Below are 250,770 nucleotides of genomic sequence, written 5' to 3'. Positions count from 1 at the left end.
ACAAGGCCAAACCCTTTTTTGACCACTCAGGAACAGCCAGATGAACAAGACTGTGCCAGAAACAATCAAGCAGCCAAAAACAAAATCTGCATTACAAGAGAACTTTCAAAGTATTTGTAAAGTTACATATGTAGTAAGCAATTCTGTTCATACACAAAAATCTCATGGAAACCAGCTTCTGTGAAGCACATCACTAAAACTCCTCGTTCCTTTGTAAATTGTTTTATGAACTGAAAAGGAAGAAACATTATAAAATGGAATATAGGATTTCTCAGACCTTTAGAAGATGGAAATAAATCCAGCCTTTACCATAGTTGACAGTCTATGGTGGTATCAGGTTTAAGGTATGTCTGTGACATGGTTCCATATATAACACACAACCTATTTTTTTTTATAAAGAAATCATAATTCAGAATTAGTGTCCCAAACAACTACATCACTCTAGGCCATGTATACTTCATTTCTTAAAGGGCCTTTGAAGCCTGCTTAGCATACTTTGATTCACTGGGGCTCCAGGGTTAATGTTGAGAAAGTTGGGGACCAATCCAAAGCCTCTTGAAATTAATAAGAGTTTTTCTGTTGACCTACTGGGTTTCAGATTGGGCTTTTGTAGCATGGTGTGCTTACAGAAATTGTTAAGGCAAGAAGCTGCAGTGTGAACACTGGATAATTGACCAAACCTAACCATTTGAGCTTCATTGTGCTTACATCAGTCCCATGGCTAAATCAAGTTATTTTGTTTTGTGCAATATTATAGATCTTGTTGTTGAACTTATTCTGAACTGTAGCATTTTTCCCCCTCTCTCAAAGTCATGACTTCTGGACTAAAATTCAACATGTTCCTTAAGCTACATTTGATGATGGTCAAAACAAATTAATTACATTGCCATCCACTATGTTTGATGTGTCTTGCAGACTTCGATTCACATAAGGGTTTTCAGAGTCTGATATCGAGGTTTAGTATATCATTGACCAAACTTTCTTTGATGCTACTTGGAACAAATTTATTTTATCTATTGCACTTAAAAGTTTTGAAGACTTTGTGCAAAAAAGTAAATTGAGTATAAATCTTATTTGGTGTTTGAGATTATCTAATTGTATCTGTTTGATTTGAATGTGATTGATCATGTGAATCATGCCTGATCATGCTGCTGTGCATAGTTTAAGGAGTTTTTTTAAGCTGTGAATATTCAACTAACATCTTTCCATCATATGTATTTTTGGGGATGAGGAAAAAATGCATTGAACATGGGATTTCACTTTGATGCAAATTATTATTACAGTGTGGTTGAGTTGACAGAGATCATTAGGATTGTTTCTCTTCAATTGTAGAGGAAAACCTGGTTGTTTATAACATCTCGGTGCAGGTATATTTCTTTTACATGCTACACACTGAGATATGTTCAACCAATGTGTACAATTTTGGAAAATAACATTTGAGTTTAATCAGGATGCTATGAATACTTATTGCATAGTTAAACCATGATCCTGTATTAACGGTGGATGGGTGGAAAAACTGGGCCTGCATAGAGCTATGTTGTATATCTACAATACTTATATGATCACTATAGTTATCCTCAGAACACTCCTTTGAGGCAGGGAAGTGTTACAAATCGGGGTACAGAGAGACTAGATGGCTTGGCTAAGGTCACACAGGAAGTCTATGGTAGAGCAGAGAAGTTAATCCAGATTTCCTGCACCCTAGGTTGGTGCCCTAACCACTGGGCCATCTGTCCTCACAGCAGCCACCACCCTACCTACTTCCTTCCCTCCCTCCCAACAGAGTGACACCTGGTGTGCATTAATGATAGTGTTATGGACAAAGATATTTGTTCCACAAGATCTAGAGTTGGAAATTAAGGGTTTGCTTTTCTGTTCAGCCCTTTTGTTGTCTGACTTAATATTGGCATGAACTATCCAGAAGGATGGGTGATTGGGAAATGAGGTCATTAGTGGCTACCATTTTAGATTCCCTTCACAATGCAGGGAGCACTCCGATAGTTTAGTAATAAGCACTGCATAAATGCCTCTTAATAAATAAATGCTAAGAGGAAGATTTGAAGTGGAGCTCCTGCTGCCATGAGTTTTGGCAAACTTTTTGATGGGTTTAGTTTTCAGGGTCTCTTGCCACTTCCAGAAGACCTTGAGTTTCCCTAGGTGTGGCTAATTCACACCAATCAAACCCCTCAGGAGCAATTCGAGTGAAGTCTGTAAGTTTTGGCAAATTATTGTGCAGTAGATTGGTTCAACTAGTTTCTGCATAGACCCTAGCATGAAAACTCCAATCTGAGGGCAAAATGCCTAGGGAAAAATCCTGGTTCATAGTCAATGGGGGTTTTACCTTTGATTTCAGTGGGGCCAGAATTTGATGCTTGGTGAAAAGCAGGTGGATTTCACTGGCCATTGTGAAAACAGGTGGTTTTCATCTAGTTTCAGCAAAGGGGAAACTCACACAGCTGTAATTTAAAATTAATTTAAAGCAGCTGTAGGAAGCCAGGGCTGAGTCATGGTACCATGACACTTCATTTTCCTGCAGTTTTTCCTTTGGGATTGGTATACTTCTCAGTTGGCAGCCATGTGCATGTTTAACTTGAAAATTTTGAGTATATCATTAGAAACTGTTCAACACAAAATTCAAGGAAACCCAATAAGTTACTGAAAAAGGTGTTGGTGTTCTTCCTTCAGTCTTGATTATTTTGAGAATTCCTGGAAGGCATGTCATTAGGGATAAGAAGGAACAGCAGATAATTTTAATATGCTGGAATACTGGCTTGGAAGAGTTGCCAGAAAAGCCTCCAAAACACAACTGATGATGGTGTTGAGGATGATTTTGAACTCCAAAGATATATTCAGATTCCTCTAGCTTTCAGCTGTGAAGGTAAAGTTTCAGCTATATACTGGCATACTCTGTTAATGAGATATACTACTTGGAAGGCATAATGTTAATAAGAAAGAGTGATTGGAAGAAATGTATGCAGTGCTTCTGAAATGGTGCTGCAGGCCCCTTTTCTGTACATCTGCTGCATATTTTTAATCTTTCATTTTGCAGTGTAAGGTACTAGAAATGTGGGAGTCATCAGCACTTAGTTCTCTTCATAAAAAAGAAAATGCTGAAAATTTAAGTCATTACAAACCCATTTCAATTTTATCCTCTGCAGTTAAACTATTTCAATGTCTTTTTAAAAACAAAACAAAACAAAAAAAGGCAAAAAAAACTAGTTTAGTTTACAAATATTTTATTGCCATTAGGGTAACTTGATTTCCATTATCTTTATTTTATACTTGTAGTATGATCAAAAGTGATAAATGACTTCTGTAGTGAACTGCAGCTCTGGGTAAAGGTTTTAGATGGTGTGGGTGAGGGGTTATATTTACTGCCAGCCTTTGAGCTCATGAAACAGCATATTTTATTTGCAAAGTTATAGTCTCTTGATTTTACATATCATTCTAGCCACTTTGCATGTGCAGATTTTGTATTGCTGATACAAAATAGTTCATTTTAGAGTGAATCAATCTGAATTTTCGATAGAGGAAGACTGGGTATCATAAAGCTATATTCTGGGATCAGCCAAGTCTTTGACTTTGACCACATTCTTATCCCCACACCTCTGTGCTGATGGCAGTCTTAGAGGAGCACATATGATTGCAGACATAAATGCAACAATACATGCCCATTTTTTCTCTAACTCCAATAATGGCTTACTGTTAACTTCTTGGGAGTTGTTTAGTTCCAGGTTTTATTGCCCTGTGAGCATACACAAACTGTAAGTGAGAATTTACAACAGTGCACTCCAGTAAACAAATACTAAAGAGAGCTATGAGAGCTGGTGCCTCTTCCAAACTCTTCCCTCCTGCAACCTGTACTCCTCTCTCCAAGTTCCATGCAGATTGCTACAGTAGGTAACAAACCCCAAATTGGTTGAGTTCTATACTTAGATTTCACCAACCATTTGTCCAGTGTAAATTGCACATTCACGAAAATAGTACTCCAATCTATTTTGCCACACAGGTGAGCCTACCTTTGTGATAGATGTCTCTTACACCAAGAATCACAGCAATGTTCAGATTACTCCAGTCCCAAAGAACCAGACACTTACCCCAGGTCATTTGCACCTTAGATCTCACTCCAAAGATAACATTGTAGCCAATCCTATAATAAATTATGTAAAGATGTATTAACTAGGAAAATGAAATTAGAGTTATTTAGAAGGCTAAAGCAGGTAAAGATAAGACTATAACTCATTTGTGTCTCCAAATTTTCAAAAAGTATTAGAAGCTTCTATTAATAAACAAAGCTGTACATGACCTTTAGGACCAACCCAGGCTAAACACTGGGGGCCTCTTGCTTACACCTAGAAAACCTTGCTCCTCAAAGCCCAAGCAGCATAGAGTACCATTCTTTCTTGTTAGGGGTTTTTATCCCCTTTCTCCCTTTGCTCTGAACTTCAAATTTAGCTGATGGGAGGAATCCACTTGTGTGACTCCTCTTCCTGGGGCAAAACAACAAACTTCTTTTGTTGTCCTCATTGTCCCACAATAGTTCATGTGGTGTTGATGGACCTTCCCTTATGGGTAGGAGATAACACCACTGGAGATTAGCACTTCATTCTAGTTAATGCAATAAAGAATCCTGTGGCACCTTATAGACTAACAGACGTTTTGCAGCATGAGCTTTCGTGGGTGAATACCCACTTCTTCGGATGCATCCGAAGAAGTGAGTATTCACCCACGAAAGCTCATGCTGCAAAACGTCTGTTAGTCTATAAGGTGCCACAGGATTCTTTGTTGCTTTTACAGATCCAGACTAACACGGCTACCCCTCTGATACATTATAGTTAATGTCTTTCTCCTGTCTGGTGATTCACACAGTCACAGAGGCTTACCATACATCTGCTCAAATATTACCTTGCAATAAGGGATACCAATGTTAAAATTGAGATTGATGCAGGTAGCAACTCACAAGCATTCAATACAAGTCTAAACGCTAACCGCACTCGTATAATTGTAATACCTCTTTTAACAATACCAACACACGGATGAGCCAAGCTGATTCCAGCAATGTATTTGTCAGTATTCAGTTGAGGCATGGAGACCTTGGCATGAGCTGGCACCTGGTCTGCCAGCATCACAGCTGCATTACATTCAGTTAGTTGAATTGTTTGGCTCTAGTTATAAGGCATACTTGTCAATTTTCTTTTTAATGTAAGTGGAGTAGCAATGAAGTCCTGGGATAGCTGTTATCATATCAGTCAATGTCACATTGCCTGTACACTTTTAACATCACTTTTTGAGAGAGCAATCAACTAGCCAGGTTGAAAAATGTGTTCTAATTTTGACCAAATTGACAGTTAGACCCTTCGGTTATTTGTTCCTATAGCATGCATCCAACCATGTTTACTCTCTTTTATTCCTTGTTATATAGTAAGTAGGACTGGTTGGATTTATTTATTTTTTTATTTTATTTTTTTCATTGAGATTCCTACAGTTTTCTAAAGTGGGGAATTTTCTCACAAAAACATTTTGATTCTGTTTTTAAAAAGTTTCCTTTTTTGAAAAATTTCAATGGAAACTTTAAACAAAAATATGTAGCCTGTTGGTTCATCTCTAAATGGTCTCCCCTCTCCGCTGCCCCAGTTTTTTTGTTTTTGGATTGTCATTGTGTAACTCAATAGGTCAGCATGGTTATTTTTTAAAAAAAGATGCAAAATGTTCAGTTTTGGGAATTTTCTGATTTTGATGTTTAAAAAAAAATCTATTTTCAAAAATAATGCTCCAGACAAATTAGGAACAAAAGAATAAAGAGATGGAAAATAGTTTCAAGGTTTAAGCAATTTGCCCAAATGTTTTCCCTCCATGTTGGAACCAGGTAGAAGTCTCTGGGCTCCTTCATGAAACACACCATACAAGGCCCTGATCTGGTAGACACTTACGTATATGCTTAAATTCCAGGGTCACCCAAAGGGGGGGAGCAAGTGGGGCAATTTGCCCTGGGCCCTGCAGGGGCCCCCATGAGAGTTTTTCAGGGCCCCTGGAGTGGGGTCCTTCACTCACTCCGGGGGCCCGGGCCCCGTGCAAGTTTTCTGGGGCCCCCGGAGCGAATGAAGGCCCCTGCTCCAGGGGCCCCAGAAAACTCTCGCAGGGCCCGGGAGCTGCTTCTGCTTCGGGTCTTTGGTGGTAATTCGGTGGCGGGGACCCCCCGCTGTGGGTCTTCGGGGCACTTCGGCGGTGGGTCCCGGAGCGGAAGGACCCCCCCACACTGAATTACCACCGAAGCGGGGGCCCCCTGCCACCGAGGCCCCCAAGCTCCCTGAATCCTCTGAGCAGCCCTGTTAACTCCACGCGTGATCCCACTGAAATCAACGGGACTGCCTGCAATCATAAAGCTAAACACTTGTGTAAGTGTTTGCAGGATCAAGGCTTAAATGTGAGGTATTGGGCCTTGATCCTGAAACCCGGTGTATGGCGGTGGATTGCTGTGCCTATGAGGAGCCCCATTCAAGTGGGGTTAGTGAGGATGACAGTTGCAGGCTTGGGTTATTATAGTGTGTCTATTATTTTGATGAACATCTATTATGTTTGTTTAGTAGTCTTTATTTCTTCCAGTTTTAAAGAAGAAAAAAATTATTGCCTCTTGTGAAGCTGAGTCTCAAAGGGTTATGTCTTCCTTCACCAAAGACTGGGCATTTGTTTAAACCTGGCAACTTTATTTAGTCACTGGATTTAAATTCTGTGTTCTTAATTATATATGTGAATCCCTTTACTATTACCAAAAATGCCAGTATACCCTAGTGCTACTGGATAATTTGTTGTGCAAAATAGTCACTGCCAATTTGGGCCATTTATTTGTGAATCCTACTTCACCTGTGCTATCAGCTCTTGGCCCTGATCCTGCCAACGGGTGTAACTTTACTCCCATGCGTATTCCTATAGAAGTCAGTGAGTGAGTTAAACTAGACATGTGCCCATGGGTTTACAGGATCTGGGCCTTAAGGAGTTGTTGAGTAGTGGTTGAGTAGTACTCTGCAAATATTTGTTGCACATTTTGGCAGCTCTTTTTTTAACCAAATAATTGTTCATAAATGTTTCAGTTATTTAGACATCTGTAATGTGCACATATCAAAGGAAGAACAGGCTCATTATTAATTACTGTCAACCTCGTGCACTGATGCAATCATTTTACATTTACTCAGTGTAATTCTAGAGAAGAGATGTATTTCTAACGTCAAGTTAACACTGTAAAGGAAAATGCTCTAGAGAAAACAAATGTACCTGAAATTCTGCTATACAATTTGATTTGCCAGAGGGTGCCACACAACACTTAGTACAATTCTGACGGCTAGTTTTATACGCATATATGACCATATAGATCATTATTGCAACCACTGTTATGTATTTGCAACAAATCTTGTACAAAACATGGTATGTAAGGTGTCAATGAAAAGGTTATGATTTGCTGTTTATGATTATGCTATCTGAATGCATGTATCATTTTTGTATTTAAAGTTATATATTGTTCTATACCTGGATTTCAAATGATTGCTCCTGGGGTAATGCCCACAAGGTAGTTAGCCAGCACATCTTGGAGAGACTATTCAAATTAAGTGGCTCATCAAGAAACACTTAACTGACAATGGACCATGGGAGATGCCCATCTACACTGAATGGACTGTCCTGTGGACATTCCATCTGAAGTATAGGCAATGGCTTCCTGCAATGACTAGGCGAAATGCATGTGACTTGTCCATGTGACTCTAACCACCATCTTGTTACTGTACTTTTCCACAGTAAGAACAATGGGATTCCCTCCACATAGCAGAAGAGATAAAAGGCCCTGGCAACTCCTCCATATTGCCTCTTTCCTGCTCAAACCTCTGGAATATGGACTTGTACAAATGGGAGCATTCTAACCAATGGATTGAGGTCCTTCCAATGATTTGGAAGCAACCAGAGACTTGACTTAAGCCAGCAGTTTATTCCATCACTGCTACAAGCCTGAACCAAGAACTTTGCATTTATTGTATGTATTTCATTCCTTTAATCAATTTTAACTCTCGCCTTTCTTTTTTTCTTTTGATAAATAAACCTTTAGATTTTAAATACTAAAAGATTGGCATCAGTGTGATTTATTTGTTGAGACTGGTTGTAAAGAACCACTCATCTCTAAATCCAGTGTTTTTGGTGGTGATATAAGAGCTGGAATGCCTAAGGAAGCTGCTTTTATGACAGTGTGGTGAAACACAAGTTTACTTTTGTTGCTGGTTTGGTATATCCTACGAAAGAATAATCACCAGTTTTGGGTTGTGTTTGCCCTATTTCTCAGCAGTTTGTCCTAAATTTGATATTCTCAGTTGTGGCTGTTACAGCAGGCCCTGGTGCTTTCACATCTTCACAGCTCTAGGGCCTTTTAAAAGCAGATTAACAGTATATTTTCACTCTGGATCGCCTTCATTACAGTGGAGGATCCATCAGGCTGTGGAACCAGTGTGGTGTAGCTATATGGGTCACTCGGAGTGCGGCATAATAGGGGGAACAACTGTCGGTTGAGGCTCCCAGATTTGCCACTATGCCGATCCACCACCCTGTGCCACTTCCTACAGGGGCACAGTCATTTCAGAGTATGTCTCCACTGAAATTAGAAACCTGCGGCTTGCCTATGCCAGGTGACTCATGCTTGCATGGATTGGGCTAAGGGGCTGTTTGATTGCTGTGTAGACATTCGGGCTTGGGATTTAGTCTGAGCTCTAGAACCTTCCCATCTCAGAGGGTCCTAGAGCCCAGGCTACAGCCGAAGCCCCAACATCTACACTGCAATTAAACAGCCCCTTATCCCAAGCCCTGTGAGCCCGAGCCAGCTGGCACAGGCCAGCTGTAGATTTGTAATTGCAGTGTAGACATGAGGGATGCAATAGTAGCACATAGTGCATCTCCTGCCATTTCGTGGCCTGCCCTTGTAGAATGCCTTTGGCCCCTGACTCAAAGCCTAATTCTTCAGGCCTGGTGGAGGGCAACAGATGGTTTTTTGCTACGTGACTACTGCTGTTTTGCTCCAGCATCTGTGAGTTCTGCACACAAGTAGTTAGCTGCCTTGCAGAGCTCTGACTTTTTCTGAGATCTTTTTCCTCATTGTGCTGCGGTCAGCTCCTCTGTAATTCAGTGTTACCGAGTCCTGACAGTTTTTCACAAGTCTCATTGTGTTTCGGGAAGGATCCCGCATTGTGCCTCTAAGAGGAGCAGCACGGAACTTTCAGCCCAAAAGGGTGTGTGTGTGTGGGGGGGTGCGGCTAGGGTAGCTTTAGGCCACCTTTACAACCTCCTGATCCTGGGCTGCTCCTTGGCCTGAAAAAGCCTCGGTGCAACTTAAAAAGCCCTGGGGGTCTGTGTAAGTTAACACAGGTTGCCCTATAGGCTGTAGCACTGCCCAGAATCTCTGCCATGTGGAATGCTGCAGCCCCACCCACCCCTGTCCTGTGAGGAGGTCCTTGGGAGGCAGACTTATGGCTGACTTTCACAGTGTCTGCACTGGTGGGAATGCTCTCCTGACCAGATGCAGGGCTTTTTAGGGCCCCTTTACAGTCCACTGCTCCCTCCCTTTTATTTTGCATCTGAGGCAGTGCTAGCCCATTGGGGAGCCTAAGCAGGAATATTTTTGGGGATCCCTTTTATGCCTCATCTACCCCCTAACATATACAAATTGCATTATTCTCATAAACCAAAAATATACTGACCACACTCACTAATATATTGGTAAAATATCCATGTTAAATAATGAGTGGTATTTGGGGGTAATATGAAATCAGTGCCCCTTTGAGCTGCTTGGGGCCTTAACCAATTGCTTAGTCTGCTTATACCAAGCGACACAAATGCGTAGTATAAAGGGGCCACTTCAGGGGTGAAGATCTTATCCCCAGAGTTTTTCGTAAAGATTCAGGTCCTGAAGTCATGTGATTATGTGAGACTGTCAGATTTCATTTTTTAAAGCAAGTTTCTAGCCCTTTTGCTAGCAGAGAAAAGCTCGAAAATATGAACCCTAGAGATTCAAAAATAGCAGGCAAATAAAAAGGTCCTTAATTCTGTTCTTTTTAAAAAATACCATGATTTTTAAGACAATCTCATGAGGTTTTGGGCCATGACTCATGTTTTTTGAATGTGTGGCAATATTGAATTTAGGAAAAACTTGCTGTGAGCAGGAGATAAGTGGTGCTAACATTTAGCATACAAAATAGCATTTTCCATCCAGTAACTATTAAATTCTTGCAGTATGTCTGTGACTGCTGTTAAAGAGACAGGAAGTATTCCCATTTTTAAAGATGGGAAAACGGAAGTAAGGAGATTGACTGACATGTCCTGCACTACAGATGGAGAATGGGATGAGCCCTCAGGAGTTTCTCATCTACTAGTCCTATCCTCAGACCTCTCAATTTTACCTCTTGTTTTGCATATTTAACATCACATCTTAGTTCTTACAATAAAATTTTTGGTGGCCTCAGAGTGTGGCCACCAACTCTTACTGGTGGCCACTATGATCATTTTCCCAAAAATCTTAATTAACTTTAGGAAAACAAATAAATATGCACATATCCATGTCCAAATCATTGTAATTTATTTAGGATTTTTTTTTTTTGCATACTCAATAACAATGTACAGTTGTCTCTATTCTTTACGGGACCTAAACAGAATAGAAACACAAATAAGGTGTTTTGCATGTTATTGTCTTTTTTGTTGGTGGTGGTGGTTTTGCTTTTTTGGTTTCTGTCTTTTTTTTTTTTTGTAAATAGAATTGCTAGCTAGTAAGTCTATTTCTGTGAAAAGTGCTATTTGTATGTTTGTTACTATCACTATTCACAGTAGCAGATTTGTTAGCTAGCTGGGAGGCAGTGAAAAGTGATATTAGCAAACATACAAATATCACTTTTCACAGCAGACTTACTCAGCCCTGACAGGCCGGGGGACAAATTAAGCCTTGGATGGGGAGGTGGGTAGGGAGGCATTGGGGGGCCAGGGGTGATGGGGTGGATAGGTCAGGGGCCGGGATAGGCAGTGGGGGCCAGAGGGGATGGGGGTGGTGAGCCTGAGGCCCAGTGGCTGGAGCCTGCCACGGTCCACCATGTGGCCGAAGCCGGAAGCCTGAGCCTCACTGCCCACATGATGGTGGGGAACTCACACCGGCCATGTGCTTCTCAGTCATTTGTGGCTGTAGAGGAGGGCAGGGCCCAACCACTATTTACAGACCCAGGGGAGGGGCCAATGCTTCTCTCCCCACCACAATCACTGCCCAGGCAACTGAGGCCACAAAACAGTGGCTGCATTTGAGAAACGCTGTCTTAGATATTGTTTGCTGAAACCTGCACTGTTAACATAAAATAATATGTAGGCCAGTGTTCAGACATGATGACAACATACCATCAATTGATACCATGGCCATTATTCAGAGATTTTAAGGCCAGAAGGCACCATTATGATAATCTAGTCTGACCTCCTGCATAATTCAGGCCATGAAACCTCTCTCAGTAATTTCTGCATGAAGCCCAAATAACACAAAAACACTTCTTACTAACATTGCTTATAATCCCTACTGGATAAAACATAATGTGCAAATTGCTTCATTTTTGATGTTTCGTTTAGCTATAATCATTTTGAATGTTTGTCTCAGAGATAGATGTGGTGTGGGAATGTCATTTTACCATTTTTGGAGGCCTCTTTTGCTTTCCTATTAATAGATAGTGCCCTATTATCACAGTAATATTTCAGACTGCAACAATTCCTTGGATCAATTTGCAGATTCTTTTATTTGGCTCTATAATATGCCTTGGAAAGATTCCACGGTTGAGTATGTCAAGGATGTGATGTAATGTATCGGAACACCTTTTGACAAACCTTGAAATGCCTCTGCATGGATTGGAATACCTTGGAAGTGAGGGGAAATTTATATGCATTGGTAGGTAGTTGCCTTTTCTTAATATTTCTGCCAGCACAAAGGAAATTTAAAGGAAAGCAACTTTGAAATCAGTGTAATAATATTAGAGAGAGACTCTCAAGGCTGACAGATTATAAAATAGATACACTGCAATTTAGTAAGAGTCTACTTTGAAAAGTAACTATGTAAAATGTTTGGATACAACAGATCTGCTTCTTTTGCATATCCAGTCATACCTGCTTACTTTGGTCACAAAAATAAGTTTTTACTGCTGTTTATCCACTTCAGTGCTGCTGAGCCAACCCAGCTATGGGACTGGAGGAGTAACCATTGAACTAAATTTCACCCACAGTCACTCATATGCAGCCCCACAGAAGACATTCTACAGGCATATGGTGACTGAGGACAGCATCTGGTTTGCAGAATTTATTACTGGTGGTGATACATGAGCCAGAAAGAACCCAGATTGTATCTGAAGGTACCTTTACGCTGCAATCAGGTACACTTTACACAGGTGCTATTGCAACTCAAGTAGGATACCTGCAGTAGCTTTGATTAGCTAGTATGGCTAAAAGTATCAGTGAAGACGTGATAGCGCAAACTTCAGCATGGGATGTACAAACCCACCAGAACCCTTGCTAGTCTGTGCTTGGGTCCATGCTGCCACGTCTTTATTGCTCCAATACTCGAGTTAGCTAGATTAAACCTAGCGTGCTGTCAAGGCTGAATCCCCACTCTGAGTGCAGAAGGTGGGGGGCCCGCAAGGATTAAAAAAAATTAATACTTGCCGCTCCAGGCTTGTATTAAAGTCCCAAGGTAACAGCTTTTCTCTGACCTTGGCTTGGTAAACGCTGCCACTACACAAATGCAAAAAAAAAAATAAAACCAAAACCCCCAAACCCTTGGATCCAGGAAGGAGCACTTGGGAATTCCTCCCTGTGGGGTACCCTCAAGCCCTTTTACACCCACCACCCTCCCACTGCTCCCAGGGAAGAGCTGAGAAAGAAAACAAAGGAAATTAGCTGTTGCCACCAGCTAATCAAACAGCATATGCACAAACCTCTTAGGACACCAAAAATCCAATCCTGTTCTTAAAAAAGGTGCATTTTATTAACAACAAAAAAGAAAATACATATGGAACTTCTAGCCTTTTGCTAGATTTTAAAAAAGAGCAATTCCAAAAATTAAGCAGCCCAAATAGCTTTCTTGGGGGTTAGCTTAAAGGTTAACAGCAAACAAAAGCATCTGGGGTTAGCACAGAGGAGATCCACAAGCCAAAATAAGAAATAAAACTGATTGTGTCTAACTAAACATTCTCTATCCATATAATTTCTTTTAGATATGGTGTGGTGACTCTTCTTAGTGCTGGTCTTCACTACTCGCCGGATTGGCGGGTAGTGATCGATCTATCTGGGATCGATTTATCGTGTTTAGTGCAGACATGATAAATCGACCCCCGATCGCTCTGCCGTCGACTCCGGAATTCCACCACTGCCGAGAGGCGGAAGTGGAGTCGACAGGGGAGCGGCTGCAGTTGACCCCGCGCCTTGAGGACACGAGGTAAGTCGATCTAAGACATGTCGACGTTCTCGTAGCTGAAGTTGCGTATCTTAGATCGACCTCCCCCCTACCCCAGTGTAGACCAGGGCTTAGATAATCCTGGAGTACAGCATCAAACTCAGCCGTCAGCTCCATAATTTTAAGGAAGTTTCCATTGTTTGGCACATACAGCTGATCTGAAGTGCCACACAGTGCTAGGTTTTGGGTAGCAAGCCCCCTCACAATGGCAATGAGCCTTTTCAGAACATTTTGCCAGTAAAGAGACTCTAGTGCAATCTTCTCTTGATGCTGATCATCTATGGTGGCCTTTAACCTTACTCTCATCTCCAGCTCTTTCCATCTATGGAATGCTCTCTGGTGATTTGCTGCCTTCTCATGGCATGTCAGATTTCTAGCCAGATTTTTCCAGTCATTTGTTCCTGTAGAACCCAGTGTGTCTGGAACATTAGACTGGAAGAGTTTGCAACAAAAACAGTATGCAGCACTCTGGGTTTTTGAGTACATAAGCCCTGGCCCCACCCTACTGGTGTCAAACTGAATTAAACAAGAACTCCTGCAATAAAACCTTGCCAGGAGAAGGGTGATTTTTGTGTCTCTGGTGAATTTCGTTCCCATTGTTCCGGCCTTGCTAGAGGCACCAGGTAGCTTTCCTGCATGACAGGAAGGATGTTCCAATGGTTAGGGCACTAGCCTAGGACTTCAGAGACCTTCGTTCAATTCTTTTTTCATTACAGACTTCCTGTGTGACCTTGGGCAAGTGACTCAGTCTCTCTGTGCCCCAGACATAAACTGAGGGTAGTACCACTGCCTGACCTCAGAGGGAGTGTTGTGAGGATCAGTGCATGAAATTCTGCGAGACACTCAGATACCGTGGTGATGGGGGCCATGTAAGTACCCCAGATGGACTCCTGACATCAGTATAAATCTTGCCTAATAATGCAAAAAATCTAACCAACAGCTTCCTAGAAATGGTCAGTCCTTGTCAAAGCCAACAAATCAAAACACGTACATAAAGCTTCTATGCCAAGCAGTTTCAGATATGATGAACATATGTTTTTATACAGAAAGTGTGAGCCGCACACTTTTGATCTCTTGTGTCTCCAAAACGTCTTCCAATTTGCCTTTATCTTTTCACCAAAATTCTACCCTTTTGAAGGAATTTAGACTCATAGTGCTGCCAATTCTCATAATTTTATGACAAGTCATGTGATATCTGTGTTTTACTTAAAGCCCCAGCTCTTAGAGACTAGTGAGGAAATGAGACTTCCAGCATAGATGCAGAAAAAAGTTTGAAAGTGTGACCCAAGAGCACCTGAAAGGCTCAGAAACCAGAAAGCAAATTCAAACAACCCAAAATATATTTGTGACAGTGTATCCCATAAGGCTTTATGGGGGGTGCTTATAAATGTATATATGCTATAACTGGAATAGAGTTTAGCTACATATGCCATGTAACATATCTATGTAAAGGTTATGATCTGGTTATCTACTAGTTGTATGCAGGCACCATTTGTGTGTTCAGAGTTATGAACATTGGCCATATAATTGCTTGATTCCTAAGTAGCCTTAGTTAGAACATTTGGTCATTTCTTGGGAAAGGAATGTACTCAATCAAGAAGCATTTAACAGACAAAAGAGCTTGGAAGACTCCAATCCACATAAGAAGTCTACCTGAGGACATTCAAGGTAGCATGTGGGTAATGACTGCTGCCTGCAGGTCCTGAGTCATGCATAGGCATGTGACTTGCCCATGTGATTCCAAATCTCCATTTTGTGACTGGATTCTACACAGGCTGAGGAGGGGGCCTCCACCCACAAGAGAGAGTCTATTTAAACCCCTGGGAGACCCTCCATTTTGTCTTCAGCTTGCTAAAGAAGGAGCCCCTCCACCACCCCAGGATACTTAAAGGAAACTGAAACAAAGAACAGTAACTACAGAGGGTGTGAGTGATTGCTGGACCCAGGCTAAAAGGAGATTAGGCTGTGAGAGGGAGCATTCTGGAACTGGTGAGTATCTTATCTGTATTCAGTTTGATTAGATGTAGATTTGCTCATTTTATTATATTTTGCTTGGTAACTTACTTTGTTCTGTCTGTTACTACTTGGAACCACTTAAATCCTACTTTCTGTATTTAATAAAATCACTTTTTACTTATTAGTTAACTCAGAGTATGTATTAATACCTGGGGGAGCAAACAACTGTGCATCTCTCTCTATCAGTGTTATAGAGGGCGAACAATTTATGAGTTTACCCAGCGTAAGCTTTATACAGGGTAAAACGGATTTATTTGGGTTTAGACCCCATTGGGAGTTGGGCATCTGGGTGCTAAAGACAAGCACACTTCTGTGAGCTGTTTTCAGGTAAACCTGCAGCTTTGGGGCAGGTAATTCAGACTCTGGGTCTTTGTTGGAGTAGACAAGAGTGTCTCGCTCGGCAAGACAGAGTGCTGAAGTCCTAAGCTGTCAGGGAAAACATGGATAGAAGTAGTCTTGGCACATCGGTTGGCAGCTCCCAAGGGGGTTTCTGTGATCCAACCCGTCACAGTATTATTGAAAAAAAACCTCTTTCATGATATCAAAGACAAGCTAAAGATTCCTGAATGTTTGGGGTTGGTAATAGTGAGGATTCAAACGTATTATAAGGTGACGCAACTACAAAACTATGGCCAGATGCTAGAAGTCACTCCATGCAGCTGCAAGAGTCTGCCCAAATGCATGGTAATTTTGGCACCTGCTTTACTACAGTATTATAAGAGGGATTTAAATTACACTATTTCAACTCATTGTGTAGTATGATGACTGGAGAAAGAGGGTCAGGATTCAGGCAGGATCTAGTTTAGGGAGGAAGCAGGGCCTCAGGAATGCACCCTAGAGTTCAGCTGCTACTACACAAACACTAGAGCCTCAGCAGGTAACACTGGCCGCTCAGCGTGTTTAATACAAGCTCTGGTTCCTGCAACACTACCCGCTTGCTGCATGGCATATTGCTAATAAAACATGATTGCAGCAATTTTTCTGCAAGAAGTTCAGGAGTGCAGCATCTAACAGCGCGAAACTCTTATATAATGGAATTTATTTTTAATATAAACAGTTAATAAAGCAAACTGTTGGGAAGTGGCCTAGTGATCTAGTTGGTAGAAAAGGCTGGCTAGTCTCATTTATTCAGTTTAAAATTGCTTAGGTTTGGGTCTATCTCTGTTCTGTTGAATCACATCTTTCACTCTGACCATTATAGAGAATTTTTTAGTCTTACAGAACATGTGTGCAGCAACAGTAGGTCACAGGAGGGTGATTTAATGGATGAAGTGAGAATCTGAACTTGTCGGTTTGTCTCACTACCTTTTAAGTTATTTTCATGTCATTTTTAAGTACTTTATTATGAGCAATAATAGTCACTTTACTTTATGGTGACCAGATGCTTGTGCTTGACTTGAACAGTCTTGATTCTTAATTAAATGTATCCTTTTTTCTTGCTGCTTTCTCAAAGCCAAGGAATTTAATACAGTTTTCATTAGCCTGTTTTTAGCAAACGTTGGTTCATAGCTGATTTTATAGTTTTATTATACAGTTAGCTGTACAATTTTAAATTGTATTATAGGGCTCCCTTCAATACTATGGTTTTCAATATGCACTCCCTTCCACAGTGGCATGTCTCTAATGCTTGTGTTGTTACACAGCAATAATACACAATTTTATATTTTACAAACATTAGCTGTAAAATATGAGATACTAAAAGTTTGTAATTTACAAGGCTATAAATGGTATATGTGTATTTTACTGGTTTAAAAAACATATTGGCTTAATTTTGAGATGGATTCTATTGGGTTCCAAGTAGATACAGCATATTGGTTCCATTAACACTCTGCATTGTCATGTCTTTGAGTGAGAGCATTAAAAAGCACCAAAAAAATGACATTTGGGCTCTGTTAACTGCAACAGATGTTTCCTACATATGCCAAATCATCTTGTCTCTCAAACCATAGGAGCTCAGTACATATGAAATGGCAGGAGAAATAGGCCAAAATTCTGCAAGCACATACACGTGCTTAATTTATACATGTGCATAGTTCCAGTGATTTCAATGGACTTGTATTAATTTCAGGTCATCAACATTAACATACACATAGGCAACCATGAACTGGCTTTTTAGCAGCTCTGTGAATAATACTTGTGACCAAAAAAGCAGAATGTTATCCAAAAAACCCATAAGAAATTGTAAACCAGTTTGGGACCTTGTATGAAATGGGGAGGAAAGAGGAGACAGAAGAACCTGAGAATGTGCGGGGGGCAGCATTGTCAGGAGGAGAATCTGTCACTGGGAATCTATGGGACACAAAGAAGTATCCAAACTCACAGTAAGTTCCATCCAAATTGAGTACTTAAAAACCGATAGGAAAGAATAGGCTCTCCTGGGACAATGTTATTTTTGCGAAGGGTGATCTTGAGGTGCCTTAATAGCAATAGCTGGAGGGGAAAGGTTAGTTTTTAGGCTCACATGGTTGGTATTATTTTAGGTTAAGGAAAATAGTTCTGCTGGGGTAATACTATAGTTAGGGAGCATCAGTCTCTTTGGGTGGAGTAGCAGGATATCAGGATCACTATCTATGGACATGGATGCTGGGAATAAAAAAGGTTCCAACTCATTCATTGTGTGTGTGTGTGTGTGTGTGTGTGTGTGAGAAACTGATATATAAATTTGGGGTTGTTTTATTTAAAATGGAGAGACATTTTATATAAATAAAGTGTGTCTGTCCATTTTAAATAAAACAACCTCAAATGAATACATCTTGGCACTCAAATTATTTTCTGAGCAATAAATTTGGGGTTGTTTTATTTAAAATGGAGAGACATTTTATATAAATAAAGTGTGTCTGTCCATTTTAAATAAAACAACCTCAAATGAATACATCTTGGCACTCAAATTATTTTCTGAGCAATAAGAATTTTAATGCTTCTGGTGCTGAATGCTGATTATTTAAAAAAAATAGTGGAGGAATTTTTAACATCTAAATGACAGCTAAAATATGAAAAAATGACAACTTCACAAGTTCACACCAATACTATTACAGGCAAACTAATTTAAAACAACAACAAAAACTCTTGTTTTTTAACTAGCGGTGGACATGTTTACTTAATAATGATTGATTATCCTGCTGCATTAGAGCTGGAAAGACTAGTACAGGGTGGGTGGTGTGTGTTTGTGTGTAGGCAGGGTAAGAATTGAGTGGGGGGGAAAAATGGAAAAACTGTGATTTCACTCAGTTGTTTTGCAGTCAGTACTGGGAATTTGTTATGAATCTGGAAAATGGTCTGACATTTGACCAGCGAAGGGTTGAGAGAATTATCACTTTTAAAGCATTCTCAGAAAGATATCATGTTTTTCAAATATGGGTTAGCAGTTCAAATCAAAATATTCTTAACTGAGCAATTGTGTATTCATTTGATTAAAAAGCAATCCATTTTTGGTTATTTCAGTTTTTGAAAACTGCTATATTTCCACTAGCAAGTAGCTGTGTAGCCTAGGATAATAAATTGATTAGACACATGTTTATCTAAGCCAGGGTAGTTCATTTCAAACCTATTTATTGTCCAGTGAAGCAACAATGTTGTGACATTTTTTTCTCAGTGTTCCAAAATGTGGGACATAGTGCTGTTCATACAATAATGAAATTAATTTTACTGAGTAGCTGCTCCTGACAGATGTATTGCATCATTATCATTAGCTTCAGTTCCATCAGTGTGGTGTCATTTTCACATTTAGCTTAATTAGTATGGAAGCTCTTTAAAAAGAATGCTTCATACAGAAGAATGTTGTAAGTGCATTCTTGGCTTCTGATAAATAACCCAATAGGTTAATGCACAGTGAAGAATTTATAAAACAGCTGTTAGAATGGAAAAGGTAACACTCAGGCTCAGGGGAAGATGCTAGGAAGATAGTGAAAGAGATAAGCACACATAATACCTGCTTATCATGAACGTATTATGGCACCATGTTGTCTCTTCAGCTGTGCTATGGGGGAGAAGCATAGCTTCTGGAAGGTGGGTAGATAAGGCTCTGTGGTGTATGTAGCTATGATGAGGTACATGTTGTGTGCCTTTGTTTTCTGTGTTCTGCACCTTTGCATCTCCGAGAGCTCTGTCTGTGTGCACGGACAGCAGCCATTTTTGAATTGCTGCAGCCTCTACAGGGGCCCTGTAGATTCTTAATGGTTTTCCTTAACCTGAATGGCTGATCTATAGCTATTAAAACATAAAAGGCTCCTTTTCAGAACATTGGCCTTCCTGGTTTGATCAGTGCATTCACTCTTCCCTTCCTTCTCCCCCTCCAGTTTTTAAGACGATCACACAAACCTCTGTGAGGAGGTCGGTGTGCTGAATGGCATGCACATTTTCTTGTGACATACTTTGTATGTTTTTTTCCATTGCAAATACACACAGATGAACTGTCTCATAAGCAATTAAAAAGCTTCCCAGAGCTTGGAATTTAATTATTTTACTCACCTAGTTGACCAGGTGTCTTACCTCCCCCTCCACCCACTATTCTTCTTAATTACACTGTCACAGGAGGTCAACCTTCATGTTTCCCTATTCTCTTTTGAAAGTACATGGGCTGCAGGTTTGGCACCGTGGTAAAAATGTCACAGATTGTGTGACGTTTCTTTGTGTCCGTGATTAAACCCAGGTCATGGCCCCACCTCTCTTGCTGATAGGGCCGGAGAGGGGGTGGGGCAGGGCACCTCATCACAGGGGAGGGCCCCGCCTGCATGCTATGGCAAGAGACAATGGGCCACAGTCGGAAGCCAGGCCAGCCCTGCAAGACAGGAATCACCACGGTGGGATGACTGCAGAGTTAGCTTGCTCTGCAGCCCCCACAGACCTCTCACTCCCCGTGGGTAGGACAGGATCCTCCCCCTCCCCCGCCACTGGGGGCAGGACTTGCTCCCCTCCTCAGTGCTCCCAGTGACTTTACACACCATTTTCCACTAAACCACTGACTTTTACTAAATTTACTATGTCTACTCCATGATTTTTGCTAGAAACTGCCACGACAAATCTGCAGGCCTGCGATTGCTCAAAAATCATGCATCAAGGTCACAAGAATGGATTAAAAAGCATGAGATTAAAAAAAAATTATTTGCCTTCTGTTTCTGGAGTCTCTAGGGTGCACTTGGGTCATTTTTTAAGCTTTTGTCCACAACCAGGAGGACTAGAAACTTCCTTTTTAAATCAAAGATGAGATTATCCCTTAATCACATGCCGCCCGCAGCTGCGGCTTTAAGAAAAATACCAAATATCACAAGACTCTTGACAAAAATCTTAGGAGTTAGCAACTTTGACATGAAACTGCAATGAAGACAGATCAGGTTTCCTGCAGTCCCCCCAGTTATAAAGAATATCTTAAGTTTGCCCTCCCCATGTGCCACTGGGTATTACTAGACCATTGGTTTTTAATAGTGCCTGGAGATGGCTTTTGAAAGAACAAAAAGCATCACAAACTGCCTGTTCTTTAACAGAGACAGTTTTGTGAGTATTTGTTCCGTGAATTGAAAAATTAAGTCTAAAGGGATCGATTCTGAGAGGTGCTGAGAACCCTCATCGCCTACTGAGGCCAGGATCCTGATGGCAGGATCAGGTTCCTAATTCTGGCTTCAGACATGTGTTGGGCTCCTCATCGAATGTCAGTGTGACTTATGCATGCACAGCCACTGTAGAACAGAGCCTTAAGAGAGGTGCAGTGATCAGGGCTGGCTTCAGGCACCAGGTAAGGAAGCAGGTGCTTGGGGCAGCCAATATAAAGGGACAGCACTCCGTCTGCTATTGGGGCAGCCCGACTGGGTCTTTGGCGGGAATTTGGCGGTGAGTCCCTCTCTTCCTCTTTAAGCTGCCGCCAAAGAGGAAGCGAGGGCATGAAGGATCTGCCGCCGAAGAATGGAGCAGTGCGAAGTGCCGCTGATCTGTGCTCCCCCCACCCACCCCGCCGCTTGGGGTGGCAGAAAACCTGGAGGCAGCCCTGGCAGTGATTCTGTGAATGACTATGCAATCTATTAGCTCAGATGTATTAAAAGGTTTGCTGAAGGAGGTGAGCTCAAAGACAATTGAAGCTGGAGGAAAAGTAGTCAAAAATGAATCAGGATCAGTTAAAGTTTTTTTTTTAAGCTCATTCTCCGTCTTCTGGTTGGTAGAAGATAGACCTGTCTGCTTTCAACTCACTGGGAGGTTCAGGATTGACTGGTGTTAGCAACAGAACTATAAATGAATGTTAGACAAAGTCATGTTTCATTGGCTCTAATGGACAATAAATCAGAACATTTCTGTTTGAGATTATAAGAAGCTGCAAGAAAAATTGAGGACATGGGAGGAATCTATTGACAGACCTAAAAGTCCATGCTATTTCAACAATAACAAGAACTAGCAGGTGGTGAGAATTAGAATGGATTACTTGAAAATTAAACTCGGGTTATGAAATATCAAGTTAGATGATATTTTTGAAGTGGTGGATGAGGAGCTACTCATATATTTATTTATAATTTTAATCAATAATTTACAAATGTCCTAAGGAGAGGGAAACTTTTAACTCTGACAGCAGTGTTGTCTAAAAAAGCAAATAAAAAATCCTTGAATATTTCTTCATATTTTAAAACAGATATGTTTGCTCTACTTTTTGTTTGCATTCATTTTCCATAGACATTTGAGCAATGGAGTTTTACTGGCAAAATGTCTATGGAAGGCAAATGATCTAAGTACATAGATAAGAATTCACAAGAAATGAACAGTAAATTCACATGTGCATGTACTGTATTAATACCAGAACCGCTTGCACAGTCATTCCGTCAGGGAATAGAACCACTACTATGTGGCTTAACTAATCAATCCTAACTGAACAACACAACTTGAATTTCAAATATTTGTAATCACTCCATAGAACAGAAATTTCAAACAGATATTCATCAAATACATTTGAATAATAAATAAGTTAGAGGAAATCAATCTGCTTTTGGATATTTCATGAGTAGAAAAAGAAACTATAACTTGGTGGGTTTTTTTTTTATTTTTTTGAGGGAGAGAGGAAGGGTTTTTATTTTAAATATTATTTTCTATAGGCAGTGCTGTAGAACGTGGCTTTTGGGAGTGATTTAAATGAGAAGGATATGCAAATAGATTTTGGAATGTCATTCCAAGCACAGGAAGCAGCATGGACAAAGGCACAGAGATGACTGTGGGAGAAGGACATGGAAGGGGTATCAAGGCAGGCATCATTGGTTCAGCAAAAGACGTAGAATAGAGATGTAAGCAGGGGCAGCACCAAGAAGACGTGTAGGCAAGAACAAGACATTTAAGGATTGTCTACATTGGGTTTTTTAGCCAGTGGTGGTGTAGTGTTGATCTAATTCCATCACTGGAGACCCCTAGGGCAAATGCACTGCACTGGTGCAAACTATGCCTTGCCTCTGTGTAACCTACCCCACTTTGAGTAACCCATACTGGTCAGGTCAGTGTATGCTAGTGAGCACATCAACTTTAATAGTTTTCATCTGTGCATCTACATAAACAAAACCTTCAGGTGAACATGGACAGCAATATGCCATGATATGGTCAAGAAAAGTGACTTTGGCAGCTGTATTTTGGCTGGGGTGAGGTATCACAAAGACTTGAGGGGGAGAGAGAGAGAGGGAATAACCATAGTCAAGGTGGGGAGGGACCAGATTGTGCATGGATAGTTTAGCAGTTGAGACAGAGAAGAAGGATCATGTTATGGAGGTGTTGTGTAGGCAGAAGGGACAGGATTTAGTTATGGCCTGGATGAGAGGGGCGGAGTTGAGGAGGACTCTGCAGTCTCAGGCTTGTGTGAGAGGAAAAATGAAGGTTTTCATGACAGGAATGGAGAGGGGGAGTGGTAGAGAGGGTTTAGGAGGAAAGATTAAGAGTTCAGTTTTGGTCATATGAAGGTTAAAATGGTGGCTGGCCATTCAAAGAAATGCCAGAAAGATAGGGTGGGTTCTGGGACTGGATAAAGGGAAATAGCTCCAGGCAGGAGAAATAGACTTGTCATTGACATAGGTTAGTTAAGCCTATGCAATCTGACGAGGTGCTGATGGAAAAGAGGAGAAGGTGGAGATATAGAACCCTGGGAAATTCCCGCAGACTGGGGAGTAGGGTTGAGCAGGATCTAACTGAAAATGTCCATGGGCCAGATCTTCAGTTGATGCTAAATAGTATACTTTTACTAAAGCCAATGGCTCTATATGGATTTACAGCAGCTGAGAATCTGACCTATACTCATAAATGGCCTGATCTAACAGTGGTTGAAATCAATGGGAGTTGGAGTGGGCCAAGGTGAAAACAAAACATATGCTGGTTTTATAGGGTGAAAGACTATGAAATGAGTATAAGCAAATTGCCGAATTTAATCTATTTAACATGTGAAATGTTTTTAGCCATTTCTTCAGTTTCCTGACATTTTGCGTTAGGAGTGTGAATTAATGTAGAACCTGAATGCCAGGGGAGTTAGAGATTTTAATAAATGTATAATTTTAAGAGCTTTTTTTTTTTTGAACCCACTACTGCTAAGATGTGTAAAGTGTATTTTATACGCTGTACTGCATGATATGATTACAACCATAGGAATTTACAAGTATTAAATTAGCCACAGTAGGACTCTCCTATTGTTTCCTAATTTCCAAAGAAACATATTGAGAATCACAGTGAAAAATTGTTAACTATATAAAAGGCTGCCTGTTCAAAGAAAGTCTGTTCCCTACTTCTTATCAAGATCTGTGCACATACTGAATTTCATGCAAATCAGACTTAATCTGTTTATTTTTGCTACTTTGAGAGAGAACAAGAATCATCCATCATTTTAGCTCTAAATCACTACTGCAAATAGAACACTCATTTGGATAATATTATTCATATGTGATCTAGGTGTGATTAGGTCTGTGCACAAACACCAAAGTGAAATCCAGTGCTTGGGCAAAAGAATACTTCAAATTCCTCATCACGTTTGGTCCTATGTGGATAGTTATTGTATCAGGCCTTTTTATATAAATATCTGCACACACAGACACTTCAATAAAAGCATCAGCCTTCCCCAACTTTTACCACATTGTGTTTTATGACACACTGCAGGCATCTCCCTGTGCATAAAATAGAAATAAGTATGGAAACGTATATAGTGTGATGTAGTAAATGTGGTTTAACGGTGGCTTTTCTCTCTCTTCTGAAGTTAAGTATTTCTATAGCCCTTATAGCTATAGTATCCGAGCGCCTCAGATACATTAATGGATTTTATCCTCCCCTCATCTCTCTGATGCTGGGAAGTATTATCTGCATTTTACAGATTATGTCTACACTGCACTCAGGAAGCGTGATTCCAGTATGGTTACTTGAGAACGTACGGAGGGTCCCAGAGTGGGTGGGGTTAGCCTGTGCAGCCACCCAAGCTGTCACAGCTTCACTGCTATTGTTGCTTGAGCTAGCTTTGATCTAGCTAGATCAATGCTAGCTCAGGTATGTTTACACATGCTCCAATCACACCTCCCAGTTGCAGTGTAGACATTCCCACAGATGGGTGAACTAAGGCACAGCGAGATGAATGACTAGTCTAGGTTCACACAGAAAGCCTGTGGTTAGACAAGGAATTAAAACAAAGATCATCCTTCCTCTCTGACACCCCGATCTCCACACACTCTCATCCGGTATCTGTCCCTCTAGTAAACACAAGGAAAAGCCTCTCTGTGTAGATACCCTCCGGTAGCAAGTACCCAAATGTGTTTACATGATATTATAAGTAATTGCTACACTGGTTAGCATTATTGAAACACAAAGCTTCCATCAATCAAAATTACACTAACTGCATGTGGCACCCACAACGTTATTGCCAATAAAGTAATCAAATACCTAAGCTAAGGCCAGAAGGTGTCTATTTTACAAATGTGCAAAAGTCAGAGGTGTGCCAAGCCATTTAACAATAAATCAAAACATTGCAAACTCGGGATGCTTGTGTTCAGCATAAGCAATATTAATTACTAATTCCGTTAATAGAAGATGCTTAATATAGGCTACCCTTGGGCACTAAGAGATTATGTATTAGCAAATTAATTCATTGCAACGTAACACCACTATTGCTTAAAAAATTCAAACAGGCATGTAGTATTTGTTTTGTATTTATACTTGAATGAATTGGTTTTAGGGTGCATGGAGGAAAATGTAAAAGATGACAGCATCAAAAAGTAGTAGTAATCCCTGTCAGCATAAAATACACCTTCATCAGGCAGCAGCCCACAGAAACTAATGAGCATTCTGCCAGGCCCTGAAGTTCAACAGCTTTACGTTTAGAAGAGAAAGTTCAGAATTGAGGTCCTCCACTAAGATCCTTGCCTGCTTTCTCACGATCCTTAAATCTGATGCCTGAGTATTTGAATGTTTCAACTCACTTTAACTGCCATGGTGGAACACAAGGAGAGAGATGGCTTTTGATACAATTAATACCCAGGTAACAGAGGGCTTTATGGATTAATGTCTACTCCCTGGATTGTATTCAGAAATGCAAAGAGAGCTAATGAAGTCCTTGGAGCACTGATGTAATGTGCTGGCTGCAGCTAGTGCCTCCAAGCAAGGAAGCATGTTCTGTACAGCCATAACTTTGGAATGGTCTTCAAGCTTGGCCCCACGCAAGATATATGATAGCAATTGAGCCAGTGACAACAGCAAGGATAACCCCATGCAAGAGAGAGGGTAACACCAAGCTCTGGTGAAAAAGGTACATCTGGTCACCCAATTTGCTTTTATATACTAAAGTGGTGAGACCATATAGGTTGGTAGATAGATACATAGAAATCACCTTGGATTCCACCATCAAAGACACGATAATTCTCCACAATTGAAGTTGCCAGCAATTTTTTACAAAGTCATTAAGAAACAGGGTGTCCCTGAAATGTACCCTGGCATAGGTATAGAATCTCAACCATTCTCTCGCTCTTTTATTGTTTTTCTATCATATATTTTTTTCCAAGCACTTACCTAGGGAACAGCCAAAAAAAGTGGAGCAGAAATATTTCTGCTGGGGAAAGTGTGTAAAGAATATGTCCTCCCCAAACACCATCCACAGGAAAGTTGTGATGATGGAACGAGCATAATCAGCTGTACGTATAACAAAGTATGGCTTTGCTATGGGGTTTCTCTTTTGCAATTTCATTTTGTTCTTGTTCTGGGACCCTGGTGAAACATTAGCTGTTCAGAAGCAGTGAAAATGGCCCTGCTTTGTCTTGAAGACCTGCATGGTTTGTTCGGGTTTTTTTTGTTTTTTTTTTAAAGCAGGAAAAAATCACTCCCTGCTGTGAATGAGTAATACAGGGCTTCACAAAAACACTTTGCCACTGGTTATGGCTATATTTGTTGCTAACTTTTATGGAGTGACAAAGTGAATTACTGAGATCATTTTAAAACAGTAATAAAGCCTTGAACAACAAGACTTTTGATTACTTGGCCAGCTGAGTTTGAGATTGGATGTTGGGGGTGGTGACATCCTGCTAAAGGAACCCAGAACTGTGAGCCAATGTGTTACCACTCTTCCTTGGCAAGAGTAAGAGCTTTACTGATGTTAAGCTGTGGGTCAGCTCCCTGATACACCTGTGTCTACCTTGCCAGGAAACTATTCGAGACTCTGTCAGTCTAAACCTTGCCTCGCAGGTAAGAATCAATTTTCCCCAGTTCCCGAGTTCCCCAGAGACATCTTCCTGCTGTGTCCAGTCCGTCTCACTGGATACTCCCAGAAATTATTAGGTTTTCTGCCTCCAAAGAGCATGTCAGCCAGTTAGGTTAGCTGGAGACTCGCGCTTCACTTGAACACACAGCACTGAGATGGTTTTGAAGTAAAACAAGAATAAGTCTGTTAACAAAACACATATATTCATCGGTTTCAGAGTAGCAGCTGTGTTAGTCTGTATCCGCAAAAAGAACAGGAGTACTTGTGGCACCTTAAAGACTAACAAATTTATTTCAGCATAAGCTTTCATGGGCTACAGCTCACTTCTTTGGATGCATAGAATGGAGCACACAGACAGAGGATATTTATACATACAGAGAACATGGAAAAGGTGGAAGTACCCATACCAACTGTAAGAGTCCAATCAATTGAGATGAGCTATCATCAGCAGGAGAAAAAAAACCTTTGAAGTGATAATCGAGATGACCCATAGAAGGTGTGAGGAGAACTTAACATAGGGAAATAGATTCAATTAGTGTAATGACCCAACCGTTCCCAGTCTCTGTTTAAACCTAAGTTAATTGTATCTAATTTGCATATTAATTCAAGTTCAGCAGTCTCTCTTTGGAGTCTGTTTTTGAAGTTTTTTGGTTGCAAAATTGCCACCTTCAAGTCTGTCACTGAGTGGTTAGTGAGGTTGAAGTGTTCTCCCACTGGTTTTTGAATGTTATGATTCCTGATGTCAGATTTGTGTCCATTTATTCTTTTGCGTAGAGACTGTCCAGTTTGGCCAATGTACATGGCAAAGGGGTGATATCATTCGTGTGATACTAAGCAACAGAAGAAGAGACAGGTGTGCTTACAAATAAAACAAAATAAAACAGTTTCTAGTGACAAAACTTAATCTTTAGCATGTTACTGCCTGAGCAGTTTTCTTAATAGTTACCTGCATCTCTAGCTCTCCAGGCGGGGGTCCCAATGTTCACATAATCAAAGGGTACTGTTCCCTTTGTTGCCTAAGTGATGGATAATTAAAAATGCCTTCTTTGCTCCCCTTATGTTACCCAAAGTCCATTGTCAGTGCCTCAAGAGCCAAGAAGGATTCCTAGAGTGCACCACCTAGCTCCTGGTGTACTCACTAAGCTGCTGCTTGTCAGCCTGTGACCTTTGCTTACTATATATGTAACTGTACTTTCATTGTCTTCTGCCAATAATCAAGATGGCCAGACATAAATACACATCCCTTTGTCCAGGGCAGGTGGGGTTTATGCATTGCCTTCCAAACAGATTTTAAGAACCTATTTCCTCCACATGTATATAACTCTTTATATACAATCTGTACATATGTCATACAGTGATTTTCAGGATCAGTGTGTCACCAGTTTACATATAATCCTTTACATGACACCTGTTAGAAACAGGGGGCATGAATCAGTGTTCATGTCATGCTCCCCATCAGTACCTACCCTGGCTGGGGAAGCTAATCATCCAACCAGCATACCAAATTCAGTGATGAATCCTGGTCACGCGCCACCTGAGGCATATTGTGCATACACTAAGAAGAAGAACAATGTGTTGGGAGTATGTCCGGTCTGATATGAGATACAGTATGGTGGGCCCACTGCCACTGGGGATTGAGGTGCTTCCAGGGTCACAGAGGCCACTTGTAGAAACTAACGTGTTAAACCACAACACAACAGCTACACTATTGGAGAGAGATCTTCTCAGTGCTGGAAACAGAGTACCATGCAGATACAGTGACAAGCCCTATGAAGTGGAGCACACTACCCTCGTCTGACACATCAGTGCAGACAGCAGTTTGCTATTGACAGACATCAACCTGGAAAATACATAACACAGCTAGCCCAGAGGAGATTTGTGAACCTCCTGATTCATTTATCATAGATAAAAATTCAAGTGTAAAGTCTGCCTTTGCGCTATCCCAAGTGCAAAATTGTTTGTTACTAAATTATTCCAAGGGACTGAACACAGGCCTTGCCCTGTCTGACTTTAGTTCAGATTTATAACCATTAGTAGTGAAAAGTGTGAACAACAGTAACTAGATCACAGGCTACAGTTTTTGTTGGGTTTCCTCTCAGAGAGATCCCAGAGTGCGCATCTGCCCTGAAGGTTCTCTCACTTCACCCCACAGGGTTCTACCCATCCTCTGAAACATCTGTGTGGAGTCATTGTGGGAGGGAGGTCGTTTGGGAGGCAAGATGCTAGCAATAAAGACAACCATGCTGAACGGTAATGTAATTTAACAGCAAGGTGCTATGTGCTCAATGCAATAACATTCTGTAACTGAAAAAATTAACTGGAAAACTCTGCTGGCAGAAAGACTATTAGATGTAACAGGTCACATTGCCCCTGAAGGTATAGTTCAGGCAAAAGCACTTCATTCGTCTGCTCTATAACTACCAGTGTTTCCATATACCCTGAGGAGCATTAAGGGAGCCTGTAAAAAGCAGAGGGGAATCAAAGCTCCTATGCAGTGGACACACACACACACATACTCTCTCTCTCTCTTTCTATTTTTAACACCTTGACAATAACTTTTCTGATCCTGATGCTTTTGTCCTTTTTCCATCAGGACAACCATGATTTTCCTCCCATCCTATCCCTCCTTCTCACCCTCTCTAGCTATCAGGCTTTATTACGAAGTACAAAGCAACGTGGCTCAGCTTCATTTTCACCTTTGTTTTTGTACCAACATCACGGTTGCTCTAAACCTAGCAGTGAGCTAACGGGATTGAATGGACTCGTGTGTTCAAGGTGCATCCCAGTGGAGCACATCAGCTTTGCTCCTGATGGCAGCCTTATGTTCCGTTGATTTGAAATGTAAGATAAGCGATGATGGCAGCGCAGCAGGTATGATATTGGAACAGCATTGACAGAGTTAATTTGCATAACAGCTGGTGCTTGTATTGTCACTTGCAACAGAGGTGCAAAATTATTGTGAGGTCACATGTAAACAAACAGGCACAACTTTTTGGTCAAAACTGCTTGAGCCAGTAGTATACTTTCATGTTTGTACATGGGACTTCACTCTTCATATTAGGAAGGTTCAGGCCCTCAAAACACTCAACATATTAAGTTTCAAAGAAGAATTGGAAATATTCTGCTCTTAGCTAAACCTGGAATAACTCCATTGTTTGCTTGAGCCCAAACTGCTGCAGGTTGTGCAAATATAGATGTAACCCCCAAGGAGATTCCTGGAGCTCTGTCTGCTGGCAGCTCAGGGAGGAGGAGCCAAGGCAACCTCAGAGTCTGCCCAGCAACCAATAGGGAGTGGAGATGCCCCTCCCAGGGAGTTGAGGAGAGGGAGAAGCCATTTTGAGGAGAGGCTGGAGCCAGCCAGGGCAAAGGCCAAACTGGCTGTGTGGGGATCTGGTGTCAGGTCCCTAGAGGCCAGTTCTCAGGGGGAACCCTGCTTGCAGGCCTGGGACTCACCAGCTCCCCACACAGGTTGATGTCTTAGTTTGTTAATTCAAATTCCACCTGAGCTTCTTTGAGGCCCTGTCTAAGCAAAACAGGAAAAGAGAGGGAAGCACAAATCATCCAGGCCTCTGGGGAGAGCAGAATGTGTTTCCAGTTAGTAGCTTGGTGGCAGATGCTCTGTCCTGCCTGCTCCAGTTGCAACCCAAAGTATCCCAAAAGCTGGCTTACCCATACCCTTGAGGATCATCCTTGCATGAAGAGGGAGAGGTGTGGAGTCACCATAGTGACTCCTGCACCACATCCTCTTGGTTCCTGGTGTAGGGAATACTCAAGGAATGGGGAACCAGGTTAGCCATTTGCAAGAACTTTTCATTGTGGCTATGTCTCCTGCCTCTTCTACAGAGCTTGTGTGTGCTGCGTCAAGCCTCAACTCCAGAGGCTGATCTTGAGATGTGGCTTTTCCCTGTGAATTAAGTAGGCTGCCCTGGCATCACTTCTAGCATCTTCTGGCACAAGTGGGTGTGGGACAGAATTCAGCTCCAACCGATTGCTGGTATTGGTGTCTAGCACTTGGGGGTCTGAAATTTTTTCCTCCCTCAGACATTTTACACAGGTGTTATAGTGACTACGTTTCAGATATTTGCAGTTCTAAATATTATGCAAATGATTTAACACACTGTTCAAATGAGCCAGGAGGATGTAGGTATCTTTATCAGTTTAAAAGGAAAGCAAATACAAAATAGAACAGGAAAAGCAGATAAAACAAGAAAATAATAACAGAAAAATGTGATAGAACATGCAAGATTATCTTACATTAAAGGACTGACTGATGGAATAGAAGCAGAAGCTAGGCAAGATAATATTAATGTGGTACATAAACCCATTAATCAGACTCCGTGTTGTATGTGTAACATTATGCACCCTACAGACAGAGCAAGAAGATAATATAAGGTTTATAAATCTATCTGGAAGTATATGGAAAATGTGTGGGCTAATGTGAGCAGAGACATGAGCAGCAGGATCAAAGGGCATCTGAAAGTAAAATCGGTGATTAGCAAGCATGGAAACAAACACCTCTAGAATATTGGAAATGACAATTTTGAAATGCTGGCAAAGGGGCCTCTTAAAGTCACACGATAATCAAAACAAGATGTTTTCTGCACCAAACTTTATGGTTAAGCAGTTTTGCTGAATAAGGATGGCAAGTTATAGTCAAATCCCCTGGCTAGCTACTCATTGTTAGTTAACATATACCTGCTTAGTTAATGGACAATTAAAGAAAAGAACCATTTTAAGGAGTTATCTGGGTAATTAGTTGCAGTAAGTATGTTACTTTAGAGCATCACAGAAATAGAAGCCACTGAGCTGAGACACAAAAACATATGGGATGCCTTTCTTAAAGATATTAAACATATCCATTTATTATTGAGTAGTAAACTAAAGTAATAAATATGTAACATAAAAATATTTGTCTAAAGTATTTTTTTGTTACACAGCTTAATTTTTGAGAGTGCATTATACTGGATTTCGTATGAACATTTTTTATGGCTTTATTGATTGCAGGGTTTTACACAAGGACAGTAAAGTGAATTATGGGGAGGTGATGTTCGTCCATCATTTTCGAAGAAGACCTTGACATCTAGCAGGTTGTGAACTGTCCACAGTGCGTCCGCAGGTGGCTGATAAGGCCAATACGGGCACAAAATGTTCTGCCACATGTCGGGCAGACATGTGTGGGCACCACTGTTACTACATTTACAGCTCTGGCTTTACGGAGTGCACACTTCTCTTGTGCTATGGTTATCCTTCTGGCTTCAGATGTCTGGCAGCCTTGATGGATCAGCGTACACCATGTCGATTGGTCTTGAGCCAGGGTTTCCCAGGAGGTGATGTCAATATCCAGGGACTTAAGAGAGGCTTTCAGCGTGTCTTTATATCGCTTCTTTTGTCCCCCGTGCGATCGCTTTCCTTGAGACAGCTCACCATAAAAGAGCTGTTTGGGGATGCGGTGGTCTGGCATCCTTACAACATGGCCTGCCCAGCGTGTCTGGGCTTTCATAAGCAGAGTATAAATTGACGGCAGGCCTGCTCTGGAGAGGACTTCTGTATCTGGCACCTTATCCTGCCACCGGATCCTCAGAAGTCTGCGGAGGCAAGTCATGTGGAAGTGGTTCAGTTGCCTAGCGTGCCTCCTGTATACAGTCCAGGTCTCACTGGCATACATCAGGGTAGTTAGCACTACTGCTCGGTAGACTTTAAGTTTTGTAGCAAGGCTTATTCCACGGCGGTCCCACAGGTTGGTCAACAGTCTGCCAAATGCAGAACTTGCCTTGGCGATTCTGCAATTGACCTCGATGTCAATTGTCACTGGAAAGGCCTCTGAAGCTTCTCCGTCGTTCAGAACACGAGCCTTCATGCCGTCGTGGAACTGATGTACCATCAGGATGAATCTGTCAGGGCACCCAAACTTCGACATGATGCGCCACAGACCTTCGCGACTGACAGTGTCAAAAGCCTTAGTAAGATCCACGAAGATGGCATACAGTTCACGATTCTGCTCTTGACACTTCTCTTGGAGCTGTCGAACTGCGAAGATCATGTCCGCAGTGCCACGCTCTTTGCGGAAGCCGCACTGTGTCTCGGGTAGTAAACCCTGTTCCAGGTGGTCAATCAGGCGATTCAGCAACACTCGTGCAAGGATCTTACCTGCGCTAGAAAGCAGTGATATTCCTCTATGATTATCACAGACTTTTTGATTTCCTTTCCTCTTGTAGAGGTGTACGATGGACGCGTCTTTCAATTCCTGAGGAATGGACCCTTGATTCCAGAAGGACTGGAACAGCTGAGTGAGTTTGTCAACAAGCATTGCACCACCATCCTTATAGATTTCCGCTGGAATCGCATCAGATCCTGAGGCCTTGCCACTATACAGCTGACTGATGGCCTGTAGGGTTTCAGTCTCTGATGGTGGAACGTCCAGGCTGTAATTAATATCCGCCTGGGGCATTCTGTCAATCGCCTCATTATTGATGGAAGATGGGCGGTTCAGTACGGATTGGAAATGCTCAGCCCAACGCTGTAAAATCAGAGTCTTCTCAGTAATGAGTGTTACACCATCTAAGTCCAGTAGAGGGGAACTCCCTGAAGGCCGAGGTCCGTACAAGGATCTAAGGGCTTCGTAGAACCGTTTGGCATCGTTTCTATCAGCAAACTTCTGGATTTCATCTGCTTTGGCACTCAACCAGGAGTCCTGCATCTTACGAAGCTTGCTCTGTACGGTCCTGCGAATGTTGTTGAAGGCATTTTTCTTAGCTGTTGACGACGGGTCGTTCTGATGAGCACAGTGAAGGCGGTGCTTTTCAGCAAGTAAAGCCTTGATCTCTTCGTCGTTTTCATCAAACCAGTCCTGCTGTTTCCTCTGTGAGGGTCCAAGAACCGTTAGTGCAGAAAAGTGCACAATATTTCGGAAGCGTTCCCAGTTCCTCTCAACGTTTTCCTCTAATTGCAGCTCTGAGAGTTGGTTGTCGAGATCTTCTATTAGTGAAGCTGCTGTGTTGGGGTTCCTCAGTTTACTGACGTTGATCTTTTTCATCACAGCTTTATTTCCCTGCGGAGTCTCTTTGGCTTGATGTGAAGGCTTAATTTAGAGATGATAAGTCTATGATCAGTCCAACAGTCTTTTTGCGAGTGGGCAGGTGGAAGATGGTATTGGTGATGATCAGATCATGAGCCGCACATGTCTTCAATAGTAGTAGGCCATTGCTGTTGCATTTGCCGATTCCATTTTTTCCAATGATGCCATCCCAGGCAGAGTGATCGGATCCTACTCTCGCGTTAAAATCGCCAAGTAGAATCAGCCTGTCGGTGCGCTTCATGGATTAAAGCAGGGCATTGAGATCTTCATAAAACTTGTCCTTTACTTCATCTGGATTTGTCATTGTGGGTGCGTAAGCGCTGATTAGTATAACTCGCTTTCCTCTCGGTAATGGAAGATGCAGTGTCATGAGTCGATCATTCAAGCCCTTGGGAAGACTGGCAAGTTTGCGGACAGATGATTCTTAACCGCAAAGCCAACTCCAGATTCACGACGTTCGTCACTGCTACGTCCACACCAGAAGAATGTGTAACCACCTCCTGTTTCTGTGAGCTGACCTTCGTTGGCTAGACGAGTTTCGCACAGGGCCGCAATATCGATGTTAAATCTTGCGAGCTCTCTGGCGACCAGAGCTGTTCTTCTTTCTGGTCGATCTGCTGAGGGGTTGTCTTGAAGCATGCGTACATTCCATGTACCAATAATGAGTGGTGTCACCTTGCATTTTGTTGTTTGAAATTTTGTTATTCGACCGCATAAGATGGGATCCCCTCCAGCCGCGGTAAGCTGGCCAGGGTTCTATGAAGCAAACAATGTTTAGGGCACCTTTTCTAGCCCCTTCCTCTACTACGGAGGTGAGCAGTGCAGTCCTAAAGAGGGCTGCTCAGTCACTCAGGTAGACGCCGAATCCAGCTGTTGCTTCGGTCAGCAAGAAGACGACCATTAGACCGGAGCCGCCTATGTGCAGGTCCGCGGCTACAGCTCCCGGTGTAGCCACACCTGCTGCTTCGTCGCTCGCCCATCGCCACAGGACTTTAAAGTTTACGGGAATTGGAGTTAGTACCTCCCCATAGGGGTGTATGGGGTGTTCAGGGAGGGGTAGCACCTCTGGTGTAGGGGCATGTCGTGTCCTTTCAGGGCAGCTCGTCCACCTTTGGTCCCCACCTGTCACTCAGCTCTCACCTGTGGCTCCTAGTAGCTGTAGCATGCACAGCGGCCACATGGGGAGGTACTAACATTTGAACAACTGGAGATTGGATTATTTGGTCTATCGAGTTTTGGATTTGAAAGTTTTTATGTGCATGTGACCTGTTTTTGGAAACTGGAGCCCTTAGATTCTTAAGCTACATAAAAGCTACTATGAATAACAATAATGCTGTGATTTTCGCTCACCAAAGCAAGGAAATTCTGACTAAGGTTGAAGCCCTTTGCTCAACTTGCGCTCTTATACATTTCCTTAGTGGCACGTGCAGCATCTAAGCTCTCACACTCTTCTCAGGCACCAAAAATGTCTGTAGCAAGCAAAGCCTGAAAGGTGTTCATGTTTTAATCAATTCTATAATTAGAATTCTTTCACCAGAATTTGACGTGATCTCCCTCACATTTTGATTTTAATTCAGTTTTAGGGGACTGAAAATTTATTTGCAAAAAAACATCTGAAAACTCAATATTTTTTTTTTGGTGTGGAACTTAAAACCTGAATCCCAGTTTCACCATTGTCACCAACTGGCCTAAGTAATACTTTGCATACATAACGTACACCACAAGGATTTGGTTGCAAATATCTTCAATACCATTTGAGAGATGGGGAAGAGGAAGATCAGAGCGGTTAGCTGGCTTGTCCATGCTCACACAGGCAGGGCCGGCTCCAGGCACCACCTCAGCAAGCAGGTGCTTGGGGCGGCCCATGGAAAGGGGGTGGTACGTTGGGCTCTTCAGCAGCAATTCGGCGGTGGGTCCCTCGGTCCCTCTCGGAGGGAAGGACCTGCTGCCCAATTGCCACCAAAGAAGAAAGCGGCGCGGTGGAGCTGCCGCCAATCGCGGCTTTTTTTTTTTTGTTGCTTTTTTTTCCCCCCTGCCGCTTGGCGTGGCAAAAACCCTGGAGCCATCCCTGCACACAGGTAAATCAGGACTAGAAGTCAGTGGCGGATTCTCTTCGTAGTTACGCTGATTTTAAGGCCATGTAACTGCATCAATGACAGAGAAGTTTCTTTTGATGTACGTTGGGGAGGAGGTAGAGGGGAAATAAGCCCAGCTCCCTAAACAACTAGGCACAAGGCATTCTAGACATGCTGCTCAACTTCTGAATCTCCATTCCATCTGCTTGTATAATGGAATAATTATAACTATCATTATTTCTATTATTGTGGTGTCTAGAGGCCTAAAGGAGATTGACGTGCCAGGCACTGCACAAACACATAATCACTGCCCCCCAAAAGCGTATAATTTAAACAGACAAGACAGTCAAAGGATGGGAGGTGAAAGAGGCCCAGAAAGGTGAAGTGACTTGCTTGCGATCACACAATGGGACAATGAACCAAGTTTTGTATTCAAGTGTCCTGGGTCCCAGTGCAGCACCTTATTCCCAGACCATGCTGCCTTCCCTATAATAGCTATTTATACTGTGTGTGTGATGGTAAAAATATTGCCCTCATTTATGTGAAAACTGAGTCTTCAAAAGGTTGAAATAACATGTCTGGGAGCCCTATTAATATGCTTAAGACAAGGATTCAGGATGCCTGGGTTCTAGTCCAGAAACGACTTGCAATGTGACCTTTTGTAAGTCACTTGGGTGCCTAAGTCACCACGGTTTGTACAATGGGGATCCTACTGAATCTGCATTTGTAAAGTGAGTATTTGTACAGTAGAAAATATTAAAGTCAGACTGTGGCATAGATGGACCTTGACTCCAAGCACAATGATTGATTCACTAAACTCTGTAGTTTCTATGAAACAACATTTCCTCCTCTACAAGTACTGTTTCCAAAAACTGGCAGTGCAAACAGGGGCGGCTCTAGCATTTTTGCTGCCCCAAGCACAGCAGTCAGGCAGCCTTCGGCAGGGGGCGAAGCCGCGGGACCGGCGGACCTCCCGCAGGCACGTCGCCGAAGGCTGCCTGACTGCTGCCCTCACAGGGACTGGCAGGGTGCCCCACGCGGCTTGCCACCCCAGACATGCACTTGCAGCACTGGTGCCTGGAGCTGCCGCTGAATGCAAATATTTGGAAGTGGCATTTCCACTGACTCTGTCCCCAGTCAGGGACAAAAGAGGTTGTATGAAATTTTACCCAGAAGTGTTTGTAAGTTCATAAAATACTATGATTTTACAGAAGTTTCACTAACTAAAAACAAAAAAAGGCAAATATTGATGGGGGGGAAAAATCTTCATTTGGAATGTTTTGGACTTTCTTGCACCTCTGTCTGAGGCACACTGAGCACTTCATTAGTTTAATGCCTTTCCTCAGTCCTATTATTAACCCCACTATAAAGCTGAGGAAGTTGAGGCACAATGAGGTTAAGTGATTTCCCCAAAGTCGCGTGGTGAATCGGTATCAGAGCCAGGACAGCCCCACTCCTGTGCCTTAAGCTCAAGGGCTTCCTTCTGTGTGCTGTAACTGTAACACATCTGAGCATAGTTGTTCACAGGTTTAATCTCCTTTCTTTTTCATAAGTAATTAAAAGAAAAATAGAAAGCTAACATGCTGTTGACAAGTGCTTTAGGGTCTAATGCTTCCCTGAATCCAGCATCCTATCATTGGGCCTATGGAGATTTATTTTTTGCAATGTGACTGGCAGCAAAGGAGCGGTACTAAATAAATACTAGGCTTTTCAGCACCCCTGGATGTGAATTCAATTACAGTCTCTAAATTCAAACTAGGCTTTCTGACATCCTTGAACTTTCAACAGACCTGAACAAAGTTTCGAACAAACCTCAGGTGATTTAAGCTGGAAATAATATGAAATGTGATGGTTTCAGTTGGCTCTTATCTGAAACCAGGTAAACAACAAGGCCAAATTTCACATTCAATTTTGTGTAGAGGCACTGCACAAAATCCTACGAACCACTTTGTTTAAGCCTTTAGAGTGAAATTCACCTCAGGCAGACAGCTAAACAAAGCCTATTTGCCACCCAAGTGCCAATTAAGCCCTATTTTTGGAGAGCTTAAGTGGTTCATTGACCTTGTGCTATCCCTCTGGCCAGGAATGAATTTCACCGTTAACACAGGGTTTAAGCAGGTTTTCTGTAATTCTTAGGGCCTAGTATAAGTTTTCTGCATTGGGGTGAATTGCGCTGGGTTTTTGGCTTTGGCTGATCCCTACACTCAAAGCAAACCTTAATTCCACTGAGTCTCTCATAGACCTAACACCCACTTGCACAACTTTCATTAAAATAGAGTTTGTTTTTCTGGAAAAAATGGGGGTGGGAGGGAATCTTTTGAAAATTTAGTTTGGTATTATATATTACACATCCTCAGCCTAAGAAATTTGCTGCTCTGTGTAGTCAGTGAATTATTTTACTGGTGTACACACCTTTCGTGTGGACAAAGATGTACACTCAGGTTGTTAGTTGTAGGGATTGAGATCCAGATTCATTTCAATGAGAGTTAGGTGCCTAAATACCCTTCAGGATCTGGGTCCGCGTAGCTGGAAATCTGGAGTCTGTTCATTACTCTGTTAACACACTTTGGCTTTGGGAAAATTGCTTACCTGTAGTGACATTATCTGATTAAAATATGACTATATATGTCATTGTTGCAACCACTATCATATATTTGCAACAAATCTTGTACAAAATGTGGCATGTTAAGATGTCTATGAAAAGGTTATGATGTACTGGTTATGATCATGCTATCTGTATGCATGTATCATTTTTGTATTTGAAGTTATGAGTATTGGCTCTGTACCTGTATTTCAAATGTTTGCTCCTAGGGTAACTAACAAGGTAGTTAGCCAGAACATCTTGGAGGGACTATTCAAATTGAGTGTCCCATGAAAAGGACACTTAACTCACAATGGACCACGGGAGACGCCCATCTACACTGAGTGGACTGTTAAGTAAATGTGCTGTAATGGTTTCCTGCAATGACTAGGTGAAATGCATGGACATGTGACTTGCCCATGTGACTCCAAATTCCATCTTGTTGCTGTAATTTTCCACAGTAAGAACAGTGGGCTTCCCTCCACATGGCAGAGGATATAAAAGGCCCTGAAAACCCCTACATTTAGCCTCTATCCTGCTCCTGCCTCTTTCTTCCTCAAACCTCTGGAATATGGACTATACTAATGGGAGAATCCTAACCAATGGGCTGAGGACCTTCCAGGTGATTTGGAAGCAACCGGAGACTTATTAAGCCAGCAGTTTATTCCATCACTGCTACAAACCTGAACCAAGAACTTAGCATGTATTGTATGTATTTGATTCCTTTAACCAATGTTAACTCTCATCTTTCTTTCTATGAATAAACCTTTAGATTTTAGATACTAAAGGATTGGCATCAGTGTCATTTTGGGGTAAGATCTAAGTTATATATTGACCTGGGTGTGTGGCTGGTCCTTTGGGATCAGAAGAACCTTTACTTGAAGAGATTGGTTTTAAAGAACCACCCATCTCTAAACCCAGTGTTTTCAGTGGTAATATAAGGACTGGGATGCCCAAGGAAACAGCTTTTATGACTTCTTGTTAGCCAGTGTGGTGAACCAGAAGTTTACTTTTGTTTCTGATTTGGTATATCCTATGGGGAATACACCCCAAGACTGGTGGCTATCTGCCCTATTTCTCAGCAGTTCATCCTGAATTTGGCATTTTCAGTTATGACCCACAAAGACATGGTTTCACCTGCTCTGTGCCCCAGTTTTCCCATTTTTAAAATGTGGAAAGTGATGCTTCTTCTCCTTTGTAAAGAGCTGGGAGAAAGCATTTTTAATTTTAAAAAAGGTGTGAAGTATTATAGTATGACTAGAATGTAATTTTTTGTGTAAAAAAGTTCTTTAAAGCTAAAAATTGTTGACCTTTTCATTTTTTTGCTATTTTTTTCATGACTTAAAATGAATTGAATATTTTAGCGAACTTTATAAAACATCTATGATGGGGTGTTCGCCCCACACTTGCCCTAAGAGGGTTAAGGCAGACTGAGAAGGGGGGGCTAATGAACCCAAGAGGCCATAGCTAAGGGCAATGTGGTGGCTAAGCAATCCCCTGATTGAGTGAGGAAGCCCAGCTGAGGAGGAATGAGCTGGGCTGGGACTATAAAGAAAGGAAATCAGAAGCCAAAGGGGCCACTGGGAAAGTCAGCAGTCACTCACTGGGAAGAGGAAGAAGGGTTTAGAATGTATCTCTTCCCTTCTCCTCATACATCCATGGAGTGGTGGGAAGGAGCAGTGAGAGCTGGAAAAGGAAAGTCCAGATCTGCTGAGGCTTCAAGGACTGGAACCCGGAGTAGAGACTGGAACCTGCTATCAGCCAGTGAGGGTGTGGCACTGAATCCCTGAAAGAGCAGACTGCCTAGAACTGCTTGGGAGAAAGGACTTTGATACCTTGCAAAGGGGGAGCTCTGGGTGACCTGGCCAGAGGGCTGAGTCATGAAGCAGATGCTGTGGTTCCTGAAGTGAGAGAGGAACTGCAGATCAGAGAGAAACAGCCCATTGGCATGAAAAACCACAGAACGGGGTGTTGACTTCAAGAGCTAACGCCCAGAATGACCAGGAGGAGATGCCAGACCAGTGGTGAGTGGTGTTTTCCATGATAACATCTAAATGGTTATAGAAAAATTTTCATTTACAGGTGAGTCACATCATACGCGCATTTAATTTATGCGAATTCAACTATACACGCTTGGCAAAATAAAGAAAAACAACAAGATACCTGTAAATAGTGTGGGCGATGCCACCCAATGATTGTTTGCCCCGGAGTGAGCGTGAGATGGGAGACGTGAAATCTGCTGTTCCCTCAGTTGGTCTCAGTTCCCGCGTGCCTCTCATAGTGTGAGCATCTTGCCGCACTGAGTGTGATTCTAGTGTTTAAAGATATGTATTTTTCATACAACGTGGCCCCTAAACGCAAGCCAATTACTTCATCTGGTGCTCAACCGAAGAAACAGCGATCTGTTCCAACGCTGGAGGAAAAACTGTCTGTGTTGGATTTATTGAGAGACGGTATGTCGGTCTCCAACATGGCGCGTAAATATGGCAACAACGAATCTAGCATCCGTGCCATCAAGATTTGAGAGAGAAATTCATCAAGAATGTGAGTCTTGCCCACATGCTCAGGGTTCTCTGATCGCCATATTTGGGGTCAGGAAGGAATTTTCCTCCGGGGCAGATTGGCAGAGGCCCTGGAGGTTTTTCGCCTTCCTCTGCAGCATGGGTCATGGGTCACTTGCTGGAGGATTCTCTGCAGCTTGAGGTCTTCAAACCACAATTTGAAGAGTTCAATAACTCAGACATAGGTTAGGGGTTTGTTATAGAAGTGGATGGGTAAGATTCTGTGGCCTGCTTTGTGCAGGAGGTCAGACTAGATGATCATAATGGTCCCTTCTGACCTTAAAGTCTATGAATCTATAAGAATTAATTGAGAGCCATAGAGAATCATTGACTAACGATGAGTTAGAGGAACTGATAAAATTGTCTACAGAAGATGAAGACGACGAACAGGAAGAGCCAGCAAGTTGGAATCTTCATAAATTTGCTGAAGTGTTCCAAGCAGTGAAACACTTGAATGATTTAATTTCTGAATATGATCCCCCTATGGAACGAAGCCTCAAAATCACACGTAGTATTATGGATGATTTGAGACCATATCAAGAAATGTTTGAGCAGCTAAATAGACAACAGCAACAGTTGCCAATCACCAGGTTTTTCAAGGAAAAACAACCAGCAGCAGATGAGCCTACGCAATCCACCTCTCGAAGTGAACCAGAGCCAACCACTTCATCTATGACTCGCTCTCTGTCACCCAAGCTCTCCGGCACCTCTGTCTCCTGGATCGACATCAAGCCCTGACTACTCCCTGTAATTACCCCCGTAATTATCCCCTGTAATAAAAAGTGCAGTACTGTAAAATTGTATGTTGCATATGTACTCTTTATTATATACTGTACATTACTGTATACCTTATACATATTACTGTACAGGGTTGTATACACAAAACTATGTACAGTATATTGTACTTTATGGGTGATTTAAGGGATTTTCAAGGGTAATTTTGATTATATGCGATTTTCGCCTTACATGCTGACTTTAGAACCTAACCCCCGTGTAAGATGCGACTCCACTGTACCTAAAAAAACCCCACCATTTTTCAGTAAATGACTGGTTTTGATGATCATTTAGCTAACAGCTTTGATAACATTTTGATTACATTATTTATTAAAAATATATTAAATAAAGAGAAATTGGTCCATATCACACCTTGTGAAATGGAAATAATTTTAAAAATATCCTTGTTTAAAAATATTTCTTTGACCAGCTCTAATTGTTTCAATATGCAGTGTGCAGACCTCCATTGGAAGCATCTGTACTCTTGAAGGTGCGGATGGTACAAAGACCCAAAGCTTGCAGTCTTTATTCAGGTAAAATATCCTGAATTCAATAGCAGTTTTCACAGATGGCAAGATTTAGTTCAAAGAGACTTGCAAATGTTCTTAGCACCTGTGATTTTTCACGACATTTGCATAAAAGTTTTGTTGATACAGTTTTACAGTAGATTACTGCTGTGAATGCTGCCAGATCATGTGGTCCGGAATGCAGTTTAATTTGCATGTTGCTGCCACGTTGCAGAAAGCTTGTATTACAAATGCTCTTAAGACTCAAAGGTCTTGATGATTTTGAGTGAAATGGTTTGCTAATGCCTTCCAAAATATTTTCTTATTATTTATTATTATTTTATTGTAGTGCCCTGAAGCTCCAGACAATGCCATGCACCATGCATGTATAATAAGTCTTGCGCTGAAGAACACACTGATTGATGCGCAGCTATTCAGTTATTCTAACGAGACCCCTGTCTAACTTTGGATTTCACTGACTGGATTAATGGTGCAATCAGCTGCTGCCGAATACATGTTTTGCATGATTGCCAACACTTCTATACAACATTTCTTCCTAAGCATTTGGTAGGTGCAGTCACTGCTTCAGTATGAGTATTGCTCTTTCTGGAAGCAGACACAGTTGCATCGTTGTGTGGTATAGACAGTGATAAGCAGAACACAAGCAGAAACAGTGTCTGCAGAAAGGCTATAGTTAAAACTAGAAGGAGCACTGGTATGGAAAGCCAAGGATTATGTGAAAGTGGATTTAATAATACCACTTGGGAGTGTGGCAGACAGAGCAATGAATGAGATCTAAGTCAGGCCCCCAAGTCTGAGTACTGCCTAGTAAAAAGTTGCTGAAGCTGCAGGGGGAAGAGGGCCTTTGCTTTTACATGGGCATAATTTGCTGTTACATTAGCTGAAAAGCATTTATAAGGGATGTTAAATCTCCATGTTCCAGGGTATAGGCCAACCTCTAACTACTTGAGATTAAGGAAAAACTTCCAGCATAGGAGGATTATTGCAAAAATGTCCATTTTATGATATGATACTGGCTACTGATGGAGACAGGATACCAGATGGACCGCTGATCTCATCCAATCAGGAAGTAACTGTGCTCCTATTGTGACACTTTGGGGAAGAGGTCTGTGTCAATTTACAACTTCCTTTTTGTCACTTATGATGGTAACAGTCATTGTGAATTAGATCATTCATTTGGTATCAGGGACCTGACAGGTAGTGAACAGACTGTCTTGGGGGAGGTAAAGCAGGGCCATCAGCCAGGGAATAGCTCTGGTGGAGCAATGAGTTTGCTATTGGCAGAACCACTGACTTTTTAAACAACTGTTTGCCTAGCAATAGCACAGAGAAGTTAGAGCATAGAAGAAGGGAACACTTTTAAAGGGAGAGGGATGCTGTGAGCAAGTCTGTCGTGAGAGAAAGAGGACAAAGCTGTACAAGCGGGGGTAGAGGGGACAAGCCTTTTCCTAAAGACACCAACCCCAAGGGGTCTCAGGTATGGTGAGGACTTGGGGTCGGGGGAAATAGTGTTCAAGCATTTGTTTAGCCTGGATCTGTAACTCTCCTGTGCTGTCTAGGAGTAAAGCGTATGTGGTTCAGAAGTTTTTTCACAGCCTGTGCTCCCTATTGTAACTGTCATGTGTCCCTGAAGAGGTAAACTATAAATAACACCCTTCATCTGGGGTTGTTGTTTTGTGTAAAATGTCCCAGGCATTTCAGTGTTTTAAAAAAATAAATAATGAAAATTGATATAAACTGAAAACAAAGGATCAGTGGGTGAGGGCTGTCAGGGGTGGAGGGAGGGAGGGGAGGGAGTGACTGCCCAGAAATCACTGGAGGCTGCAGGTGTGGGAGGATGAGGGGAGTCTTCTGTGCCTCACAGGCCTGTTGGGCAGTTTCAGTTGCAGTGCATGGCTGGGGCTCTGTGGGGGGAGAGCTGGATCCAGGGAGTTCCAGAACTTGCAAAATGTGGGTTAAAACGGGGAAAACCCAAATACTTTCTTTTTTAAAACATGGGATTTTGGGAAGAGAAATTCAGTAACCAACCCCCCCCCCCCAACCAAGGCCTTAACTATAAACTGAAGTGCCCACCAGGGAGGAGCACAGGGGGGTTGGAAAGGCACTGAGGAGGTCCAGCACTGGTCTTGGGGCCAAGGTCAACTGAATGCAGGGTCCCATGCAGGGAGTCTGCACCACAGGAGTGTGTCCTAGAGGCCCAGAGTTAGAGACAATGACTGGACTCTACCCACACCCAGCTGGCTGGAAAGTACATGGGATCCCAAGATTAGGTGCAATTATAACAGCTTGGTGACTGTCCTCTAGGGGTACTGAGCCAGAGCTGTAACTCCCATTGTCGCTATAACTCTGTATTGAAACACATGTTCCCGAGAAGGGTTGCTGTCAGGGGTTGGAACTGTCACTGCAATCTGGGAATAGCTACAGCTGCTGTGTGTGCTAGCTAATGCCAAGGTGCATGAGTCTCAGGTTAGACAGGGATCTGTTTGTTTGCTTTTAAAACAGTTTTATTTCTTCCCCCTTTAATCAGTGCAAAAAAAATAATTAAAAGAAGCCTTAGTGTGTCTACAATAATAATGACCTGTAATTTTGTGACCCAGCCAAGCTTTCACATAGGTTCCCAGTACCCCATGGGAGGCAATCAAACTTTTCTATTGTAAATCACCTGGAGTGTGAAATGGGACCATGTAAAGGTGAGATGCTTATCCATTGATTTTGTTTTTTTAATCAGATATAAGGATGCCCAGCTTTTTGAAATTCCCTTTTATTGAGCCATTGGTTTTTGGTACTTTGATTTTCCTTGGACTCTTTCACTGAATGAAAACTAGCTTGTTTTATATTTACATAAACTGAATTTTGAGAAAAGTCAGCTTTTGTGTGTGAGGTCTTGTTCTCTGTTCAGTCATGGCTAGTAATTTATTCAGCACTTTGAGCCCCATAGTTTTACATATGCCCTCAAAGCACTTAAAAACAAACCCACACCTACCTAGATTTTCAGTCAGAGGTTTCATTCAATGCTGTTTGCAAGGCCTTCTCAGAAGCTTAAGAGTTCTTGCCCCCACCGCATTCTATTGAATCTCATTTTTCCAGACATTACGCTATCTTAGACTTTGTTTCCATATCCTCTTGGATGAAGCCTTCAAAGTAGCTCAGAGCTTTCTGGACAAAGCATGCTTAGTTAGCTGTGACCATTGTGCTGGTTGGCAATATCCATAGCAAAAGTATTAAAACCTAATCCAAAAATAGTAGCTGTTGGAGTATATTTATTTTAATTATCTTGGCAACAGATTGAATAAAAGAAATACTGAGCACTTTTCACTTTGGTAGGTCAAATTTAATGTTCTAAACTACCCAGCAAATGTACCTTTCGAACTACGTTTTGGTACATTTGTGTCCTTTACTAAAAAAGGTAAATGGTAGAAGGAAAAATCAAGCTGAAATATACAAGAGTCTGGTTTAGCTAGTGGTTAGAGCAGACAGGGAGCCAGAAATCCTGGACTCTATTTCTGGTTCTGCTGTGGACTTGCTGTGTTACCATCTGTCTACTCATCTGTCTATGGTACTTCCATGGATAAGGATAGCATTTATGCTACAAATGTGAGTGTGTGTATTGTTAGTATGAGAATGTTTATGCTAGTACCTGTGTTAGCCTCGGAGCATGAAATCGGTGACTACAGAAGCCTGACCAGTTTTGACTGGAGTTAGCTGCTTGTGCAGTTAATAAAAATGCTGTGCCTTCTCCTACCTGCCTCCTGAGTGCTTGCTAAACATTACACCTACTTCACAGGGGATATGTGAAATTTGATTAGTTGTTGGTAAAACCTTCTAAAGGTCCAAACTGGAAGAAAAACAAATTCTGAAGTGTTAGAATTTCCTGTGGAATGGAAATTCAGTTTTCCAAGCAACTCTAGCCTTGGGCTGTTCAGATCTGGATTGTAGTCTAGGCTCACCTCTGCTAGTCAAAGTTAATATCTGGGGCACTGCAGCAAAAAGACAGCCCTTCTTGCACACAAGACCCTGACTTTTTGATCATGTGACCCTAAGAGAAATGAACACAGGGCTTGGAAATCAGGAGGTCCTTGGTTCTAATCCTAGCTCTGCCACTGACTCAGTGTAGCCTTTACCATGTGACTTCAGTTTTCAGTCCACTTCTCCAATTTTAAATTAGGTTTGTATTACTTTATAGATGTGTTGCAAAGTAGTTAGATCATGATGTATATGTCCAAAGCTCCGCACAGCAAGTGTTCTACAAATTCTAAATATTGATGTTGGCCAAGAAACATTTGCTCACTGTACATCCAGGCAATCCTGAAAGTGTGTGGCTCATTACAGATGGTCAGGATTTCTGGTTCAAGTAGTATTTCAGGGTTGGCTTTTCATACATCCACATTTTCTCTGAGAGTTAACAGCTACAGCAGCAGCACAGTATGAGCTATTTGTATACCATCTTCCATTTTCATAACTGCTCCAGAAATAAACCAAAGTGGTTCTTTACTTTAAAGAAATCCTACTTACCCTCATTTTTCTTCTAAGCATTGTACCTGGTTGTGCTAGCCCACCAATAAATAGATTGCAAGAGCATGTGACAGTAGTCACCTGGGGTGTGTGTAAGCAATATGAAAGTGTAATTTGCACATTAGCAGTGAGTTGCACCTGTGTAACTGATCCTAAATCTTCTTAGCTGTGCAAACAGGAAATAGTGTGGGATCTGTGTACAAGATGAGCATGTGTAAGTGTGATTAATCAAAGTCTCTAAATGGAAAGCAGCCCTTCTGCATTAGCTTCACTCAGGCTTAGTGCTGCCTTCAAGGCATTGTTCCATGTGTGAACTAGCTCAGACAATTCAGATTTACAGCTGGCTAAATTGTAACTCTGCTCTCAACAGCTATTACAGAAGTACAAAGCATTGTAGAAAAAAATTCTTACAGTTGGGATTGGCAACTCAACAGTACAAGTAGCTAAGGTTTCACTGGGCTGGACAGACAAGTGGATTTCAGCTGTTCAGGTGGCAACCAGCAGCACGCTGATGTGTATTTTGGTGTTACAACCTGTTTTCCCCACTGCTCTTGTCATTGACACTGCTCTGGCTCAGCTGCATAATAATTACTAGCTTACAGGAAATAATGGTCTCTGGGTGGCCTTTGAATGGTCCTGTGTGGAGCAGTTATGAAAATCAGGCCCCAGGCACTTAGTCTTGCACTAATGCGCACCTAGCTTTATGGCAGCAACACAGAGACTGATATCACCCAGGAGTGTCTGATTACACAAGGAGGTGCACTTTAGTCACGGTTTCAAGCCAGGAGGCAGGACTGAACAGGTTCCATTATGTTGATTGTGCTTAGCAGGTTTACAAGAAAGGACGTTATTTTCAATACCATATTCTTAATGTAATAAGCCCCTAAGTATGAAATTAACAATACTTGTACTGAAATGATATTGTCTCCAGCGGGGCTGGAACAATTTATATTGTGCGGGGTGCTGAGAGCCATTGAAGCAAACTGTAAACCTTGTATATAACAGAAACCACTGCAAATCAGAGGGTGCGGCAGCACCCTGGCACCCTTAGTTCCAGCATCTATGATTGTCTCAGCTAATCACAGCACAGACAGGCTGTGCAGTTAGTGATCCCATGTGTTCAATTCTACAATCCCTGCACCTTGGCTAAAGGTGAGAGTTTGTTCTGCATAATGACTCTACAGCTATTTCTTAATAATGGAGAAGGAGTTACAAGATCTTTCACTTGGCATTAATTAATATTTAATCATTTATACTAAGTGGAACAGCTCCAATAGGAGAAATTTAGTGACTCCCAGAGAGACTAATGCTATAGCCCAGTTGTTAAGGCATCCGTTTAGGAGATAGGAAATCCAGGTTCAAGTCTCTGATCCAAAGCAGGCAGTGCATAACCTTGAGCCTGGGTCTCCTACAGCCCAGTGAACGACCTAAGCACTGGGCTGTGTGAGCCTCTCTCTCTCTCCATTAAGGTCATACTTTCATTCTACATTGAAACCTTGAATATTTGTACAAGGGAACAGGATTGGGGCCTTAAAGAATGACTAATCCAATTCATTTCAATGCAACACCTCAGATGTTTGAAATTAAGCACATGCATAAGTGCTTCACTGATCTGGGGCTTAAAACACAGGCCCCTAGTATTTAGGCTTATGGAGAACCTCTTGTAACTGTTGCATTTTAGAGCCTCTTCTGACCAGTTCTATCTACAACCCAGTTATGTGGCTACTGGGATGGTATTAAGTGTGTGTGTACACATATATATTTATTTATATATAAATAAAACCCACTGACAGACAAAACCACATTACTAAAACAAGTCGCTCCACTGCACACATTTCTCTATCTGTGGAGAGGATGAGCGAACAAACATATGACAGATTTGTAAATGCATTTCTTAACACACTACTGGAAGGTGCTCAGATACTATGGTGATAAACGTGGTGTATATAGACCAGAATAGAAGTGACAAAAGTGCAGCAATGGAAAAAATGTACCTGCCTGTTCTGCTAAGCAGCATTCAAAGAGCCATATGTTCAAAATTGACCTCTAAACTTACACCCACATACTAAAAAAGGCTCCTTTGAATAATTTGTCTCAAAGAACCAGTCTACGCTTTCATCTTGCACTAGAGTTGAATCAAGGAGGTAGTGTGCAGATCTGTATTAGATTTACACCGGGGTTCAGAGTTAGGGATCGAGACCAAATCAGTTCTAGGGTTCAGACTCAAGGGTGATGAATTCTTGCTATAGTAACTGTAAGCTTGTGCAATAACTCGTGTTTTATAACCACTTTCTGTATTCTATAGAAAGGTGGCATCATTTTCATTGGTATCCCTGAAATAATTATGTAAACCTAAGGTGAAATCCTGGCTTCATTGAAGTCAATGGCAAAATTCCCATTGACTTCAATGGGGCTAGGATTTCACCTCTATCTGAGCCTTGATTGCTCAGAAGGGCCAGTTTCACAAGCAGTTGTCACCTGCTTTCTGCTGCTGTGGTGATGCCAGAGTGGTGCAAACCTGCTGGAACATATCCATGAAATTGGACCAATATTTCTCTCCTGAAGTGGAAGCCACTTGAGGAAACATTGGGCCCTCACAGATCATTTAAAAGGCTCATAACAGATGTTGGTTATCTGCAAACCTGCTCTCATAAGTTCCAACAGGAAACAGCTGCTAAAGGCAATTTCAAAGAAGCATGTGTGGGCTGGGGAAGGATACATTTTTAGCAATATATGAGGAAAGAATGAGCTGAATAATAGAACATTAAAAAGCCATTGTGTTTTGTCATTCTAAATAAGGCTGACTTTTATAAAACTAGACCCCTCTCACTCCCTATCATTCCCTTTTGGATAGAAATGATGCTGTGTTGGTTTCAATATTTTTTTGGATCCTGAAAGCTTACTGTTTTCATTGACAGCATTTATATTCCACACAACTTTGTTAAAATTTCAAAACATTGCTGGAGTTACTGCTGCCTGTATTCTTAACAGTGATATTTTGTGGAACAATACTTTCCTAAAGTGTGTTTCCCCAAAGTATGTTTTTTCAAATATCTTTTTATATTTATATAACCAGTTGCCCCATTAAAGGAGGAGAGAGAGATGCCCATTCAGCATTTATAATCACAATTCTTCTTTGAATAGGAAGCATTTGAGAATTGTCTCGATTGGTCAATCTCTTTTCAGTGTGCCATAAACAATCTTTGTTTAATATATTGGTCCTTCAGGTTTCATGAACATGAATAACTGAGGCTATCAGTGGACAGAGGGAGCCGGCTAAGTTGGAGAAAAGTAATAAAATGTGTCTATATTAGGACACACAAGCCCAGAGAGACTGAGATTCATTTCATTTCTTGTTTTCATATAATGTCTGGCACAAATGAAACCTCACAGTAATTCTCATTTTAGAATCCTTCAGACAATAAGGATTATTAGCCTCTAAGTGTAGATCAGTGATACTCAGACATCAGTGGTTCAGGAGCCAAATTTGCAGTCAGCATTACTCAAAAGAGCCAAAGTAGTGTGAATTCATTGTTTCATTTACTATAGCACTAGTCATATTTAAATAGTATGATGGGGAAAAAATTAGTTTCTAGAATAAGCCCTCCATCTCCCATTGAAAAAGGTGGACTAGTAACTGGAGATGTAGGTTCTCAGTACATCTCTGATTCAAAACTTTTATTCCACTGGCTTCCACCATACATTGACATCAATAGGACTATTTGCATTGATAAAGATTACTGGCATGAGTAGGATTGGTATGTATATGATAAAGCTGTACATGTGGCTAGTGGCCTGTGCAAACACTGAATTTAGTTCTGTAAAAATATTGCTGAAGGAAAAATGTTAATAGAATTATCTTAAAAAAAATAAATTGAACAGAACAAAATTTCTCAAAAGGGCACAGACTTAGCTCCTAAAGGAAAAATTTCCACCTTCTCGGGAACCTTAAGCTATTGCCCTGTGCTCCGACATGATTGTAGTGCCTTGGTGTGGTTTCTACTAAAACGGTGGTGCTGGCTCTGATTGTAATTCAGGATGTAGTGATCTCAACCTGCGTGGGCTTTTCCTAAAAAGTCTCTCAGGTATTTGTTTGTTCAAGCAAAAACTTTTTCAAGTGGGTTTGGCAGAAGCTATGACCTGCATGTACAAAGGGAGTTATTTCTTTGATTGAAAAATTCCCAACTAGCTTTACTTATCTGACGTTAATGGAGATTTCAATGAAACATTTTTTGCCAAAAAAAATGCCAAGTCCTTGAAACCCAGTGCTGCAAGACAAGGTCAGTTTTGATGAATTTTCCCAACTTGCAAAAATGTTGAAAAATATTTTGGAATTGTAGAAATGTTCCATTTCTAACTTTTTCCAGGTAAAAAGTTTCTTCTTTTTTTGGTTCGAAACTACTATGTTTTGAAACTTAACTTAATTGACTAAACAAGGTTTAAAAAGAGAAGTTTTAAAATCAAAACTGTTTCAAAATTATCAAATGAAAAATTTTGAATTTTTTTTCCTGCCTGTCAGTGCACGAATTTTTCAAGAGTTTTATTTTTCATTCTGATTTGGGATGGAAAACTTTTTTTTTTAATCTCTAAAACTCTTGCAGGATGGGAAAGTTTCCTACCAAGGCATACTTATATGCCCTCCTACTTAATAAATCCCTCCTCCTTATAAACGCTATTAATTTTGTATGTTTAAGGTAGTGTTGACTACATGTGGGGATATAACCCTTTTTTGTTTTGCATTTTCTTTCAACTTACTCTTACCCAAGGGGAAATCTACTATTATGCAGCCAAGTAAGAATGGATAAAATGGCAATGTGTAAACCCTTTTCAAGATAAAAGATTGTTTGTTTGACTTGACTCATGGCCTTCTGAAGTTTGTCTTTATAAGATATCTGCATACATTGATTCTACTGGGGTGACATTGTCAATAATGAGATGACACATTGTAGGATGGTCTAAATATCCCTGGCTCAAACACAAAAGTATACATTGTAAAGTTTTAGCAGGGAGAGTGGAAGAAACAAAACACAGAAATGTAAGCAGATTGGAGCAGGGATCACATCTAAGTTTAAAATCTATAATATTTATAAAACATCTTGGCAGCATAAGAGTCTTCAAAGAAGGACCTATTAAAGTAAAACAAAAAAAGGAAAAATACATATATTTCAAATAGTTCATTCAAAGAGTACAAAGATCAAATCAGAATTCAAATAGACTTAGATAAAAGAAGATTTGGACATAATTTGAATAATCCAGAATGTTCAACACCAACCAACATACCCCTCAGTAACAAGAAACATAGGTATGCAAATGAAATAAACCAAGTGAGACTATAAATGATATAAAAATCTTCTTATATGGAATGAAGCAAAATATATTTCTGCATGAAGAATGTACCCTTCTGCTCAACACTGTTGCTTCTATCTACAGTGGATCTTGCAGCAGCCAGTTATCCCTTTTCTGATCTCACTTCTAGCTCGAAGCCTATTACTGGGAATTCTTGACTAGTCAGAAAAGACTCAGTGCATGCATAGATCTATCAGACAGGCATAATTAGTATTTTCTTATTTTTTTTAAGTAATCTGAACCAGAGGCCCCTGAGCGTGGTACAGAAATAAACTCAGAAGAACAGAATTTTTTTTTAATTCACATAGATGATGGAAGCATGCTTTTGCATTGTTTGTGGTGTGCTTTACAGTAACAAAGGGGACCTGTGCTGGTTACAAGGGACGGATTTAGATGTGAAAGGCTCTGCATCGACAGTTCTTAAGCTAACTGAACTGCAAATACAAACCACTCCAATTCTGGGCTGAGCCACTTAAGGCTGCAGACCCTTGTCCCTTGAAGCACTGAACACAAGGTTATGCCATTCAAAAATGTGTTTGTAGGTTATATAGTGTGTATCTTTTAAATAAAAACTCAGGTTATTTTGTAAAATAAAAGGTTGCCCTGCAGTAGGTGGGTAAAGAGGCACAGCTGTACATCAGACATACGCCTTCCCCTGGTATTTATTTAAAAAAAAAAGATTATGTGCACTCTTGAGTACCTCTAGAACTTTGCTATCAGTGGATATTGTTTAGAACCTTTTCTCCCCCCCCCCCATTTATGATATAAACAAATGGTGAATTAATAATATGATCATGTCTTGCATGCATTTACATTTCCCTTCATTCCAAAGGTTCTCAAAGCCTTGTCTCAACAGTATAGATGCCGCAACATCTAGGGTAGAGGAGAGCAACCACATAATTCTCCACCAAAATGTCCTTGGCCAGTAAGGACATTAGGACAAACCCCTGTTTGTTACCAAATATGCTGTGGTTTATTTTAATGCAGAGTAAACAAGATCTCCAATATTTTAAGGTCAACCCCCCCTTTAAAAAAAAAGTGTTCCACAGTAACTGCCTCAAACCCTATAGCATAGCCATATGGTAAATTGCAGCATTTTGGACCATAATTGTAGAATACTATAGTACTATAAAAGATAAAGATCCATGTAGATTATTCTGTAATTTACCTGCCTCAAAAGGCTTTGCCAAGTCTAATGGGGTATGCTGGCCCTTTAAGAGAAGAGGAAGCCAGAAGACCCAGTTGAAATGACCAAAGACTGAGGAAGTGGAGTGATAATGGAAGGGAGGAAGTGGTCCCAGGGAATTGGGAGTTGGCTGGGGGGAAGTCCCCAGGACACTGTTCCGCCAGTGGCCTGGGATCAGGAACCCAGCAGTGTAGGGTGGGGCAGGGCTCCCATTTCTTCTAGCTAGTTGAGAGGAGCTCTCTGAAGGAGGGTAGTATATAGAATGGGACATGCTGGCAAGTGAAGGAAGCCAGCAGGCTAAACCCAGGCAGAGACTGCTAGGAGAGGCAACTCCATGAAGAGAAGGCGGTGGCAGGGGAAGAGATCTGTGTCGATGGCAGAAGAGCCAGAAGAGATAAGTATGAACCTTTAGAATGCAGTGATGGAGTTTATTGGTGAGACTGGTTGTTCTTAATCAAGCCCCAAGTAGACGGTGGTAGGACTGATAGGACTTGGAGGGAGGGTCTGTAAGGGCCCTGGAGAGGGAGAACAGAAGGAGGTTGCTGCAAAGGAAACTGTCCCCAAAGATCACTATGTCAAATAACTTAGATCCACTCTGAACATGAACAAATATTTAATGCCTACTGCACTTCCATTTCTGTTTGCTTGCCCAAGGGTGATACATGCTTACTGACCTGCAATATAGCTGGTATGTTTAAAAGGAAGTGGGTCAAAATAATTGCTGGTGGAATAATTGCCAGAGTTTATACTGGACAGGAGACTAGATTAACCTTTATTTTGATTGTTTTCCTGTAAGTTGGATCCAAGCCAAACTCTGATCCAAACACCCCAAAGCTATGGAATTCTGATCCAAGTGTGATTATTATCAACAGGCTCTTATCTCTAAAATGGCCCAAACTCTAAATGTAATGCACAGAATTAGTACATTTGACCATGTCTTTCTCTAGAGGCTGGCTTCAGTGATGAGAACAGTATACTGCTTGGTTATTGCTAAATAAGGAGTTTGCCTTTAGCACAAATGGCACAACAGCCTATGGTTTTGCTGCTGAAGATCCCAAGTTTGCGCCTCAGTGCACTCTATAGCACTGTAAGAATTCAGCCATAGGACCAAATTCTCTGCTGATATAAACTGGGGTAGCTTCACTGAAGTCAATGGAGTTCTGCCAATGGATGCCACCAGAGAATTTGGCCCACAGATAATCTTTGTAAATGTTAGGCTCTCGATCTGACCTTTGTGACCAAGCGGATAATTGGGTTCTGGAATTCACACATACCCCCTCAGACAGTGTCACCATTTTTGCAGGTTTGAGAAAGAGACCAAAACTGGTAGTGAATTTGATTCTTCAAATAGAGTGATGGAATATTTGTTGAACAATCAGGTAAGCCTCTGCCACCAACATTTTGGAAGCCATTTTAACCTCTAGGTGATAAGACAAGTATAGCGAGGAGTCTTTGCAACAGTAAATACTTTCAGCCATTTTTTTTCTCTACATTATGAAAACTATATGTCAAAAGCTTATTACTACTCTTTGGCTCTCCTCCAAAAGCAGAGTCTGGAGTTCAAGATTGTTCAGGTTTCTGGCAAAGGTTACTGAGACAATTCTCAACTTAAAAATCAAAGGTGTGATGCTTGGCTGGTGTACAGTGATGCAGTTCCATTGAGTTCTGTAGTAAGAGCTTTAGGCTTCAATGGAGCTACTTTGATTCACACTAGCTGAGGGTGTGGCTGAGATGGCAGTGGAAGTCAGTGATCACTGTTTTGGTATTTATACCATGCCCACCATCATGGAGCTTGAGCCATTTATAAAGTTTTCAAAGTTGAGGTTGGGATTTTCAAAAGATCATAAAGGACTTAGGCACCCAAATTCCACTGAAAACAGTGCTTGCAACTCCCAGCTAAAATAAGGTTCTTCATTTTTCCTCTTCTAACCTCCAAATGACAGGATTTCCTTTTAAGGGCCTTCCTGCTGTGGTAGGCAGCCCCTCTGTCTCCTCCTTACCATTCACATCCTTTGCAGCTCCTTAGCACACTTTTTGGTAACTTATCTTTCAATACAAATTCTTTTTTCATGAGACTAAAGATTGACAAGGTCACTTCTTTGATTTAATAGGGGCTCTCCAAGGCATCTGGAAAACCGAAGGCTAGTATCAGTCCTACCCTTGCTTTCAAAATTAATTGAAAAAGCACTTTACCACTAGCTCTACTTTACCCCAGAACACATACACACTAAATTAAAATAGCCTGGATTCACTCTGGATAGTCTACTTTAATAGTTCTGTTAAAATTTATAGTCTCAGAAAAGTAGTCTACCTGACCCGACATTCATTCGTCCCTCACCATAATTTTCACGTGTCTCTCCAAAGTATGTTTACAGTCAGTTGTTTGCCATACACTGATGATGATCTCTCTATATTCACACAGGCCTGTAATAGCTTTTGAGAAAGTATTATAGAAAGCTATTTTAAAAATTGCTCACTGGCTAGACAGCAGTCACCTTACTTTAAATCTCCATGAAACATAAACAGTCAGACTCTTCAAGATGATAAATTGTCTATTTGGAATATTTTTAAAGATTCACAGAGCAGTGGCCTCTTACCATAAATGCTAACTGTGCTAAAATCCAAAATGTCACCTTAATAAAATATTGTATATGGCCCTCTAATTAGATTACACCATCCTTTTAAAGAAGCACCATACCTAATGGATGTAATTGCTCCAGTAGCATGAGAAAATTCCATTTTTTTTCTAAAATGCATTAGATCTTGTTCAAGGAACAATAGTCTAGTGATTTATATTCCTTCACTTTAATTGCCGAGATGAAATGTGAATGGTCCACTGAAATTGTAAATAGTTCTTGTGTGAGGGAAAACTAGCAGGTTTGTGCTAAATGTTACTACTAAAAATATTACAAAAATGTTCTAGGCATAATTAGTTTTCATTAGAGAGGATAGGTACCTGGTAACAATGCTGAACAGATGCACAAGTACCGTAGAAGAATATCTTGATGGAAAAATGCCATTTAGCTCAGTCTGTATATGCAATATTCTGCTGGAGAATATAACAGAAGGAGTGTCTAAAGCTGAAACAAATTGTCAATTTTACATCCTATCACTCTATATACTCCCCTGCAGGCCCTTTCAGAGGTCCAGAGAGGCCAAGGCCACTTCCAGCTTTTGAGGCCCCTAGCCATAATAAAAATAAAAAATGACGACACATGAAGACAAAATAAGGCACCAAAAAAAGTGAGACATAATTTGAATATTTTTCTTATTAAGCAAATGCTTTTCTAGCCTTTTTCCATGCGAATGCACGAATTATTGAGGAAAAATCTAGCTTTCGTACACATAAAAACAAGTTGCGAAATGTATCAAATGCCAAAAAATTAACAAGTGTCTAAATTTGAGGCCCCCTTTGAGCTTGAGGCGCAGGCCAAATGGCCCTCCGGTCCCCCTCCCCCCGATTGGTCCTGCTCCCTCTTATCAGATTGCTAGCATGTTCTGATGCACATTCACCAGCATTCAATAGACACATTTTCCCCTCCTCCAAAAATAGCCACTGATTTTTTTGAGATGCTTCAATACCTGGGTGGCTAACTTGAGGCACCATGGGCCTGATTTTCAAAGGTTCTGCCTCCTGTTGACTTGAGTTGGAGATCTGAGGGCTCAGTGCCTCTGCATCAGGCCCAGGTTGTTTCAGTCTGGGCACCCATGGTGGAAACTGTTGCCAAGTGTGATCATTGGTTCTGTATTTTTCCCCTCATAATTTGCAATATGTATAAGGGCTAGGTTGTGACCCTCATGCACACATGAGTGAACAGTTACTCACACGAGCAAGCCCACTGTGTATCTGTTCAGTACTGTTGCCAGGCATCTCTCCTTTCTAATGGAAGTTTAATTTATACCTAGAACATGACAAAATATCTATTAGCACAATCTGCCAGCTGGCTTTCCCGCCCCCAGCCAAAGTGTTTACGATTTCAGGTTCAGCAGAATTTGGTAACGACAGCTTATTGGAGTAACTGCTCACCAGTGTGCATAAGGAGTTCTCAATCAGGCCCCAAGTAAAGACTATGTGCTTAGACAGGAACCAAAATAAACATAAATATGTCTCTGGAAAAGAAGCAAATTCACTGTAAAATATTCATGGCCTCTAAGGACTTCATGGTTGTCACTGCATTACACTCCACAGCCTTCTGCAACTCGGATCCTCCTGCTCAGAAGCCCTGATGCAGCGAACCACTTAAGGATCAGTCTTCCATAGAATTAGTTGATAAACTTTCAACAGAACAGCTGTCTGTCAGAAAATGCAATTTCATTGAAATTGAAACATTTTACAGGAAAGTGTCAATTTCAATAAGGTTTTCTATGGCGGGGGGGGGAAGTCAAAACTTGCAATTTTACAATGTCAAAGTGTTTCATTTTGAGAAAGTGAAATGTTTTGACTTTCTCATATCATTTTGTTTTGATGTTTCTGCTTTGACATTTATTTTTATATAATATTTCAACATTAGCACAACCAAACATTTGTTCCAAATGTTTTGGGTTTTTTTTTTTCAAATTTTCATTACACAGGCAGTTTCTAAACTTTGTCTTTTTGTTCTGATTCAGAATGAAAACAAATTTCAAAATGTCAATTTCCCACATGGTGGAAATTTCATTCTCAGACCAGCTCTAATCCTGCACCATATCAGTCATTAGGAGTTTTGTGACTGATTTCAGTGGGAACAGGACTGGGGCCTTAAAGAATTGCTTTACTTCAAGCATGTGACTAATCCAATTCATTTCAATGCAACACCTCAGATGTTTGAAATTAAGCACATGCGTAAGTACTGTGCTGATCTGGGGCTTAAAACACAGGCCCCTAGTATTTAGGCTATTGGAGAACCTCTTGTAACTGTTGCATTTTAGAGCCTCTGACACACGGTTGAACAATTGTTTTTCATTAGGGGACAACAAGATACACCCATGCTCTGTGTGTGTGAACTATCTTGCTGTTTTCCAGATGGCATAGTTCAACATTAGGGCTTTGTTTTTATGTATTTATTTTCCCCTACAAGATTGAAAGAGAGGAAATAGCATGGCTCACATTGAGTTTTCTGTTTGCGAGGAGGCTGTGTTTGTCCTGAATGAAACAGCAATATCCATAACTTTTCTCAATTTACTGCATTCCCTTGTTTATCACCACTTCAGATTAATGCTGCACTTTTCTTCCCAAAGGACTTTTCTGCATCTGTCTGGGGGAAAAAAATCACTTTACCTGTCACTTACATGAGCCACCTCAGGATCAAAAGACAATGGACAACTGGAGCACAGCTTGCTCACATTCGCTCACATTGGCTCCTTGTGGTTTAATCATAATTTTGCTCTCACCTAATGGCAAAGGATACAGAGGCTGAATTCAATAAAATTTCTGCCTGGCTTTTCCACAGCCAATTGTAGGAAAAGCTCCCAAAGCCCAGCCCTCCAGCAACAGAAGCCCAACAGAGTTTAGATTGAATATACAGCAAGAATCATAGCAGCAAATGCTTTTGACATGACATTCTAGCATCCTGCACAGCATTTCAAAGCTATAGGATGTGGCTGCTGAGTCTCCAGCTGTTTGTTTTTTGTTTTTTTTCTTTGGAAGGTGTACGCTGCATACTTTGTCTTAGTAAACCTTTTTGTCTTGCAGTCTTAATTTATACTTTTTTTTTAAATGCAGCCAAGAACTTCAGACAAATAGTTAAACCTGAGGCCAAATACCCTTAAAAGTAGTGTTAGAATTATGCCTAGCACTGAGTTCCCGACACTTCTGTAACAGGAAAGTCATTCTGAATGATGGAGGCCTCTGAGATTAAAGTAGGACTCTCAATACTGTTATACTTGCGTATAGAATTTTCTGGAACACTGAAAGTAACAACTCCAGCATCAGAGGCACAACTTAATTTCATACTTACCCCCTCTCCCCCACCACTGCCTTCAAATACAACAAAATAACATACAAAACAACAGTAAGATTAAGATATAGCACCGACTGTTGGGAGAGGTGCTATCTACACTGAGCATTACAATGCAATTAGAACTGGTCAAATACAACACCTAAGAGGATTTTGTCAACAATTCCAAACTGCTGTTTGGTTTTCCTAGGTTTGTGCTTCAACACAGGTTTTGGTTCATACAGCTATTTGGGAAATTGTTGTTTGTACGAATACTCCTAGGAACACAAGTATTTTTGGGGTGATTAAGAGTTTGTCATCCAATGAGAGCAAATACACTATCCTGTTACTTAATGTGACCAGTCACACAGCACAAAGAGCAAGTAGTGAATATTCAGAGCAAAGAGGTTGTGAATATCCCCAAAGTTGAAATGAGGGTCTATGAATACTTGTACATCAGAAATAGATTAACAGAAGTCAAAACTGGTTCACAAATGAGTTGAATTTTGCAAGCAGGGAAAAGGACTAATTTCATCACAGTTTATTTATTAAATAAACTAATAATTTGACCAGTCCTGCTTCTCAGCATGAGAGCTCAAGTAAGATGAAAGAGGCCTCTGTAGTTCTTGCTGCTGAATTACAACATTTATAAGCCTGACTGTGAAAGAAAAAGCAAATACTTAGATGTTGTTTGACCAGCAATTGATGAATGCACTCTTTAGAATGTAAATAGGTTTCTCCAGCAACCAGAACTATGTAAAATCTGGCTAGACTTTATTTGCAAATTGATTAGAGTTCCCATTTGGTCTCCTAATGTATGAAGCATTGCAATTAAACTAATAAAGTAATTGGATTAATTTTTTTCTCCCACCACTTTCTCAGCCTTGTACACACAGCAATACTTTTTGAAACTACAAAGATGAGAGAAAATCATATTTTCTTAAGTTGGTACTGTTGATGTGAAAGAACAAACAGACAGCAATAAAAGTCCCTCAGGTCTTTGAGAAATACAATTGTGTTTTCCCATGAAAGTAAACATTTAAAAAAATCTTTTTATCACAAATACAATCTGGAATAAAGGTCAACTACAAACTACATCTCTCAAAGATTTAGATATTTGACAACTCTCTTCTGTGGCTTGCCAAACAAGCATTGATTGCAAGCATTGGCCAGAGATATACAAACACTTATAGATATTGTATGCAGAAGGCAAGCTGCACTTAAATTGATGATTAATAGATCTGCTGTTAGTAATCTATATCATCTCTTTTGCATGGAGAAAGCCATTAGAAATGTATTTCCAATACCCCAGGCAGACCTTAAATGCTATGCAGCATAACACTGGAGATTTGGAATACAGTCTTGCAAGAGGCTAAATATACAGATACAGCCTAAAGAGTCTAAATATACAGATACAGGGGTTGGCAACCTTACAGAAGTGGTGTGCCGAGTCTTCATTTATTCACTCTAATTTAAGGTTTCGCGTGCCAGTAATACATTTTAACATTTTTAGAAGGTCTCTTTCTATAAGTCTATAATATATAACTAAACTATTGTATGTAAAGTAAATAAGGTTTTTAAAATGTTTAAGAAGCTTCATTTAAAATTAAATTAAAACGCAGAGCCCTGTGGACCGGTGGCCAGGACCCAGGGAGTGTGAGTGCCACTGAAAATCAGCTCGTGCACCCCCTTTGGCACACGTGCCAGAGGTTGCCTACCCCAGCTATAACATTATGTTATAGCAAAAAGGACACAATCAAAGTTGTTAGACTGAAAATTTATCTTTTTCTCTTATCTATTTTGCAGAATCCATAAAATCTCTATTCTTTTAAAAGTATAATCTAGCACTTGATTTAAAAAAAAAATCCTAAAATAATAAACCAGTAAGTATGCTGGGCAAGTGATAACATTGATTAGGAAACAAACAGCAAACAAAACAATGTCCTTCAGTCACAGTGAGTACTACCTTGTGTCACAAGCGGTCCCACTAATGTGTATTGGGGAGTATGGTACCCTTACTCAGGATGGGTAGCATCAGTACCTGGTATGAGTTGTTTGACATTTAGGGTATTACACGAAACCCATCCCATCTCTCATGCTTTTGCCCAAGGGCAGGGCATGTAGGATGTTATTTGTATTACAGCAGTACCTAGAGGCCCCATCAGAGACCAGGGCCTCATTGTGTTGTACCAACATGTAGAGAAATGACAATTTCTGCCTTCAAAAGATTAATGACCAGACATAACCAGTGGCTCAAACAAATTGGTGGGGATAGGAGGATAAAGTAACAGCAATATGTTTGTGACCTTACCTTGTTGGTTGTTAACTGGAAGCATGGCAGAATTTAGTCAGCCTTCCTTTAAATTCAATGGGTTTTGGATCAAGCCCTTGAGGAATTTAAGAGGGACAGTGTAGTGGCTTGGGGGCAGGTTAGAGGTGGAATTTGTTCCTGCACATGAGGGGCAGCATGGAACAAAGCATGAAGGTTCTTACTGGAGATTGGGAGAAAACATGGAGAACTGGATTAATATGCAGTAAGGGCTGACTTTGCTGGTTGAGTGTAAATTCAAGTTGATGACATAAGGTGGTAGTGCTGATAAGTAATGTGGAGATTATACTGGGGGAATATTTGTGTTTACATAAAATGTCTTTTATTTAAGAGTCACTTGCTACCATAAATGTTGTATATATTCCCTGTTATTTTAGGAATGGGCATGTTTATTAAATTAAATAATTTTTCAGCATATGGATAGTCTTACAAAAGGGATTATGGATTAGCTGTAATAGTTCATTCTGGGCTAAAATTTAGCATGTAATGATGCTGACTTGGGGAGAATTTATTAATTATTCTTTTACAAAGGAGATGTAAATAATAGGAATGCAAATAAATAAATAAATCTTGCCTGATTGCTGGTTTCGCTGTTGAGGTGATTATGGAGTAATGACTGGTTTTGGAGGTCACGTTACAACCACAATTTCGTATTAACCCCAACTCTTGGATTCCCTTTTAATTGAAGAAGGAAAAAGCTCTCCCTTTTCCTGGGAATTTCTCATGCTGAATCTTCAGTAAGAGGAGACTTTTTTTTTTTTGCATGTGTAAAATTTCATATAAAAAAACTGCATTTCTACATTTACAATCAGTGTGCTGTACATCGGTTGCATTTCTATACTTATTTTTTATATTTTTATCAAAATACACTGCACTTGGGAGCAAGCCTCCCCAGACGGGTCCACAGACTTGAGCTAGTGGGGCTTGTGCTAACGTTCTAAAAATAGCTGTGTGGACATTGCACCTTGGGCTGGAGCTTAGGGTCTGAAGCCTGGAGTGGTGGGCTTCAGAGCACAAACTGCCATGTCAAAGCATCACCTACACAGCAATTTTTAGCACATTAGCGTGAGCCCTGCTAACACAAGAAGAAATTTTGAACTGAAAACCTCTCCATACTTTTTTTTTTTAAATGACAATCGACACTTCAGGTCCACTTTAATCCATATTCTTGATCTATTGTACCTACATTTTGAAAGGGTCACCAAAACAATAGGACACCTTTCATAGCTACACAAGGTACCAGAAGCCCACAATGCATGCTGTAAGCACAGTATGATGTTAGATACAGATAGAGGTTCAAACTTAACTCAGAATTTTCTCGCTATTGTGGTTCAAGGTCAGAACCTTAACATTATCTGAATATAATGTGTTTTGTGGTGTAATACAGACATGTTCAGGGCTAAAAGTCTGCCTGCTGAGTAAGTGAGCTATTTTTTAAAAAAGTTGTTCAACTTTAGGAGACTCCTGAGTTCAGCATGACTTTTACATAAGTAAAGTCACCAAGGAAGAACAGTAAAGAATTTAAAAGGGCTGATCAGGACTTAACTCCTTTTTTTCTTTTTAATATATTTTTCCTGCCATTTCCTCCTGTCAGAATACAGAGAAAACCAAACCACATGATAAAAAGAGATTACGTTCTGGCTGGTGCATTAATAATAGACTTACTAGCTAAATTCTGATTGTGGACCCAAATTTTGGTCTCCGTTACATTTGGGCAAACCCTATTGAACACTGAGGGTGAAATCTGCACTCCATTGAAGTCTATGGAAATCTTGCCTTTGGCATCAGAGGTCAGGATTTCACCCTGAGAGTGGAAACTGGTAAATTGGCTTGTGGTACCTCTATTACTGGTGGTGATACAAGAGAAGGAAAGAATCCATCTTAACACTCAGACCGAATGGTGCATTTTCTAAATGTTTAGCCCTGCAAGTTCACCTTTTCACAAGGGCAAGTTTGATCTGGAGTCACTCAGAGATGGCAACATGGAGCCCTGATATGCTGTTTTTGAAGTTGCCTTTTCAGAATAGAGCTGGACAGTGGATGATAGAGCTCAGGGTGATCAATCTCCATCCTCTGAAATAGTTCTGATAGTCTCCTCAACAAATCAACTCCCTACCCCATGGTGTATAAAGTAAGCCCCATCCATCCCATTTTCCCTGGCCTTTGAAAGATCACTGGGAGGAAATCAAGAACCCAATCCTGTCCCTGTTAATGGCAGAATCCTGTTGCAATAATCCTAAACACAATAGTAGCAGCATACAATTTTCCATTTAAGACAAAATTTCAATGACATTCTGAATTATTAGCATATCTCCTCTGTGTATAGTAGAACAGAACAGTCAGCGCATTACATTCTGTAGATAAGGTTTAATAATGCATTACTCCTGATTCTCTAAAACCAGACTCTCACACTTTGAAGGCTTCATGCATGCAAGCTACAGGCAGTGGCAAGATTTACCAGCATGCCACTGTCTGCACTGTTTTAATTTCTCGTAAAAGCAATCATAGCAGAGTGAAGGCCCTTCAGTCCTGAGATCAATTATGATTCAAGGTGAGAAATCCAAAGGGGACACACTCAATTTGAAAAGGATTACAAACCCAAAACAATCAAATCTAAATTATATGCGGGCTTACAGAGATGACTTGGAAGGCCCAGTATGCAGAATGCTAGTGTAAATTCACATGACTCATTAGCATTAAGTGCCACAAAAGCTCCAAGGATGTTTATTTAAAAAAGACTTGTATTAACATGTCATCTCAATGTTTTAATGGAAATACTATGGTTTTTTTAATGTAAAGAAAAGTCTCTGAAGGTGCTGGAGGGAAAAAGTGAGCTTCTAGGAGTGCCTGTTCACTGAAGGGAATGTTTAATTTATTTGTTTTCTACAGCCAATTTTATATCCCTGGTGCTTTGCAAAGTTTTACTAATGGCAATACTCAGAACAAAAAATCAGACAATTCACCAAATTGCCATATAGTCCCCCTATATTCCAGCATCCTGCACACGTCCTCTTCTCTCTCCCTTCCTCCCATTATTGCCTACCATAAAAGATGGCCTTTACAGTGTATCTAAAAGGTTTACACAATCCAGTTGCTGATAGAACAAGAAGGAAGCAAATTCTGAAGTTAGGAACCTCTCCTGGAGAACAGGCACCAGGAAAGGTGCCTTGTTTAAGGGCCTGATTCAGAGCCCACTTGAAGTCAATGGAAAAAGATGAAATAAAATGGGGTGGTCAAGTGGTTTGGGTGCTGGGCTGAGATTTGGGAGACTGGGTAAAATTCCTGTGTGTCTTTGGGCAAGTCATTTAGTATCTCTGCCTCAGTTTCCCATCAGTAAAATGGGGTCAGTCATACTTCTTTACCTCACAGGGATGCGATGAGGATAAATACATTAAAGATTATGAGGCAACTCAGATACTATTAAAGTGGGGGCCACATAAATACCTAAGACAGATACATTCTGTTTAACTTCAGTAGACTTTGGATCAGGGCTTGAACCAAGAGAGATCCAGCTTGAATTGCTTCTCTGATTATGAAACAAGGATAGAAGTGGTCTCTTTAGTAACCAGGGCTTTGTAGATTGACCAATGCCTTGAATTTCACCCAGAAACGTATTTGCAGTGAGCAAAGGCTGTAAGGCATAGTGTGATGTGGTTTCGATGTCAGCGGGTAGCTGCATTCTGAGCTGATTTTGGTTTCCAAATTTTTTTCCCCTGCAGGAGACTAATCGTGGCATCCACATGGAAAGGGGATTGGTAGGGTGCACAGAAGGGAAATGTGGCTACATGGTAGCATCCCCTACCCAGGTAAATACCCTCATCCCATGTGTAATGCATGATCTGGGCTGCTGTTGGCTCGGTATTGGGGAGAGAACATGATGAATAGGAGTTGAGGAACAGCAACTGTACAAAACAGGTTCCTCACTCATTTCATCTTAAACTACCATCTAATAGGCATCATAACATACTGCTACTCTGGACTGCATGGAGAGACCCTCCTTGGTCCTTTAAATAGCATGGAAGATATTTTATTGGGCAACTGGCTGAGTCTCAGCCAATGGCAGCATGGCTGAGCAGATAACTCTGGCACTTGGGGATAGTGTGTGAGCTGAGATCCTCTTCTTCGTGAAGCAGACTCATCCACTGAGTCTAAAATCACCACCTACTATATTCCTCAATCATTCCTGCCACTACACTCTTACCCTGCTCTGTATTTATAAAAAATGTGTAGTAGAGCTTTTTAAAATGTTACTCCACTTTCGCAATACTCTCAGTAAACCCCCATAGTCACCTTCAAGTGTCTAGTCAATAAATATAAATTATTATTCAAACCTCAATGACCAGTTAACGGTCTAAATATGAGCACTTCACTGATCCTGCTGTAACTTTGGAATAACACATTATTTTCTATTTTCGGGCATACTTCATAGAATCTTCTTCCTCTTTTCTCCTTGGTCCACAATTCTTGCCATTCCTTTTTAATCACCCTTTTAAAATCCTGCTCACTCAAAAGAATCTTTATATCAATTTCTCTGTGTTGTCAAGCATTTTTTTGACTGCTTTATCTGCCATTTCATTGCCAAGTATCCTGGCATGTGTTGGAATCTATGCTAGTATTATGTTCATGCCTGTGCGTACTAACTCTGTCAGAAATAATACTTTATTAGATCAATTCTGCTTTCTGAGGTATCCCTTTTAATTAAAAGTATACCTGATATGAATCCAAAAAAGATAACAGTTGTGGTAGGCTGTATGTCCCTTAACCAGTTTAATGCTACCATTATTTCCACCAGTTCAGCAGTCAGAATGGCTACAAAATTGAATATTCTTTTAGATTTCTTAATTCCAGTCTCAGGGAATCAAAAGGCTGCTTTCACTCTACCTGTTCTTTCATCTTTTGATCCATCATTATAGAGTCAGCTATGCTGACTCCATATACCACATATAAACTCAAACTTTATCTGGCATATAGGATGACTCTTTTCCTTTATTTTATTTTAGAGTTCTAAATTCATATCCGGAGAGATGATTTTTTCCAGGTATAATTTACTGCCCCACGACTATAAATTTTAATCTCTTCTAGTCCTTCTTTTTCACTTAACTTTTTAACCTACATTTTAACCCTAAGAGCATAAGGGAGTTTTCAGAGTTGAGCTATATTTCATCAGCTTAATTCCCAATATTCCTCATATATTTGTCCACTATTCTTATCAGTGCTATTTCTCTTGATTTTAGCCCAAAATGTCACTGCATTATGGTGATGTTTAAAGAGATGCAGCACTTGCAGTATGGAGCCCTTGAGATTTAATTGACCGGATCTAAAAAAGGTAGAATCTGGTTGCAGAACTAAATGCTTGAAGTGCATAATCTATTAGTGATTTTATTAATGCTCTATATAGTATCATCAGAACTTCCTTATCTGCTCCCCAATTAGTCCCAGCTATACTGTTATGAAGATTAATCCTACTTTTACATTTGTTTGTAATAATTTCGGTAGCCATTACATTTTTATTATCAAACACCACCCAGAAATGTAAAGCTTAACCACATGCACCTGTTCTCTACAAAGACAAATTATACTCCTCTTTCATCTTTCTTCCAGTGAAAATCATTCCCTTTGTTTTAGCGATTGAAAATTTAAATCCGTATGTTCGGTCCATGCTGGAGCTCTTTTGCAATTCTGGGACTCCATGGTCACATATGCAGATGAGCCCTGCATGGTCACCTGTGCTGATCAGCTCGCTATGCTGGCCAAACAGGAAATGAAATTCAAAAGTTTGCGGGGCTTTTCATGTCTACCTAGCCAGTGCATCTGAGTTGAGAGTGCTGTCCAGAACAGTCATAATGGAGCACTCTGGGATAGCTCCAGGAGGCCAATACCATCAAATTGCATCCACACTACCCCAAATTCAACCCAGCAGGGTCGATTTCAGCGCTAATCCCCTCATTGGGGAGGAGTACAGAAATTGATTTTAAGAGTCATTTAAGTCGACAAAAATGGCTTTGTCGTGTGGATGGGTGGACGGTTAAGTCGATCTAATGCTGCTAAATTTGACCTAAACTCATAGTGTAGACCAGGGCTAAGGTAATCTGCTTTGTTCTGTTTGCTATCCCTTTAACAACTTAAAATTTACCTTGAGGAAGAGGACAGATTTTTATAAACTTGTGCTGTGCAGATTTTTCTATACAGTGCAAGACAGTATTATTTTGGGTTTAATCTCCTAAAAAGGGTGGGCACATGAGTGCCGGGGGAGCGGTCTCACACAGAGCTGACTTCAATCTGTGTTTGCACCAGGGTGTGGACCTACCTGTGTGTGTTCGCCACGAGAGCCCAGAGAGCCTAATTCAGCAAATCAGAGAGAGGGAACCCAGGCTGGTGGAGCAGGAGAGGCTCAGTGAAATTCCAGTACAGGTGGCATCCTGGACTGGGGGGGCGGGTCTTTCCATAACTTTTCCTTCCCATCTTGTGTGGATAAACTGGTTTCTAGGCATCAGTTCTCATAAATAGCTTGTGTGGCTTCCCTATTGGAATTATCATGGCATGCATCCATTCCACTGGTATTATTCCTTGTCCCAATATACTATTATATAATTTTAATAAAATCCTTCAGCTCCCTTCAGGTAACTATTTAAGCAGCATCTTACATATACTATCTTTACCTGCTATTGATTTTTGGAATTATCTGTAGCTTTTTTTATTTCCTGCATCTGAAGTTTTCATTCAGTGATTTATCTTCATTTTCCCTACCGTTTAGGCTCACAATTTTCTTCCAAAAATTTCCTCCTCCTCTCCATCACCCCTGAAAATCTGTTCTATTCTCATTACTACTAGCATTCTTGAACACTTTTGCTAGGATTTCTGCTTTTCCTTTGTTCGAACTTCTAATTTTATCCACCTCAATAAGAACAGGAAAAAATTATTATTGCTCCTTGTTCCATTCATGCTTGTAACCTCCTGAAACCTTGGTATCTTATTTACCCAAAAAAAGTCAACTCTTAGTCCTCTTAATAACTTTGTGCAACTGCCTTAGTTCTTTTATATTTCACCAAATCTTAATTTTTCATTGTGATTTTAGCTTTTCTATTTGTGTGTGTGTGTGTTATCTTTTTTTTTGGGGGGGGGGTAATTGCAGCCTCACATTCTTCATTTCACCAGGTTTATGATTTTAGGGCAAATTAGTTGTCTTATGAATAGCTACTTTGACTGCTGCCATAATTCCCTTTCTTACATTTTCACTAAATTCCTCTATAATATCACGTACACACTTGTTGATCAAGCACTCATCACACTTATTCCTGAAGAGCTCACAATGAGCCTTTTTAAAAGTCCAAGGGGGAGTTCCTCCAGTGTCTTCAGCATCACTCTTTCCTTGGTACATAAACAGCTTAGGGAAACTATCACTTCCCACACCCTCTTCCTTGTAAATTTCCCAACAACATTTACTAACTGTATTGCTTGTTGCAATTCCCAGATCCAAACAGGAAAAGGAACCAGCAATTGAGTTAAACCTAGTTGGTGTTCCATTATTTAATATTGCCAGATCGTGCTTATCAATAAACAGTTCCAAAGACTTGCCATTACTATCAGATCTCATACTTCTGCATAACTCATCATGGCTACTCAAATCTCCATATATAATAGACGGGCTGTTTTTACATCTGTAATTAACTCTTTTAATTCCGAGCTTGTCAGATCTTTACAGGGGTTATAAACATTATAGATTCTTAAAGAGGTATTTTCATTATGCATTGGAATCTCAATAGCAGCATATCCAGACTCAGCTTCTTTACATTCATTTCAACATAATTTTAGATTTGCCTTTATAAATGTACAGCCTTCCCTTCCCCCCCCACCCCACTTCTCCCTTTGTATTTCTGTCTTGTCTGACTCTACTTTATCCTTGGACTTTAAAAGACAGCTTTCCTAGTAACCACATTTCCTGTACACAGATAACATCAGGTTTGACCTCTATTTCAAGTATAGTCTCCTTTAGTTCTTGATCCATGTGCTGTTAGGCTTGTGTATGCCATCACATTTTTTTAGCACCATATTAGTTAAACTGCAGTATTCAGGGGCGGCTCTAGGTATTTTGCCGCCCCAAGCATGGCAGGCAGGCTGCCTTCGGCGGCTTGCCTGCAGGAGGTCCTCAGTCCCGCAGATTCGGCGGCATGCCTGAGGGAGGTCTGCCGAAGCTGCGGAACCAGCGGACCCTCCACAGGCATGCCGCCGAAAGCAACCTGCCTGCTGCTCTCGCGGTGACCGGCAGAGCGCCCCCCGTGGCTTGCCGGCCCAGGCACGCACTTAGCGTGCTGATGCCTGGAGCCGCCCCTGGCAGTATTATCTTCACTCAAAATTGCATGATTGCATTCTATTGCCACATTACTAATGTACACATAATTTATCCACTGCTTTTATCGTAATCTTCATTCTTTCTGTTCTCTTTCCTGTTTGTGAAGTGCCGTTTATTACTTCTACCCTAAATGCTATAGATTTCTTTCTCCGTAAAAAATACATCATCCCTTATTTCTCTTATTACATATCGTAGCCGTTGTAAAACTGTTATAGCAATGGTACCTTCCCCTTTTTGGTTTTTACCTCTTTCCCCACATGTCACTTCAAATGCCTTTTTAGTAGCTGCTGTATAAGATACCTGACTGATAATTCTTGTTCTCTCTAGCCTGTTTAGTTACATATCCTGCATAAGTACTATCCTTATCACAGTTGCCACATTTTAGCATAGCTCCTTCTACACAGATGTCATACAAATGCTCCCCTCCACATTTTGCCACATCTTGTTTTTCCTTTAATAAGTTTGGACACATGGCAAATGTATGTAAACATCTTAAAAGGGGACGGCCTATATAGTTTAGTCCAAAACATCTGATATTCTAGTTTAACCCTATCAGCTAAGGTTCTTCCACTAAATGTTATTTGCACAACTGAGGATGGTTTATTCTCTCCCTCTCCCCTACTAAGTATTCACTTAATGAATAGTACCTGGTCCCAATTATCCTTTTTTTTTTAATTTAAATTTCATCCTCAGCCATTTCCAGTGGGCCCCATCTATATCTATATCTATATTACCACCTATTGATTCCGTCATAAATTTGTGTGGTTGATAATCTACTTTTGTTTTTCCTAAATTCTAGTGGTAAGCAGTTTTTCTGCCTTTTCTTTACTGGTACACTCTGCCAACAAATCTCTACCCTGTATAATCTTCTAGCTCTTGATATATTCCCCAATATGTTTCCTGAACTATTCAGCTACTTTCAAGGAATTAATGTCTTCTGGCTTTACTTCCTTACTTGGTGATTTGACAGTTATAATATTCTGGTTTTCCACTCTACACTTTGGTCTCTATCTGCCTGCTTCTTCTCATTCTGATATTTCTATTCTTTTTTGTAATTTGCACCCATTCTTAATTCCTAGTTTCTTCTCCCTCATTTTCTAGAGAGAATTCTCTACTTTTTGCTTCTAAGCCGAGCACCAGCCCTTGGCTAGTCAAGCTTCTCCAACCAGAGTCCAAGCTGAGAAACAGAAGTTTATTTTCCTTTCAGATCATGTAGTTCAATGAGAACAGGAGGGTGCTCTCATGGCCTTTTCACTTAGCTGCTAGCCTTCAGCAGGAGTTAAGAAGGAGATTAGAAGTGGCTTTGCAGTTGCTGAACTTCTGAACTAACTACACCTATTTGATGCACAAAGGTAAGGTTATAGGTTACCTGGGTGAGTGTTAAATCACAGTGTCCTAGAAACCATCAGTGAGTGTTCTTCAAAGCACCAAGCCTACCACAGAAGCAGCATTAAGCAATCAAAGTGAGTAGGAATATTTTATATTGTGTGGAACTGAGTTTTAAAATGCAATATTACAAATCTGTCATGTGTTTTTGTTTGGTTGGTTGGTTTTTTTTGGGGGGGGGGGACGCCAAACCTTGTAAGATTAACATAATTCCCCATGTGATCATGAGTTAACCAACAAATGAGAGAGAACCACCCTCCAGGTAATCTGAGGCATGAGAAATATATTGAGGTCGGATAGAATCTTCTCAAATAAGAGACAGAAAACACATTCCATTCAAAATCCATTAACGGGTGAGTCAGTCAACGACATTTCTAATGTAACCAAAGGAAGATAGAAGTGCTGAGCTTAATAGCCTTTACTACAAGGATTATACTTTCAGAACTAGTTATTGCTGCATGTATATTTATAAAAGTATATAGAAGTGTTTATAAATCATTTGCATTGACAGCATTCAAGGATAATTGAAGAATATTTCTAAATGCGTTATATACTCTATGGTCCATTGTAATTTAATGAGGGTGAAATTCTCTCCTGTGCAGAAGGCCAGCACAAGGCCTAGATGCCACTTAAGCTCCTGAAATAGGATTTAAATAGATCATAGGCCACAGTGCCATGAATTTCACCCTGAATAGTGCTCTCTACGTGCAAACATCCATGTACCAGTATATTAAACACTTCTAAATACAGGGGCAAATACTCTTTTGTAAAAATGTACAGTAATTCCCCCACCCACCCCTGTGATGTTACTGTAGTGTAGTAATTCTCTTGGTTTGAACCATTAACATACTACATGTTTTTCAAGGGCTGTCCCCAACACAATCCAATGAACCCAGCTCCATAGTGAGTTCTGCAGGGGAGTGGTGGGGAAGAAATCCACCCTCAGGCTGCGTAAAGCTGCAGTGGCTCCAGTCTCTACAACAGGGGCGGGCAACTTTTTGGCCCGACGGCCACATCTAGGTGGGGAAATTGCATGCAGGGCCATGAATGTAGGGCTGGGGCAGGGGGTTGGTGTGTGGGAAGGAGTGCGGGGTGTGGGAGGGGGTGCAGAGTGTGGGAAGGAGCTCAGGGCAAGGGGTTGGGGCAGAGGAGGGGTGCAGGGAAGGGGATTGGGGTGCTGGAGACTGTGCGGAATATGGGATGGGGCTCAGGGCAGGGATGCAGGAAGGAGTGTGGCAGGGGGCTCAGGGCAGGAGGTTGGGGTGCAGGAAGGGTGCAAGGTGCAGTAGGAGGCTCAGGGTGCGGCAGGGGTTTGGGGTGTGGCAGGGAGCTCAGGGCAGGGGCTTTGGGGGCAGAGGGGGTGCGAGGTGCTGGAGGGGGCTCAGGGCAGGGGGTTGGGGTGCAGGAGGGGTTGGGGGTGTGGACTCCAGCCTGATGCTGCTTAGCTAGAGCAGCTCCGGGGTGGCAGCGGTGTGCAGTGGGGCTAAGACCAGGGCCGGCTCCAGACCTCAGCGCGCCAAGCGCGCGCTTGGCGGCGTCCCGCGGGAGGGCGGCACGTGGCTCCAGTGGACCTCCCGCAGACGTGCCTGCGGAGGGTCCGCTGGTCGGTCCCGTGGCTCCGGTGGAGCATCCGCAGGCGTGCCTGCGGGAGGTCCACCGGAGCCGCGGGACCAGCGGACCCTCCACAGGCACGTCTGCAGGAGGTCCACCGGCGCCGCCGGACCGGCGACCGCCAGAGCGCCCCCTGCGGCGTGCCGCCCTGTTTGGGGCGGCGCAAATCCTAGAGCCGCCCCTGGCTAAGACAGGCTCCCTGCCTGCCCTGGCCCCACCCTGTGCCACTCCCAGAAGTAGCCGGCACCATGTCCCTGCGGCCCCTGGGGGAGAGAGGGCAGAGGGCGCCACATGCTGCCCTCACTTGTGGGTACCTCCCCCGATCCTCCCATTGGCCACGGTTCCCCATTCCTGACCAATGGGAGCTGTGGGGGGAGGGAAGGTGGTGCCTGCAGGCGAGGCCCGCGCATGGAGCCCTCCCCCAGGGACCGCAGGAACGTGGTACTGGCCGCTTCTGGGAGCGGTGCAGGGTCCGTGGTGCAACAAGGGGTGGCAGTCCTGTGGGCTGGATCCAAAGACCTGACTGGCCGGATCCAGCCTGTGGGCCGTAGTTTGCGCACCCCGGCTCTACAAGCTGCTGTGGTGTCTGTACCCGTGCTTTGTTGAAGGAGGTCGTCAGTGGATCTAGACAGATATGAACCCATTGCATTTTTGCTAACCTTGCTCCCCTTCAACACTGGTGTTTACAGGAATGCTCTATAAAAGAGACATCTTTGTTCATAGTAAATAATTCACAGATAAAGTGCCTCTAGATGGCACTCAAGCATATGCAAATCCACAGTTTTGTAGGGCCCATAAAGCTTCTTGTTGATGTGCAGTATAAAAGGCTTCATGTGTACAGCTCTTAAAAGTGGTGTGGGGTAAGCTCTTGTTGAGCTGGGCTCTGATGTGTGGGGTGTACACCCATGTTATCTCCAGGCTGCATATACGTCTTCTCAGTCAGATCCTTTGTGCCCTCAGAGTAGGATTTGCTCCTAGGTGTGGATAGGTTTGTAAGCTGTACTATATTCTGGTCTTCAAGAGCTGAGAGTTACAGGAGGAACGCCAACCAATATAGAAAACAGGCACTATTATTGTCATGTATGATTAGAATGGAGCATATAATTTATAACAAACAATTTACTGAGTTTAGCTTTATTTTCTGCTCCAAAAATGTGCAGAAGCAGCCTGCAATTTCCTTGAATTTACTACTTTGTACAAAGTTTACACGATTATTTTCTATTTCTTTTAAAACTCTGTGGATTGATTGTCAACAGCTCGTTTTGACATTCAAAATTTGAGCTGCGTGCCCCTATTGATTATTCTTATCAGGAGGGGGCCTTTAATCAATCAGAGACTGGTAGCAGTTAAACAGGACTAGGGAATTTTTAGAACATTTTCTACTATTATGTATGCTGCTTGAAACTGCTGTGCTTGCACGTATAAAACCTTTCAAATTTCTGCTGAGAACACAGCTGTTTTGTTGCTGTAGCCTGATACAGAGGTGTCTTGTGTGTACACACTGTGTTCACTCCTGGAGACTTTACTTTTGCTGTGGTTTTGTTTGTTTTTCCCCTCTTAAGCACAAAAGAAAAAGGAAAACATTTTAGATCCCCCCCCCCCGCAGTATATGAAAACAAATTGGCAACCCTATTGATAAGTTCATGGAGGATAGGTCTATCAGTAGCTATTAGCCAGGATGGGCAGGGATTTTAAACCATGCTCTGACATATCCCTAGCCTCTGTTTGCTAGAAGCTGGGAATGGGTGACAGGGGATGAATCACTTGATGATTACATGTTCTGTTCATTCCCTGTGAAGCACCTGGCATTGGTCACTGCTGGAAGACAGGTTACTGGGCTAGATCTACCATTAGTCTGACCCAGTATGGCTGTTCATATGTTCTCTTCTGAGCAGTAGCAGCTGTCACAACTTCACATGTTGGGTTTCTATTGTAGGAGAAATCAGTGACATGGAGTTCAGATATATCACACCTATGCCCAGTTCCCAGGGAACAAGCCTATCTGAGGAATTGGATCTAAATTGTAGTGATGAAAGCAACAGGCAAACTCTTTTACTGTTTGACACATTATCCCCTGAAGATTCTGCATCAGAAAAACACCACCACCATCACCACCAACAACAAAGCATTTCTTCCAAAACTGAAACCTTGCTGTCATGATAAGAAAAAGAACTTGAAAGACTTTGTGTTACAGCACCGTTCCAATAACTTATTCTTTTTTTCTTTCTGGGCCACGCAGGATTTATTAGTTATCATTTATAGAAAAATGATGTTACTGTGAGATTTACTGGGTAGGCACAGAACTTAAAAATCATCTAATCACTTTCATATAAGATAATTGTGTCTGCATGTGCAGACCTAGCTGCAAACGGTACAGTCAGACAGGGGTCTGACTAAGGTGCCCGGGCTCTGGCAAGGGCCTTTGGGAACACTGTTTCTCTCTCTCTATTTGTTAAGCAGTCTCCTTTTATACAAAACTAGCTATTTGGATGTGAAGGCACAAGCTTAAATTTTACTTTCTGATAGCATTTTGTGAATGATACTCAATCACTCAAATGTTTCTGGAAAACAGAGGAATTTGTTTTTAACTGTGTGCGAATACTTGTGAAATTCTCTGCTTCAGAATAGCGCTGTTTATTATTTATAGGCCAGATTTGGATGGAGAATCTGGCATTTTCCCTCACAGTCCCAATAACCAGAACTACATTTGATCTTTTGCACAGACCTTATCACTCTAACATCACATCCAAAAAATGTTCACTATATCGGGTGCTCTGTTTATGCCTAAATTTATAGCTATGTTGCAGGGGAAGGAGAAAAAGCATTTATTTATTTATTTATTTATTTATTTATTATTTTTATTAAAGAAGCAAGGCACAGTAAGTTAAAGTCTGATTTGCGTGAAATTATGAATACAACCAGATCTTGGTATGAACTAGGGAAAATCTTTTGTTTGAACTCTTTAGTCCTTATATTCAATTTTTTAATTAACTTTTCTCTGTAATTCTCAATATGTTTCTACTGTAATTCTCAATATGTTTCTATGGCATTCAGGGAACAAAAGGAAATTTACTGTGGCTAATTTAACACCTGTAAATTCCCACATGATGATGAAGAAATAAAGACCTTGTAGCCTGTTGGGAGTGGCGGTGGAGAATATAAGCCTGATGCTGTAGAAGCAATGAGTTCAAATGCTTCCTAGATTGATTCTTTAATTATAACATGTAGTTTTTCTTGTCTGTGTCATTACAAGGAATTAATTCTCACTATTTTCAAACCAATAAAATATCTGATCCAAAACATTTCACATTTGGTTAAAATAATAATAAAAGCTTAAGTAGACTTAGGGTTAAAGTACCAGAGTGTGAGTTGAGGAGGTCTAGATTATTTCCCAGTCTTTCCTATGGTCTTGTATGACTGTCAGCAGGTCGCTTATGGTGCAGCTACAGAGCAGCTGGAGGTATAAGTTCCAGCTCAGGCAGACATACCTGAACTAGCTCTGATTTACGTAGTATGCTAAAAATAGCAGTGACATCACGATTAGTGGAGTGGAAAGATGAACTAACTGCCCTGCGTACAATCCTATCCTAAGCAAATAGGTATGTCCTTGGGATGGCTAGCCCTTCCTGCCACCAGGGCAATCCTGGCTACGCTGCAATTTTTAGCATGCTAGCTTGATCAATACTAGTGTGGATAGTGTCTGCCTGAGCTGACAAGTACACCTGCATCTCCCATGTAGGCATATCCTTAGGCAACTAAAAATTGGGGCCTCCAAAGTTACAAGCCAGTACTGAAAATTTGACCTATCTAGAGGTATGTAAGGCCTGCTTTTGGCACCTTTGAAAATCAGATTTAAGGCCCTCGTTCAGCAGGGTACATAAGGCCATGCCTAACTTTAAGCACGAGTAATACAATTAAAGTAGGCATGTGGTTAAATATCTTTCTGAATTGGGTTGCAGGTGTCTCAGGCTGGGCAATGAAAAATTTGAGGCAACCTTAAAAATGGTGGACACCTCTGGCAAATCTGGCCTCTGCTGACACAGTTAAAAAAAATAATTTCAGGTTTTTATGCTCCATTCTGGGATTTGAAAGAGGTTTGAACATAACTGCCTTGATAACTTGGACTTCCAAACTAGCTGTGTTGTATATGGTTTGGGATTTGAAATGAACCCTTGGCACAGTGCTCTTTGATATCCTTCCTCCCTATGTAATCCTCACCACTGTTCTCAATAATATGGAGGATTCCACGTTCCCTTATGATGTATTGTCATGAAGAGCTTAAAATATAATGATTAATTGTTCTAAAAATGGAAGACTTGTGTTTTTTTTTAAAAAAATTAATTTCCCCCTCAGTGAACATCTAGTTTGGTTCTCCTGTGTGATGATACATTAATTAGGAACATAAGAATGGCCATGCTGGGTCAGACCAATGGTCCATCAAGCCCAGTATCCTGTCTTCCGACAGTGGTCAGGCAAGATGGTTCACCAGGAATGAACAGAGAAATTGCTGAGTAATCCATCCCCTGTTGTCCAATCCCAGCTTCTGATGGTCAGAGGTTTAGGGACACTCGAAGCATGGGGTTGCATCCTGAGCATTTGACTACTAGCCATTGATGTACCTATCCTCCATGAACTTTTCTTGTTCTTTTTTGAACCCGTTTATAGTCTTGGGCTTTACAACATCCTCTGGCAATGAGTTGCATAGGTTCATTGTGTGTTGTGCAAAGAAATACTTCGCTATATTTGTTTGAACCAGCTGCCTATTTATTTAATTGGGTAACCCCTAATTCTTGTGGTATGTGAAAGGGTAAATTACACTTTCCTATTCACTTTCTCCATATCATTCATGATTATGTAGACTTCCAATATATTCCCCCTTAACTGTCTCTTTTCTAAGAGGTACATTCCCAGTTGTTTTACTCTCTCCTCATATGGAAGCTGTTTCATACTCCTAAACATTTTTGTTGCCCTTCTCTGTACTTTTTCCAATTATAATCTTTTTTGAGATGGAGTGCTCAGAACTGCACACTATTCAAGGTGTGTGCATACCATGGATTTATCTAATGGCATTATATTTTCTAGCTTATCTATCCCTGTGCTGATGGTTCTGAACTTTGTTAGCCTTTTTGACCGCTGTTGCGCATTGAGCAGATGTTTTCAGCAGGGCCGGCTATAGGTTTTTTGCTGCCCCAAGCAAAAAAAAAGTTGGCTGCCCCCCACCCCAGCCCTGGGCTCTCCCCCACCCACCAGTGCCCTCCCCCACCCCCTGCCACCCCAGCCCTGGGCTCCCCACCCTCAAACGTGATCTCCTCGTTCACCACAGCAATCCCCGTTTACACTTGCAGTGGGGATCAAACCATTTCTCCTATCTTTATTTCACTTTAGTATAAATCTCGCCCCCGCCCCCGCAACCCCATCTTTAGTGCTCCAAATGCACATGGAAGCCATAGGGACTAACCCTCAATCCTCGTACCCAGAAAGGGATGGGGTTCTAGTAAAGAGGGTTCAGGCAGCAGAGTGGGTGTGGAGGTGCTTGGGGGCTCTACACTGGCAGAGAAGCAGGGTGTGATGTACTTGCAGAGGAGGAGAGGGGGTAGCAGGAGGGTTGTGGGAGAAGAGGTGCAGGGGAAGGGGGAGGTGCGGGAGGAGAGGACTGGGGGAGGGTACAAGGGGAGAGGTGCAGGGGAAGGGAGAGTACAAGGGGAAGGGGTGCAGCGAAGGAGCGATGGGGGGAGGTACAAGTGGAGGGGCTGTGAGCGGGATGGGGGGTGCAAGGGCTGAGGGGGCAGGCGCTGACAGCTGCTTTCCCAGCCCCGTGCAGGCAGAGCTGAGAGGACGGACACTGACCCCCAGGAGCCCGAGGCGTGGGGGTCCCCCAGCGGGGCAGTATCCCCCACAGCCCCACTCGGAGCCGGGCTCTGCCTCTCCCTGCCCAGGGCAGGCAGCGCGGGGCTGAGGCGGGGGAGGTGCGCAGCGGGCTGGGTCCGGGGGCAGCTCCCTGGCAGCTTGGCCTGCCCAGCCACTCGCTCTGTCAGCGCGCGAGCCGGGATCCGCGCCCCCTGCCCAGCCCAGCCCAGCCCAGCAGTGCCCTGCACAGCCCACTCGGGCACCCTGGGGAGACTCAGAACAGAGCAGCAGCGGCAGCAGGACCCCTCCTCCCTCCCTGCATCCCAGGCCCCACTTCCCTCCCTCCCTCCCCGGCTCCTCACACCCAGGCTGGGCTGCAGTTCAGGCTGCCCTGCCGCTGGAGAGCCAGAGCATCATCCCCCAGAGCTGAGCCCCTCTCGCCGCCGCAGCCCGGGCTCAGCTCCGGGGGATGATGCTCAGGGCAGCCTGAACTGCAGTCCAGCCTGTGCGACTCAGGCTGCCGTGACTGAAGCCAGAACTGCAGTGTCAGTTCCAGCTCAGCCTGAAAGCCTCAGCTGATGGGGAACATCTTGGTTCAGGGCCGGTTCCTGGCTTTTTGCTCCCCCAGGGGGGAAAAAAAAGTGGGGGGTGGAATGCCGCCCCTTGGAAAGTGCCACCCCACGCACATGCTTGGAGCGCTGGTGCCTACAGCCGGCCCTGACAGCGGGGTGGGTGACATGCTCTCGAGAACAGAGAAGATTCTGCTGAGGAGCTGATGCAGTTGTGTCCCTTTCCTCCTGCATCTCTCATAGCCCCAGAACACATGGGGCTAGACCCCCATTTCACCAGCTTGCCCAGTGTTATCCCCCAGACATGGCCCTTCCCCACACAGAATGCAGTGCCCTGGAGGTTGGGAGGGAAGCAAAATACTTCTGTCCTAAAGATTTCCCAGCACCCTCCCCAAATGCAAGATTCCCAGCCTGGGCGAGCTCCCTTAGAACTTGCTGCCGTGTCTGGTCCCATGGCAGGGTCCCTGCTGGGCAGGAGGCTGGCGGGAAGTAGGACCTGGGAGGAGGTGAGTGACATGGAGAGCAGACTTCGGTGAGGAGCTCAGGCCAGAGAATTTTACTCTAATTTCTGCACCAAGCCCATCTGCCTGTTGGGCTTTCAGCCAGTCCGTTAATTCAGTCTGAGAGCCACGGCCTGAGCCTCTCCCCAGATCATTTACTGCATCCAAAGAACTGTGCCAAAGCAACATGGAGGCTGCAAGTCGAGCGCCCAAAAGTTAGGAAGGAGCAGAACTAAGGCTGCCTGAAGCACCTGCTGCCGGGAGCAGCCAGGACAGGGGAAGCCCTGAGCTGAAGGAGGCTCAGTTGCTGTGCAAGGATGGTGCATGGTCCCGTGCAGGAGCTGTGAGGGGATGGCGCATGCCTAGCACAGATGAAATCTTTGGAGAGTTGAGTTCAGCAGCTGTCTTCACTGAATATGTGTGAACTGATGTTTTCAGAGGCTTATAATTTGGTTAAATTTGGGCCGATTTCCATGGGGATGGATATGGACACATGCCTGCCATCAGGGCAACCCCTGGCCAAATATCAAGAAAGCACAGAGATGCCAGAGCTTTTCATCAAAAACCTTGGAAGAAGCTTTATTTTTTAACCTGGGCAAAGAAGGATGTTTTGCCTAATGTCCTTCTTGTAAAAGGCTCACCTCTTTAAGTGAAACTTACAAAAAACATCCTCAGGCAGGTATCTGGCAAGGGAAATTTCATACTGAATGGTTAAAATCTGGGAAAATTATAAGCACTGAAAACAGGGTATTGTAACAGGAAGCGTTGGGAGATTTAAGCTACAGGTATCATTGCCTACAACATAGTGGTAGCACCCAGAGGCCCCAGCTGAGATCAGGGCCCTGTTGCGCTGGGCGCTGCACAGACACAGGGAAAGACAGTCCCTGCCCCAGCTGAGATCAATCTAAACAAACAAGACAGGCAAAGAGTGGGAGGGGAAACTGAAGCACAGAGCTGGGCAGTGAGTTGCCCACGGTCACCTAGAAGGGCAGCGGTAGAGCCAGGACTAGACCCCAGTTCCCCTGTATCCCAGTCCAGTGCCTTAACCACTGCACCATGCTGCCTCCCCCTGAAAGCCATGGAGAGAAGGGGCACATTTGGGGTTCCCACTGGGCTGACGGTGCAGGGGCGAGGAGCAAGTTTGCACCTGCTTGTAGTTTGTAATCACAGCCTCCGAGGGGCCAGTAGCCTCACCTGCGACTGCAGCCTTTTCCCTTTGCTTTCCGGGAGACGAGCTGTGGAGAGACATACCTCTGGGTCATGCTGTCTTTACTGCGGGGTTTAAGGACCCTGCTCGGGGTCAAGGCATCGTTACCCTCACTTCTGTGCTGCCTTCAGAGCTGGGCGAACGGAGAGCAGTGGCTGCTGACCAGGTGCCCAGCTCTGAAGGCCACGTCGCCCCCAGCAGCAGCACAGAAGTAAGGGTGGCAATACAGTGAGCCCCCTACAATAGCTATGTGACCCCCTTTTGGGTCAGGACCCCAAGTCTGAGACATGCTGTGGACTGCTGTATACCTTTACGCTACAGTGTAGGGTACCTTTTATAGTATACAGTAAAAGCACACGGAAGACCAGATTTCATGGGGGAGACCAGATTTCACAGTCCCTGATGCTTTTTCCACGGCAGTAAATTTGGTAGGGCCCCAATCCTCCCATTTAAATACTGGTACTTTCTTCTGGTCTTCTGGCACTTCCCCAGTGCTCCAGCCTAGAATCACACTGCAGGGCTCCTGATGAGAGACAGACTCAAGATCAAACTAAAATGAAAACACTTCACAGTTGGCTCCCTCCCAGCTCTGGGAAACTTACAAACTCAGGGAGCATCTGAGAGCAGGGGAGCTACAACCTTGGCTTGTTTGTAACCTTCCCCAAAGCAGCTGCTCCTGCTGCAGTACCTGAGACCCCAGGGGTTATTCTGACAGGAACTCACCCGATCCCTGACTGGTTCAGGGATGGGACCCACCAGTGGTCACCCGAGCCAGACACCATCTGCTGGAACGAGCTGGTCTCTGAGCTGAACCTGAGGGGGAGAGAAGAGAGATCCTCTAAAGAATCAATAGGCTACAGAGCCAGGACTTGGCTCAGTGTTTCAGTTCATTTGACTTAGACGAGACTGAATACGAATGATACTTATCTGATAAGCCAGCGCTCAGGGAGAGTTCGTCCATATGCCCCAGGGACCTTCCTACAAAGGAAGTAACAGAATGTTACTAAACAAAACCATTCATAAAGTCTGTTGGAAGGAGACGGCCAGGGTGTTTCCAGATGTACCTAGTAGGGATAAAGGGAACTTGAGCACCAAGGTCCAGAGCTGCAAATGGACTTAGGTGTCTAAAGTCCAGATTTATGCACAACTGTGATCCACAAACCCCTGCTCAGCTGTCACCTCACCCTGTAGGCGCCTACGCTCACTCAGTGCCTATATTGTCCCTGTCAATGTCCTCCAGCTGCTAAGTTCCTGCCTCTGAGCATGTGCCCTGCTTCCCTTCCATGTGACTGTTATCCCAGGGGTTAGGGTACTCACCCAGAATGTGGGAGACCCAGGTTCAAGCACCCCCCTCTGCCTGATGAGAAGCGGGGATCTGAACAGGGGTTCCACTGTGTTATGGGCTGTGCGATGCCATTGGCTGTGCTACGGGCCGTGCGATGAACAGCGTGCAGCACCGTTCACTGTGCTACGGGCCGTGCGAGGAGCAGCATGCGGTGCCATTCGCTGTGCTACAGGCTGTGCGAGAAACAGTTTGATGCCGTTCCCTTTGCTACGGACCGTGTGCGGAGCGATGTGCGGTGCCGTTCGTTGTGCTACGGGCTGTGCAATGCCATTTGCAGTGCTAAGGGCTATGCGAGGAGTGATGTGTGGTGCCTTTCGTTATGCCACAGGCTGTGCAAGGAACGACGTGCAGTGCCGTTTGCTGTGCTATGCGCCATTTGAGGAGCAATGTTCGTTGCCATTTGCTGTGCTACGGGCTGTGCTAGAAACGGCACTGCACGCTGTTCAGTGTGCTACGGGATGTGCAATGAACGGCATGCGGTGCTGTTCAGTGTGCTACAGGCCGTGCGAGGAACGGTGTGCGATGCCATTCCCTGTGCTACGGGCTGTGCGAGGAGTGATGTTCGGTGCCATTCAGTGGGTCACGAGCTGTGCGAGGAACGGCCTCACACGCCATCCCCTGTGCTACGGGCTATGCGATGAATGGCCTGAGGTGCCATTTGCTGTGCCACGGGCAGTGCGAGGAGTGGCGTGCGGTGCCGTTCACTCTGCTACAGGCCGTGCGGTGCTATGGACTGTGACAAATGTATCCGGGGTGGAGGCTCCCAGGAAGGCTGCGAACTGGGTGCTGGGGCAAGTCCCTTTTTACCTGAGTCTCCCCAGGGCTGAGCAGGTCTCACTGTCTGTTGTGCAGAGAGGTGTGGCCCCATCCCTGGGTCTGTTCTTCGGGACGCCAGGACAGTTTAGCTCAGCAGGACAGACTTAAGGGGTGCCCTCGTTGCCAGAAGGTTTAGGCTCAGTGGGATGTCAGCACACCAAGTGACAGTCCCAAGGGGGTCCCGACCAGAAAACCAGTTACACAGCATGAAGTGTTGATATTTTTATTGATTATTTCTAATTTTTCCTTGACTCCGGTGTAGATACGGAGGCTCCCAATGAGGACAGTCAATGTATCTTGGCTCTCTGCTCCTAGTGGTTTTTGTTGGTCTTCTTCAGTCGCTTGGGGAAGATGTTTGCATATTCTGCTGCTTTCTCTTCGTCCTTCTGAGTGTGTTGCTTCTTGAGAGCATAAATATGATTCTCTCTGGCAGCACTCGGTGAATTAGCAATGGTTGGATCTTAGGAACCTTGGTCCAGAGTTTCTTGCCTTTCTTTCTCACAGGTTTGCTCACTACATATTGACTGACGGCATCTGTTTTGGAACGGTAGACCAGCTGGCGGATTCTTCCAGCCCTCTTGGGATCAAGTCGAGGAGGTCCCGTGGGATCTGTCGGGTCAGAAATCCCCCATGAGTGAATCTTCTCCAACTCCTGTTTCCCCATCTCCTCCACCTCCATCTTCTCCTCCTCCTGTTCCCCCATCTCCTCCACCTCCATCTCCTCCACAGCGCTGCTGTCAGGGTCCTCCCAGAGCTGGGGCTTTGCCGGGGTACTGTCCCCTTGACTGCCTACTGCCCCACATTGACACCCAACAGCATCTCCCATTAGCACCGCAGGTGCAATCCAAACGCAGAGCACAGGAAGGGGAGAGGGCAGAGCGCACAGAGGATTGCGTTGCTCACACAGGCAGCAGCAGGGAGGCGAAAATCTCCAAACAATGACACTGCGCCTGGCTCCACTGCCATGAGGATGCCTCGCAGGCTGCGTTGCCTGGGCAGGGGGAGAAGCTGATGGCTCCATCTGCCGCCGGAGTCCCCGAAGCAGCCAGAGCCCAGACCAACAGAACCCAGCTTGCCCAGGATCGGGGCCCTCGAAGCGGGTTAAAAGCGAGCCCTGCCAGGAGCCCGGCTTCGGCTGAAGTCCACTGCTCTGTTCTCGCAGCTGCCCGTTCCCTGGCTCACTTAGGTCAACGAGCCGAGCGCAATCGACTAGAAGTCGCTCCCACAATAAAATCAGCCCCATTCATTAAGAACAGGGAACGGTGCAGCCTGTATTTATCCATTGCTGGGCTCCACCCAACCCCTGGGCCAAGCCAACCAGAGAACGGGTTCTGCGGGATCTTGCCCACACCTGCTCGGGAGTCGCGCTCTGACTCACCGGCCGCTGCCACCTCGCTCACAGAGCTGCCAAGCTGTGATATGAGCGATGTGACATGAGCGATAAGCAATCGTCCGGGCAGCGCCGTTCGCTGCGCTACGGGCCGTGTGACGAGCGGTGTGCAGCACTGTTCGTTGTGCTACGGGCTATGTGATCAACGGTGTGTGGTGCCGTTCGTTGTGCTACAGGCCGTGCGATGAACAGCGTGCGGCGCCGTTTGTTGCGCTACGGGCTGTGCAATGAATGATGTGCGGTGCCATTCGCTGTGCTACGGGCTGTGCGATGCGTTTGCGGTGCAACAGGCTGCGTGAGAAGCGATGTGCGGTGCCTTTCGTTATATCATGGGATGTGCGAGGAATGACGTGCAGTTCCGTTTGCTGTGCTATGTGCCATTTGAGAAGCGACGTTCGTTGTCGTTTGCTGTGCTAGGGTCTGTGCTGGAAACGGCATTGCATGCTGTTCAATGAGCTACAGGATGCGCGATGAACAGCGTGCTGTGCCATTTGCAGTGCTATCTGGCATTTGAGGAGCGACGTTCGTTGTCGTTTGCTGTGCTAGAAACGGCATTGAATGTGCTACGGGATGTGCAATGAAAAGCGTGCTGTGCCGTTTGCTGTGCTACGGGCCGTGTGAGGAACGACGTGTCGTTCCGTTTGCTGTGCTATGTGCCATTTGAGGAGCAACGTTCGTTGTTGTTTGCTCTGCTAGAAATGGCATTGCATGCCGTTCAATGTGCTACGGGATGTGCAATTTGGTGTGCTACAGGCCGTCCGAGAAACGACGTGCTGTTCCGTTTGCTGTGCTATGTGCCATTTGAGGAGCGACGTTCGTTGTCGTTTGCTGTGCTAGGGGCTGTGCTGGAAACGGCACTGCATGTCGTTCAATGTGCTACGGGATGTGTGATTTGCTGTGCTACAGGCCGTGTGAGGAACGATGTGCTGTTCCGTTTGCTGTGCTATGTGCCATTTGAGGAGCGACGTTCGTTGTCGTTTGCTGTGCTACGGGCTGTGCTGGAAACGGGATTGCATGCCGTTCAATGTGCTACGGGATGTGCGATGAACAGCGTGCTGTGCCGTTTGCTGTGCTACGGGCCATGCGAGGAACGATGTGCCGTTCCGTTTGCTGTGCTATGTGCCATTTAAGGAGCGACGTTCGTTGTCGTTTGCTGTGCTAGAAATGGCATTGCATGCCATTCAATATGCTACGGGATGTGCGATGAACAGCATGCTGCGCCGTTCCCTGTGCTACATGCCGTGCGACGAACGACGTGCCATTCCATTTGCTGTGCTATATGGCATTTGAGGAACGACATTCGTTGTCGTTTGCTGTGCTAGAAATGGCATTGCATGCCATTCAATATGCTACGGGATGTGCGATGAACAGCGTGCTGCGCCGTTCCCTGTGCTACATGCCGTGCGACGAATGACGTGCCGTTCCATTTGCTGTGCTATGTGCCATTTGAGGAGCGACATTCATTGTTGTTTGCTGTGTTACGGGCTATGCTGGAAACGGCATTGCATGCCGTTCAATGTGCTACGGGATGTGCGATGAACAGCGTGCTGTGCCATTTGCTGTGCTACATGCCATGCGAGGAACGACGCGCCGTTCCATTTGCTGTGCTATGTGACATTTAAGGAGCCACGTTCGTTGTCGTTTGCTGTGCTAGGGGCTGTGCTAGATACAGCATTACATGCCGTTCAATGTGCTACGGGATGTGCGATTTGGTGTGCTACAGGCCCTCCGAGAAACGACGTGCTGTTCCGTTTGCTGTCCTATGTGCCATTTGAGGAGCGACGTTCGTTGTCGTTTGCTGTGCTAGGGGCTGTGCTGGAAATTGCATTGAATGCCGTTCAATGTGCTACGGGATGTGCGATAAACAGCGTGTTGTGCCTATCCCTGTGCTACGGGCCGTACGAGGAACGACGTGCCGTTCCGTTTGCTGTGCTATGTGCCATTTGAGGAGCGCCATTCATTGTCATTTGGTGTGTTAGGGACTGTGCTGGAAATTGCATTGCATGCCGTTCAATGTGCTACGGGATGTGCGATAAACAGCGTGCTGCGCCATTCCCTGTGCTACGTGCCATGCGACGAATGACGTGCCTTTCCGTTTGCTGTGCTATGTGCCATTTAAGGAGCGACGTTTGTTGTCGTTTGCTGTGCTACGGGCTGTGCTGGAAACGGCATTGCATGCCGTTCAATGTGCTACGGGGTGTGCGTTGAACCGTGTGCTGTGCCGTTTGCTGTGCTACGGGCCGTGCGAGGAACGATGTGCCGTTCCGTTTGCTGTGCTATGTGCCATTTGAGGAGCAACATTTGTTTTCGTTTGCTGTGCTAAAAATGGCATTGCATGCCGTTCAATGTGCTACGGGATGTGCGATGAACAGTGTGCTGTTCTGTTTGCTGTGCTACGCGCCGTGCGAGGAATGACGTGCCCTTCCATTTGCTGTGCTATGTGCCATTTGAGGAGTGACGTTCGTTGTCGTTTGTTGTGCTAATAACGGGATTGCATGCCGTTCAATGTGCTACGGGATGTGCTATGAACAGTGTGCTGTGCCATTTGCTGTGCTACGGGCCGTGCGAGGAACGATGTGCCGTTCTGTTTGCTGTGCTATGTGCCATTTGAGGAGCGACATTCGTTGTCGTTTGCTATGCTAGGGGCTGTGCTGGAAACGGCATTACATGCCGTTCAGTGTGCTACGGGATGTGCGTTGAACAGCGTGCTGTGCCGTTTGCTGTGTCACAGGCCTGCGAGGTACGACGTGCCGTTCCGTTTGCTGTGCTATGTGCCATTTGAGGAGCGACGTTCGTTGTCATTTGCTGTGTTAGAAATGGCATTGCATGCCATTCAATGTGCTACGGGATGTTCGTTGAACAGCGTGCTGTGCCGTTTGCTGTGCCACAGGCCTGCGAGGAACGACGTGCCGTTCCGTTTGCTGTGCTATGTGCCATTTGAGGAGCGACGTTCGTTGTCATTTGCTGTGCTAGGGGCTGTGCTAGAAACTGCATTGCATGCCGTTCACTGTGCTACGGGATGTGCGATGAACAGTGTGCTGTGCCGTTTGCTGTGCTATGGGCTTTTCTGTGCCGTTCTCTGTGCCATGGGCTGTACTACGGGCCTAGCTATCACCATGAGTTGCTACAATCTGAGTTATAAATCTCCCTGAGGCTGTAACAGAGCCACGTATCCTCCTGCCTGGGGCAGAAGGTGACACTTGGCACACACTGGTTGTCTCTGGGGCTGGGGCTCTGCCTGCCTCCAATAATGCCCCCCGCCTTGGGCTCTGCCCTCAGACTCCGCACCCTGCCCCAGCCCAGGGTAACAGTCAGACACTCACCGGGGAGGCAGAGCAGGAAACGCCGAACCTGGCGGACGTGGCAGCAAAACCAAATGGCGACTCGCTCCGAGCTCTGCGGGCGGGAGGGCGGGGCCGCAATATGCAAATTTTATTCTGTCGCAGCGTGGGATTGGGTGACAGATCCTGCGTGGGGCGGGTCCGGGCAGGCGGCAGCTGGCGGTGGGTCTGACAGGCGCTGAAGCCAGCTCCGCTCCCTCGCCGAGCCGGGGGGGGGCTCCCGGCTCCCGCCCATTCCCCGGTGTCACTCGTCGCCCGCCCCAGCATGGACCCCTCAGCACCCGCTGCCCCAGGCTGCCCCGCGGGGGCCCCGGGGAGACCCGGCAGTCCGGGGTGTTCACACTGGGCGGGTTCCGCCTCAAGGGCAGCTTCGGCTCGCACTCTTTTGCCACACCAAGGGAAAAAGAAGAGCGCTGCCCCCACCGCGAGCGCCACACCGCCGAAGGCCCGCCCCCTGAGAGTGCTGCGCTGCGCCAAGCCCCCGCCCTCCCCTCCGAGTGCCGTGTCAAGCCCCCACACTCCCCCGCGAGTGCCGTGCTGCTTTAATCCCCGCCCCACTCCAAGCACCAAGCCAAGCCCCCGCCCCTGCCCCCCAGGGCACCACACCAAGCCCCCTCCCCCTCCGAGGGACGCGTGCCGCCCCGGCCCCCAGGCGCCGTGCGAAGCCCTCGTCCCCCGAAGCCCCACCCCCCCTGAGCGCCCTGCACCGCCCTACCCGAAGCCCCACCCCCCCGAGCAGCGGGAAGCAGAAACAAAAAAAAAACCCTCCAGTGCTGCCCTGAGGAACCAAAAAAAACAACAAAACCCAAGCGCCCCCTGCCCTAAGGTGCCGCCCGAAGCACGTGCTTGGTCAGCTGGTGCCTGGAGCCGGCCCTGGTTTTCAGAGAACTTTATTTAATTAATAGTGACCATTAACCATTTAGTTTGTTCCTTTGTCTTCAGCTGAGATCATTCCAGAATGTAGTTCATTTAACCTGAAAGCAAAATAATGTTAAGGGAGGAAGCAATTGTGTTACAGTGCCACTGGATATTTGGTTCAGAGAAGCACTCCAAAGTTTGGCTATGTATTCAAAGCTGATCTGAACTATTCCAACCTTTTACATCTGCAAAACTGGGCCAGGCATCTCCCAGGAATCAGTTTTCTCATGAGATAGGTGCCCCTCCCTCGCTTTTACATTTCTGAATCAAAGGCAAGTCTAGGGCCCAGCACACTCCCAGAGTAACAGATTTTGTGCTGGGGGCTATCTTAGAAGAATAATGTTTCATCCACTGCAGATATTGTGAGAACAGGCTTCATTTTCATAGCATACATTAAAGCCAGGAAGTGCTGAGGCACATGAAAGTGAAAAGGAGTAGGTGTGTGTCTGTGTAAGAAATTAGTTTTATGATCCTCCAGGTCATTCAGAGCTTGCTTTGAACTAAGGTTTAGGAAAGTTCATATTTCTTCTGAATCAACCTTACTTAACTAACAAGAGGAGGGCTAGCTAGTGATTAAATTGGAGGAGTGGGAGTCTGTACTTCTGGGTTCTGTTCTTGGTTCTGCCAATTACTGACATGGTTTTGGGATACTGTATGTTTTAAATTTGATTTCTCTTTCTGTATTCCTCAATGCTCATTCCTGATTCGAAAAAAAAGCCCAATACCAATTACTTCTAAACTAACTAACTAAAGCAAGGGAGAATATTAACTTTGTGTAAAGTGAGTGAGAATGCAAGCTGTGCTAGTGTTATGTTCCAGAACATTAGAGAGGTTTTAAGGTAGTGCCCTTTAAGATCGAAGGATGGATGAGCACCCTCTAAGTACTTTCACACTGTGTGATAAGTTAAATGTAAGTACAATAATAAAGTGCTCAATGATGTATGTTATGCAAATGAAATATATTGGAAAGCCATATTTTCTCTGTCTTGCAAAGCAGTCATCGTGAATTACTTTTGTTTAATTATTGTAATAATCAAGTGTGGTTCAAGGTTATTTGGCAAGAACGTGAATGTAGGAAATGCTAATGGTGTTCTTACTCCACAAGCTCTACATATTAAAATAAACAGCCTTTGTGGCTCCAAGCCCTTCTGGGTTTTGCTGTTATGGATGCTATTGTGACTTCTTAGGAGTAAATGATGACTTATTTTTCCCATCCCTTTCTGTCCTATTCCTCAATAGCCCATTGTCTGACACAGAGTGGATCACTCTGGGTATGTGGAAGGGCGATCTAAATCTGAATGTGGAATGACCAAGGTAAGTCAGAAATCTTGTCAGTAAAACTGGTTGGCATTTTCAAATGAAATATCTTTCCAGTGAAAAATGGCCTCTTTTGACAAATAAACATTATTTCAAATAATTTCTGACAGTACTGAAACTTATTTTTTCTCAACTTTTTAAAATGAAAATAGTTAAGATCATTGAAATTTTCTGGTTACTAATAAAAAAAATCAGTAAATGAAAGATTTTGGTTATTGTTTCAATTTAATAAATCATTATTTTTTGTGAGGGAGGGGGAATAGGAAAATGGGCCCATTTAGAACCCTGTGAAACAAAACAATTTCATTTTGAAATATTTTTAATTTTTTGAGCAGCTTTACTCATAACCTTTCCCATGGAAGATGATCTTTCCTGGCCAATTTCTTCAGCAAATATATTGGACAGCCAGGGAGCCATTTAAAAGACCGATATAGTCCCAAACCAACAAAGAGAGGCTAGTGGGGTCTGTAATGGACAGTCCAAATCCTCTTCATAACTATTTTTTTAAAACCATTTGAAATTGGGGTCAACAAGCCCATTCACTAATAAATGGCTCAGCAGAAGAGTAACTGTAGCATAAACCTGATGTGAAAAAACTGTATTGCATTTGTCAAACTGTCTGGAGTGGCTCTCAGTCTGCCCTGAAGTAGGCCCTCATGGTTGTCAGAAAACAGGGCAGATACCCCACGTTGGCGGTGTGTTCTGTAATTAGATTTCATCAAGCTAGTGACAAATGTGAACTCTTGGATCACTATACCAGTTGTACCACAGAGCCACATACAGTCTCCTTAGACTCTCCAGTCTATCTTGCCACCTAGACAAACTGGATTTTTGTGATTAAAAAGTCACTTAAACCACAAAATCGCACCACACCAGGTTGCTCCCAGTCCCAAAGGACCAGCCACTTACCTCAGAGCAATTGGTACTCCAGATCTTACACCAAAGACAATGCTGGCAGCCAATTCTATGGTAAACTAACTAAAGGTTTATTAGCTAAGAAAAGGAAGTGAGAGTTATTGGGAGGTTAAAGCAGGTACAATATATGTACAGGCAGGGATTTGGAACAATCAGATTTTTGAATTGCTCCGCTCCAGCTCTGGGCATAAAACGTACTGGTCCACACTCCAGCTCCAAGCTCCACTCCAAAGCCCCGCATACAGGTGAGTCACAGTTTGTAATTCCAAATGGTGGCAGTGATGTAATAAACTGCCAGTTTCCTAAAAGTATTTTCAGGGTTCCCAGATTCTCTGGGGAACTCTGCTATGCATCTAATACCCTTCCCTGTAAGAGTCCAAACAGGCCAGAGATAAAGGATCTTTCCCAGAATCCATACTTATAGCTTCTTCTCATGGAAAACAAGCTGACAGGGTCAGTACCCGCGTGGGCTTTTCCTTTGATGCCAGACAGTGAGGAATAAATTTTGAGTCTTTGGCCAGGCTAATTGCCCACTCTGGTACTTTGAGTGCAGAAGGTGGGGGCCCACAAGGATTCTAAAAATTAATACTGGCCACTCCAGGCTTGTATTAAACTCCTGAGGTTACAGCTTTTCTCTGACCTTGGATTGGTAGATGCTGCCACCACCCAAGTTCAGAATCCCTTTAAGAGCCCAGGAAGGCACACTTGGGAATTCCTTCCTGTGGGGTACCCACAAGCTCTTTCACACCCCCCCCCAGGGAAGAGCTAGAAAGGGGAAAAAACAAGGAAATCAGCTGTTGCCACCAGCCAGTTAAACAACATGTGCACAAACCTTTTAAGACACAAAAATCCAATTCTGTTCTGAAAAAAGGTAAATTTTATTAATAATAATAATAATAATAAAATACATCTGGGAACTCAGGCTATTGCTAGATTAAAAAAAAACAACTACAAGAATTAAGCACCAAGAATAGTTTTCTTTAGGTCCAGCTTAAAGGTTACAAGCAAAACAAAAGTACCTGGGGTTAGCACAGAGGAATCCAAAAGCCATAATGAAATAAAAGGGATAAAACCTAATCGCATCTTCCTAGACATTTCCTGATCTACTTACATATCTGGGGTTTTAAATGAGTAGTTTCTAGGTATGATACTAATGATTTTTCATACCTGTCCCAAGCTTCTTACAGCATAGTTGTAGCCCTGTCTGCCTCTCCCCAGGAGAACAACAACAGACAGACAAAAGGGGAGTCTTTTTTTCAATTTTAAAAAGTTCTAGCCTTCCCATTGGCTCTTTTGGCCAGGTGCCCACTCACTTCCTTTTACCTATGCATAGCATAAGTACTATAAGCTACTATAAGGGATTTTATAGCTACTGGCTGGCTGGGTGTCCATAAAAGAGAGCTACCTCACCCCCCTTCATTCATCACAGTCTTTGACCTCTGATCACCACACAAAATGACCCCTTGCTTTGAAATTAACTCCTTTCTTAGAATTAGAGTTCTTCATTTGCATTCTACAGAGCTTCTTTCTCCTTTTGATGGTTATTTAGTTACAGGGCTATACACAATGTAAATGTTTGCTACTATGTTATAATGGGATACGGATAAGTGAAAACAATGCAAGTAACATCCCATATGTTTTCATTAAATTTGGTGTTTGAATGTTCTCTTATACATTTAATAATCATTCTGATCTATACTAATACACAAGTGAATTGGCCTGGGGCTTTGGTATGCGCTGGCATCTGGTCTGCCAGCATCACACTCCAATGCAAAACTGGTATATGAAGGGATGTTACTGATGCTACTGAGTACACCTCATGGTTTTCCCCCATTCTTGATAAGGCACCAGCCACTACATGCTCCTTTCCCTTGATTTGAATTATTTCCATGTCAAATTCCTGTAAGCTAAGTTCCAGCGAAGTAAACTAGAATTGGTTCCCTTTGCTCAGTGAAGCCCATGTCAAAGGGGCATGCTCACTTAAAACAATAATAAAAAAAATATTACACAAATAAGGTTTAAGTTGCTTAACAGCCCAGACAATGGTATAGCACTCTTTCTCGATTACAGCACACTTTTCTTCAGTGCGGGTCAGGTTTTTTGGCTTAAGGTGATCTATAGGATGTGTCTTACTCCTCATTCCATCTTGCATCAGTACTGTGCCTAACCCAATGTTCGAAGCGTTAATACACAGCACAAATAGTTTGCTGAAACCAGGGCTGACCAAAACAGGCTCTTTAGACAAAGTTTCTTTTAGGTTCTGGAAGCCTTTCTCACAGGCCTCTGTCCCTACCACCTGATCCGGTTACCCCTTTTTTTATAAGGTCTGTTAGGGGGCAAAATGTCACTACACCCCTTTACAAACCCTGTTTTCTGACAGTCTGGCTGAGGTAGACACTCCGTCATGAGCCCCTCCAGACAGCGTGACAATATTACTATGGGCTGACATTAAAAATGTGCTGAATTTGGCTTATAAAGGAGGGAGGGGTAAGGAAGTATAACAAGTATTTAGCAAGAGTAAGTTACAAGTAACATAGTTGTTTGTGATAATTTCTCTCTCACACACATACACACACACAACTTCCTTCCTCACATGGATCTTCTAGAAGAACAAGAATAGAGGAAGAGGCAGTGCTATCTAAGTCCTCTTCCTCACCAGTCAAGGCAGTTATGCCCCCTATCCCATCCTATGTGGATTACTTCAGGATTACAAGTTAGGGTAGCTAACTACCATACTCTAATGGCAAAGTATGACTACACAAATTGCAGCACATTCTTTCATTTTACTGATTTTCCACAAGACCAGCAGGACCAATTTCAGGCTTTCATCACTAATGGTCGGTCATATGATTGCCAAAGCCTTTTTGCAAGACGATTTGGACGTGGCCAACACAGCCTCTCATTCTGTGGCAAACACCATAGTTCTAAGCTGTGATTTGTCCTCTGGACTCCCCAGAGAAGATCCTGCACTGTGTTCTGAACTTCCATTCAAAGGTCCTAAGCCCTTCATTCGTTAAAGGATTCTAGAGGCCTCTCCAATCCCTGAGCATCTACACCTCTGCAACCAATGGAGAATTTAGCTGGTTACAAACAACCCTTGGATCAGAGCTGGAGGATGTATAGGGCGCAGGGCGCAGCATGTTACATGTCCCCCCTCTGGGCCTGAGCCACCAAAATTGTGACTCTGTCACAGCCCCCACCTTGAGAGCCTGGTTCTTTAGCTCAAGCTGTAGACACTCATGATTTTAGTTCTAGAGGTCCTGTCTTCAATCCCTGGTGTGCTGGTTGTCACATGAGTGAGGACTTGTCTGTGGTACACCTGAATCTAGTGGCCTAAGCCCAAATGACTGGGAGTCAAGAACCTCTGAGTTCTAATCTTAGCTCTTACCCTGATTCTCAGTCCTCGGGCAACTCGTGTGCGACAACTTGGGAATTTATCTATACAAATGTATGCATTCTGGTTAATATTATGAAGTGTCCCTATGAAAACTGCCATATCGTGAATGACTCTCTACGTGTATCCATGTCAGACTGCAAGCTCCATTTTGAATGTGAGGCTGGTTGCCTTCTGTGTTGTCCTTTTAAGTCTGTTGGAAGGAAAGGGGTATTGTTATTGCGTAACAATAGAGGGTTGTTTAACTTAAGGGCTCAACCACTGAAATTTAATTTCTCTAGGCAAGAGACTGGCTCCCAAGCAGGAAAACTGATGTAGTGGGAAAGAAGTGCTCTTGACAACCCTGATTTCTAGTCCCCTGGCAAAGCTGGCAATGAGGTCAACCGACAGAGGAGACTGAAATGTTATCAGAAAGGAAGAGCTGATCATTTGGGAGTCTCTATACATTTTGTCTTTAGCTCAAGAGGAGTGAGAACAACCCAACATGTAGGGGCCTTCCGGAGCCCAGATGGTCTCCCAGAGAAAGGTGAGCTATTTCATTTTGGATATTTGTTGTGTTCTGTATGATCTGTACTGTCTTGTGCTTTGTATGAAAAGTAAAAGGGCAATTGGGTTACACTCTGGGCAAAGTGTGAGAGTGTGGTATCTGCTTCACAATTACACAAGCCTCCAGAGAGAGTCAAACCGTGAGCCAGAGGGCTTGCATCTTTCAATAAGATTCTGTGCCAGGGTATGTTTTAAGCAACTGGGATATCTTGGGGGTCAGTGCTGGTCCTGGGGGCCTATGGTGGCTGAGGAGCTCCATTTCCAAGGAGAGAGAGCAGACTGAGAGTCAGTTTTACCAGGAAACTTTCAAGGAGGACCAAGGTAGGAAACATTGCTGTAGGCTGCTGAGACCCAGGGGGTCTTAAACCACCTAGGGATTCCAGGGACTTAGAACCTTGGATTCGCCTCACAGCTGTGCAGGGGATGTGTGAGGGAAGCATGCCAACCAAATCTGGGACAATGGATTAACCTTTTTGCCTCAGATTCCCCATCTTTATAATGTGGGTAATAATACTTAATTGCCTGTCTCAGAAGTGTGCAACGAGGGTTCATATTTACAGAGTGTCTACATGTAATTACAAGAGCAACTAAACTTATTACAGAATGGCAGTGATATGTTTTGTTTTTACTTCTGGGGTGCCTTGACAACAGAATACATGATGATGCTTTTAATTCCTTACTGGGAGTTGGCTTCTGTCCTGGTTGACTATTATTATAAATATTTATTTGATTGACAGTAATGCCACATGCCACAGTCAGGGCCCTATTATGCAAGGCACTGCACAAACAGGCTCACACAGTAAGAGATGTGCTAGGTTCCATTTTTGCATCTTAAATGAGAATTAGTGAGCCATCACAATGTGCTCACACTCATTCATTAGCATCATAAAAATCTTGAGATTTATTTAGTAAGTGTTGATATGCAGAATATTTTACTTTTATTTTACATGGTGTGATGTCCAGGCTTTTTCAAATCACATTAGTCTAAAACTTACTAGCTATCAGCTTTAGAACAGTTTTTAAAATTACTTAAAGCATATTTGAGTTTTCATTGCTGCATTAAAACACTTTTTTATTGCGTAATAAAGTGTATAGGCAGTATTTACATTGCTACATATTTAAAATGTTTGGCAAAGTCTTTGCAAAAAGATGAGATCTATGCATCACTCACTTCAGTAAGATTTTGCTTTAATAAGAACACAGCAGAGTGTTATTGCCTGATATTATGTAGAATGATTCTTTGGAGTGCGTCTTATGTGAGTCAAATGTCATTCTATGGGCCATTTTCAATAGTGCAGTTACCACGTGTAGTCATTGTTCAGTGACAGTGTTGGCCTAGTGAATAGGCTATGGAATTGGCAGCCACACGACCGGGGTTCTACTGACAATTCTGACACTGTGGGTATGTCTATACTGCAATAAAACATACCGGTGGCACTGAGGGCAAGTCTACACTACGGAGCTACATCGGTGCAGCTGTGCAGCTGTAGCGTGTCTGGTGAAGATGCATTATGATTACAGGAGAGCATCTCCCACCAACATAGCACCAGTGTGGACAGCGTTTAGGTCGATGTAACTTACGTTGCTCATGGTGGTGTTTTTTACACCCCTGAACAACATAAGTTACATCCACTTAAGTGGTAGTGTAGACCAGTCCTTAGTCTCAGAGCCTGTGGAAAACTGACTCAGGTTTGCTGACTCAGGCTGCGGGGCTAAAAATAGCAGTGTAGATGTTTGGGCTTGGGCTGGACCCACCCCCTACACAGCGTCTCAGAGCCCAGGCTGCAGCCCAAGCCAGAATGTCTGTGCTTCAATTTTATAGTACCACAGCCCGAGCCAGCTGACCTAGGCCAGCTGCAGCTCTGCCACAGGTCTTTTATTGCAATGTAAACATACCGTGTGTAAATTGTGACTTAACCCTTCTATCTTGGTCTCCTTTTATGTAAAAACTGGGGTAAGGTATTTGAAATACCTACCTTTATAAAAGTGCTTTGGTGTCTGTGGATGAAATGCACAATGTAAGTGTTTACTTTTATTCTACGTAATCCATAGCATCCATTGCAATGAAGAAGGCATTTTTGCCCATTGCTTTCAGTAAGAGATTGCTCAGTAAGAATAAATAGGGGTATGTTACCTAACACTGCATAGAAATCTAAGCCCTGGTCTACACTATGAGTTTAGGTCGAATTTAGCAGCATTAGAGCGATTTAATCCTGCACCCATCCACACGATGAAGCCAATTTTTGTCAACTTAAAGGGCTCTTAAAATCGATTTTTGTACTCCTCCCCGATGAGGGGATTAGTGCTATTGCTGTTTAGTGTTGTTGCTATTTAGAATCCATCCACAGTTCATGAACCAGCAACATCTCAGCTCAACAGAACCAATGACAAGCAAGATAGGAAAGAAAAACTGTCTATCTTTGCAAGAGACAGGAAGTGTCAACAATATTCTGTCCTTTCAGGACCCTATTGCACAAACTGATTTGCTTCCAGACCTAGTATCCTGAAAGAGGAAGTATACTTCAAAGGGCATATCACACTGTTAGTCACTAGAAATTCTCAAGGACTCTTAATTAACCTAGAGTCAATTCACTCTGTTCACATAAAGCCTGTATGGATGAAATGTGCAGCTGTTAAGAGGGAGAGCTGCAGTGAGGAAGCTTGCACTGGAGAGCTGGGTGAAGGCTGCATTAATATGAATGTATATTCACATTTTTGTTCACTCTTTGTGACTATTCTAGTGCATGAGTTTATAACATCACCAAGCTCTTGTATGGCACTTTTCATCAGTACAGATGAGGAACCTGAGGCACAGAGAAGGAAGTGACTTGCCCAAAATCACCCAGTTGGCCTGCAGTAGAACCAGAAATAGAACCTGAGTCCTGGCGCAGGGCTCTATACACTAGGCAACACTGTCCCCCATAACTGCATACATGCTTGTGGAAACAGCGGGCTTTAAGGGAGTATTACAGAAATTCACAGAAAGCAAATTTTAAATTAATAATTGTGAGTGTTTCTAGTGATTCAAAGTTACTTTTCTCCAGAAAAGGAATAAAAATATTCTATGGGATCTACATGCCAATCAAAACAGCTGGAATTTTGAATAATATATATTAAGTCCTCATGCACAAAGTACAGACAAATAATTATTCACCAGATAATTTGAACCAAATATAGTCCAGAAAGTCATGGTCTGTTCATGGACCATTCACTGACAGAAAAAGGGGGCAAAATATTGGATTACATTATGTATTAGGAGATATCCATAAAGGTCAACCTGAGCTTATAAAACTTCTGGCATATCTCTTCTCTAGATGGAAGACTTCCCTCTCCGGAGCTGTGCATCTGGAAGCCTGCAAGGCCACTTCATTTAATTAAAAACAAATAATTAAAACCAGCTGTATACCTGTGACCTCCTCCATTTCATCAGTGTTCAGTAGGAAGTTTGCTTGTGTCAGTTTATTTTTTTTAATAGTGTGTGAAATGTCATAACAAACTTTTTCATACAAAACCAAAATAGACTGGTATAGTAAATTATATAAAAAGGCAAGAGTCATTAGGAGCATTCTTAGTCAGCTGCTTCAAATAGCATTTTTGCAACAATAGGCTCTGATTTTTGTTTCAGGAATGAATTAGTAATGACTGTTGCTGTTCATTCTACTGGAAATTGGATGTGTTGTGAAAAAGATGGGCTATGTCCCTAAAGAGAAGGGGTGGCAGCTGCAATGCTCTACAGCTGCTTGCTACCAGTCCTAGGCATATCCTGGGCCTTTCTACAGCTACTATTGCACCTGGTCAGAACCAGATCTAAGATGACTTCCTGGAGTGCAAAGGTGGTTGGCAAGAAAAGAAAAAATCCGATGTGCATGTATAAACATCTCCATTTAATTTTGGTCCCAATTGCCTTTCCGCTCCACTGAGTCGTGTGTTTGTGTGTGTGTGTAAGTAAAATTAACTGCATATGAACTTTGTGGCTTGGATTAATCTCTGATAATATCTATCTAACTATATAATATTTATTTTTACTGCTATATAATACCTGTACTGATCCAGCAAATCACTTACACACATGCTTAAAGTTAAGCACGTAGCTATAACCTCTGAAGTTAGACCTATCAGGATATGTCTATGCTGCAATTAAACACCTGCGGCTGGGTTAGCTGACTTGGCCTTGCGGGTATCTGGCTGCAGAACCGTAAGACTGAGGTGTAGATGCTTGGGCCTGGGCTGGAGCCCATGCTCTGGAACCCCATGAGGGGACGGTCCCAGAGCCCATGCTCCAGTCAGAGCCTTAATATCTACACCACAGTTTTACAGCCCTGCAGCCTGAAACCCCTGAGGCTGAGTCAGCTGACATAGAATCATAGAATCTCAGGGTTGGAAGGGACCTCAGGAGGTCATCTAGTCCAACCCCTGACCAAACCCAACTAAATCATCCCAGCCAGGGCTTTGTCAAGCCTGACCTTAAAAACCTCTAAGGAAGGAGATTCCACCACCTCCCTAGGTAACCCATTCCAGTTCTTCACCACCCTACTAGTGAAAAAGTTTTTCCTAATGTCCAACCTAAACCTCCCCCTCTGCAACTTGAGACCATTACTCCTTGTTCTGTCATCTTCTACCACTGAGAACAGTCTAGATCCATCCTCTTTGGGACCCCCTTTCAGGTAGTTGAAAGCAGCTATCAAATCCCCCCTCATTCTTCTCTTCTGCAGACTAAACAATCCCAGTTCCCTCAGCCTCTCCTCATAAGTCATGTGCTCCAGACCCCTAATAATTTTTGTTGCCCTCCGCTGGACTCTCTCCAATTTATCCACATCCTTCTTGTAGTGTGGGGCCCAAAACTGGACACAGTACTCCAAATGAGGCCTCACCAGTGCTGAATAGAGGGGAATGATCACATCCCTCGATCTGCTGGAAATGCCCCTACTTATACAACCCAAAATGCCATTAGCCTTCTTGGCAACAAGGGCACACTGTTGACTCATATTCAGCTTTTCGTCCACCGTAACCCCTAGCCATGTGTTTAATTGCAGTTTAGACATATGCTCAGTTATGACTTACTATTACATATTAGATTTTTGTCAATAGCACTAATGGCTTGCTTAAAGTTTATGCACCTGCTTAAGAGCTCTGGCCCTGAACTCCCCAGAGCTTAGGATTATTTTCATCTTTGGGTTAATTCAAAATAGATAGGTAGAGCACCATCATAACACACCAGAAATAAAAAAAAATTGTGTATATAAAGCATAATTGGAAGTATATGAAACAGAAATGGTACTATTAGAAAGCATATGGTAGGAGTTAGGGAAATGGGGGAAGTTCTGGTGTTGACCCTAAAATTCAGAACACTTGACTGCAATCACAACCCTGGGAAAAGAGTCAGAGCCTAGGATTCTTCTGGGCTAGCAGCATGACCTGAGACTGTTTGTATTGTGATGCTAAGAAGAATAACAGTCTGGGTTTGGTTTGGCAGTTTAGAATGCAGCTCAGTTTTGGTGAGTTTGAATTCTGGCTGAAGCCATTTGCATAGACAGAGTGCTGCAGCACAGCTCAACACCACCAACAATGCTGTCCTTCAACACTTCTCTTTCTATCCTTTCCCAGCTGACGCCTGAGCATGCTCTCTTTGTCCACCTCCCATCCGGCTCTCCTGCAGTGTATTTTTTGTGCCCCACTTCTGACCATTAGGGCTTCTTTGTCATGCATTTGCCAATTGACAAAAAAATTGCAAGTAATTTAGCTGATTAATACTGCTTAGCCATTTATTTTCATCTCTATAAACATACTTAGGGATACCTTTTACTTTATTTTAGATGAGACTTTTTTCTTTCACTTCACCACTGAAGCTAGGAATATGACTTACTTTCCTGAAATCTAATCAATTTCTCTTATAAACTGCTTCTATTTCAAATCATTATAATTTAGAAGGATGGGTAAGTCATGGAGAAACACAAGTGCTTTTCAGGGATTTACAGGGCACAGTTAAAACGCTAATATCAGAGAGGAAGGATGTGAGACTAGCTCTGACAAAACCACTGGCCCCAAACGCTCCTTGATTTATTTTTAAACAGGGGAAGAGTGATGTGCCCCCTCCTAGAAAGGACTCATTTATTTTCGATGCTGATTTTCAGGACTCAGAAGCATCTCTCCAGGGCCCCAGCTTCTCTGAATGGTAATCTCATTCACACTAGTAGATATAAATACATTCTGGATGATCTCTGCTGGGAATCCCCAGCTTGTGGAAAATTATGAATTCAGAGATCAAGAGCTCAGCAGAGAGGAATTCACTGCCTGAACCACCGAGCTTCACAGCCTTTTTTTCCATCCAAAATTGAACTGGAGGATGGAAGGAGCTTTCTGGGAAACTGCAGGCAGGGCAAGTCTGGAGGAGATTGGGTTCTACAGGGATTCAGAGGTAGGGAGAATGGCAGCAAGTTGGGGAGCCTTTTGAAAAGGGGGTAGAGAGATGAAAGGTTCTTGAGTTACATCTGCACTGCAGCCAGGAGTGTGAATGGCAGCTCATGTAGACATACCTGTGCTAGGTGTACTCTAGCTATCTTACTAAATATAGAACTGAGGACACTGGCGCAGGCGTCAGCACAGGTTGCATAAGCCAACCTGACCCCCTGGGGTAGGTACTCACTTGTGCAGCCACCACTGAAGCCATGGCACTACATTATTGCTTCTAGTTTTAGTGAGCTAGCTAGAATACAGCCAGAGCAGGTATGGCTATGCAAGCTGCCGTTCACACTCCGTGATTGCAGTATAGACCGACCCTAGAACAGAAGTGTTCTGGGCAGCTGAGGGGACAGACCTCCAAAGGAATCAAGGGGATGGAGATAGTGTGGGAAGAATGGAACCTACCATGGGAGGAAAGGGGGGTAATAGTAGGAGCCTAGGATAGATGGCAGATATTTGACAAGGATCATGGGCTACGGGTGTGTGGAAAAGGAACACTAAAAAGTCTGATTAGTTCAAATAAGCATCCACATTCTTTGGTATTTATCCAAACTGAGTCGAGACAAACCAACCCTTCGGGACACATCCAGTTAGAATATGCCTCTGATGACGATGATGATGATGATGATGATGCTCAATTTACTGATCCTACATTATACGTGTATAGACAAAGAAATCCACGTTGTAGCTCTGACACAGGTCAAATGTCCAGTGAAGACAATGGGAATCTTGCCTTCAAAAAGACTCCAGGATCGGGCTTGGAGAATGCAGACAACAGGACTGGATAGATACCTGTTAGGAAACGGCTACATGCACAATGGCTATTGATAGCAATTTGTAAAAACCTACCTTTTACAGGCTGGTAAGTAAGTACACAGCAACTGCACCTTGTACATCGACTGAGAATGTGGACCAGAACTGGTGTATAGCACCATTGAAGAATCTGGTCTATTATTTCAAGTTTTACCTGTTTCGGTGAAATACAGTAGTCAACTGCTCTGTTCCCATGTTACTTGAGCTTCTCACAAATCTTTATGTATCAGACATTAACTTTTCAAATGTGGGTGCCTAATGTAAGGCACTTACATGGGGTCTGCTCAGCGCCTCTTAAAGTCAATCCACTTTTAAATGTCTAAATATGGACATAAGTGCCTAACTTTAGGTGTGCATATCTGAAAAAATTGGCCCATTTGTCTAACCTTTTACAGCTCTGCTCCTTTTAGAGCCAACATCTGTGCATCTTTTACATATAATAATGCAACACAGGTATATTTTAAAATTCAGTTTTCTCAGTGATCATTAGCGGGGCTCAGCAGCAGTTTTTGACAATCCTCTCTGCTCAAATCTCTCATCAGCAAGTGCACACATGAACTGAACAGCGCTAGGAATTCACATACCACGTTGCTAGTATCAGGGGCGGCTCTAGAAAATAGGCTGCCCCAGGCAGCGCGGTGTGCTGCGCCGCCCTTCCTCGGTCCCGCGGCGGGTCCCCTCTTCCCGCGGCTCCGGTTGAGCTCCCGCGGCAGGCATGACTGCGGGAGCTCCACCGGAGCCGCTGGAACAGCGGACCTCCCGCGGGCACGGCTGCGGACGGTTCGCGGGTCCGGCGGCTCCGCTTGAGCTGCCGCAGTCATGCCTGCGGGAGGTCCAGCCGAGCCGCGGGACGAGCGCCCCCTCCGCAGTCATGCCTGTGGCAGGTCCGGTCGTCCGCGGCTCCGGTGGACCTCCCGCAGGCATGACTGCGGCAGGTCCACCGGCCCAGCCTGCCGCCCCCTAGATTTGGCCGCCCTAGGCAACAGCTTGGTTTGCTGGTGCCTAGAGCCGCCCCTGGCTAGTATGCAGCTTTTGCTATTTTCATGGCTGCACGGGATTATTTAAAAAACACAAGTGCTTTCATAAACTGATCGGAGGATGTTGGCTAGGTAAAGGCCTTTAGTTGCCTGGAAAGTTAAATCAAGTTCACTTCTCTACTTCATGCCCCTTTATCTTCATAAAAATATCCATATCTCTTAAAACTCTTTACAGTATTTGCTTCAACAGCCTTATTTTTCACTTTTAATTCATATATTTGATTGAAATGTAACTCATAATTGACTGGACTAAAAATGGCTCGGCTCAATCAATCACTGGTCTAGATATAGATCTCGTTTCCTATCGAAATCACTTGTGCTTCCCACCTCATTGAGCTTGTGGTTTATCAGCAACTCCTGTTGTAAGTAACCTCCCTCCTTTTACTGAGCTCTCTCAGAATTTGGGCCATTTGGCTGTTTCTGCTTCAGCCAGGGTGTGGGAGGTGCAGTAGCACCTCTAGGCTTGAAGAGGTTTCCATCTTATATACAGGTTACAGTTTTGTTCAATGGCTCTCAGCCCCTAATATAAAATTTGTTCCAATGCCACAGCTCGTCAGTTTCTATTATATGTCGTTTCCTGCAAGAGCAGGCCAGACTTCTCATCAGAGTACATGGCTTGCGTTCTCTCCCCTCCCCTCCTTTTGGCCCATGGCCCTACTTTGAGGCAACAGTTCTCTCCAAAACCTGACCCCTTCTTTATAAGATGAAATGTACTTTTAAGAGTCTTCAATGGGACCTCCATTTCCTTAGCCTTTTCCAGTTAAAGGGATAAAAGCCCAATGTATTTTCTAAATAAAATCTGAATCAACAGGCAATTGCTGACTCAAGAGGTGAGCCAAGAGATGCCAGGTTGGACCTGAGTAGAGAGGAACTCAGACCAAAGCTCTGCAGCAGAAAGATGCCAGACTGCAGAGAGCAGGTGCAGTTCAGAAGGTTCAGATCTGAATTGCGAGGTTGGCCCCTATCTCTGATTCCAAATCCTATTCAGATCTCAACCCTCTGAGTCAGGAAGTTCAAAAATCTACCTGTGCAAGGTGCTCAGGGGCCCCCATTTCCATAGGTCCTGAGCACTCACAGTTTTCAATGTATTCATCCTAATAACACCCCCGAGAGCTAGGGCAGTGCTACTATCCCCATTTTAAACAGGGGGAACTGAGGCACAGAGAGACTGAGTGAGTTGTCGATAGTCACACAGCAAATCTGTAGTAGGTCTTCTGAGTCCAAGGTTACCATCTTAGCCACTGGAGCATCTTTTTTTCTCCTCTGAATGTGACTTCAAATACGGCGGTTCTGGCGCAATTCTAATTTTAATCATCTTTGTTTCATTCATAAGACGCTTTTATATGTGTGTGATGGTTAGGTAAGTCCTAAAAACACTTCTGTGAGCCACAGTGTAGTGCTAAGGTTGAATAGTATGCTATTTCTTTTCAAGCCTTTGGTTTAATAGGACCTGTGACTTGCTAGGGTTCTCTGGAAACATGGAATATTGCAATTCTGGCCATTAGGGACACTGTCCATTTAAAACTCATGAATTTGTGTATTCACTAATGTATCCACACAAACGTATGCTGGAGTAAACACTTGTACAGGGCCCTGGTTGAAAAATGCCACTAGGAAAGAGCTTGCGGTGGCACAAAGCAGCCTCGCCCTCAGTTGCACTTGGGAAGGAAGGTGGCATGTTGATGGCCAGTACCCTTCAAAAATTTGCTGCCAAAAATTTGCAGCTCATCCTCCTCTATCACCTCTGCCAGCAGTGCTTCTGTGGAGCCCCCAACACAATCTAAAACTATCCCATTGCAACCTGGCCTGCTGAGAATAAACCCTTAGGGGGCTGGGAGGACACTCCAAGCAAAATGCTTAAAGGGGCTATGGTGGTCTCACATCTCATACTGGAAAATTATAGGATAGGGTGGGCCTTGTCCTTCAAAAGGCAACTGGGATGTGGGTAAATATAGCCTCAAGTGTCCCCCTAGAGGCCTTTTGCCATTTGGGGAGAGAGTTTAAGGAGGGCGAGCCTCAGAAAGTTCTGGTCATTTGTGTGGGCATCCGATAAACATCCAACACAACATAAACCAGTAGTGCTGTGCTTGCCAAACTCCATTGCAGCCATGCTCTAAGGGACCCATCCAACCTGGTTCTCAGCCAGATTTTTACATCTATGCGCGCGCGCATGTGCGCGTCAAGCCAGGTTAGCTGTACTTGGCTGAGATACTTCATGTAGCAGTGCAGCAAGTTGCCTGAAAAATGTATGTGACCACCTGTTGGAATAGGCACAAGTAGTTTAACTGGGTCCAAAGTAGAGTTGGTGGATTGCTTTGTTACAAATAATATTAGTGTTTTGACCCTAAGTGCCCCTGTATTCACACTGTACACACTATTGTAATCATCTTTGCATAAAATATGCCTTGTGATGCATCATCTGAAAACTAATAACTCATTGATCATTAATATTATGTGATGTATGTATGCAGTGTGTATTATGATTAATGGATAAATGCTAGAATGTGTTTAAACGAGGCATGTCAGGGGAGTTGGTAAGCAGGTCTGCCCTAGCCAAAGGAATGTTTTCGTTTCTCTGACCAGCAGCCAAGTTGCCAGGCAGAAACAAGGAAGGTATATTACATGCCAGGTAAACAAAGATATCAAGCTAACAAGTGAGGGAGGAGACAGCATGGTGCCTATGCCTCAGCAGGAGAGAGAAGTTTGATCTGGGTTTTACTTTCAAAGAATACCATGGAAAGGTTCACTGGTCTGTAAAATGTGTTAGAGGGGGAGGGAGCTGAACCTCAGGTGATAAGCAGTTGTATCAAGTGACAGTAAACAATATAACTGTATTATGGAAGTGTATTGAGTGAGGTCTTTTCTAAAAGCTAATGATACACTGATTATTAATATCATTGTGAATTGTATATACTAACACTATATGAGGATATATGGATACTTAATGATATTATGCTTTAAAGTCTGTGGCCAAACAGGGAGAGACAAGTTCCCTCCCAGACAGGAGAGAAGGCAGCTATCTTCCTGTCTCCAATGTAAATTAAGCATGGGGGAAGCAAGAGTGGCGCTGTAGGCAGGCTGCTGGGGTCAGAGTTGTTCAGCTAGGGCTGTCTAGCATACAGGCGCGCAGGGTATGATCTGCATGCTTGTAGGCTGGCTGTAAGCCACCCTGGCTGGGAGCAAAGCATTGTAAGGCATCCAGAGTGGCAGGGCAAGTGGTGACACAACCCCTCCCTGGTCTGGATTGCTCCTTGAATCCCATGACAGAGTTTAGCCCCTGTTGTGGTCCACAGCTCGTTTGTGGACTGTGCCTGGTTTCTTGTAGCGAGTTCATTATTTGTAAGCATTCATTGAAGAGTTTGGATGAATATTTATCAGCCTATGGATTGTCTGCAAAGTATTTACTTCCATTATTTGTTGTTAGACTATGCACAGGGCCGGCTCTGGCTTTTTTGCTGCCCCAAGCAAAAAAAAAAAAGAGGTGGGGGCAGAACGGCAAAGCAGGAGGGGAAAAAAACAAAACAAAATTAAAAAAACCTGTGGCGCGGCCGGAGCAGCAAAGTCGGGGGGGACACCTGCAGCGCGGCCAGAGCGGCAAATAAAACAAAACAAAAAAACTTGTGGCACAGCCAGAGCGGCAAAGCAGGAGGGGAAAAAACCAACCAAACAAAAAAACCTGCAGCACGGCCGGAGCAGCGGGGGCGGGGAGGGACCTGCAGTGCAGCCGGAGCGGCAAAGCAGGGAAAGAAAACAAAACAAAACAAAAAACCCGGGGCATGCCGGAGCGGCAAAGCAGGAAAAAAAAAAACGGAGCAGCAAAGCTGGGGGAAAAAAGCAACAAAAAAAACCCTGCCGGGCAGCCGGAACCATGGTGCAGGGGGACTCCCTGTGCTGCAGACGCGCAGCGGAGTGCGCACCCAGTCTAGCGGGGAGAAAGGGGAGGGAGCAGGGGAGAGAGAGAGCAGGGGGGCGGCCAGGGCTTCAGCGGGGTGCTTGTCTCGCGGTCCCGACCACTGTGCCGCTTGCCGGGAGGGCTCCACACCGCTCCAGTCGGCAGAGAGGGAAGAACAGGAGCTGCCCTGCCCAGTTTGCTGCAGGGCGCTCCCCTCCTCCGCACTGCCGCCCCCTACAGGGCCGCCAGAGCGGCAAACCAAAAAAAAAAAAAAAATCAGGCCGTGCTGCCCTAGGTTTGGGCGGAATGCCGCCCCATAGAATATGCCGCCCCAAGCACCAGCTTGCTCAGCTGGTGCCTGGAGCCGGCCCTGACTATGCACATTTACAAATGGTGAGCACTTTTCTCACACTAGTCCCATAGAAGTAAAAGGCATGAGTCTTGTCCATTGTGAATAAGCATTAGCAGTCTAGCCCTATATGTGTCATGTGATTGGTCATCTAAGCAGAATGGTATTGTTCAGGCACCCTCACTGGATAAATGAAATACCCAAAACCAAGAAAATGACTAAAAGTGACTAGTAAATAATATACTTTGGGGATACATTTTGGATGAATAATCTTTTGTCCTAAAATTAATTAAAGCTTTAGGATAAAAGCTGTGTGAAACCTGGAATTGCCAGACCACTGAATATTTTGGCACTTTGAAATTTTCAGCACCTACATCTTGTGCTCCTAAAATGAAATATGCCCCTCAGCATGGCAGTTTCACTCAGCAGCTGCTGGGGATTCTGGGATCTGTGGCACCTCTACCATATGGACTATCACAGGGCCAGGGACCCCTAGTCTTCCAAACTCACATGCCAGGTGGCTTCTGGGCTACCCCGCCCATGCAGCCTGGGAAGCCAGCTGGCTTCGGAGTCTTGCAAGCTTCCAGCTCAGAGGCAGGGAGCCTGGAGAGCCTCATCTTGAGGTGGGGCTTCCAGTCTCTGAGCACTGCATCAGGGACCCTGGGAACACAGTCACTGACTCTGAGACAGTCCATATGACAAGTCCATCCCAGAGCTGTGATCCCTGGAAGCCCAGTTCTCCGGCAACTCATCAGGTGAGCTGGCAGGGAACCAGGCAGGTTTCCTGGCAGGTAGGGTTCCATGGGAACCTTGCCTGTGATTTGACAAAAAATGTCAAACCTCAACATTTTGGGTTCAACACATCAACATTTTTCAATGAAACCAACCAGCTCTATTTAGGATTCAGAAACACTTTTAAGAATACCTGATGGAAGCCCAAACTCTCATGAATAACAAATAATATAATCCTCTGAATCAGAGTGAACAGAACTTGGATTTTGTCCATGAAAATATTCACTCTTGTTGTTTGCTGCTAAAACTCTAGTTTCAAAGATGGAGTTTTGCTAAAATATGGAAAGGAAAACATGCTATAAAAAGCAAGTTTGTGGGTCCTGGCTCTTCTATTGAATTGGGAGATTGTCCAGCTGTTGATAGATTGTAAACATTTTCAAGTCACCTTGACCCTTCAAATAATTTTTCAAGAGTTAAAGAAATAACTTGATGTAACCATGCTGAAGAATTAAGCAAACAGGCTGGATATTGCTTGATTTGTTTTGGTTTGGGTTTTATTTTCCTTTGCCCATATCTCTGTGTTATCTGGATATTATTAATCTGCAGTGGAATGGAAACCTGTAGGCATACAGATCAGTCCCCTTCTGTTTCAATTTGTCTCTTTAATTTTATTTCCCAAGCTCAGGTTTTTTTTTAATAGAGAGCTCATTGGTAAGATGGACAGGACACTTTCAGCACTAGGGAATTAAGAGAAAATCTACAGAACTCAAGGTGCAGCTGTAGAGCTTTTCCTGATGGCAAGTGAAGAGATGGGAACAAGAAGAGAATCAGCAGCTGGATTACAGAAGCCAAGTAATTAATGCATAGGAATGACAGTTGCTAGAAAAGTCTGCCTAAATATGTCTTTTTCTCCCAAGGTAAAGATCATGCTAATCCTTACTTTGTACATTATGTATTTCAGATGTATAATGATTTTGCAGCTAGAACAACGTGTGTGCACAAAATTTTAAAGTATTGTCAGTGGTGGTTTGTAAAGCTAGGTTTTAAGCAAAATTTCTAATTTTTTTTAGAATTTTTTTTTTACACACATTCTGGAATGCCACCCATCCCCGTGGTTATTTACAGAGCATCTGTTAATCCATGGCTTCCTACCTAGTTGTCTTGCCATTAGTCAGGGATGGAACCAAGGCATGCTTTTTGGATCCTTGAGATATCAATGCATTTAGATAGGGAAGAGTCCCTAGGCAGAGTATTGAGTGAGAGACAGAATAGCAGGAGGCTGACAGTTGCTTGCTTGGGTGAGATGGGCTATCTCTAACAGAAGGAAAATTATGGAATCAAGAATAGGGAGAAGACAGGAGTCCATGTTTGGATATAAGAAGGAGATTTCCTCTAGCAGGAAGGTTGAATCAATTCTGGGTGAAGATCGGAGAGACTATCTGAAATGTTGGGGATTACTCAAAATTGTGGTTGATGCAGACCATATTTAATCTTAATCTTAATCTAGGCCTGTTGAAATAGCTCTTGATATTCTTCACTCAGGCCATGATTTCAGCAAAGCATTTAAACATGTGAGTAACATCAAGCAAATGCTTACACCTATCCTTTATTCAGCAAAACATTTAGACATGAGCTTCACATTAAGTCTTACTTAAGCGCTTTGATGAATCAGTACCTTAGTCCGGAATGTCAGATGATAAGAGGCTACATTCTGGTATGCACATCTGAGAAGCTGTGATTAGTAACAAAAGAGGAGTATTTTAGCATTTATTATTTGGAATCTTAGTAAATTTAGGTTTGGATAATGAAACAAAACAGATCCATAAAAAGTATCTATATACTTATATATACCGTGTTCAGAGAATCTTTTTGTCACCATACACAGGCAGCAGACACTGAGCCTGGGGATTGAAACAAGTGTACCAGGATCACTATTTGTGGCCACTAGGGCTTCAGAGCTGTGAAGCACTCATTACTTGGCAAGAAAATCATGTAAGTAATCAGCGGGGTCTCAGAAGGTCACTCTCCTTCAATTATTGCCTAAAAGCCTTTTTTCTTTCCTCTGTTTGAATTGATCCTATTTCAATTGATACATGGCCCAGCCTGGTATATAAATCCTTGCAAAGTTTTCTACCTTCACTCTAGCCATTTTTAATTCACTTTGTACTTTCTTGGTGTGCAAAATGCTTCAGAATCTGCAAGGATTTCCAGTTTGAGCATGAAAACTATATATTAAAAACACACACTGAAAGTGAATCAATCAAATACAATTTCAGCCAACATTTTCCTAAAAGCAGCTTAAATCTGATTTCACTTGCATTTTGGGGCCAGATTTTCAAATGCGCCTAAGTGATTTAGGAGCACAATGTCCAAATGAATGTCAATGAGACTTGTGCTCATAGGGTGACCAGATCGCAAGAGTGAAATATCAAGACACATTGGGCGAGTGGGAGGGGGAGAGGGGGAAGATGATGATGATGATGATGATAAACACTGGTACAGCCCCGACCAGAGCCATGAGAGGGGGCACACAGCCCTAGGAAGCTGCAAGCACGTACCACAAGCCACTGGGCAAGGACTCATGGCCCCAGCTCCAGCCCCCAGTAGAAGCCATGGGGCCAGAGGCACAGGGCTCCAGCTCCAGCAAGCTGCAGGACAGGGGCGCAGGATCCTGGTTGCAAAGTCAGATCCAGTTGCAGGACAAGGGAGCAAAGGTTCCCGGTTCTAGCTCCAGCTCCAGCCGCAGTCACAGTGGAGAGGCCCTCAGTCCTGCCTTCAGCCCCAGCTTCAGCCACTGACAGCTGAAGCAAACTACATCACAGAGGTCTGGAATCAGTGAGTCTAAAGTATAGACTTAGTCATAATACATATTTAAACATACATATTTATTTGTACACTAAACAAACAACAGGGGTAAAAGGCCGGGTTTTTTTTATTCTGTCAATAAATCAACTTCCCAATTTGCATACCTCTCAGACATGCCAGAAGTCTAGTACTTCTTGGATGACTTTGCCATAGTCATGACTTGCTTCTGGGCAATCACAAAGCTGTAGAAGTCCTTGCAACTCATCTGGAAATTCATTTTGACAAGGGTTTCACTCCGCACCAAGTCTATGCTGCTTCGATTCCGGACATCAGTCCATGCACCTTTCATGATTGAAAATACATGCTCTGGGTATGCATTGCTTACGGCTATACTGAGCACGTATGACACTAGCTTTGCTATGTTCAGGAATTCAGCACTACAGTCCTTGTTTCTTAGCGCTTGAGACCAGAGTTCCCTAACTGAATAGTTTCCAGGCTCCAACTTGGAGTTGATGTCTTTGATGATACAGTATTCATCATAGAGCTGATCAAGATCCACTCTTTTCTGAAGGTTTACAGCTGTGATGGTTGCAGACAGATCCTTGTATTCGAATACCCTATTAACTTTGATGTTCAAGCACTGGGTATTGAACAAGTAGCCAGTAGCTGAAAAATCAAACCATTTCTCCAAATATAGGATCGACACATTGCAAAATGTCATGAAGTCTTTCTGGAGACATGCAGCAGTGACAGACAGCATCTCAGTTAATGCACTTTCAACTTTGGAGCCAAAGAATATGTCATTTTTCCGTCGCTGAAGTTTAATTCTCAGAGTATTCATTATGGCATACACTTCACATACTGTCATACTCTCATTTTCCAAACAGAGCACAGTATCATTGAAGATTTTCAGGACATTCTGGAGGAAAAACAGATGAACCTCAACTTTGCTAGGCCCCTCACCTTGTTCACCGTTTTCCCTGTCCGAGAACAGCATCCATAGAAATTTTGGGCACTTCTCACTGCCCAGAGAAACAAAGTAGCACTTAACAGCCTGCCACATATTTACAAGCCTGTTTACAGCTGGGAAAAGGCAACCAGCGCGTTGGAACATGGCGCAGTAAAGTGGCATACTCCATATCCACAAAGTCAAACATATCCTTCAATGCTGCTACTCTCTTAGCAGAACTGCTGAAATGATTGAACATCTTAATCACCAGAGTCTCAATGTCAACTTGTAGGGTATTGCTAGCATGTTTCATGGCGTTGTGCAGAACATGGGCAGGGCAGTTTGCTGGCAAGATATTTTCATTTTGTTTTTTTAAATTCTGGTACACTGATTGTCGCTTTCCATAATGCACGTTTGCATTATCAGCACAGTAGGAAGACACTTTGTTTAGGTCTAGTTTGTGTGTCACAAATTTTTCAAGTAATGTGTTGCTTATTGCCTCTGCAGTCTCTTCGCTTTGCTCACAGAAGTCTAACAGTTTATCTTGGACCCCATGTTCAGGTGTCCAGTATCTCAGTGATAAGGGGAAAGTTTTCACATTGCCCTTGTTAGATGCATCTGTGGCAACTGAGAAATAGGGACCATCTGGTTTGCTGAGGTCTTTTAAAATTTATGTTGAGAGCGATGACAGCACATTTTTGATCAAAGCCTCCGCTTTAGTCGAGCCACAGCTAATGTGCTTTGCAATTGTTGAATCTGGATACAAGGTAGGTGCCAGTTTAAGTTCACAGTCACATGAGCGATAGGAGTGTGGATGGCATACTGTGTGGTAAACTTGAGTTAGCTCAGTAGGGATAACCTTGTTATTGAAGGATTCATTTGGCTTGCTGAAAAAATGTGAGATCAGAGTATTGCTCTTGTGAGTCTGGGTGTTTTGTCCATGATTTTTTGATTCAGCATGATGCTTAACATCAGACTCACCGCCATGGCAAATGCTAAATTCCTTCCTGCATGCTTTACAAAAGGCTTTTGAATCACACTAGTAGGATTTCTGAATCCAGGTGTAAGTGGCTTCCCATTCTGTCCTGTATCTGTATTTTTTGTTTTTTGGTAGTTGGCTCCTCCCTTGCCATTGCCATTTCAGGTGGGGTTTTCTGCTGAAGACCGTTAGCTAGATAGCTAGCCACTGAAAAGAACTGCCCAGTCTCTGTGCTTCTTACATGTTATTACTGCCCACTGCAGTTTGTTCTACGGTATGCACTGTGGTTCAGAACTGTAAACTACATATCCCTACTGTAAATTTGCGTTACACCAGAAAACAACCTGAAAAACTAAAATTGCGCCCACCACAAGCACGAGTTCCGTGGCTGGTGGCTCCCATTGGCCAGGAAAGGTGCAGGGCTTGCAGGCACCGGCAGCATGCAGAAGGTCCCTCCCCACCCCCCCAAGCCAGAGGAACCTGCCAGGGGGCGAGGTGAGTCCCAGCGGTGCTTACCTGGAGCGGCTCCTGGGAAGCATCTGGCAGGCAGGTCCCTCTGGCTCCTAGGGTTGCAGGTCAGGTCGGGTTGGGTCAAGGGAGGTTGGGGGTGGGGGGGCTCTCTGCCCGCTGCCTGCGCCTGCAAGCCCGGCCCCTGCAGCACACAGCAGAGACCTCCTCGCTGCCTCTTTGCCTGGGGCTGCACTGCAGGCTCCTGCCAGCAGGCAGGAACCGGGAGATGCCCCAGGAACAAGAGGTGAGCAGTGCCAGTGGCAGCTTGCAGTCCTCCACCAGATGGTCCCAATATCGGGACAAAGTGCGTCCCAACCTTACATCGGGACATCTGGTCACCCTGTGTGCTTGTTGGTCACTTACACACTTCTGAAACTGCTGCCTCCAGTTTGTAATTGCTAAGTTGCATGAGGAACCAACTAACCAATGGATAACCTGTGGAATTATGTAGATGATGTTTGCCGTGTTGTATCTGTGTTGGTTCTAGGATGAAAGAGAGAGAGAGACAAGGTGGGTTAGGTAATATCTTTTATTGAACTAACTTCTGTTGGCAAAAGACAAGCTTTCGAGATTACACAGAGCTCTTCTTCAAGACACCTGAAGCTGTGGACATCAAAAGCTTATCTCTTTCACCAGCAGAAGTTGGTCCAATTAAAGATATTACCTCACCTAACTTGTCTCTTTTATAAAAGATGATGATCTACACATGTTAGTGTGATGTGGTATAAATGTTTCATTCAGCTGCTAGGATGGCTGCTTTACCCATGAGTGCTGAAGCCACAGCTAAGTAATACAGATTTTCCAAAACACGTGCCATCTAACTATATGTACGGCCCCTACCACATTATATTCTGCATATGTCACATTTGTTATGTTTAAAGTATCTTGGTCATATATGAGAGCTTTTTAAAAATTACGGATACAGTTTTTATTACCCTATTTTCCATTTGCTGGGATATCTTGATTGCCATGAACCCAACTCTGTGGACATCAGAAGAAGAGAAAAAAATAATAAAATTACCTAGACTTTCCTTTCCATACAGAACAATGTTGTGATATGACGGCCTAGTATCTTACAATCTACTGGGGCCAGAAACAGGAGTTTCTGGGGAAGGTGGAAACACTTTTCTTGGAGGATGATTTTTTTTTAAATGACAGCCATTTGAAGCTACTTATAAATTTGGAATGTAGGATTTGGGCCCGATGGAGATGGCTTAATGGGCAGAGTGCAGGTGATGTGGTCAAATGTGCATGATAAATACAGTTCATCACATGACTCTCTACACCACATATATGGTGTGCATGATGGTGTGTGTGTGTTTGTATTTGTATATATGTTTCAAAAGGGAATAATGATATAGAAGATTTCAAGGAATAATAATATATTTTAAATAAGACATTTTAGCCTAAAGTGATTTTATAAACAATAAGCATACTGATTTCCTGGAACCATGCTGGGGTGCAGGCATATGGACAAGTGGAGAACAAGGAGATGAGAGTCTGGTCTAAGAACACTGGGCCAAATCTCTACATACTTAAAAGCAATATAATAATTTATTATCAACATAAAGTTGATAGGACCTTTTATTTCAAGGTCATATCAGAACGACATATTCTGATAGATATAGCATGTCCCTGCAATATCCTTGGAGATCTTATTGAATTAAGTTTAAGTATCTTTGGTGTCCATTGTACTAAATGCAAAGGACTATTCTGAACAATGTTGCAAACAAGAAATTACTTTCAGGACAACACATGTAAAGTGGATTTCCTGGGAAAGAGTGGGATGTGAAGGCAAATTCCTCCCCCTGCCTCCGGTTATGCAAAATACCAGCTCATTGAAGCTACTTTCTGAGGAGAGGGTGATTGATAATTACCTGATCCCAGGGTCCCAAGATCAAAGGCCCAAACTGTGTAAAGGAGGGACTCTGATTCATGGGTTTCCTTGTTCTGAGCTAACAGCTGTGATGAAAAACCCCTTGGTGGGGTTTGAAAGACCGGTCACCTGTCAGAGCCCACGTTGGAGTTGGGGTGATCTCTGGTAAGCTTATTAGTGTCTATGTAGGTTCTTTTGGTGTTTCAATATGTTTTCTCTATAATGCTTATTAAATGTGCTTGCTTAGAAAGGGCTATGTGGTAACTTCTAACTGTGGGCAATTACACTGTTTATATCCTTTGAGTAGAAACCAAAGTAGGCCTGCTGAGTAAGTCTGACTTGAAAAGGAGCTCATAGTGTAAGCAGGGAACTGTGCAGCTTGGAAATACCCTTGTCAGGAGCAAAAGAGACCTGTGTCTCTTCCCAAGAAAGGTGATGGCTGAGGAGCCAGGAGGCTAAAATGGGTGCCCTCCCTGTACCAAGAAGGGGGGATATTGATGCAGTTGCCCTGAACTGAGACAGAAGGGACCTTTTATTTCAAGGTCACATCAGAAAGACGTACTGGGAGTAAAATGCACATCAGAAAGACGTACTGGGAGTAAACTGCATGTTGTTCAATTTTATCTGTCAGAAGGATTGAAGAGGGAGCTGCCCCTGTTAGAATTTGAACCTTGCTTGTTTTCAAGTCTAGGTATTTCCGAGCCTAATATTGAGACCACTTTGTCACTAGGTAGAACAGGTGTCAGTGAGATTCTGAGTTGTCTATAGAGGAAAAAAATGTAAAGAGATAGTGAGGTGTAAGTGTGGGACTGGGACCCAGGAACCACTGATTTCTAATCCTCACTCTGCATGTGTCACTTGTCCACTTAGTGGCTCAGTTGCCTCGTTTCTGAAATGGGGATTAAGTATTTATCTCAAAGGGCTGTGGTGAGGGTTAATTAGCTAATGGATCTAAAGCACTCTGAAGACAAAAAACACTCTATAAATGCTTCATAGTAGTAGTAGTGTTGGGAAAAAATAGCAAATAGGTTTTTGAGCACCCACCCAGCATCTGAATTAGTGGGATAACTTGGGTGATAAATGGTGCATCTCCATAAGTCTTTCATGGTTATAGCATAACATTAAGGGAACTATTGCAAAATATGTGCAGTGGAATTATGGCAATTCTTTTTTAACACCTACTTAAAAACCACTTGTTAATGCTTCTCTGTTAGCATTCAGGAATCTGGATGCTCCATAAACTCTAATTATGAGTTTAGACTTTATGTGAGACAATCAAAGTGTCTTTAGTCCACTGATATTTCAACACCAGTAACTCTCCTCACATCCCACCAAATGTGGCTATACCAATTATAGAAAGAGCCATATGCAACTTTTTAACAGTATAGATCCTGTTCAAAGGCCATCATTTCTTATCTGGGATTGAAAAATATATATGAATTTAGAAAGAAGAAACGCCTCAGTTCTCTTTGGACTTGGGTTGCCTCTAGCTGGCTTGCTGTTCGAATGTACTTCCTTTCTACCTTTGTGAATGAAAGCTGAAATTCGTATCCAGTTCCAGAAAGGAGTCCTTCTGTTTCATTTTTTTAAAAAAGAATTCTGATGGAGTCATAAATAATTTATGAACTTGGTATATTGATTTCTTTAGGCACTTATAGGAAATTATACATTTGTGGCTTCAAGAAATAATTGGACCAATTTAATCACATAAAAATTATACTCCTTTATAATTCTTTTGAAATGGAACATTAATGACCACTGGGTCATATAGTGGGGTTGGGATGGAGAGGGGTAACTCTACAGATCGAAGAGAGATAGAAGGGTCAAAAATCTGTAGGTTTTCAGTCTCGTAAAGATGACTCCCCCTCCCCTCCCATGGCAAAGGTTTCAGATGAAAATGAGTTGACATCTGTGTGATTACAAACCAGCCTTTCCATAAGGAATTGATAGAGACTCTAATAACAATATTAAATAGCATAATGCAGACCAGAGCCACAGAGGATTGTCAGCACTTTAGAAAGACTTTTGTTCCATTGTAAATGTCAGCATGTAGAAGGCTCTTCCTTCAGCACAACTCAACCCCCAAATCCAGTAAAATATCTTGTTCTGGGTAAATTTAAAAAAAAAAAGGCAAAATAGAGGCTAGATATTCAGCTGGTGTAGATCAACCTAAACCCATTGAAGCTATGCTACTTCACACCAGCTGAAGATCTGGCTCTGCGTGTTTTGTTTTGTTTTGTTTTTGTTGTTTTTGTTTTTGTTTTTTTAAGTTTACATTCTGTAAGATGAAGTAAAACGAGCTTGCTCCCAGTCTCACCGAGGACAGAGTTAAACAGCTCATTATGGCCAATGGTGCAGGATTAGGGAAGGCAACATTGCCTATTCTTTGGGATTTCTGCCAAGAGGGATCAGCTTTAAGTGGCGCTTGGAGGGTCTGAAGGAGTAGTGTAGCAAGCTACCAGTACAGAACTGCAGTGGCTGCACTGGGTATAATGTATCCATTTCTTGGTGTGACCCACAGATTTCTGACTCAGGAACAATGAGAACAGCTGAGCCATAATGACCTTTTCCTTTGAACATTATATTCAAAATCTACAGTACTTGCTGAGAATTAATGCTGTAAATGTAAAATGCATATATATGCTACACTTCAACACACATTTTAATAACACCCAGCATTTATTTGATCATGCAATAACAATTTTATTAAATATAAATGTAGGGGTCTGTTTTTTGTTTGATGCACATTTATGCTAATATCTTACATTAGCATTTTTATGAGTGAGATTTCAATGACAAACATATTAATATATCCCTGGGCAGTGTTCAATCTGATGGCATGAGTTTCTGTACCATTTTATTTGAGGAGCCAATATATTTTCCCACTTGTCAAATATGAAATGATAAAAAGTTTAGGAACAAACTGAACCATTCAGTTCCTGTGACCTGCGGAGTGGTAATGGCAGATGGAGCCTTTGACCTTTTAAGTTGCTTGTTCAAAGCCAGTCCAAGTCAGTGGTGAGTAGTGACTGATCATCATTGCAGATGATGACTGACTGGTGGCTTATGGAAAAGAAGTAGGTGGCCTCAGTCTAGTTCCCAGTGGAAAAGTGTCCACTGAATAAAATCACCTCTTTAGTTGACCTCTTACTGCCAGGCTTACAGGAGAGGCTAAGGTCTGACTTGGCATGGAGAGTGGATCATCTCTTGGAGTATGGGGGAAACGTGCTGTCCAATGGGACTTCAGTTTCTAGGACTGTCATCTTTCACAGCAGTGTCCATTGACAATCTGGACATCATCTCAGAGGAGTGGGCATTAGAGCTTTCTGCTTGGTGTCCCCTTCTAGTTCCCTTTTGATTGTGACTGTGGTGCTGGCAAACCAGGTGCCAGCTCTTGCCAAGGCCTTAGGCCTCAGCCAAGTACTGACCAATTAATTGATGGAAACAAGTCAGTTTCCCCTGTGTGTTAGTATCGTTAAGATGGGTATTGAACTTATGACAATGCATTGAGTGTTTAGACTTTATGAAATGCTTGTAAGCTGCTGCATACATTAATCTCACTTATAATAACTTTATCACATGCTATAAGATAATATTGAAGTTTTTGCTTTGTAACTGTAAAAAAATGTTTGCCCTGAAACTGTTGACCTGTCACGAGGGATTGTCTTCTGCTCATTAAGAAGACTATCACATCTAAATGGGCCAATGTGGGAATCACAATACAAAGCCTTTGTTATTTACCCCTTCACAACTATGAAGACAATATGTGCAAAAGGGTTTGTCCCATCAGGTTGAATTCTGAAAGAAGGAATTTAAATTAGTAAACAAGAAATTTTTTTCATCTGTTTTGCTGTTTGGACTCTCACAGGGCTGGAGCTATTAAACAGAAGCAGAGATCCCCAGGGTCAACCAAATTATCTCTAAAATTCAGTGCTGCCAGATTGCTATGATGCTACAGTTCCAAAAGGTGACTGTAATTTGTGTGTGCACATTTACCTGCTCTAACCTGTAAATAACTGTCTCATTTCTTTTTCCGAATTAGTAAATCCGTAGTTAGTTTACTATAGGATTGGCTACAAGTGTCGTCTTTTGCTGTGAGATCTGAGATACAAACTGACCTAGGGTAAGTGACTGGTCTCTTGGGACTGGAAGCAACTTGAATCTGTTGTGATTTTTGGTATATAGCAACTAACTGTCACTAAGTCCAGTTTGTCTGGGTGGCAAGATAGACTGGAATGCCCAATGGGACTGTCTGTGACTACGTGGTGAGACTGTTATAGTGCTTCAGGAGTTCACATTTGTTAATAGGTTGGTGAAATCTAATTATAGGACATAGAATCAGCTTGGGGTGTCTGCCCTGCTTTTTGGCAGTCTGACCTGAGGCTGGCACTCATGGTTGTGAACCACTCCACACAGTGTGGCAGTGACCTTGGCCTCACTCCTGTTCCTATGCTTTTTCCTTTGAATCCCAAATGTAGCAGACATTTGGTTTTGGAGGCCCTTCCCTGTTATGGAGGGGGAGACCATTGTTGGTTTAGTGTGAATCTCTTTTGGGTGCTCCACCTCCTTACCAGCAATCAAATAGACACCGTCACCAGCACTGTTGGCTGCTAATGTGCTCACCAACTCATTGAAAAATGATGAATTTATTAGGCCTTGGTTGGACCACATCTCCCACAGTGCACCATGGCTAGGTACTCCCATGATGAATTTCCTCCCTTCTCCAAGAGGGGAGATTGTGGTGTATCATGGGAGATCTTGTCCGATCAGGGACCCTGATTTATAGAGGAGAACGGGAGCTAGGGGACACCCAAACAGTCCCTCGAGGCAAAGCAGCAGCTTTTCCAAATCAAACTATTCTGTTGTTTGGCTGAAATTTTTTTTGGTCAAAATATTTTGGTATTATATTTTTTGCCAACAGTCAACACTTTCCCTGAAGTAAACACATTTTTGTTGACCAGGTCTAGAAAATATTCTTCCAATACTGGACTTCCATGAATGAATTCAGATCGCAATGCACATGGTGACCTTGATGTTTCCAAAGTGCGGAGTGCTAGAGCTCAAAGTGAACTCGGTGGGACCTGCATTGGTTTGAGCAATCTACAATCTTTAGGGAGACAGCTCGTGAACCACAAATGGGGCTAAATTCAGTGGAATAATTTGCTCACAGCAAACAAATGCTGTGTGGACACTACCGTCAGATCCGTACATGGTGTGAAATAAAATAAATGTGAAGTACATAATCGTTTTGTGTTTGTGGGAAGATTCAATTTGGGAATATGGAGCGATGAAGGGATTATGGTAGACCCTCTAACTATGTAAAAGGAGTATCTAATTATTGGGGATATCCTAAATCTGATGCTGGCTGGCTAAGATCCTGATTCTACAAAGCACTTGAGTAAGTGAATAACCCCAACCCTATTCAGCACGTGCTTAAATCCCATCTGCAGTGTTTCAGTTATGCCCCAATGTGTGTCTGTCTGCCATGCTAGTTCTCTTTAAGGGTGCATTAAAATAAGGGATCCTACCCATTGGAGAGAAACTAATGTTTACGTCTCAATTAGAAACATTGTTCTCTTTTGAGATAGCATTGTACTGTGGGTGTGTTATGTTATCAGTCACTGTCTAATCGCAGACAAAGCAATCTGTTACTCAGATACAATAAGGATAGTGCGGATTCTGATTGTGACTCAGGACTGAAGTGGAGGAGTGTGCATACTGTGGGAGAAGTTAGCAAGGGGGTAGGCAAGTGGGAGCTGGGGGTTTAAGCTTTAAACAAGAGTATGAGAAAAGCATTATGATCAGCATCTAGTAGGAGGAAGAGGGAAGACTAGTGACAAAGGGCATATGCTGATCATATCTTAGCACAGATAATTGGACCAGATTTGATTACAAATAAAAGAAATGATGGACAGCTGTGAATTACAAGGTTATATAATGCTGCTGAGCAGCTTCTGGTGACATCTTGAACAGAAAAGCAATAAAGAGGATTAATGGGGCTGCTTTTTCAATCTCTCTGCAGAGCAACTCACCGAAAAATGCCTGGCCATTGCTTGCTAAAAAACAGATCAAGGATCTGCATGCCAGATATGCACAGCTGAATGGCTGCTGTGCTAATACTTGCTGCTTATGTTCTGCCTAGCAGTTAAGACTGTGTCCAGAACAGACACACACACAGACCCTGTTTACAGCTCATTTTGGAAGATTTTCCTTTTTACCCATTGCTCACTTCTGATTTCGGCCTTGTTGTTAATTCCTGCTGTGGCTGCGCTGCTCTATGTTTATGAGTTGGAGCTTAGTCCAACAACAGGGTGACATTTTCCAGATGATATATTTGGGTATCAAGCTCCCAGTGCATATTGTACTTTTTTTTTTTTTTTTTTTTGAAACTGGCTAGCTGGGGGTATGAGGAGGAGAAATGGCTGCTTTGACTGCTTGCTTGCTTCCTGCTCAACTCTGAATGCCGCAGGGAGTCTGCAGGGGGAGCACTGGCTCTGCCTGTGCTGAGGAGAGTACCTCAAACCGGATGACTCCCATGCTACAGCCAGACTAGCCATGGAAGGGAAGAAAAAGGGAGTCAGAGAACCTGGAAAGAAGCCTGCAGATATGCAGCAGGCCTGCAGTGGGAGGAAGAGGATGAAGTGACTAAGATGGAGGATCAATTGGACAAGGAGAGGCAGAAGATTAATTGTCTAGGGACGGCTGAGGGAAGTGGTAGGTTAATTAGATGTGGTGAGTCCACGGGCCAAGGCTAAACTCACTGGAAGCAGAGGAATGACTCCTGGGTTAGAGGACTAGATGATTGGTTGAGGGTACCTAAAGGGCAGAGAATGGATTGTGTGATTGATTAGTTGGTCTTTCAGAGAATGGCTGGGGTGGAAAGGAGGTAGGGATTGCATTGAATGGAGTTCTAAGAATGGATTTGATTGAGACCCTTGAGGGCTAGCTTGAGAATCAGTTCATTAGGGAGCTTTGGGTAGAGAAGATTGATTGATAGATAGGGTGGATTGGTGGTCAGAAGAGGAATTGAAGGGTCCTGGGGGGAAGGGGTTGAAGAGGATGACTAATGGTGGCAAGGATGGGTTGGCAGTCTGAGAAGGGCAGAGGTTGCAGCAGGAGCTGAGCAGAAGAATGAGAACAAACTATGGAACTGAAAAGAGCCTGGGGAAGGAGAAAATCATTCCTGAATCTTGGGATGGGGGAGAAAATTGATTGGTGTGGCTGGGTTAAGAGGTTTGATTAGAGTAGATAATTGATTTAGGAACAATGTACCAGCAAGCAATGGCTCAGAGTGCTGCTGGCTGTGTTGAATTACCCAGTTGCTTTGTGCGTGTTCTGGCTGGAACTAATTTGGGGTAGCATCACAAGTTGGGTACACTATTTTCATCTCCTCTGTCTCTGAACTACCATCGGCTCCCTTTCCAGCGGAAGGAAACTTCAGCATAAATGTTTCTTCATTAACAAATCTAGTTATTTTTATAAAGCAGTGACATGCAAGGCCCCGGGTACCATGGGAAAGTGTTTTTTGAATTAATATTACTTGGTTCATTTCTTTAACACATTTACTAATGTAATCCTCAAGTCCCTGTGCCTCCTGCTTAACTTGGCTTCTAGCTGCAGTGTTCGATTCAAAATAAATAATTATACAATAAAAGATGAAGACAAGTGGGTTTCATTTCAAAGTCAGCTGGTGTTTTGACATTGCCCTTTTCCCTACAGCACTGGTGAGGTACAACAATGTACACAGGAAGAGTCATTCCGATGTCACAAAGTGATTTTAAATAATTTGCATGAATATTCATGTCATCTAGTATATCAGCTGCTATCATGATTCCATCAAGTATCAAGGAATGGTAATGTGGTGCTATTTTGATGACCTTCTGTCTTGTTACTCCTCCCAACAATCTCTATCAATCCCTTTGGGTCCAATCATGGTGGCATAGACTCTACTGCATCTGACTACATTAATTTTAAACAAAATGGAAGGAGATACAATGCAGTGACATTTAAAAAAATCTGGGCATAATAATGTTTTATTATGTTGCCTGCATTAAAAATCACAAACCTATTGCAGTTATGTTTCTTTGCAGCAATGTCCTTGCTATAAACCAAGGTGATGTAATAACTTCAGGGGCAACATTTCAGTTTGGTTTGAGTCACTTTCATTCAGTGTGGCTTTGTGGGAACCAGAATCGTTGGCTATGTTTTGCTAACTTTAATTTGAGCAGACTGTTGTCAGTTTGCGAGGGTCACCATTGTCCCCAGAGGAGCACTCCCAGAATCCATTCTTCAATAAACTGAAGGAGAATGAAAGAATAACTTTTACCAAAGTGAAAAGTACTGGGAACAGATCAACCCCTAGCAGTGCAGTTTGGGCTGTTTGTTCCTAATTACAAGGATCACTAGAGGAAAGTTAGTTATAAATGAGTATAAAGACTAATCATTTATTTAGGCTACTGGATACAGATTGACCCTATAGTTCTCACTCTAATATAACCTATGCTGTTTGGTGTCATCCTGTTGGGTGTGTCTCAATATTAGCCTTCATTAACCTGTCAGGTAAACAAATTAATGTCACGATCTGAAAGAGGGAGGAGGGTGGTAGTAGGTAGAGTAGGATGGAACATGCATCTTTCAGAATTGAAACTGAGTTGGAGTGGACTCCCCCAGAGGATTTCTGGCTTGTCTGGAGTCAGGAATAGTTATGGAAACAACAGGCCTCATGATATTTTGGCATTTTCCCTCTGGTACTGTCGGGTTTATTAGGAACTGGGGAACCTTTTGGGACAGGAGGACTGGTACAGGAAGGATGGGGCTCAACCTAAACCAAAAGGGAGCCAGATTGCTGGCATGTAAAATTACAAAGGTTGTAGGGGAGTTTTTAAACAAAAGGTGGGAGAAAAGCTGATTGGTGTTGAGGAGCGTATGGTTTAGACAGACACATCCCTTAGGGGATACTCTATATCCTAAAGAGGAGCAGATGACTGGGCAACAAAATGGCAGATGAAATTCAATGTTGGTAAATGCAAAGTAATGAACATTGGAAAACATAATCACAGCTATACATGCAAAATGATGGCCATTACCACACAAGAAATCAATCTTGTTTTCAACGAACTAGCCACAATGACTCCATGTGCTCAATGGGCAGCAGCAGTTAACAGCATGTTAGAAACCATTAGGAAAGGGATAAAAAATAAGACTGAAAATATCAAAATGCCACTGTATAAATCCATGGCCCATCCACACCCTGAATACGCTATACAGTGCTGGTCACCCCATTTCAAAAAAGATATATTAGAATTAGAAAAGAATACAGAGAAGGGCAAGAAAAATGATTAGGGGTATGGAACAGCTTCCATATGAGGAGAGATTAAAAAGACTGGGACTGTTCATCTTAGAAAAGGACAACTATGGGGGTGGTCTGATAGAGTTCTGTAAAATCATGAATGGTGTGGAGAAGGTGAATAAGGATGTGTTGTCTACTCCTTCACTTTCCACAGGAACTAAGAGTCATTCAATGAAATTAATGGGCAGCAGGTTTAAAACAAACAAAAAACGTAAGTACTTCTTCACACAACACACAGTCAACCTGTGGAACTTATTGCCAGATGATGTTGTGAAGGCCAAGAGTATGAGTGGGTTCAAAAGAGAATGAGAAGTTTCTGGAGGATAGGTCCATCAATTTCTATTAGCCAAAGTGATCAGGGATGCAACTCAATGCTCTGACTGCCAGAAACTGGAATTGGATGGCAAGAGATGGATCACTTGATAATTGCTCTGCTCTGTTTATTCTCCGTGAAGCATCTGGCACTGGCAACTGTTGGAAGGCAAGATACTGTGCTAGATGGACCCAGTATGGCCATTCTTATGGTCTTATCTGAGATGGGTCACAAGCTTTAAATATCACTTTCTGTCACTACTTTGAACTTCTACAGGCCTATCTAGAATGGGAATAAATAAAAGGGTCACTTTCGGATAGCAGTTAACACACACACATAGAAACCATAATGTGTCCCATTTCTAAAGCCCAAATAATTGTATTTGAAGTTTCTTCACACTATTAATACTGGTGAGGTTGGCATGTTCTGGAAATACAAGGGACTGCATGCCCTCATAAGATAACTGAGGAGTCATTATTTTGAATTTGGCTCTGGTAGAGAAGGGCATATTCCTGGGATATTCAGCATTTCATTCCATCTCTGATGGAAATCTGAAATGGATGCAAAAACTAAACTGTGAAGTTGGAGTATTTGTCAGTGGCTGGAAATGTGTTGAAGAACATGGACAGTGAAAACATTGCTCAGATACTTTGTTCTGCACAAAAAGAGACAAAGGGAGATAAAATAGCTTCCCTATCATCTATGACAGTGCAGCACATGTTCATGATCAAGGCAGTGAATTTCTCTTAATCAGGTCAAACCTCCTTTTTTGGTACTAGACAGATGGAATTATGCATTTTTATGGTGGTGTAGGAAAAAAACTCTACTTCTGTGATGCTACATGATTGGAACATGACCATTGCTATCATTAATATTGCCAATATTAGACTATTGCAACAAATCTTATATAAAGTATATCATGTAAGGTGTCAGTGGAAAAGTTATGATTTGCTAAATAAAATAATCCTGTTTGTATGCATCTATCACCTTCATCGTTGTATCTAAAGTTATGAATATTGACTATATACCTGTATTTTAAATGTGCTTGCTCCTGTGTTGACACCCACAAGGTAATTTGCATCCAGTCTGGCCAGCACATTGCAAATGAACTATTTGAGTTGTTGGCACATTAAGGAACATATAACTCTTACAATGTATCTTCTTACACAGAAGAAGCTCCTCCCTGCCTAGTGAGCCTTCCTGTGGACTGTTTAGCCAGAATATAGGTAATGGCTGATCCTATGAGTCATCAACCAGGTAAGAGCATGTGACTTTCTCATGTGACACTGGACTTCATCTTGTGCCTGTAATTTTCCAAAAACTAAGACTGAGCATCCCCTCCACATGGGAGAAGGTATAAAAGACCTTGGAAGCATCTCCATTTTGCCTCTTTCCTTCTCTGATCTCCGGACTATGGACTGACACTAAAAGAAATATTCCAACCAATGAACTAAGGACCTTCCAACCTTTTGGAAATTACCAGAGACTTTACAAGACAGCGATCTATAACATCACTGCTTCAAACCTGCTACAAGAATTCTGCAATGATTGTATGTGTATGATTCCTTCAACCATTTAAGCTCTCTCCTCTTTCTTTTCTCTTATAAATAAACCTTTAGATATTAGGTACTAAAGGATTGGCAACAGCCTGATTTGGGTAAGATCTGAATTATATATTGACCTGGCTATGTGGCTGATCTTTTGGGATTAGAAACACCCTTTGTTTAATAAAATTGGTTTTAAATAACCAGTCATCATTAAGTCTAGTGTCTGGATGGGGAGACAAGATCTGGAATGCTTAAGGAGACTGCAGTTTGGACTTCAGTGTAGTGAGAGAGAAGTTTATTTTTGTTACTGGCTTGGTATATCTTATGGAAGAATAACCACCAGTTTCGGTTGAGTCTACCCTATTTCTCAGCAGTTTGTCCTGAACGTGGCATCCTCAGCTGTGACCCACTGAAGCACAGTAACAGCTTCATTTCATGCACTTATGTGATTGCCCAATTCTTCTTTGAAATTTGATGTACCTAATGCCAGAAGTGGTGTTGAGTTCTACTGGCCAAATTCAACCATACAGTCCTATTGACTTCAGTAGAATTATATCCATTTACACCAGCATTGATTCTGCTTCAAGGATACTTTGAGGAGCTCCATGCCTTTCACTTCTCTAGCCACATCATGACACAGTTCTGTTCTCTATAGGCTCTTATACCATGCTCATCACCATAGTATATGAGTGCCCTGCCATATATCAAGTTGCCATAGCCCCTGAAGCACATGACTAGTCCCATTAAGTTCAGTAGTACTGCTCACGTGCTTAGTTACAGATATGCTTAGGTGCCTTGTTGAATAGGGACTATGATGGTGGGGATTCTGTCTGCAGGTTATATCTATATAAATATGAAGTAACATTGAAATCAAGGGGGCAGAGGTTACTCTAGATCAGGGATAGGCAACCTATGGCATGCGTGCCAAAGGTGGCACGCTAGCTGATTTTCAGTGGCACTCACACTGCTCAGGTCCCAGCCACTGGTCCGGGGGGCTCTGCATTTTAATTTAATTTTAAATGAAACTTCTTAAATGTTTTAAAAACTTTATTTACTTTACATGCAACAATAGTTTAGTTATATATTATAGACTTATAGAAAGAGACCTGCTAAAAACATTAAAATGTATTACTGGCACGCAAAACCTTAAATTGGAGTGAATAAATGAAGACTCAGCACAGCACGTCTGAAAGGTTGCTGACCCCTGTGCTAGATTGATGTGGGTGTGACTGAGCAGAACTGGCCCCCTTGTTTCTAGGAATGAATACGTACTTTACTGCTGAACTTAAAAGAGAAGTATTTATCAGGGGAACAATTTGTATAGTGGGGGTGAGGAGAGCCACTGAACCAAACTATAAACCCTGTATACGAGGGAAACTACTTCAAACCAAGGGGTGAGGCAACACCATCAGCACCCCTAGTTCCAGCACCTACGGTATTTACTCTCACCTGAGCTGAATACAATCAGTAGCACAAAGCATCAAACAGTCTGTCTGGGTGATGTTTCAAAACCCAGGAAAATGTGAAGCTTGACAAGGGATCAAACACAAGCCTTGATTCTTGAAACTGCTGGCTAAAAGGATTAAATAACTTTTTAACCAATATCCCAGTACTTCCTGCTGTATTTATAAATGAATGCCTCTAGATCTTTTAAACTGAATTTTAAATAAACCTTTTCTTTTCATTGGAAAAGACGCCAAGCACAGTGTTCATAGCAAAATGTGATTTACAGAGGTCATAGAATTCTCATTTCAACCTATTGCACAGACTCAAATGGCAGATGGAGATGTATTCTCACCTTGATAGCTGGCTATTTTTGTATCTGTTATTTTTTTAAAAAGAGTAAATGAAATAGCTGATTTGGAAGGAGTGCAAGCAGCAAGGGTGGTGTGTACACACTTAATATCAGGTTTCTTTTCTTGCTGGGTGAAATTTTACAAATGTTCTGCTAATCAGAATCTTGACATTACCCTCAAGAAAATGAACCAGAGGAGGCGTAACCTTTGCAGTATTCCCTCTAAGCGTAAAATGGAATATGTCAGTCTGGCCACAGGTGTTTTGTTTTTGAGATGAAGATAGTTATTTATATTGGAAAAAAATATTACTACCGCTTTGCACATCTATAGTCGGGCCTGCCACCGGAGGATCTCAGCATAGCACTGACATTTGAGCTAGATTGCACAAAAGGAGCAGGCAACATGAGCCAAGAAGCCTTTTCTGCCATCGTGATCAGTCGTAGATCATATACTCCCGCAAGCTCCAGGACCGTTCTCTGTTGGTCACTAGCCAGCTCAAAGGGAATGGAGAGGGAAGGAGAGGAGGTAGGGCCCAGGTCCTAGCCTGTACACACAGAGGAACACGCTGCATCTCATGGCCTCCATGAAGGCTAAAAGTAGAACTGTGTTTAAAAGAAGAATGATGTAAGTGTATGGAGGCTAAGCCCATCCATGGCTATTAGCCAAGATGGTTAGGGATACAACCCCATGCTGTCCCTAAACCTCTAAGTGTCAGATGATGGGACTGGATGATGGGTGGATCACTCAATATTTGCTCTGTTCTGTTCCTTCCCTCTGAAGCATCTGGCACTAGCCACTGTTGTAAGACAGGATAATGGGCTAGATGGATCATTAGTCTGACGCAGTGTGGCTCTTCTTACTTTAATAGCAGAGGACATGCTCCCGCCAAAGGCTTGGGAAGTTCAGGAGTGATTATGCCTCCTGATGCTCTCGCTCAGATGGGGCAATTCTGCACAGCCACTTACTTGTGGCTGTGCCTCTCCGGCACATCTGAGCCTTGACTGATTGAGATTCACAACTCCCTTGTGATGCAGGTATTAAGATACCCATTTTATAGAAAGGCAGGCTAATGCCAAGTTCAGTCTTGGAATAGACAGTTTCTTGACTAGACAGTCTACTGCCTTCAATAGGAGCTGTTCCACTCCTTTGAAACCTGAATTCAAACCAGTGAGTCAAGAACAGATTTGGGATAGAACCCAATAGTCCTGGCTCCGAGTCCCTTGCTTTCATGTTCCATTCTTGTAAGTGGTGATATGTTACACCAAGCCCATGAGAATAGAATAGGATGTTACATTTTGCATATGCACATCTGCAAGCTCAGAAAATCCACATCCTGGATTTAAACAGTCCTGTTGCAACTCCTGTTCTGAAGATATGGAGAAACTATGAAAGTACGTTAATTTTAAAATCTAAGAACCCTGACACTGTAGCTTTAAAGCAACATAAAAAATGCCTTTGAGCCATCTGGACTATATTGTTGGGGAGCAGATCTGTATGTAAGGAAAATACGAGTCCTGGTCACTAGCATAGTCTGAAGGAGGAATGGATAAAGCACTGGATTCTGGTCAGGGGCTAAAATCTGGCTCAGCTTCAGGAAAGTTTGTTGAAATATTTAAAGTCAATTTCCCCTATATGAACTTATAGTCATAGACTCATATACTTTAAGGTCAGAAGGGACCATTATGATCATCTAGTCTGACCTCCTGCACAATGCAGGCCACAGAATCTCACCCACCCACTCCTGTAACAAACCCCTAACCTATGTCTGAGTTACTGAAGTCCTCAAGAGAGGGTTCAAATGTCTGATCAATGAAGATTCAAAATAAAAGAGGGGTTGTCCTTCTAAATCATGGGGTGGATGTTCTCAGAGCCGTGGTGGAGATGAAATGTCTCGCAAGTACAGCTGGTTGAAATTTTTTTCACAAAAATTTAGAAAATATATAAATATATCCCATTTTGAGTGTTCAAAACAGTATTTTTTCATTTTACAAAATTCTTTATGGCTTCCAAAAACGTTCCAAACCTCAAAGAGACCCTTGTGTGAGTAAAAACTGGAGCGAGTGCATCCAGTCACGGAGCGAGGAAAATGCAGCATGTCACAACCTATACCAAGTCAAAAGCTACACAATGCTAAACAGAAAAAAAACTAAAACTAAAAGTTCTATATAAGATCTGATAATTACTGTTAATAAAAACCAGGGATGAGGTCTTATTTGTGTCCCAGAGCTCAGATATTAGACTCCTAACACCTTGGGCTCCTTTGCACCCATTTCTAATGAAAGCGACAACAACAACAACAACAAAGCGGTTAACCTGATGTTCAGTCTAAAATGACTTGAAATCAGCATTTGTTTAAAGGATAAAATTATCTCTGCTAGACATGAAACATGCTGAGAGTCCCACACGGTGAGAGAGATTTTTAAATAACAAATTCTGCCTGGTATCAGTTCTAATTAGCAAATTGGATTTTCTCCTGTCACATGTGTGCTTCTGTTCTTCTCAGGCCTTACTTTTCCCTAAAGTGGTGTGTCTGAGGCAACCACACACCTGCAGGGAGAAGGGCATGTTTTTTTTTTTTGTTTGTTTTTTTCTTTAAGCAGTTAAAGGCATGTGGGACTGGATGCTGTAGTGACAAACAAGAAAGAAAACTCTGATGTCTTTGTTAAGACAGACAGGTTTAGCTTCAAGGGCATTTCTGAAAATGTAGTCTTTTAAGAAAGGAACTAGAAGCTTTGGGACTTGGCACCTTTGGGCAACAGGGATAAGAATGAGATCTAGTTGATCCATCCTCATCTTCTTCCTTTTTGTCTCTTTCTAGCCAGCTTGCAGATAGTTCTTCCAGGGATAAGTTCTAGGAAAAAGGAGCTAGAGGCAAGCCAATTGATCTAAAGTTTAAAGTTTGTCTCTCTCTCTCCCCCCATGCCGGTCAGGAAAGAGTGACTGTAAAAATGCCCTACTGGGCTTCTGTATTTATTCATTCTCTGTGGCTTACAAGCCCTGGCTGGGATGATTTAGTTGGGAATTGGTCCTGCTTTGAGCAGGGGGTTGGACTAGATGACCTCCTGAGGTCCCTTCCAACCCTGATAGTATATGATTCTATGGCTTTTCTTGCCACCAGCCCTGCAGTCTCAACCTGGATGTATCCTCTCTGCCTTTTACGTCACCAATACAAATGATTCTCTGGTTACCACGTACCACAATTTTGCTGATGCTAGAGCAATAGAATCCATCTTTTTCTCCCATAACTGTTGTGGCTCTGCAGGGATAGTAAAACTTTGGTTTTGTTGTTGAAGTAAGTCAACATGACTTACAGATACACAAGGTACTGCTTTGTTGAATGAGACTGCGCCATCTTTGCATTTAGCAGTTTATTTCCTGACTGCAATGCTTTATATTCTCTCTCCCACAACCAAAGGTGAAGCTGATTGGAAACTTGCGCCACAGCCTGCCACCTAATGATAAGTCGACGACAAAGATCTTGATTATAATGATTTATAGCAGAAGGGAGGGCAACAGAATACGTCACAGAAACCTAAAATAGATTCAGCTCTCAGCTGTTCCTGTGCTCATTCAATTGGCCGAACATAAAACTCTGGCTATAACCAAGATTTCCTCATTTAACCTCAGATAAAATTATTTTTTTATCATGAGAGCCTCTGCAGCTTTTATTGAAAGATACCTAAAATATAATGTAGGGATCAGTCCTGAATGGACAAGGATGGGATAGATGACCTAATAGGGACTTGCCATTTCTATCTTATGTGATTGCATTCTAGTCCTCTTATTGAACTACATTAGAATATCTATAAAATTAGCATCACCCCAGAAATCTGTAATGGACAGTAAGCACTAAGGAGCCAGGTTTGGCAGCAGAGATGGCAAAGAACTATTATTAATTGCACCAGGTCACAGTTTAGACCAAGTTAGCTCAGGCATTTGGGAACATCAAGTTCACAATGATTATTACACAGGTATTAGAATAATCATTTCATTCATAGACATGTGAGGCATATCTTTATAATATCTGGCTGCTGAATCTGAATCTGCCTTTTTCCTGAAAGTGTCGTTTATCAATTGCTGCCAACTTTCAGCTCAGTTAGAAAGTCAACAAGAAAAACTCATGAAATCTTGACATCTCAAAAATAAACAAAATTAAAAGTAATAGTGTTTTAGTGATTGGAATGGGTTCTTTCTCTCGTCACCACAGAGAAAAGCTGGGTGGGGAAATCTTTGTCCCAAACCATGAGACTTTGAGATTTGAACATTTTTTTCCCCATCCTAAATGATAACAAAAAGTTGAAATATCAAAAATGTTCATGAAAATAATAATATCCGACTGGGTCAATCAAAACATTTTGTTTCAATAATTTTCAGATATTTAGTTTCCATTTTGACCTTTTAAATTTTTCCATGTTTTTACTATAAATTTAAATCTCAAAACAAAAAAGTCATTTTGACTCAAAACCCAGAAAATTTTAATTAAGAAAAAATTGAAACAATTCCAAAACTTTTCAAATTTTTGTTGAAATGGGAAATTTGACAACACCAACTCTTTCCCACAAACGTTTTCAGTTGGATGAATCTACATTTCCAAACAAAAGAAAACAAATTTAAGTCAAATTTCTGAGCAGTAATACTAGCTGACATTGTCGGTTACAACTAGTCTGTTGTAACTGACACTTGGGGATGGACAGTGGTCTGTCCAGCCCTAGAATACGGAGTGCTCAGTGGTGGATTATAGTCATCTTGGCTTCCTCTCCCACCTCTGCCAAAAGCACAGGAACAGAATACCTATGAATCAGGCCTACTAAGTACTGCACTTTCTCTCGCTATGCACACACGTTTAATAGTAGAAAAATAGAATCTTCCACCCATAACCCTTTGCCACCTCCATATTCACGGCTCTCTAAAACTGGGCATGTTGCATATTAACATCCATAATTCTCCACATACAAACCTTCATCTTGAACAATCTGCTCATCTTAGGCAAGTTTGTGTAAGACCCTGCAGGGCTAGAAGCTGGGACTATAGGGGTTCTGAGTTACCAGCACTTCCACATAGCCATCAGAAGCTTAAGTCAGGTTTCTTCTGAAGGATGCTGTGAAGTTAGCAAATGCAGGACGTACTACCCAGGAGGGCTGAGTGGTACATTCCCCCTGCAGTCTGCTGGTTGGCTTGTGCTGGTATATAAACCAGGAAGCCGGCATGGGTATGGGGAGGTGTCTTAGCAATGATGCAGACTGCCTGCTTCTGCTTCAGACCTTGGCTGCCTATGGATTCTAGACCCTGGCTTCTGACCCTGCTTTCTTCCCAGCTCTGTTAGTTGTCTGGTGCCCGACCTTGACTTCTTGGTATCCTGACCTCGCTTGACCTTGTCTCCTGACTGCAGCCTCATAATTGACAGGTGCACATACCCCAGCCCTGACAGTGAGTCTGTATATGTATGCTTCATTACACACCATCCTTCAATATTTTCAATGGTTTCCTGTTCATCCCTGAATCCAAATCAAGGATTTAGGATGTCTAAACTTTTTATGGATTCTCCTCACCATACCTCTTTGACTTCATTCTCCTGTTCCAGCACCTACTCACTTCAGTCCTCCAGTTGTTGCGTTCTTCATGCTTACTCTCTAGGACTCTTTACTATTGGAGGTAATTTAGTTGTGGTGACTAATTTAAGGAATCTACACCCAATGTTTTAGCTTTGTGCTTTCTTCATGCCAACTATTTAAATATTTAACACCCCCCCCCCCCACACACACACAGTGATCTGTATGTGGATGAATTGTTTTTTCCTGGGCCATGAAATGTGTTGCAAAAGATGAATTCCATTATAGTATATTTTGTGCTAGTCTAGGTTCAACATAGGGAACCTAGAGATGGAAAGCTCTGTATCCTATTATCTGTCCCCTACGGCACCTACAAGCCACAGTATTTTTTGGCCATTGCTGGCTTACAGACCTTTCTGTCTAACATCAGTGCTGAAAATCTGAACTCTAGAAATAGAATTATTTTATTTAAAACTTGTCTTAAAAGTCATTTACGTCTAAGCAAGACTTTTAGAAGTTCCCATATACTGTAGATTTAGTTCAAATGATAGTTACTTGTATTCTATATTTTAATATGTAATAGTTAGTGTCTTGCTTTGGGGAAAATATAGCAGTCAAGAAAGTTCTCTTCTTCCAATTTTTTTTCCTGTATTCTATATTAAAATATTAAAATATAGAATACAGGAAAAAAATTGGAAGAAGAGAACTTTCTTGACTGCTATATTTTCCCCAAAGCAAGACACTAACTATTACAGTGAACATATAAAATTAAACTTTCTTACATTTTGTAATTTCACAAGGAGCAGAATATTAATGGGAGCTCGGGAGATCCTACATTTGAAGGGGGGAAATAATAAATTCAGTCACTTTTCTTCTTTCTCACTGAATGTCAGTGCAACACCGCATTATGATTCAGCACACACCATCCACACTAAAAAGCTCATATTCTGGGGTTCAGAGCTTTTCATCAAAGACCCACATAGTGCATCATAACCCTTTGAAAACGTGCAGTTGGTAGGCTGGTGGTGTTCCAGATGCTGGCAGATGTACTCACAGAAATATGAGATGCTAACTCTTTTATTTTCTCTATTTTCAGCCAGGCACAAGTCAACAGCATTCCAGCTTACACACCTTCTGTTAATGAAGGGAAAGGAGCGATGACACACTGCCAGGAAGTGAGTCTGAAAAGGAAAGTGTGTTTTAACGGGATCAATCAGCATGGTCTCTTCTGGATCATTTTTGTCCACCTAATCCTGTTGAGCTGCATGCTTTGGATGGTTAAAGGTGACCATCTCAATCCCGCCTGCTCACAGAAAGAGGGACTCAAGGTGAATCCAAAGGGACTGTACTGATTTGAGAATGTAAAAATGCAGGGGGCAATGAAGGCAAAAGGACAAACTGTTGAGGTCATAGCTGAAATTAAAGGTGAAGGGCTAATAAAAATGCCTTCCTCTTCCTTCTCTGTCTAAAGGAAGTTTGCACAAGGGGAAATTTCTGAGAAAACTGTGATTATTAATACAGTTGGTCTTTGTTAACTGTGTTGGCTTTTATTTTCATTATCACAAAAGGGGGGGTCTAGTCGGCAAAAGATGACACCTCAGAAGCAGTAGTAGGGTTTCTTTGCCCCGGCAGATGTGGGGAGAAGGATGAAAGTCTCTGAAAGGCCACATATACATTCCTAATTGGACATGGATGTCTGAAGACCAGCTCTTCTTCCCTCCCCAATGCAATTAGCTGTGGCAAGATTGGGAGCCAAGGATTCCTCATTACCCCTCTCTCCATGAAACATCAGGGAACATTTTCAGAAGTGCTCAAGTCTCATTCTCAAAAACACCAAAGTAATTTAGGTGCTTTTGAAAATTTTACCTATTGGCAACTTCTTCCCCGCCTCCACTCTTTTCTGTTCAGCGAGAGCAGAGGAGGAGGAGGAGGTCATGATGCCCTTGGATGACAGCACTTATCTCCTTGAAAGCGAATGCCAAAGAGACCTCCTTTTGACACTGAATTTCAGTATAAGTTGAGTGAAGCTTCATTACAAGGAATCAAGTATCAGAGCCATGTTAGTCTGGATCTGTAAAAGCAGCAAAGAGTCTTGTGGCACCTTATAGACTAACAGACGTTTTGGAGCATGAGCTTTCGTGGGTGAATACCCACTTCGTCGGATGCATGTAATGGAAATTTCCAGGGGCAGGTATATATAAGCAAACAAGAAGCAGGCTAGAGATAACGAGGTTAGTTCAGTCAGGGAGGATGAGGCCCTTTTCTAGCAGCTGAGATGTGAAAACCAAGAGAGGAGAAACTGGTTTTGTAGTTGGCAAGCCATTCACAGTCTTTGTTTAATCCTGAGCTGATGGTGTCAAATTTGCAGATGAACTGAAGCTCAGCAGTTTCTCTCTGAAGTCTGGTCCTGAAGTTTTTTTTTGCTGCAGGATGGCCACCTTAAGATCTGCTATTGTGTGGCCAGGGAGGTTGAAGTGTTCTCCTACAGGTTTTCGTATATTGCCATTCCTAATATCTGATTTGTGTCCATTTATCCTTTTCCTTAGAGACTGTCCAGTTTGGCCGATGTACATAGCAGAGGGGCATTGCTGGCATATGATGGCGTATATTACATTGGTGGACGTGCAGGTGAATGAACCGGTGATGGTGTGGCTGATCTGGTTAGGTCCTGTGATGGTGTCGCTGGTGTAGATATGTGGGCGGAGTTGGCATCGAGGTTTGTTGCATGGATTGGTTCCTGAGCTAGAGTTACTATGGTGCAGGGTGCAGTTACTGGTGAGAATATGCTTCAGGTTGGCAGGTTGTCTGTGGGCGATGACTGGCCTGCCACCCAAGGTCTGTGAAAGTCTGGGATCATTGTCCAGGATGGGTTGTAGATCCCTGGTGATGTGTTGGAGGGGTTTTAGCTGGGGACTGTATGTGATGGCCAGTGGAGTCCTGTTGGTTTCTTTCTTGGGTTTGTCTTGCAGTAGGACACTACATGCATCCGACGAAGTGGGTATTCACCCACGAAAGCTCATGCTCCAAAACGTCTGTTAGTCTATAAGGTGCCACAAGACTCTCTGCTGCTATTACAAGTAATATTGAAAGTCTGTTAAAATACATGTAAGCTACTCAGGACTTTCACTGTACTCCAAGGATTAGTCGCAAACACATGTTATACCACTTGAACAATACTAGTACAGTTAAGATGGTACAACCAACCTAGTGTGGCTGCAGTTATATTAGTATAGAGGGGCTTATACCAATATATATTATTGCTGTCAGGGAAGGAGAATAAGCTATACTCCTATAAAGCACCATTATGCCAATAGAGATGTATTAACACTAGTGGTTGTATGGATTTAAAATATTCTGATGACAAAATCATACCCCCTAACTGAAAGAGTTAAATTGGTACAAAAACTGTATGTAGACCAAGGGTTTCATGTGACTTGACCTATACTATAAGGCCACGATCCTGCACCATTAAAGTCTATGGAAGCTTTGCCATTAACTTCAGTAATATGGGATCACATCCTAGAATTGCTATTTATTCCTTAGCAGTTGTGTGCTTCCCCCTTCCTCCCCCGAATTGTGCCAGGTCCAAACTAGAGGGAGTCATAAGTACTGTTTGCACTGTGGCATCTAATCCAGCTCAGAACAAGGTTAGGTGACACTGTGGCGTAAAATTGCCTGGACCTAGTCAATACTAGAGCTTGCACTGCTGGCAACATCATTGCGAAATATGGCCACAAAATTTCCTAGTGCAGAAACATCTTATAGATGGGTTCCACTCTATTTGGAAACAAGAAATTAAAATTTCAGTTCTCGGACACAATAACAATATTGTTAATAATAAAATAATACTGTGTGGAAATGCAGTACTAGTTTTTACCTGCATGTAATAAAACATGTCAGGTTAGTTCAACCAGTTACCTGGTACTTTTGCAGAGATTTTTTTTTTTTTAACGAAATTTAAGTTTCCAAAAGTTTTGACCACACTATAAAATGGGTTTAAATAAAATCAGAATTTTTTTGGGTCAAAATTTCCAGAATTAAAAGTTTTGAGTAGTTCTAGCAGAGGTGGCAGCATCATATACTTAGGAGAATCTCTCTCCATGGGGCCGCAGAGTTTGGATAGTGATGAAGTGGTGACAAGCTACAGCTCTGAAAAGAAACTTCAACCTTCATTGTTTCCACTTATTAAATCCCAGCCAACTGATCCATGTAATTTCATGAACAGGATGTCTGACATTAGATACAATGATCCTAAATCCAAAGCACATTGGAGTCCCTAGACTCCCACTGACTTCAATGAGCTTTGGAGTAGACACTAAAATCCATATTTAAACACCAAAGCATATATTTAGCTGAATAAATCTGGATTTTAGTTCCTAACTTTTGGCTCCCAACATTTGAGAATTGTAGCCTATGCATTTGGTACCCAAATTTATTGCACAAGATCTAGTAGCAGGAGTGAAGCTAACAGGTTGGGAAATGGTGTTTTGGCATAGGACTTTGAACAGAAAAGGTTAAAGGGGCTGTAGAAAACCATATTTTTGTTGTGATTTACAACAGTAATCTGTCTTATCTGTATCACTATGATGAAAGAGAAAAATGAGAAAAGCAGCAGGAATAGATCATTGTAATAACAACAACAATGTTCTCTATCATTTTGGACTTGTCACTCTAGAAATGATTAGATCCTTGCCTCGTTCAATGAATAGCAAGTAACTGGCATGCTTCCAAAATGAATTAGTAACAATCATACGTAGCCTGGATTTTTCTGTGTAGTACAGAGTTTGCCAGAACCCATGGGGTTTTTTTTTAGGGGCCTACTATAAGCTTAGTATTTGATCTAAAATCCATTGGAGTCAATGAGACTCTGTCTATTAACTTCAACAAGCTTTGGATTTGGCTCTTAGTTCACATGTGATTTCCATATCGTAATATTGACTGGGCATGTGCCTTTTTTCCACTTGTTGTGCAGTTTGGGGACAAGAAGAGATTCATAAGACTAAAAGCTTGTCCTTTTCTTTCTTGTTTTCTAATCCCTCGCCAGTTTGTGCCTTCACATTACTTGGGAGAATGCTAATGGCTGAAATGGATGAAAACCTGTTTAAAAATTGATAGTCCAGCTCTCAACTTTGCTGAACCTCGCTGAAATCAGTCTGGGTGTTTATCTTTTAATACCTGGCGTCTACCAATGTTGGCTCTTCTCTCTTGGTCTGAGAGCCATATACTCTTGTGAGCAAGTGCCTATCCCAATGTATTTTAAAACATGGTACACATGCTTAATCAAGCCCCCTTCCTGGTCTTTGGCTTTATTAACAAATTTTGAATTAGCAATTTAACAATTTTCAGCTCAAACCTGTTCCCAGGCTTGGCTACTCTTAAGATTCTTCCTCGAGGTCTGCTCAGCCCATAGTCTAGATCTCTTCCCACCTCCCTTACTTCTGGATAGAGAGTAACAAGCCACCTGCTTCAATGAGTTAGCAAAACTGAGTTGATCATTCTCCAGAAGGACCAACTCAGCGTGAATTGTTTTAGGTAAGTACAGCCAGGTTGAGTTCAACAGATACTTTCCATGTTTAAAAACCTTTGTTAATATCATCCTTTGGAGTTATATAGCAGGAAGACAATAGTGCCGTTCTGTCAGAGTTAGGAGCCTTTAGCTGGTAGAATTTTCATTCTGCCTTCCTAGAGCTTTATGGCCTGATTTTCAGAGCTGTTGAGCATCCATAATTTCCCCTAAAGTCAATGGGGGCTCAACGCTTCTGAAAATCAGGCTGTTAATATCTGGTCACTAGAGGTCATGAGGTTTGTTTTTTAATCAAACTTTTCTTTCACAGCTCTCTGCTTCTCTGAGGTGTGTAACCTGGAGGCACAGATGAACTGCTCAGTCTGGAGCATCTTCCAGATTCACTGTGGAGGGAAGCAAGGCTCGCTTTGGCTGCACAGTGCCATCACCTCTACATGGCAGTCCTGAGTACCAGGGATTTATATAGGAAAAAAACCCACCACTGCTAGAGTTGGCAATACTTTCCCATGAAATAAAATGTATTCCTGCTGACTGATCAATACTGATAATTGTGCAAATATACTCCCCTGAGATAGAGGCAGATTAAGTTCGTAGTGCCTTTCCAATCGAGTTTGGTACATAAAGGCTCATGAAATGCTTTCCCCGAATTGCTCCTATCAGTGTTCCATTAAGAACAATATGAAGGTTCTGAACTATTTATTTAGTCACTTTTCCACTCCGTCATGTTACCCTGGGAACTTGGCTAGATGTACAAGCTCTGCACTAGGAGAAGGAGGATAATTGGCCTGCTTCCTGCAGCACTGTATTTATAAGAATACCTTTCAATGATCTATGTTTGTACTGTCTGGGAGTATGATTTCAATTCTGCCCTTGAAACACACATCCAGCAATGCTGCCAATCCGTATTATTCCCTGTCAAACATTTCACTGACTCAGGAGTCTGTGCACGATTTAAAAAGCTATGTCCTCTGCCAGGGTTACTGCAGCACTGTTGTCTTCAGCAGCAAATTCGGTTAACCTTTTGGGAAGGAAGGGCTGCAGTTCAGACACCTATCTGTCTGTTTCTATAGAACGTGATTTTCACCTTTTAGTCGCTATTCTGAAAGGGCCCGATTTACATCTCATTACTGTGTTGTCACTGGTGGGTATTCAGTGGTCAACAAATTGAGTTGTCTTGGTGTGGGAGGTGTTGGGGGACAGACAGTCCCATCCCCACACAGCATGTTCAGATTGCTTTTCTATATGCCTAGCTTCTCGGCCACTCATCTTCTGCTTTTCCTTTATGGCCTTTTTTATGTAAATTGTTCTTTCCTCTCTAAGTGACAGTTCAGCAACAAAGCTCTGGGCATCTCTGCTCAAAACTGATATGTATATCACTGAGTGAAAAAATATATATCTCTATCTCAAACATACACACTGGCTTTTAATGTAAACAACAGCTGCCACTTTCCTTATAGCCGAGGATTACTTTCTTCTTCTAATTGGTGGAACCTTTGGAGATGTGACAGTATTTAACAGCACATTTCCATGTCTATAATTTGAGTCCAAGCCAAGACTTTGGTAGCTTTTGCGTATGGATTGTCCTCTGTAGCGCTAGTTGTCCTTCTTCCCCAAATATACTCCTGAAAGATTACTCCTTCCTCTCGCCAACCCACCTCTTTTTCTTTACTGCATTTCAAAACATACCAGCAGACCCCTCAAGCCCTCGAAAGGTTGAGCATTTACATTTGCATCCACCCTCTGGATCTGAGCGTTTGAGTCTGGAGTGGAAATAAATTTGCTGAAATGATGTAGGTAAAAGTCCCAAACTGTTCAGTATTTTTACATTCGTGTGTGTGCACACTGCCTGCGTGTTCCCTGGTTTGTTTTTATTTTATACAATTTTGTATAGGCCCAGATCCATGGCTGTGTCTGATGAAAACAGACTGTAGCTTGGGGAAGGGCTTTGCAAATGTACTAGAGCCAGTGAGCAATTGGTCTATCCCCAGGCATAGCATGGAGCCGCCACCATCTGCCTCTGACCCTAGGGGGCAGTTTTGGTAGCCAGGAATTTTTACAGAGAAGCCCTGGCCACATCCCCTCTCCCCATTATGCCTCTTATGTTGGTGGCTGAGGGGGTGTGCAGTTTAGAAATTGCTACAGCAGTTCTACATGGGTAGAGAATCTCCTTATGCGCGGGGAATCTTGAACAGGGTAAATCCATAGGGTTGGTCTGCTTTTAGTGCAAACACACCACTGAATTGCAGCCACGTTTTAATGTTCACTCTGAATTTTATGCAGTAGTCCCAGAAGAATAGAGAAGCTCAAGTAGCAGAATTTGAAATAACAGCCATAGCATAGCAGTGGTACAGGCAAAATTACTGTGTGGTATTCTTACAACTCACTAATAGGAATTTTGAGCAGCGGTGAGAAGCGTGACAATGTGGAATTCTCACAGGAATTGCCAGCTTTTAACATCCAGGCCTAGAATTCCAAAAGTGATTAGTGGCATCAATTTTTAGGTACCAAGTTTGAAACCCCTTTAAAGGGGCCAGATTTTCAGAAAGCAGAACTTTGGCACTTTGTAAACATCATGCATCTTCAAGTTATCTCAAGTTGGGCTCCCAAAAATTGTGGCACTGAACAGCACTAGTGGCTTTTGAAAAGTTAAGCCCAGAAAGGGTTAACATGACTCAGAAGGGGCTAAAAAACCTGACAGGTCACACCTGAGGGAGAGTTAGTCTTGACAGGAAATCCTTGATTGAGGACACAGCCCAGCTAAGCAGGAGCAGGCAGGGCTGAGATAAGGCCAAGCAGTGAAGGCAGTTGAAGATTGTCTTGTGGCAGCCAAAGAGGAAAGGAGAAGCCCTGGAATTGCAGCCTAGAGGGAAAGGTGAGCCTAGAGAGGTGGTGGAGAAGGAAATGTGATAGAGGTGGAGTAGGAAAAGGCTCAGGAAACATCAGCAAGGTTTGAGATGGTACAGGTCTTGGCTTCTGGTTTGAAGGTTCCTGAGCTGGAACCCAGAGCAGTGTCTGGGCCCAGGTTCTTCTACAAGCCACTGGGGAAGTGGTACAATCTGTCTGGGTAATGAATTGGAACAGTGTCTCAGGCAGGTCATATGCAAAGACTCTGATACCCTATGTGTTTTCCCCCCTTTTGGGGTATGTTTACTCTGCAATTAAGCACCCATGGGTAGCCCAAGCTATGGGACTGTTTAACTGTGGTGTAGAGATTTGGGCCTGGCCTAAAGCCTGGACTCTAGGGCTCTCCTGCATCTCAGTGTAGATGTACCCATAGTGATCTAGCTGGAGGGCCAAGCCATGAAGAGGGAGTAGCCTGACTCAGAAAGAGAAAGCACTGTAACTCCTGGAGTGTGAGAGGATCCACAGCATGCGCAAGAGAAAGAAGGGAGTGTCAGACCAGACAGAGCTCTTCCCCAGATGCAGCCATAAGGAGGTGCTCTAGCAGCAGGCCTTAAATAAATAAATAAATAAATAAATAAGAAGTCACATCTCTTATTCAGATACACTTTATACAGCACCTAAAATAGTTTTATGTGAGAGAGAGAAGACATTTACACCGAGAGGGAGTAGGATTTTTCCCCACAAACTTAAATCAGTACTAAATGAACAAACACTCTCTCTCCTTTGCAAGACAAAAGGAAATTGGGATGTATATCATATCAGTTCTTGCTACTGGGTCATAAAGAAGCATTCTCCTTGTATGTGCCATACTTATAGCCACTTTGTCAATCCCTGCAATAAAGACTCAGGCAACATCTGCCTCATTCACTTAGCTAGTAAAAACACTCATTTAAAAAGGTGATGGGGAGGGAAGAAAATGGAAAAGAATGATATATGATTTTTTTTTTCTGTTTGGTACCAAGGAGGTTGCTTGAGTTGCATAGATATCCTGCTTCTTAACACTAACCTGCTGTGTTGTACCTTAAAGCCATCCCAATGAATCTGGACTGAGGGCCATCCCTTCTCATCAGCTGTCTAAGCAATAGCACAATAGGCTGAACTTTGCCTTAATGCCAATTTGGAGCAAGGGAACCTGGCATGTGGGCTGGCTGTTAAGGATTCCAGAGCTAGAGGTTAAAGAATAGCTTGCACAAACAGGTGGTTTATAATACTTTCTAAGGGTATGTCCACACTGCAATAAAAAACCCTGCAGCATCAAGTCTTGGAGCCTGGGTGAATTGACATGGCCTCGTAGGGCTCAGGCTCCAGCCTGAGTCTGAACATCTACACTGCAGCTTTTAGCCCTCCAGCCTGAGCTCTGTGAGCTGACCTGGGCCAGCTGCAACCATGTTACAGGTCTTTTATTGCAATGTAGATATATGCTGGGGCTCAGTGAAAGTCTGACCCTTATGTGGCTATGAATGGGAGTAAGCAGTGGGAGGGAAAGGGTTAATTCACTCCTCCCTGTGTAATTATATAGGACTTGCCAGACAGGAAGCACAGGCCCAGTGTGAAAGCAGGCTCCACACAGCTGCTACACCCCACCATGAGCAAGTAGGTTGGGGTATTGGCAGAGGCTTGGCTCAGCTCCTCATCACATCCTGGCTGGCAAAGCAGAGAGTGAGTGGAGAAGTCAGCTACGTCCTGTATAGCACAGCAGGAAACCACTTTCCTCCTGGAGGGAAGGACTTGTGCCTCTGAGTTACTATGCATTTGGCTCTGACTGAGGTGGCACTGCTATGCATTGCCCCAAAAGCAGGGTTTAGAGCTAAGACTCAGTGTAGCCCTGGCTGGGTTTAGACATATTGATAGCATAGCAGAAGCAAACTTCAACAGTGAAGGCCCTCTTCTAAGCATGCCTTATCCCTGGTAAACCCAAACCATGAAATACAAGCAAAACTCTATATTAGCACTAGGATTTAGTTCATGTCCAGTTCCAATGCAATTCCAATCAATGAGTTAAATTCTGCACTTATTTAGTCTAGTATCAGCCTGAAGTAAACTTGTTGATTTAAGTATAGCTACTTCAGATTTGTACTGATGTAAGGGGACTAGGGCTGGAGCCCTTGAAGCTCAGCCACACCTCACTGCAGAAGCGGGCAGTAGAGAGTTCCTCCAAGTTGCCTAGAGTGGTGGTGTGGGAAGCAGCCAATCAGAGAGGCTGCAGGGAGCAGCCAATCGGGGCCCAGCAGGCTAATATAAGAAGAGCTACAGGACAGAGGGTAATCAGTTTTCTGCTGGAGTTGGAAGAGTGTGGATGGTGTGCCTGGCTGGCTGAGGGAGTGCTGGGTCCCTGCACAGAGCAGTGCTGGCAGAGGCCGGGGGGAATGCTGGGACTCAATCAGGACAAGACACTGAGGTAAGGGCAAAGAATGAGCTGGGGCTGTGGGGAAGTGGCCCAGGGAATCCTAGCAGCAACATAGTTTATTCAAAGGGATTTGGTTGATAGCTGCTAGCTATAGGATTCCTCAGCTGGGATCTGGAGTAGAGAGTGGGCCTAGCTCCCCACCCTACCAGTCACTGGGAAAGTGGCCTGGACTTTGATGTGCTCTAGAAGGGGAACTGAACTATTTTAGTGGCCTACCTGATGAGTTGGGCCAAAAAGGCCCAGAGAGGCTAAGAGTCTTCAGGGAGGGAGCTCTGGGGAACATGGTCCCACACCAGGGTTGGGACTGTTGAAGAGCCAGGACAATTTGAGAGAGCCCAGAAGGGGTTGAGACAGTTTGAACCGGTGTACCGTGATAGGTCCTGCTGGGATGACTGAGCCCAGAGATAGGGCTGCATTCTTCAGATTGAGAGACTTTACAGATGAAGCTGAGAGGCCCCCTGTTGGACATATATCCCAGAAGGTGGTTGTGGTGTGAGGGTGTAGGTGTTTTTAAATCTCCCAGACAGACTGTGACATGGCTGGAGGGCTGAGTCACCAAAGACCCACCACAAACAGAGTGTGTGTGCAGGTACCATGCACTGAGATTGGGGGGCGGGAGACGAGGAAGCTTGTGAGAGGTCAGTGCACCCCATTACACCTGGGTCTAAACTTAAAACTTTTGTGAGTATAGCTATGTTGATTAGGCATGCAATTGTTTTTTCCCTCCCTTACCCTTTGATTGACATAGCTCTGCCAGCAACAACCCTAGTGTAGCTATAGTTGTCATGCTGTCTGGAGTGGCTCATGATTATAAGTGCCTACCTCAGGGCAGACTGTCAAAAACAGAGCAGACACCCCAAACTGATGGTCACTAGAACAGTCTTACTGTGGAGTCACAGACTGTCCTCTTAGACTCTCCTTGCCACCCAGACAAACTGGACTCAGGGATAAATGGTCATTTATCCCAAAAATCACACCATGTTCAGGTTCCTTCCAGTCCCAAGAGAGCAGTCACTTACCGCAGATGAATTGGTACCCTAAAGACAACAATTGTAGCCAATTCTATCATAAGCTATCTAAAGGCTTTTTAACTAGGAAAAGGAAATGTTATTTACAAGTTAAAGCAAGCAAACATATAAACACAAATGAGTTACCATCTAGATCCTCAGTGTGACAGAGTTGTAATGATCTCTCAACTCAAAGCATCTTTCAGGGTGGACCCAGGAGGCAGCCCCTGGGGATCTCTGGCTTCAGTTTGGTGGCTCTTGCCCTGTGAGAGTTCAAACAGCAAAGAGATGGAAGATTTTCCTGTGACTGTTTTATTTTCTTCCTTCAATTTCCAAGTCCACAGGACATGCTTCCTTGCACATAGCACTTCCAAGGTGGGATGGGGCAATTAACTGATTGTTTGTATTGAGGTATTCCTTGACAGTCCATCTGATTTTATAGCCCTTCTGGGTGGGTGGAGGTGGGGGAATGATTCCCAGGCCTAGCCTCACAAGTTCAGAGCCAACATTTTCAAAGTTATAAAGCAAACCTTACATATATACTTACAGCTTGAACTATAGACATTACCAGTGAAGTTGATGCATGCATCAACTTACAAGTATTTCACAGAATCTAAACACTAAATACATTCTTATAAGACCTGATGCCTATCTTGAGGAAAAACTAACATAGGGGAACTGATCTGGTTTCCAGTGAGAGCTTCAGTTCTTACCCAAACCTGCAACCTGGGCAAGAGCTGGCATGTATGACGTACCAGCATCACAGTAGTTCTACCAGCAAAACAGTCCTCTTGTCACAGTAGCTTATTTTGTTTGGAGAACTGGTATAAAGTATACTGGCAAAAGCACTCTTTGCTGCATGTGCTTTAGGAGGTCTTCCTGATAGCTATACCGGCAAATTTTTTCTAGTATAGACAAGGTCTTCATGAGTGTCCTGAATTTCACAGCACTACATGGAATTACTCCTGGCTACCTGGGAGACAATCTCTTTCCTTCCACAGGAGTGACGAAAGCTCTCTGAAAGTGGAGGATGGGGGAGGGGGCCCATAGGCACCTGAACTGTGGCCCTGCACTCTCATGCTACCCTTTTCCCCAGAGCCCGTGCCCTCATGCTGCCTTTTCCCCAACCCCCAAGACCCTGCCTTCCTTCTCTCCACCCACTCCCTGCTGTCACTTGCCCTTATGGCTGATAAAAAGTGGGAGGCCTCCCACTTTTAAAAGTGATGGTGCCATGGTCCACTGGCCCTGTGTTCTGGTGCCCTGACCATGACCCCTCCTAATAGCTGCCCTCCATTGACTGTTGTGGTGTGCCTGTTGATCATTAGGGTGTGAGCTTGTGGCCCTGGAAGACAGAACCCTCACAGGACTCTGTAGGGTTACCAGGCATCTGTGGGTTTGTTTTTTTTTCTGGAACGCCTGGTTGACAAGGGACCCTGTCTGCACTGACAACCGGGCCATTAAAAGTCCAGTTAGTAGTGCAATGGGGCCAAGGCAGGCTCCGTGGCTCCTGGAAATGGCAACATGTTCTCTGGCTCCTAGGCACAGATGCGGCCAGGGGGCTCTGTGCATTGCTCCTGCCCTGAGTGCCAGCTTTGCAGCTCCCACTGGCTGGGAACTACAGCCAATGGAAGCAGTGGGGGTGGTGCCTGTGGCATAAAGGCAGTGTGGAGACTCCATGGCTGCTCCTGTGCCTAGGAGCCAAAGGACATGTTGCCATTTCTGGGAGCTGCCTCAGGTAAGTGCTGTCTGGAGGATGCCCCAAACCCCCTCCCCCAGTCCTGAGCCCCCTCCAGCACCCCAACCCTCTGCCCCAGCTCAATGAAAATGAGCAAGGGTGGGGGAGAGCAAGTGACAGAGGGAGGGGGATGGAATGAGTGTGGCAATGCCCTTGGAGAAGGGGAGAGGAAGGGGTCAGAGCAAGGATGTTCTGTTTTCTGCTATTAGAAAGTTGGCAACCTTACACAGGAGCTGGATCAAGGATATCAAATTCACAGGCAGAAGAAATAAGAACAGTCACATACAGAGCCAAGTGTCCGACCCATGTATTTGCCTAGGCTTTCCACCCAGTAGATCCTTTTATTCTCTCAGATTAAGTCACTTAACTCAAACCTCCCTTAAGCCTGATTTTTGGGGCAGGAGGTGGGGACAGGGAAGGAATTAAAAAGAAAACATTGACACTTTTCATGTCATGGGTTAAGGGCCTAATAAGTAGGGTAAATAAGCTTGGGAAACCTGGGTCTTGCTTTTCACATAAGCAGTGAAATAATTGTTCATCCAGTTTGTACTTAGCTCTCCTTTGAATTGGATTTGTTGCAGGATCAAGTAGTGAGGTTACATTTATTAATACAAAATTAGTTTCTGAATGTTTTTGAAAGTGCTCTTCCAGAAGGGAGATGAACACTACTAATCTTATTTTACAGCATGAAAGGCACAGCCATTGCTTCTTTGTTTACACTCTTTCTTGTATCTGTTGCTTCACCTGAATTGCAATAGTAACACAAACAGTATATTATGCTGAAAGGTGCTAATGGCTGCCAGAAGGAGGATCTCTTATCTAAAGCCTCTTTCAGGCTTGACAGAAAAACAGTTTTGATTGATCTATGTAGTAAAAACCATCTCAGGCTACTGGCCGAGGCAGTGGGCAGCAGGGCAGAGAGCTAAGTTGTGTAGACTGAGGGGTTTCCCTGGAAGCAAAAGCTGGGGTAGGATATTTATTACAGCCAGCAGGCTGTGGAGTTTGAGAAATCCAGGAGAATGAGTAGTGAGTGTCTCCATGAGAGAAAATGGAGGGATAACTTCTTGAGTACAGAGCTTGCTGGAATGAAATGCAAATTAATGCACATTGGAAAACATTTTATATGTGTAGTTGGGATTATGATGGGATCTAAATTAGCTCTTACCTCTCAAGAAAGATCTTGGAGTCATTGTGGATAGTTCTCTGAAAACATCCACTCAATGTGCAGCGGCAGTCAAAAAAGTGAACCATGTTGGAAAAGGGAAAGATAACAAGACAGAAAATATCATATTGCCTCTATATAAATCCATGGTATGCCCACATCTTGAATACTGCATGCAGATGTTGTTGCCCCATCTCAAAAACGATGTATTAGAAACAGTACTGAAAAGGCAATAAAAGTGATTAGGGGTGTCAAGGCTGATTCCCCACTCCGGCAGAAGGTGGGGGCCCGCAAGGATTTTTAAAAATGAATACTGGCCCCTCCAGGCTTGTATTGAACTTCCAAGGTAACAGCTTTTCTCTGACCTTGGCTTGGTAAACGCTGCCACCACCCAAATGCAACCCCCCCTTTTTGGAACCCAAGAAGCCCTTTCATCCCCCCATCCCAGTGAAGAGCTGAGAAAGAAAACAAAGGAAATTAGCTGTTGCTACCAGCTAATTAAACAACATATGCACAAACGTCTTAGGACACCAAAAATCCAAATCTGTTCTTAAAAATATTTTCTTTTAAAACTAAAAGAAAATACATCTGGAACTTAAGCTTTTGCTAAATTTTACAAGAGGAATTCCAAAAATTAAGCACCCAAAATAGCTTTCTTGGGGGTTCAGCATAAAGGTTAACAGCAAACAAAAGCATCTGGGGTTAGCACAGAGGAGTTCACAAGCCAATAAGAAATAACCTTAGTTGCATCTTCCTAGACATTCCCTGATTACTTACATATTTGGGGTTTTAGATAAGTAGGGTTGAGATATGATTTGATTTCTCTTCTTCTTCTCCCCCCACCCCCACCCAACCTAGTTTTAAAGCTGCTTACAGCATTGCTGTGCTCTTCGTCTCCCTCTCTTCCGGAGAACCACAACACACAGACAAAGGGATGTTTTTGTTTTTTTTTTTTTCTCCCAATTTAAAAAAGTTCTAGCCCTCCCATTGGCTCTTTCGGTCAGGTGCCCACTCCTTTTCCTTTACTTGGGGGACTTTAACTCTTTACAGGTAAAACAAGCAGAGAACAGCCACCAAGAGATATTTTATGGCTGGCTGGGTGTCCATAAAAGGGAGCTATGCCCTCCCCTTCATTTATCACAAGGGGTATGGAACAGCGTCCGTATGAGGAAAGATTAATAGGACTGGGACTTTTCAGCTTCGAAAAGAGACAACTGAAAGGGGATATGATAGAGGTCTATAAAATCATGAGTGGCATGGAGAAAGTAGATAAGGAAATGGTTACTCCTTCTAACACAAGAACTAGGGGTCACCCACTGAAATTAATAGGCAGCAGGTTTAAAACAAACAAAAGGAAGTATTTCTTCACACAATGCACAGTCAGCCTGTGGAACTCTTTGCCAGAGGGTGTTGTGAAGGCCATGACTATAACAGGGTTCAAAAAAGAACTAGATAAATTCATGGAAGATAGGTCCATCAATGGCTATTAGCAAGGGATGCTAAACTATGGTCTGAAGTGTCCCTAGCCTCTGTTTGCCAGAAGCTGGGAATGGGAGAACGGGATGGATCACTTGATGATTACCTGTTCTGCTCATTCCCTTTGAGGCACCTGGCACTGGCCACTATTAGAAGACAGGATACTGGGCTAGATGGACCATTGATCTGACCCAGCATGGCTGTTCTTACGAAAGTTTTGGGGATATTTGAGCAAGGAAATTGCCAGTTTGTGGTGGGTTTTGTTTGTTACTGTGTTCAGGGAAACATACCTTTGTGTACATTCTTTGTATTCAAGGACGTTTACACCAAGAATATGCTAGTCTGTTACTGATTTGTCCTGATAATGGAAACAACCTTGCAAGGCCCTAAATATTGGCTAATCTCTAAGGCCAACACTAATAATCACTCTCCCATAGAGGAACAGTTTCTTTTTAGAAATTCCCAATAGTCTCCTTCCTAATTTTAAACAGTCTCCCTGTGAATATTGCCCTACAAGTGTTGCAACATTTGGTAGCAGCAATCGCATCATTATTAACATTTATCTTGGAGATTTTAGCCTTCAGAGAGGCTTTGACAATGTCCTTTGGTAGGATGACCACCTTTTCAAAATGCAAAAATGGGACACCTACATAAGAACGGCCGTACCAGGTCAGACCAAAGGTCCATCTAGCCCAGTATCTATCTACCTACAGTGGCCAATGCGAGGTGTCTCAGAGGGAGTGAACCTAACAGGCAATGATCAAGTGATCTCTCTTGCCATCCATCTCCATCCTCTGACAAACAGAGGCTAGGGACACCATTCCTTACCCATCCTGGCTAATAGCCATTTATGGACTTAACTGGGTAAATTCATGGTGGTTTTCTTTTAAATGCTGTTATAGTCCTAGCCTTCACAACCTCCTCAGGTAAGGAGTTCCACAAGTTGACTGTGCGCTGCGTGAAGAAGAACTTCCTATGTGACATATCTAGTTGTTGTTTTGGGGGGCGGGGGAGCAGTATCCCCCATGCTCTGTCAACTTCTGCCTATGCTGGGATGTTCTCTAGTCTTGTTATAGTGAGAGAACCAGTGTAAAGAGGTGGGACTAACATCACTGTTCAAGTTGACTAGTTTTGGGCACATAACACATTGAAGTTCAAGAACTCTTCCATAGAATCCTTTGGCTCTGGTAGAAGGTTAATTTAGGCAACTTGGTGCTTGCCTCTTTGATGCACAGTGGCTGTTATAACAGGAAGTCTCTGCACCTTGTCTCTGCATGTTTGCTTAGTATCAAGGCATTTCGTATAATTAAAATTTGTGCGTGATTGATCACACTTACCCAAAAGTAAATTTGAAGTAACTCAAAGTCAATGGAACCTTGGGATTGGACCAGATAGTAGCAGAAGTCTTATCCCTGTGTAGTTCTGGAATAAATAGAACCTTTTGCCTAAGGATTTTTACCATATAGTTGTGTGTTGGGGATTCTGATTGCTTCTACCTGAGGGGCATGTTCCTGTGTAGAGGAAGCCATCTGGGAAAATCTCTGGCATATTTAGCTCACCATATGTCTTCAGAAATTTCTGCTTTTGAAACGAACATTCTTAAAAACAGCCACAGTAAGACTGTCATTTGGTCATTGCGATGTTGAGGCCTATGATGCACTCAGATGAAAGGCAGTAAGCAGGGGGGACAGAGGAGAGAACTTGACTGAAAAGGGGAAAAAAAAGAACTTCATTTTCATATTACTATGCCTTTCCTATTTATTACATATGCACACTCTTGTATTCATTTGTACACAGATGTTTTTTCCTATGTGTATATATTCTAGGCAGGGCAGGTAGCATCATGTGTAAAGTTGCTCATCGCTTTCCATTATAAGACCCTGTTTTTCATGTGTTGATGATCAAACTGCAAAGATTTAACTGTTTGGGTAAACTTTTCCATGCAGGGTGGCTGTTTCATACTACTGCTAAGAATGAGGCTATGGAAGAATAAGCTTTGCTCACATTTAAAAAATTCTTGAGGCTACTTTATTTTGAACTTTGGAGCAGGGACTTGAAATTTGTCAGGGGTTGCCTTTATACCAGGGATAGGTCTTTTCCCAGTGAAAATCCACCCTGATTTGGCCAAGTTATGAGATTTCCAAAAATGGCAGTTTGCACTTGCTCAGTAGAGACTTGGAGTTGAATAGGAGATTTTAATCTTTAAAGATTCCATCCTCATGGAGCGTGATCCATTCCTTGCTAATCCTAATGATGACCAGATGGCATTTGTACTCAGGGGCGGCTCTAGACCCCAGCGCGCCAAGCAGGCGCTTGGGGTGGCTGCTCGGGCGGCGGGCGGCTTGGCGGCTCTCTGAGCATGCCTGGGCGCAGGTCCACGCAGCCCAGGGGACAGGCCGACGCGCGGACCCGCGCGCGCATGCGCGCCCCCCCCGTCCCCGCTCCCTCCCCGCCCAGTCATCGCGCCGGCGCGCGCAGGTGTCGGTCCGGCCCGGGCCGGGGCACGCCTGCCAGAGGCACGTCGGCGAGGAGCTCAGCCGCCCAAGGGGGGACCGCGAAGGGGGGGGGACGCGCGGCGCGCGGCGGCGCTGGGCAGCGCAGCGCGCTCTAGGCCGCTCTGTTTGTACTCACCCCACAGAGTGACTGAGTATGCTCCAGCCCAGGCCTATAGGGGTGAAGCTGGGCTTTTCCTGTAACTGCCACCAGGAACTGGGCATTGGAATTGAGACCAGGGAGCCTGTCTGTCTCTCTCCTGTGCTCTCAATGACATCCCCTGGGACAGTCTGGGACTGGAATGAGATGCCTGTGTAGTGGGGACGGGAGGCAAAGAATTTCCGGGGCAGGGGAATGAGCCAGACATCAGGGTTTCTGCAGCAGTAGATTTCCCTCTCTGCAGAGCCATATACCAGACTGACATCGATAATTTGGGGAACAGAGGCAGGCATCGGGGTCTTAACGGCATCAGCAGAGCATCGCTCTCTGCAGGGCTAGATAGCAGCCTGGCATTGATAATCTGGGGGAAGGAGCTAGGCCTCAGGATTTCTGCTGGAGTGGTACCAAAAAGAACAGCGGTGTCTCCTTATCATGTTGTCCCTTTAGCCCTTGGTAATGATGGTATCCTGGGCTGGCACTCACACCCTGCTTTGAGTGGCCTGGTGTTAGCAGCAGCAGGGGGAGGAAATAGTATGAGGTACATGGCAGGAGAAGACTTGTGGAGGGGTTGATGTTCCAGCACATGGAGGTGTAGCAGAACCTGAGAAATTAGAGGTAGAAGTGAATCACAACTACTCTGAGGACGTAGGCCAGCAATGCAGCATGTGAAAATCTGAAACTCCATGGTGTCAGTTCCCTCTGGGAGAGTGTGAACTAATTTCTGAGAATTTGGTTCACTCAAAGACACCAAAGAACACTAACTCTATGCTTGGTGCATGGCCTCACTATACAATTAAGACCTGTGTATAGCAATGTTTATGAACCCTGATTAGATTGATTTTTAAAGACTTTCTTTTTCTCATTTCCTCCCCCTGGTATAACTCACTGCAGGGCAGAGTTAAGATTTTCTAGGAGCTCCAATTAGGTGTTTCCAGACCTTAACGTGTGTGTGTAATTTTTATTTTAAGTTTACAAACCCTGCAAGGACAGAGTTAATGTTTGTTTTGGAGAGAATTACAGCATCTCTGTAACATTTGTTTTCTTCCTAAAATGCTGATCTGTTCCCTTGAAGTTTAGTGTTTCTCTGACAAACACAAACTAGAGACCATGTCTCAACCCCAGTAACTTCAGACCCTATAATAGAAAATGCAGTAACAATTCACTGAAATCAAGGCAAAGACTTCTAGAGTTACAAATAAGCATCTTGTTGGTGTCCCACTAGATGAATGGTGAGTAGCAGCCCCAAATGTGGCTTTCCCGGTGCATGTGGGGGGGGCAGGGAACACCATTTCTTCTACCCTGAAGCTCTGCAAGCAGCAGGGGCAAGTGGGCAGTTCCAGCAACCACTGGTCAGTGTTCTAAAGCAGGAAATGGGATAAGTAGCAGCAACGGTACAGCCTGCTCAGCAGCCATACATCGCTTCCAGGGTCTCCAGAATAGAACTGGCAGCAGCAGACTGCTTTCCCTCCCTGCAAGTCTGTGTAGGAGCCCAGCCATTAGATCCATTCCACTGGTAGAGCCAGATCTCAAGGAATTTCAAGCAGAAGAATATGAATGGAGGATGAATAAGAGAAAAGAAGGGCGTGGGGGAGTGAAGGAAAAGCATCCCCTGCATAGCTGATGGCCAGTCCCATGGGAAACAAAAACTTTCACAGGGATCACCCCACTCACGCATGGTTGATTCAGAGATCAAACAGGCAATACAGTAAAATAGCAGAACCTGCTTGTCTTGCCACAGTGAGTTTGTCATGAAGTTGTACGTTCTAAGGCTAGAAAGGATTATTAGATCTGGTCTAACCTCCTCTGTATCACAATCATTACATTTCAGCCAGTCATGCGTGTGTTGAGCACAATAACTTGTCTAACTGAATCACATCTTCCAGAATCCAATTGTGATTTGATGACTCCAAGAGATGGAGAAGACACCACTTTCATTGGGAGCGTGTTCCACACATTAGTCATTCTTGCCATTGAGAAATAAGGCACAATTTTTTTTTTTAATTTGAATTTGTCTGGCTCAAGCTCTAGCTAGTGTGTGTGGTTGTGGTGGTGGTGGTAGTTAAGCCTTTCTCTGCTAGATTACAGAGCCTTTTACTACCATGGGTATTTTCTCCCCATGAAGGTACTCGTACATCATAATCAAGTCACCTCTCAATTTGATTTTTTTTTAAAAAAAGATAAAGATATTGAGCTTTTTAAATTCCTCACCATAAGGCATTTTCTCCAGCCCTCAATCATTTTTTATGGCTCTTTTCTTTACTCCAGTTCTTCAGCATTCTTTTTGGAATCGGGAAAGCAGACCTGAATATAGTATTCCAGGTGTCACTAATGCCCTATAAAAATGTAAGATCACCTACTCACTATTTACCTCTCTATAGTTAAGGATGGCATTAGATGCCTTTTCTGCAGCAGCACAGTAGGAGCTCATGTCAAGTTGCTCATTCACTATGACCCTGAAATCTGTCTGAGGCACTTTTTCCAGGGTACCAGCCCTGTTCTATAGGTCTGATCTGTATTCATTGGTCCTAGATTTAGGACCTTGCATTTGGCTGTATTAAAATGTATTTTGGTTGGTAAACTTAGGCCCATTCAGATGATCCAGATTACTTTGCATGATGGGCCTGGCCTCATGATTTACTGCTCCACCAATCTTTGTGTCCTCCTCAAATGTTATCAGCAGTGATTTCATATTTAATTTCATATTTTATATTTCATTCCAGATGAATGACCAAAAAGTGAGCAGTTGAGTTTGTTCAGTCCCCAGCATGGCCAGGAAAGTGTTTCCAGCCTTTCTGTGACCTGTGGTCAAAATACAGGACATACATGCTTAAGAATCATGTCAGCCATATGGTGTTAAATCATGTATGGGGGTGTGATAGCATGTCTACCACACACAGGTGTGAAGGGGTTAATCATACCCTGACCTGGAAGGAGCAATGGATGTGAGTCTTCCAAGCAGCCCACAGAGGTTATGTAAAGTACAGCCAATCAGGGAGCAACCAATCCAGGCCCAGCAGGCTCAGATAAAAGGAAGCTGCAGGGTAGAGTAGATCAGTTGCTGCTGGCTGGGAGGGAGGGAGGAAGGTGTGTCTGGAGAGAGAAAAAAAAAAACTTGGACAGAGCAGAGAGCAGCAGGACCGGGGGGGGGGGATCGAGAGCTGGATATAGGATAGGACTGAGCAGCTGTGGGCTGTGAGGTGAGGGCAAAGATAGTGTTGGGGCCAAGGGGAAGTGGCCTAGGGAATTATAGCAGTAAGCAGTTTAGTTAGAGAGCAGAGGGGGGGGGCTAGTAGGGACATGATGGGGGGCCCAGATTGGAGGAGTAGGCCCCTGGATCTTCTGCTGCTGCCCCTCACACACACACACACACACCACACACACAGGGGGGGGTGTGACTGTTACAGAGATCCCCCCCCCAGGAGGGAGGAGGAGATGATGACCTGGCTGCTGAGGCTGGGGGGAGAGCACTGTGGAATTGAGAGGAGAGAGAGAGGGGAGCGAGAGAGAGTGCAGAGTGAGAGTGGTGCCAGGTGTGCATGGGTGTGGGCATTAGGCTAGCAGCCAAGCTAAAAGTCCCCAGTGCAAGATGCAAAGTGCAATGAGGGCTGCACCACATGCACACCTGTCACCTGCTCATACCGATCCTATAATCTGTGTAGTCCCCCCATCTGTCTGTTTCCCACCCTGCAAAATGGGGGATCGTAAACTCACCCTTAGTGATCTCCACTCTATGAGGGGGGGGAGGGAACCAAGGCACAGAGAGAATAAATGACTTGCTCATGGTCACTCAGTGGCAAAGCCAGTAATAGAAAAATACAGGTCTTCAGTTTCCTGGTTCTGTACCATATCTCTAAGTCCGTCACAGCTCAACTAGAAGTTTTTCCCTTTATCCAGTTGGCTCTAAGGCATGTGAATGCGTGTCCAAAAGATGTGCTTTTGCACAATCAAAATTATGGGCTTGATGGAGGATGTTCTTTGTGAAATTCTACAGGCTGTGTGATGCAGGAGCTCAGACTAGTATCATAGTGGTTCCTTCTACCCTTGATATCTAAGTTTCTTCTGCTATTGAGAGAAGTGTGTATAAAAATATTCACATTCAGTTGGAATTAATTAAACATAACAGTTTATTCTTCAATTATGTCTTCAGCACCTTTGATAGCCAACAAGGAATGTTAGACCAAAGGTTTCCAATCTCAGATGGTAACAGAGGGAATTGTTTTTTATGGGAGATTGGGGGCTCAGTTGCACCTCTACCAGGTCTTGCTTCCCTTGTCAGGTGAAGGGAATGAGCACAGGGGTCAAGTGACAAAGGGAAACATGTGACTAGGGACCAGACCTGCTGGGAGCGATAAGGGCAGCCTGTGATCAATGCAGGGGGGGAGGGGAGAGCTCGCAAAGGTAAGGTAAAATGGGAGTCCAGGAGCAAAGGCAGGAAAGGACTTGCCTGAGCATGTAGGAAGAGGGAAATATCAGGTGGGTTAGGTTATGGGGTAGGTAGCCCAATTGCTTTAGAGTCTAAGGGGCAGAAAGCTGCAGCTGGCAGGGCCAGCAGGAAGCAGGTGCTTGGGGCGGCAAGTCCAGGTCTTTGGTGGTGGGTCCCTTAGTCCCTCTCGGAGGGAAAGACTGGCTGCCGAATTGCCGCCGAAGAGTGAAGTGGCGCAGTAGAGCTGCTGCTGATCGCAGCTTCTTTTTTCAGTTTGGGGCACCAAAAAAGCTGGAGCCGGCCCTGGCAGCTGAGGTGCTCATCTTCTCCTTCCCCAGGATAAAGGAGAATACTGTGGTACAGCCCGTAGATGTAACTCATTCCCAAAGCCCCACAGTGGCAGAACTGGGAGTAGCACCCAGGTATCCTGACTCCCTGTCCCCTTACCCCTAACTTTCTGAACTAATGCCTATATGTGCTGTTGCCATTTTCCCTTTCTATTTAAGGTCTTGTTGTGTTTCTGCATCTCCATGAAATGCTGTTCCCTTACTGGCTGACTATTCTGCCCATTGTCTCCTGAGCCCTTTGTATTGTTGCTAATTGTCTATTTTCACATGAACTGGATGTTGTAAGGAGAAGCATGACATTTGAAATCAGGGTTAGTTTTCAGTGCCAATTGTAAGAAGGGACTCCTGTTCACAGGACAGAGAAGTGCCTTCATGTCTCAATAACAGCATTTCAGTTGTTTCTTTCCCCTGTGTGAGTGGGCATGTGGGAGGTTGTGCTGCTGCAGTCAGGGGTGTGTGCAGGAACATAATTTTACCACTTTTGGAGGGGCATGTTAAAGGCACCCAAAGGAAAGGGTCACATGCCCCCCCCCTCAGGTTTCTCAGGACACCTCTGGTGGGGATGCCCAGCAGCAAGGAAGCAGTGGCACTGGCCATGTCCCTGCAGTTCCTTCTTCTCCCCCTCCTCCCCCCACCACCACTCCAGCAGCAGGGTAGAGAAGCAGCAGCTACAGGAGTCCCCCACCTGCTGTGCAAACTGCCCACTGAGATGAGCCAGGGGCTGGAGGCAGAGGCAATGTATGAGACTCCACCTGCAGGGAAGGAAAAGTAGCAGGGGTCAGGGGAGGAGGAGCTCTGCCAGCTGCCCTGCTACTTCCTCCCTCTCCTGCAGGGACACATGGAGACTTTGCAGGGGGAGCATGCCTCTGATTTCCCCCCCCCCTTGTGTACACCCCTGCACATAGTGGATGATCAAGCCCCTTTCAGCCTTCTCTTATGTGCTCTATTTAGGTTGACTAGACAGCAAGTGTGGAAAAATCGGGATGGGGGAGGGGGGTAATAGGAGCCTATATAAGAAAAAGCCCCAAATATCGGGACTGACCCTATAAAATCAGGACATCTGGTCACCATAAATCTATTAGACTGCAGAATAGTCTTTCCAAGGGAAGGCATCAAAGCCTCTTTGCTTGGACACCTCTACTAGACCTGACCATGCCCATCGGAATAGGTGCTAGGGATCATTAGAGCTTCTCAAAGAAGAGGTTGCCAGAATTATTTAATGGGGGAAAAATGCATTTCCCTTGTCTCATTTTAAGAATAAATAAACCAGCCTGAGGCAGACACCCACCATGGAAAGCTTTTAGCCCAAAGAGTTAAAGTTTGACAAATGTCTAAACAACTGAAAACAAGGTCTCACAGCTGGACATACTGGGCAATCTTAATGATGCTAGCAGACCTACATATAACAACATAAACTATGACAACAGGCAGGGGCGGCTCTAGCAATTGCACTGCCCCAAGCATGGCAGCATGCCGCGGGAGGCGCTCTGGCAGTCGCCGGTCCTGCGGGACCAGCGGACCCTCCGCAGGTACGCCTGCGGGAGGTCCACCGGAGCCGCCTGCTGCCCTCCCGGCGACAGGCAGAGCACCCCCCGCGGCATGCCGCCCCAAGCGTGCGCTTGTCAGGGCTGGCTCCAGACCCCAGCATGCCAACAGGTGTTAATGCCCTGCATATTTTGAATCATTGACATATAAGGACTCAGGATGGAACTGTCCCTGGAAAAAGCTAAAGTAACTGTGTGGTAGCTGCATCCATATAATCAAGTGGATTGTATAGATTAAAGGACTCTTGTCTGAGGACCATTGAAATCTTTTCTGAGGTTCCTTTGTGTTGCAGAGCAAGGAGCTCATCCCACTCCTGTGGCTACACTTCTATTTTTTTAGCATATTACCCATAATAGTTGTGAATGAGGTATGTCTACTTGAGCTGGAAATTTGCACCTTCCAACTCTAGGGTAGACATGTCCTCCCACTTCCTCTCCCCACCCCCTGCAAGCTAACATGCCTCAGCTATGCCTGGATATGAACACCTGATCCCTACTGACATACGATCAGCATTCACTCCTACCCCCATCCAACTGACACAACTGTCAGCTTGTCCCCTTCAGGGTTGGAAAACTCTGCACAAAGATCAAAATAATAAATAACTAGAAGATGGTTGGTAATCTTTTCTCGAGATGGTTGACATTATTCAACAACAAAAAAGCGACATGTTTGTTGCAAAAGCTCTTATAAAAACTTCAGTCCATGTTTTGACCAGGTGTAGAGGAGTGTTAACCCCTCCTTTCCCACAGTAGGTTTCAAAATTCTTGATGGAGGGGATAATTTCTTTGGTGGGAAAACGTTCCTCTTTCCTCATCAGCTGTAATCTCTTAAAGAAAAGAGACCTCACATGCGCCTATTAATTTGTAATTTTAATCTTTGTTTTTAACAAACACAGGCCCTAATCCTGTTTTGTTTTAAAATTAAACAAGTGCATTTTTTTAAGTATGTAAGTAGTTCCTTGGACTTCAAGTTAAGCATGTGAGTAAGTCTCTCTGTCGAATTGGAATCTTAGGGCTTGTCTACACTACAGGACTATTTCGAATCTACTTAAGTTGAATTTGTGGATTCAACCTTAATAAGTCAAATTTGTGTATCCATACTAAATACACAAATTCGAACTTCTGAGTCCACATTCACGGGGCCAGCTTCGACTTTGGAAGAGGTGCACTGTGGGAAGCTATCCCACAGTTCCCGCACTCCCCGCTGCCCATTGGAATTGTGGGATTTCCCCCCAATGCATGCTGGGGGGAAAAATGTGTCATCATTGAACCGTCAATCCCGCCCTCCCTGTCTTCCTTGAAAGCGCCGGCGGGAAATCTGTTCGCGCCCTTGTCTGGTCGGTTACAGCGCGGACGCCACAGCACTGCGAGCATGGAGCCCGCTGCGATCATCGCTGCACTTATGGCGTTGTCAACTCCTGTTATCGTCCACCTCTTCCACAGTCAGATGCTGAGAAACCGGGTGAGGAGGCTCCGCAGCACGGTGAGGAGAGTGGCGCAGACCTCTCAGAAAGCACGGGCAGTGGAGATCATGGTGGCAATGGGTCAAGTTCATGGTGTGGAACGCGATTCTGGGCCCGGGAAACAAGCACAGACTGGTGGGACCGCATAGTGCTGCAGGTCTGGGATGACACAGAGTGGCTGCGAAACTTCAGGATGCGTGGGGCACTTTCCTTGAACTGTGTGACTTGCTGTCCCCTGCCCTGAAGCGCCAGGACACAAGGATGCGAGCAGCCCTGAGTGTGCAGAAGCGAGTGGCCATAGCCCTCTGGAAACTTGCCACGCCAGACAGCTACCGGTCAGTAGCGAACCACTTTGGCGTGGGCAAATCTACCGTGGGGATTGCTGTGATTCAAGTAGCCCACGCAATCGTTGAGCAACTGCTCTTAAAGGTAGTGACTCGGAAATGTCCAGGTCATCATAGATGGCTTCGCGCGATGGGATTCCCAAACTGCGGTGGGGCTATAGATGGGACTCACATCCCTATCTTGGCACCAGCCCACCAGGCCAGCGAGTACATTAACCGAAAGGGCTACTTTTCAATGGTGCTGCAAGCTGTGGTGGACCATAGGGGACGTTTTACCAACATCAACGTCGGGTGGGCGGGCAAGGTTCATGGTGTTCAGGAACTCTGGTCTGTTTAGACACCTCCAGGCAGGCACTTTGTTCCCGGACCACAAAATAACGGTTGGGGATGTGCAGATGCCTACAGTGATCCTCGGGGACCCGGCCTACCGCTAATGCCCTGGCTCATGAAGCCCTATACAGGCGCCTTGGACAGTGAAAAGGAACTCTTCAACTACCGGCTGAGCAAGTGCAGAATGGTGGTGGAGTGTGCGGAGATGGCGGACCTTACTGACTCGCTCGGACATCAGCGAAAAGAATATCCCCGTAGTTATTGTTGCTTGCTGTGTGCTCCACAATCTCTGTGAGAGCAAGGGAGACCTTTTGGCCGCTTGGGAGGTTGAGGCAAATCGGCTGGCTGCTGTTTACGATCAGCCAGACACCCGTGCTGAGAGAATATCCCAGCGGGAAGCGATATGCATCAGGGAGGCTTGGAAAGCGAGTTTCCTCGCAGAGCAGGGTAACCTGTGACTGTCCACTTGAGTTTAAGAGAGCCTGATAATAAACCAAGTTTAGGACGTTTTAAAACTAAGGACATGTTTTAGTAATTAATAATAAATCTTTCGTTGACTTTGCATTTGTCTTTCTTCGTTGAAACATGGAAGCATTCTGTGCTGGTTAAGGTGTGCACTGATGGGTGGGTTTGCAGGAAGGTGCCGTCTTTGGATAGGGGTTAACATGACGGCTGTGGGTTTGGGCGTTGGAAGGGAAGGGTGAGTATCTGCCCCTGGATGAGGTCTCTTTTTGGGGCTCAGGGCACCGGGGAGGATCGTGACTACGGTCCAAGTGCATGTGAAGGGAAGCCTGCCTTTACATTCTGGGATGTCAGGCACCAGGACCCTGCACAAGCATACACATCAAGGAAAGACCCGGGGCAGCATACACCACACAGACTGTCCCTGGTGCCTAGTGACTGCAGTCTGTGTGTGCCCTGCAGTTGTTACAATCCCCCACCCCCCACACAGAACAACAGAAAGTCTTCTAACACCAGAAACGGGACGGAAACAGTCAGTAACACAAAACCGCTTTTAATAATGTAGTAAACAGTGGGGGGTTTGAACTTGGAGTTGGGACTGGTTGATGCTTTAAGGAAAGAGCTTGTACAAATTTACAGCGCGACAGTTGTCTCGAACATTATCGGTGTGCTGCGGTGCAGGGACAGTTCTCACGGCCCCTACCGCCCCTCCGTCTTGTCACTTTGGGTGAGGGGGGGACAGGACTTCTTGGCGTTGGAGGGCGGTTGCAGATGCACTGCAGGGGGGCGCTCTCCTCCTGCCTGCGGTCTTGCAGAACATCTACAAGGCGCCGGAGCGTGTCCGTTTGCTCCCTCATTAGACCAAGCAGCGTTTGAGTCGCCTGCTGGTCTTCCTGCCGCCACCTATCCTCCCGTTCCATGTGTGTGCGATGCTGCTGACACAGGCTCTCCCTCGACTGTCTCTGCTCTGCCGCCTCCGCTCTGGAGCTGGCCATCAGTTCCTGGAACATGTCGTCCCTTGTCTTTTTCTTGCGGCGTCTAATCTGAGCCAGCCTCTGCGAGGGGGATGGCGGGGCAGTCCGGGAAGGAGCCGAAGCTGTGTGATGCGAAAAAGTAGGTGATTTCCTTGAACAAATACATGTTTGCCAACAGTAAACACAGTCTAGTCAGTTTCAGTTAAGAAGACCAAACAGGGAACCAAGTCTCAGGAGATCTCGGAACTAGTCCGAGATTTCGGAATACGCTCTCATTGGCGGCGTGATTGCACTGGATAGCGCACAAGCGAGGAGAGACTTGCATCCCTCTTGCACAAAGTCCTGGTAAGCCTTACAGTACACAGTGCTTATCAGTTAGTGCTTAGCTGTGCTCTCCTGCTGGAGGCAATGTGCAAAGCAGAAAAGATGAGCGTTATGCGGCACCTCCCACCAGTGAACGGGAAAGACCCCTGTATGCTTTTCCTCTGTGGCCTGCAACACGTGGCTGTTAAGCGAGGGTCTTTCTTATGCAAAGTAAAAGTCTACCATGCACAATAGTAACAGTACACTAATTCCACTAATTAGATGCAGCACTTCCACAACGACATCACCCTGAGGCGTGTCAGGCGCACACAGAGAGAGCGGATGCTAACAGAAGCCCTGCACAGACCAGGACCATACGCTGCCATGCTCGTAGAGGCGATGGTCCCCCTGTACCTGAGGATGGCCTGGCGTGGAAGAGTGTGCTTCAACGGAGCACCCAATAAAGCACCTCTCCCAAGAAACCTCCTGCTGAGGCTTTTCCAGCTGCTCTCTGAGAGCTTTTTTGAACTGTCCCCAGAGGACTATTGCTCCATTACTGTCTGTGTAGACCTACTTTTTGTATAGTTTGATATTTAAAAATTTTTATATAGTACTTCTATTTTTTATATATATCCCTGTTTCTTAAAAAAATAAATGTTTCCCTGTTTGTAGCACTTACCGCCTGATCCTTCCCTGATTCAGAGTCCGGGTTAAGGATCTCTGTGAGGGTGATGAAGAGATCCTGGCTGTCAGGAAAGCGGGAGTGGGTTCGATGTCGCCTGCCCCTCCAAAGACCCTTCCTCATCTTCCCCATCGGCGAACAGGAGGAGGAACTGTCGGTACACTATTCCGTCCTCGGAGTCCACCGTCACTGGTGGGGCACTGGTGGCAGACCCACCTAGAATGGCATGCAGTGCCTCGTAGAAGCGGCATGTCTGGGGCTGGGCCGCTCTGACTTTTGATACCCTTGTCTTAGGTCCTTCACTTTCACGTGGCACTGCATCGCATCCCGGCTGTATCCTTTGTCTTTCATGGCTTTAGAGACCTTCTCGAGTCCGCTTGTTGGAGCGCAGCGAGCACAGACTCCTCGCCCCACACAGCGATCAGATCCTGGACTTCCTGGTCAGTCCATGCTGGGGACCTCTTTCTAGTCTGGGATTGCCCAGACTCCTCTGCTGGAGAGCTCTGCATCGTTGCAGGTGCTTGTGCAACCAGAACGTCAGATTCAAACCGCCCAGACAGGAAAATGAATTCAAATTGTCATTTCCTGTGTGGCTGGCCAGAGAATCCAAGCTCGGACTGCTGTCCAGAGCGTCAACAGAGTGGTGCACTGTGGGATAGCTCCCGGAGCTGCTAAGTTCGATTAGCATCCACACCTCCACCTGCCGGGTGGAGCCTCTAGTTCGAATTAAATGGCTTCCTGGTGTGGACAGTTGAGCGGTTAGTTCGAATTAATGCTGATAAATTCGAATTAAAGTCCTAGTGTAGACCAGGCCTTAAGGTGACAAAGTGAAGGTTGGGTGGGCAGAGTAGAGTTATCACTCATTCCCTCCCCACCTAAAGACTGCCTGACAGTGTAGGCTGTTTCTCAGAAGTGTTCATTTTCCAAAAAATCTGAAGTCATTTTTTTTCAGGTGTAGGATGCTCATAAAGTAAATAATATAAAACAATTATTAGCTGGAGTCCAGTAAAATCCACTTTTAACCTTAACATTTAATCAGTTTTCTGTATGTGAATTTCCCAGCTTTTGGAAAGATCTTCAACATTTTATACCATATGATGATATTTCAGGAAGACTGGATTAAATTTATCATGTACACCAGTGTGACTAAGAGTAGAATAAAACTCTGTACTTCCAGAAAGATGGAGCTGGTTAGCTGAATTTCCAATAACAGAAAGCTACTTTCAACCTTAACTATGCAGTGGCTCCTGCAACTCTATTATAATAAACCTGTCAGGAATCCTCTCTTCTTGTAGTTAGAAATGTTTGCAGACTTTTTAGTAGAGCAAAAATTTTTAAGAAAGTAAGTTTATATTATTTATTTTTCTTTTATGTGTAAGCAGAGTATGATGTGTGGGTTTTGTAATTTTGAGTCTGTGGGGGTTTGGAAGATAACACATTTATGTTTTTTGACAATGCTAGTTGACAGGATAAGAAATAAAATACTCAAGTAATCTTGCATCTGAAAACAAAGCTGGAAACGGAGCAGATGTCATTTTGCAAATGGAGAGTAAAAAGGTTTTTGTTTGTCAGCACGCACAGTTTAGAATAATTTCATTGCATCAGGAGTCAAGCTTTAAATTTATTCTAAAGTGGCTGGTAAGTGGGAGCAATACAACTACATGTATTAAAGCTTTTTTTGGGGGGGGCAGAGTAAATTTATTGATATAAAGTTACGACAGACATTGCAGTACATTATGTATTATAAAGCAGACATCCTCCCTTCCCCCTTCTCTCCCCCCTCGCCAGGTGGAACTAGATTCCACATTTGGTCAAAAAAATCAGTCAGTATTTTTCAAAGTGCACTGGTATTTGATCTGTAGAAGACTGGCAGATGCAAATGTTATTTAAATTAGTATTTCCAGCTCAGTGCAGCTTTAGGCTTGATATAAAAGGGCTTAAAAAATGAAGCCATTGAACGTAAGGCATGGTTTATTTTGTTTACTAGAGAATGTAGTTTTAATCACCCCCTATTCCACCTAAATTTCAGGGGCATTCAGAGTCTAATCCGCAGGTCCAAACCACTCTCACTTTGGGTTTTAGCTGGATCCCAAACTGGTAAAGAATTTTTTTTCCCAGTTGTGACCCAAGGGAGCAGAAATACTGCAAGATTGGGTGATTTGGGGCTGAAATATTTGGAGACCAGTTTGGGAGGATTTGGTGCCATTGAACCTAAACTTCAAATCCCACTTTAAATCTAATCAGGCTACTAGTGTGAACACTGCCTTTTTGAGTCATCTCTAACTGTAATTACTGATTAAAGGCATGATATAATTTAGCAGTCAAACAGACACATTTATTTTCAGATTTAATGGTGTTTAGCTTTGAGCTGCTGTCATACCATGGGATCCCTTTAATACAACAGATTCTTTTCCCACCATGTATACTGGATGTCTGTCCATATGTGCTCCATCCACCATATTTCTTGCTACCTCATTTAGTGTTAAAAGTACTTTTAAGTGACCCATTCTCTGACTTCTCAGTTGGTGTCAATCAACTGCAGAGAAATCTTCTCTTATACTGCTGCCAGTAGGCTCTTGTTGTCTTGAGTCCTAGGAACGCTTGGTCACCCCATATATTAAGATTCCAGGTATAAATAGTTAATAAAATGATGAATGGATGTTATGATCATGTTACAGATATGAGTAGTATGTGTTATAAGTGCATCAGAGTTACAAATAGATATTAACCTATGGTAATTGACTAGGCCTGGTCAGAAAACAAGATTTCTGATATGTGGAAAAATTGAGGTTTCGGTATTATTCCACATTGGGGACAAAATAAAAATCATTTGAATTTTGTGAAAAAAGAGCAAGGCATCTCAGTGGTTAGGACACTCACCTCAGATGTGGGAGACCCAAATTTGAGTAGTATGTTGCCTGCTTTGGTGCCCTCACTGCCTGGCTCAGTCAGTCTTTCTCTGGCCCACTGTATATTTAATTAGTTATCCAAAGTGGAACAGCTCCAACAGGAGAGATTGAGACAGGCAGAGCACCGGCTTGAACCTGTCTCTGCCCCAGTGCACATAAGGGCCTTTAGCCAAAGGTTACTGGCTATTGCATGTTGTCTCAGTTTCAGCAAATCGTTATCTCAGGGAGAAACCATTTCATCAAAAAATTCCCATCCAGCTCTATAAGCAACCTGTCCATCTGTTGGACTCTAACAATTGATTATTAGCTATGTATTAAGATATGGTCATTAATCATTAATGACCACCACAGCACAGACCAAGAGGTTTGGCCACACACCCCTGCAGTGTTTGCTAACCTGAAAAGGCTTGAGCCCAGACTAGGAAGAGTCTAGTCTGTGAAAGAAGCTTATTGGGACAAGGGTGAGATTTTTACCTGTATGCAGTTTCCTACTGTATTAGACTTTAGACTTGTGTGTTTTTGTTTTGCTTGGTAACTTACTTTTGTTTTGTCTGTTATTTGAAACCACTTAAATCCTACTTTTATACTTAATAGAATCACTTTCTGCTTATTAATTAACCCAGAATAAGTAATACCTGGGGGAGCAAACAGCTCTGCATATCGCTCTATCGGTTTTATAGAGAGCAGACAATTTGAGTTTACCCCTTTATAAGCTTTATACAGAGTAAAACACATTCACTTGAGGTTTAGGCTCCCAGAAAGACTGGATGCCGGGGAAAGTCCCTGTTAACTGAGAAGTGAATCTTGGCTTCTGTGAACTGCAGGGGTGTGTGGCCAAATCTCTTGGTCTGTGCTGTGGTGGGCTGGAGGGTCTAGCTCAGCAAAACAGGAGTTGGAGGGAAGCCTTCTCCTGCAGGGAGGGTTTGTTCTCAGTGGTATCTTAGCACATCTAGTGATAGTCTTGAGGGCGTTTCTGTGATCGAACCCATCTCACATAGCACTTCAACAATCCAGATTATGCTTGGTGGGATGTCACAAACCCATGTTTCCTTTCCCAGGCATTGCCAGCAATGGTGAAACATTACATAGAGTGGTGCTCACATTCTCCATTCATCAGATAACCTGTAGTAACACCATATAAGCCAGCATCACTAAGAGGAGAACAGGGCTATATAGTTACAGAAATTTGGCATGTAACTATCAGAAACATTGCCTTTTTTGAATGGGATGTGTTCTGGAGATGACTATTTAATGTGAATGGGAGAAATATCAGCATAGAGGATAATGGATAATAGTCATCTACTGAAATAGCAGTTGCCCCCATATTTGTAACGTTTCTAGACTTGGTCCTATCACACTTACTGATCCAATTTGACTTGTGCATATACTGGTGTGAGCCCAAAGAAACAGCCTTTGAAGTCAATGACTTTTCCACACAGGTTTTTCTCATGATATTTATTTATCCTAGACATGATGAAAAAAACAAATACTTGTGCAGATATAACATAAGAAAATTGCTGCAATTTTCCCAAGTGTGTTCAATTTAAATATAAAAATCTCAACAAAAGTTGACTGTACATGTAGTGGCATTGAGGTAAGAGTTTAAACAACCATCAAGATTTATATGTAAACACAGAAAATTTCTATTTTCCCTAACACTTTCTTTCCCTCTCTCCTCTCCATGGGTAGGGCTCCTTCTTACAGGGTCTGACAGCCACAATATAATTTTACTAGTGTCTGGTCAGCTTAAATTGATACGAAGAATTAATGCAAATTACATTCCTTTTGTTTGTAACCACAGTTTAACTTTTTTACCATGGGTTATACCTTTTGGGCATATCGCATCCAAGCAATTACTTCTCACTGTCATAGTCCTTCTCTAACATTGACAGCTTTTTTTTTACTACTCTGCTTCCTACCAGTTCTGTTCCCCTCCCCTTCCCCTAAGGCACAGTGCAGTATATTTTCATGTGGTAACTTTGGGGTATAAATATAACAATTACTTAGTATAAAATTTGCTTTAAAGGGGAAGCAATCTGATTGGTGAAATGTACCTATCTGAGTTTTGCAAAACTCTCATAACAGAACCTACAAGTACACCTTGAGAGTTTTGGGGCTCTGTTACAAACCCAGATCATGTGGTGAGGTTGATTGAAGGGTGTGAACATTTCATCTCTTTTCTGCCAAATTTGGGTGGAATTTCAAGACAGCTTGGACTTACTTATGGTTTCAGTTTATAGGATGTTCAGATCTGAACCAGATAACAATTTGATGGTTTTAGCTGAGTTTATTTGGGATTCATTCAAACGTGAAAGTCAGGAACATGAGTCCACCCAAAATTACTGAGTTCTGTACAGTGCCATGCCTGACTCCTCTTTGGTAGGGGCTACCTACACAAGCTACTCATTTAAAGACAAATGAGTTAATAAAGAAAAACTAGAGCAAACGTAAACTGGTATTTTGCCATTTCCACTTCCATGAGAGCCTGAGAGCACACATTTCTGCTACTGTATGGTGGTGCCTAAGGCTATAAATGAGCAGCCTTCACAGGCCTAGTCACATAATTCAAGATGGCATCATCCTCCAGCAAACACTTCTGGGCTTTTCCTAGATCCCAAGGAAACCCAAAACAGTAAGGAAATATTCCTCTTAGGTGAATTCAGGTTTTCAAAATAGCAGGCAGGAGAATGCATTGTAAGTGTTCTCCAATGTGAAATTTCAAGTGTTTCTTTCTCTCTGTTTTCCTGTGGGATTATGTATTTATGGTGACTAGATCTGCCAACTGGAAAGTCTGGACATCTTCTCTTTTGGTGTGAGGGTCGGGCAGCAGATGTGCATAAAATAGCTTGGGCAGTGGTGTAGTAGAAGACTAAAGGTGCCAACTCCCATTTCCCATCCACCCCAACGCAGCCAGGACCCTTCCTCCCTCTTATCAGAATAAAAGATGAGATTTTACTTTATAGGGCAGAATGGTAAACCGTGTAACATTCCTTTTACTACAAATTTCCCCTCTGCATCTCCATCTAACCCTGCTCAGAATCTTATCTTATAATTTGTTTTTCACCTTCTCTGTCTCTGCTCTCACTCCTGTACCTTCACAGTGGGGTTTCTTGCATCTCCAATGCCTTGTATCTTTTTTTTCACCTCCTTTCTCTTCTGCTTATTCTCTGAGCCCATGTGAGCGGGGTCCTAGTGGGGAGCCAGCTATGGGGCAGACAATCCCCCAAAAGCTGGTGGATATTCCAATACTTACTTAAATTCACCAAGCCAGCATAAAACAGCTTCTTTATTACCTTACTGGATACTCAGTTTGAATATGATTAAGAGTATGGTTTTTAAAAATACAGTCGAACCCATTTATCTTGACCTCGGTTATCTTGCCAATCCTATTAAGTCGAGGTTTTACAAGTGGAACCACCAAACTCCCTCTTTGTCTTATGGGTTTCTAATCCCTTATGTCGATTCACCGAACCCTAATATCTCGAGCCCGGCTCCCCGCATCCCCGACCCACCGTGTCCCCAGCCGCCCGCTCCCCGGCTCTCCAGCTGCGCGGTTCCCCAGCCGCCCGTTCCCCGCGTCCCCAGCCGCCCGGCTCCCCGCGTCCCCGACCCACCGTGTCCCCAGCCGCCCGGCCCCGCATACCTGGTCCCGGCTCCGCTTCGCCACCCGCCCGGCTCCGCCTGCCCGGCCCCGCCTGCCCGGTCCCTGCCCGGCCCCGCCTACCCGGTCCTGCTTCTTTGGCTGCCCGGCTCCGGGTCCCCGTCCCACTTCGCCGGATCCAGCCACGTGCAGGCACCGCGGTAAGGGGGCAGGGAGGGGGTGTTGGAGAGAGGGCAGGGGAGTTCAGGGGTGGGGGGGGTGGATAGGGGTTTATCTCGATCATCGGTTATCTCGACTATTTTTGGCAAACCCCTGGGCCGGCGACATAACAGGGTTCAACTGTATATATACACACAGACATGAGTTCAATTTTAACTGAGGTCCAGATTCATAGTAGAGATGGTGAGCTTTGTAGTTGCAAAGAGGTTGTTTCAGAAATAGTTGATTATAGTCCAATGTCCAAATATCTCATTCAGGGCACACTAACATGACTGAGGTCTCCCTCTTGCATCTCAAACTTCCTCTGATGAAGCCTAAGCAGATTTGAGATGACAGAATCAAGACCTAAGGATCTTTTATATAATTTCATGTCTTTTTAACAAGTTGTGAGTTCAAAAGGTAATTAGCATGATTTTGAAGGAGGTCCATCACAGCTACTTAACTGTAGTATTAATATAAGGCAATTTGCTTGTTTCTCCACCATTCACAGATTTCCTATACATTTCAAAGAGATGAATATGGAGCTATCCCATGTCTACAATTCATTTAAATGCTAGGATGTTCTTTTGACCTCTGAATTATTAGAATACAGCATAGATGGGGACTGACTGCCCACCCTACTCATACATATGTAAATACACAAACATTATCTCCCCTCATGTCTTTTGAGGGTTATTTTCTGGCCATGTGTCACACCCCATATGTCCCTGATTCTGCATGATGGGAGGTAGAGGAAGGCTTTCTGCAGGGAGGAATAAGGGTAGCATGTAAAAGCCCCAGTGGGCGGAGGGGGACAAGTATGTGATGCCTGAACCACTCTGCCACCCCTGTCAATGGCTTCTTCAGATGACCAAGTCAGTGAGGGCTTAAAAGACCAGGAGAAAAAAGTTATGTTGTCCAGTAGCAATCATTCTCTGTCAGTGAAAACATCCATCAACCTTTGTGCTAGTTTAATCCATTCTGTAACAAGTAAGCTATATTGCTTGACTTCCAAATGAGCCATTTTAATGTGTCTAAAAGCTGCATGTAAAATATATTGGGTACGATACAATTGTTTTACAATTGTATCGTAAGTCTGAACGTTGTGACTCGGAACCGCAATCTACTCCATTGCGGGACCAAGCGTCGTAAACTTGAAACCTATAGTCATAAGTTGAATCAGGGTGTCAATGTAGACGTGCCATAACTGCTATTTGTCGCAATGCAAACATTGTAAAGTCAAGGACTGCCTGTATTAACAACATTGTATCTTCATTAGTTACAGTACCATATAAGGTCTCAAATACTAGTCTTTTATCAATCCATGTACAATGCTTAGTGATAGGTAATGCTCTCCTTGGACTCCTATAATTCTACCATTCCACATGGAGCTAATATCAGAACAGTATGTGAGGCAGTATCACTAGTATATTTATTTATGATACTCCCCTTCCAGGGGTCTCTGTGCTCTGTGGTGAGGTTGTACTGAAAAGCTCAAGAATTCAGAGGTGTTTCCACCAGACATGGATTGGACACTACCTCCCTTATGCACCTCAACTAGGCCAGTGGCCACAGGAGCCTGAAAAAGACAATCTCAGGAGAGGCTGCTGGATTCAGCTGAGAAAAGTCATGTCTAATGGCTCAACCTTTCTGTCTCAGCTCCTGAATGTGTATCAGGAGAGCAAGGCTGGCGTTATCAGATATAATCACTTACAGGGCAAAACCTTGGCTCTATTGATGTCAGTGGCTAAACTCCCATTTATTTCAGTGGGAACAGGATTTGACAAATGGTCCTTATCTAGTGAACTTTGGGATTTAGTTTTTCATTGTTAGGGCCACCTTCCTTCCCTGCCCTTATAGAACTTAAGGGCAGATTAAATAAACAGTTTTGTAGCTCAGCCATTTAATAATCATTGTTTCCCTCTGTTTATTTGTCAGGCCTCATATTTGTATAAGCCCTTTTTATTCCCCTATGACTAGCATTAACACACTTTGCTGCTATACTCTCTTATCTTCTACCTGTAACCAGCGCTTTGGAGTGGAGCCTGGAGCTGGAGTGTGGAGCAGCTCTGGAGCAGTGGAGCTGCAGGTTTTTGCGCGGAGCCGGAGCACAGCTCCAAAGCCCTGCCTGTAACCATGAACAAACTATATATATTTTAGTTTCCTTGTTTCCTTCTCCATTTACAGTACATGTCCATTTTTGCCCTCAGATTTTTGACCATGTTCTTATGAAACTGCATTCATCACATCTTGTGCGGGCCATTTTTCTCTGTTGATTTGCAGACTGTTATAGTGGTTTATAGCTCACAAAAGCCCTTTTCATACTAGCAAGCACTGTACTTTATATTGTACTTTTGCCTTGCTGTTTTGTGTGTATAAAAGATTTGTATCTCTATATAGTATAGTAAAATATAGACCATCATGAGCACTTGTCAGGAGAGCCTTCAACCAAGTCGTTAAATATCCTTCACTGGGACTCTATTTGGAATATATTCATTACACTAGTTTGTCTGCATGCTGTAGGTACCACTATCAGTGTCAGCTGCTATATCTGTACCAGGGTTGGCTCTCTAGGGAGAGGAGATGTGGAAGTTGAATAGACCTTTATGGAATTTGCCAAGTCATCATATAAATGATGATAATACAGCAAATAAATGTAACCCTTCTGCCGGGCTGAAACGATAGCAGCAAGGGCCGGGTTCAATACATAGGGGTCCCTTCCCCTCAACATAATGCCAAAACCAGCTCGAGCCCCCACCCTGTGACCTGGGAAAATCTTACACACACCCCTGGGCGCCTCGAGGAGGCAATACTTCCCCTCTCGCAAGCACAGAGTCTTGGTGTAGCAGAAAAGGTTTAATTACATGATGAACAACAAGCATTAAATTGGGAAAATACCTCAGCTAGAGTTCATAGGTCAAACAGTGAGCCAAGACCCACCCCAGCAAATTGGGCCGTGTCCTTCTCTTGGGGGCCCTTGAGTCCAGCAACCCCCAAATCACCCACACTCCCAAAAGTCCCACAGTCCCAAGTCTCTGTCCCGGGTCAGTGCAGCCCCAGAGTTCAAGAGTTTCTCTGCAGAGGTCCCCCTCCCCAGCCTGGGTAGAAAGGGGCACCTTATGGGGTTTCGGGGCCAACTGCCCTGCCTCTTCGTGGGGTTCTGCTTCCACTAGTCATCTCCGCAAACAACTCAGCTCCGCTTGCTCTGTGGGCTGCTCCGCTCTGCCAGCTGCTCTGGTCCACCAGCTGTCCTGTGATCCACACCAGCCATCCTCACAAGCTGCTTGGCTCCACTCACCCAGTGGCTGCACAAACTGCTCCACTCTGCTCTGCCAGCTGCTCTGCTCCATGGTATTGCTTCAGGCTCCCCCACTCATTAGCACAGTACTCAGTGCTCTCAGCTCAGCAAGTCCAGCTCTTCAGTGATTTCAGCTCTTAGTGATTCCAGCTCATAGTAGGGGAGCCCCAGTGCCAGTGAGTTCAGCTCAGTAACCTGTATCTAGATTCTTAAGGGAATCAAAAATTAACTCTGACATTCCACAGTGGAGAGAGGCATAGGTGGAACTGGTGCTTCTGGCTCACACAAGGAGCCTGCACCACCAAGTACAGATATCTGTCCCCAGCGCCTCTCTCTCTCGACTGGGTTTTGGAACCCATGTCCCTTGTCTAGCAAGTGCTATTTAGTTGACAATGAAACCCTCTATCATAAGACAGTTTAGTAGTTCCTCATTTACTTAATTGGGGTGACAACATTTTATTGCTCCTGCCCCAATAACAACGAAATTGGGGCTCCCATAGCTGTGAAAATAACCATCCCAGGCTGCTGTGCACTATGCTAAGTGGGGTGGGAGTGCCAATGCAAATAACTGAAATGCTAATGCGAATACTTGAAACTTCTTTCTGCACTCCCCATAATCTACCACCAGATGTCAGGGTAGAGCTCATCCTGACTCTGCTTACAAATAGAACTGGCTGATTATTGAAATAGGTATTGGTGAGTGTTTTATGATGATTGGAAGGGTATTAATATTAGACTAATTACACTTGGCCAGCTGTAGAAGCAAATACATGGGTAAAGTATACATTGCCAAGTCTTTACTCCTAACAAGTAAAAATTCCTACAACAGGTTGGATTAGCCTATAGAGTATTTTCATAGTGCTGTACTCATCCTCCATGATATATTCTAAGTCCTAAAATCATCAGTGGACAACTGAGACTCCTAAAAGCGATTTTTTTTGTCAGTGTCTAGAAGTGTGGAGAACTACTTTTTAAATAACTATTGGGGGGGGGGTTGTTTTTTGTGTGTGTGCCTAAAATAGAGGCTTTATACTTCAAACATGAACACTTGCTTGTTCATTAAGGCCAATTGGAACTCATTGTGGCAGGATGTCACTGAGGCCCAGAACTTGGCAAGATACAAAGAAGGACTGGACAATTGTGTAGCTAGCAAGAATATCCAAAATTATAATTGTAAGGCTAACAACATTTTTGGAAGGCCTATTAAACCTTATGCTTCAGGATGTAACCAATTTCCAATTTGTAAAGGTTAGGATGAGACCTTTCTAGGGATTTCTTTCACTGTCTTATGAAGACACTGGCCACCCTTGGAAAGAGGATACTAGACCAGGTGGCCTATTGATCAAACATCTGCATTCATAATTATCATGTATTTCATATTTATATTTTTGGTACATAATGATATTGTAAACTTTATGGTTGTCCTATTATAAGTATGCTACAAAAGTTGAATAAGCATCCTTAGTTATAAGGCTAGATTTCACTGGAACTAGGACTTGCTCTGCAGTGTGCATGGATTTGCCTGTTAAATCTTTCTTCTAGGTCCTCTGTGACCCTTCCCTTGCATTCATTGCTGTTCCCTTGAGCCTTGCAAGCTTCACTGCTGAGCTTGGTTTTCTCATTTTCCTGGTGTCTTCTGGGGGCTTTCAGAATTTTCATATTGAAATGTCCAAGGGGCATGCCATCTATCTGGAATGCATACAGTTGTATAGATATTATGCCCTTGCTCTGCTAGGTCCTTTTTACATTATAATCAAAGCCTGTTTTTCTGTGACGCAAGAAACAGGATTCTGAATATAACCGAGGAATCAACATCTTTCCTTCATGTTGAAGAAAAGGACTAATTATGAGCTGTCTAAGCAATATATGCCAGCCCATGCTCTTGGGCCAGCTCAGAGAATGTTCCAAGGATGTCTTTCCAAAAAATTTGACTCTGATGTTGAAGGCTCAAGGCCTTAAACATCATCAAATTCTCGGTTTTACAAAACTGCTTGCAGTGTTAGGGCTTGGCTACACTTGAAAGTTGCAGTGCTGGGAGTTACAGCGCTGGTCGTGCAGCTGTGTAGGGACAGCGCTGGTGTGTGGCCACACTTGCAGCATTTGCAGCACTGTATTGAGAGGTGCATTGTGGGCAGCTATCCCACAGAGCACCTCGTCCCATTTTGGCGCTGTGGGAAGGGGATGGAAGGGTGCGGGTCATTCCGCTTCCTGTCCCAACGCCCCATGGTGCATCGCTTCACATCCCAGCATTCACAGTTTTTCCGGCCACGTTTGGCGCCATTGTGAGTCTTTCTGTTTTTTACTCTGTCTGTGAATCGCGATTTCTGTGGGAAATGGAGCCCGAGCTGCTGAGGACTGTGCTGATGAGTGTCGCCAGCACAACACGTTTGGCAGTTGAGCTATTCCTTCAGCTCCAAAGTGACAGTGAGGAGTCTGACGATGCTATCGAGTCGCCTGCCGCGTGTGACACTACAGTGCTTGTGGCATTCACGGAAATGCTCAGCACCGTGGAACGCCACTTTTGGGCTCGGGAAACAAGCACTGAGTGGTGGGATCACATTGTCATGGAAGTCTGGGATGACGAGCAGTGGCTGCAGAACTTTCGGATGAGAAAAGCCACTTTCATGGGACTGTGTGCTGAGCTCGCCCCCACCCTACGGCGCAAGGACACAAGATTGAGAGCTGCCCTGACGGTGGAAAAGCGGGTGGCTATTGCAATCTGGAAGCTGGCAACTCCAGACAGCTACCGGTCGGTCGGGAACCAGTTTGGAGTGGGAAAGTCGACCGTTGGAATCATGTTGATGCAAGTTTGCAGGGCAATTAATCGCATCCTGCTAAGAAGGACCGTGACTCTGGGGAACGTGCAGGACATTGTGGATGGCTTTGCACAAATGGGTTTCCCTAACTGTGGAGGGGCGATAGATGGGACACATATTCCTATTCTGGCACCCCCACACCTAGCATCAGAGTACATTAATCGGAAGGGGTATTTCTCCAGGCGCTTGTGGATCACCGTGGGCGTTTCATTGACATTTACACAGGCTGGCCTGGAAAGGTGCATGATGCACACATCTTTCGGAACACTGGCCTGTTCAGGAAGATGCAGGCAGGGACTTATTTCCCAGACAGGAAGATCGCAGTAGGGGACGTCGAAATGCCCATTGTGATCCTTGGAGACCCCGCTTACCCGTTACTGCCTTGGCTCATGAAACCCTATACAGGGAAGCTTGACAGGAGCAAGGACCGGTTCAACTACAGGCTGAGCCGGTGCTGAATGACTGTGGAGTGTGCTTTTGGGTGTTTAAAAGCCTGCTGGAGGTCCCTGTATGGGAAGCTAGACTTGGGGGAAAGCAGCATCCCCGTGGTTATATCTGCATGCTGTACCCTCCATAATATTTGTGAAGGGAAGGGTGAAACAGTCAGTCAGGCATGGACCACCGAGGTTCAAGTCCTGGAGGCTGAATTTGCACAGCCAGAGAGCAGGGCTACTAGAGAGGCCCAGCACAGGGCTACAAGGATTAGGGATGCCTTGAGGGAAGAATTTGAGGCTGAAAGCCAACAGTAATGTTTGCTGCCTTGCATGGGATTGGTTATACTGTTAGGATTCTATTATCCCTAACATGATTTGCAGTGACTGTTTCTTTACTGGGATAAGGTATCTTTCACTATCTGCAATAATAAAGACTGTTTTCAAAGCCAAGATTTATTTTATTGAAAAGAAAAAAACTTCATTGACAGACGCACAACATTTCAGGAACCTAAAAGGGCAGGGGGGTGGGTTGGTGAACTGTACAGTCACAAGTTTGCATATGTCCTGTCTGCAGTGCTGTGCAATGGCTGCTGCCCTTCAGGGTGCATATACTGCATGGTGATGGGGGTTGAGTGCAGAGGGTAAGAGTTGTAGTTGTCAGGGCTGGTTGGTGAACGTACAGGTGTTGGAGGCAGCTGGTGGTGGTAAGAACCTGGATGCTGGGGAAGGGGGTTTGGAGCTGACATTGGGGCAGAAGAGAATAAAATTTGGGATGGGGGGGGCTGTGGGGCAGCACGGGACTGCTTTGCCTGCATGGCTACGAGTGCCTGGAGAGAGTCTACTTGGCGCGCCAGGATGCCTAGCAGCTGGTTTGTGCTTTTCCTCTTTGCCACAGTGTTTCTCTGCCAATGTCTCTGGCAGATCCCGCTTTCCCTTTCTCTCCACTCCTGCAGGTGTTTACTCTCTCTAGCAGAGTGATTAATAACTGTTTTCAGCACGTCTTCCTTGGTTTTTCGCGGCTTTTTCCTCAGATTCTGTAGTCTCTGTGCTGTGGTAGATCTGGGCAGTCCAGCAGTCAAGGTCACTTTTGGAAGGCAAAAATGGCAACAGTTAACAGGGTAGCATTGTTAATTATCTCATCCAGACAGTAATTCCCACACACTGAAGGAGTTTACAGTCTTCACTTTAGCATACTTTTCCCATACCAAATAAGAGCACACAACACAACAGGAGCCACGAAATGGTGAGTAAGGGGTACTGGGTGCTTCAGGGCTGTGCAGAGGTTTCTGTGCATTGGGGACAGCAAACAGCTGCAGGGTGGATCTGCACTAAACAGTCTCCCAACATTTTCCACAGGAGTTACTCCTGGAAGATATCTCCCTGCTGCGGGTCACCAGGGAAGAGCGGGAAGGTCTTCTACAGCAATGCGGATTCCGCCCTGGCCCCTATGCAGCTTGCCTGTGTGCAGCAATGGTCCCCCCCCCCCCTCGCGGCACAGTGGTGCGGACGCGTTAGCCTGACTGGGACAAGGACCACAGTGGCTCTCCCTATAAACCTGCGCAGGCACATTGCCCACGCTCTGGCTGAAACATTTGAGGAGATTACTGTAGCTGATTACCGTGACGTGATAGACCACATCAATGGGCTATTCCACATCTAGGCATGCATGCATGCAGCCTTAACCCCCCGTCCTCTCCCGAAACATTTCCACCCTGAAAATAAAAGCCACTTACCGGTAACCCGCTCCTCTGCTTGTCCTTCAGCAACTGCTGGCTGCTGTGATTGGCTACCTTCCTCCTGGCTTGAGAAGAGCTGCTGGCTGCATGCCTCCTGGGACTCGGGTGTCTTTTTCCCCCATCCCAGTAGCTTCACTCGCGGTTTCCTCCCCCGCCGCCGCCCCCTCGTCCTCCTGCTCCTGTCCCCCACCCTGCTCAGAAGTGTCCATCGTGGTCCTCGGATTGGCAGTGGGGTCACCCCCAAGTATCGCGTCCATCTCCCTGTAAAAACGGCAGGTCGTGGGGGCAGCGCCGGAGCGGCGGTTTCCCTCACGGGCTTTGTAATAGGCACTCCGCAGCTCCTTTACTTTTAACCTTGCATTGCAGCGCATCCCGATCATGGCCCCTATCCAGCATGGACCTTGATACCTGCTCAAAGATATCATAATTCCTACGGCTGGAGCGCAGCTGGGACTGCACAGCTTCCTCCCCCCCCAAACACTAATGAGGTCCGGCAACTCGCCATTGCTCCATGCTGGGGCTCGTTTGCCACGTGGAGGCATGGTCACCTGGAAAGATTAACTGATTGCACTCCAACCTGGCTGCAGCAAACAGGAAGGGGATTTTTAAAATTCCCGGGGCATTTAAAGGGCGGGTCACCTGAGGCCAGAGCAGTAGAGTGCAAACTGATGAGCAGAGTGGCTGAACAGGAATTCTGGGATATCTCCTTATTCCCTGGAGGCCAATTAAAGCATTGGTGTGTGTCCAGACCTGATGAACAGTGCTGGATCACCAGCGCTGCATTCCTTATACCCCAACCCGAACGGGTGTACAGCCAGCGCTGCAGCCAGGGAGTTGCAGCGCTGGATGTGCCTTGCAAGTGTGGACAGAGAATAATTGCAGCGCTGGAAAGCCTCCACCAGCGCTGCAACTTGCAAGTGTAGCCAAGCCCTGAGATGTGTTTTATAATGATTACGCTTGCCATATACTAGAGTGATTTACAGTCTTTAAGATCCCTTTTTACTCAATAGCAATTTCGTACCCATTTTGTGGGTGTGTGGCAGTCACTGAAGTAATATTGTAGTGCTGAGCTGACAAAATGGGGATTATAAAGAAGCATTTACCAGCTTATTGAAGATGAGGGGAAAATATCAACATCATTTTGTCTGATCACCCACCTGAACCTATTAGTGTTTTTTGTTTTTTATCTAATGGCCTCGTTCAAAATGCTTTAGAAAAACATAGGAAAAAAACACCCTGAAAGTTGCCAAGGGTGGGAAATGTACTCCATGCCAGGCAATTTAATGATATAATATTCCAGTCCTATGCTGCTATGAATGGGATGCAGTGTTGGAGCATTAAACATCCCCATGGTGTGAATTCCAATAAGTTCCTGTAAAAAGACATTCCCTTCCTGTGGGACAGGTGGAAATATGTGATAGGTCAGTAGCTATATTATTCAAAGGGGAAACATGGCTATGATGCTAGAACTGTGGAAAGATGGAACTTTGGTTAATTGAAGAATACAGAAGGGCTGAATAGTGGCCTAATATCTAAAGAGTCTTAGCTCATTATTTAAAAAAAAATTATACTGGCTTCTTAAGTGATCGTCATCTTTTAATTTTGCAATTTCTACTTTATTCAGCTAGGTGCAAAGCAGCCTTTTGAGGATTTCCTCCCTTGGAACAACAGTGCTGTGTGATTTAACACCCTTCTGCAGAAACACCCATGTCAATTAAACTGAACAGCATTTGTATCTCCCTCCAGGTTAACTAATTATTTCCCAGAAGTCTCCCGGTCATCAAGCTACTTAGGCAGTTCTAACATCATAGCAACAATACAAGCAAGTCAAAGCTTTGGTTATAGCATTATACTCTCCAGTATTTGTACCGTGTAAGTGGTATTGTATGTCTGAACTAGAGCTATTTGAAGCAAACAATTTACTCAGTATTTTTAGTTCTTTATTCTGATCATGAATTATTTGTGAAAAGACTCTTGTCCATGAGTGTACTTGTTACTTGAAAATTATTCTGAGTGGTTTATTGTGAACTGGGCATGAGCTAATCCCTGTGACTATTCCTTTGAGTAGGCGCTATTCCTAATCTGCTGTGTGACTGGTCACCTTGATCATGGGGTAGTGTTTCTGCTCCCTGATTGGATGACTTCCAAACCTACAGAAGAGCTATCAAGTATTTGACATTTCCCTTCTGTGACTGCTCTTGCAAACAAGAATGGAACTGTACCATTGATGGTTATAATTAGAGGAGGTCTTTTTATTTAAATGGGGAACATGAATAGATTCCTTTGTCCATGTCTGCTCCCCATTGTAGAGCATGCATGCCTGGGATATAGGAAACTACCAAAGCACGTTATTTGGAGCACCTTATTAAAATATTGGCTTCTCATCACTGGCTGTATTTGACTGTGAAACACAACACATTTTTCTATAGTGTTCTGAAGCCTTGATTTTAATGTGTGTAAATTTTTCCAGAAAAAATTGGCAAAACCTACATGCAGGTGAAGCAGAAGAAATAGGGATCTGTTTAATCAGTGTCCCTGAGTATTAGTGTCTTTGTCTTCTATATTTCTTGTAGCTACCACATTCCTGCTTTTTAGTGTTTTTTCTCTCCGTTGCTGTGGCTGTTGCATGCTGGTAACGTCTTTTCGCATGGAGCAGCCCTTCTGTGCAGTATGTAACTGAATCTTGCACAGTGTTACAGACGTCCTTGTTTTTACCTTTAATGCCTGTCTACTTACTTGCTCATCCAAAACTGTGATCAAACCTGTCATCCAATTATTTTTCACGCATCCAGCACTATATTCTCTGGTTACTTTACCTCTCTCTGATTCTCTTCTCCCCCCCACACTCTTACAATTACTGAATTGGTTGTAATGAGACAAGATGTGAGACTGGCAGCACTGTACACATTGAAACACCCTGTCTAATGACCTCAGATGTAAGAAATACAGGAGCTGTTTCTGAGAATCCTGCTTTTTCCTAATATTAGCACATAAGGTGAATCTGTTGGCAGGTAATGTAACCCATTATAAAATCTCTTGTATTCCCAATACTAAAACTATCACTCCAAACACTGCAGTGTCACGGTTTTGTCAGCTGTAGTGTTTTGGACCATTGCTGTACAATTAGTAAACGAAACCGTATTTAGGTAACCTCCATTATTACACCTTCATCTTATCTGTTTCTTAACACTCAGAAAATGGATAGTTTTCCATAGAACGTGTCTTGTATTTGACGAAAACTCAAAAGAATGAAAGCCAGGAAACAAACTACAATTTGCAGCCACTCTCATTCCAAATGTTCCTTTCTGACTTAAAATCACAGCATACACATTTTATTAGAAGGCAAGGTTACGTTTGGGAGGATACTGTGTGTCAGATGGGGTGAGAGTGAATGACAACAGGTTATATAGCAGCAGTGAGCAGGGGTGGCTCTAGGATTTGCGCTGCCCCAAGCACAGCGGCACGCCGCGGGGGGTGCTCTGACGGTCGCTGGTCCCGCGGCTCCGGTGGACCTCCCGCAGACGTGCCTGTGGAGGGTCCGCTGGTCCCACGGCTCCAGCGGACCCTCCGCAGGCACGTCTGCGGGGGGTCCACCGGAGCCGTCTGCCACCCTCCCACGGGACGCCGCCCCAAGTGCGTGCTTGGCGCGCTGGGGTCTGGAGCCGGTCCTGGCAGTGAGAGCGGGCTAGATCCTTGACTGGTCATTTCCAGACACTTGTGTTAAACTGGATCCACATTTGGGGGAGCCCTGCTCTGATAGCTCTTACGAGGCCCACCAAAGAAGGGCTCCCTTCCTGTGGATGTTAGCAAGTCCATAGGAGATATGTGGAGATAAAGGGGGTCATGGACAGTGGAAGTGAATGGAAAAGGAGATGAGGAAGCTTTGATCCAGATGGGAAAACATTGAGCACTCTACACATGCACTTAGATGCCTCCCTTGGTGCCCTGCACCCACCTTCCATGTCCTCTATATCTATTGCTCCTTGTCCACTTTACTCCCATTGTCATTGCACCATGATATTCTGGTACTTAATAACAATGGTGGTTTTTGCATATTTAAAGAGTACTGTTTACATCCATGCAATGTGGAAAAGCCACCAGCGCACTACAGTTTCCCAGGGATCATTGTATATAGAACTTTGGAAATAAAATACCTGCCTAATTTTTTAAATGCATTTGACTGTAATTTCTAAAAATTTCTTAAGCTCTTCTCAGTAGAAAAAAATTGTTAAAGTTTTATTTCTTATGTCCCTTAACCAATATAAAAGCACTGGTTAGGTGGTAATTTAAGTGGTACTAACATTTAATAGCAGGCCGCCCATAAAGATGAAAAATAGACCTTGTAATAGACAGGAGAGAGTCATTGTAACATTAGCCTTAACCAACAGGATGACTAGGAAACCATAAATAGAAAGGGTCAAAGAGACCACAAAAGCAAATTAAAAGACAGACTCTAAGATTATCAGTTAACATTTCCATTGTATTAACTAAGGATGGTCAAATCTTAATAGATGTCAGTTTGAGTTTGTAACCAATAACACCTGAAGTTCTTGTCTCTCATACTGCTCAAGGTTTATAAATCTGTTTGTTGGGGGTGAGAGTCAGTGCAGAACTGTTCCTGGTAAATCTGTCTGAAGCTTATTCAAACACCTTAATTTGCAAAATCAATCTGGAAAACTTGCAAGAATTACTCTTTTTGTGAATTCCAGTATTTCTTGCTTCCAATAAATGCTGTGGAAACAGCCTTTCTTGTGGCATTTCTATTCCCATCTGATCTACTTCTGTTGTTGATCCAATCTCAAACCTAGAAGTGTAGAGGTGAATGGAAGTGAAAAATTATGTAGATTAAAAAAATTTATCAGATTCAAGTTTTGGACAAACCTGTGGGTCAGTTCTAACTCTACCTAAATTGGTTTGCCCTTTCCTAATTGTAACTGCAGTGGTAATTTGCAACAATTTTTAGCAGAATGATTTTGGTACTATGGTATTATATTTCTGAAACAGATGTTTGGATATTGTTTTCTATTAATGCAGTTTTACATTGGAATTATTTTCTTGGTATGGTAACGAAGGGAAAAATGATGGTTTTAATAGTATTCTTATTGAAGGCATACAGTATATGTGTGTGTCTGTATAATTCTTAAAGTTCTTAATAGATTCAAAAGGCCAGAAGAGACCAGCATGATCTAGGTTATCTAGGATAATGCAAACCACAGAATTTTTCACCCGGTAATTTCTGCATTGCACCCATAACTTCTGGTTGAGATAGAGCAATATTATAAGGAGTCAGGCTCTCTAGCCATTCATTTTCCTGTCTAACTGATCAGTTCATATGAAACCCAGGTTAGAAATAACTGAAAATGATCTCTACATGGCTGTTTTATCCTGTGTGAAATCAGTTGCTGGCTTCTGACCAGTTTTTAATAGAATTCAGGTAGCAAAAACCAGCATCAAAATTGTCCTTGTTTATGTTTTAGCTGCTGCTGGGGTGTGCTCAACAATGTGTATGGAATGCATGGCCCCTACCCCAAGGAGTGTCGGCCAGTTTTCTTTCTATTGGCAGTCTCAGAAGAGATGCTTTGAAGCTGAATTAGCCTTTCAGTTCCTCAAACAGGTTTGAGGCACATGAATAGGGTGATGCAGAGAAGCTTTCACTACCACAACTGTGTCTAATCTGGAGATAGAGGCCTACAACCTCCATGAACGTGTGTCTAGCATTTTTCATATACACTAAATTCACTACAAAATTAAAATCTAGACAAGAAAGAAAAATCTATGGTAAAAAAAGGCCATTAAGTTAACGATACATCTAAATCCACAAAAGCATTAGAATGCAGATTTAAGGGTATATAAAGCCTGGCTGACACTGCATGCTTTATCTTACATGGTTGTGCCTGGGTATGTCACCTGGGACCGAGTGAGAACTCTGTAGTGCAGCACAAACGTGTGCTGCAAAACCTACTAACAGCAAAAATAGTGGAGGTCAATTTATCGGTCTTAAATTAAATCCTTTCATTCCAAATACAGCCATTTTGATATAAACACTTTTGCCTGTGGCTTCCCTGTTAGCTCAGCCTTGCAGAAGGAAGGTTGTCTCCAGCTAAGAGCAGCATTAAAGTAGCAAACGCTTGCTTTTCTTCATGTAAAGTTGTTTCATTCATTCTTTTTTTTTTTAAATTTACAGTGTTGCCAAGCCCAAGTATTCAAAAATTGAGTCAAGCTGCCCCATGTCCATGAGGCTGGCTTAAAAATAATTTTAAAAAAAAAGTTGATATTTGTCTTTAGTTTTTGAGTCTTTATGGCGCATGCTTTCAAGTTTTTTCTCCTCAACCACAAAAGCTAGGAATTTAGGGCTTGCTGACACAATTAGTCTGCTGCAAGCTGGGGCGTGACTCTATCTTGCACTAGGCTGCCACCATCTGTCTGTCCATCCTGCTGATGTGTGGTTAGAGCAGTCTAGTTAGGGCACTTTGAGCTAGCACTTTGAAAGGGGCTAGCTCAGTGTCCATTATGAACTGTTGTTTGTGTACATGCAGCTGACATGTGTTAATTAGACTGCAGTGGAGTAGTGTGAAGTGGATTTAAAGCCCAGCATGTGGTGGTCTGACAAGCCCTTAGTATATTTCTAATAAAACCTATGATTTTCCTATAATAACAAGACTCCAAGGGCTGAGGTTTTGAAATAAAACACCAAATATTGCAAGAGTTATGATAAAATAATGAGTTGACAACACCTTAACAGAAGTGAATTTTGGGTATGAAAAAAATAGTGGGGCTTCCCATAACTTTTGCTGCTTTCTGTATATATGCTGGGAATTTAAGAGCTGGCCATTAATCTTTAAATAAAGGCTTAGACTTTAAGGCCAAAAGGGGCCATCATGATTATCTAGTCTGACCTCCTGCAAGTTACAGGCCACAGAACCTCACCCACCCACTATATTATGTTATGGGTAGCAGGCTTATAACCTCTGGTCGAGCTACTGAAGTCTTCAAATCTTGATTTTTTTTTTTTAAAGACTTCAAGTTATAGCGAATCCACCATTTTACTGTAGTTTAAACCAGCAAGTGACCCAGGACCCATGCTGCAGAGGAAGATGAAACCCCCCACAGGGTCTCTACCAAACTGACTTGGGGGGAAAATTCCTTCCCAACCCCAAATATAGCGATCGGTTAGACCCTGAGCATGTGAGTGAGATCCACCTGGGAAAGAATTGTATGTGGAAATTCAGAACCCCCTCCTATCTTTCAAATGCCTATTACTGTAATAAATCACATTGGGAGACAACCCACTTGGGTAAAGTGACTCACATATGAGTTTGCTGTCTTAGGAGCTAAATTTCTCTGTTGCCCAAATACAGCCATCACACCATAAACAATTGTGCTACTGCTACCCTGTTAACTCAGCCTTGTGCAAGTTTGTCTCCAGCTAACAGCAGCTTCCATGCTGTGAACTCTTGCCTCCCCTGCTGCATTCACTTCAATAAGATGTGAACTCTAGAGCCTAATTAGGTGGTTTGAAATACTGAGGATTGGATTTAGTGCATAGCCCTGCATAGAAGACTTTGTGGAGCTGCACTGCTACACAGGAGGAACACTAGCAAAAATTGTGCCTGAGAAAATACAGCATCTCCCAGTGCTGTTTGGTGCCCATAATGGGTGCACAGTCTGCAGCTTCCTGTAGAATGAAAGCAGATTGTTCCTTTTAGTGCCTTGCCCCTAGCTTCCTAGGCTGATGCTGAGGGAATGACCTGGCCATAACTATGATTGGATGATATGTCTTGTGCAGCTTCCACTGTGAGCCTGAAAAGAGCTGCATACAGTCTAACCATAATAGTGATACACATGTTTAATTTTTATTGTGTTGGAAGAAAATTATTAAATATATATATATATATATATATATATATATATATATATATATATATATATATATATATATCTATAGCTCTAGTGTCTATGTGATATAGATTATATTGCACTATTAGGGCCACACAGTTAAAACCACAAAGCCAGAAAAAGCAAAAGTTTTAAAGGGAGGCAGTGCGACCTAGTGCAGTGACTTTCAATGTATGGTCCATGAACTCCTGGGGGGCTGCAGACTATATTGAAGACTTTCAAAGGTATCTGCACCACCATCCAACACTTTTTAGGGGTCCACAAATGAAAAAGGTTGACCACCACTGGCTTAGTGCATAGGGTACCTGGAGTGAAATTCAGGAGATCTATTCTCCTCCCCCCCCACCCCTGCTTACATGCTGTGGGACTTTGGGCAAGTCACTTCACTTCTCTGTGCCTGTTTTCCCTTCCAACCGTTGGTCTATGATGTGTACTTAGACATTAAACTTTTCAGGGTAAGGGCTGTTTCCTACTATGTATAAAGCCTAGCATTACAGGTAGGTCTCTGATCTCACTTGGGAGCTCTAGGTGGTACTGTAATACAAATAATATAGCTCCTACAGTGAAATTTATTTGCCTTTAATCCACATAACTCTACACATCATGGATCTTCTATGGTATAAAGTTAATAGCATAAACGGAAATATGCTAAATGAAACAAATAGAAAATACTACATATGTGCTGCATGTCTTGGTTAACATGACTTTAATGCTTTATTCTGTTTTCTTATTTTAACGTTGCAACCTTAACACTGCATTTGTGTTCATATAACAAGTATTAGTGGCAGATCTTTACAGACTTTTTATTTTAATTCTGAGCATTTCCCACCTGTCAGATCATTTATATAGTTAGAACACATGCAGTCCAGTGTTTTGGGGGAAGGAAGAATCTAAGTCCCAGATTTTTAAAGATATTGAGACATTGCTCTGCTTAGCTTTGCAATGCCTAACTGACTTAGGAGCCTAAGACTTAGTGATAGTCAGTGAGACTTAGGCTCTTAAATAGAGCTGGGTGAAAGATTTCATTGAAGTTTTAGTCACCCTGAAACTAGTCACTAATTTGACCCAACAGTTTTTAGGGGTGTGTGTGTGTGTGGGTGTGTCCTCCTTTATAATAATGGTTAGTGCACTTGCAAGGGATGGTGTGGGGGCTAGGTTTGAATCCTCACTCTGGTGCAGGGGCTTGAACTCAGATCTCCCCTGCTGGTTAGTTTGCTGCCGATTTAGTCTATTCTGGGGTGTGTCACCCTCAGTCTCTCCTGTTGATGCTGTTACATTCTGTATAAATACTTAAAATATTCATTGTGCCAAAGAGAATGATAGTACAGCCTGGTGATTCAGGTACTCAAGCTTGGAGGTAGGAGATCTTAATTCAAATCTTCTCTCTGTGATTCAAAGTAGGGATTTGAATTCACATCTGACTTTGCAGGTGAAGGCCTTAATCACCAGGCTGTAGAGTCACATTCTCTCTCTCTCTCACTCTGACACAATGGATATGTATACAAGGTGGAACAGCTTCAACAGGTGAGAGACTGTGAGCAACCCATCCCAGAACTTGCTGGCCTGCAATGGACTTCTTCAGTTTGTCAGCAAATTCTGAAAATATTCTGAACCCAGCCAAATAGTGTCCCTGGTTTTTTGGTTTGCTGGCTGAACTGAAAAATCAATTATTCACCCAATTCTACTTCTAAATCGCTTCTGAAAATGAGACTTGACTCCTAAGACAGCTAGGCCTTGAAATGTTGAGCAGAGCAATGCCTAACTACCTTTTTACAAGCCGGGCTTAAGTTTCCTACAAAAGTGAGCAATGCTCATGTTCTAGTGATATTAGACAGTATGTGACCCATGTGCAAAGCGCAGAGGAGTGACAGACTTCTGGGTTCTAGTTGTGACTGCCATAGACTCACTTTATGGCCTTGAGCATGTCACAAAGGCCAATGTTTGCAAGCATGGATGCATACACTAGACTGTGAAATCCATATTTAGCCACTAAAATAGAAGTGATCTGTCTTTCAGAAGTACTGACCACTTCCAAATCTCATTGACTTCAGTAGGAGTTCTGTACTCAGCAGCTCTTAAAAATCAGGACACTTTAATTAAGGTGCTTAAAAATGGATTAAGAGCCTAACTTTAGGCTGGACGATCATAGAATATTAGGGTTGGAAGGGACCTCAGGAGGTCATCTAATCCAATCCGCTGCTGCTCAAAGCAGGACCAATCCCCAGACAAATTTTATTTTGCCTCACTTCCCCAAATGGCCCTCTCAAGGATTGAACTCACAACCCTGGGTTTAGCAGGCCAACACTCAATCCACTGAGCTATCCTTCCCACACACTTGAAAACACTGACCTTGACCTTTGTGTGCCTCAGTTTTCTCACCTTTATAAGGATGATACTTCCTTAGAATGCTGGTGCAGTGTCATGATTGTACATTTCTTTGGGAATCTCAAGTGGTGGGCACGATGTCAGAAAAAAGAAATACAATTATTTAGTATCTGGTGATATGCCTACTTTGCACTGATGTAAAATGACTACACAAGACAGAAGGCAGTGGTGAATCTGGCCCTAAAAGCATTACCATGCAGTTGTTACATTAAATCAGTAAAATCTACTTTTTTGCATATTCTGTAACTTAAAGTCTTGGATCTTGTGAGCCAGATCTTCAGCTGTTGTGAATTAAAGAAAAAGGAGCTATATCAGTTTAATTCTAGACTGAGACATAAAAATCAAGAATTTAACCCTTGAAAATAAAGTTTTATCATTCTTAATTACAGTGGCACAATCATTACTCTATGTAAGGTTTTTGCCATTGTTTGAAACATATGGTGGATTTTTTCTTCTATTGTGGTGAATTGTGCATCATTTTCTTTCATTAGCTAAGCTCCTCCAACTTCATCTTTCCAAATTAATGCAAACTTAACTGTTCATTGTCAACTGATTCATTAATGTAGAGCCAAACTCCACAGAACCATATGGCCTGAAGTTAATAAATTTAAATACATGATGTCAAGTAAATTAGAGCTAGTGGTTTTTAATGTTGATAGCTTTTACTGCAAAACTCTTTTTACGACTGTCCAGAGACTTTGATTTTTTTCAGATGTTCTTCACATGCATTGTTTTGTATATGAGAACACAATAGAATCATAGATTAGGGTTGGAAGAGACCTCAGGAGGTCATCTAGTCCAACCCACTGCTCAAAGCAGGACCAACCCCAACTAAATCCTCCCAGCCAGGGCTTTTGTCAAGCCAGGCCTTAAAAACCTCTAAGGATCAAGATTTCACCATATCCCTAGGTAACCCATTCCAGTGCTTCACCACCCTCCTACTGAACTAGTTTTTTCTAATATCCAATCTACATCTTCTTCACTGCAATTTGAGACCATTGCTCCTTGTTCTGTCATCTGCCACTACTTTGAACAGCCTAGTGCCATCCTCTTTGGAACCCCCCTTCAGGTAGTTGAAGACTGCTATGAAACCTCCCCCCCACTCTTCTGCAGACTAAATAAGCAGAGTTCTCTCAGCCTCTCCTCATAAGTCATGTGTCCCAACCCCTAATCATTTTCATTGCCCTCCGCTGGACTCTCTCCAATTTGTCCATATCCCTTCTGTAATAGGGGCCCCAAAACTGGACACAATACTCCAGATGTGACCTCACCAGTGCTGAATAGAGGGGAATAATCACTGCCCTTGATCTGCTGGTAATGCTTCTATTAATGCAGCACAATATGCCATTAGCCTTCTGGGCAACAAGGGCACACTGTTGACTCGTATCCAGCTTCGCATCCACTGTAAACCCCAGGTCCTCTTCTGCAGAACTGCCGCTTAGCCAGTCAGTCCCCAGTCTGTAGCGGTGCATGGGATTATTCTGTCCTAAGTTTAGGACTCTGCACTTGTCCTTATTGAACCTCCATCAGATTTATTTTGGCCTAATCACCCAATTTGTCTAGGTCACTCTGGACCCTATCTCTACCCTCCAGCGTATCTACCTCTCCCCACATCTTAGTGTCATCTGCAAAATTGCTGAGGGTGCAATCCATCCCATCATCCAGATCATTAATGAAGATCTTGAAAAGAACTGGCCCAAAGACAGACCCCTGAGGCACTCTGCTTGATACCAGCTTCCAACTAAACATCGATCTGTTGATCACTACCCATTGAGCCCGACGATCTACCCAGCTTTCTATCCACCATAGTCCATTCATCCAATCCATACTTTTTTAATTTTCTGGCAAGAATACTGTGGGAGACAGTAGCAAAAGCTTTGCTAAAGTCAAGATATATCACATCCACTGCTTTTTCCCATATCCACAGAGCCAGTTACCTCATCATAGAAGGTAATCAGGTTGGTCAGGCATGACTTGCCCTTGGTGAATTTTACTGTTCCTGATCACCTTCCTCTTCTCCAAATGCTTCAGAATGGATTCCTTGAGGACCTGCTCCATGATTTTTTCCAGGGACTGAGGTGAGGCTGACTGGTCTGTAGTTCCCCATATTCTCATTCTTCCCCTTTTTTAAAGATGGGCACTATATTTGCCTTTTTCCAATCTTCCAGGACCTCTCCCGATCACCACATGTTTTCAAAGATAATGGCAATGGCTCTGCAATCACATCAGCCACCTCCCTCAGCACCCTTGGATGCTCTAGATCCGGACCCATGGACTTGTGCATGTCCAGCTTTTCTAGATAGTCCTTAACCTGTTCTTTCACTACTGAGGGCTGCTCACCTCCTCCCCATACTGTGCTGCCCAGTGCAGCAGTTTGGGAGCTGACCTTGTCTGTGATGTCCTGAGGCAAAAAAAGCATTGAGTTCATTGTCTGTCACTAGTTTGCCTCCCCCATTCAGTAAGGGTCCCACACTTTTTTCCCTGACCACCTTCTTGTTGCTAACATCTGTAGAAACCAGTCTTGCAACCCTTCCCATCCCTTGCTATCTGCAACTCCAATTGTGCTTTGGCCTTCCTAATTACACCCCTGCATGCTCAAGCAATATTTTTATACTCCTCCCTAGTCGTCTGTCCAAGTTTCCACTCCTTGTAAACTTCCTTTTTTGTGTTTAAGCTCAGCAAAGATTTCTCTGTTAAGCCAAGCTGGTCTCCTGCCATATTTGCTATTCTTTCTGCAGATTGGGATGGTTTGTTCCTGTGCCCTCAATAAGGCTTCTTTAAAATATAGCCAGCTCTCCTGGACTCCTTTCCCCCTCATATTAGCCTCCAGGGGATCCTGTCCATCCCCGAGAGAGTCAGTCTGTTTTTTCTGAAGTCCAGGGTCTGTATTCTGCTGCTTTCCTTTCTTCCTTTTGCCAGGATCCTGAACCCGGCCATCTCATGGACACTGCTGCCCAGGTTGCCACCTACTTCTACTTCCCCTATCAATTCTTCCCTGTTTGTGAGCAGCAGGTCAAGAGGAGCACGGCCCCTGGTTGATTCCTCCAGAATTTGCACCAGGAAGTTGTCCCCAACACTCTCCAAAAACTTTCTGGATTGTCAGTGCACTGCTACTTTTTAGATCTACTTTCTTGCAGGAGTCTAATGGGAAAATATACATTTTCTTACAAATAAAAGGCTTGTGTGCACTGAAATGAAAATGACACCGTTTCGATTTCCTTCTCTGAAGGACCTACTCTACAGTCTGACAGCCACAAAGAGGGGAAAAAATGGAAGTGCATTGGGATGTAGGTGAATGAAAACCTTATCTGCATTCAAAAGCAAAAAATTCTGTGTCAGTAATTCTGGTGAAAGAAACATATTTCAAAATATCCACAGAATATTATTAGTGGTGGGCAAATTTCCCAGGTTTCAAGATCAATTTGGGTATGCATCCAAAGATTCAGAGGCCTGATTCAATATTCATTGCATTGCCAAAACTTCCATTAAACTTGATGGGAACTTGCAGGATCTAGACCCCAGATGATTATCAAAACTTTATCTGAATTATCCAAATCTCTCTCTGGCAGGTTTGCAAAGCATGTCATGCCTGCTCTATTGGATAGTCAACATAGGGTAACACCCTATTACTAACTAGAACTAATGACAACTGAGGAAGTTTATCTTTTTGCTCCTAGGGGGTCTGTGCTTTGTTGTTGAAAGTCCCATGTTCAAATTAAAATAAGAAAGTTTGGATCAAAACTCTCAAGCTTTAGCATTTTTTCTATCAGTATTTGCAGCATCAATTGGTTGGATTTGGTAGAAAACTAATGAGCATCTAGGATATCGCTCCTATAGTCATTTAAAATTTTGCTTCCCTTGCTTAACACTAAGATATAGCTGTTGTAGCCTCTTGTTGATCATGATTTTGTTGAAGACAATTCGCAGTGTTATTTACTTAAAATGGAGCAGGATCAGAGTTTTAACTGATCTGCAGAGACAGGACATATATATTTTTATTTTATTTTGAAAGGGCTGAATACTTTGAAGAGACAACTTGTGGGATTCCATCCAATAGAGAGAATGGTAAGATTACTCTATTGATCAAAGATCCATAAAGTCCAAAACTGACTGAAGAGTTACAAAGGGTTCTCACTAAATTAGGTGACTAGGCAAGAAAAAAGCAAATGAAATTCAAAGTTAAGTGCAAAGTAGTACACATTGTAAAATATAATCCTGCCTAGCCATACAAAACAATGGGATCTAAATTAGTGCTTATCACTTAAGAAAGATCTTGGTGTCACTGTGGATAGTACTCTGAAAAGATCTGCTCAAAGTGCAGTAGCAGTAAAAAAATAACAGTAATAGGAACCATTAGGAGAGGGATCGATAATAAAGCAGGAAATATAATGCCACTATATAAATCTATGGTATGCCCACACCTTGAATACTGAGTGCAGTTGTGGTTGCCCCATCTCAAAAAAATTATACATTAGAATTGGAAAAAGTATGGAGAAGGGCAACACACATGAGTATGGAATAGCTTCCATATGGGGAGAGATTAAAAAGACTGGGACTGATCTGATAGACATCTATAAAATCATGAATGGTGTGGAGAAAGTGAATAGGGAAGTGTTATTTACCCTCATCAAGAACCAGGGGTCACCCAATGAAATTAATAGGTAGCAGGTTTAAAACAAACAGAAGGAAGTACTTCACACAACACAGTCCACCTGTGAAACTCGTTTCCAGGGGATGTTGTGAAGACCAGAAATAGATTTGCGTGAAAAAAAGAATGAGAAGTTCCTGGAGGATCAATGGCTATTACCAACATAGTCAGGGATGCAACCCCATGCTCTGGGTGTCCCTAAACCTCTGACTGCCAAAAACTGAGACTGGACAACTGGGGATGGATCACTCAATAAATTGCCCTCTTGTGTTCATTCCCTCTGAAGCACCTGGCACCAGCCACTGTTGGAGGACAGGATACTAGGCTAGATGGACCATTGGTCTGATCCATCATGGCCGTTCTTATCCCTGCCCAGGATTGAGGACTGATTTGCCTTAGAATTGTGAGATGAAAGAGTAAGATACTGACCTTGGGGCCTCACTGGTAAGGCTGGGTGTGTGTGTGTGTGTGTGTTTTTTTTTCTGATGTTCAGAGAGGAAAGCCCCACCCTTGGTTGTGGGTGATCTAAGAACTACTCCACAGCCTCTACCCCAGCTTAAGGCTGGGGTGGCTTTTGTGACCCTGGTTCCCGCCTCCCAGCCCTACACACATACTTTGAAAATCTGACACTAAGAGCTCAAGGCCATATTTTTGCTCAACATGCTGAGGCGTTTTACAAAATCTTCCCACTTATTTTGGTGTCTAAATGGGAGCTGAGCACTTACAAAGAGGTGGCCCTAATTGTGGGAGCTAAACCCTTTTGAAAATCTAGCCCACAGCCAGGATCCATCCACATCCTGGCTCCAAAGAACCTCTTAATGTAGTTACTGGTAGTCCCCACAGCTCTGTGAACATGCTACAGAGAATCCTGCCTCACTCCTGTTGCCTGAGCTTTCAGGCAAGGTGGAGGTAGTGTGGGGTGGTGATGGGTTTTGTGGCAAGATATGGTCCTATAGAAAACTCCATATGCTCTGGCAGCAACTTGCATGTATTGTGTCTCCATTTAGATGGCTGGATGGCATGTGGCCCTCACACGTGGCATTCTGCATGATTTCTGAGGATTGCTTGATGGTTCAAATCATGAATGAAAAGAGCTGGCAAAAGGATTATGTACAGAGTGTCTCATTACCCTAGATGTTGGACAGTGATTAAATATGGGTACACAAAAATGTCCAAAGTAGTATCAGATAAAATAACCTATGTTCAAGAAGACAGAATTGACGTACCAATCATTATATTTGTATCAACTATGGGTGTGACCTTGGGCTACCGGTGTGGTAGGGGGTATGTGGTTATCCCCATTTCAGAGATGGGCAGTTGTGGCATCGAGAGATAAAGTGGCTTGTACAATGTCATATCGCTTAGTGCAGAAATGGGAATGGATCCCATATCTCCTGTCTCCCCTTATTATACCTTAATTGCAAAACCATATTTCTGTCCTACTATATATTGCTGTTATCTCAGTATGGTGATGTAAATGTGTGATAGTGGTTCTTTATTTCATTATATAAATAGTAAAAAATATTATTTTGACACAATAATTTAGATATCTATCTAGATACTCAGATACTGTAGCATCTGAGCCTGTCACAGTCATTGAAGGATTTTATCCTCTCAACACCCTTGTGAATTAATGATGTATTATTCCCATTTTAAAGGTTAGCTTAAGTGACTTGCCCAAGGTCACATGAGAAGTTTGTTGATGAGTTGGGAATTGAATGCAAGTCTCTGGGGTTCAAGACCAGCACCCTAACCACTCCACCATTCTTCCTCCAATAATGTTATTCCAAAATTCTATGTGGAATATAAGATGGTGCGGCATGGGGTATTTCCCTTACATGGGATTTGATGGTCCCATTACTTACAAGGGGCCCAGCCTCAAGAAGCTTGACATAGTTATCACTTTGTTCGTTTAAAAAAAAATAACTTTCTTCCTTCTCTTGACAAATGGACCAATGTAGAATTTACCTTCTTCAAATGACCTTGGGGTCTAGGGTGTGTAAGACTGAATCCTTGGCCAGTGTAATGTTTTCTATTTATTTGTGTATATATATTAATATATATATCCATTTATTTACATATATTTGTCCAGTCTTTCTATACATAATTATATATAATTGAATAAAACATGGAATTTTAAAGTACAGTATCTATAGCTGAGGTTTGAGTGTATTTGGATTTTTAATATTTTGTTACAGTGAATGTTGTACCCAACTTTCACCATAAAATAAATTTATATGAATGAAGAAGTAATAACTGCTTCCTTTTAGCATGAGCTGAGCCTAGCTTCAAAATCCAGTCATTTCAGAAGTTTGAGAGAAACTCACTTTTGTTGTCAGAGGGGAGAGGGGAAATGCCTTTGGCAGTCACCGTTGCATCTGTCATTCTAGTTCTATCATCCTTTTCTTTGTGTTTTTTAAAAAAAGTCTACAATGAAAATATTACAAAATATCTGCTCAGGTTGATTTGGTCAAATAAAACTAAGTTAACTTATTTTATTAATGCAAAGTATTAACTGAATAGGGGATCAGGAATTGCTTAGCCAGTGGTAACTCAAAATTGTGGGGGGGCAGGGTATGTATTATGGTCCCAATTCATTGAAGCACTTGGCCCATGGATGACCTGCATCAGAGTATTGGAATCTGTGGGCTCACCTCCCAGATTGCCCCAGGTGGGGATCTAAAGAGGCACAGGCCCATCTTTGCACTGGCTCAGTTTTGCACTTGTCATCTCCTGCATCCCCTCCCATGGGTCCCAGAACTTCTATTGCCTATGTAAAGGGGTTCCATAGCATGCTTTGTTTGTTTTGCTTCCTCAGAAAGGATTAACATATGCTAATTACCTCAACAAGAGCAGTGAGGAAAGGGGACACCATGCTGCAAGAGAATGGCCATCCAGCCTGCCCACCCACCCTACTGTAGATCATGATCCTCAAGCAGCTCCTGTTTAGGGGCTTTTCTGGGGCTAGCAGAGATGCTGCAATGGAGGCTGTGCTTCTCATGTCAGAACTCAGCAAGCTTTTCATTCCTTCTACTTCCAGAGTTTTATGGGATGATTTGGCCCTTAAGTCCTTATTCTGTGTTGCCTTTTATCTATATTCAAATCCATGGATGTCAGTGGGAGTTGCAAGCATGGATTAAGACCAGTATATAGTAATTCTGGGGGGAGGATCAAGGGAAGGAATTGGAAAAGTGGTCTAGGCACGGCCGCCTTTAGTCTTGATGGGCCGGAGAGAAATGAAAATAAAACAGTTGCAGTTCTAAGCAAATTGCACAGTAGTAAGTGATTCTTATGACACCTCTTTCCTGGTTAAAACTATTTTGAAATTTTACAAACTAGACATCAGTAAATAAACGAAAACACAAATGCATAAAAGGTAGTGTGTAGGCCTATCCGCTAAAGAAGTGTTTGTAAATAAAGTTTCCACAAACCTACAGAAGAAATCACTTTACATTCCATACTTTGCAGCAACTCTCTTGGGATGTCTCTCTTTCTTACTGAAATGAGATCACGTAAGTTTGTGCTGCCAAGAGCGTGAGGAGAGGATGAATGGTTTTTTTGTCTTGACAGAACTGAGAATTCGCCGTCTACCCCAATCTCATTCTACAGGAACATGGGACGTTCCATGACCTTTCCTTGTGGCTCAGAGATTGCCTCTGTGTTTAAAAACAAAAGTATTGCGATGTTTGCCTCATTAAACAACTTTCTTGGATGATCATCTCTAGGTGCTTTATGGGGAATAGCGATATTACCAATAATACAAAATAAGTTATTTCCTTGGAATTTTCCTTTACTTAATTTTTCAAACGTTTCCCCTCTTGCATGCAATAGAAATCCAGAGTCCGGACAGACAATGCACTTTTGCCACTTTTCTGTGCTTACAAGTTAGGTAATATTTTTCGTAACAAATTTAAAACCCACCAGGGCATAACTGTCCAAGCAAGGGAAAGTATTTAAATACAACCACAGTGAAATCTGAGTTGGGGAGAGTAAATAGTTTTTCCTCTCTCCTCACCTCAGAAATCTTATTCTCTCCATCTTTGTCCCATTCCTCCTCTTCCTCCTTACTTCGAGGTGTGAGTAGGCAGTGTTTTTTCATTTCTTCCTAGTTATTCCACAATTGCCCACCTTTAGAGTTGTACCTTCCTTTGAAGCAAATGTGGACACCATGCCGCTAGGTCTAGCCTCTGATTTCTTCTCTGCTGCTCTAGTGGAGGGCCTAAGGCTTTCAATGGGAGTTAGGCACCTACCTGCTTGGGCACTTTTAAAAATCCCACTAGATGCCTGTCTGCAGTTAGGTGCCTAAATACTGTTCTAAATCAGGCCCTAAATGGAATCTCTGTGGGAGCCAAAGTCAGGGTGTAAAATGTCTGTCCCGTCTTCCTCTCTCTGCAGGCATCTTTTCTGTTGTGCGCCACTGAGCATCATGCAGCCAGAATGCACGTCTCTGCCCAATCACTCCAATTGCTCTCTCAGATCAATCGTTAGTTTGCAGGCTGATACAATCATTTGAACACACATTGAGAGAGCTTTTGCGATTTGCAGTTCAGCTTTAATTGAGCTCTGGTTTTACTGGTTCAAATAGCTGTACAGTAGGTGGTGCCCATGGCCCTCACATCTTACTTCAGTTCTCAAGGATAGTAGGAGTTAAAATTATGCCTAATTTGAGAAATCTGTTTAGGGCTAATTATAAACCAAGTTAAAAGCAGATTGATGAGGACCCTGCCAGATGGAAACAGCTTTCACATTTCTTCCTAGGGGTTGTGGGGGTAGTTAAAAGGAATATCCTCCCCCGACTAGTCTCTCTCTATCAGCTATTACCTCTCTCATAACAGTATTTTTCTTTCTCCCTAAACAATGGGGGGGGGGGAAGTGTAAACTTTCAGGTTTTGAAATAAGATGGCCAAGCTCAAAGCCTGCTTGCTGATGAATCTAAAGATAGATGCATTGTGCAATTTAAAATTTCTTTTTTTGGTGGCACAGTGTACTGAACATTTATTCCTGGCTGGTGGAGAGACAGGGCTTCTCATAGTTCATCCCTCTTACTTCATTGCAGAACTTGTCTGCTGGACTCGAGGGCAAAGTGTTCCAATTATAGTACTGCATAATGTTGTTTTTGCTTATCTTCTGCTAGGCTGCAGGACTGTATATCTAAGAAGTAGGGCCGTCCAGTCTTGAAGTAAAACATGCCGATATCTGGGAGTCTAGCACTCTCGCAGATGCTGGACTAGTCTTCCAAAGTAGGGGAAAAGCTCCATTTTTTTGCACATTTAAAAATTAGTGCAGCGGTTTTCAAACTGTGGGTCTGCCAGGGCTGGCTTAGATTTGCTGAGGCCCAAGCCAGAAGCCTGAGCCCCACCTCCTAGGGCTGAAGCTGATGCCTGAGGACTTCAGCCCTGGGTAGCGGTGCTCAGGTTACAGGTCCCCTGCCTGGGGCTGAAGCCCTTTGGCTTTGGTCCTCCCACCCGGGGGCAGTGGGGTTCGAGCTTTGGCCCTTCCCAGCCAGGGTGGCAGAGCTCAGGCATCGGTCTCCCCTCCTGGGATCGTGTAGTGTTGTTGTTGTCAGAAGGGGGTCGTAGTGCAATGAAGTTTGAGAACCCCTGAATTAGTATAAATAAAGCATCCAAGAATACAGCAGATGGAAAAATCTTGCACTTGGCAGAGGAATGGACTTAGATGACCTGATGTTGATATTTCTCTATAATGTCTGTACTACTTTAAGTGAGGGGTTTCCTGCCTCGATGGAACGAGGGACACATTTCTCAGCACCTTTTCTAGCTGCTTTGTGCTGCCATGCAAAGCAGCCCAAAAGCTGTCCTCATGGAGCAGTCAAGGATTCCTTCTGACACAGGAGCATTGCAAAGACAGGTTAACTAGCTCTGTGCTACCTGTCCTTCACCTCTGCCTAGGGCATGTTGAGGCCCGAGAGAGCTAGGAATAGGGCATGCCTGGGGTGGGGCAGAGCACCTGTCTCTTCACCAGATCGTCAGATGGCGCAGCAGCTGGCTGCAGCCAGTTTCACTTAGCACAGACCTGAGGCTACTGCCTGTGGCAGTTTCAACCTCTCGTTGACCTAAAATTGGGGGAGTGGAAAGATGATTTTGGTCCACCTTCTCCCTTTTTTCTTCATCTGCACCAAGTGTAAACTCAGTACACCTCAGGATAGAGCCCAATGGCTACAGTATTACTGCTTAGTGTTTTCAAATCCTGTCACCAAAAGCCAACCATGATAGAGTACCAGGAATGGGTATTTTTGAGTGCTTCTAGATCAAGAATTTGCATCTAACAGGGACTGCCTAGCCTGTCCTGGTCTGACTTATTGATGCCTGTTACCTCTCTGGAAACACATTCCCTTTTTAATATAAGAATGGGAAAAAAATTGGATCTAAGTTTGATCAATATTAAAACAAAACCTGTCTAGCTGCTGGCTAAGTAGCACAAAGTACAAGATTGGTGCCAATACGTTTATATTTTTATAAGGTTCAAAGATACTGGTGTGATTACACCAAATGTTTTGAAAATTAGCTGAACTATCTAGATCTTTTGGGTCTAAAAAGACTAACTTGAAAATATCACCCAAACAGGCTTTCCCAGGATTTTCAGTACTTCCTAGTTCTAGTCAGACCAGATGTTTAGGGATGGACGCACACCAAAATCTTTGATCTGAATAATCTCCCCTGATTCTGTTCTCACTTATTCAATGGAATTACTTCTGATTTAAACTAGAATGTAGTGGAATTAAGAATATGAAACCAGGCTCATAACAGAATTGAGCCCAAAATCTTTACAGCAGTGTAATTAGCACTTTATCTGACTGTTCTAGTAACAGTTTAAAAATATGATTACTACAGGCAAATACAATGCAATTAACATAACTGGGGAACAGGAGAGACTTGTGGGATATAGGTTACGTATCTGACAATGGGAAAGTGTGCAAAAAAGAGTTTCTTTCCTATATTCCTGCACACTCTTTCCCATTGTCAGATACATATATTGGAGACTGAGGCTACAAACAGTGTCTCTCCTGCCACTTTACCTAGGGCCTTTATCTTTCATGATAGTCTGCCCAAAAGGAGTAGAATATGAGCCAAGCCTTTGCTATTTTGTAAGTTTAACTACGTGATCCATTAAAAATAGAAATGCTTATTTAGGAAGCATAAAGAATGCCATTAGTAACTAGGCTTCGGGGTGGGGGGGGGAGTTGGCTGCTGCCCAAAGTCTTTTTTTTTTTTTTCTTCTTCTTCTTCTTTTTCTTTATCCTCCTACTTTGTTTTATTCATTTATTTTTTTTCCTCAGCATCGTCTCTTCATCCGGTATCAGCCTGGATGTTTTCTTGCCTCCAGCCAGTAGATGGATCTGTGAATAATCCATACCGAATTATCTGTAGATGAGGTGGCAAAGGGGCCACAGAGGAAGCAGTATGGCCACCCCCATAAACTCACTGTCAGTTCAGTGCCTAGCAGAGCTGTGCTCAGCTGGAACTCTCAAAGCACCATGGCCCAAAGCCCTGAGAAATCACATTTTCCTATGCAATTTAGTGAAGCTATGATGACAAGCCCAAGTGTGGGGATTATGACAGCTCTGTTGTACTGTATCCTCCTTTCTGTGCTTCTGAAACTTTCAAAACTGCTCAAAGCTGCTTTCAAGAAGTTGAGCCTCATAATTTAAACACCCTCCATCCCCTGCTCTGTTCAATGTTTTGATGAAGAGACATACTGGGGGACTCATTACAAAGAACTCTGTGCACCAATCCCATTAATGAAGAGGGACACCAGCAGTACATTTACAAGGGATGCAGCATGTAGATTCAACATCCTGTAAAGCATGGCAATGCAGTAAAACCACATATGTACAAAAAGTACACTTATATGGCCATTCATTACTTAATTTGAATTTTAATAGATAAACTCTTACAACAGTGGCAGGCTGGAAAGAAACAATGATTTGAAAAAAGCCAAAGATATTACAGGATAATTATCTCTCAATTTAAAATGCATTTTCTCTTACTCCTGTATAGTGTTTTATTAGCTCATTATAGCATGTTGGAAAGTTATGGCTGAAAGCCATGGTAAGAAGCAGATCCCCCATTAATAGTGGTGTCGTTTCCCCTCCCCCCCCAGCAGGTGCAATGGGGCATTGGGTTGTAAATGGAAAGGTACCCTGGATGACCATCTCATATCAGCAAAACAAAATTCATTTGCACATCAAGCAAACAGTCATCAGAGCTTCGGGAAACTACAGCCATACAAACACTGGCATTACATGGGGAGCGAGAGAGAAAGATGAAATAGTTTTTTAAAAAATTGTGACTACTGTGGCTTCTGTAAATATCCTCAGCTTCACAAAGCTGATGATATAACATTTAAAAAGCTTTTAAGTGCTTTTGTGCAAATGGTGGGCATGTTCCCACTGGAAAAACCTCTCAGTGCTGAGGCAGTAGTGCCAAAGCAATCTGAAAAGCACAAACAAAGATTGAATTTCAATATGGTGGTGTGTTTAGTGTGTGTCTCCCTTGCCCCTTAACTTTTTGGTAGATATTTGCAGCTGCTCAGCAGGTACAATAACATTTCATTGTCACACTGAACAGCGGATGAGGCAAAGCTGACGGCATCTACTTGATAAAAGGAAAACGGGGGGGAAGAGGGGCAATCCTTTCCCTTTTCTAAAAGAAAAAAGTGTATAATCACTGAAGCTGTGATTAAAAACACCTGTTGACTATAGAATTGATTTTTAGCAGGGTATTTGTTCTCTGCCTTACAGGATTCACTACATGATAAAAGCATTTCAGGCTTCACTTGAGAGAAGGGACTAGCTTACCTATATCTTTTAATATCTCTGGCTAGGCTCTCTTTACTGCCCTTCTAGCAGATGTCTGGCTTGATTGCTTCTCAGATCCTTTGGTAGAAACCTGCAGAAAAGGATATTTTGCAAGTCTTTGTTGCATTGTTAAAGCTGAATTGATGTACTTTTTAAAAAGAGCTCTGAAGAGGAGGTGCCAATAATGCATTGGTATACATGGTTCAATGCTTTCTTTTAGCTTTCACCCATCCATTGTAGAGGGAAAAATAGATGAAAAGAGATCCTGAAGATGTATCTGCAATGTTTAGGGGATGCCATTTTTCTTTAAGAGCAATAAGTACACTGGACCATTCCTGTAGGGGGAGGGGAAGAGGAGGGGAAAGCAACAGGTTTCATATCATAGGTCTTGATTATTGTACATATTCACCAAAGCTATCCCTTGTCAGTAGTGAACTGGAGAGCATCTACTATGCACATAGAGTTGGAGCTGATGGCTTATGGGTTATACTGAAAATTGAATCACATTGGCTGTCTGGCCTTTGTGAAAGAAGTTTTGGTCTCAGTTCAGTTACTAATGCACATGATATTCAAACCACATGCACCACCACCTTGCTATACCTGCCTACAATAGGAAATAGAAGTGCTGGATACTTTAATCTTATCCTGCAATGAATTCAGACAATGGTGGGTCCCTGATGCTAGAGTTACCTTCTGAACAGCCTTTTGGGACAGGGCTCAACTTTCTATAACATCTTGGGACTTGTTGAGCTTAGAGGCCCTGTGACTAGTGGCCACCCTAAATAGTGGCTCAAAGTTCAGAATGCTATAGAAATCAGTCTTTGCCACTAATAAAAGTCTTAAAGTTATGGAAGCTGAGCTGTGGGCCTGAGAATTTCTACCTCTTCTGCTCACAAAGCCTGAGTCCATAGGCTAAAAGCCAGAGGTGACAGGTATGCTACCATCATTAAGTGTGTGTCTTCACTGGAGAGAAGAAAAAGTGTTCTTGAATTGGATTGGTTAACCTGGATTAAAAAAGCAGTGAAGACACAGCAACTCTACTTGAACTATTGGCTCTATAGGAGAGACTGGAGTTGAACTTGAACTGCTAACCCAACTTAAAAGCAAACTTGCTGTGTTTTCACTGCTGTTTCAACTCAAGATAACTAATGTGGGTTAGCTAAACTTGGTTAGCTAAACTCAATTAAGAATACACTTTTTTATTTACACACAGTGTAAATATTTTGGTTAGGGGTGTGATTGTTTTACTGATATATATAAAATATAGTGACACTGGAACTCCCCTAATGTGCACAGAGTTGTATGGGTGGAAAGGCCTCGTCTATCTTGTCAAAGGGGGGCTTAGTCCATTCTAGAGAGAGCAGAGCTTAGTCCCCTGTAACCAGCAGCCTGGTCATGTCAAGGGGTTAATTGAGCCTGGTGAGATACCAGCAGGTAGTTAGGTGATACCAGTCCTGCCTGGGGTGGATGGGGAGTGTTGGTTAAAAGGAGGAGGGTTGTATAGGAGGAGTTGTTCTGCAGGCACTTTGGTTGAGAGAGGAAGGTTGCTTGGGAAGGGAGGTCCAAGCAGTAACAATTAAAGGGGTGGGGGTTGTGAGCCAGACCTGTCTGGAAAGGGTTGCAGGCAGGGGGTGACAAACACATTGCAAGGAAACAATTTGCTGATGATGTACTTGTATTTCTTGTTCCCTTTCCCATAAAGGAATAAACTCTCTTGATATAGCTGTGTCTGTAGTACAGGGTTGTACTGCTTTATCAATGCTGAGATAGTTAAAGTGGTACAAATTTCTGGCACAGACAACGAGGTGGTCTCATTGCTACAAGCAGCCTCTGCAGAGCTAGTTTAAGAGTGGTGAGTCAGTGCTAGGAAGCTTGAACTGCTGTTCCCTACGCTATATCTGTTCAAGGGGATAAACATACTCCTTTGATAGCCAGAGCTATCAATCTGCATCCTTTGGCAAGCAGGAAATTCCCTTCATTTTATTTCGAATTAACTTTTTATTTCCTTTACATTTGAAACCGCATGCAAGAGAAGTGGTGGTGGGATTTTTTATATATATGTGTACACACACATTCCCTCTTAATGAATTCATATCAGATTCATTTGGTTTAAAAAAACAAACAAACTAGTAGACGCTTTTGTAGCTGCACACAAAAATTACATGCAAGCGACATTGCTACACCGCAAATGTTTCTAGTATAGACCCAGCCTAAGCATTCTTGGTTGAAAATTTGCTGTTGAAATTTTTTTCCCTGGAATTTTGTCCCAAAACAAACAAACAAAAAAAACACAACAAAAAAAAGCGCACACATTTTAACAGAAAATGTCTGGGTTTTTTTTAAACATTTTTTTTCTGTTAGGAAACCAACCCCCCGCCCCACCATTTGAAAAAATTTTAGGCTCAACTGAACATTTCAGTTTCCAACACTTCCCCCCCCCCCTCCAAAATCCAACTTTTGGCCCAAAAATTAATTTTTTTTCTCAGGGGGAGAAGAATTCCTACTAGCTCAAGAAATACATCCACAGAAGCTAGCCCTAAGTAAGTCCTTTCCTTGGTCCTATTTGTTAAAATTACATTTTGCTTTTGCCTCTTTCAAAGAGGGAAGCTTTTCTTTATGAATCTGCAGTTGTTGAATTTGCTAAAAGGAAACAAATATGTAAAATACGAAAGAAATAAGCAGTTCCTGCATTGGTATCTGCTAGTGTGGACTCCTTGCGTCTATGCAGATTCCTACTGAAGTCAGTGGAAACCTGTATAATGCCAGAATCTGTCCCAATGGAGCCTAGCACAAGGTCAGGGGCTAACCGTATTTTCACTGTGTCATGTTGCTCTTCTCTGTTAACGTACCTGGCAAAAGTATTTGAATGTTTGGTCTCTGTTACATTTAGCTGTTTGAAATTTGTGCTGCTTTGTACTTTTTTCATGGGGTGTAATGGTAAAACATGAATGGCTTTTATATCGTCTGCTGGCAGAAACTACACAGCCCCTTGTTTCATGAGTTTAAAAGCCTCTGCATTAGGCGTCCTTAAGTTTCCTTGCATTGGTAAGATTCTTTGTGGCAAGACTGTGAACAATGTGAATTCAGAGGCATTTTTTCAAAGCCAGACTTACTCCACAGAAGTTACATCTAAAAGCAAAATATTTGCTGCCAGATGCACAGGAACTGTGTTCAAACTGTGCAGCTTTGAGTTTTATTGGGATTTAGCATCAGTCAGTTTAAGCAAAGATTTACCAAATATTTGCAAACTTTTTCTATTGGTTTAGTTTGAACAGTCTGAAAATGTGTTGCCTTATTTCACCTATTTCTCTGTTAAAACAAACCAATACATGACCCAGAAAATTTAAAAGAATGGGAAAACAATGAACAGTCTGCTCAGGAACAGAATTGGCCATAGCTGTTTTAACCAATTGATGATGAAATTATCTGTGGTGTTTTTTTCATTATTTAATCAGTTTTATATATGGCTTAATAATATTCATTATATAAAGTCTTTGTAGTCCCCCCCCATCAGTTGCTGAATAAATTACTTGTGAATATATTTTTTTCATTGTCCGACCAGATCTATGCAGCATAGGGATGTTCAGATCCAGCTGTTGCCATATGGCCCATTTTATGACTGATGGATCCAGAGCAGAATGTTCCCAGGTTTTGGTTCAGGCTTATCCCGAAGTGCAGAAAGAATAGCAAATATGGCAGGCGACCAGTTTGGCTTAATTGTGAAATCTTTGGTGAGCTTAAACTCAAAAAGGAAGGTTACAAGAAGTGGAAATTTGGACAGATGGCTAGCAATATTTTTATACTCCTCCCTAGAACATGCAGGGGTGTAAACAGGAAGACCAAGGCACAATCAGAGTTGCAGCTAGCAAGGGATGTGGAGGGTAGCTAGAAGGGTTTCTACAGGTAAGTTAGCAACAAGAAGAAGGTCAGGGAAAGTGTGGGACCCTTATTAAATGGGGGGAGGCAACATAGTGACAGATGATATGGAAAAAGCTGAAGTATTCATTGCTTTTTTTGCCTCGGTCTTCACAGACAAGGTCAGCTCCCAGACTGCTGCACTGGGTAACACAGTATGGGGAGGAGGTGAGTAGCCCTCAGTAGTGAAAGAACAGGTTAAGGACTATTTTAGAAAAGCTGGACATGCACAAGTGCATGGGTCCAGATCTAATGCATTGAAGGGTGCTGAGTGAGTTGGCTGATGTGATTGCAGAGCCATTGGCCATTATCTTTTTAAAAAATTTGTGGTGACCAGCGAAGGTCCTGGACAATTGGAAAAAGGCAAATATAGTGCCCATAGTTTAAAAAAGGGAAGAAGGAAAACCTGGGGAACTACAGACGGGTCAACCTCACTTCAGTCCTCCGCAAAATCATGGAGCAGGTCCTCAAGGAATCAGTTTTGAAGCACTTGGAGGAGAAGGTGGTGATCAGGAACAGTTAACATGGATTCACTTAGGGCAAGTCATGCCTGACCAACCTGATTGCCTTCTGTTATGAGAACTGGCTCTGTGGATATGGGGAAAATGGTGAACGTGATATATTTTGACTTTAGCAAAGCTTTTGATACAGTCTCTCACAGTATTCTTGCCAGCAAGTTTAAAAAAAAGTATAGATTGGATGAATGGTGGATAAAAAGCTGGGTAGATTGTTTGATCACTACCCATTGAGCCGATGTCTAGTTGGTTGCCGGTATCAAGCGGCGTGCCCCAGGGGTCGGTTCTGGGGCTGGTTTTGTTCAACATCTTTATCAATGATCTGTATAATGAGATTAATTGCACCCTCAGCAAGTTCGCAGATGACACTAAGCTGGGGGGGAGAGGTAGATATGCTGGAGGGTAGGAGTAGGGTCCAGAATGGTCTAGACAAATTGGATGATTGGGCCAAAAGAAATCTGATGAGGTTCAACAAGGACAAGTGCAGAGTCCTGCACTTAGGAAGGAAGAATCCCATGCACTGCTACAGACTGGGGACAACTGGCTAAGCAGCAGTTCTGCAGAAAAGGACCTGGGGGCTACAGTGGATGAGAAGCTAGATATGAGTCAGCAGTGTGCCCTCATTGCTAATGGCATATTGGTCTCCATTTGTAGGACCACTGCCAGCAGATAGAGGGAAGTGATTATTCCCCTCTATTCAGCACTGGTGAGACCACACCTGGAGTACTGTGTCCAGTTTTGGTCCCCCCACTACAGAGGGGATGTGGACAAATTGGAGAAAGTCCAGCGGAGGGCAATGAAAATGATTAGGGGGCTGGGGCACATGACTTATGAGGAGAGGGTAAGGGAACTGGGCTTATTTAGTCTGCAGAAAAGAAGAGTGAGGGGGCAAAGAGCAGTGGTCTCAAGTTGCAGTGGAGGAGGTCTAGGTTGGATATTAGTAAACACTATTTCACTAGGATGGTTTAGTTGGTGTTGGTCTAGATGACCTCCTGAAGTCTCTTCCAACCCTAATATTCTATGATTATCTTTACTAATATATAGCTAGGCTTGTCAGAAGAAGATTTTAATTTTTTTTATAATTTTGACAGATGTTTAAGCATTTTTTAATTTAAATTTTCAGAATTGTGCAAAATTATGGGTTTTAAGCATTTTGTTTTAGAATTTTATCAATTTAAAATTTCACAGCTGTGGGAAATGACTTGGGAGAGGTTAGACAATAATTATTTAATGAAAACTGATGTTGAGTTTGAAAAAGTTAAAGCTTCGTAACACATTCTCTGCATCATGTGGCAAAGTATACAAAGAGCCATGTATAATTCTGAGTAATTCAAGGTTGCTCTATGTTTATAGTTACTCTGCCTGATATCACATGACGAGTGGCTGGAATTGTAGTAGAATTTAGCAGAAAGCAGTTCTGGGAGTGAATCGGAGACCCATGTGTGACAGAACTCTATTGGGATGTGCTGGTATGAAGAGTGTGCTCCCAAATCCCATTCTCACCAGTGATGTTCAGTGGTTGCAGCCCTCTACCTCTTAGTTCCTCCCTCCTTCACTGTTTCCTTGTGGCAGCTGGCAGGAAACTACAGATGCCTCAGTATGGGTGGGACACCAAGGATAGTTGCTTATTCCGGGCCTGCTCACCCAGTTGGTGGGCCTCTCTGCATTGAGGTCTCCATTCCAATGCACAAGGGAACAGGAAAAAAATAGTGTTATTAACAGAGAGGTCATTAGAGCACAAAGAACAGGCTGGGGCGGGAGCCTCAGAGAGCTGCGGAACTGTTGAGGAAATTCCCCTGGCTCCAGCAGTAGGGGGAGGAGGATGGCTGCTCTTCATCACCTCCAGCCTCAGCAAGAGAAGTGAATGGGGCTAGAAGCAGAGAGCCTCTCAACAACTGCTCCTTAGACCCAGTGAGAGGACAAGTGAGTAGAAAGAAACCCCTTCTCCATCTTCCTGCCACTGATAAGGGATATAAACTTCATGGCACAAGTCAACCTGTATTTAATGGTGGTTAGGAATCTGCCCCTATGGACAGGTTATTCCATAAATGTCCTTTTTGGAGTTTCCTGCACTGACCTCAGAAGCACTGGTGCTAGCCACCATCTGAGACAACACTGACCACTACTGGAATTCATTATGGCAATTCCTGTATACCTGATGGTCAGAATTACTCACCAAATAATTCCTGTGAATAGAATATACATTTCTCTGGATAATCAGCAAATGGGAAGAGAAGTGATATTCCATTAATAAACTATTTATGAATTATTTGTCCATTTCTACTTTCTGAGCCTGAACTAAATATAACCAATGAAGATTATTCTCAGCTGCTGTACCTTGGTTCTGGAGTTTGATTGTAAGGTGACTATTTCTAATCATTTCCCCAATTCAATTCCTATGACAATGCTTAAATTAGATTTTTTTCATTTCTGACTTTGGATAGACCTGAGTTAGAATTCAGCTTCCATGTCTGCTCCCCCCTGCCCCCAGCTAAGTGTTAAATTTTAATCATGAATTATAAAGGGGAAAAATATCAGTGACTTTTTAGAAAATCCTGTTCTAAAGGGTTACAAATTCAAAAATCTCAACAATGAGAACTCCCAACATCTTTTAAAACTGCATACTTGAAAACAATATTTGGTTTCTGAGTGCAATAATACGAAAACTTATAGTGGGGGACTGATGAAAGTACTTTCAAAGAAATGTCACTTAACAAAAGAAATACATTAACTATAGCTTTTGTGAAACCTGCATTATAACATTTGACAAAATGGGCTTTGAGGCATAACACATACTCTGTCAGTGGTCTGAATAAACTGTAAAGGATTAAGAAGCCCTGGTGAATGAATATATAAAACAAGTTTTTAGCATTTCAATATTCCAGTATGTGATATTCAGAAATTACTCCCTTATAACTAATAAAAAAGATCCTTAGTGAAATGTTGTAGACTTGCACAGGGGAGAGTATGTATTGCTAACTCGATATTTGCATCTTCTATGCCTATATATAAATATTTCTGTCTTAAAGGGCTTTGGGTATTGTACCAAAAACCTGAGTGATGGCTGTATTTCTGGGTAATATGGCAGCATATTTATATCTTCAAAACAGCCATTTTTATTTTGTAAAGCAAGCATTTTATGTGATGTATTTAGGATGCTGTATATTCCTTCACAATATGCCAGCAGTCCATATCCCATTCAAGGTCAAAAGGAGGAGGTCTTCTTGGGCTGTTAATTCAGACCCGGTTCATCTATCCTTAGGAAGCCTATATCTTTATCTAAGTGCAATATAGTGACCTTTAAAAACCCATAGGAGTAGAGCTCAGATGGTTTGTTCATGTCATCAGAATTCCAAGATAAATGTCATAACAGAGCTCAGACATCATGCATTATATATTTATAGGCAGTGCACAGTTTTTCTCCGATTCTGCTTCAGGACTGAAACTTCTTTAGATGACAATTATGGAAAATCTGAAGTGCCTGGATTGGGCAAAAATAGAAAGTTCTGAATGCTGTTAATAAAAGTTTGTGTGAGTCACGTCAGCATAGAAATAACTAGTGATGGGTGAAACCCATAGCTGCAGCAGTTCAGTATCAGAACTTTTTAAAGATCTCTTTTCCTGTCTGCATATGGACTTCCCATCATTTTCCCATGCCTCCCACAACACAGTCATATTCTTCTACCTGACTCAGTCTTTCCATTCTCCTGACTCACAAAAGAATCTGCTCCATCCTCAGCTAGGGTTGCCAACTCTCCAGGATTGTCCCGGAGACTCCAGGAATTAAAGATTAATCTTTAATTAAACAATATGTCATGTGATGAAACCTCCAGGATACGTCCAACCAAAATTGTCAACCCTATCCTTAGTAGGTCCCCGGTGCCCTGAACCCCAACTTTCAATGCTTAATGCACCCTGTATCTGATGCTAACCTATTTGGGGGGAGGAATGTGTCTGAGTCTGCCATTTTTACTGCTGGGTTTTTGGCCACATGCTGTTTACAAATCTCATGCACTCTTGACTTTCTCATAATGCATCACCATATCTCTGACACAGTTACAGAGAAGCTCACAAGATCGGAAGAGCTCAACTCCACACAACAGATGTTGGTCAACCAGGTGGGGCCCAAATATGGATTTCAGCAAAGAAAGTAGAGAGAGAGGCTGGAGGGGGTGCTTTTCTTAAATGAAATTACCCTTTTTCTCCCCAAAAAAGTTTGGGTTGGGTTTTATTTTTTTTTAAATCGCTCTGTACAGCTGGTGTCATTAAAACGTCAGCATTTGCAACTCAACAATGATTATGGAATCACAGGTGCCTCCCACATGTAGGAAGATCCAACTGTTGTTGCTACAGATCCCTGGGGTGGTCATCAAACAAATTCTCAAACAAAGATACTGTTCAGCTGTAGGGTTGCTGTTTAGTTTACATCATGTAACTGTGGTGTCCTTTTTGTTTTTCCTCAGTGGCTGGGTAGGTCTCATTTCTTCTGCAGTCAGGGTTTTTTTTAATTGGTTCAGTCGACCAGCAGGAGCCCAGAGACCACTTTCTGGTGGTCTGTGCTGTTGTTTCTGTCACAATAGTGAAACATGGCAATCTTCAGGTAGTGACGCTTCCTGCTAGATGTAGATCAGTCCTAGGTTCTTAAGCTTTTTGAACTGAACAAAACTGAACCAGGCAGCACTCTCCTCTCTGCATAGCTCCTTCAAATTTGTTTTGTGTGTGTGTGTGTGTGTGTGTGTGTGTGTGTGTGCGCGCACACTGTTAACTCTGATCTAATTTTGGAGATGTCACCAGGGTGGTGGAAGATCTGCAAAAAGACAGGTGGACAGAACCGAGCCTTGGAGAGATTAGAAAAGTGAGGGTTGAAATCTCAATGAGAGGAGAATGATTACTAATAAATGAACCCAGGGGAATATACTAACCAAGCAGTACAGGTAAAAATAGGGTGGGGTGGGGCGCTAGAGCAAAGTACCCAAGCAGCCATGTAATGCTCCCTCACTCTCCCGATTGGAGGGAGGCCACTCAGGCTAGTCCTGTGGGGTCAGGACCAGAGTCTGTAAGACAGGCAAAATCCCCCAATAGGCCTTTTGTGGTAACCAGTCAATACCAGGCTTTAGCCTGGACTGGGGTATCTCAGGTAGTCAGCCCTTAACTACAGTCTATCAGGGCTGTCTGGGCCTGGGTAGAACGCAGGCAACCAGCAAACACAGAGTCTTTCAGGGCTGGCTTGGGCCTGGGCGGAGTGCAGGCAGCCAATGAACAAAACAGTCTCCAGGTGAGCTGGGCCTGGGCTTGTGTAGGCTCAGGGTGCCAGCGAACAAACAGTCTTTCAGGGCTGGCTTTGGCCTGGGCAGAGCTCAGGCAGTCAGCAAACAAACAGTATTTCTTGCCCTTGCCTGAGGGTATATCCCAAGTAGGTGGTCTCTTGCCAGCCAGTTTTGCATTTCTTGGAGTTGGCGGTTAGCCCTGCATCCTACAGGGCCCGTAGGACGGCAGCAACCTGGTTGAGGTGGTCCTCCCATCAGCGGCTGTGGATCACCACATCATCAAGGTATGCCACTGCACAGGCTTTGTGTGGCTGCAGGACCCGATCCATCAGCTTCTGGAAGGTAGCGGGTGCCTTATGAAGGCTGAAAGGCATTTGGGTAAACTGATACAACCTGGTGGGGGTAGCAAAGGCAGTATTCTCCCGAGCGCTCGGGCTTAAGGGGATTTGCCAGTATCCCTTTGTAAGGTCCAGGGTACTGATGTACTGAGCATCTCCCAGGTGGTCCAGCAGCTCATCAATCTGCAGCATGGGGTAGGTGTCAAATTTTGAAATGTTATTGACCCTCCTAAAGTCGATGCAGAAGCAGACCTCCTCCTGTCTGGTTTTGGGACCAAGATGATGGGGCTGTGCCAGTCACTTTGCAACCTCTCAATAACCCCCAACTCCAGCATGGTCTGGACCTCCTTTTCAAGGATTTCCCACAATCGTGGCATGGCAATGGCCCACTTGTCTCTTGTATGACCTCCCCTGGGTTGGTTAATATCTTATGCTGCACCACCAGGGTGGTTTGTCCAGGTTTCGCTGTGAATATCTTAGGGAAGGATTTTACCAGCCTCTTGGCCTGCTTCAATTGTTCCTCAGTCAAGTTATCCTCAGTCAATTGCAGCTCTTCAAGGTCAGCAGGAACTGGTAGTTCAGCTCTGAGGTGAGGCTCAGGGAGGTACGGCATGATAAAGAGCGCCTCCCACTCCCGCCAGGCATTCAAGTTAATGTGATATATTTGTTTTTAATTCTTTTGGTTGGGTTGGGACACTTCATAGGTGACTGGCCCGACTTGATGAATAACCTCATAAGGTCCCTGCCACGGGGCTAGCAGCTTCAACTCCTCCAACGGGAGAAGTAGCAATACCCTCTTGCCTGGGGCAAAGGCCCATCCATGGGACCCCTTACTGTAGGTTCGCTCTTGGTCATTCTGTTCTCTCTGTAAATTTTCTCTTGCCAGGTCGCCCACCTGAGTAAGCCATTCCTGCAGCTGCAGGACATACTGGAGGAGGTTGTGTGATGGGGATAGGGTCTGCTCCCAGTCCTCCTGCAGGAGGTCGAGTAGCCCCTTCAGCTGTTGGCCATACAATAGCTCGAACTTAGTCGAAGATTGAGGGACTTCCCGGAGGGCCAGTAACAGGGGTGGAATCGGCTGGTCCCACTGGCGCATCTCTTTGGGGGGAAATCTTAGCAACATGTCCTTCAATGTACAATTAAAGCACTCCACCAGCCCATCCGTCTGAGGGTGGTAGATGGACGTTTGTAATTTCTTTATCCCTAAGAGGTCGCAGGGGATAAAGGGGTCTCAGCCATCAGAAAGTCCTCCATCAGAGCCACAGCCTTGCTTAGCGTAGCTGGTCAGTGGCACATGAACACTTTTTGCATATCCTTCCAGCACGCAGGAGGACTTGGGTCATGTGCCACTTGTTCTGCTACCTCCACCCCTATATGTTGTTCAGGTTGTAGCCACCACCAGCAGGCCTCTCTCACCTGCTGAGCTACCACCCTAGGTCGGGCTCCCAGCGGGTATGTTTTCTCGCATAGTCGCCTTTGGAACGTCTCAGGGGTGATCTCCAGGGCGCCGAGAATTGCAGCCTTCAGATGTGCGTAGTCATGCGCTTCGGCCACCGGAAGCGCCCTATAGGCGGCTTGGGCCAGGCCCGTTAGATACGGTGCCAACACAGTGGCCCAATCGCGGTGGAGGTGACTCTCTCAAAAGTTGTTAAAAAGGCCTCTGGGTCGTCATCAGGCCCCATATTGGTTAGGCCCTACAGGCACCACAGGGTCAGGGGGTCCTGTAGCCCTGCTGGGGTTGGGTGTTCCCGGAGTCGGCCAGAGGGCCACAAGCTGCTGCAGGCATTGCTGTTGTTGCTCGCGATTTTGGGCCCCCAACTCCCAGATCAGCTGTTGCTGCTGATTGCCGAGTTCTTGCAGCAGCTGCTGCTGGCTCTCAGTTAGCCACTTAACTTTTCAACCTCCGTCCTCTGTATAGCGGTGGAGGATGGAGAGGTGCCATATGGTTTGGCGGTCGGTGTGACCCCTTATCTCAGGGGTGGGGTCGACTCCCACTTCTGGTACCACATGTATTGCTCCCTCACTCTCCCAGTCGGAGGGAGGCTGCTCAAGCTAGTCCTGTGGGGTCAGGACCAGAGTCTGTAAGACAGGCAAAAAACCCCAATAGGGCTTTTGTGGTAAATAGTCAATACCAGGCTTTAGCCTAGACTGGGGTATCTCAGGTAGTCAGCCCTTAACTACAGTCTATCAGGGCTGTCTGGGCCTGGGTAGAACGCAGGCAACCAGCAAACACAGAGTCTTTCAGGGCTGGCTTGGGCCTGGGCGGAGTGCAGGCAGCCAATGAACAAAACAGTCTCCAGGTGAGCTGGGCCTGGGCTCGTGTAGGCTCAGGGTGCCAGCGAACAAACAGTCTTTCAGGGCTGGCTTTGGCTTGGGTGGAGCAGCCAGCAAACACAGTCTCTAAAAGTGAGTGGTAAGGGAGCTCCTGTCCTGGGCTAGAGCCTCCTCGCACCGTGAAGGGGCTCAGCCACCCGGGGTGCGGTGGCAGGGGAACGTGGGCCCACCCTACTCCACTGAGTCCCTGCCCAGGGCCCTGGCAGGGGCAGGATTGGCTGTCCCTGTGTCAGCACGGATCTAGCCACAACATGCCAACTGAGCCACGCCGGGCTCCGCAGCTGGCTGCTCCATGGCTGCCCCTGGGATACGTCCTGCTTCCCTGGGGTTTGGTACCTGCAGCCTCCAGGCCTCTTCCGGCTCTTCGGGGTAAACTGCAGCAGGTACTTTGGGCCAGTCGTTGTCCACATCTGGGGATCGGGAACAGCCAGGCGCCAGCTCCTCTCGGGGCCTCTCGAGAACAGGCCGAGTGTCGTCCTCCGCAGCAGGCTCTTCCACAACTGTGCTGCAGGGCTGGCCTCTTATACTTCCGGCCCCACCCCGGTACTTCTGGTGAGGGGGGTGGGGTGATCAAGGCTCCGCCCTCCAAGGGGCATGTAATGCTCCCTCACTCTCCTGGTCGGAGGGAGGCCACTCCGCCTCACTACAAGCCATAATGTTAAAATGAGCTTATTTTTTATTTCTTTTTCTCCTTAAGATATAGCCTTCATATTGTTGTTTTATGTAACCAAACGTCGTTTCTGCAAAGGAAGGAATTGTGTCTAGATGATGATCTCAGGCTTGCAAGTAAAAGCTGATGTACTTTATTTTTAAGCTTAACAGGAAGCAACCTCGTATTTCTTTGAGGTGTGATTGAAGAGCAATGGAGAGAGCTGCCATTTGCTACCATGGAATTAGCTGTGGTGACAGCAGCAAATCACCTTTCAAGCCAGAGGCATTTTCTTTTCCATTGGACCTGGTTTTGATCTTGCTTGCACTGATATAAATCAGGAGTAACCTCAGAGAAATCAATCTGTTTACACCAGTATAAAACCAGAGCAAGTGAGCTCAGAGCCAGGTTTGTTGTCTTTGGGGAGGTACACGTGCAATGCTGGGAGGAACTATTATAATTTAATATGATCGGTCCAGATAAATACTGTTACAATAAAGTATTGCATATTCACAATCATTGATGGCTGATTTAGTGTTAATCAGTTTATTGTCAGCGTGGCTCTTGAAGCTCTTCCACCTGCTCTGCTAATATAGCGGAAGGAACATGACATTAACTTTCATTCTTTTGACATTTGTTGGGCAGGGGGAAAAATTCCTCTAAAGAGGATTTGAGGTTTGACTCTGTCGATGTGCTGGCATCACACCTAGCCCAGAAGTGAATTTAGTGCTATTGAAACACGATGAGTAGATTAACGCTGGAGAGTGGAGCAGTTTTTTCCCACAGAATATGCAGCAGCAGTACAAGTGCCTCTCTACCCGGAGCAACCCACCTCCATGTTCATTCAAATCCCAGTCCCCAAGTTCACTCAAAGCCTTCCCCTCTCCACCAGAACTACAAAACTGTCCATATGTGATGGCAGACTTTATGATGTGCCCACCAGCAATTGGACACTGACATCTAACTCATTGCAACAAAGGCCGCTGAACAGCTGTCGCATGGTAATGGTTTTTCATCTCTAATGACTTAGGCCAGATATGAACTGGTAATTTAGAAATAAAGGACACTATCCAATGATCAGTCCCCTAAGCCATTCGGGCCCCTCCTTCTCTTAAGGAACTCTCAGGGTCAGCTGCTATGGGAAGGAAGGAGGTTGGTAGTGGGAGTTAAAGAAGAGCGTGTACATAGTATATGAGAAAGAAAGAGAAGGCAGAGAATCTCTTTGTAGATCAGGAGAGAAATACATTAGAGGAAAATATACTGACTAAAGCTGCAATGTATTCATGATGTATCATGCCAAGGGCCAATACCTAATTAAAGTCAAACGTTCTCACGGCTGGAAGAGGGTTGAATCCACAGCTGCTGAAAAGCACAAAAGAATTAGGGTACTATTTGTGTGTATACAATTAGGGAAATAAGTAGACAAGGAAAGGACTGTTTAGAAGGGTATCTGGCTTCTTATAAGGCCTTGAGGTATTATTTGATTTCCAAAATGTGCTCCAAGTTACACTGAGAGACTTTTTAGCACACAGCTGATCCGGGACTGGGAGATTGCAAATGTCTTTGCATCCACACTCCTTTGTGATCCTTGATCTATGCTGTGTGAATGTGAGATTCATGGCCTCCGGCCTCTGAAAAGGCAGCAAGGTACATGCTGATGATCTGGATCTAAGTTTGTGAGTGAGGAAAAGGTTGGCTTGTTCCCAGTCTTTTGTTTTTTTTTTTAACCCACCCATATTAAATGTTAAATTCTGTAATCTGTGCTAGTTTGATTACTCACTAGGGATTCCTGGATAAGAAGGAAAATGATAGAGCTGGACAATGCAGGTATTTTGAAGCTTGCACTTTCAATTAGGTTTCTTGGAACAGGAAAGGGAGGAGTGTGTGTGTGTGTATTTGGGGATAACCTGAGTGAAATGCAAAAAAAAATGAAGCAAAGAGTATAAATAGTGAAAAGTCAGAAAGCATTTTGAAGATCTGCCCAGGAATTAAAGGTGTTACGGGTTGGGCAAACTAACCTTTGGCAAGTGACATTTGCGGTTACAAATGCGAAGGCTGAATGATTTAGGTATTGCTCAAGGTAAGAGTTTCAAGTGTTACTATCTCTTTGTGTTTCTCAATGGCCCAGGAAACCTTATTCCTGAAACTAGTGTGTGAGTGTGACTGGGGGGGGGAAGACTAAATATTGCATAATTCCTTCCCATTTATATCCCCTCATAGTGGAATGAGCTGTCCACCTTTAAGGATGTTATCCCACAGAATTTCTCAGATAGTCCATGGGCCATATCCTAAGGTTTTTGAGGGTTGTGTGTGTGTGTGTGTGGTGTGTTTTTTTTTGTTTTGTTTTTTTTCCCCCTCAGGCAAAACTCCCCTTGTAGTCAGTGAAGCCCATAGGAATTTTGCCTGAGAAAAGATTAAGAACCTTAGGAATTGGTCTCACCTCTTTTGACACCACAGCCTCTGAAATAATAGCAAGGTCCAGACATGTAAAAAGTCTTAATCTCCTAGTCAGACTGAAAAAGGGTCTTCCTAAAAACTGCTGCTGCATTTCTACTGAGTGATTATCCAACCCAAATCTTAAGTCTGAACCTTTTGGCATTCCCCTCAATGCCTACTTTATACTGTAGACATGATTTGAGAAAGCAATAGATTCACTTGCAGGCACAAGTGCAGTATGCCTGAGTGCTCTAGTAAAGTGTGTGGGCTATTTTTTTTTAATTTTTTTTTTCTTTACTCATTGGTTTTCATTTCAAGTATGTTTGTTTTTCCCCTCTATGGATGCAATGAAGCTTAATAAAGCCACACATTAAAATTGAACAGATTTTTTTAATAGCAGTACCTTAACCAGCTCGGCCCAACCCCCCTTCCTTTAATAGAGAGGGAGGGGCAAGAAAGGAGTCAGGGCTCTTGCCCATGGACCAGCGGCCCCAAAGCACAACACCAGCCTTTATAACAGTATGCTGCCTATGAATAAAGAACAGGTCTGGCTTTATGAAAAATATCTATATTCAAAAACAATTTTAAAAAGGACAGAATAACCCTCATTCATGGCAATCAGCCAGCCAGGAAAGCAAGAAGGCAGGCGCACAACATAAAGTCCTATTCACTGACAATTAAATCAAAAACACGTCATCCCAGTAGGCCCACAAACACACATGCTTTGGATGAGAATATACCGCCGAGGTCTGTATAGTATATCCCTTTCTTTCCCAAAAGAGAACTGAATATACTTAGGGTTGTTGTCTTTATGAATTACTATTGTTATGGGTAGAACTGGTCAAATGATGCCAAGCTCTGTTTACAAACTGCATCTAAATTCTAAACAGCTGTTAGCTTCTGCAGCTGGGTTGGTTAGCTGTGCTGCTTCATATGGTATTGCTTCTGTTCCTTGACTGGCTGGATAAGTACACAAGCATTTCCAGAACAAATTCTCATTTGTTTGAATTTAAAAATCCTTTTTGCAAATATTCACACAGGCAGCTTTAAACTTTGCTTTCAAAAGAGCTGCTGGCTATTGTGACTGCATTGGTTAGTTGTGATTAGTTATATGGTATTGCTTCTGTTACTTGACTGGGAGTACTTGAAATGATGCCCCAGGTTGAATCCTCTGTGAAGAATGAACCTGAAACCTCGGTGTCTAAAAGCATGAATGTGTAGTGCTTCAGCTAGGGAACTTGGTGCATAAACTAGTAGACTCCTCGCCCTCTAAATGTGAGCTAGCCACTATAGGGAAATCGAGCACATTGCGTTAGCTTGGTTTACAGGTGCACAAGCATTTCGGCTCAAACACTCCCACATCTGAATTTTAAAATTTCAAGTTTTGCAAATATGCATGCATGCAGTTTGTATCTGTGCTTTCCACAAACACTTAAGCCAGTAAGATTCAACCACCTGAATGTAAATGGAGAGTAGAGCTGGCTGAATTTTTTTCACCAAAAAATGCGAGTAGGTCAATCTGCAAATTCATGTTGAGTTCACCAGTTTCAAGTTAAACCCTTCAAAAATCAAAATGTTTTGGAAATGTTGAAATGTTTTGTTTTTAACCTGAATTGAAATGTGTTGACTTTTCAATTTGGCAAACATTTCTGTTTCAGTTTGACCTGAAACAAAACTTTTTTTTTAATTGCAATCCAACCCGCCCCCCTTTCCCCCAAAAAAATCTATTATTTGGCCAGCTCTAATGGGGAGTGAATACTAAGGGCAAAATTTTCAAATGTGATCACGGATTTTGAAAGCCAGAGGGTTTGGGTGATCAAAGTCAAACATCTTGAGCATGATTTTCATACATGTTGCCTCTTTTTCTTGTTGCCTTCAGTTGGAGTTGTGTGTGCTCAGTTTCAGTCTGGGTACTGAAACACTGAGACACTGCAAATCAAGTAACTGCTTTTGAAAATGTTGACTTAAAGGGGCACAAGCATGAACAAAGTGAATTCATTTTTTAAATTCCATTGATTATTCACATAGAATGTTTCTCAGCTTCAGATAAAACCTAAATTAAGAGCCAGAAGCTTTCAGGGATTTTTCACTATTTATGATTTTATAACTCCAATTCCTTGCATGACTATTCTGTTGCAAATTATGGCTAAAATAGTTATTTTCTTAATTTCTGCTGGAGATCTTGTGGCCCTATTATGCCCTGCCCCAGAAAAAGGCAATGGAGAGGGTCTTCCAAGCTGCCTAGAGTGGCTGTGTGGGACACAGCCAATCAGGGCCCAGCAGGCTAGTATAAGAAGAGTTGGAGGGCCAGAGTGAGTTAAGTTCCTTGCTGGAGTGTGGATGGCTGAGGGAGCTGCAGGATTTGGACAGGGCAGTGCTGGCAGAAGCTAGGGAGAGTGAGAAGGTGCTCTGGGCTAGTTGTTGGGAATCCATCAGGACAAGGCTCTGAGGTAAGGGTGGATATGGTATGGGGCTGCAGGGAATTAGAACAGTTGCATGGGAAGGAAGGTGGGGGCTTTGAGGTTGATGTTATAGCTGCACTCTTTCACTGGCTGCCATTTTGAGCAGGTGAACTGGCCTGGGGGTGTTCGCCAGGGAAGGGAAAGGAAAACAGGTAATGCACCCTCCATGGCCTGGGCTTGGAAGCAGTTGATACTTGGGGCTTTACCATAACAGAACTGCCATTTTGAAGGGGAGGCAGAAGAGATTGGATGGCCTGAGAGGGAGGGAGGTGGGGGGGTTGGAGACTCAGGCTCCTAGGTCACATCTGCCTAAAATGACTGTGGCTGTGAGGCACCCACAAGAGAAGCTAGCACAGTGGTAGAGTATAATAATGAACTATACTGTGCTGTAGCCCTATCTATAGATTGTGTAAAATTCAGGGTTATCACTTTGAGAGTAGACAGGTTCTTGTCCCGAGATCAGGCCCAGTATTAAAATTATTATATAGTTGGGAACCCCGATGTGCAAAACTTACACATAGGAACTCTTTTCTGTTTACAAATAATTTATTAATACATTTAGCAAAGTCGCACACAATCTAACTCAGTAAGGTAGATCGAGATAATACAGAAAGTACTCACATCATCCCTTGCAGAACAACCTGAAATGTTAGCCACTGTCTTCCACGTCACCATCACCTTCATCACCTTCATCATCTTCAACAGTGGACATCATTCTGGCCCTTCCCTAGGTTACATCTCTCTCTCCTACTGCCCACAGGCTGAGATGCCACTTTTCTAATAAGTTACGCTGACGTTACCATGTGTAATGCATACGCAGTAGGGGTTTCTCCCCTCTTCCTTATTTGTATGTCTTCCCCTTACCAATGTTGTGGTGTACTCCTTCTATAGGTTAGTATATTTATGTTGTCACCCCCATTATCATATGTGTCACTTGGTTGCCATGGCACTCTTGCAGTTGGTTGTCCCATCCAAAACCTTCCAGAAGCTGGTGTGTGTTCACTATGGACAAAATTCCCATTCTTGCATTCTATTTCCAGTTCCCCAAAACATATGGGTTACCTAAGTTTATCTGTGCCAAAGTTTGTAGGCCAAAGCAGTGGAGGGCATGCAGATAAACACACAGGTGAGTAATAGAAACCTGTAAAGCAGTGTGGGATAATAGTTGGAAGACTGCCAAAGTAGTGTACAACAGCATTGCATGCACATGAACAACAGACCAAACTAACTCAATTCACATCAATTTAGTACGCTTTCAAAGAGGACTCTAGAGTTTGTAGTAAATGCTGAGTTAATGTGATCTAATAAATTGTGTTATGTGTTTCCAGGTATTTCCACACGAGCCTAACTTGAGTTGAAGTGCCCTAACCCCCTCCATGTACATAAGCCCTAAGATACATGTTGGTTTATCTATAATAACCCTATTCTAGTGACCTTCCAAATTGGAAAGATTTGGGGAATTGGGAATGGTGTTAGCAGTTCAAGCATTATTAGAAGAGAAAATAGTGATGTACCAGCATCCTATTAATTTTAATTGTAGCACACCTCCCAATCTAAATGAGCCAAACTCATCTCTGGTGTAACTCAACAGAGGTTCATATTTTTGCTCATGTTTTTTTCTCTTTAACACATCATATTTGAATCTTTTATATTGCAGATAACGCCCTTTTCCATTCAGTGCTGCATCTACATGCCTTAAGTCTGTAAACTAGCAATTTGATTTAAATCTCCAACTTATCTGTCTTGAAAGGCTAACATTTAAGAGTGCATATGATGCACATAGCAATTTAAATTACAGATTTCTCTGCAAGCCAAGTTGTGTAAATTATCAGTTTGCATTAACACTCAAGGAACATTCGAAGTTGTCATAAGTTATATGTTGAGGGCCCAGAGGAGAGAGTAGTGTAACAAGCAAATTGACTAATAGAAGAAATTTGTCCTGCAGGAAATCCCTACAGAGCTGGTGGAATGTTAACACTTGTGAAAATCACTGCAAGGAGAGTAGATACTGACACAGACAATTGGTGTCTGGCTCACTTTGTGGAATTTCCAATTGTAATGACTAATACCCTATTTCAGGGCTAGATCATGGCATTTATGGTCCTGCTGTGATTTAGTGCTCCCAAGAGGAGCACTGGAGAGAGATTGTGCCTTAGATGCACACAATCCCACTCATATCTTCTATATTCTTCACAAGTGGGAGATCATGCTAGACACATTGAATGGATGAGTTAGTAATGGCCATTTTATCTATAGGGAACTTTTAACTCTCTTGATCTTGAGTGCTGTTGTCTTACCAACCTTCTTGTCCTTAGAGGTGTGCTCTCCAGTTCAGGGGACATGGGCAGGATAACGTGTAGGAAGTCTGCACCTGAGGCTTGCTCTACTCTCCACTCTCTGGATCAGTAGCATCCCCATTTTTAAGCATGGCCATTAAACTCACTATAAATGAACAGAAGAGTAAGAGGAAATTTTTTTTCTTGCACCCTATTATCCTAGCACCACCATCCAGCAAGCTCCAGACATACAAATTTGCCTTTACCAACAGACTGCCCTTCTGCAACTCAGTCATTTGCAAATGCAAATAGCACTGTGCTGAGAACACACATTTTTGTGAGATGATGGTGCTGCCAATATTTTATCAACAGGCTCCCAGAAAAGTGTCTCCCTAGTCTGAGAATTGTTGTGTAACCAAGAGGGTATATGTCCATAGACAATAGGGCTGAGGGACTGGGGGAATCTAATTACTAGATTCCCCATATAAGGGGGAAAAACATTTTCTTACAACTACACCCAAGGCAGAGGCAAAATTGCTCTAAGGGCTCCAGCCACCAGATTGCTGAGCACTCTGGTCCCAACCCAGCAAAGCGTTTTAGTGCATGCTAACTTTAAACGGGAGTAATCCCACTGAATTCACTCTTTCATGCTTGAATGCTTTGCTCTATCAGTGTCAGAGTGCTTAGCACCTTGCCAGATCGAGACTTCTGGCACCGATTTAGCAAGAGTACTTCAGCATGTGCTCAAGTAATTTGCTGAAGAGGGCCTTTAGCACAGAAATTGACATTAAGACTCTTCACTGGAAACATGCATTTTGTTCTTGGATAATACAAGACCCGATTCTACCTCTTTTGAAGCCAGTGGAATTTTGCAACAATTTAAATCAGCAGGATTAAGCCCATTGTGAGTAGGGCAAATTGAAAGTATAGTACAGGATTCAACTTGGGTGACTTGAAATGGGGGTAGCTACCTTTTATGGACTCTGAGGCTGTCATCCCCCATATTTTAATACTTGATAAATATACAGTGGTGCAACTAGGTTCATTTAAAAGACTAAATCGTTTCTCTTCAGAGTATTTTTAAGAGTCGGAAGGAGCAGATTATCTGGCTGGGATGATTTGGCACATCTAGATAAGGGGTGTTTCCAACAGAAGCAGAGAAATCCACCCAACCATCCCTTCTGATAGGTTGCAGAATTTTATTAAGAGGCTCTTGAAAACCTATGAGAGTCCACTCTAGCATGCCAGTGGCTTTGTCTTACATTCCTCTTGACTTTCACAGTATGTCATGATGACAGTTTTCATTCAGTGCCTCCTTATCCACTCAGACAAGTCTGGCAAGCTGTTAGTTCATCAACCATAAAATATCATATCACTTTCCAATCAATGTGATTCTTAGTGAACAGTGTCAGATGTTTTCAGAAGCAATGAAAATGATGATGGCCAGAAGCATGTGGAAGCTTATAATTACTCCATTTTAGAGCAGGCAGAATGGTGTGGAAAATCTTCCATGATTAGTCATTAGAATTTTGAAATGAATTTGCTTCAGCTGTGTTCATTCCTCTATTATGCTGGCCTTCTGTGGACATTTGTGCCATCAAATTTGACCAGTATGGAAACCCAATTGCAAAGTCAAGCATGTATTGGTGGGAAGGTCATAGGCAGGGCCCTTTTTTGCTTGGCTTGCCACAAATAGTTAAGTCCCAGATTTACAAAGTCAACTTCCAGTGAGAGTTGAACACTTTCCAAAATCCTACCAGCTACCTAGCTGCATCTTTGGAAGGCTCTTAAACCTTGGGTCGAGTGCTGTAGCTATCTTTAGAAATCTCACACTGGTACCTACTTTGCGTTTTGTCAAATCTGCAATGAAAGTGTTTTTAAAACAAACAACATATGCTGGGTCATCATCTGAGACTGCTATAACATGAAATATATGGCAGATGTAGGTAAAACAGAGCAAGAGACATAATTCTCCCCCAAGGAGTGCACTCAAATTTAATTAACGCATTTTTTTAAATAAGCGCTCTCAGCATGGAAGCATGTCCTCTCGAATGATGGCCGAAGCAAGAAGGGACATACGAATGTTTAGCACATCTGGCACGTAAATACTTTGCAATTCCTGCTACAAAAGTGCCATGCAAACACCTGTTCTCACTTTCAAATTTGTTTGTTTTTAGTGATTGGCTGAACAAGAAGTAGAACTGAGTGGACTTGTAGGTTCTAAAGTTTTACATTGTTTTGTTTTTGAGTGCAGCTATGTAACAAAAAAATCTACATTTGTAAGTTGCACTTTTACATAAAGAGATCATTATGGTACTTGTATGAGGTGAAATGAAAAATACTGTTTCTTTTGTTTATCATTTTTACAAATATTTGCACTGTAATAAAAATAATAAAGTGAGCACTTTGCATTCTGTATTGTAATGAAAATCCATATATTTGAAAATGTAGAAAAACATCTAAAATATTCAATTTCAATTGGCATTCTGTTTAACAGTGTGATTAAAACTGTGATTAATCATTAATTTTTTGAGTTAATCATGTGAGTAACTGCAATTAATCAACAGCTCTAATAACATTTGAAGTCTAACTGTAACAAGAGTATTACGGACTAGGGATCAGCCAGCCCTATTTGCATGGCATAGCCCTGTAAGGGTTGAGGAATTTTGTAGTACACAAGGGCCTAAGACATGGCAGAGGCAGATACTGGGAGAGAGGAAGCAGTTCCAGAGGAATAATTAGTGTTTGGAGAAAAAGCTGCACTAGTGTTTCTTTTAGGCCTGGGACCAGAAGTCTTGAAGTGGAAGGCGACCCTTTCTCTCAACCAACTGGACCAAGCCCTGGGAAGGAGGGCAGCATAGATGCTGCCTTCCCCCTCATACCAAGACTTTGGTCTGAGGAGGATTGCTGTCTGCTGCTCTCTTAAAGCCTAGGGGTGGAAGGACTGATTGGAAAGGGGACAAGTGTGAGAAGCTGGCAGAGGGCTGCAGCTGGCCTGGATTATAACCAGCTCCAGAAGGAGGGCTGTGGGAATCCTGAACTTACGAGAGCAAGTCTGCCTGAATTAGTACTCAGGCCCCAGAAGAAGACTTGGATTTGAGAAGCTAAAGAAGAGTTAATAAATAAGACCCCAACAATGTTCCCAATAGTCAGATCTGTGAGTCCATTATTGTAAGAACCAAGTGAGAGCTGGGGCAGCTTGCTGGAAGGGTGCTCTGTGCCTCAAGAAAGTGTGCATGGGGACAGCACTCTGCTGCACTAGGCTTGTTGAATAAATTATTTATTAGGAATAACTTGCTCTTCTCTACACCACATACTATATACTAGGCTTAAAAAAATATTTCTTTCATGTAGGCATGAGGTGGGCTGAAATGATGCTTCTTGTTTTTAAAGTTTCTCATCAATTCTCCCTCTCATTCACTTCTAAAATGAAAAGCTTAGCACTATCTCAGATGAGCTACAATATGGATCCAGGCCAGGTAAAGCCATAAGATCATTTTCTTTTCTGTAGCTTAAATATGAGGGCGAATTGATCGATTCTCTTCCTTCATGCTGGATTTCTATTGCAAAAAATGTGAAGTCACTTCTCTATTTCCTTAGCTTGGCCCAGATGATTCCTTCTGTCTTGTGTCTACGAGATACTGTACTGTGTGGCTTTTTTCTTCGTATTGCATTATCCCAACTTTAACATCAATGCTCTCCATTAACTTTTCCAGATTGAATTTAGTTGGATTCTTAAAAGAGAGAGAAATTGATAAGTCTCTTGAAAAGCTCTGCTTTTGTGTGCATCATATCATCTTCTCTTGTGATGAGGATTCAGTCTAATCTTAACTGAAAGATATTGCTTAGGCTTTTCCATTCAGTGTCTTTATTATTGCAGACATTGTACAGCTTCTATAGAACCATAGCCCTTTACTAATTCACTATGTATAGTTTCAACCAGCCTGATTTGCCCTTGCATTTCATGAAATTCACTCGCTAGAGGAATCTTTTTCAAAGTAAATTCTACCAGTATTAAAAGATTTCCTGGTATAACAAACTTGACGCACACAGACATGCAACCACCATGTCTTCCTACTTAACTATACTATGTTACATTATAAGCCCAACTCATTGTAACTCTACATTTAAAAAGAACAAAACAAAACAGACCAACAAAAAACACCCACTTTGAATCCTGAACTCCAAAAGTAAGTGCCCGTTACAATGAGGTTAGAGTTACTTTCTTCTCTCTTACACATCTATCCATGTTTTGGATATCATGTTTCTATTCTTACTTGTCTATTTTCCTACTCATCCTCTGTTCTGCAAGTTGAATCTCATTTATACGTTTCCAAACTTTTCTTTGGCTCCTTCATCTGAACTGTTTTTGGCTTCATACTCTGCATTAAAGTCATGAAAAGCAAACACGCTGGATTAACCCTTTGGTGCTGACAGCCTGGTATTTCTGCAGATTAAGCTTTGATTGAATTCATTTCTCCTCTTTAAGAGAGTTAATAGCTGTCCTATCTCAGTCAAGTATACTTTAGTTATGTCATTTTAGAGAAATGCTATCTATTGCCTATTCTCTGTAATTTCAATCTTATGGTAGCTATATGGTGGATACTTGCAATGCCATTGAATAATTTGAAGGGATTCAACAGTTTGGATATTTTTCATCTGTAAGAAAAAATCTGGGGACTGAACTGAAAACCACAGAAGTCAAAGGAAAGAGAATTTTCTCTGGATTTTGGATCTGGCCCATAGAATCCATGAATTTTAAAGTAAATGTATTTGTATCTCCTTTTTGTCAAACTGTTTCTTCAGTAGGATCATTTTCCATATACATTTTGCAGTCAGATAATTTTCCATATCAATCTGGGAAATGCTTCAACTATTAACACTTAAATTCTATATTTCCTGGTCTTCTCTCTATTTCATTCTGGTTGCTTTGGCTCATAAGAGTATTTAAATTTCAGATTAAGATTCTGTACTTCCTGACCAGGTATTCAATTTACTATATTTTGTTATTTTACAAAAGAACTCCTTCGCATTCTTCTCATCAGGCAAAGTCATTCTTGAGAATGGAATGATATTCTGTGAAACTTTAAAATCAAGTATAACAAAATCAGGAATGTTTAACCAACTTTAACTACATGCAGGCCTAAAGAGAAAATAATAGAATGTGTGTGTGTGTATGTGTATATGTATATAAGTAAAAGCTGGGTGAATGATATGGAATTGATCTTGCAGTAGAGGATTTCATATGAGGTGAATGATATTGGAAAAAAATGGGTTTGTTTAGTCTGGAAAAGAGAAGACTGATAGTTTTCAAGTACATAAAAGGTTGCTACAAGCAAGAGGGAAAAACATTGTTCTTTTTAACCTCTGATGATAGGACAAGAAACAATGGGCTTAAATTGCAGCAAGGGAGGTGTAGGTCGGACATTAGGAAAAAAATTCCTAACTTTCAGAGTGGTTAAGCACTGGAACAAATTGTCTCAGTAGGCTGTGGAATCTCCATCATTGGAGATTTTTTTTAAGAGCAGGTTAGACAAACACCTGTCAGAGATGGTCTAGATCAGTGGTCCCCAACCTTTTTGTGGCCAGTAGCATATTCATGTTTTCAGAAGAGTGTGGGTGGGCACCAACAATTTTTCAAGACTTTTTGTATTTGTACATTAAATAATACAAAAAAATCATATTTAATATTACATAATGTATGAAATCAAGAGAGAAGCCGGAGAAAAGCCGTGAGGAAAGAGAACACTGGTGCCTGTAGCCCGGAGTACTCTGTCCCCAGCAGGTGCGGGGCCCCGGATTTTCGTCTCTGCTGGACACTAGGCGGGTCCTGCACCTGCCAGGGACTGAGAACACCAGCGCCCGTAGCCTGCAGCCCCGGAGTTCTCTGTCCCTGGCAGGCGCGGGGCCACAGCTTCTCTCCCCTCCTGGGCACTAGGCAGGTCCCGCACCTGCTGGGAACAGAGAACACTGCGCCTGCAGCATTAGTTCTCTGTCCCCAGCAGGCGCAGGGCCGTGGCTTCTTTCCCCTGCTGGGCACTAGGAGGGCACACATAAATGCCCTGGCGGGGACCACTGGCTAGATAATACTTAGTCCTGCCATGAGTGCAGGGGACTGGACTAGATGACCTCTCAAGGGCCCTTCCAGTCCTATAATTCTATGATATTTAGGAGCTATTAATTTCACAGGGAAAGAGTTACACAAAAACATAAGCAGTTCCAGCCAATTTTGAATCTTAAATATTATGAGTATATTCTTGAAATATACAAATCTGTTTTCATTAGTGAAGGTGTTCCAGCATTGGAGGAAATTAGAGAGTGACCCAATGCTCACTGAAGTCAACTGAAGGACGCCCATTTCCTTCAATGAAAATGGGATCAGGCATTTGTTGAGGAAAATCTAGCGTGGTTTGTTACATAACAGATGCAATTTTGCTAATTTCATCTCAGAAAAATATTAGGGACTTACTGGGAGCACAGTCCAAAAAGCTTTAAGTGGATTACGAGTATTCATGCTAACAAACTGATCTAGGATATGTGCACTCAAGCAAAATGAGACTGGATATAGATGGGGAAAATATTGTTCTATAATTCCAATGTGAATTCTGCAGGAGTCTCAGTGTGTCCACTCTACAAATTAAGGTGTAACTGTAGCACAGGCATACCAGCACAAGCTTTAATCTAGTTAGCATTGGCAGCAATAGCAGTGAAGATGTGGCAGCACTGGCTTCAGCACAGGTTAGCCACCCCACTAGTGGCCCACTTGGGACTTGAGTTGCTAGCTCACACTGGGGTCCATGCCACTGCATCTTCTCGGCTCTTGTTACTTGTGGTAGGTAGATTAAAACTATGATGGTATGCTTCCCTGCACTGCAGCAACACTTCAATTTGCAGTGTGACTATATCCTTAGGTGCCTAAGTCCCATTGAAAGTCAATGGTACTTGGGTCCAGATTGCCTGAATCACTTTTGAAAATGGGACTTAGGTTTCAAAGTTTCTGAAGAGGTTTTGAAAATTTGACCCCAAATATCTACATATGTGGAATCTGTTGGCCTATGCATATTTTTGGCATACAAGTAGTTCAATCTGGTTTTGAGGGGGAGTTTTTTGGAAATTTTTTTTTTTTTGGTGGTGGTGACGGTGTGCTGATCTCGCTCTCTTTTAAATATTATTTTCAAAGTTATTTTTTGTAGGATTCACTTATGTTTGCTCTTTTCTTTCTTATATGTCAGATGGCATTCCTGAGCCCATGGCGATAATGTTTTGGTAAGTTTCAAGTGAATGAATTCATGACAATTATGCATTTGATTTTGTATTATTTTTGTGTGCGATACATGGCATCCTTAATTATTAACTTTGCTGCTTCTTCCTTCTTCCCAGATCTCTTGTTAATGTTGTTTTTTAAGTTGGAAGTTGCTAATTCCTTTTTGAGATCAGCCATATGTTTTTTTTCCTCTCATAATTACTTTCCTTTACTAAATTGCTATGGTATTGAATGTACATTTGGGAAGGAGTTTGTGCTTGGGTTTGCTGAGGAAACTTTATATATGAACTCTGAAATATAATAGTCTGCATTAGAGGTTGTTGAAAGCTTTTTTTTTATGAAACAGTTTTTTGTCAAAAAATGCAGTTTCAGGTAGGAACGTTGATTTTGATTAAATTTGATGGGAAGAAGTTGAAACATTTCTCTTTAACAATGTCTAAATGTTTTGATTAATTTTGTTTTCATTTCTGTATAATACTAAAATATTAAGTATAATATATTTTATGCACATTACATACACATTACAGGTATTTAATATAACAGTCAAAATAAAATTAATTAAAAGGGCAATTTCAAAATGAATTTTTTTTTAATTTTTGTTTAGAAGGAAATTTCAAATTTGGGGGTGTTTTGATTTGGAATGAAAAATATTTTTTAAATGTCAGAATTTCCAGTGACACAGAAATTCCATTTCCTGACCAGCTCTAGTATACAGTCCTGTCACCGTTGGCAGAGAGATCTTCAAACTGCACAGACCAAATAGGGTCAGATCTAATCAGGCAGGAGACCTCAAGGAAAAACAAAAAGGCTACAGAAAGTAGTGCTGAATATTCAGGTTGTAGAATTTTCTTCATTTTCAGAATTAAACCACTATCCTAGCTTTGTATTTACCAATGTTTCAGCCTGGGTCTCTGAGGCATCATCTTTTCAATCAGCACTGGATCAGGCTGCAGTTTACTCTAGAGAGATACAAGTCTCCTCACCATTTCTAACCATTACAGGTCCCATGGCACTCTCTGGCATCTCTCCTGGTGTCAGGGATCGTTTCCAATATAGGTAATCAAGTTTTTGTAGGCAGAATTTACTTTCATACAACATGGTATTCTTCATTTGCTCTCCTTAAGATGCTTTGTAGCTTTGTTGGTACTTCTGCAGCCTTGTCTTCTGTTTTCTGTGGCCCACCCACCGGTGGCTGCATTTGGATGGTCAGTGAAGTGTTATAACTTATTATGTGCATAATTTTAATTAGAAAAAGAGTCTCAATCAAAACCCTGGATCTGCACAATCCCGAACTTTGGGGAATCAGTCTCTGAATCCACGTCTTGCTCTGGCATCACCTCTGCTTCTAGTTCTGTAAAGCTGTTCTGAGACTTATTTATACAATTCCTAGAACAAGTGAGTTACTGCTAGATCCTGCCTACCTGAAAGTGCTACTCGCTGTGGGGTAGGTTGCAACATTATAATCTGCTCTGCCCTAGGAGCAGACCCAGGAATGAATTGTGACTCAGTCACAATCCTTCTCTTCTGTCCCTGCCACTTGAACAAAGAAGGGGAAGAGAATTTGCCCCTCTTTGTGGAGCATCTTATTTTCCCTGCTCCTTCTCCATCTTTCTCCTCCTACTTGCTCACAGTAGGGAATATTGTGTGAGCAGCCTCTGAAGCTGGATTTGCATAAGAACATAAGAACATAAGAAAGGCCGTACCGGGTCAGACCAAAGGTCCATCTAGCCCAGTATCTGTCTACCGTGGCCAATAATGCCCCAGGTGCCCTGAGAGAGAACCTAACAGGCAATGATGAAAATGATCTCTCTCTCCATCATCCATCCTCATCCTGATGAACACAGGGGCAGGACACCATTCTTACCCATCCCTGGCTTTAGCCCATTTATGGGACTTAGCCACCATGAATTTCAGTCCCCTTTAAAGTATTGTATAGTCCCTAGCTCCTACAAACTCCTCAGGGGTTCCAGGTAAGTTGTTGACTGTGTGCTGTGTGAAGAAGAAACTTTTTTTTTTTTTTTAAACCTGCTTTTTATTTTTTTCTTTCCCCTATTTCTTGTATGTATATAAGTAAATAAATTTTAACTTTTCCTTTTCCAAACATCACTCACTTTTTTATATACCTCATATATTTCCCCCTTTCTCTTCTCTCCTCCAGTCTTCTTTTCCAAAGCCTGCCTTCCTCCTTTCCTCATATTTCTCCTAACCCTAAATCTTTTCCTTTTTTCTTTCTTTTTTCTTTCTAGTTGCTTTTTTTTTTGAGGAGAGGAGACTTTTGAGGTTGAGACCACATTTGAGATGCGTGCGTATATGGATGCATATATATAATATATATATAATCTTCTTCTATATTCTCTATCTTATGATTCTATCCCTTTTACCTCCTCCCTTTTTTTTTTTTTGCTTTTGCACGCCTCTGCACACATCTGAGAGAACTATCGATAGAATCAGATTCTTTTTAGATCTTTTTAAGAGTGCCTAGTATCCCCCATGTTGTTTGTATGTGTTTGTATTTTTTGTATGTATTACATTTATTTTTTTTTCCACATTATTTTTTTTTTTTTGCCATTTTGTTAATTTTTTAGTTTTGTGAGATCTTTTTTTCTTCTTCACAATCTGCTTCTTTCTCTTAATTCTTCTTGAGTAGTAGTATCATCTCTGTACTTTGCCACCACTGTTATACCCCTTTCTCCAGATCATTTATGAATAAATTGATATGAATAAATTGAAGGACTGAGGAAGACCACTAGTAACCCTCTCTGGATTCTCCCACTTCTTTATTCTTAATTATTTTTTCCTTTTACCCTTAACTCCTTCTCTTTCCAATCCATGAAAGGACCTTTCCTTTTCCCCATGACATTTTTTTTTTATCCAGAGACTTTTGTTAACCTTACAGACCTTGTTTTGGGAGAAAACGAACAACTACTTTTGTCCACATGTTTGTTGGTGTCCACTGTCCTGTCCCTTGTTTACTCTGTTGTTGATTTCCCAGAGAAGACCCTTTATTTTACAGAGACCATGTTTACTTTTTTGTTTATGTTTATGTTTTTTATGTTTTAATATTTTTTTTTTCTTTTTGTTTTATTCTATTTTTTTTTTACGGTTGTTTTAATGATTGTACCGGCCCTAAATTGCTTTATCACCAATAATTCCCCTTTGCTTCTTATTATATTATTTTAAATTAGTTTGCCACATTTAAAGCCGGTACATTATTTAAGGAAGTACAGGTTACCTTAGTTAGTTAGTAGCAGTCTGAGCATGGTATCAGAAGCTCCTGAGGCGGGCAAGGGGTTGTGACTGGAATGCTGTTGTCATCCAGCAGTCCTCAAGTGGTGTGTGGCTGCAAACTGAGAAATCCATTATTTGCTCAACTCTAATCAGGAGCTGTTTGAGTAGATCCCTTTGCCCAATGCAACAGCAGATTTGCTGGAATCTTCTAATCTATTTCAGCTATAGGTAGAAATCAGAGTTCCAATGAGAGTGAAGAAAAAAGGATAGAATGGTAGAAACCCCAAACAGAATTGTAATTATTGGGGCTGCTCAATGCCAGAGTACACCACACCCCTAAGGTTATGTCTACACTGCAGCTGGCAGGTAGGTAGGATTCCCAGAGTAGACCCATGGAGTTAGGTGGACTTGGGTGGCTGGCCTGTCCACACTGCTATTTTTAGCACACTTGCTTGAGCTGAACTACTGCAAATCTGTCTACCTGCTCTGGGAAATGCATCTCCTAGATGCAATTTGGACATATCATAAGGTACCAGTAACATGCTGTGCAACATGCTGTAGGTGCTTCGGCAGCTAGGCCTTGTAGGATCTAGCTCTAGTGTGTCCCATTATCCAATCAGACACATGGCGAAGGGATAGGGTTGCCACCTTTCTAACTGCTGGTAAACGTACCCCCGAGGCCCTGCCCTGCCTTTTCTCTAAGGCCCAACCCTCTTCTCCGACTCTGTCCTCTGTCACTCGCTAGATCGTCTCCACTTCCCTCTCCCTCACTCCCCCCCAGCTGGGCTCCATCTACTCCGGGGCTGGAACAGGAGCTGCTGCAGCCTGACACGGAGCCTGCCTACAAGTAGGAGGGAGCCCCAGATGAGCAGGTGTGGCACAGATTAATGACCCAGTTCCTAACCCCACGTCACAGTAACCGGACTTCTGATGTCCGGTCAGCAGGTCTGACTGGACACTGCCAGGTCCCCTTTTCAATCAGACTTTCTGGTCAAAAACTGGACATCTGGCAACCCTACAAAGTGAAAGAGCATTTTAGTAAGCTGCAGGAAAGGGAAATGTTGCAAATACCCTAGGTACAGAGGCTTAAATAGTTCCAGTTCAAAGTGAGAAATAGTGGTTCTTGTTTGGGCCCCGAGGCAGTCCATTTGAGAGTTAGGGCTTCAGGCGTAGTGCCCTCTATTCCAGTCTCTATTCAAGTAAATAGGAGCTTACAGGTTTCCAGGGTAGGCTCAGTTAGTGTTGTCTCACTGCTTCAACTCCTAATTGACTCTCTATCCAGCCACTGCTGTTTCCCCATAAGTCCCACACAGCCCTGCACCCAGCACTACCTGTTCCACGCAGAGCTCTGAAGACAATTCTTGTGAGATTTCTCTCTGCATCTGGCTTCTCTGAAGCTCATGGTTAGCCATGTTGCTGCTGCTGCTTCCCAAAAGTACTGACGCTTCCTGGTTCAAGGCACTTCTTCATATCTGGCCTGGGGGAAGAGAAGTGCAGAGGGGAGGTGTAGTCCTCTGCTTAGCAGGTTCATTAGGGAATGAAGCACTCAATCAAATTAACTGTGTGGGGAGTGGATTTCTCTCAAATGTCCTGGATCACTCTTTCCTTTCAGACTTGGAAGTTAAACATGGTGTCTTAGGCTTGGTACTGTGAGGATCACTGCTTCTTTGCACAGAACTAAAATATTTGCTTCTAAAGTCACATTACAGCTGTTAAAAAATATGAACACATTGCCAGCCGTATGGCATTTGTTTCCAGAGCCTATAAAACCTGCAAAAATTACATTGCCACAGCAAAGCATCAGGCTAATCATTTGCACAGCCTACTAGGTACTTCTTTCTGAGCCATGATATTTAGCATAGTACAAACATTTTGTTGGTAGTTGTCTGAACCGTTAATTTTATATCCATTGCACACTGTATGATTAAATCCAGATTGGTTAGTCCTGCTCTTATTATATACGATGCATACACAGACGTAATTTTAAACAAAGCAAATACTTATTACATCTAATGAGTTAGAAAACATTAGTTGAATTAAATGATGGTGCATGGACGATCAGGTTTGTTTAACAAAAGATATTTGCTTGAGTCTTTCAAGTTCCAGTGAGTGGAAAATATTTCTCTTTACTAAATGTTTGTATAAAGAGGATGCATTCATATGGAGGGAAAGTATAATCCTATGAAAATAAAATATATAGCTAGTACACAGTTTTTTCCCTTAAGGAAATTGGTTGAGATTTTCAAAGCCACCTAGGGGATTTAGATACATGCACCCCATTAAAATTAATAGTAAATGTGTCGGAGTTCCCTAGACTGCTTTAAAAATCACAAACTATGTATTTAGCAAGAGAGAGAAAATAACCAGTTGCATTTATAGTTTCAAAGGTACAAGTAATCAAACTGGGAAAAGAAAAGTTTGGCCATCAGAGAGAGGAAAAACTGCCACATTTTTGGTGGTTTCAGGCCAACTTGGACTGATCAAAATTTTTTTGATGTAATAGTTTTCCTTCGAAAATGTTGATTGGACAGCATTGAAATGTTCTATAGCAGGGATCAGCAACCTTTGGCCCGTGGCCTGCCAGGGTAAGCCCCCTGGTGGGCCAGTTTGTTTACCTGCCGCGTCTACAGGTTCAGCCGATCACAGCTCCCATTGGTCGCAGTTTGCTACTCCAGGCCAATGTTTGGGGTGTGGGAAGCGGTGGCCAGCACATCTCTCAGCCCGTGCCACTTCCCGCAGCCCCCATTGGCCTGGAGAGGTAAACCGCAGCCATTGGGAGCCACGATTGGCTGAACCTGTGGACGCGGCAGGTAAAAAAAACTGCCCCACCCTGCCAGGGGGCTTACCCTGGCGCGCTGCATGCCAAAGGTTGCCAATCCCTGTTCTATGGGAACATATAGACTTCTTTGAAATTTGTGATGCAAAATTATCAAAATGATTAATTTCAGTAAAGTCAAAATGTTTTGTTTTGAGAAGGTCAAAACATTTAGTTTAAGCTTTATTGCTTTAACTTGTAGGCTCTTATATTAAAGCATATATTAAAAATATAACAGGTCAAAACATCTTGATTTTATATTCTAAAATATGATTATAAATTATAAGTCAAAATGAAATATTTTTATTTTTCCAAAATTAAATTTTGCATTTCCCATTCTGTGGGACTCGGCTTTTCTTTCTGATTCAGAATGGAAAAAAACAAAACATTAAATTTCAGAAATTCCCCTGCAATGGGAATTTTGGGTTTCAACTAGGTCTGAGGCCAACTTCTAGTGGCCAGATGTCCATATTTCTTGGTAGTCCATCGATCCGATGATGACAAATCTGAGCAAATCATCTGTTGTTGGTCTCATGGTGTGCCCTCTGATGGCTGTACAAGCCAATTCTAGAGGTGCACATTTTGCTGCAGATGGTGCATGGGTAGTTCGCAGTCAGTGGATTGTGCGCTGCTGGTGCTCTGTGACGTCGTTCGCGTGCCTCTTGTAGATGCCGGCAGCGGTCTTCCTCGAAGGCGATGCAGGTATTTCTGACTGTTGCATGCCACTGTGTTCTGTCGCTGGCGGCGTCCTCAAGGTCTCTGGGTTTGATACTGCTATACTGCAGATTGGCTTTGATGGTGTCCTTGTAACGTTTTCGTGGATGACCTATATGCCGGATGCCCTGGGAGAGCTCACCATAGAGAAGCTGGCGGGGGATTCTGTTGGCATCCGTGCGGCTAACATGACTGGTCCAACGTAGCTGTGACTTCATGATCATCATTTCAATGCTTGTCATCTGGGCTCTCTCGAGGACCTCAAGATTGGGCACTTTGTCTTGCCAGCGGATCTTCATGATGTTGCGGTGCGGAGGCAACGCATGTGGAATGCTTCGAGCTGCTTGATGTGATGCCTATATAGTGTCCATGATTCACACCCATACAAAAGAGATGAAAGAACAGCAGCTCTGTACACAAGCAGTTTTGTTGACATCCGGATGTTGTGGTAGTTTTAAAACTTTGACACGCAGTTAGCCAAGTGCCTGGATATTTGTGCATTGATCTCATTATCCAGTGATCCATCACTGGATATGACACTACCCAGGTATTTAAAGTTCTCCACTACTTTAAGCTGAGTGCCATCAATGGAGATACTTGGGACAGAAGCATTTGATCCAGGTACAGGTTGATGGAGAACTTCTGTCTTTCCGAGGCTGATAGTTAGTCCGAAGAGTTGCGAGGCCTCGGCAAAATTGTTGACAATGTGCTGAAGATCATTTTCAGTGTGAGCCATGAGGGCATAGTTGTCAGCAAAGAGTGTCTCAAGAAGGAGTTTCTGCACTGTCTTAGTCTTTGCATTCTGGCGACGAAGGTCAAAAAGTGAACCATCATGCCGGTATTTCAAATATATACCTCGATCCAGATCTTTCATTGCATGGTTGAGGACGCATGCAAAGAACAGGTTAAATAAGACAGGAGCGAGAACACATCCTTGTTTCACGCTGTTGGTAATGTTGAAGGGGGTAGATGTGGCTCCATCAGACAATACTTCGCCTGTCATGCTGTCATGAAAAAGGCGTATAGTCTGGACAAATTTTCTTGGGCAGCCAAGTCATGTTAGAATAGTCCAAAGGACTTCCCTGTTGACTGTATCTAACGCCTTTGTCAGATCTATGAAGACAGCATACAGGTGCATGTTCTGTTCAATGCACTTCTCTTGTATTTGTCTGACAGCAAACACCATGTCAACTGTGCTCCGGCCAGGTCGAAAACCACACTGACTTTCAGGTAGATTTGCCTCGGAAATACTGGCTATTAGGCGGTTCAAGATGATGCGGGTGATGATTTTCCCTCCAACGGAGAGGAGGGATATGCCTCTATAATTTCCACATTCTGCCTTTGCTCTTGAAAAGAGAGACACTAGTAGCGTCGCGGAGGTCTTGTGGTATGTTTTCATCCTCCCAGATGCTGATGATCACGCTGTGTAATGCTGCTAGTGCTGCTGGATCTGCTGCTTTGTATATCTCTGCTGGTATCCCATCTTTTCCAGGAGCTTTTCCTGAACTCATCTGGCTAACAGCTTTCTTATACTCATCTATAGTGGGCAGAGAGTCAAGATCTGTCAGAGCAGGTTGTTGTGGAATTTCATTGAGGACATTATTATTCACGGTTGATCTATTGAGAAGGCGAGAACACTTTAGCAACCATCTTTTGTTGATGCCTTCTTTATCTTTAATCAGCGTTGTGTTGTCTGATGGGAGCAGTGGGGTGGTCCTTAGTTTAGAAGGTCCATAGACAGTCTTAATAGCACTGAAGAACATCTTTGAGTTTTGGTTCTCAGCATAGTGCTCGATTTCTTTGGCTTTGCTCTCCCACCAGTTGTCTTGTATCTGATGGAGGTCTTTCTGTTTTTTTGCTCTGAAGGTACTTGAAATGGTCCCGTTTGGAGACTGAGGAGGAGACTGCCATTCGATAAAGGCTTTTCTCTTTACTTCCAGAGCTGAGCATATTTCTTCTTGGTTCTCATCAAACCAATCCTGATGTGTTCTTTTCTTTGGTCCAAGAGATGTTATTGCTGTGTCAGTCACCATCTGCTTGAACTGGTCCCACTTTTTGGTTGCAGTACCAATCAGTTGTCCGTGGGATGTCAGTTTGTCATCAAGACTCTTCTGAAAGTTGTTGAAACATTGAGCATCCTTCAGTTTGGCTATGTTGAAAGCAGGTTGCACATGCTTAGGGCGTTTGTGCTGAGAGAGAGCGATGTAAAGTTGGAGAGATGTCCTGACTAATCTGTGGTCTGTCCAGCACTCTGCGCCTCGCATTACTCTGGAGATCATTACGTCTCGGATGTCTCGCCTTCTGACAATGGCATAATCTATCAGATGCCACTGTTTGGACCTAGGGTGCATCCACGTCGTTTTGTATTTATCCACTTGTCGGAACAGAGTGTTGGTAATGATAAAGTCATTTTCAGAACCAAGGGCCAAAAGGAGTAGTCCATTGCTGTTCGTTTTTGCCTACACCATGTGGCCCGGTTACTCCTTTCCAGTTCTCGTTGTCAGCCCCGACTCGGGCGTTGAAATCTCCAAGTAGGAGTAGTTTGTCTGTTACAGGTGTGGCCTTGATCAGTCTATTGAGATCTTCATAGAATTGTTCCTTTGAGTTGTCAGAGCATGTTAGAGTGGGTGCATATGCACTAATGATGGTGGCATGACGTTTGGCATTTAGTGGGAAGCGTAGTTTCAGCAATCTTTCATTGATACCCACTGGAAGGTCTGGGAGTTGATGCATCAATGAGGTTTTTATTGCCAGACCAAGTCCATGTATTCTGGATGGGGTGTATGGGGTGCCCAGGGAGGGGTAGTACCTCTGATGGGAGGACTTGTCGTACCCCTTCGGGGGTAGTCCGTCCACTTTGGTCCCCACCTGTCACTCAGCTCTCACCTGTGGCTCCAAGTAGCTGCAGCATGCGCAGTGGCCACACCCTGGGCAACGGATTCGACAGGCCGGCCAAACCAGGTGAATGTAACTGATGGGACTCAAACCCTCAGTGAATTAGGGATATGCCTACCCGCATGCGACGTCAGCTCCGGTGGACTGGGCGAAAGAGATCACTATGATCCAACAGCCAAGAAGGTGGTTCTGCAACACTTTGTGGAAAGCGAAGGGCTTGACGAGGCACAAAAGACGTCAAGGCCATCCACTGCAACCAAAGAAGTTACCAGTTGTGACGATTTTTCGTACCATTGGTATTTGGCTTCTAAGGTCGAGAGAGTGGGATTGCTCCTGTGCAACGGCTCTACCACTTAAAAAGCTTTCACGCACAGGTCCTGTGCAAATCATCAAACATCATCGTACCACCCAAGTCCTGTGGCGATGGGGGAGGGGCAAAGTGACAGGTGGAGGTTACCACTGGGAGTCGTAGTCCCAATCCTGCACGCAGGCGGCCTGTGGATAGGTGGTCGTCCAGCTCTGTACTTGGGGCAGCAGAGTTGCCCGGCAGCATCCCAGGTGTCTGAGCAGCCCTCTTTAGGACAGCGCTGCTCACCCTAGTAAGGAAGGGGCCTAGAAAAGGTGGCCTAAAAATTGCCTGCCCTACAACAGCTGGCCAGCAAGCCGTGGCTGGCAGTTTAACCCAATCTGCATCCGAAACCAAAAGAAAAAATTGAGAAAACTTACCATTGGTATATGGAATGTTCGTACCCTCATGGATCGAGAAGCTGTTGCAAGACCTGAGAGAAGGACAGCTCTCATTGCTCGAGAACTAGCCCGCTACAACATTGATATAGCGGCATTAAGCAAAACAAGATTGCCTGGGGAAGGTTTCTTGAGCGAACCAGGAAGTGGTTACACCTTCTTCTGGAAGGGTAAGACTGAGACAGAGGACAGAATACATGGAGTTGGTCTGGCAATAAAAACCTCATTGATGCATCAACTCCCAGACCTTTTACCATATACAAGTATAGCAATTGACTATTTTGTTGGCAGTCTCAGCAGAAACCCAAAGACTTCAATGCGATATGGCAATGGTAATGTTAATGTAAATACATTACCAAAATGATGTGTGGGGGCGGGGGAGTAAAATTAAAATCAGCCAGAGTTAATTTAGTACCATGAAAGCAATAGGTGTCTCTCCCTATTGCTTAAAAAGAATTAAATCTATTACAGAGTGTAAATATGCAGAGAATGTTCAATGTGCACAACATGGATGTGCAAATACAAGGTGTTGTTCCTATACACAATTTCTTAGAAAACATTTATATCTCTGGATGCGGCAAGCGGAGCCTCATTCTCCATGGCTATACACCTTGCGTGGCCATTTAGGGCCTTATCCAAAAAACACTTGTGCACTCCCGGTATGACTGTTCATGAGTAAAGTAATACATGTGTGTACATTTTGCAGGATCCAGGGCTTACATGTTATCATCCATTTCACTCTTGACCCTGGTAAAAAATGCCTACACAAGGTGCAAGGCAGCAGAGAATCAGATCCACATTATCCTCTCCTAAGTGGTTTTTTTGGTTGATGGTCTGGAAAGTGATAGAACTTCAAGGGACTGCATTAGAAAGAGTGAAAAATATTTTGTTTTTTTGTGGAAATGTTGTATTTTTGGTGGAAATTCAAAAACTGAATAATTTCAGGTGAAAACCAATTTTTTTTACTGAAAACTTAAATACTTAGATTTGAAAATGTTGTTGAAGTGCCTCATAGGAGTTGTAGTTTGGGTGTCTCATTCTCCTTTGTTGGTTTGGCTCCCTTTCGTCCCATGCTTAGCTGGCTGGTTCTTGCTCACATGCTCAGGATCTAACTGATCACCATATGTGGGGTTGGGAAGGAATTTTCCCCCAAGTCAGATTAGCAGTGACCATAGGGGGAAGGGAGTTTGCTTTTTTTCTGTAGTGTGTGTGGGTCATGTGCAGGCTGGTTATATTTCATTTAATTAATTCCTTGGCATTGCAGGAGTCTCAGGCACTGGTGCACCTCAGTCCCTCCAAATTTCTGCCACAATCTAGTCTCCCGAGGGCTTTAAAACTTTGGTCTAATTTCAGTTGTTGGGTTTAGTGTGCAGGTGCTGGGTGGTGTTGGTGGCCTGTGATATACAGGAAGTCAGACTAGACTATCTGGTGGTCCCTTCTGGCCTTAAACTCTGTGCCTGCATGATTACATCTCCCATGAGACACCACAGTCTCTCCTCTTGAAGAGGAGATTTAGTACATCATGGGAGTCCCTGGACATAGTGCATTATGGGAGATGTAGTCCAGCCAGGAAGTGCAGCCCATAGAGGATATTTGGGTGCCTCATGCCGCTATGCTCATCTCCCATGAGGCACCGTGGTGGCATTTCAGAATCTAAATATTTTAGTTTTCAGGCCTTCGTTTTGTTGTGAAAAATCATTCACTTCTAAAAATAAAATGTTTTTTGTAAAAATCCAATTTTCCATTATAAAATACTGTCAATGGAAAGTTTTTGATCAGTGCTAGTCAACATACATTTTGTTTCCTTTACAAAGGACCCCAACCTTCAGAGCTGGCTCTGAAGTCAGTGGAAGTCATTAGAACTGCTATGTGAAGCCCCCAAAGGTACGAATATTTCATATTGTTCAAGATGATCAAATGTTGGAAATGTAGGGACATGCATTCCAGTGAGAAGAGAAATGTCAAGTATTTTAAATAAGAACAAAGGCAATAACACAAAACACGTCTTTAGAATGTAACAAACGTTTTATTCACTTGGAAACACACTTAGATTAAAATCAAAATAGTAATTGTTATTGTACCAGAGGAAGCGCATATTGTTCCATGCAAGAAATAAAATATATGTGAATATATATGCTATCGTGTTTAAACAAAGTGTGTTCTCCTAGACCCTGATTTAGCAAAGGACTTAAGCTTGTGTCTGAATTGAATAGTCCTATAGACATCCCACTGATGTTGAAACTAAATAGGGCCCAATTCAACAAGGTACTTAAGCACATAGTAATCTTATTGATTTCACACTTATGTACCTTACTGAGTAAAAGTTCAAGTTAGTCTCAAGATCTACAGAACAAGATGTGCATGTAAAAATATAAAAAACATCAGACTCACTGTATACTTTTAGTGCTAAAAAAGAGAGACAATTTTGAACAACTTAACAACAATGTACTTTTCTCCATAAATAGGTAATCTTGTTAAAAAAAACACACCAAAAAACACCATATTTTGCATGTGATGTTCAGTGGGTTAGATCTGTGGGGGTAGAATAAATGAAAATAAACCTCCAAGAGGATCAAGTACAAAGCTTCAGTTTTTGATGTTGTCAGTCTGTATTGTATAATAGCGATTGTGCTGTTTTTCCCTTTAATGTTGTTTTTGAGTCTCTCAGCAGTGATTCAGAGCTGGAATAATTGAAAATAAGCCAGGCTAAAGGCAAACTAAAACATCTCCTGTTCTACCTGTCAGTGGTGGTTGCTAGTACTCACTACTGCTCAGTGATATGTTGACTTTTGGCATAAATACATTTTAGAAAAAGCAGCTGTGCCCATCAATGGTGTGAAGAGAAATGTAACACAAGAGTTTTTAATTTTAATTAGTTTTCTCTTCCTGAAAAACATCTTATAACTACCATCACCACCAACATAAAACTTACTGGAGATATCAAATTATTCATCCAAAATATGTGTAGGCTTAAACATTACAAATTATTATCAATTAAACACTATTTTAAAAACCAGTTTCCTCCTTCACGTACATAACCAGAACTAAAATCGAGGGCTGGTATTTTTCCGTGCAACAATCTAGAATACATTAGCTCAGGTGCATAGTATAGACAGTTGGAAATTCCTAACTGTCTATTTTTTTTCCATCGGAGAATGCCTGATTCATCAAACTAACAGTGTTTCGCAGAGATGGTTCAATTGTATCAAAGCTATGATGGAACATGGACACAGTTCCAATAGAAATTTGCCTGATTTCTTGCCAGCTCACCTGCTCAGCTATTTAATGTGTAGACAAACCCTTAGATTGTAAGATCTTCAGGCAGGGATTGCCTTTCATTCTGTGTTTGAACAGCGCCTAGCACAATGGAGCCTTGATCCATAATTAGGTCCCTTACGTACTACTATGATACACATAAATAAAACAGAGAAAACAAAAAACTCTAAGGTCAAATCTTGGCAGGTAAGTAAAGGAAACATTGATACCGTTACTTATCCTTCCAAGTGTCTTGTTACAGAGTAGTGTATACAGTAGACTTGGATACTAATGTAGGAGGCAGGAAGACTTGCATTGGTGTAAAGTACAGATGGCTGCTAGTAATGGGGAGTTTACACTCGTTCGTCATGTCTTGGCCAACTGTGTGTATTTTGTAATTTTTTTTAATAGAAGGGAGAATAAAGCGTTTGTCAAAACAGAAAATGCTTATTTCATTAATAATCATTCAGAATGGAGCAAGGAAATAGTGCAGAGAGAGAAACCCCTCTCTGCTTTACATTTGCACAAGAATAAAGAATTTCAGTGTTGTGTTCACTCCTGAATTTCATTTATGAGATGTAAACCCATCCAAAGCCTTGGCAGATGACATAGTAGAAATATGATCATACGATCATCATAATCACATGATAAAATTCACATTATAATAAGCAAAAAAGGCAACATGTTGTATTGCTATTCATTATTACCTTAATATTATTTATATAGCACAAAAACTGGGTTGGATGCCTTGTGATTGTAAACACCCATAAGAGAATAAAGTCCCTGCCTTCGGGTATTGCAATCTAAATAAAAACCGTAGTATATATGTTATCTGCCAGTGGAATTCTGTGTTCTCTTGCGAATGTCCTATCTCCTAAGAATAATTGTAACTTGTTGCAGTTTGCCAATATAATTGTTTTTGTAATCTGACTTCTATCTGTCAGGATTAAGAAGCACAAGCAGCGATAGTGGCATGTTAATGCTTTTAACGGAATATAAACTATTTGGACATGATTGCTTTACCATGGCAACACATTGCCATTGAACTGTGATATTGACTGCTGTCGGTAACATACTGCTAGCCATTGTTCTTGTAATCATACTGCTCTTCTTGTAACATGGGAGATGAAAGGGAGTGGCAGAAATTACAGTGGTGGTGGTAAGTAAGATCTGCTGTGCAAGTGAAGAGTTGCTGGTGAATTGCTTAAGAGGCTGGTAGACATTGTCTTCGGCTGGTGTCAATTGGCATAGCTATAGTGGAGCTAGGCTGATTTATCTCAGCTGAGTATCTGGTCCATTGTTTCAGGTAGTCAGAAGCTTGCTTTTGAAGGACACAATGCATTTAAGCATCCCTAAATTACAGAGAATTAACAAATTGGTAACACAGCTGAGCCAATATAGTCTGAAACTAGTGACATAACCAGTGCCTGCAGACGTGTTCTTGAAGGTGTGCCCAGCCAGACAGTAAGTTATCTAAGACAGTGCTGTTGCAAAGCAATGTTGTTGGCACTGAAGGACAAACTGCAGACTCCTTTTGCCAAAATAGGGTATAATGAGCTTCATGATACTGGCAGTTGTTCCAGCTACAGCACAGCTGTGGAAACTCTGTTTCTGTGCATAGAGGTTTGTTTAATGTTTTCTTCAATGTTGATTCAGGGGGGTTGGCACCTTACTGAGTTGTCTCTGACATGAGCCCCCACACCCAATTAAACCACTAAATTATGGCTGGTTCCCCAGTATGTAACTGTTGTTTTTTCATCCAATTAGGTATGAGCCAAAAACAGAACTCTGGATCATTCCATCCTTGGATAATGGGAAAATTCATATCTAAATTGTGCTAAAATCTTCGCTATTGGTTCCTGTGTCAACCAGAAATACAGATCACTACTGGACCTTGAGAAATCTGATTCAAACTGCAGTTTTGCAGCTGTAATCTCTCCATCTTTTCTTATGCTGGGAAACCACAAATCATTCAGCACTCATTCCAATTTGGACCCAGGTTCCCTCAGTGAACCCTTTAGTGACCTTCAGATCAATTTTAAAACTATAACAAAACCCTCAAAATGGACGTGTGTCAGGTTTTGGCTTTCATTATGAACACTTTGCACAGCTCTGCTCATAGTGGTTAATTGTTTGTTTGTAAGAAGTCAAAAACAAAGGAGAAGCCAAAGAACACTTCTTGGGACTCTTGTAATTCTGTCCAAAACTTTCAAACCTAGATGCCTAAGGTAAGGCGCCTAAATCCATGTTTAGACACTTAAATATAAATGACCCGAGTTCCAGTGGTGCCATTGAACTCAGAACTGCAGGTGTTCTCTACCTCTGAAAGTCAGGCCACCTCTGTTTAGGTGCCTAATCTGGGATTTAGGAGCCTAACTTTAGGCCCCAGGTTTGGAGAGGTTGCCCCCTCCTTTTTTTTAAGAAACAGACAGGGAATATTGTGATCATAATGCTGGACATGAACATTTTCCAACTATGTGCAGGGGGATTTGCTACACACACTACTTTGACGGTATCACCTTATTTATTTATTTATTTACCTATATGCAACAAGAGCCCAGTTTACAAATTTTCTGCCTAAAATTAGGCACCTATCACATCTACTTTAGCCATATGAATACTGATTTAGGAGCCAAAAATTGATATTTAAGTGACAAATCATAGATTTCAGTGACTTACTTTAAGTACCCATTTTGAGAATGGGGCCTATTATTTCCCTGGTTGGTATGCAGTTTTCTCTAAATTGGCAAAGTGACTGAGCGCCTGATCCCTGCTCCTATTGAAAACAATTGGAGTTTTGCCATTGGCTTTAATGGGATCAGGAGCAGAGCCTGAAACATGTGCGTGCATCCTGCAATGTAAAGGTCATGTGCAGATTTCCATTTCTGACTAATGTTTTGGCAATTGGAAGAATGTTGTAATTTATAAATGTTTGGTATGAGCTTAAAATCCCCTTTAGAGATTTGGCTCACTGGGAATATCAATGTCCAAGTTTATATATGTTTTCCTTATTATCCCTTTCCCAAAAGGAGTTTGCCACAGGGTCAACTCCACAACATATGTACAGTATTAAGTCCCCATTCTCATTTCTTCAGTTGTTGCACTTACTCTAAATTAGGGCTGCTTTCTTCATTCAAGTTTGGGTCAAGTATGTAATTTTTTTTTGTTTCATAAACCTTTTGAGGAATTATTGAAGTTCCTGCAGGTTCAGCTTCCAAGTTTGTTTCTATCATACAGCATTTCATTGTTCAATTTGCACTTAGTGAAAGAAAGGAGAGAATTACAAATTATGGAGGTTGTGGTTTTGGGACTTGGCCAACATTTCAATAAATATTAGTAATGATTGTGGTTCAGAGAGTGTGTTCCAGGTTTTGTTTTACTTAACATATTTTAGATGGTATTTTCTTAAAAAAAAAAAAAAAAAAAAAAAAAGAAAAGCTTAGACAGAAAAGCGAATAATAGATTTTACAAATTGAGCATTAACATTGACACAGACGTGGTGTCTCTGACTGTAGCCATTATGCAAAGCTGTGACATTAAGGGCATTAACTGTGGAAAGATGGAATATAAAGAAATACATTAGACTGGTGATACCTTGTGTTCATACAGAGCCTCAGTTCACAGTGCTATAATTACCTTATTTTATAAATGACTTGGAAAATCTCAAGCAAGGAAGATAACTGGGAGAAATCTGACACTATACTTTTCTTGGGCTGTTTTAGATACCTGGTAAAATTTTCAAAAGCCTCTAATGGCCAGATTTTCAAAGGTATTTAGGTGCCTAAAATGCAAATATGTGCCTAGTGGGATTTTCAAAAGTGCCTAAGATGGGTTGTATACAGGGTTAATGGGATCCCGTGAGCCCAATTAGGCCATTCTGTGGCACCTGGAGAGAAGATAGATAATTAAGGATTAGACCCAGCTGGGGAGAACCAGACTGGGTGGCTCCTACAAAGAAAGGACTGCATAGCAATAGGGAAAGGAGACCCAGGAAATAGAGATAGTTAGAAGTTTCCTGCCTCTGGAAAAGCAACTAAAAGGGGGCCTGTTGGAAGGTGCTTATACCCTATGAATGTCTCCAAAGGGAGATGGCAGCTGAGGAGAAGGAAACTCCTGAACTAGGCTTCGGAGAAGAGTCTCCAGGGAAGAATCCCTGAGAGTGAATGGCTTGGGAGATGCCAGACCACTGGGGAGACAGCCTTTTAAGGAACCTGGGAGACATGTGACCAGTCTGTGGAGGATTCAGCCCAAGAAGGGTGGAAGAGTTTTGTTCCTTTTCACTTTTGAGTTGGGCCATTGTTACCCTAAAGGGCTGGGACTCTTAGTGAGACCTGGCCACGGGGCCAAATCACCACACAGACCCTTTGAAGGGGACAGGTGAGGCAGAGGGGCTGCAATGCTGCATACTGCCACAAGGAAGCCCTCCAGCATGGTGAGTCTATGACCATTCCTAAGTGAGTTAGGTACTTAAGCCCCAGCAAAATTAATAGATATTCTAGATGTTTGGTAAAGTGTTCTGAGATCCACAGATGAAAAGGGCTGAAGAGGGTTTATTGTTATTCCACAAAACCATCTCTTAAACTGTGTAGGGGATTCTTTTTAATAACTAACCATGATAATGGCACAATCTAGGATCATCTGAGATTCAGCACACACTGTTGTCTTAAGGTTCCCATGTTTGAAAATTAATAGGGAATCCCAGTCCTGTATTCTGACATTCAAGCCAGTACTTAGGCACATACAGGATGAAATCCTGGCTCCACTGTGAATCTTGCCATTGACTTAAGTGGGGCCAGCATATCACCAAAATGCCTGCTTTTACCCATTTAAGTCCACATTTGGACATCCAAAAGTGGGTGTTTTGTTAAGGTCACCAGGTTATAAAGTTGTCTGCCTTTCCCCATCAACAGAAGAACATTCCATCCCATTTGTGGGAGGGAGTGTCTTTTTTTTGTTAGCTGATTGTACTCTGGATATACAATTGGGGCCTCTAAAGTACTTATAATAATATGGATGAAGAAGATGTATCCATGATATAAATCAGCTGCTTGTCTGATGTATTTTCCTCCTACTCTCTGACCTCTGGGATTTATACAAGTTAGGCTGAGGAAACCATTGCCAGGACCTGCTGCTCAAATTGCTAATTAAATAGCACACTGAGGTCATATGGAATCTGTGCCCTGGTGCATTGCCCTGCTGTCCCTTCTGAATATTCTTGCCAAAACTAAGTGCACTTCACCCATAATATAATATGTTTCTCTTATGCTCTTCCAAAACCAAACTGAACAAATGGAGATATACTGGGGGTTCTGACCTAAATAAAAGTATGAACAGCAGTCTGAAGTAAAGATCAGTATATGGGTATGTTGGGAGATCCACTACACAGACTGAAAACACTTTATAAGACACAGTGGACTCCAATCACAACATACAAGCTCAGGGTTTGCTCCTGTTCTGCTTCCAATCAAGACACTTAATAGTTGTAATAACAGCATATTCTGTGGTCTTGTTTGGCCTCATGTCACGTGTTGTGGAAGCCCCAAAAGGAGCCAGATCTTCAGCTGGTATAAATTGACCATTGACTGGAGTGGAGTTATCCTGATTTTATACCTGCTGAAGATTTGACCCAAGGTATCTCAAACTAATTTTTAGATGATGATCTCAAAATAGTCCCAGATTTTCCTCTGGGGGCATGGCAGGCTTATGCCAACTTCCTCATAACAGATTTGGGGATTGGCCCTGTTGATCTCCATCTTGATTGGCAGCCCAAGCCAAACAGATCAAACAGAGCTGCTTGATTAGGGTTCCTGCAGCATGCTCCATGAAGGGGGTTTGGAGAAACATCCTAATTCCTAAGAAGTTGAAGATTTTATCACCACAAAGTTCTCAGGCAGCATAAAACCACTTCTGCCTCATACCAGACAGTAATGGACAATGTCCCTGTTGGGGTAGAGCCCCCTCCTGCCCCCAAAGCATCCAGAGGTTTGGCAGTATTGTCTTAACTGGCTCTAGGTACCTCATTTGTGACTCCGCCTCCTGTCGGGTCAGAGATCAGGATTCTTTCCAAAGACCATTCAGCAGGGCTTGTCCACACACAAAATAAGCCTTTAGGCCACCTTTGTCAGCTTTCTGAAAGGATGCAGGGTATATTTGGCATATAACTGGGAATGAAGAGAGAGTGCAGAGGAAACATTAGACTGAATATAAATGTAGTGAGCCTAGATACAAGTATATTTTCGTTGGTAAATAGAAGTGGGTCAAATGATAAGCCTTGCAACGTAGACAGTATTTGTGCCCCAACTCCCGCACTGTTTGTACTGATATGGGAAGTCAGTTTCTCTTCTTCAGAGCAACCTTGCTTAGCTGGATGCTTAGCTGTGTTAGTCTCCACCCCTGGTTAGTGTTCTCTGTTTTTGTCCCTCTGGCACGTTGTACTCAAGGCATTAGTCTTCATTAGCATATTATAGATTTCCTCAGCCATTAGTGCTCATGTATCAGTACACAATAAAGCAATCCCCAGAGCACTTCTTGAGGCATTGGCCGCACTTTTCATAAGTGACTAGTGGATTTTGGTTGCCTGAATTGTTGGGTGCCCAACTTGAGACACCTTAAAAGAGCCTGATATTGAGAGATGCTCAACACCGGTCCTCTTAAAATCAAGTCACTGGAAGATATCTCAAGCTAGGCACCCCAAATCACTAGTCACTCTGTAAACCTT

General features: G+C 43.1%; 4 long non-coding RNA genes across 6 annotated transcripts; 3 read left to right on the top strand and 1 right to left on the bottom strand.

The window, feature by feature from the left end:
* The first annotated feature begins 13,394 nt into the window (after positions 1–13,394).
* LOC120390747 lies at positions 13,395–99,274 on the top strand. Of its 2 annotated transcripts, none has more exons than XR_005591129.1 (7): positions 13,395–13,474; positions 14,209–14,361; positions 65,780–65,866; positions 71,618–71,762; positions 90,580–90,654; positions 95,248–95,492; positions 99,138–99,274. It is a non-coding gene; the product is annotated as an uncharacterized LOC120390747 (long non-coding RNA). The 2 variants fall into 2 exon arrangements; XR_005591130.1 differs by lacking the exon at positions 99,138–99,274 and adding an exon at positions 98,827–98,865.
* A 24,447-nt stretch (positions 99,275–123,721) lies between these two features.
* LOC120395495 lies at positions 123,722–140,464 on the top strand. The gene is made up of 4 exons (XR_005592665.1): positions 123,722–123,766; positions 126,746–127,125; positions 135,564–135,642; positions 140,302–140,464. It is a non-coding gene; the product is annotated as an uncharacterized LOC120395495 (long non-coding RNA).
* Positions 140,465–142,731: 2,267 nt separating this feature from the next.
* On the top strand, positions 142,732–247,354 carry LOC120395486. 2 transcript variants are annotated; one of them, XR_005592660.1, is made up of 4 exons: positions 142,732–142,863; positions 230,370–230,403; positions 242,612–242,681; positions 245,820–247,354. It is a non-coding gene; the product is annotated as an uncharacterized LOC120395486 (long non-coding RNA). The 2 variants fall into 2 exon arrangements; XR_005592659.1 differs by lacking the exon at positions 142,732–142,863 and adding an exon at positions 145,172–145,293.
* LOC120395502 lies at positions 197,671–208,963 on the bottom strand. Its single transcript, XR_005592666.1, has 3 exons — positions 208,879–208,963; positions 202,946–203,036; positions 197,671–197,783 (listed from the first exon to the last, which is right to left on the bottom strand). It is a non-coding gene; the product is annotated as an uncharacterized LOC120395502 (long non-coding RNA).
* Positions 247,355–250,770: the final 3,416 nt, after the last annotated feature.

This window comes from Mauremys reevesii, linkage group 1 (assembly GCF_016161935.1).
Source record: "Mauremys reevesii isolate NIE-2019 linkage group 1, ASM1616193v1, whole genome shotgun sequence".
NCBI classification, from domain to species: Eukaryota; Metazoa; Chordata; order Testudines; family Geoemydidae; genus Mauremys; species Mauremys reevesii.
Note: the sequence above shows the minus strand (reverse complement) of the source record. Positions and strands in the feature narration are given on the sequence as shown.